Source organism: Idiotropiscis lumnitzeri, chromosome 4 (assembly GCF_059441095.1).
Source record: "Idiotropiscis lumnitzeri isolate Australia: NSW breed Sydney's pygmy pipehorse chromosome 4, RoL_Ilum_1.0, whole genome shotgun sequence".
Taxonomy (NCBI): Eukaryota; Metazoa; Chordata; class Actinopteri; order Syngnathiformes; family Syngnathidae; genus Idiotropiscis; species Idiotropiscis lumnitzeri.
In genome coordinates, this window is record NC_142394.1 from 26,098,206 (window position 1) to 26,386,563 (window position 288,358).

The following is a 288,358-nucleotide window of genomic DNA, read 5'->3' on the forward strand; positions in this document are numbered from 1 at the left end:
TTTGAGCGCAGTCGGTCGGTCGTCTTTGTGTGCCCTGCGATCTGCTGGCAACCGGTTCAGGGTGTGCCCGAGGACAGCTGGGATAGGCGCCAGCACCCCCCCGCGACCTTCGTGAGGAGAAGCGGTAGAGATGATGGATGGATGGATAAAAAGTTTTCAGCGTTTGTTAGTTTTTAATTGGTTTTAGTTTGTGGGTTAGTTTTTGTATTAGTTTTAGTTTTTTTTTAAAAGAAGTGCTTTACAGGTGAGCATCCACGTGTGCCCTGCGATTGGCTGGCAACCGGTTCAGGATGTACCCCGATGACTACCCGAGGACAGCTGGGATAGGCGCCAGCACTCCCCACGACCTTCGTGAGGAGAAGCGATAGAGTTGATGGATGGCAGGATGGATGTTCCAAAAAAGGCCGGAAGGGAACCGAGGTCGCGGTCGCAGGGCGGGGGACTGACCGGCAAAAAAGGGTCAAGTGCCCGGTCCTGAGTATTCTGATAACAGCAATACAAAAACTAATGAGGCAAAATGTTTTCCGTTTAAATCCTCCACGTGGCACACACTACATGTTGTCTGAACAGTGGTGGGCGGTCAAGGCCTGCAAGACCTTCTCTGCTGGTCTAACATAATGAAGAAAAAATGATCATGTTCTTCACATTGATGTCATATTATATACTAGTGCTGACATTTTAGGTGAGAGTTTTTAATCCAATCAGAATTCAGCTCGCTCGTGTTGCCGGGCAGATTTCACGATACCAGGAGCACGCACTATTCGTCCGAGGCCTTCAGATACAATCGTGCCGGCGTCTGTTCTGTGTCTCAAGGGGTCTTTAAGTGTTGAGAGTCAATTGCGATAGCCAATCAGATCGCGAGTTGATGACAGGAAGGCCTTCTCGTTGAAGGTGATGAACGCGGCTTGCGATTGGATACTCCCTCGCGAGGGGGCAGCGTTATGCGAAACGTGGAAACATTTCTCGCCCATTCCGTCGTTTCTCGCCTCGCTTCGGGCGTCGGTTTGTCGAAAAATACTGTGACAAACGTGAATTGGTTTTCGAATCGTCACCGTGACGTGTGGTCGGAGTTTCATCATTGAATGCGATTTCCTTCAAAGCGAGTGCGCCGAAGATTCGGTCCCAGCCCAAACGAATACGGAATTGATACTCGTGCCCTTTCTCCTGGATAATTTACATGTCGTCCTGGGCTAATCTGGGCTAAATGACGCTCCGAACTGGTAAAGGTCACGGATGGCGCTACCTTGTGAGCGATGCCACGCGAGGAAGCGCTCGCCTGTCCAAGCTCATCAACGCTCGGCACGCGGGAGGTGACAGACAGCATGGGGGTTGATCCATGCGCCGACAGCTATTAGGTAAGTGGCGCTGAAAGGGCAAATGTATTTAAGTGAGCCGACCGGGAATTGGGGGGGGGGCTGTTGAAGCGCTCCTTCCATCACTTAAATGCAACGTCAGCGGCGAGATTAGCGGCGGGGTTGGTGTGTTTTTCCCGCGAGGGAAGGCGACTCGGGAGTCATCTTCAAGGTTGTTCCAAGTTTGTTTGGTCATCTCTTTAAGTGGCGCGGGATTGTCTTCTCGGTGCCCAGTTTGAAAAAAAGGTGACAAGGATGTCGACAAAAGGGCAGTCGTGCCTCCCTCTCATTCCAATTAACAATGAAAATTAGGGCAAATATGAGAATACGGTGAGAACAAATGAAAACAAAAATTGGGAGACGATTAGCAAACTGGACCTGGCAAGGTGGCGCAAAACAACGAAAGAAATTGCACCGATTCCTGTTCCGCCATTATGGAAAAACTTCAATTAAATATTATTCATAATAATAATATTTATTCATAATTTATCAAGCATTTTCTTCCTTAAAAAGTTTTCAAACCTATTTAGCTTTTAAGAACTGGGAATTAGAAATATTGCTGAAAAATTAAAATAAGCATAATTTCTGCAATTTTTTTTTTACACAAGCAAAACAAGCCTGCTTTCTTCTTTTCTAAGTCAAATGTTCCTGTTGGACTGACAGCGATTTATTTTAAGGTCACCTAATGCAATGTTGTTGCCAGGAAGGCCGCAGAATATACTTGGACCACCGACACACCCAATTTAAAAATAAATAAATAAATAAAAACCTCTCGGCTGAGTTTGAGAACAGCAACATCGGATAATCATCGACAGGAAGTCCGGTCCTGCTGAGACAAACACTTTCTCTCGCCGATTCTTGATCCGACATCGGTCCGGATAAAAAACAAGTCTGTTCCGCAAGGGGGAAGTGTCGCGTTCCTTAATCCATCCTGACCTTCCGTGAATGTGATTCGGCTTTATTTTCAGTCTGGACGAAGACGAGGAACTGAGACGGGCAGCTGACGGGAAAAATTTTCAGCAGCATTTATTAGGATGGATATTTTTTTAATATTACCGTCAGAGTCTCGAATCATTGTATCGTTCCAATTGTTGTTTTGCCAAATATAAAGAAATAAATTGAAATCATTAGAATTAAAACCTGTGCCATTATTTATTTCCCATTTCTGTGGATATAAAAGAGAGGGCTTGCCTTTTTGCCTCATTGGATAATAACCCCAAAATAATCGAAGTTATTAATATCAGAACAATTAAAGCCTCCTCCGCTATTTGCACATCTTTCGGGAAATGTGTGACCGGCGACTTTTGTCTTTTCTAACGGCTGTGGTGCTTTCAAGTCGAGGAGAAACGAAGCAAGAGACGGGGAAACGGGGTTGGCTGTAAATGTTAAAATTACCATACTGACGGATGTTACAAAATGGAGCGTCAGAGTTCATCAGAATTTTAATGATGCATAATCGTAATACTCGATTGTGGATTTTTTTTTTTTTTTCATTGCTTTTTGCGCAAAAAAAAAAAGTATTACATTTTCAGGAACGAAGATTATGTTACCTGAGCAATTATTATTGACTTCACTCATTTTTATACTCAAGTGAGACAATTGCCCAATAAACTACGAGTAATACCTGCAAAATATTTACTTTGTTTCCAGGAATAGTAACCATTAATGCATCATGGATTTGTAGACTAAAGAGCTAGCATCATTTAAAATATTCGCAAACGTCAGTGGCGGGCCGTGCATTTCACACAGAACAGATGCCACACAATTATATCTGAAGGCCTCGGACAAATTGTGCGCTATACGGATATTGTGAAATCTGCCCGGCAACACGAGCTCGCTGAAATCGGATTGGATAAAAACTCACACCTAAAAATTCAACACGAGGATGTAAGATGACATCAATGTGAAGAATATGATCATGATTTCTTGATTTTGATGGCCTTGACCGCCCACCACTGTCATCCTGCCCAGAGCTCAGAATACGGTCGTTTAGAACAGTGGGACGCAACGCATTGATCGTTGCAACTGCATACAAATTAGCTTTGTTGGTTCCGTCCCGTTGCAGTGTTCTGGCTATCGGAAGTTAAGAGTTCAGAACCCTCACGATTCTCCAGTTGCACTTTGAAATCATTTTCCATATACAGTAAGAACCCCCGGTGAAGCATGACGCAAGACGGCCATTTTTGATGAACCTCTGACATTTCCTACATGGTACCTTAGCTTCTTTTGAAAACACACGAGGAGGGGGAGACACTTTTTCCTTTTTTTTTTTGTTGATCTTGTGCGTTTGCATAAACTATCCACAGATAAGCCGCCTCGGGTTCTCAGCGACGCGTCGCCATAGCAACACCTTGTCATCTGCGCTTAAGTCAGGGGCCTATGCAGCCTCAGCCCCCATCGCAACGTACAATTTCGCCCCCCTTGAGGATCAATATCTGAAAAGTACAACCGGAGTCGCTCTTTGTTTGTCAGGGACTTCTATCAAGGACGAGAGCGCGCCGAATCAATCGACACAATTTATCCATCGCCGCCATAGCTTCAAATCGATAGCAGGCCGCAGCTATTGACGCCACTTTAAATGCTCTTTCAACAAACTGCGCAAACATTTTTCAGTTGATTTAAAAAAAAAAACGTCCTCATCCCAAAGGCAGAACTAATCCCGATCTTTTCATCATGTCAACACGCAGTCCCCGGCATTGGAAATAAACGACACCAGGCGAGCGGCTGTAATCACACATGCGCGGTAAATTGTGGTAATGAGCCGTGGCATGTCGCTCGGTCCGAATGGACGCGGCTCAAATCATCCTGCAATTACGCCGTTAGCCGCCCCCGAGGGATGAAATGCCAGTCGCTGAGGATAAACGCGCAAATATGATGGAGGTGAAATCAATCTCACCTTTGGCAAAACAGATTTTTGGTGTCATCTTGTTTCAGAACCTGTATTGGATCGAGGGACAAACTTAACATGCCAAAAACATCACAGCAGAGCACAAAAAAAAAAAATGGCACAGATATTAGAGATTTTTTCCTAATTTGGGAAACAAAAGGCATCAGGGGGCAGAGTGTTTTTTTTTTGTTTTGTTTTTTTTTCCATTTTCTTAAAAATAAAAAAATTCAGCCTGCCACTATTTATGGCATGCATAGCTCTCAATTAAAAAATAAACAAACAAAATATTTGATCATTTTCTGCCCAATTAAGTGAATTACGACAATTTCCCACAGTTTTTTTGTTGATTGATCGAAGTGATGTATGTTGACAGGTAGAATAATTAACCTGTTGCCAAATTCATACAGCAGAATAATAGTTTTGTGTTCAACGATATCGGCCCACATTTCTGAAAATAAATAAATAAGACCAGATTATTATTATTTTAGTATCTATTTATGACATACTTTTAGGGTGCTGTGCCAAGAGATTTTATTTAACTCATTTAATCCCAGCCGTTTTCACGAGGCCAACAGATAAGAGTTCTAAAGATATAAAAACATGGAGGTATGATGCAAAAAAAAAAAGACGTATAAATACGTCTATGGGAGGCGGGGACTGCAATTTTGAAAATGTGTATATATATATATATATATATATATATATATAAGTCTTATGGATTGAATGGGTTAGTTATTAAAAATTTGTGCCTGATCTGGAATATATGTTTCAAAGTTTGTCTTTGAATGATTTTTTAAAACAAACAAACAAAAAAGGCTAGTGAAATTGTGTCGAACTCGTCCAAATCTAAAATGAAGCGTGAGAGAGGACGAAATAAGGCAGGAGAATTGAAACAATCTTTCTGTAGGCGTGTTACCCTCACCTGCTTGTTTATTTTCAAGCTCGATACGTTGCGAACTTGCGTGACGTCATGCGTGCCGCGATTGCGAGAATACAATTTCAGTGTCCAATTTAAGGAGAATGCAAAAGAAAAAAATTATTTTATTTAGCTATCATTTTGATTTTATGCGCAGCACTTTGACACGCTTGCAGTTGTTGCTACGGTGTTATTTAAATAAAGATACATCCCATATAAGGTTTTGATTCTGACTACAGAATGCAGTCGGCAAGTCCAACAGCAGTCGTCACATTAATATAAACATAAAACAAAAAAAGCGGCTATCGTCTTTTGATAGGCGTGGGCGGGAGCTGACGACTGATAATTCGCCCTTTAGGGGTAAACAAATGCGGCACTCTCCTGTTTTGAAAGCAATTGCCGCGCTGTCTGCTCTGCTAATTTGCATCATTTGACAGGGGATAAATAACAATTAAAGCGGAGATAATTGAGATGAGTGAGTTGAGCCACTCTCCCCCTGCATGTCGGACAAGTGGTGAAATGCTTTCGGGTCACATTATTTATTGCTTCGGAGGTGACACTGCTTTCTAAATAATCCGAGGGCATGTACACACGATAGATTAGGAAGTCAAATTGTTAAACCGAGCAATCAGCCTGCATTTAATTAAAACGCAATGATGACAACCAAAATGTTTTCCAATGTCACGCTGCGCATTTGTCTAGCTATATCAATAAAGTTGTAATGTATTTAAATAAATGGCTGACTTCCTGTATCTTTTTGGCCATGGGTCTGGACCGGTACCACTTTGGACTGCCCTGAGGCTGACCGCACAGATGAAAGAAAAAAAAAAACTTGCTGTCTGATTCTTTTATTATTTGAGGCTATTTGAAGATTTTATTTAGAAAAGTGACAAGATTCTCTCCGTTCCATCCATCTATGATGGACTCGTGACGCAACGGATCATCTTTGACCCGTGATCCGTACGGATTAAACACCATGGTTGAAAATGGGCACGATCCACAATTAGTCTGCAATCATTATCATAGCGGCAGCAGAAGTTGAAAGCAATATGGATCACGTAAATCGCACGTATGGGAGCATTTCGGCAACTTGACGTCAAACGAGTCCTCCAATTAATGAGAAATAAAGCCTTTATCGCGACACGTCATTTCGAACGGACATGTCAAGAAAGTTGCAAACTCAACGAACGCGCCGGTTCCGCAATGGCTAACTTCAAAATAAATGGAACAAATAATACATTAATGCCAATGCAATAGCATTAGGAGACTTTTATTTTGAAGTTGACTCTCGTAGTGGCGAAACGACTAACTTGACTTCCGTTTTCAATCTTTCCGCTTGCTTTCTGGCAGTTTTATTTGATATGACATACTTGCCACCAACAACACCACGCCATCCTGAAATCGTATTCAGTCGCTAATTTCGGACGCGAACAAACCGCTCGTTAACTACGCCATGACACAAGTCTGTTAGTGGCTACTACTGGCTAGCAGTTAGCCGTTAGCAATAGCAACAGGTGCCAGCTCAAACACTTGTACGAACCGGCGGAACAAAGGTTGGGGACCACTGTTTTAGGTCACAGGTCTCAAACGCCGGTCCTCAATGGATAATATAAAAAAAATCCTGATCCCTGGGATTAACCTGCAAAAAGTTTCTTCTCAAAATGACTAAATTGTTCTTCAAATGAAGTGATTAGCAAAATTACTCCTTGTTCCAAACCTTACAAAACCTCACTTTGGTCAAGTGTGAATGTTTCCATTCACCAGAAAAGCTCAAACGTGGATGCAACGATTTTGTAGACAGGATTCATCTTTGATAATATTTTGCGCGTTAGACATTTTGAAGCCCCGCCCACACATTCCCTCCCCATTCCTAATCCCGATGCTTTTCTACTTCACGACTGCTCGCAGTGACAATGTGCGATCCCTGAGGAGGGAAATAGCCCAGACCTTGATTGCAAAAGTCTGGCCTTATTCTGCCATGTTCGTCGGCTACTTACTGGAAAGCGCTTAATTGATGGAAGAGGACGTTATGGGAGATGACAGAAGTCGTTCTGCTGGTGATTTCTCTTTTAATGTATCTGCCGTTCGGAATTGTAGTGCTGTTGGACCGGACGTGAGTGTGGGCTAGGGGGGGAACGCCATATTGGCAGGGGGAGGGGGGGGGGGGGGGTGACGACTGATAGGGGGTTAAAAACTAAAACAAAAAAAAACATATTAGTCTTGACCTTTTCAGACTCCACATTGCCAAGGACTCGATGCTCCGCCCACGCACAATGACCAAAACACAACGAGTGACCATTTGCCAAAGATTTGGAAATGACACTAAAATTTTCATTTCAAATCAAAATGGTGTACTTCCTAAGATTTATAGGCACGGGATTCGAGGGCTTTGGTTCTACTGAAATTCAATTTTGCTGAGTGAAACTGGCTCATCCAATCCACACGGCCAAAGCTGGACAATCCAACAAAGTCTCGAGGACAAGATTGTTTTCAAAGAACCCCTGGAAATGACAAAAAAAAAAAAACGAAAATGACTTCAGATCAAAACAGCAGCCTTCCAATGATTGTGTTTGGATCTAAAAATCTTTTCGTGTTCCAGTGGTCGTAGAAAGTGACGAGGTGGAGTGTTCACCTGCGGAGTTGACCAACTGGATCCAGAGATGAAACGCCACCGGGTCATGAAAATGAACAACGCTCGGAAGTGGCGAATACACAATAGAAGACGTCAACACAATCAGCGCAAGTCCACAACCGTCTCAAGAGAAAACAGTTTGAGCGAATCACATGAGGGAATTGCCTCGCGAGCACGTCGAGTTAAAGGCAGAAGTTGCCATATTGCCGCTGTGAAAATTTTGAATGTCTCAACTTTTTCCCAAAAATCAAATAAATAATAAAATAAATTATTTATATATATATATATATATATTTGGCAAAAAAAATAAAATAATAATATATATATATATATATATATATATAAAAAATAAAATAACTATTTTTTTCTTCATTTTGCATTTTTTTTTAAAGTTAAATGTGTTGCGTATCAAGCATTTAGAAGGTTAGGAACCATGTTTTGGGTCTTGCAACAGCATAAAAGAGACACGATTCCCCTCCATGCATCATGACGGTTGATGCAAACACCCAAAGTGTGAAATGGCGAGAGCTGGCGGTCATCCTGAGGTGGGATGAAAACGATGCCGTCACATTGAATCGACGAAGCCGCGACACCAGGATGACATGCGCCCGAACGCGTTGAAAGACCCCCCCAGCGCTACCACAGTCAACAAACTCTTCTGTCAAAACGACTCTCCTCCGAACACATTATCAATTAGATAAGCAAATGCGTGACTTTGCTTGATTAGGAATTCACTGACGGTGCTTACTCGCATCGCAGCCTTTGTAGACAATCCTTGACATACGAAATGCGTTCCCTGAACAACGACGCACACCCATTGGCGTCATTTCGAAAAGCCATGCGACGGTGTAAAACACAGCACAATGATGACATATCGCTCAGGCGTCACATTTGCCATTTGGATTTAGCGCCGTTATCAAAAGGTCTCATCATCAGAAAAAAAATAAATAAATAAAAATAAAAAAGTCGCATAATTAGCATCTGGACACACGGGATCTTGCGCAAAATACGATAAAAAAATTAATTAAAAAAATTAATGGAAAAAAGTAAAAAACAAACAACCCCTTATTATGTGAAAAAAAAAAAAAAAAAAACATGGAGACTATCCTGAGCCATCAAAAGCCAATTCTCTAATGTGCTGACACCCACGTCACTCACCGGGCCAGACCTCTCCTTATAAAGCCACACGCATTCAAAGTTACAGATACTACAGAAGAATTTGAGGCCGACGACCCCAAGTGAGATTACCGCACTTTGCGACGAGACCTGTAGGGTGCACGCCCCTCCCCCCGAGTGACCACGGTTGCACAATTTGGGGGATCCCTGTTCTGCTTCCACTCCACGGTGGCCAACAAAGCAACAGATTGACCACATTAGCGTCGCGGTGTGTGATCCTCCTTGACAGCATGACGGATGGCGGATGGCGGGCCGCTGGTTTAATTGGTTTGTCCAAGTGTTTTATGAAATCAAGATCAAATTTAATCAAGTCCCGCCACAAACTGCTGATTCATCCGAAACGGGACGGCTGGCATTTTTGATTTATTCGAGTCGCCGAGAGGGCTGCAAAGGATTGCCCGAGTGGCAACGAGCTGAAGGTCAAACGCTCAACGGAAATCATCGGCCACCTGCGATTATTTCGATTTTTTTTTTCTCCCACGACGATTGTTTATAAAACATGATACTGGAACGTACATGTAAATCATGCGGTGTTTGAGGGTGCGCCAGTCGTAAATATGAGAGGTGGGTGGCTTGGGGGCCGTTTTCGTTTCTCAATGCAGAGGAACATACGGCATAATGATGCGTAAAAATAACAATGGGACTTCACAATGTATCAAATTCAGAAGGCAAATCCCGTTTTGAATCCGGCGCACCCCCAAAATGTTAATCCATAAACCACATCAGGACAGAGATTGCACATTTCCACCCTGCAAAGTAGTCACGCACCCGAAAACAGTTAAATCATCCGGCGCACCAAATGGAGGACTGCTGCGCACCACCCCCGCACCCAAACCTTAAACCAAATTTCCCTCAATTTTGAAGCCACTCATCCCATTGAACAAGCCCAAAAAAAGTCAAAACAAAACCCAGCTCATGACCCCCCCCCCCCCCCCCGTCATTACATTCTGAATGGCGGTGCACCCCCTGCGGTGTACCGCCGCCTCCGATATCGCTAAAAAGCGTAAAAGCCAGCATGAAGATTTAATGATCCTTTTCTTTTTTTTTTTAATTGCAGGTAAATTGCGTGTTTTGATGGATGTTTTGATTCCAATGAGATTGATTTCTTATTAAAAGCTCATTAAGCGGAAACGCCAGCAGAACTTTGCAGCGGCGCGTGCGTGCAAGCGGGTGGCGTTTGATCCATCTCGGTGTGGATATTTGTTCACAACGCGGCACAACTGAAAGCAGGCGACGGCGGCGACACAAAAGCCATTTCCTGCTTGTCCCATCGTCTATTGTGCGGGCTCCTCGGAGTTATCTGTCAAGGCCCCCGGCGCGCACCCTATTATTTCAATCCATTTGACTGTCCCCGAGCTGGCGCCGCGCTGCACTTCCCGTCCCGCCATGTGATCAGTCGGATTCCTTTGACAGGAGTATCTCGTGATCTGTAATGGCGCTAATACTTCCTGTCAGAAAATGGTCTCGGCGAGAGGGAGACAAAGCCGACGCCAGAATAAAAGACTGAAAGTGGCAACCTTCGCGGGGAAATATGGAAGCGACTCGCGATGCTATATCTACCGGGAAAACCCAAGTGAATCTTCAGGGTCTTAGTTTGGGGTATTTGCACGTTGGCTCGAATTTTGGGGGGAAAAAAAATACCTGTACTGAACAAGATGTGTCAGAAAAGGCTCGCTCGGTTTGGTGCCACAAAAGATGTACAGAGCCTTGATATATGTCGTACTAGACATGCAAATACACGTTTGGTGGGATTTAAGCCGGCCTCACAGTGCAGAGGTCGTTAAGTTCGATTCCGGCTGCGGCCTTCCTGTGTGGAGTTCGTGCCTGCGTGGCTTTTCTCCGGGTATTTCGCTTTCCTCCCACATTCCAAAAACATGCATGGCAGGTTGATTGGACGCTCTAAATTGCCTCGAGGTGTGATTGTGAGCACGGATGGTTGTTTGTCTCTGTGTGCCCTGCGATTGGCTGGCAACCAATTCAGGGTGTAGCCCGCCTACTGACCGAAGATAGCCGGGGTAGGCTCGAGCACCCCCAGCGACCTGAGTGAGGAGAAGCGGCACAGATAATACATGGATGGATGGATTTAAGCCTCTATCACATCAATGCAAGCTACTAATCGTTGTGCTAAACCTTCTAAATTATTAGCAGGCAACAATTTTAATTCAAACTCTTATCCGAAAATGGGCGTCTTACCGCGATGTGGCTGTTTTATTTCTTTTTCTTTTTTCTTTTGATGAATATGTTGAAAAAAAAAATAATTCTTTCAGAGGATAATACTGAAAGTACTGTGTTGTTGACGGTCTACATAGTGTTGCTTAACCATTTGTGTTCAATTCGCTAAGGTCAACAGTACGTACAAATTTAACTTAAAGATGACTTATTTTTTATTATTATTATTATTAATTATTAATTATTATAGATGGGAACAAACAGGCCGGAAAATGTACTAACTTGGTTTATTCTGTTCAAAATGTTGCCATGTTATTGGTCCTCAAACTTTACAAAAGTCACAAATTAAAAAAAAAAAAAAAAAACAAGAGACGAAGGGGTGCAAGAGGGCACATTTAGTTGCTTGCATTTTTGTTTTCTTGTGGAAAGAAAAATAAAAAAAATCTCTCACTCTCTCGCTGTGTCAGAGCATTTCACTCGATACATTATAGATTTCAAGGGGGGGGAGGAGACAGCAGTCATATATCGTATATCCCTGACGGGGGATCTAATGTGTCTAGATTGAGTTCATTATCGATTCATGCTCCTTTAAGAGCATGAGGAGTGTTCAAAGGACCGACGAAAAGGGGGATTAACATGAGCCGCTCGGAATCAAAGTTTCAGAAGGAGCCGTTTGCCTGCAAGCCACTTCGAACGGAAAATGACACGTTTTCGTTTAGGTTCGCTTACCATCACACTTTCAGATCAAGAACACGCATTGGAGATGAACCCCCCCCCACCCCCCCTCACGAAAATGTACAATCATCCTCATAATTACTCACACTAATTCGAAATCCCCACTTCATCTGGAACTTGCCCGTGGTTGGAAAGACAGCGCGAGCCGCAGCGGTTATTTGCAGTTCGTGAAAGAAATGGAGACTTTTTCCATCGCTGGAGATGATTTGATGAAGTTTGAGTGTTGGATAATGACGCTCCATATCGCAAACATCTATCAGGCTTTGCTGGAGGAAATGGAATCAATGATTTCTCACAGTTTTCTCCATCAGACGAACAAGCGCCATAGTGAGTGAAATTGCAAAAATATAAAGTGCGGCACGCTTTGAAAATGTCATATCACAATTATAGTGAGCAGGAACGAGCACGGTTATCCGTCGTACGGCGATAAAAGACATTACGAAAGGGATTTGCGCAGTGGTAAAACATTTGTGCAATCTAAAAATCACTCAATGCTAAAAGACCATATCAAAATCCAGAATACCAAAGCAATATTAGACAAAATAAATAAATACAAATAAATAAATGAAAAATAGGTATTAAAATATTGTGACAAAAACACTTGAATTTGTTTTTATTTAACTTAATTTATTTGATTATTATTAATTATTTTATTTTTTTATGAAATACATTTTTTGAAATTTTAGATCTTAAATACATATAAATATAAACAGTAAAAAAAATATATATTGGTTCCAAGAAAGTGTCAACAACCTTATATATGTCGCTGAATTCAAATGTTTTTTTTTTTTATTTATTTTGTTCCAAATGGACTAGTTTTTGAGATATTACATATTTTTTATTTTCAAAAAAGTGCTAAAAATATCCAAACTATGACAAGGGTATCATGCTACAACCTTGATGAGGATCGATCTGTCTTGTCCTTACAATACAAATTTATATATCGCATTTCACAACAGCTGGAGCTGTAACAAACAATCATTTTTCATGCTCTATTGCGAAAGACACGAAACATTATCGCAGAGAACATGCGAATCATATTTCACGTAAAACTCAAGCAAAAATTCAAGTCGCCCTGATTCTGTACTAGCGGGCTTGTTTCACTTTTATTTGCGAATAAACGGCAAGCAATTTTGATAGCCCCGAAGGAATTATCGATCAATGATCAAAAATATTGACGTCTCAAAAACTAGAGCCAATTCAAAGAAAGACGTTTCCGTCAAATATGTTCTTATTTATTCATTATTTTTACTATTAACCTTTTCACTTTTTATTAGTGATGTTCCGATACCGACATCAGTATCGGTAACTGGATCGATACTGACTTGATGGTATTAGGTGGTCACTTTGAAGATTTGACAGCCTTTGTGCGCATGGTGAAGGAATCCTTTTACATTCATGAATATGCAATTCTTTAGAATTAAAAGAAAAAATGTGCTTATATTTAGATTTTTAGATTTTTCGCATTTTAGCTAGCGTGGTTTTGGTTTGATTTCTCTGTCACTTGTTTTGTCAGATTGTTGGTCGGACAGTTTGTTTATTCTGTCGGTTCTATTGGTTTATTTAAGCTAGAGCTAGCTTGCTTTGTCAGTCGTGGTCGGAAGCTAAAGCTAGCTAGGTTCGTCAGTCGTGGTCGGTAGCTAGAGCTAGCTAGCTTTATCAGTTGTGGTCGGAAGCTAAAGCTAGCTAGGTTTGTCAGTCGTGGTTGGTAGCTAGAGCTAGCTAGGTTTGTCAGTCATGGTCGGTAGCAAGAGCTAGCTTGCTTTGTCAGTCGTGGTCGGAAGCTAAAGCTAGCTAGGTTCGTCAGTCGTGGTCGGTAGCTAGAGCTAGCTAGGTATGTCAGTCATGGTCGGTAGCCAGAGCTAGCTAGCTTTGTCAGTCGTGGTCGGAAGCTAAAGCTAGCTAGGTTCGTCAGTCGTGGTCGGTAGCTAGAGCTAGCTAGCTTTGTCAGTCGTGGTCGGAAGCTAAAGCTAGCTAGGTTTGTCAGTTGTGGTCGGTAGCAAGAGCTAGCTTGCTTTGTCAGTCGTGGTCGGAAGCTAAAGCTAGCTAGGTTCGTCAGTCGTGGTCGGTAGCTAGAGCTAGCTAGCTTTGTCAGTCGTGGTCGGAAGCTAAAGCTAGCTAGGTTTGTCAGTTGTGGTCGGTAGCAAGAGCTAGCTTGCTTTGTCAGTCGTGGTCGGAAGCTAAAGCTAGCAAGGTTCGTCAGTCGTGGTCGGAAGCTTAAGCTAGCAAGGTTCGTCAGTCGTGGTCGGTAGCTAGAGCTAGCTAGCTTTGTCAGTCGTGGTCGGAAGCTAAAGCTAGCTAGGTTTGTCAGTTGTGGTCGGTAGCAAGAGCTAGCTTGCTTTGTCAGTCGTGGTCGGAAGCTAAAGCTAGCAAGGTTCGTCAGTCGTGGTCGGAAGCTTAAGCTAGCTAGGTTCGTCAGTCGTGGTCGGTAGCCAGAGCTAGCTAGGTTTGTCAGTCGTGGTCGGAAGCTAAAGCTAGCTAGGTTTGTCAGTTGTGGTCGGTAGCAAGAGCTAGCTTGCTTTGTCAGTCGTGGTCGGAAGCTAAAGCTAGCAAGGTTCGTCAGTCGTGGTCGGAAGCTTAAGCTAGCTAGGTTCGTCAGTCGTGGTCGGTAGCTAGAGCTAGCTAGCTTTGTCAGTCGTGGTCGGAAGCTAAAGCTAGCTAGGTTTGTCAGTTGTGGTCGGTAGCAAGAGCTAGCTTGCTTTGTCAGTCGTGGTCGGAAGCTAAAGCTAGCAAGGTTCGTCAGTCGTGGTCGGAAGCTTAAGCTAGCTAGGTTCGTCAGTCGTGGTCGGTAGCCAGAGCTAGCTAGGTTTGTCAGTCAGTCATTTCCATATCCCAGCAATCCCAGGGTTCCATTTCCCAATAAACTATAAACAAATTAAGACACAACTAAAAGCTTTGCTCAATCCCTTTCTCGTCGGCAGACATTTATTGGCTACCTTTAACATGAATCCAGCCGCGACCTCTCTGCTCACAGGGTGTCAAGACCCCTGCCGCCTGACCCTCCACTGCTCAGAGCAAAGACCCCAATGCCGAACATTAATTATTCCACAGGCCGAGCGAGGCTCCTTTGACTAATCAGCAGTTATGGGACCGGAGGGGGGGGGTTGCGGAGGATGTGGGGGGGCAGCCCCCCCCCCCTGAGTGGCAAATGCCAATATCTCCTCTGACGGCAAGGACAAAAGGAGGCGTGGCTATAGATCCACAAACCAATATGGAGGAACTGATCCATCATTTTGTCAGTTTGAACTTGTGCGTTTTGCCAATGAGACGACACGTTCGGGCGGGCAGCGAAGAAGGTAAACAAACTCGTCCGGTCAACGCGTGACGAAGCAAACAAGAGGGCCTCTTGTGACGATATGAAGAGACGTTTTGATGCCGTTGAAAAAAAAGACAAGAGTGAGGCGAGCTGGCGTCGCCATATCATCATTTGCTCATCAATCGCAATCTTCACAGACGTGATGTGCATCGACTCAAGGAAGAAACCAAAAAAATGAGTCATTTCTACTTTGCCGAGAGGGCCAAGGAAGAAGCCGCAAAATGTTGATTCATTTTTATGCTCTATTATTTTCTTTCGAGCGGGATACAGAGGTCTCCGATCCGCCGGTTCCCGAATATAATCATCCAAATCAAAGATTTGGAAGCGAGGGTCAAATCATTTTGAAAACAGTCCTTGAAATGACTGTTATTTAAAAAGCGCGTCATATCGAAGGTCTTGGCGTACACGTCCAGGCAAAGCGGCAAAGAAAACAAAACGTTTCATTGGAGCAAAAATGAAAATCCTCTTTCCTTAAAAGAAAAACAAAAAGGTCGATGGTTGTTTCCCGTGCCTTATGAGCATCGCATTTCCGGCGAGCTTTTACCCGATTCAATTATTTAAAAAGCCACCCGGACGCACAAAAGCAATTTGAAGGCGCGCTGTAAAATATAGCTTTCGGCTTTGGGCACAAATTGTTTTCCAGATGACAGCTCCTGTCCTCTTGTCAGAGGAGACACCCGCCCCGCCAGCCTCGCTGTTCCCGTCGCGACTTGAATGCAACCCGGCTGGCATCAGGTGCCCTCGAAAACCGTCGCCTTCCAACTCGCAAAGGATTTATTATTTTTTTTTTCAATTTAGCTTGACTAAAAAACAAGAAACCTTTTAAACGATTGTTGGGATCGAAAATTCCCAAAGTGGCCTTGAAAAGCGGTGCGACAAAGTCATTGTTTTGTCTGTTGGTTCCAGTTAGTCGCTGGGTTGGTCGATTACGTCCGTGTTTTTGTGAGTCTGTTCATCATTTACCGTATGTGCCGGACTATAAGCCGCTACTTTTTTCCTCGATTTTGAACCGTGCGGCTAATACAACGGGGCGGCTTTTCTGTGGATTTTTCTTTCACCACTAGGGGCGCTCTTTAGTTAAAAAAACACGCAAAATAAATCTCGATTTGGGTCAGTTTTAATGAGCAAAGTTGTTGCCGTGTTAAAAGGCACTGTTTGAACAATCTGTTTACGTACCTTGATGTCAGGTGTGGGCAAACTACGGCCCGGGGGCCACATGCGGCCCGTTAAACATTTTAATCAACTCAAAGCCGGCTTGAAGGGCCTCACCCCCCCCCCTCCCCCAAAAAAGTGGTGCGACTAATTGAAATGCCGAGACGGTGTAACCTTCTTTCGAGCACTACCAGAGAGGCTGGCAAATTGAATCAGGACGGCACGAGAGACACGCTCAATAATGTATGATTTAATCTACTTAGACAAATGAAATCAACGTCAGCTACTTCTTGCCAAAAAAGGTTTCCCCGATCCGGGAGAAGACACGTAATTCGGATCCAATTTGATTTCGTCAAAAATCGGCCAGGGTAGCAAAAAAATGAGATCGACTAAAATATTTACCCCCTCAAGAGTAAAATCCCCTCGATCCAGTTTGTGTTTAACAGCCCTTTCGTATGATTTCACACTTAACTAAACTTTGTGTTATTTGTTAGCGCCGCCGGCAGTGGAAGTTTCAAAAATGCTGACAGAGCGACTCGGTCGGGTCGGAGCTTTCAACTTCTCCAAATGATGCAACTGTTGGTTTACGGCGCTTTGAAAGCCAAGGACTTAAAAGCTTCTTGGATGTAGTCGGCTCCAAAAAGATCGCGTTCAAGCTTTTCAAACGAAACCCGGAAAGGTCACACTGACCTTTTCTGTCGACGGGGAAGCCACAGATGCTAACGGACGGAATTTCAAGTGTTACCATCCCGCCTATTTGGGAGGCTTTTCCTCAAGCGCAATCCTCGGTGGCCCGCATCAGTCGGCAATCATCGCAAAGACAAATATGCTTTGAGTCGTCATTTACTTCCCCGCAAACACGACGAGCACATGAAGCTAAGTGGCTGATTTTTGAACTGGTCCACTTTGTGTTAAATACAAAAACCGCAAAAGGGGAAGGTGAGATAATCGCCGATGGAGCTCGGAAAGTTCTTTGAACGCAACACAACTTTTTTATCTTTGGATACAAAAACAACTCGCTATCGGCACTTTAGAGAGAACGTGATAATATGAGAGTAAATACTTTACCGAGCGCATCTATGGACCAGATAGTGAGGTAACAAATAATCACAAAAAAAAGTCTCAAGGGGCTTTGCATTCCCAAGGTTGACAAATATCAACAAAATCTCCCAATCCCTGACCGTATTTTCCGGAGGATAAACTGCGATTTTTTTTCCTAGATTTGGAACCATACGGCTAATACAAGGGTGCGGCTTTTCTGTGGATTTTTCTTTCACCACTAGGGGCGCTCTATAGTTCAGAAAATACACTAAATAAATCTCGAATTTTTTTATTTTTTCCTCTTGGCTCTGCTCTGTTTTAATTTGCAAAGTTGTTGCCGTGTTAAAAGGCAACATTTGAACTGTTTTCTGTTTATGTGCATTCACAGTACAAAATTGTTCTGTACATGCAGTAAATTTTTTTAACATAGAAAACTGCGGCTTATAGTCTGGTGCGGCTTTGTTGTTTTTTTTAAATTAATTAATTACTTTTTTTATTTTTATTTTTTTTTAGCGCTGCTGCTGCTTATATACAGGTGTGCTTTATAGTCCAGAAATGATGATAAATAATAATAAAAAAAATATGGGGGGGGGGCAAAATGACAAACCTCAAGAAGGGCCCGCAGATGTTCTTACTATCTCATGTTTTTAATTCCTCCATTAGCAGAATGACAAGGGCCCTTTTTTTAGGGCGGCTTTTAGTACACAATGCTGAGTCACGATCACTCTGAAGTACTGAGGTGAGGTTTTTACAGTCCGGACCTCATCACCGTGGATGTCCGTATCGTTTCCGTTCACTTAGCTGAATTTTTTATGAAGCCCCCGTTCCAGTAAATGCCGTTATCTCCGGGAAATCCAAGAAGTGTGCCACAAGAGTTCTTTCATTGACAACGACGACATTTCGAGAATATTGATCGTGTCTTCTCATATCACCGTCATTCTCTGCTCCAAAAATGTCTGTGCTCAAATTGAGAGCGGTTCCGCCCTTCAAAGTATTCACGTTGATTCTTTGCTCCCGGGGCTGGTTAACGGGTAGGTGGCGGCCTGCACTGCCCTCTCTTGGCTGCTTTGCATTTGTCGAGCTCAAAACTGGTGGCGATGGTCAGAACCCAAAACTCTTACGCTAACTCTAACCAGGACCTTTTACGTCGATTCTCAACTCAAGGGGTGTTGAAATTTGACAACGCCCGCAGGGTTACTTTGACAAAAAAAAAAAAAACAATCTGGGGGTTGTAACACTTACAATCCTCCGTGGGAGTATTGCCTCGAACTAACGACAATGCCTAATTACTATGACGAGATCAGAGTTCAAAGCAAACGCGGTGAAGCAGCATTTAGCCGTTATGCTGCACACAAACAGAATTTGAATTCAGCCCCAAGTGGAAATGCTCAAAGCTTGGATCGAGGTCCTCAAAACAATTGAAAATCATTTTGGTTCTCCTTTTAAAATCCACTTTTATTTCTTGACTTGAAAATGTTTTGATGCTTTCATTTTTGCCAGGTTACGGCTTTGCTTTTGATTGTTGTTAACGGTTGTTTGTAAATGCTCGTAGATGTGGCGTCTTGGCTTGTGTGAAGCGCATCGAGTTGTCTCGTGTCGGAAACGTGCTATGCAAAAAGAATTGAACAAATAAAACTGCCCTTCCTTGATCATAATAATAATGATAACAATTATAAAAATTATTTGGTTTCAAGCAGTTGGTCAAAACTATTGGTCCTAAAATAGTAAGAGTTGGGCGAGGCTCATTCGCTTTTTTAGTTTTTTTTCTTTAATGCAGAAACGTTGACAATGTTTGCAAAAAAAAAAAAAAACACGACATAATTCACTTTTTCATGTTTTGGAACAGTTAGCAGAAAAGTGATTGACTCCTTCTGAATGGAAGTTGAGTTCAAATTGCGTGCCGAAGGAACTCAGTTCGTATAAAACGCTCGCTTGGATAGTCTGAGGGATTCAGCGAAACAAAAGTTCATGTTTTGCGCCATCAATCGGAACAACAGAAAGGTCGCTCAACAATCACTCTCACTAGGTTGACCTTTTCAAATCAATTTAGCCGAGTTCACGTAAAACACGCCGGCAAATAAGTTGTCGTCCGACATTTGTGTCGACGGTTCTGCTTTACTCCTCTCTCCGCGCCGGCTTTTCGCCACGGATTGCGACCGATGTCGTCGTCGTCAGACGCGCGGCGGGACAAACACCGGATGAGCGCCGAAGAAAACAATTCCCCTGCTGTTGCGCGCTTCCTCTCCGCATATGCTTGCGCGTCGATTCTCCTGACATCATTTCTGCACCGACAATGGCACGCATACAGAAAACAAAAAAAAAAAAGCAAAGTCTCTTCACGTTGTGCTGTTGGCATCTAAATTGTCCGAGGAGGCAGCCGAGCGTGAAATTGAGTTGAGAAGCGTACGCCATGCGAGGAGGCGACGCACACAAAGAGCGCTTGTTTTTTTTGGTATTTATTCCGATCGCAGCGGCGGCAGCTTGGCGAGGGAGAGTTGCTTCAAGCTGCTCAGGAGGCAGAAATTTAGACTTGGATGCCAAGACGGTCCAGGGCGAGGGTATCAAGCTTGTTTTATTTACGACACATCCATATATGGTCGTTTGGTTTTGAGGTCAGGAGAGTAAGGGAAGAAAATGACTTATGTTAGATTACTTATTAGGGTTGGGTATCGATTCACATTTCCAAAATCGATTCAATTCGATTTTCAATGCATGAGTCACTTCCATCGATTTTCGATTCAATCAAGGATTTCACGCGGTACCCATTTTACGTTTGTTTAAGAAAAAAAATAACGCTTCGATGAATACCAACTGCTTGCTGTAACTAAGTGCATTATTTAAGATATTCATATTTACATTAAAAATTGAAGCCAAGGCCATTGACGGCTTAAGACGTCAAATATCCCCTTTTTTTTACTCGACAGCTTGCGAATGAGTTAATCGTGTACTTTTTGTTGAACTGACTTCACCGCGTCCGCCATTTTGTTTTGATTCGCTACGTTCGCAAAGTGACAAGATCTGGCGTGACGTGTGAAGTCCTGATGGGGAAAAAAGACGTCATTAAAAGTATCGCTATATGGTTTTATGACTCGATATCGGGCTATGAAAAGGAAAATCCGATACTGATTTTTTTAAACAGCCCTCTCACCTTATCTTTTCTTTTTTGGAAAAGTGTAACTCAACAATTTGTCTTTTTATTTTAGGAAGCATGCAGACAAATGCAAAAATAATTATCAAATTAAAAAAAGGCATTTGCTATGGTTTTGGATAGCCACATTGTAAGCCACTGGCACTTTATGCACATTTTGAACATAACACTGCGCTCAGAAAAATATTAATAACACCGTATTTAATTCAATTAAAATACAACATATTGCATGGACAGCTTTAAAAGAAAATCCTAAATAAATGCTTAAATTAAGCCTTCAAGACAAAATTCAAACAGACTTAAAAGTAAAATATAAGTGAACGGTCGTCTGACAGTGATTCTTCTGCAGACCACCAGAGGGCGCTTTGAGAATGACTGGTCCAAGGAGTCGATACAAAGCTGGTCATTGGTTCCCTTGCTCCGATTGTGGGTGCTGTGAAGGGGCGTGCTTCCGTGGTGAAAGTTATCGGGCCCGCTATCGATGCCGCGCACAAAGAAAAGAGCGTCCTTTTTTTTTTTTTTTTAATGGATTGAATGCCTCGCAGCAAATAATAGCATCGGCCCGTTTCATTTGCAATGAGCGAATGATTTGGAACTTTTGAGGCGTTCTCCCGAGATGCAATCGGCGCCATTACGCAAGGCGTCCTCCTGTGATGAATGTGTTGCTTCTGGATGATGTATGTCTCGAGATTGTCGGGGGATAACTGCCGTTTTGAGTAATCGCCTCTCCTGGCAAAACTGGACAACGCTTTCTTATGTGAATGTGATCGATCGGGGCGGTCGCCACTTGTTTTTCTTTTAAAATACGTAAAAACTGAAAAGGGGCAGGTTTTTGTCAATAATTGAGATATTGCATAAAAAAAGCGCATGTTTGTGTCAACCACACTGATTTGGTATTGAAGCCACTTTTTGGGTTAACAACGTGGTCGGCATTTCCTGATTTCAATCTGAAAAGGGTTCAACTAGTGATGGCAAAATGAAGCTTCAAATCTGCTTCGTGAAGCAGTTGTAGTACTTTTGGACTCCTGTAGATGGCGCTGTCGGTTCAACATTGGGCTGAAAGACATTTTTTAAAGCCTTTATTTCAAGCAACGGTGCCATCTAGAGGACTCAAAAATACAACAACTGGTTCATGAAGCAAATTTGAAGCTTCATTTTGACATCACGAGGTTTAACCCACATTTCTGCGCTAACCGCACTCTTAATCTGTTCTCCGAGGTCAAACCGGAACGTTTTCTCCAAACTTCAGCATAAAAGGGCTCTTAACATGGATATTGATGTCAACACCAAAAAGATTTCCGCGTCGGAACAGAAAGCGGGGAATAAAGCCGACGTACGGATCTTTCGAGACAAAAACCAAAAAGCTTGCGAAGGCCCAAAGGAAGGGGGAGGAGCTAGCACCCCGACCATAAACGAAAACCAGAATCTAGTTGAGGGCCTCGGAGCAGCGCATTCTTCTCACAAAGCCTTTTTGGTAATGGACTCAGACACGTGGAATATAAAAGACATTCAGCGGTAAGCAGGTATGACATTTCAATCGGCTCCGTTATGAAGTCTTCCGGCAGACGGTAATGTGTGAGAAATGAATGTGACATTCCCGACGCCAAAGAGTTCTGCGATGACTCCCGGTGCTTCTAATTGATGAAGGGTTAATGAAAAAAATTTGTGTTTACAATTTGGATTGACAGGGTGTCACATTATGTGCTCCACAATCGCATCGTGAAGTGTGGCACCTAACCACGGCGGACGACGTTAAAGAAGATGAACGTCTTCTCCTTCGTCTTGCCTCGACTTCCCCTTTTGAGTTTTTAGCCAAAACTCGTGGCTCCGCCGCCGCCGCCCCGCACAATCGTTTCCCGCTAAGCGCCGCTGCTTCGCGGATACTCCCCGGAGAGCGGCATTGAAGTGGTCGCCGCGTAACCATGGCAACGCTGCCTTAACATAAGCCCGTTTGCAGAAGCAGGCACTTGCACATCAATTTGGCGCACCGTGCGGGCGATGATTCCAAGCCAAAGCCAATTCAGGCCAATTATGGCGAAGGGTTATTTATTGCGATATCTATTGCAAACCTAATCGTAACCCTCCCTCAATCCTAACACGCCACTTCGTGACCAAACCTTAAGACACTACCTCGAACCATACTGGAACATCCTAACTCTCCAAAAACCCAAACATCGAATCCTAAAACCGTCACCAAATCCCCAATCACTGACTCATCACCTAAATCTCAATCTCAACAACCGATTTCGATCAGTCAAGAACCAAACCCTTCAAATTAATCCGTCACCTTGAACGGTAACGCCAAACGCGGTCTAAACCGAACACGAAAACTTCACCTAAGGCCTCACCCTTGTTAACGTTGACCAGGGCTCGTCAATCCTGTTCCTCAAGGGAAGATGTCCTGTCTGTTTTCCATTTCTCCCTACTGCAGTGCTGTGCAATTATTTTCTGTTTCGCCCCCCCCACCCCAGCAAGAAGAAAAAAATTCGCAACCCCCACCACCGCCGCCACCCACCCTTTTCGTTGCAAACAAACCGACACCGCAGAATTAATACTCACTGCGCACAACGGGCAAGGAGAGCGCCACTGCCGCCTACTGGAGTGGAGGTGCAATTACACTATGGTAGTACGGTGGGGAAAAAAGCATGTCCCCCAGGTTTACACACGCCCGCCCCCTGGTTTGTCCAAACCAAGCCTTTGTGGCAAGAACTGATGAGAGGCCATGAGAAAGAATTGAGCTAATATTCGACTATTGTTGACTTGTTTCAGCTCACGTATATTCAACCCCAGAAAGGTAGAAGTCGTTGAAACGCGGCTGAGTAACTCTCCCGACAAGACGAGCATCAGCATCATCGGCCCGGCAGTCCATCACTCAGCACGCCTGATCGCGCTCCGTGACGCGTCATTACTCCCGCACCTAACGAGCTGACGTTAAGGTTATCAATATTGGATCCGCAAATATATCGGGCCGGACACGTGATGGATCTTCCGCTTCTCCGATGTCAGCTTTGCAAGTGACTCATCACTTTCACGCGACCTTTAACTGCAAGGGGGGGGGGGGGACTGTAATTGTTGAGTCTGGCGGCAAATTTGCAGGATTGATTCATGCGAGAGTCACGTTGGCTCACCTTGATTAATTCTGCAGAAATTGTTATAAGTGCGGCAAACTATTTAGCCGCTGACAAATAGTTCATTTCCCAAGCTCATTAACACCACTCGTGGTGCAAATTAATTGGACGCTGACATTTCTGCTCATCGTCATTGCACCAAATGCTTGTTTGTAACGGGAGCGGCGCAGCGACACTTTTTCACGGTTGGGAGGACCAACTCGAGTCTTTTGAGTCGCAAGCGACACGCCAAGTGGTGCCAGTGACACCGGTTCTGAAAATATCCAGGGAAGATATTTGACCATGCCCCAAACGTCTACATTGGAAACGCAGAACTCCAAATTTCCGCTTCTGTCAAACCAAACCGTAACACGAACGAGCGAAACCGAACCGCCGATTCAGTCTAAATCCGCCGATTACAACCTAAACCGCAAAGACCGTGTCGAGTGAATGCCGAGCTTTGTTTGTAAATGTGGGCTTGGTCGGTCACACCGGCTGCCCAGGAAGTATCAACCTGTAATATATATATATATTTTTTTTTAAAGGCCACACAAAAGACGACCAAGCAACCATCTCAGAATCAGAATCAGAATGAGAAATCCCTTTATTGTACTCAAGTGTGCAACGAGATTCGAGAGCTCCCCTCTCCAGTGCAACACAACAATACCCAAGCACAATTTAGAGCGTTCAATTTCAATCAACCTGTCTTTGGAATGTGCGAAGAAACCAAAGTAACCAGAGAAGACCCACGCGCAGGCACAGGGAGAACATACAAACGCAACACAGGAAGTTCTGTAAGTATGAAGGCGACTTTTACCGTTTAAATAGCATATAAGTAATGAGAATTGTTTTTTTTTAATATTTGAAGAGACAAGAGTACAAATACTATTAATAGTAGTCATAATATATATAATAAATAATATTAGTATTCATACCATGGACTTGTAATTGAAAACTAATATTGTATGAAGGCAATTTCGATGGTCACAATAATACAAAAATGTTATAATGGCAGTCATCATAATGTGAATATACTTATTGGTTCCATAAACCATTTAGAAATGTATCGTAAAAAATAGTTAATTATTAATTAATAAATATTTATTATTAAATATTAATGATATAATATAATAATATAATGATTAAATAATGATTAAAACCAGCACCAGCAAGTCAATATCCAAAGAATGAAAGATTTCCTGAACAGCAGCAGAGTGATGATGGAGTAACACTGCCATCTAGTGCACATGCAGCAAAATACATTTGCAAGACAAGACAAAATAAAAGAACAATTGTGAAATGTAACCTCTCTACGGCACTTTTCTGTGACTGGCCTTCATGAGGGCTTTGATGGCTCGGGCCCTCATCTCCAGCTCCAGAAGCTCCAGCTGCTGAAGGGACGGCTGACACGGCGCGGCGGCGGCAGCAGCCCTCTGCTGGACGGCGGCCGCCACCTCATCCGCCGGCGCCAGGATCTCGCTGACGCTTCGGTCGATGTCACTTTGAATGTCCTTCTTGGGCTCGCCGGGTTTTGGCCGTTCGCCGCCGCAGTCATCCGTCTTGACCGGCGCCTCGTCTTTTGGGGCGTCGATGTCGCTGTCGCCGGCGTTGATGCTGAGAACGTCGCTCTCCTCGCTCGAGCCGCCCTCTGGAAAGAAAGCGGTGCATATTGTCAATGTGGTTTATGTTGACATCACCAGAAAAGGGTTTCTCTTCACCCTATGTAACGCCACAAAAGTGAAAAAAAAGATATTTGCATTAAGACGCATCTCGCGATCATACAGTGATATAAAAACTCTACACACCCCTGTCAGATTTTTGTGATGAAAAGGTTTTCCACCAATATGACCTATAACCTGCACAACTCCACCGGGGAAAAACAGTAAAAAGAACAAACAGAAATAATGTGGTTGCATAAGTGTGCACACCCTCTGAACCATTCAAACTCACATTGAGACATCACATAGCTGCTGCCACTTCATATGCCTCTAATGACCCCCAAATAGTTCAGGATGTTCTCGTAGGCTCTCCCTGACAAGTTATTTGCTTTCAAGCAAAATCAGAGTAGCCAAATATGAGTTAGACGTGGGTCGATTTTCAAGTTATTTTCACTTCGCCTCGTGAAAAGATTAATGACACTTTTCGATTGAGTTGTGCATGTAAAAGGTCACGATGTGGAAAACAAAACTAGAAATGATTTATCATATCATAAAAACAGAGCATTTGACATACTAAATTGTATTAAAAGCATACAGTAAAAAAAACAATCTCAATAGGGTTTAAGTCAGAACATTCATATGTTATATGGGCAAGAAACTGAAAATGTAAATAAAACCTGAAAGACATACGTCATTCCATGCATCATCAACCGTAAAAATAAGTTCATCATTTAAAAAAAAAAACACATTAAATCAGATACCTTAATTTTGATAGTAAGTAAAGATGTCTACGTTGGCAAGTAAATTCTTCTCATCGCGTGGACTTGTTCTTCTCCTGGATGAGGACGCTTCTTCTTGGCCAGTGAAAATTGAGACTGGGATCGAATAATAAGCGAAAAACAAAAAACAAATGCCTCGCTGATGGACGGCGAGGTGTTGCGGGACGTTTGTGCTGCTTCCCAGGCTTACAATTATCTCAAAGTGGCCAGTTTGCATTGTATAAAAGGTATTATTGTTATAATTATTATCGAGGACTTTGGGGGGTAATATTAGTATTCATTTTGTTAGATAACTTACCTTGCTGGGCTTTGTCTATTTTTTCCGGGCCTTTGATGCACGCAGTGGACTCCACACTTTCATCTTTCCTTCAACAGACGTATGCCAAAAGGCCACTTAGTCGCCAAAATAATGATATAAATAACAGCAGCAACAATAATAATAATAATAATAACAATGAGCCCCCAAAAGGCGATTTACGATCGATAGATTGATAGCTGAGAACTCACTGGTTTTCTGAGGCCTGTTGTGAACTTTGGCCGGCGTCTTCGTCTTTTGTCACTTCTTTCCCTACAAGACAACAAGCGTTATTATCGTAAAGTACAAACTGAGGAGACGCTTAATGTGGTCTTTCTAACCAGATAAGATTTGCACGAGGTTTCTCTCTGAGATTGGCTCCAGTTGTTCCCAGCACATTTTTCGGATCTCCTCCAAATTACAATCCTGTGGAACAATGGATTTTATTTAAGTATATAAATTCATGAAAATAAATCATATTGTTATAAAATGTTTATGATGAAACTATTATAAAATGTGCTAATTATTAAGGTTGTAACCATACATTCCCTTTTTTGTCGTTATTTAAATGTACATCCAAATCATAAAGATAAAAAAGTCATTAGTCATTCATGAACATTTGGTGATTTTTTTTTTTTAACACACATTCAATAAATGGCCTTGCTGTGGCATTCAGGGACCAAACCCGGCATAGTATTTTTTTTAGAACTTTATTGCACTGCTTGGTTCTGCGCTGTGCTCGTTCACCTTGAATTGCTCAGGCAGCATCCTGCGGAGCTTCTTCTCGCCCAGCACGCCGAAACACTGCTCCAGCATCCCCCTCTTGTCGCTCACGTATGCGGTGATGGGCTTGAACGGCACCGCGAGATCGAGACCGCCTTCTTCGATGTCACTGCCGACCCTGTCCAGCTCCGGGTCGGCGAACTCGTCCTGCAAGCGACGCCAGTTTTGTCACATTCAACCGTCTGACGTCACCGCTGATATAATTTACAAATTGTCCCCAAACGCAACGCAGCTAGCTTGACGCCAAGTACGTAAAATGCCTCACCACTACGTTGCTTTCGGTGCTTTTACGCTTACTGCTTCGATGCCGCTCCTCGGACGGAGGGTTTTTCCTTTTCTTTCCGCCACCACTTGACTTCTTTTTGAGCATTTTAGGTGAAAATAAACGAAAAGATATCGACCACGCTCTTTTCGAAAACGCCGAATACACTGAAGCTTGAGTGTCGCTTACATGTGACGTAATCAACAACAGACATGTTCTTCCGCTACGTTTGCTGTTTGGCTGTCTTCTGCAAAATTCTCTGCTGCCCCCTAACGGCAGTATTGTGCCACTTTACCAAGGTGAGAATAGTCGTTTTCTTTTTTTGTCACACTAAAAGCGTTAAAAAATGAATATGATAATAATAATAATAATAATAGTAGTTATTATTGTGATCGTAGAAATAAGAATAAGGATAACTACAACTCTTTCATCTTTATTCATCTGTCTTAAAAACAATTCAATAATCAAATTAATGACATAATTTTTGAATATGTTCAAAACAAAAAGTCACGTTATAATACATCTGAATTCAAATATTTTCACAAAAAAGTTGTTTATAGTCTTGTAACATTAAAATATGTATATATTTATATTGGACCATATGGTTGGACCAGCCTGGACACCTCTCAAGATGTGGTAACAATTGTGTCAATGCCAAAGTTACTCCAATCCCCGAAAGGTCGGCACTCCCCAGTTTTATTTGGCCGGACAGTACGTTCCAGAAGCACTATCAATTATCAGTTATGTACAAAACGCTTACTCCTTCTAACATTTTGGCCCTCTCGACACCCTTAAATTGTGTTGTGCTAGCTTAAATGCTAACCTACTTTGGTCTTGCATGATAATTATATTGGACCAGCCAGGACACTCCAGAAGCACATGGCAGCTTTGTTGCCAATCATTTTCATGGAACTGCCTTCAAGGATACCACCAAAAATTTAACCCTTCTTCATTGTTTCCCTGTCGTTGTACCCTTCCATCGTGATTACAGCACCTTCAAAATCGTGCTTGTTTTTGAAAGATCGTCATGTGCCGCGCGGCCTCAAGGCCAGTCGCTGGCGGTTTCATTGTTCCCCCCAATGAAAGAGCCCGTGTGCACCAAACTGTCATTTTACTAGACTTGCCTTGAAAAAAAAACTGTAAGCATCAACACTAGCAACTTTGCAACAAAATGGACAAGGTGTGGTGGCTGCTTAAACCATTTTAGAGGACACCAAAGTCGGCCAAGCCGGTTCTGGCTCTCAGACAGTTTGTCTGACAGCAGATTTAAGGCGTAGCCTGGTTAGTCCAACAATATTAACGTAAAAAGTCAAGGATGAGAGTAATGTTGGCATCTAACACAATTTAAGAAGTCCTACTTTGATGCCTAATATTATTGAACCAGCCAGGACAGCTCTTAAGTTGTATTAGTACTAGCATCAATGCTAACATTAGATGCTAATATTATGTAGCACTGTCCCTTTCAATGACATTGTATATCAATCCAGTGTTGACTTTGTTTTGGTCAATAAGAGAATGACAGCAGCAGATTTGAGCAGTAAAAGCGCTCGCTATAAACCTTAAGTGCAGTGACCGGCTGCCAGATGTCATTAAACATAAAAAGGTAAATAAATGAGCTTTTTATGAGCATCTTAAATCATGCCCAATCATACTGCGTGTTCTGAATCCTCAGCACGATGATGCAAAAAGTGGCCACTGGAGGGCAGCACTGCACCAGATGATCACGCTTCCCTCAAACACACGTGCACATTGATGGGGTTCTTCAGCATGGGGGTTCCGAGGTGGGATCCTGACAACGCTGCTGGATTTCCGGCAGCTCTTAGCCTCCGGCTGTGGCTCCAGAAGTCTTTGGAAATGTCAGTCATGCGACCCTTGGATGCCACGCTGCGAGGCGGGCACCACAGCAGTTGGCTCTTGACCTCGCCTGTTCCTTAAAACCTTCCAAAACGAAGAAGTCAGGCTAACATGTAGCCTCTTAACATCGCCACGCGAGAGTGTGGCGACATGTGGCATGACCGGGAATTTGCCAGAAACTATGGCGTACCTTAAAACGATGACAAAAAAAAAAAAGGCTTTGCTCCCTTACCTTGTTGTGAAAATGACACGTTACTGTTACTATTTCTCAATGTTTTAAAGGCTTTTGAAAGTTTTGGCCTTTTCCTTGTGTCCCATGTTCCCACCCTTACCCTTGCGTCGCCATGCTAGGTGGCTACATGTTAGCGTAACTATTTTCTCACCTTTACCCTTGCTAGCTGGCTACATGGCTAACCCTAACCCTCCACCATAATTGCGCCTAAATGAGACATTGACCTTGTCAGACAATGCCACCCCCGCAGCCCTCCTGACTGTGTGGTCCTGCATCTCCATCTTACTGATGGTGGACCCGTCACTCAGGGCAGCCGCCACCTGTCCGTCGCAGCGTTGCCTGTCCCATGAGTGACCCTCATTATTTGCTGTGGCAATATGGCGCTAGCTGAGGCTTCCCTGGCAGCAGATTGCACACACAAAGAGGTCACCTCCCTTTCGATCTCATTGGCTGCCCTGCCGGTGGGGGAGGGTGTGGGGGGGTAACGCAACAGACTTTCTGCATCTGCTTTATAACTGAGACATGTCATCATTACATGAACCTTAATCCATTATCGCCTTCATTCTCACCCATAACGCTAATTACTATTTGAAACATAAACCTCATCCCAGAGCTGAGCACTTGACCCTTTTTTTGACGCACAATCTGGCTAGTGCGTTGCGATGCTGAGGGAACAGGATTTTTTTTTCCGGCTGTACTACAATAAAGTGTAATTGCACATCCACTCCAGTAGGTGGCAGCGGCGCTCTCCTTGCCCATTGTGCGCAGCGAGTATTAATTCTACGGCGAAGGTTTGTTTTGCAACGAAAATGCTATTATTATAGAGTGGGTGATGGGGTGGGGCCGCAAATTGTTTTCTACATGCTAGGGGCGGGGCGTAACCTAAAATAATTGAGTAGCACTTACCTAACCTCTAACTTGCTACTTTTACCGCACGTTATTGTCCTTAAAATAATATTTGACATCGCCTTGGCTGATGGACTTATAATAACTGAAAGAATTCGGAACTCACTGGGGCACACCAGAGCAAAACCGTCACTGCAGCTGTTATGGGGATTTTGTGGCATGAAGTGAAAATCTTGCACTTAAGCTCACCGTCTCTGTCATCTGAGCACAGACTTCAGATTCAGTTAGACAAGCGGAGAGTTGTGGAGCGGAGTGCGGGTGCATCCAAAAGTCTGCGCTTGGCCCAGCTCGCGAGCTGCGCAAGAGGGTTAGGAGCAGGCCTTTGCCAGGATGGATCTAATCTCCGAGGGCTCTCATGCGGATATTTGCTCAGTGTTAACCGTCAACGACGAGAAATTGCCACCCGAGGAGAAAACGTCACACTGGACTTTATTGGGACGGAAAACGGCCGCATCGTCATTGGCCGAAGTTTCGGGCACATTTTGCGCAAGTACTGCGTTCTAATTTTCTGTCAGTGCAATACCTTTTATTTTGGTGGAGGGCATCATGGTGGTCAAATAAATTTTGGTTGACATCCTGAAGAAGGTACAAACCAAACAAAAAGTACATTTTCTGGCGGTGCCCTCAATTCATTTTTAGTGGCTTTTGTCTGCACGTCGTACACGGCGTTACTAATTTGTCTTCGCAATCGCTTTTGATTCTGCGCTCCCCGTGTTTTCTCATTTTGCTCCCCCCCCCGCGACATGGCGGCGCACCCGGCAGCTGTGCTGTGCCCTCACCTACCTGCTATGGCACAGCCTGGGAGGGCACCCCATTATTCATTTGGACAGGCTTTTTATGAGGCGGCAAGCTTGTTGCGGGGGCCCGAGCAGATGTGTTGTGTTCGTCCGTCATTGTTAAGAGCTCCAACGTGTAAATAAAGACTGAAAATTTACTCACTCTTTGACTGTTCATTACTCATGTGTGTTTCGGTTTTGTTGTTTCAGGTACAAATAACCTTAAAGAAAACCCAAGATTCAATTTTGTCTTCAAATAATATTGGAAGGTCCATTTAGAAGGCACCCACGGCATTTTTGCGGAAAATTATTTATATTTTTTAAAATTTTTTAGAGAATAAAGTTATCGTTTCCAGAATAAAAAGTGGAATACAGTGAATCCTCACTGTTCGAGAGGGTGGGTGAACGAACAGCGGTAAATTGACTTCCGCGCAAAAAAGGTCAATTGCTTATAGGTGCCACAAGATGGCAGCAAAGCGAAATAAAGCTCCCCTTACTCGTGATGGGTAAATGAAGCTTCAAATCTGCTTCATGAAGCAGTTGTAGTACTTTTGTACTCCTGTAGATGGCGCTCTCGGTTCAACATTGGCCTGAAAGCTCACTGACTTGCCATTTTTTAAAGCAACAGTGCCATCTAGAGGACTCAAAAATACAACAACTGGTTCATGAAGCAAATTTGAAGCTTCATTTTGCCATCACTACCCCTTACTTCAACGTAGATTTTTGGTATGAAGATGCCACAAGATAGCAACAAAGCCCGATTTTTATGAGACCTGAATTCGGCTTGAGCAACAATAAGCGTTTTTTTAATACGTTTCTGGTCAACAAAGTCTAATAGTTGAATTTGCGAACACACAACAGCAAAAATGATGAGAAGCAAATTGTACATTTTGATGTCAATATTGTAATTTGACTGTATTTTGGAAATACACAATCTTTTATGGGATATAAGATGACAACTTTTTTCTTAATCGCAGATATTACATCCGTAAATTTTTTTTTTTTTTCCTTAAACAAACAAAAAAAAAAATGGTTACATTACGACTTTAGAATTATGAGGAAATAAATTCTCCCCTTGGACACAAAACGTTGGAGCCTTAAATTAAATACATTAAAATGACCTTTGACCCTAAAATGAGCGAAACGCAAAGCAGGGGCAACATGAGGCCGCTGTTTAAAGCCGCAATTGAACGTGGGCATCATCCTGCAGACAAGACAAAAAGAAGACGTTTACGACCCTTTGCTGAATCAGGGGGAACCCGCTAAGGACACACTCGGCACCGAGAAAAAAAAAAAGGGGCTGACCTTCAAAAATTCCGCAGCCTGCAGAATCCCTTGTAAATAATGCGCTCTCTTAATTGAGCGCGCACAAAATGTATGCATCACCTGCTTTGTTGCATCCAGACGCCAATCGATCAGCAACGGGCTTAACGGCTTCAGCCGGGGAGCACTTTTCAGAATTTTAATTCTCTCTTAACACTCTCCAGTCCTCATTCCCCAGATGCTCCTCAATAGTTCATCGTTCGCTCAAGTAGCGGGTGCTCCACTTGTCAGTCTAGGACCTGGAAAATGTTTTCTGTACTTGGGAATAATACGACATCCTTTGTGACGCAAGCCAACGATGATTTATTTTGTTGCATTTTTAATTAAGCAATAGTCAGCAATCAAGTCGGACAATAAATGTAGTGCAGATTTGTTTATAAAAATAAATAACTGACGCACAGTTCAGTGCAATGTGCAAAGCTTTTTGGATTTGCCGCGACGCTAGACCTTGTAGGACTCCGGCAAGGCCTCGTTGGGCTGCATCGGGAGCTCGTCGGACGTGTCCGCCGGGTTGTCGTAGCTCTCAGAGTCGTCCTCGCCACGCTGCCGGCTGGCAAAATTCACAAAGACCTGCGGAAGAAAGGTGAAGAGTGTGGGGTGGAGCCTTTTGTTTTGAAGCTTTTCTTTTCATTTGGACTGACTCATCAACTAAACGTTATACAAAATTGAATTTTATCGTTTAAAGTCCTCTTAAAAAAAAAATAATCACATGACACCACATGGACTGTGACGAATCGAGAACATTCTGGAAAGTCATGCTCGGGTGATTTGGCTTGTGTTGACTGTCTTCTGGAAAAAAAACAAAAAAAAAACATGACATTTTGCCTGATGCATTTGCTGTTGACGGCCTGAAGTTATTCCGACAAGCCAAACACGTTAACAGAAAAGTCACAGTGAATTTAAAGCTCCTCCCTACGAGACAACAACATGACATTTAACCACGCAGGAGTGCAGTTATTAAAACTTTAAATTGTTTTGATTGAACAAAGACCTCGCAAAAAAAAAAAGTCAGACTCACTTAGAAAAAAATAAAAAGGCATTTCGCTACATGGACTTGCTGAAAGTTATGATAGGCCAAACACAAAAAAAAAAAAAGTCACACTGACTTAAATTTTCTCCAACGATTCCATCGCCACGTTCCCCACAAGTAAAAAGATGGAATCGCACAACATGGGCGCACTGTTAGTCATCTAGATAGCCACGCTGACTTGAAATGTCTCTTACAAAAATCAAAGTCCTCCACAAGAAAAAAAGGAAATAGAATCGTGGGAGAGATTTCTATCTCCCAAAGTGAAAAAGATGGAATTTCGCAACGTGGGTGCGCTTTAGCAAGGCAGAAAGCAAAGCTCGCTCATGTTTCATCAAAGGAAATCCCGGACAATGCCGACCGGTTGCAAACGTGTCCACGTCTAAAAGTGGCAGCAGCGACGCCTCAAAGGCACTTGAGATGGGGCTATTTTCCTTTCAAACGGCCCACTTTGCTCTTTGCCGCCGGCGCCTCGGGCCACGCGGATCGATTTTAATTGCGACGTGAACTCGCCATTCTACACCAGGTCAAGGAGCCTCTCGATCAATCGCGAGCCGAGAGGTGACTGACCGGGTCCTTCGCGTTTCTTGCGGACATCCTTGCAACGCCTCATGTTTGTAAATAGGAGGACATGATGCCATATTCAGTGAAAATGGAACAAATTCAAGCCAAGGCGAAATACAATTCATGATGGCGTTTTAGAAGAAGCGCTAAATGTACAATTTCGCAAAAAATGCACAAGGTTTTTCATTAATGAAGTGAGAAGTACAATCTATCTATCATCTGAGCCGCTTCTCCGCATGAGGGTCACGGGCATGCTGTCTTCGGGCAGTAGGCGGGCTACACCCTGGACCGGTTGCCAGCCAATCGCAGGGCACAAAAAAATCGAACACCCACTTGTGCGCACAATCGCACCTAGGGTCTCCCTCTCTCCCTTTCTCTCTCTCTCTCCCCCCCCTCTCCCTCTCTCTGTCCCCCCCCCCCCCCCTCTCTCTCTCTGCGAAGCAGCAATAGGTGAAAGCGAGGGATTAATGTAACACATATTTACCATGAATAAAAAAAATTATTAATGGACAATTCTGAAAGATTTTCAATTTGAAAAAAAAAGAAAAAAAAGATTGTTTTTCTTTTTGTAGTTGAAAAGTTGGTCAACTTGAACACACTTCTCTTGGCGAGCCAACGGCTAGGACCAATGACCTTTGGCGACCTCTCAGCGGTCATCCTGTTTTGGCAGCTGCCAATCTTAATCTGCTGCTGCGCTAATAGCTGCCTCCAAGGGGCGGGCACACTTGCCACTGAGCGCCTGATTGCCGCTGCGCTTTGGGTCGGCTAAAACAAAAGTCGCCCGCGGTTCGGATCGATTCGGACGGCTGCTGGGTGGACATCGCGGGCGGGCAAACTCAGCGTGGGCCTTCAGTGGCCACGATGACGTTTCCAGTCTTTTAGTCTTATATACCCATTTCACATGTAAACATTTAATTACATAATTGGTCAATTAGAATTCATTATAACTAGGAACTAATTATTATCATATTATCCTTTTCCAAAACATCCGTATATTCCGTCTTGTCTGGTTATCGCAGGCCGTACCTGGTCGAGGGTGGTCTGCGACACGGAGTAGTCGTCCACGCAGAGCGCTTGCCGCCGGTCGGTGAGGTGTCGGAAGATGTGCGCCAGCGCCCCCTGGCCCGCCGGCAGCTGGTACTGCAGCGTGTTGTAATGCTTCTCCTTCAGGACGCTTCCCGGGAACGTCCGTGCCACAAAGTCCTCCACGGGCTTCAGAAGCGGAGGGTGGCCGCCCACGCGAACCGTCACCGTGTAGCCTTCGCCAAACCTGCAACGGCCAACAGCTTCTTTTTACAGTTTGACAAAGTGTTAAGAATTATGAAAAAAATATATTAAAAAATGTTATGAAGGATAAAACTAGAATTATTAAATTTCACCCCAAAAATGATATTTAAATTAATTTTGCAGACATATTTTACTTCCTTCATTTCAAAGAATTTTTGAGAATTGTTTCAAAATATTTTAAGAACTTTGAAGATTCTTAGAATGTGATGATGCAAGCGAAGAAGGGAGTAAACAAGCATGCGAGGTGAGCGAGCATGCGTTGCGACTGAGCAGCGGGGGGAGGGGGGGCGCAAGATGTGAGCGCCGCCCCCCGCGGTGACTCTCTACATTGCTGAGGGCAACGAGATGGATGGCATTGACGTTGGCCCACGTGGATACACGCAACTCCAGCTGAGGGCAAAAGCTCATTTCCTGAGGTGATCATTTTTGCAGTTTTAACAAATATCGCAACACACACAGTCAGAGTGATGAATATTTCTTTTTTTGCAAGTCTACAAAATACAAGACCACCAGAGGAGTGGCTTTGTAATGCCACACTGATGAATATTGTTTAAAAAAAAAAAATCATTTTCAATTATGCCAAAAAATAAATGAAATGTGATGAGAAGCAAGTAATTACTTTCGCTTTTCCAAAAAAAATGGACAACTGAATCAGCATCAGAACTTCAAAGAATTTTAAGTAATGCGCCACAACCGGACCCACTAAAATTTTCTAAAGTATCTTACAACATTTAGATTGAGAATTTGCAAATTGTAAGAATGACATAATTAGATGATATAGGCCACTAAAATATTTCAATTTTATTAAAAATTGGACAACAATCAGATCAAGAACCATTTTTGAAGTAGAGTGCCTACTAAAACTTTTCAAATTTATTTGAAAAATAAAATAAAGAATATTGGACAACAAAGTAAAACATTTTGAAAAATATCTGACATGAGCCAATTTTTTTTGGGCTCTGCAAAAATAAATATACAAATAAATATAAATAAATAAATAAATAAATAATAAATAAATAAATAAATAAATAAATAAGACTGAAGTTAGATTAAGAACTTTTAGTTCATCCTACAAAAAAGTCTGACTATAATTGTTAAATTTGACCAAAAATCGGTCAAGAGTTACGGTACCTAACAATATATTAAAGTGTATAGGACACCCAAAAAAAAATCACCCACATTTTTCAAAGAAGGAGTACATGAACAAATAATAAGATTGCAATGATGACTTTGGTCAAATCAAAATAAAAAGCCCACAAAGATGAAGAATTGTCCACGATTATTGAGAATTGCTCCGAATCAGAACACAAAGCGGGTCAACGTCAGGACCCAATTGGATGGAGGAACGTTAGATGGGTTTCACCTGGTTGTGACGCGCAACGTGGCGAGTGCCATCCGACACGACCTCATCCTTAATTGCCTTTTCCGCTCATTAACGGGCTGCCACGCCTCATGAAACATTAATCACGGCGAGGTGATAGTGACGCTTAATTAGGAATTATTCGCCGCGTGGCGGGTTCAAATATAGAAATAAATATAGATATAAATAAATAAATAAATAGCGAAATGGATGCCGACGATGCTGGCGCATTATCGCAACGGGGCTTTCAGTTGAAGGATGGCGCGGGAACAAAAGATACATTAAGGAACACGTTTACAACCCCCGTGTAAAAAGTGTGCAAAATTGCAGCCGTGTCGTAAACGCACTTTACAGCTCCAAATGGACACGATGATGCAAGGCTCAGCCGCTAAAACGTCTGCCTGCTACCACTTTGGCAACCGCAGTCAAGATGTCGAAACAAATAGGAACATTTATTGCCACGTGAATGGAATGGAGCTTGTCTCCGTTTTTTTTTTTTGGTCTTAATCCTGTGAGTATTTATTGTAGCAGTAATTAGATCCTTTTTTTTAACTGATTTTCTTTGCTCAACTGCAACCAGAATGGACATTTTCGACAGGAGGCATTGTGTAATTGTTAGAATAAATCACAATGTTAACATAATTAAGAGACAGATTTTCAAATGAAAAAAGCTGTAGGAAAAAGTGATCATTTTACCTAAATAAGTGTGACTCTCTGGAATTACGATTTGATTCGACATGGTACATATATATATATATATATACATATATATATATATATATATATATATACCATACCATTTATGAAAAAAAAAAAGATATTAGAACAATCTTTGAATTAAAATATACTTCATATTTGGTGATTTTTGCATTCATTCCAAGATGTTATTCAAGTAAATTTCTGTTACAAGCTTCAGAAAAATTAGAAGTTGAAAAAATGTGATTATTCACAGTTAATCGTGGAATTTTATAATTAATTAATTAATTTTTTTAAATGAAATTACGAAATAATTAATTTAATTAATTATTTCATAATTTTATTTTTTTTAAAAATCAATTTTTTATTTTTAAGAACTTTCTCAAGCAAAACATTTTTGTTTTGTTTCTTTTTTTGGTGGGATGAAAGCAAGTTGTTTTACGAAACCGATTCCAACTTCTTTGATAAAAATGTGTCGAACATGACCAGAATACCCGAATAATAAGTACATTCCAAAACTCTATTATACACACATCCATGTTTGAGCTTTCTGAGCGGAATCTGAATGGGTTTCTTGCTTTAATTCGTATCTGTCGGAGAGGACGCACCGTGTAATTCATGGCAATGCGACTTCGGATCTTTGTAAGATCACATGTGGAGTTCCGCAGGGATCGGTACTTGGACCTCTATTGTTTAGCATCTACATGCTACCGCTTGGTGATATTATACGGAAATATAACATTAGTTTTCACTGTTATGCCGATGATACGCAGTTATACATGCCGTTGGATATAACGAATCCGCGCGACTGCTATAAATTAGAGGCGTGCCTTGCCGAAATGAAACAATGGATGTCTTTCAATTTTTTGCGTCTTAATTCAGATAAAACCGAGATGCTCATCATTGGACCAGCGCGTCACCGCTACCTTTTTAATGACACCACTCTGAGTATCGATAAATGTAATATTACCCAAAAGGATTCAACAAAAAATCTCAGTGACGCAACTATGTCATTTCAAATGCACATTAAAAATATTACTCGAACTGCGTAACATTGCTAAATTCAACGTGTGACGCGGAAATCTTAATCCATGCGTTTGTTACGTCTCGCCTCGACTATTGTAACGTTTTGCTCTCGGGTCTCCCCATGTCTAGGATTAGAAGTCTGCAGTTAGTTCAAAATGCAGCAGCTAGACTCTTAACTAAGACGAGAAAGTTTGATCATATTACCCCGATATTAGCACCTTCCTACTCGTTGACCTCGTGGTACCATATGTTCCGTCCCGGAATCTTCGCTCACAAAATGCTGGTCTTTTAGTGATCCCGCGAGCCAAAAAGAAGTCCGCAGGTTCTAGAGCGTTCTCTATTCGGGCACCAATGCTTTGGAATGCACTTCCCTCAGATATTAGAGGCGCCACCTCAGTAGAAATGTTCAAAACGCTATTAAAGTCGCATTTATTTTTTTTCTCTTTTCTGCCCCCTTTCCCCCCGGCTGGGGGATTAGGTGACGGTGACCCACTAGGAAGTTTAAGGCATTGACCAACTGGGCATGCACCTGTTCCAGTGATGTCGTCTTCCTGCAGCGCGACATTTGATCAATTTACTTATATACTTTAGCATCTAATTTAATTATTTGTTGGCCTGTTTACTGTCGCTTCTTCTCTTTTCTGCCCCCTCTTCCCCTGCTTGGGAATTAGGTGATGGGGACATGCTTTGAAGATTACGGAACTGACGAACCGGGAAGGGGCCTGCTCTGCCGAAGTCGTCTTCATGCAACGCCTCTTCTGATTTCCTTATATTTCAGCACTTGGTTGAACTACTTGTTGGCCTGTTTTTCTGTTCTTTCTTTTCTGTTCCCAATTCCCCGACTTGGGAATTAGGTGATGGTGATTCACTTGGAAGTGGCTGTTCTGAATTTACACCAACTGACCGGTACAAGATGGAAGGCTCATCTTCGGATATGCTGCCATGGATATTACGGCCCTGGATGAGGACCCACTCCACTGAAGTCATCTTCCTGCAGCGCTTCATTCAATTGACTCTTCTATTATCTCATCTATTATTGCATAGCATCATTGTATGTGTCAAATGTTGCCCAGTTGGCATCCATTGCAGCCTGGTCATCCTGGAAGGGGGATTCCCCCATCTGGGGTCCCTTCTCAAGGTTTCTCACTTTTCCCCTAATGAGTTTTTCCTTGCCCTCCTGGGGGTTAAGATCGGGGATGTCGATTGTGGTTATGTAAAGCCCTTTGAGACTGTCTGTGATTAAACGCCATACAAATAAAATTGACTTGACTGACCTGCTCTTCAGATGCTGGATGCTGCCGAGGCATTTGAAGTGTCCGTTCACCATGATGGCCATGCGTGTGCACAGCGCTTCGCACTCCTCCATACTGTTTGCGCAACACAAATAGAACATCCAATTCTGATTTCTTATTCAATTTTCGTCTTGTGAAAATGCACGGTTCACCTGTGCGAGGTGAGAACGACAGAGCGTCCCTCTTTGACCACGCTCAGGATGCAGTCCCACAAAAAGCGCCGGGCTTTGGGGTCCATGCCAGTGGTCGGCTCGTCCTGCCAAAACATTTGCGGTGTTGCTTGTTGTGTTCATTTTGAAAAAGACTTGCCAGAAAAGACGCACAAAATCTCACATTTTGGATTGAAGCAGCTAGTCTGGATCGTTATCATCGTCCAATTAGCGTTCTACAAAATAATTCTGTTTTGTTTGAAGCAGTCTTTTAATATTTGTAGCATCTTCTAGTATTAAAAAAAAGTCTCCAAAAACAGGTTGACTGAGCAACATAAAATTTGGTAGACAATTTGGTTAAAAAAAAAAAAAAAAAAGGAATGCAATAAAAGATAGAAGGTCTGTGATTTTGGCAATTTCCATTCTTGTGATTTTTGTTTTGAAAATGAAGCCCCTGGAGCTCAGTTTCACTTAACATGAATTTTGGTCGGCATCTCGATCATATGGAGTGCCGCGAAAAATTCTCAAAAGGCCATGCCAGAAAAAACTGAAAAAGTCGACCATTTTGCCATGAGGTGACCATTTCAGCGTCGCCATTTCATGGGTTCCTTAAAAGTGATCAAACAAATTTTGTTCCGCATTTTCAGGATGCCAAATTCCAAACCCTTTGAGACTTGGGTGCTAATTCCAAATTTATCTTGTGGATTTGCAGTGACCTCACCAAGAAGATGAGGGGAGGACAGCCGATCAGGGCGATGGCGGTGGAAAGTTTGCGCTTGTTGCCTCCACTGTAGGTGCCTGCCGGCTTGGTGGCATACTTGACTAGGCCCAGTTTCCGAATGCCCCGCTCAGCCACCTTTTGGGGACACACACACACGCACACGTGTAAACATTTTAGACAAAAACGTAATTATTAATACGGTGACTGTCAGCAAATCATAAGCTGTAAATATATTAGATGGCGCAATATACCAGCATCCTGCCAACAGGAGCATCGTCTCATCCGCAGCGCTTTTACAAGAATACACAAAATTCATGTAAATAGGATTTATGGGGACATGCGCTAAAAGTTGGACTTAAACATAGAAAACATACAACCGCTTATTTTCCCAAGCTCTAAGAAGTAAATATTTTCTTTTCCTTTTGGCTTTTCCCTTCAGGTAACTATCGCACATCGCAATTTGGCCTACGGGTTATTTTTTTCTTTCCACTCACCATGCGAACAAACGAGTTAGTGTGTGTGTATTTACCATGGCAACCTCCTTTTCCGGAACCCCTCGTAGCCTGGCGTAGAACTCCAGATGCTCTCGGCCCGTCAGCAGGTCGTTGATGGCGTCAAACTGGGGGCAGTAGCCCATGTTCTGGTGCACGGCCCTCATTTCGGTCCTTATGCTGAGTCACAGAGAGAGCATTTCTATTTATACACAAAGACAATACAAATACACTCCTGCCCTCCGGCGAAGATCAGTGGCCTTTTGTTCAATTTCCTAAATGAGAGAAATTCCGTCATTAATGCTCATGACTCCTCTTTTAATACCCAACTCGTTAATCTTTTCATATTTTCCACACTCCGATAGATAAGGCATCATAATGTGATTACGATTTCCAAGTTTGGCAGCTCACCTGTATCCGTTGAGGAATGCCTCGCCACTGGAAGCCGGGATGTCGCCAGTCAGCATCTTAAACGTGGTCGTCTTTCCGGCGCCGTTAATTCCCAGCAAGCCGAAGCACTGGCGGAGGATGGTAAGGGTAAGACTGACTGACATTCAGACCCAACAATGACGGTTTGAACAGTTACTAAAAAGATAATGATGCACGCCAGACGGTGTGGGACTGCAGTTAGTGTCGAGAATTTTAGAAATAGCGGCGGAAAAAGTTGCAATCTGATCAAAATTAAAAAATATATATTTAAAAGTTGTTTTCAAGAATTGCTTCAAATATGAGTTTTAGGACGTTAACACCTTTTATAAATAGCTTTAATAATGTAAAAATATCATTTACAAATAATTTTCCAACAGTTAGTTCAGACTTAAGAAAATATGAGACAAGAGGCCCCATTGAAGGATTTGATATAATATCTGCCAATGTGTAGACTCGCTTGGGAAAGTCAGACGGGAAGGAAAAAAAAAACGGTGTTAAGCCGCTTCTTTGTATCAGAACAACAAATACACAAATATAACAATAGACTCAGCGTCAACATGGCCGACACTGGGGACTGTTGCATCTGATGATGGTTCCGCTGGGTCCTAGCCCCTGACGCCGGTATAAATATTTGATTTCCGCCGCTCATGCATCTCACGAGCGGTCCTCGGGAACGTGTAAGAGACGGACTAAGCTGCGTGTAAATAATGTATGGAAATGCGTGGCGGCCCGCCGTGAATCCCAATACCGAGCTGGCATTTACACGGCGGCTCTCGGTAAACAGCGGCGGCGAGGATTGATGCGTCCAATCACGGCCGCTTGTCAGCATTTGAGATTACGCGGAAAACTAGCGAGCGGTCGCCGGTAGTGTCATCAGAGCGGACGTGACGCTGATTTCTCCAGGCGGATTTTTTGAATGTTATTCATGTAGAAGACCCTCTCGCTCTGTCGTTGAAGGGGAACTAAACCCACATTTTTTCCTAGTTACGGTAACTCATACTACATTTGCGGTATAAGAAATAATTAAATAATCATTTTGGGCGATATCACCGTGCGGAAGTGACGTCACAAGCACAGTTGCTGTTGTTCAAGTAGCACAATTTATTTGTTGGGCAGTAAATAAAATGATGTCATCATCAACTTTCTTATGGCATACTTATTTATAACCCGATGGGTCATTTATCCTTGAGCAAGCAATAAATGACAATTGACCACATGAATTCCATTTTTTAATAAAAAAAAAAAAAAAATGCAAATGCAATCACGACATGCAGCAGCATTTGGCTCACCTCTGCCGTAGGTACGCCCACACATAGCCGGTCCACGGCAGGGATGCGCTTCCCCGGATATACCTGCAGGGAGCACAGCCGGCGAACCAATGAGGTCGGCAGCAATGACAGCGTGAAAAAAATAAACAGCAGCGGGGAAGAGGGAAGGCGGGAAAACAGCGGAGAGTGTTTGGAACAATTAATGGCAGCTCGGTGGGGGAGGCGTCAAGGACACCTTCATCACACATTTGCTTGAATAATATTCCAAATACGGTCACCGCACACGGGACAATATAGAGTAGAATGTTAATAAAATCAACTCCAATGGCTTACTCATTGTACTTTTCCTGAAAAACGCTTAAGTGCCTAAGAAACAAAAAATCCAATTTGGTCAAAATGGAATGCAATTAAGTAGACCCGGCTTCTATTTAGAGTTATAATAGATGACAGACAGTTTTCCGGCTGCGAACTTGTTCTCGTACCATCTGGCAGCGCGACTCAATCGGCGTCAGACTACTACTTTTTAACGTTGGCTCTCGCATCGCTAACGCGCCATCAAAGTGCGACGTATGGCGAGGACGGAGGGCAATTAAAGCATAATCACGCCACGATTGAAGCGTAGCAGCAGCTGTCGCCGTATGAGGGCTGTTCGTTTCATCATTTGAAACAGGTGAGGGGACACCGTGGAATTATAGTTTGGAGGAAAAACCTGGCACGTGTTCCAGGAGGAGACGCAGGGAAAGTCATTCGTTTTGGTTCCAAATTTGTCCATAGGATTTTGTCAAATTTGAAAGGACCCATCATCTAGAACTGATGAAAAGAATTTTCAAAAATACCTAAAAAAAAAAAAGATCTGTACAGCACGCAAGAATTGAACATACACACACACAAAAAAAAATAGCCCTCAAAACCAATTTGACTGAGCAACATCAAATTTGTGCATCAAGAGAAGACCCACAAAAAAAGTCTCAATAATCCATTAACAAAATGACACAGGGAGCCGGCCAGTTTGGCTCTGTCCCAAAACTTGAGAATAAAAATAAAAAAATTAATTGATTCATTAAAAACAAAAAAAAAACTGCCCTCATTTTTACTTTGCAAATTTGGTCGCCATTTTTATCATGAGTGGACCCATAAAAAAGTGGTGATCCAGGAAGTCTGCCATTATAGTTTGAAGAGACCATCTTGGCTCTGTTTGGGCTTCCTTAGCAGAATTAAAAAATATTTAGGATTGTTCTCATTATTGGACCCACAAAAAAGTCTCAAATTGAAAAGAACCGAAAAAGAAGAGCAGCCATTTTAGGGTTGCTGGCCTGTACACGGATCTATAAAATCCCCAAAAAAGCACATGAACAACACCTTCGTCAAATCGTAGATCCTCAAAAGGTCGTTCTGGGCCTTCCCCGCGTACACCCGCTCCCGTTCTCGAGCCACATCCACATCCTCTTCCTCCGCGGAAAACGACTTGGCTGAAATAAACCTGGTAAAGACGACGACAACATGTCAACTGTTGCTCGCTGGACGGAAAGCTGGGCGAGTTTTGCACCTGGGTTTACAGAAGAACTTGTACTGAATGAGAAGGGTGACGGCAAACATGACAGCTCCTTGGATGGACATGGCGCACAGGTTCTTGCCGACCATCTCCCAGCCGAGCGGCTCCTTGAAGCGATCCTCGCCTAATAATAGAGCGAGAAAAAAAAAATAAGAAGAAGTGTAAAAAAAAAAATGTCTTTGTTGCTGCCAACTAGATTTTTTTTAGTCATTTGAAGTGTTTACTCGAATTGCTTGGCAACATCTTAAAATGTCACTTCGTCTTAAAGTACAAAAAAAAAAAAAATCACATAAATCATCACTCTTTATGTCATTCATTTTTTTTTTACTTTTCCACATTTTTGCGGACGCAGACTTAAATGTTCTCACCAAAGCCGCTGAAGAGGTTGGCCGTGGCCTGGTTCTTGGCCATGTCAATCAGTCCTCGGCCCAAACAGAAGTGAGGGAAGATGAGGAGCGCTTGTTTCACAATGTCGTTGATGTACGACACACTCTGGGAAGGAACCAAAACACACACAGGGATGAGTTTTTTAGTTTTTTTTTTGTGGGACAAAACCTTAAAACAAAGTCATCGGACGCAGTCGCCAGAGCTAATGTGAGATCAATAGGTGTAATTACAGCTCTTCTCTCAGCCGGTTGTTCATCACGCCGATGTGCGAGATTTCTTCTCAACGATGATGAAACGCTCAACAACTCCCCTTTACGCCCATTAATCATTCACCGATGCTTTTCAAGGTGCAGGAGTACCGAGACTGTTATCTGACCTGTTCCGCGACGTGGTTAGATTCATATGCGGGAAACAACCGGGACGCGCCAGACAAGCCTCAGATGGAGCGAAATGAGGTGACGTCCTCCAATGGGCTCCATTTATATTATATTCTCCATCATATTATATTATATTAGAAACGTCCTACTTCGTCCGACTTGAATCAATCCCCTTCTTCTCTCGAAAGGTCCGTCTTGAAAATGACCGCGCAAGTGTATCTGCAATTAAATCCACACTTTTCCCGAATTCGGCCATTGTTATTTAAACAAAGCGAAAATATAAATAAGATTTTCGAACGGCCGCCACTTACGACTTTCGGGTGTGTTGATTCCGCATAGCGCTGCCCACTCACGAGTGAGTATCCAATCACAAGACACGTTGACCACCTTTAACGTCAGACCAGCAAGAAGGCCTCACTGTCACCAACTCGCGATCTGATTGGCTATCGCAACTGTCTATCAAATCTGAAGGCTCATTGACTTGGACAGAAGAGCTGCCCGCACGATAGTATCTGAAGGCCTCGGACGAATAGTGCGTGCTAGCGGTATTATGAAATCTGCCCGGCAACACGAGCGAGCTGAATTCTGATTGGATAAAAACTCTCACCTAAAAAATCATCGCTAGGATATAATATGACATCAATGTGAAGAATATGATCATGATTTCTTAATTTGGTTGCCTTGAAGGTCTATATATATATATATATATATGTATATATATATATATATATATATAGTATATATTTCAACACTACTGTACGGCACAATATACTGTACGTGGTCCAAAAAAAAGCTTCAAACGTTAGTATTGTTGGAAGTGAATGACGGGCAAAGACTGAATCGGCTCGCGGTTTGGAATTGAACACCGGCTAAAAGATGGATGACGACTGTGCTTATCAAACGGAATGTGTGAAAACGGGCGCCTTTGAGGTTGGAGGAAATCTATTAAGACCGCCCCCTGCTGGGCACAAGCTTCTGTTTGCCGCTAACTAACAGTGAAGCTTCACACATGAGCGCCTGCAGTCAACCGACGACAGCATTTGGCCTTTCTTCTTCGACACTTTAGAAGGGCTACGCGATGATATTTATAAACGCTGTGGCTCAAATGCTAGGCGGCACATTTTAAGTACGGTACTCTTTATAAGGTCTAAGTGGCACGTTTTATATGAGCTACGTAACACTGTTTGTAAACACAAGTGCCGATGTGGCGTTGTTTAGAAAGGCTGTGCAGCAGACGCTTTGTGGGAAATTTTATACATAAAGGGTGACATTTTTATACATGCTATGCAGCCCATTATAATCAACAAACCTAACTTTAATTCCCTCTGTATCACTTTTTTCTAAGCTCCATACGGCCGATTGTGGACAGGCTTTGCTCGACTTACGTCGTCGTCAAAAAGCTCCATGACGAAGGTGGCCACGCTGCCGTTGATGCCGATGAAGAGGTTGACGCAGGTGAGCACCACGTAGGCCGTGCTGGGCACGCTGAACACAAACGATGCCGGGTACATCATCGGGGTGATCGACCATCTGTGGCAAAAGTCAATTTTCTTTTTTCATTTTTAGTTGCTAGACGGCAGATTTTATATACTCTATACCAGGGGTGGGCAAACTTTTTGATTGGCGGGCCACAATGGGTTCTAAAATTTGACAGAGGGGCCGGACCAGGAGCAGATGGATGGAATAATTTGGTAACCTTACCTCATCTGAGAAAAAAAATACTTTTAATTTTAAATGAAAGTGAACAAAAGCATTCCAACAATATATATGTCTTTGAAAAAAAACACAGTATTTAGAAAATAAAACATTAACAAGGTTTATTCATTTCATTTTTTTTCAAGTGGTCCGGATTAAAACATTTAACGGGCCGCATGTGGCCCCCGGGCCATAGTTTGACCACCCCTGCTCTATACGAGCTATATGAACGTAGTGCCCGTGGGCACCGTGTTTTCCAAAGTGTGCTACGTTTTATATACACTATACGGCGCGTTGTCTGAACACGACTGGTTGCATACCCGTAGAAAAGCAGCAGCAGAACCAGAGCGGGCAGGTTGGCTGTGGAGACGTACGCCTCTTGTTGGAAGCACAGGAAAATGACGACCACGATGACACACGGAATGGCGTAGTTGCACTGCAAACACCACAAACTCATTGTCGCCTCTTTCGAGCTTCCACGGGCGACGACAACGCGTACCGCATCCCAGGCAAAATTGGCCAACCAGTAGACGGCCGGGTTGACACCGCTGACGAATTGCAGGTGCTTGCTTTTGCTCACTCGCTCCTGAATGAGGAAGAGGACGAAGCTGGCGGGGATGAAGGACATGGCGAAGATGACGCAGATGGACACCACCACGTCGGTGGAACTCGAGGCCCTGAGGAGAACGTGGACTTGAGCGACATTGTTTCCCTTGGCGAATCACGGGCCACTCACAAGGCCACGAAGGAGAGCTGCTCTTTGGTCAAGTTGAGGGGGTGACTCGACGCCGTGATGCCGTATTGCCGGGCGTCCGCTTCCGCCGGCAGGCCGGCCCTCAGGATGGCGTTGTTGGCCACGTTGAGGAAGGACACGAGGCCGTGCCACGCCTGGTTGTAGAACCACACCTGCGCAAGGCATTTAGTGGAAACAACATCGTCCAATCACATCATGTTTATAGCACGTTGGAGTTTTGTAAAAGGTCTTTATAGCCCACTTGACGTAAAATCATTTTACATCTCGGCCGGAGAACTGAAATGCACTTGATTTTGGAGTCAGCCAGTCCTCCTTCAAGCATCTCCAGTTGCTCCAAAATACTGCTCCTCGCCTACGAACCGGAGCTCGTAATTAGAGTCTCCCTTCACTGGCTCCTTGTTCATTTTAAAGTTCTTTTATTTGCCTTTAAATCTTTAAATGGCCTCAAACCATTTTACCTCTTTGAGTTCCTCCACCTCGTCAGCTCAGCGGACCAGACACGGACACGGAGCCTCAAAAAGAATCAAGCTTTTTTTTTTTTTTTGTTGTTGTCTGTCGCTCCTCTTTGCAATGACCCGAACGTTAGGGAAGATCCCTTCCTTTCCGTCTGTAAAACTCTCATTTTGTATGCAGTTGTGGTTGTTGTTTTTAAAAGTATCTTTAAATAAAGTTGAGCTGAGCTGTCTCAAAAGAACGTGTGAAACAGGTATCAGCGTAAGAATAGTATTTTTATATTTCCTTGAGGATTTGTGGATGCTGCAGTGCATGTTTTTTTTTTTTAAATCAGGAATCTTTCATGTTGACATTCAGACCAAAATAATCCACCCTGGTGGCGATGTTAGAGTTGACAAACTGATCAGTCTCGCGGGAATTCATGAGTCAAGACAACCACAAATGGTTTCTCTACTTCTGCGTTTGGCGTTTTGCGTCCATTCGCGATAGAAGAAGTGGGTGAAGAATCTGTTGCGGTTCTGTGAGCCCGCGTGGCGCTCGGGGTGCAAAGAGACAGGGAAACAAAAAAAGCCAGAGAGCGCATGGATGAAAGACAAAAGGCGGAGGGAGCGGGCGCCCCGCTGATGCCACCGCACTAATTAGGAGCGTGCGGCGCTCGGAGTGTCGGCTACAAACACTCGCTGGATGGCTTTTGTCTGCTCGCTCGCTCTTTTTCGCTAACTCTCAACCACACACACACATCCTCGCTCATGCACGCACGCTACCTTCAAATTGTGTTTGGTTCCGAGCCTCTTGAGCAGCGTCTCGGCCGTGCGCAGGAGCTCGTCCGTCACGTTGGCCTAATGAAGACGAGGCAAACCAAGACTTAATTGGACACGGCAAAAACTTGTACCGAAAGGAAGCGGAATGCAGCGGGCGGCCAGGTTAAAAACGACCCCGCCTCTGTTTGGGGCCTACGGGAAACGAGATAAGATTTACGTTCAATTGGCACACCCTCTTTTGGAGCTCGGCTAGTTATTTTTTCTTCACAGCAGGGAGGCCGGCGAGGTAACATTGCTCGAATTGTCAGTTCTGTTGTCCAATCGGCATCAAAATGCAAATGCACCGAACTACTCTTGTCCACTCCAAGCTGCGAAAGTATAAAAGCGTTCCGCACAATAGTTTGGCTTTATTGACATCAAACGTGAGCTCATGTGATCACCTCCGCAAAATCCACAATACCGTGCCGATCGCTTCTCCACTTACACGGGCTGAAGCGGACGAGAGCAAGAATGCGCACACGAACCCCCGGCTGGTTATATTTCGGACATTTAGCGAAAGCGGCAGGCAGTAACAGCTTCCAGGTGGGCACGGATCGTTACCCCCCTCGCAAAAAGACATTTATATTGGTGGATACATTTGATCTCTTCGCCAAGAAATATTTGCCGCTCCGTGAGATGCCACCGTAGACAGATAGCATAACAATACGAACAGGCACATATTCTTTATGACTAATATTACAGCAACTTACGAGTAGATGGAAGTGATTTAACTAGAATCTCGAGGCACCACTCCACCAATCACGATTCTCCATCTCCCCGATTGGCCAATGGCAGCCCGACGCGGTTTCTTACCTGGGAGTAATTGAAGATATCTTTCAGGTTCTGGAACGTGGTTTCGATCGCTGCCTCGCTCAGCTGGACTTGAGAGTTGACAGCTCCGACCGAGATCCCACCGTACCTTTTACCAAAATTTATTTGAGACATTTTAGAACAAAAATTAAAATAAGACCATAAACAAATCAGTTTGGAGAGAATTTATATCACCTGGTTTTGCCGGACTGTTCAAAAGTCTTGACCAGGAAGTCGGTCATATTTCGTCCCGTTAAATCCAGGAGCGTGTCAGTTGTGTTTTGGATCCGCTGTACAAAATAAATAGAGAAAACGTAATAAATAAAGTATCTTCATAACAGTCAATTAAGCTTGCCGATGAGAGGGAAAAAAATGCCTGCTGATGTCAAAGGAGCCTAATTAGATGCCCTTCTGTGAATAAATGGCTACACTGAAACCTCCAAATAGGAAGACACTCTGCGATGTGGATTCGCCACGCTGCTTGAACCCGTGCGTGTTTGGAGAGCGCTGGCACGCAACTAATTAAACCCGCGACCGACCGGCCGAGATGTGCCGGACGGCGCGGCATTGTTAGACTTTCCTGTGTTACCACATCACGACTTCACTGCCTTGTTCCGCTCCCAATGAAGAACACGCGAAATTTCACCACGTAGAAATTAATATGAAACTCGAATCAAAAATGTCAAATGGGACTCATTTTTGGGTCATCTGTAAGAACAACTGCGAGAAGAACGGCTATGTCATCTCTGATTGTGTACGTGCAATTAAATCCAAAGTTTTCCCACCTTCGGCCATTGTGGTTTGAAAAGCGAGAATATATTTGACATTTTTGAACGGTCGCCAGTTACAACTTTGGTGTTGATGTGAATAAGGCCTGCAAGAAGGCCTTACTGTCATCAACTCGTGATCTGATTGGCTATCGCAACTGTCCATCAACTGTAAAAAAGGCCTCATTCACGCAGAACAGATGCCCGCACGATTGTATCTTCAGGCCTCGGGCGAATAGTGCGTGCTGCTGATATCATGAAATCTGCCCGGCAACTAGCTAGCTGAATTCTGATTGGATAAAAATTCTCACCTAAAGGATATAATATGACATCAATGTGAAGAATATGATCATGATTTCTTGATCATGTTTGGCCAGCAAAGAAGGCCATGACCGCCCACCACTTCAATATTCCAATTTACAATGCCAATATAAAGTTTTATTTTGGATCAGTTACTCAGTAGGTGTCGTTTTTTTCACTGAATACGTACTCTTACTCTTACTTCTACTTGTGTTGTATAATTCAACAGTCCCTTTCCTAGAGTCCAAATAGTGGCTACTCCACCCACTTGTGGCATCAACTGCTTCCGGATTCTGTCTTTTGGCAACAGGTTTTCAGTCCCAAGCCCCAACAAATCAGGAGGGAACTATAAAGCGTTTCTTGAATTGCTGCTCAAATTTTTTCTCAATTTTTCAAACTCCTTAAGATGCCACTTTGGTCGTGAGCGGAATCACGCCGGCCAAGCGGTTGGCTTTCATCCGTCAGAAGATGTCGTATGACGAGACGAAGACGAAAAAGACAACTCGGCATCTGGTTTAGCAATCAGGCGACAAAGCAACCTTGGCTTATCTGTGAACGTACACGCCAGCGAATGCAGCGTGGCCCTAATTATATTGGCCGGGCTCCATATGACGACATCTGTTGTTACAAAACAGGTTCGCGCTTTGCATTCAGTCTGTGGAAAGTTGCAGGTGTGTGAGGCAAATGCAAAAAAAAAAACAAAAAAAAAACCCAGCAGTAATCACATCTTCCAGAACCAGATAAGAGCATGCCGCGTTTTCGGCGGCGTTCTTTTCGGATTGCCACGTCGCCCCAAGGCAAAATTCAAATATTATCTGCACATGGGAAAGAAAAGTCTTTAACATTTAAACATGTTGTGTTCGGCTCTGTGGTCAAGAGTTCTTCCGCAGATAAGCTTCGTCTCATGCGTTTGCCAAATTGCTTGCAGACTGCAGCGGTTCACTGAAGCGTGCAGCAAGAGATGCGCTTTCAGTGGGAACGCTTACCTTCAGTGACCCTGAAGGCGGACCATTTTGGATTCAACCAACATTTTGGGCAAACGTAAAGTCATAGATTTGGAAGTCGACAAACAAAAAGCCTCAAATTTAAAATTGTTGTTGTGAATTCCTCATTACTGCTCCGTTTATACAGGTTTTGGTTTGCTGTTTCATTTGCGTATTTAACAACAGGCACGTTTTCGGGCAGCTAATGGGTCCTTGTTTTCACGGTAATTTAAGTCGGGCATTTTGTTGGACAACTGAAGGGTCCTACAAGACGTATGGAGATTATTAGCCGTTAGCGGCGGATGCGCGCAGTTACTATTTTCGTCGTCGTCGTCGTGTGTACGCCAGAATTTTGTGAGTTATAAAGTTCTGTGGAATGGATTGAAGTGCTATTAAGACTACGCTGGTCATGCTCTTTGATTCGAGTGACTGTTTGGATGTGGTGCTTCGGTGCAGCCCCAGCTCTGCGCAACAATTGTTTTGACATTTCATTCAACTCAGCACGGTGGTAGACTGGTTAGCATGTCCGCCTCACAGTGCAAAGGTCATGGTTTCGAATCCAGCTTGCTTCCTGTTTGCATGATCTCCTCGTGCCTGTGTGAGTTTTCTCTGAGAATTCCGGTTTCCTCCCACATTCAATTAAATGGTAATTCAGCACAAAAATCCACCCCCCGGTTGCCCGTCCGCAAAAGTTCAGAAAAAATTGTGGGGGGGGGGCACTCGGCTACCTCTTGTGGTGTGGTTTGGATAATGGATGGATGGATTTACAATTACTTTGAAGAAAATAATGGGGGAATAAAAATATGCCCTTGGAATTCAACCACAATTATGCTCCAAAGGTTGAACAATTTCAAATTGGACTGGAATTTGGGGAATAAAATGACATGGACCAAAGTTTTCAGAATATTTTTTTTTCAATTTATTTTAGATGAATAATTATTCTGAACTGCTTCAGATGATGCACATGATACAGTCACCACCTGCAATTATTAAAATGTTGCAATTTTTCACTCGCGGTGTGATGGACACCACATGCTTCCGCTTTCATTCGAGCCATGAAAAATCCTGACAGCCCTCAGAGAACTTCACACAGCCGGCACGCTCAGACTCAGCTCCGCAAATTTGCAAACAAATTCTGTCACCGGTTCTTCATCTATGACGGCAGAGTCAATACCTGGCAATTGATGGTGGGCTTAGCGCCGCCTGCCATTTCCATGGAAACGATGATTTCACACCTCCCGTGGTGTCTGTGCTTTTTTTTCTTGTCTTCTCTAGAGTTTCTCAAGGACGTACGACGGGATTAAAGGAGCCAGTGAAGAAGCGGGCGCACTTTATCATGATTTATTCAACGGGAGGAAGCTTTTGGAAAATAAGTGTGTGTGTGTGGGGGGGGGGGGGGGGGGTGTTGGGGGGTCAGAAGGAATTCATCTGGGCGATGCGCTTGGCTTTGTGTGGGTGGTCTCTGTCAAAGAAGTACATTCCGTCATGCCCACATACTCCTACTAATCTATTACTCCTCATTGACCGTCTCGGTGGGGGTTGGGGGGGGGGGGGGGGGCTCAGTTAGAGACTTCGGTCAATTCAATTATTAATCAGGGCGGAGCCGACCGAGCCATATAGGATGTTGTTTGCAGATTAATTTTCAAGTATTCTAATTCTCATTCCAGCCACAAAATTGTCTTCTATTCCATCAAACTTGACTCATGAATTCTGAGCATCAAATCAACCTACCTGAGGAGGCGGGAGCCCCCCTGCAGCGGGCGGACAGTCGGGCAGCATGATTTGGCATTGAGGAGTGCTGCACTGGCAAGAGGGGGAGGGGTTGGACATACTCCAGTTGCCCTCCAGGAAGACGTCGGCCACCGACTGGTCCACAGATGGCGTGTGCCAATGGGAGAGGCGGGAGACACAAGGTAACCCCCTGCAGTAAAATAGTAAGATGGATCCAAGTCACACATTTATTTATTTCTTTTTTTTTGAATGCATCATTTCATTGAGTATCCATTTTGGTGGCTGGTAAAATGCAAGATGAGTCATATGAGTTTGTTACTGAGCAGCCAGGACAGAATGACAGATTTTGGTAATTGATGCCAAAAATGTTCTGGTCCACTGAGTCGCGTATCGTTTAGAATTTGACATTATGCAAGGATTCCAAAGATAAACTGCGAGTATGACAAATGAACCAACGTGGTAGTTTGTTTGTTTCTGCGGCATTTTAGCTTAGCAATCAATTTCCGGTTTATTAGCTCATTATTTCCATATTGCCAAAGCTACAGGCGAGAGTGGCGTTTTACAGCTGTCGCTGCCACAGAGCCACGCTCATCGTTGTATATCGCTGATATTAACCATCAACAGGAAAAACACTCACGGGATTGGGTCGCCATCCATGCAACGCGTTCCAAAGCCGGGATTGTTCACCAGAGTTTCCACCACTTCAGAGACATTTTCATTTCCTGGTGCATCGTTACTGCAGGGAATGGAAACGTGATCAATAGAACATCTTGGTGTTGGTCCGTACGAAAGGGTTCCAGTCCAAGGTCTCACCACCATAAAATTGGGTAGTACTTCATGATTTCCTCAGGGACTTGGTACAAAAGGCATTCAGTTAACGTGTCCTAGTTGGCATTTAAGGGTACCAGGGGTTTTTCTCTGATATTTGGTAGTAATGGAGTCCAGTCTAAGGTCTCAAGGCCACAACACATGTGAGTACCAGGACTACTTGGGATTTCAGTTTTCCCCAGTGGCCACCCATCTCCTAGTTGGCGATTAACGGTATCAGGGGTTTTCCTGTGACATTTGGTAGTGAAGAAGTCCAGTCTAAAGTCTTGAGGCAATAAAACCTTTGAGTAACAGACCTCTAAAGACTTGGCCTCTCAGTTTTTTCCAGTGTCCACCCATCTCCTAGTTGCCGTTTAAGGGTCCCAGGGGTTTTTCCTCTAAGATTTAATAGTTACGGAGTCCAGTCTAAGGTCTTGAGGCCATAAAACTTCTGAGTACCAGAACTCTAAAGACTCTGGCTTTGAGTTTTCCCCAGCGACCACCCATGCGGAAGTTATCTGCCTGTCTGTCAAGTCCATTTTTCCCCATGACAACCTCTGGGTTGTGACCATCTTGTCAGAAAATGACATAACTGCCCTATAGAAGCAGTCATCTCTTTGATGGCAATTTTAAAAATGATCTCTGTTCCTAAGGATTCTCCTCAGGGACTAGGTGCCAAAGAAGTCCACATTAGATGTTAAAGCCATAAAACACGTGTGCACAAGAATTATAAGGACCTAGACTTCCAGGTTTTCCCGGTGACCAACCGTCTCCTCATTAGTGTTTCAGACGGATCTGCATACCCAAGGATTTCCTTGGGGATTTGGTTGCAAAGGAGCCCAATTGAAGGTATTGTAGCCATAAAACCTATGAGCAGGAGTACTTTAAAGAATTGAAATTTCCCCCGTTAGTTCCATCAAGGAAATCCATCAAATGCCCATCCATCATGATAGAAATGCTCATTATGCGCAAAATCCTTGTCCCTTATGTCGGCTCAAGATCACACACTCTAAGCATAGATTGCGGGTCCATAAAGACCACAGATATGGCTCTCGGCCAACAATGACCACAAGCAAGTCGGCCGTGTGGATTATTATAGTGCTCATTGTCTCATTTCGAGGCATCTCCATGAAGGTCGTACGGCCGTTTCCTTAGCCACCAGTGAGTGTAATCGAAGTGGTCCCATTGTAAAAATGGATTATGTGCAGCCATCTGTTCTGCAATTAACAATGGCTGGGTTACCACAGTGTTCCAAGGTAATAAAAAGCGGACTCGGGCATTGCGTATATACACCGAAAAGGCGGAACTAATGAATCCGGGCACCAAGCAAGAGCTCAGCTATTACAGGGAAGCTTTAGGTAAGCACAAGGCTAACGTACTGACGCGGGCTAGGTGGGTTCAGAACCTCTTCCATCATAATCACTCATCAGTGTGAGGTAAACGGGACGGTTTATGAGGCACGCCTCCGTGGCGATGCGCGGCCCGTGTAGTCACTTTTAAGTGGGCAGTTTCAAGGTCACTCGAGCAAAAAGACAATATTCGGTAATTGGTCAGAGCGAAGGTCGATGGAATGCAGTTTGAAAATGGAAAAGGTTATGCTAACCAGACGACACTAACATGTAAAAGACCAAAAAAAAGGATTAAGCTAGCAAGGGAAAAAAATTGTTAAAGTCACATGAGCGTAATACTGTTACTTTTTTTTCTTGTTTTGCAACTTCTGGCCTCAGCGCAATAGAAAAGAACCAGCTCTCACGGTGCCAGAGCTAAAATGAGATCATACAATATGAGCCAAGGCCACAATTAATTGTGTTACGGTAACATCAGGGGAAATAAAATACCTGACGGGTTGGATAGATTATCTTTAGATAAGAAGGTATTCTTTTAAACAAGTGATTGGCACTGGGTAATGTTTAAATCCTACGGGGGGTACACCCGAGAGAGAAGTGAAGCAATGAAGCGACAGCAATATGCTAATCCAGTCCTCAAAGGATTAGCGCTCATACACTGTTGGAACTGGGAACTGATTGAGATGTCAACCAAAGTCTCCCAAGGCCTTGTCACTTAATTCAAGACTGCTGATAGAGATGTTGTGAATGAACCAGTGAAGAAACCATGGTTACCTGAAGAAGGTGGTCTGAGGCAGGCCATACATCCAGGGTTGCAGTTCCAGACTGGGATATTCGGAGAATGGCGGAACAATGAGTGAGAAGATCAGGGAGAGGCAGACGAAAACAGCCGGCAACACCACCTAAAACACGACAACATCACCGACCCGGATGACTCACATGATTGCGTATCAACATTAGACTGGGAGATTTTTTTTTTTTGTCCTACTCCGAAACAATACATACCATATTTTCGCGACCACAAGGGCATGAGAGATGCATGTTTTGTGTTAATTTTATTACTTTGTTTCATTGTTTGCTTGTATGCTGAGATATTTTTGGCTTTGATTTGAAACCGTGACTTTAAAGAGTGTGGTGACCAGTGAAATCCCTCCGTTGACGTTGTTGTTAATTATCTGTGTTGCCATGACATCTCTCATCAGTCTGAGCTACTGCTGCTGACAGCTATCCCTTATTCGCACGAGTGTTAGCATGCGCGAGCTAGCATGCGCGAGCTAGCATGCGCGAGCTAGCATGCGCGCCCAGTATAAGTATTATATACAGACACAGCGCGTCTTTTGGCCATAAAAATACGGTAGCCTCAGTATTGTTGGTGGATCGATAATAAATCTTGTGAAAAAATGATTCACTATATCAGGATGGCTCATCATGAGTTCCTTGTATTCATTTTTGGGTGCTTTTTGTTTCATAAAAAAAAAAAAAATCCAATTCTCTCAGACATAATTTGTTTTTTTCATTCCATTGTTAAAAGCCAGCTTAAAGGTCAGATATCTTAAAAGCTTAATCACTTGTATGTTTGGGGACGAGGGGTGGAGGGTGGGGGGTAGCCGGCGTACGCATGATTAATTGGCCTGGCGCGCAAGTTTGCAAATTTCCGCCGTTGGAAATCCAAAAACTCACGCTGCCGCCGAGAAGCAAGATAAAGACTGAAAAGCTTAATGACAGACGCTCCTCTCTGTCTCTTTTTCGTTCTCTCTTGTTCTCCCTTATTCTCTTATTTGACGGTAATTGCAGGTGACAGCTGGTACTTCTCCTATTGAGAGCGCAGCGAAAAACAAAGTCATTAAGGCTTTCGCAAAAAAAAAAAAAGCCAAAGCACTCGTCATGAACAATGCATGAGTTTATCGGGGATTTCAAGAAGGGGGGGGGGGGGGGGGCAGGCGGACCTGGAATGGATTTAAACCCAAAAAACAGATTGGTTTTATGATGTGGCTCATCACGCTCAGGTTTCCATGATGAGTGCGCAACTGAGAGCGTGGATTCGCGACTGGTCGCCAACATCTGTGGGACGTTAATTTCCACTTTTGTGTTGTTGTGGGGGCAATAACATCTCACAAAACAAAGATGTCTGCTGACAGAGGGAGTTTTTGGGCCTAATTATTGGACTTCAGGAGCCATGTTGTCCCTCAGGGCTCTGTCCTAGGACCACTGCGATTCAGTTTTCACTGGTTTTTGCACTTTTTACGCGGATGGTGTTCTGACAACTGGATCTAATTGTGAGTGTCGAGCCTTGACCAGTCGCCATCTTCCATGGAACATTAAAAAAAAAAAACGCTTTTGTGCGGCAGGGGCGATAAGGTCTCATCATGGAACTAATGCGACAAAAATACTTTTTAGCAATTCTGAAGCAATATTGAATCTCAGGGTTCTGTCCGAGAACCCCTGCTATTCATGTTTCATCCTCTTTCATACCTTAATCAATACGACGCCCACTCAAAATTGATTTTACTCAAATTGTTTTTTTTTTTTATACATTGAGACGTTTGGTAAAACCGCTCCTCATACCCTATTATTATTTTCAAATGAAATCTTCACATGGCGGCTGTCAGAATTGATGACATCTCACGGCACTTATCATAACATTTGAAATAATTGCCGTACTTTGGTGAAATGAATTGTGACGCTTCGGAAATGTGTGCTGTTTATTGGTTTTGACTTTGCAAATGATAGAGAAGAGAAACAATCCAAAGGTCCACTTAATGGGCTAATTGTGGCCTGTCATCTGTGCAATTATGGCGTGCTTGTATTTAATATGCGACTAATGAAAACACATGATTAGCATGCGACATGAAGGGGGGGGGGGAGTTTGCCTTTTGAGTGCCAATCACGGACGGACATGAGGTGGGCGTCGAGACACACAATGACCGGATGAATACGTTGCCATGGATGACATCATCACGTCTACATTTGCATCCATCCGGCTATCCGAAAATGTTTGGATCGCGGGCATGCCGGAGCCGATCTTTGGGAAGCAAGCGAGGTACACCTGAACGGGTTGCAAGCCAATCACAGGACACACGACGACTGATATTTCATGCACATACTCGGACAGCATCATGTGACGTCGCTTTATGGATGGCGTGGAATGCTCCATCTCACAGCTGTTTTTTTTCCATCCAACTCTCACAAGATCTGCCCAAGCACCCGTTTGGTTTCGTGTCCGCCTTCGTTTTATCAACGTGACAGACGGAGGCCATTACCTGGGCAATGAGTCCCTTGCGGCTCCTCCGGGCGTGGTGGAAGCGCTTGATGAAGAGAGCGAGGAACTGCCTCCTGATCAGATGCCATCCGACGATGAGCGACGAGCCCCTCTCGCTGTAACCGGCGTCCGTTTGGAAACCTGATGTGGACACGGACCACCGCCGTTTTGTTTATTAAGCTCACAATCACATGCGTCAAACCAATCACCTGCTTCTCCTACATTTGCATGGCTGTGAGATTGATTTTCTTTTTTTTTTTTGTGGTGGTCATTTTTTCTTTAAATGGCACTCCATACATTGGAAACACTGCGCTCAAGTTACCACTGGGCCTTGCAAATTAACACTGCTGGAGTGTTATTTCAGGGAAATGATTTGATGAGAAAAATGCCTGAAAAAATGTCTCCGTTCATAAAATCAAGAATCAAAGAAAGATATTAGAACAGTTTTTGAATTAAATCCACTTTATATTTGGTGATTTTGCATTCATTCCAAGATATTGTTCAAATAAAAAAAAATAGAAAATAGTAGTTGAAAAATGTGATTAATCACAATTATAATGATGGAATTTTTTTTGTTTAAAAAAATGTAATAATTGACAGCACTAATTTAAATTGATCACTTCACTTTAATGCTTTAGGTATTTCCCACTTTTTAAAAGGAAATTTAAATTTCTGATAAAAAGAACATTTTCTGCCCAGATCCTTATTATATGAGAGGTGAAAGATTTTTATTTTATTTTATTTTTTTACTCATCGCAAAAAATGTAATTAATTTAATCATGACATACACAAATAAATCAGAAAACAAATGATTGAATAAACCCCCCCCCCAAAAATTTGAAAATATATTTTCAAAAATATTTTTTAAAAAGTCAGCACTAACGGCTAGCATGTAAGTATTTTGTGAATTTTCTTCTTGATATTTATCAGCACTTTGACCACTTTGGTTGTTCATTTTTGCATTTCAAACTTATCAAACATTTTTGGAGGAACAAACTTACCTTCCACTTGACTAGCAAGCATTTCCATGTCACCTGCACGGAAGCACAGAAACGCAAAAGAATGCTGAGTGACCCAACTACATTATTAAAAGCTTCCAGTGCACTTTCTTTTTCTTTCTTCTACTTTTTTTTTTGGGGGGGGTTCATATTCTGAAATAGATGCAATGAGACTTGCCGCTCGCTTCCTTTTCCGTTTCGGGATGGACGGCCGCGGCCGGGATGCTATTCCGCTTTGTCGCTGTGGGAATTAAAAATAAAAGATGCTGTTTTGGCCTGACCCAATTTAGGCTTAAAAATAACATTTAAAAAAAAAAGTACATTTAAAAAGTCGGCGGATTATTGCCTGTAAAAGGAACTTACTTGAAATGTCTGCTGCATCCACTCCTGTGTCTTCAGCGACCTTCAAAAAAATCTGTCCAAAGAAAGTTTTTACGTGTAAGTACTAACTATTCATGCGCAATCAATTATTCCGACTTCTTTTTTAAAATCTCGGAATGTTTTGTACTCCATCTTGCCGTACCTCTTCCAGTGTGGTGTCGGAGATGCCGTAGGTGGTCAAAGCCAGGTCGGCCATGGCCAGGTCCAGTTCGCGGAAGAGGCGTGCAAATGTGCCGTCATGGGCGCCGTCGTAGGGAAGGACGTAGGTGAGCTCTTGGCCGATACGCTCCAAGAAGAGCGCCCGCGGGACGTGGCGATGCACCAGCTGGCCCAGCGCTGTCAAATCTACCCAGACAAAAAGAAACAAAACATTTTTTCCAGGACGAAAGTTGGACGCTTGGCGGCTGTTGGGTAGGTTTTCATCGTTTATTTTTATTTCTTTGGCTTTCAACTCCGCATGAGATTCTGCCCTTGTTTTTGCATTTTCATTGTTTTCATTTTTTTATTGTTTTATTTTAGGGTTAATTGTTTTGCGTTTGATTTTGATTTCTGTGCAGCTGTGATCATTATTTAAAGTGCTCTATAAATAAAGTTGAGTGGTGTCTACAGAAGTGGAGTATTGCGCTATTTGAAGAGAATAAGTTGGAAATTTTTGGGTGAAGAAGATTTAAGAGTTAAGTTGTTCTTTTATTGGAGTTATATGGAGGGGGGGGGCCCAATTTTGAGAGGGAAATTATCGTGACTTTCTGAGAATTTTTGTTCAAGAGAAGGCAAATTGTAAAAAAAAATTTTTTAAATTTAAATAAATCGATCAATGTGAAAAGTTTTAAACCAGCAGATAAGCCAGCCCTATTTTTTCAGGAAAACAAGACGGCCAGAGTGTTGAGGATGGGCAAACATTTTGATTGGCGGGCCACAATGGGTTCGTAAATTTGACAGATGGATGGAGTGTTTTGGTCACCTCACCTCATCTGAGAAAAAAAAATACATTTAATTTTAAATGAAAAATAAACAAAAGCATGACGACAAAATATATGTCTTTAAAAAACCACAGCATTTAGAAAATAAATATTCATTTCATTTTTTTGCAAGTTCGGCGGGCCGTATTAAAACAGGCCGCATGTGGCCCCCGGGCTGTATTTTGCCCACCCCTAATGTAAGGAAACTAGCTTGATTGGTCGATCTTGTACCTGTAGGATGGACTTCGCTGTTGGTTCGACTCCCGATGGCGCCGTGGTTGTGTTTGCTGTTTTTCTTTGAAGGACGTTCCCGTTCCTGCCAGAGAGAAGCAAACGGCCTCGGCCACTTACAATGATGAACGGTGAGTGACTCCTCAACAAGTCCGGCCTCGTGCTCACGGAACAACGGCAGCCACGTTTTGCACTTAATGGCGCTAATGAAAGCCGAACGACATGCCAAACACATTCGCTTTGACCCAAATTAATGACAGCGACGAGCAACAAGTCAAAGAAGCATTCAAACATTTGATCAAGTTGAATTTTTGGGTAAGGCAAGATGGATTTTTTTTTGTATGCTTCACAGTCACAAATTACAACCCAAACCAATTTAAGATGTTTATAAACAGCAGAGGAACTTTAAGACATTTAAAAGCAACGTAAAGCGATAAGTCGTTTTCTAAAATTCCGAAAATATAGCGCAAGAACAGGATTTGGGAAAGAAAATGCTCTAAGAGACGTTAACCATAGATGTAGCGTGCCCTCCGAACCAAGGATGAGACTTTACTGATGATTTTGTGGTTTATTTTTGAGCAACATGTATCCATAACCGTGTAACCGAATCACCGTAAGAGCTGAAACACAGTTCAAAACATGCGCAAACAATTAGCTGACATATTTCACATTCAACACTTAATATTTACAAACACAAAATACGTATATCCATCGTCTACACACCTTTTGCCTCTTCGGAGGGGGTGCTAGAAAAATAAACGTCCGTTTTCTGAGGCTCAATATGAAACTTTTTGCCGTACTCTTCGTTAATTTACCTTAAGTGTGAACAGTATTAAACAGGAAGTTCGCATTCAAAATAAAAGCACATAGCTTAAACCGGAAGTAGACCATTTCAATGCAAATTTCAAATGAAAATAAAATACAATAAACAAAATCACAGCTGCTGTTCACAAAATATGAATATGGTTAGTTACAATAGACATGGGGGAAAAAGTTTTTTAAGTGGATTTAAAAACATTTAAACTGAGAACTAACTTCAATTTTGATGTCAGTTTATTCCATTTGCGTGCAGCACGACAACTAAATGCTTATGCACCATGTTTGCTTTCAACTAATTAAACGGAGTTTAATCTGAGACCAAAGGTCCACATTTTTTCAAATTGATGAATTTGATGAATGAAACAAATCTGGATTGAAGTCGAAAACAAAATCACATGAAAATTGTTGCGCTGCTATAAAGTTGAAAAAAAATGTTTTGAAAAGTCAAATTAACACTGTAACCATTCAAGACTGAAGTTGTATTTTTTCGAAAAAAAAAAAAGCCTTAGTTTGGTTTTTTTGTAGAAAATTGTAGAAAACTGAGGTCTCATTTTTCCATGGAATTTTTTGGGATCTGAATCACATCTTCCAAATATTTCCCACGGACACACATCATCATCATAACGTGAGCATCTGCGTGTGAGTTGTGGTTTACAGCAGCTTTTCCACCCCTTTTTGATGTCACTTTTTTCACTTCAACCCGAATTTCATTTCAAAGTGATCTTCAAGGCTCTGAGGTGAACAAAAGGTGCGTGCAAGTGCGTGTACCTTGACCAGCGTGAGGTAATATCCCGTGCCAAAGCATTTCTTCAGGAACAAGGAAGAGCCGCAGCATCGCATCCTGCCGTGGGCGATAATGGCGATGCGGTCACCCAAGATGTCCGCCTCGTCCATGTGGTGCGTGGACAGGATGATGGTGCGGCCTGAAGAGATGGAGGGGTTTACGTTGAACCGCTAATCGCCATGGTAACAAAGCAGCGCGGTGAGCGTGGGCGTGAATTAAAATCTTGATCGAGATCGGGGGTTACCATGCAACAGGCTGGCTTATTTTTAGCTCCTTTTCTTTTTTTTTTGGGGGGGGGGGCACCAAATTGAGTGAGCAAAATCACATTATTAGCATTGGAAGGGGAAACGTGGCCAATTTAAACGGACTGATGTGATATTAATTAATCAATTTAAATTATTTCAGTATTGTGACCAATTTGGAATGGGAAATGACGACATTAATTTTCCAAAGTCACAATCAGATGATCTAAATTTAAAAGAATATATTTGTTTTCTCAAGAAAAAGTATATCATTGTTGTATGAAAATAAGGCGAAATAATTTGGTGACAAAAGCCGGAGTATTATTTCTGAAAATAAAAAAAGAACTGCCAAAGATAAAAAAAAAAAGAAATCCCAAATGTCAAAAAATAGTCACATTTATTTCAAGGATAAACATAACTGTACTACAGTGGACGTTATATTCTTTGGAGGAAAAAAAGTCTAAATTGAACAAGGAAAAACTTATTTTTCTTGAGAAAAAAAAAGTTCTAATTGTATGAGAAGATTTAAATTTTCAAGCTCAATTGGAATTGGAGTAAGATGAAGTGACAAAATATTTTCCACAACAAAACTCGCAATCTTACATGAAAAAAATTCTTTTTTTTTTCAGCACAAAAAGTCACATTTCAAATTTTTTTTCTGAGAAAAAAATATTAAAATATATACTATTAAAATTTTAAGAACAATTGTAATTGTACTAGAGTGAAGGCACATTTTAATTAGAATGTTTACACGGCAAAAGTCAAAATTGCATGGAAATGACGTCAAATCTTTCACGACTAAGTATAAAAAAATTCTAACTCAAACGTTTTCAAGAACTATGGTAATTGTACGGGAATTATGTTTGATTTCCTCAAGAAAAGTCAAAACCGGATGATTATGATAAATCTTTTTTTTCTTAAATCCAAATTGCAATAAACTTTTTCTCCTCCACAAATAAGACCTCACTTTTGTTTGATTAGGACTTTTACGCTGACACTTCATTTGGCAAACCACAAGACCCCCCCCCCCCGTCCTCAGATTCCCGCCGTATGTGCTAATGAACACGTGTGGCATGCGACGGCGTGATAGGAAACTCCCGCGAACGCCTTGCCACCTTTGCTCGTGTGCTCACTGTGACGCCTCTCGATTCGTCCAAGAAAAAAAAAAAGAAATAGAACTATTTAGACAAAAGTCATATGAAAATAATATTTATGTTTGTGACGTGTATGACACGAATTGGAACGTAACCAACAAGATTGCACACACGCGAGCGTCCGCTACGAAAACGTGGCGCGATGCGTTTTTCGCCGAGCTTCGCCATTGCGACTCGAAAACGTGGAAATTCAAAGGCCTCGGGCGTTTGGGTTTCTGACGGCGTACCTTGTTTGTATTTGAGGAGCAGCTCCCAAATTCCCCTGCGGGCATAAGGGTCCACCCCCGCTGTGGGCTCGTCCAAGATGACGACTTTTGATCCTCCGACAAAGGCGATGGCCACCGACAGCTTCCTCTGCATGCCGCCTGGAAACATTCATTTGCATGTCAGTGTGTGTGTGTGTGTGTGTGTGTGTGCGTGCATGTCAACAACAAGTTTCCTTTCATAATAAAAAAGGTGGTCCGCCGTCAACCCCTGCAAGTTATTTTAGTCAGTGCTCTTCATGGCACATCAACCTCGGAAGTCACATTCCACCCTTTTCCGCTAAGCCATCACTGCATTTTACCAATTCAGTGAGCCAGCCGGTAAAGAATTCATGAATGGAATAATTTGACTATTTTTAGTGTGTCAATGTGTCCTGTAATAAAAAATATTATTCACGTCAGGTGACCGACTGGTTAGCGCGCAATGCAGGGTTTGATGCCTTCCTGTGTGGCATTTGCAGATCTCCCCGTGCCTGCGTGGATTTTCTCCGGGTATTCCAGTTTCCTCCCACATTCCAAAAACATGCACAGTGGGTTAATTCAGTGCTTCTCATTTCTTTTTATGTTACACCTAGTGATGGGAAAAGGAAGCTTCAAATTTGCTTCGTGAACCAGTGGTTGTCTTTTTGAGTCCTCTAGATGGCGCTGTTGCTTTAAATAAAGGCTTTAAAAATGGCAAGTCAGTGTGCTTTCAGCCCAATGTTGAACCGAGAGTGCCATCTACAGGAGTCCAAACATACTACAACTGCTTCATGAAGCAGATTTGAAGCTTTATTTACCCATCGCCAGTTACACCCCCCCTCGCAAGAAGAAAACAATTTGCGTCCCCGCCCCACCACCCACTCTCCGCTGCCACTATAAATATTTAAAAAATTAAATAAATAAAAAATGTAAATAAAAACTAAACTAAAAACTACACCGTAGAGTTAATATTGGCTGCGAACAATGCGCAATGAGAGCGTCGCTGCCAACTACTGGAGTGGATGTGCAATTACACTTTATTATAATAAGGCGGGAAAAAAAACATGTTCCCCAGGGTCACACGCACCCCCTCCCTCAGCATTGCACCGCGACCCCCCCAGGGGGTGGGGGGCTCGCCCCACTATTTGAGAAGCACTGGGTTCAATAAACAATCCACAATGTCCCTCGGTGTGATTGTGAGTGTGAATGGCTGTCCGTCTTTTTGTGCAACCAGATCAGAGTGGAGCCCGCCGACTGCCCGAAGACTTCCGGGATCGGCTCCAGCATGCCCGAAACCTTTGTGAGGTTTGGATAATGCCTAGATGGATTATTCATGTCAAAGGACAACCTTCCCTGGTCCAATTCAAACGTCATTCTAAAAAAGACAGCGTAGAAAAGTGCTGCTGTTTTGGTGAGCAGCACACCTGACAAGTTCTTGGCCAGGTCGCGTCTCTTGTGCGGCAGGCCGACATCCCGGATCATCTGCTCCATCTCGGCGTCCACCTCGGCGCGACTTCGTCCCTTCAGACGGCCGTAGAAGTAGATGTGCTCCTCCACCGTCAGCCTGCGAATGGAAAACAGCAAAATAGGATGCAAATAAAGTGGAAACGATGATGAGAATAAAGTGGCGTACTAATGAAATATGACGAGGAATTTATGCAACGGAAAGTCATTATATTGAGCATTTCTGAGAATAAATGTGAAATATTATGTCAGTGAAATAAAATATTATTCAAAAGAAAATCAAATAAAACCATTTTTGCAATATTTTTTAATCAGAGATGCAAGTAAACTTTTTGAGCTGATTCCAAATCCGCCCTCATTTTTTCTCAAACGCATCAGCTTTTCATTGCAGCATATTTTGTAATATTTTTTAATCGACCGTTAGGTCCTGAAAAAAAAAATATCTTCACACAAATCAAGTATCATGAAAAAAGCGAGTACGGTACGTTTGCTCTTACTCGTTGAAGAGGACGTTGTGCTGGGGGCACATGCCCAGGTGCCGCCGGGCGCCATCCACGTCGGTAAGGATGTCATAGCCGTTGACGATGGCCGTGCCCGATGTGGGCGGGAAGAGGCCCGTTAGAATCGACCTGCACGACAGAAGTTGTTTAGTATTCGGCAAAATAAATAAACGCCACTTTCAAATAACAGACCTCCCTTTTCTTATCACCGGAAAATAACCATAAAGTCGTAATAGTCGTCAAATGCATATAACAAAATTGTAATAAACCTGTAATTACACAAAGTTTACAAAAAGTCTCAATTTGTCCATACGAAAAAACATGTAGAAACGGAAACAACATCCCTTTAAAACAATTTTTCGACTGGTGTATCAAATATGAGTCCTCCCTATCCCCAGTACAAGAGCACAACGTGTAATTACATCCCGCTAATACGATTACTCACATTATCTAGAAAAATAAATGCCTCTCTCAAATAAGAGGTCTCCCTTTCCTCAACAGTAATTACATCCCTCAAATAGACACCAAGCCCCAATTAGACGCCGCATGCATGCATGCATCATCCAAAACATGAACGCCTCCCCCAAATAAGAGATTTCCCCTCTTCCCCTGTCGGAAAAGACTGGCAGGAACTTGCATGGTGGTGGTTTTTCCGGCTCCGTTGTGGCCCAGGAAGGAGGTGATGTGGTTCTCGTAGAAGTCGATACTTAGCCCGTCCACAGCCAGCTTCTTTCCGGTCTTGTAGATTTTGACCAGGTTGCGGACCGACACCCCAACTTTTAGACTGGGGTCCGATTTTTCCAGGTATTCTTTAAAAAGGAAAAATCAGATGAACACAATCACTGTATTAAAAAAGAGATGAAGTCAAAATAGTATCAGAACATTTTTTTAATGATTATTTTGAGAGCAATATTGTCCTGAGATTAACAATCCATAAGACATACATATACGTTTTCAAAAACGTAGTCCCCCCCCCTCCCAAAGACGTATTTTTACGTCTTAGCCTTTTTTTTGTTGTTTTGTTTTCATAGCATTAGAACGCAATATTCTGGAAAACACTAGAATTGCGGTTTCCTATTGTGAAAATTTCTGGGATGAAATGAGTTTAAAGTAAAATATGACTCAAATAAAACCTAATTGGATGCTGGTGAGGAAGACGGGAGCAAAAAATAGGTTGGAATGTTAATTAGAGCAAAAGTGCCATCATCACCTGACCAAACGAGGAAGGCGCTTCTGTTAGTCACCTGCGCGTCTTCCACTTGAAATGTGTCATAACAGCGAGAGCGCGTGTGAACGTGCGGTGACATGTTACCATTGTGCAAGCCGCCGGCAGCGTCCTTTTGCGAATGGTCGCCAGGCGCAGAGGGGCTGCCACACCAGTACGATGCTGTGAATGGGAAGAACCACGGCCTGGGGATTCCATACTGGCCTGGGGTCAAACACCGGTGACGTTTTTAATTATGCATCGGTTGGAATAAAAAAAAAAAGATCTTTCATTATTGTGAAAAAGTCGTGCACCTGGGAAGACGTTTTCGATGTACCAAGCGAGCGTCCAGTAGAGGGCGGCGTCAAACAGCATCATTCCGATGGATACGACGAAGGTGTAGCGCTCGCCCTCGTCGGGACTCCGGCCCATGTTGGACCACTGGATGCCGACGCCTTGCTCCTCGTATTTGGAGAAGCTCTCGCAGCCGAAACCGAACGCCACGCAGGACAATAAACTCTGAGCGGAAACATGGAAGCCGAAGCTTGCGTGACTGTTTACAGGTACACAGCTTGTTTGATGCCGCGTTTCATTTGGGAACAGCCATAAAAAAATGCTTTTGCATACCCATTCCAAACAAATCATAAATCCTCCACGGAGGGGGGAAATTGCCAGTGACGCTTTTGCCCGTGAAACATTAGCCGCCGCCGCCTATCGCTCTGCATCATCGTGTTGCTTGCCAGCTGCCGCCTCACGCCTCATTTGCTCGCAGCATTTGTGCTCCGGAAGAAGCATTTCCCGCGGCTTCCCGGGCAAACCGTCACCGATTCCGACTGCGCTTGGACGAGCGGATTCAATGGCTTGTTACTGGGGCTGTGGCACCCTTAACCCTCCTGTTACGTTTGTTTCTTTGGTTGTTGGGAAGGAACAAACACAACAGAAGGGTTAAGCGGTACAACGGATTATCGCTCGGGAACAAACGGTTATGAATACCGTAATTTCCAGACCATAAGGTGCACCTGTATATAAGGCGCATCAACTCTTTTTTTGAACAGACCCAAGAGAAAAAAAAAATGTAGATTTTGCATATTTTCTACACTATAGCGCGCCCCCTAATGGTGAAAGAAAAATATACAGAAGAGTCGCTCCATTGTATTAGCCGCATGGTTCAAAATCGAGGAAAAAAGGAGCGGCTTATAGTCCGGAAAATACGGTAGTCATGAATAATTATCCTTTTAATTAGGAAGTAAACCAAACAGGACAGAAGATTACTTGCTGATTGCGGACTATAACGGGATGCCTCTTTGGAGGCACCCTAAAAAAAAAATATTTCAAAAGAAGTTACCATTATTTATCCTGATTAACCGAGTAAATAACCCAAACTCGAATGAGACTTTAGTAGACGCAAGACATTCCGAGTTTGACCCAGAAAGCAATCAGCTTTGTCTTTAGAATGTAACCGTTGCACTTTCAGGAAGAAAAAAAAAAAAATCAACCCGAGGTGTTCTGAATAATTGGGTAGGACTTTCCACATGAAATTGCGAGGGCCGATGCATTGCGGGTATTCTTGGACATAAAAGGATTTGTACTTCGGCAGGGAAAAAGAAGGAACGCAAATACGCCTGGAGCTCACAGCCGCCATCTGGTCGAAGGAATTCAGGTAAAAAAAAAAAATCCCACTCCGATTAAAGACTTCATTATCAGGGACAATGTAAGGGGAGAGCGCGTATCCCTTGACACGGTGTAATATCACCCACACTCGAGGAGAGAGGAAAAACCTCCGGCCTGATAAAGTGCAGGCCTGATCTGGATAGCGGCGCGGTCAGGGAAACATTGCTTATGCTAATTAGCGGGCTAAAAGGCGATCCGTCTTGGAGAAGCAGGAGAGAAAATAAGATCTCAGCACTTTCGGCTGCTATAAGGCGAGTAGGGGAGCTTTTGCGAAAGGCTAATTGTGAGGAAGTAAACTTTGTCTTCTCTCTGATTGCAATTCCACCTCAACAGTTTCAACAACCTCAAAACTGAAAATGTAACCTGAAATTTTTAACTCTAATCACTAATCCAATTGGAGCAAACATGTTCATTTAAACGCTTTTCTTCCCGATCTCCAATCCAGACGAGGAAGTCATAGGTAGCCCACTCCAGACGACTCCAGATGAAGGATGAAAGCGACGTCAGGTGCCAATAGAAAATATTACTGGCTGTCAACATTAATTGCTGCCGTTCATTTGACTGATGAGAAATACGTCCATGTGAGTTGTTGAAACGGGTCGGGAACGAAACACGCCCGTACCGACAATCTCTCCCCGGTGACACCAAGGATTGGGAAAGTCATGCGTCTTTGCCTGCGGAAAGGACATCTTGAGGACAAATGATGGTGGCACCGTCATAAAGGTCACAGAAGAAAGGCTGAAAGTTGATCAATGGTTCATCTTACAGGATGGGCCCCACGGCGTTCTCGCACGTGTGTGTACGTAACTTTAAGGTTTTTACACGAGTGACAAGCGAGCCTTCAAGGAACGATGATTTGACTATTTCAGTGTCAAACATATATTTTTCATGAGCAATTCCATTAGGGACAAGTGACATTCCTCCAGTCTTACCACGGCAACCTTGGCACCGAAGCCGAGGACATCCCTCCAGGCGTAGCAAAGGACGTGCGGCAGGTAGAGGACAAAGTAGATGAGGCCGCCGCACGCCGCCGCTAAGTTAGCCTTGGAGAAGAAGACGCTGATGAAGAAGCACTGGGTGACGGTGGTCAGGCAGAACACCAACAGGAAGACAAAGATGACGCTGGGGTCGCTGTACTGCAACACCTTGCCATACTGGGGGACGAAGAAAGAGATGCCAAGTTGACAGCGGAGGAGGAAAAGGTTTGCTGATCATGAGCGACTGGCCGGCTAATTGAAATTAGATTCAGATTTGGGTTCATTCAAAGGAGGACACCAATGCCTGAATTTTGAGATTAGAAAAAGCCCAAACCCAAAACGCACGACTACAAAAGAAGAATGAAACTTCAAAATGCTTGTTATTTTGTTGAACAATCACGGTTCACAAGTGTTGATTGCAATTTTTGGAAATGAAAAAGTTGGATTAACTCATTAAATCCCAGAAATTTTCATGAAGGAAACCCCTCAATTCCAGCGTTTTTCTGGATTTTGACTAATTTTGCGAGGCCAACAGAATAATGTGTTCTAATGCTAATAAAAACACATAACTAGGACATTAAAAAAAAAAAAGGCTAAGACGTATAAATACGTCTTTGGGAGGCGGGGATTACATTTTTTTTTTTAAACGTAAATGTGTGTATTATGGATTGAATGAGTTAAGAAGGCATGATTTGTCTTTAAGGCTAACAACAAAAAAGTATTCATTTTCTCTCACTCGGCAAAATGAGGCGTTGGCTCCTCCTGGAATCATTTCAAAATCAGCGGGATCACCTTGAGGATAAGCGCGAGGAGCAGCGAGCTGACGGCCAACGGCAGCGCACCGGACACGGCCCAACTCTGCCAATAGATGGCGCTCCTCAGGCCCATGATCCTCAGCGTCTCCTTAAGCCTGGCTTCTTTCTCAGCAACGATACTTTTAACGACCATTGCCACGGAGTAGATCCAGGCCAGTGTCATGTATAAGGGCAGCGAGCGAACCAGAGCCCGAAGAAACCTGAAGACGCCACACCGACACCAGACACAATCTTTGTTCACGCAACACTTGTCAGGCTAAGGCAGTGACGGTGGGTTTGGTCAAAAACCCAGCAATGGGAGTTTGAGTGTTAATTTCCTTGGAATTTTCCGTTTGATCCAAAGACTAGTGATGGAGAAATGAAGCTTCAAATCTGCTTCATGAAGCAGTTGTAGCATTTTTTGGACTCCGGTAGATGGCACTCCCGGTTCAACTGACTTGCCATTTTTTTAAAAACCTTTATTTAAAGCAACAGTGCCATTTAGAGGACACAAAAATACAACAACTGGTTCATGAAGCAAATTTGAAGCTTTGTTTTCCCATCACTACCAAAGTTTTGATGTCGTTGTGTTAGGAAATCGATTTTGGAACCAATCAATAACGTTGACGATTTGGAGTTTCGGCATCCACGGCCAACGAGCTGTTTGTGAAACGGAGGCGGAGTCAACATTTGTCTTGTCAGCACAAAAACGATGACTTGGAGTGGAAATCCAACCTGAACTTTTTTGTGGGAAATTTACAACAATAGACATCCAGAACTGAACCGGACGACAAAAAATGATGACAGGACCGCTTGTTGTCCCACCTAATCCCAAAGCATTCTCATGATAATTACTGCTTAACTCGCCATTATTATTAATGCACTGAAGCAGGCTGTGAAATGATCATTTGGAGTTTGTCATCCGAATACACATCGCTCCTCCAAGGCACGCGGCTAACTGGATTTATTGTTATTAATGTTTACACATCGCTCGTGGCTCGCAAACACATCGCGCTGACGGTGGTGGGGGGGGGGGGTCGCGTTGCACCGTGCTGTTCAAATACCCGTTTTTTTATTCACCAGACACTTTTCACAATTATGCCGCAAAATAATTGATTAGGGTGACGCGAACTAGCAATCATCTTCAAATCATTAACACGGCCTCGTGCGACGCAAGGATGTGCTCGCTTTTGAATGAAACCTAACGACGCCGTCGCCGTCAGCGTTTTGTGCGTCCGTCTTGCTTTTTACGGCGATAAGAGTGCTCGACATCGAGGCCGCCGTTGCTGTACTAACACCACATCGTTAAATCGCAGCGAGCGACCCGCTGGCCTTCAGATAATCAACTCTAATTGCAATCACGAACACACGCGGTGCCAAATATCCACGGCTCTAATTGCATGACAGGAAGCAAAGGTGACGCAACTGCGGGAAATAACAAACGCCGCTGCTGTGATCTAAATTTCAATAAATTGCACTTTGGGTTGACAGAGAGAAAGAGATCAATGGCGGGAAAAAAAAAAAAGTCATCCATTATTTGAGCCCAAAGCCCAGTGATTGGTGATTAGCCAAGGGGATCCCAAAAGACGAGACCCAATTTAGGGCGTCGGGTTATTTGCAATCCGCTTCCATGCCTCGTTTCTACTGACCTTGACCATGACACTAAGTAGAGCGCACGGAACGGCGAGCAGAACCATGTTTTCGGTGAACCTCGCCAGCCAGAGGGCGTTGTCGCGCACGCCCACCGCTCGCAGAACCTCCTTGAGCCGCAGCTCCTTTTCCAAAACGAGGCCTTTGATGGTCATGCACGTGGTGTACATAAAGGCCAGGACCAGGAACATGGGGAGGATGCTGCCAATGGCTTGGATGAAGCTGCAAGATATTTTAACTCATTTACTGCCATTGACGGCTAAAGACGTCAATTTTTTTTTTTTTAATCAGCTGGTAGTGAATGAGTTAAGAAATGCATCGACAAAGGGGTACTGTCACGTAGCTTCCCTGGAACGCAACATTAGTGATGGGAAAATGAAGCTTCAAATCTGCTTCGTGAAGCAGTTGTAGTATTTTTGGACTCCTGTAGATGGCGCTCTCGGTTGCCATTTTTTTAAAGCCTTTATTTGAACCAACAATTTCATCTAGAGGACTCAAAAATACAACAACTGGTTCATGAAGCAAATTTGAAGCTTCTTTTTCCCATCATTCTCATAAAGGAAATGCCCATCACACTTTACGTCAAACTGAAAAAAAAAGAATCAATTCAACTGACTGTTTGCTATCATCAAGATGATTCTATCCATGTTTGACTCAAAGAAGACGAAAAAGAAATTGCACTGCAGACGTGCGCGTCGCCGTTAATGCCATGGTGGTTATTTACAAGGCAGACTGCTGTAACCTTCGTCAACTCAATCAAAGTCTTTTTGCGAGTTAGCTCATGCTAGCCGGCCGCGGCGAGCGACTCCATGCTGTTACAACAGCAATAAGGCCGTTCATAATGCCACCAAAATGCCATGTCAATAATCTCGGCTCCTGCCTATATAACAAACTGCTCCCTTCTCTTTATTAGACAGCGACTGAGACGTCACAGCTATTCCGATAAATATGATTTAGTTCAGCCCACGGATAAAGCGCCACCATCTTATCACTACAAGAGGTGGAACGAATGAAATTAATAAAAAAAAATTTAAAAACTCACATAGTAGCAGCCACTGGAAAAAACGATCCTCAAATTAATTTAGCTCATTATTAATAATGCTAATTTTGCAAATGATCAAACTGGGTGGATGTGTCACTCAAAACAGGACGCACAGAATAATCCCGCGAAACAGGAAGTCGGCCATTTTGCTTTGAAATTTGAAGGTTTGCACTTTGACAAACTCCGACATAGGAATTACCCAAATGAGCCTTCGTAAGAAGCAGAAAAAAAAAAATTAATTAACCTACAATAGCAAATGTGTGAAAACAAGTTGCCACAAGCGCCAGTTTCACCAAGTAACACAAAATTGGACTTTAGCCATTTGTCAAGGATAAGTGCAGCATCAATTTTGGTTGAACGATGGCATTTGAGTTTAATGACGCAGAAAAAGTGGCTGTGAAGTTATTACAGTAAACCTGATAAATTACTCCATTGGTTAAAAAAAACAACCTAAAACTAAAACTAAAGCTAATAAAAGCTAAACAAGAATGAAGGGAAAAAAAATAATAAAAATTAACAAACCTGCTCTTAAAAATAATTAATTTTATAAAAGGTCAAAACAAAATTAGAAAATAACTAATTCCAATAACCTATAACTTTTTCTGGCCTGCTTTTTATCTCCTAAATTGTGATTTTGTTCATCAAACTAACCTGGGAGTTGCCAATCTGTCAGTTTGATAAACATTTGAGAAAATCCAAAATATATGAATAAGCCTTTTTCAGAACAGAACAGCTGCCACGAATGTTGAAAAAGTTTGGGAAGCCTTGTACTACTTTTTTTTTTGTACCACTTTCCTTGACAAAGAGTCCTTTGCAGGGATTCAACTTTAAGCAGTTACCATATCACAAATGCAAAAATTTCCTTGAGGAGCCTGGAAAGTAGAATCCTCAGTGAAGCAAAAGCCGTTTCTAAAGACGAGGCGAGAGAAGCCGCGTGAATGCAAATGCCAGAACGTCTCCGGAACAGCTGACGGCCTTCCGATTGCGTTAACTCCATCGGCGGCCATTCCTTGCCGGGATCAGCCATGCGAGGCGCGTCCGACACCGACAACCTTGCCACCAGATGCTCTTGAATTATACATGGGCGGATCGATCAAAAGGTGCTTAAGTAATAGAACTCTGTGGTGGGCCGGCGTTTGCGCGGCTCCCGTTACATTGGCGGCCTGACCTAAATTTAGGGACGCTGAGAAACTGGTTGCGGTGGAAAAATCGCGCAAGTTCTCAACGGGATTTAATTAAAAATGAAATGCTGGACGACCTATTAAATAAAATTAATTTGATTCCATTGTGATTGAATTATGTCGAGTCGTACTTTTAATGCGGTACTCGCACATGTACTTGATTTGTCATTCTTTGGTGACATTTCAAAAAGTCATTTGATGTAAAATTTCATTTACATTTAATGATGTAATTCTTTGATTGAATTCATAACACAATAAACGGCATTATTTGATCTTGTCTGATATTGTTTAACCAAATTATTTTATTCTGCTATAAACTATTTTAGCTCAATATTGAAAATTGCAACTGAATGCATCTGTTGCACTTGACGCATATTATTCAAGGCAAAAATTCAATAAGAAACTCTGCGTAAAATTATTACCGTATTTTCCAGACTATAAGACTCTACTTGTTTTCCTCGATTTTGAACCATGCAGCTAATACAACGGTGCGGCTTTTCGGTGCATTTTTCTGTCACCACTAGGGGCGCTCTATAGTTCAGAAAATATGCTCGATTTTTTTCCTCTTGGTTCTGTTCTGTTTTAATGAGCAAAGTTGTTGCTGTGTTAAAAGGCACTCTTTTAACAATCTGTTTATGTACCTTTCTGTGCATTTACAGTACAAAATCGTTCTGTACAACATAGAAAACTTATAGCCTGGTGTATAGCGTTTATTTTTTGTTGCTGTTGTTTTTTTACAAAAAGGGAGTTGCTGCGGCTTATATTCGGGTGCGTCTTATAGTCCTGAAAATATCATACATTTTTTTATTAAAAGATGTATATAATATAGAACATATTTTATTCGTTTTTATTTGTTTTGTTTTTATTTATTTATACTTATTTATTACATACTTTTTTAACATGAACCAAAAACTATTTAACAATTATACAAAGTATGTGCTACAATTGTATTTTCGTCTCCTTTAAAGTTTTTTTTTTTTTAACACCTATAAAACACTATACACTATATACAAACTACAAACTATAAACAATACACAATACGTGTTATTTTATTATCCAACCTGTCTATTATTCTACTTTTAATCCAATATATCTGGACTGAGAAATCAAACTATGAATTTCTTTCCGGTGCGGCCTGCAAAAAAACAACGTAAACATGAATGCAAAATTCCCGCGCCCATCGCACCTTTTTCCCCCCTCTGAAATTAATCACCAAAGAAAAAAAAAAAAGCCAAAGATGAATCTAACACAGCTCGACCCGCATCTTTAGATGTGAGAATGTTAAAGGCCGATGGATCGGAGATCGCAGCCCCGGTATCCAAACATGACATGCCTGTGAATCTCAAACGTGCGGTGGCACGGGGGCCACTGATAAAAGATGTGTTTATGTGCTATCAGGCCCCCACAGGGGTCGACATTTATCCCGCAGCATCATCACAAGCGCCGCCGCGTGGCGGCTCAGTGGGGACGCAGCGGGAGCTAACGCACTTTAGTTATCATCAGTGCAAAATGCCACCATGGAGGGGGGAGGATGTGTGTGTGTGTGTGGGGGGGGGGGGTTCACCTCTAGTTGAAACAACTATTAGTCTCAACCGTAAACATACTACAAACTATGATCTTCAAACTCTTGAAAAAAAGAAATCTGAAAAAAAAAAGAAAAAGAATCCAACAACTCTCCGTAACGACCCAGGCTAAAAGCATGCAAAGATCTTCATGCCGTCGAGATGTCCCACTTCGACATACTCCGATGACCGCAAATACTACTTTCCTAACTGGACAGAGCCCGTGAAAGAAAGCGTGAACTTGCGAGTTGTTTCGCACTGAGCTGCGGAGACGTTTCGAGAACCAGTTGTATGGAACGTTTAATTAGCGATCATTTTTTTTCAAACTTTTGTGGGAAATAACTTGCAGAGCTTCGTATTTTTTAGGGGGGTGTAAAAAGTTTGAGGTCACTGATCTACGTGGTTACAATTTAGTAGCTATTGAACATTTGAAGGCTCGTTGCTCATGTGAAAAACAAGAAGAGTAATCTCTGCTTCAGTTCAAAAAAAGGTTCTCCAGCCTTTTTTTTTTTTTTTTGTGCTTCTACGCTTGATAGACTCGCCTACCGAATTTTGCGTACCCAAATCCTTGCAGTTAAGTGCTGCCAATACGTCTGGTATTTTTGGTGTAAATCCACCAGCGATCAGATCAAATCCGTAATTCCAATTTCATTATGAAGGACACTTGGGAATGGATTTGGTTCATTTGTGCTGCTCATAGAGGACTAATCCGCCAGCCCATGGCTCCGCGAGTTCCAATTTTTGGTTCTCAAACAATGCAAATAGGCAGCTGCTTAAATACGTCAAAGAAATCTCAGAGCTCTTCCTATCCGTTGGCCTGGAGACTGTGCAGTTAAAATAATTACCGCCACGGTCCATTCCCATCTCTCTGTTTCAGCGCATCTTCCTTTGTCTGATTCCTCTTTTAATTATTCATGAATAAAATAGCAATTTTCAAGGGTTAATAATTTATCGGATTGCCCGCGTGGCGGCACGGCCGAGGAAGTAAATGGTGTTGGGGCTGAGGGGATTGCAGTGCTTTATGGCTTCCATTTATCTTCTGTAATTATTAATCGGTCCTCTCGGGGAGATGGAACGCGGCGAGCGACGGGGTTGGCGGCGGTCCGATTTACCGCCGTAATCCATGTAAGAACGCCATTCCAAATGCCATGCGAATCAAAATTCCAATCTGGGCCAATCTGCTTCTGCAGGCAGGGCCACCAGCACACCAGAGAGAGAGAGAGAGAGAAAATAAACCACACTTTAATTTATCGGCCTAGAAAGTTAAACAAAAAAAAAGGCCGATGCCGATTATTGGCAAAATGCCAGATATCGGCCTGAGATTAGGCCCAGCCGATAATCGGTCTATAACTGTTGCAGACTTTAGGAGTAAAAAATGTTTGAAAAAATTGAGTGAGGGCGGTGGTATGCATGATGAGCAAAAAGCCAAGATAGAGTCGTGTCCCGCTAATGACTAATAAACATCGACCCATGAATTTGGAAATGGCACCTTTCAAACCAAGAATGCAGACTTCCTGGGTCGTGCAATGAGTAACCATCAATGCCACAATACGGCATGTCCCCCAAAAGTGCGGCATTATTATTATTAAACAGCCAAACAAAGTCATCATTTTCATCCAAGCTAGCCAAACATCACGTGAAGATTGCTTGATTGAAAAATCTCCGCGATGTAAAGCACATAATACTCCGAAATTAGATTCCTAATCTCTGGAAAGGGCAGTCCCTTGTGGAGTTGAATATTTTGTGTTCTGCGGTGCGGCAGGAGTACGGTGTTGTTAAATCTCCCCAGTAATTATCTCCGGGCCTTTTGCTTTATTAGCGTAATGTTGTGAAGATGAGAGTCAGAAGATTTTTTTTTTCTCCGGTGATACGGTGCTTACACGATGAAACGGGATTAGAGCGGGTTGTGTTATGTACACCGCGCATCTTGGCTGTTGTGAATCAAATGCCGGGAGGAAGGGACCTGCATAAATAATTCAGCTCCCATCGGCTATTAGGGAATTTCCTGTGGTTTGTCGAAAATCGATAGTTTGGACTGACTGCATTCCTAGTCCCTTTCAAGCCTGATTAAATGCTTTATTTTTTATTTTTTTTGTGTTTGTTTTGTTCAATTGATGACTTGCATGGATGGCAGTTATTCAGTTAGACAAACACGAGAGGATCCCAACGTTTTCCTCAAGGGACTCCTGGTAGCTCATGCAGCCGGATTTTCAAATATCACCAAAAGAGATTGAAAAGAGCTCACGAGCAAACTGCCGAGTACGTTCGAATGCATTTGCTCACAAAAACTGCATCACCCAACAAGCCACGTTCACATCTGAATTGAAGTTTGAAGATGTGTTTTAAACACGTCAACCGATAGCTGTTTTTGTACACTACTTAGTCAAATATAATGGGAATCTTACCATGTGTCAAAAAATACCAAAAAATGTGTACTAAGTAGACCGGAACTGGAACTTGCTACACAAAACAGAAAGAGGTCCTCTACAAACGTCTAACAATAACATGAGTACAGTGTGTACAATACTACGAATCAGGAGTCAAAACGTACCAGAGCTGGGAAGTTCGTCCCGGGGCGGCAATTTTTTAAAAAAGGGTTCAATTAATCACGGCTGGAGGCGGATTTTACGAATCGGCACTCGGGTGTGTGATGTGATCACGGCCAAATGGCTGAACAACAAAAATTGGCTCACAACGCATTTAAAGCGCAACTATCAACTGTGCGTACGTACTTGCATAGGGTTATAGTCTTTGAAATTTATGTTTTCCGTGTGGTACCTGAAGTACACACGAAGGTGATTGGCTCCTTTTACGGAGTGAGCGATATGTTACGTTTTCGAAGGGAGATGCCGAGTAGTAGTGACAGAGAAGTTGAGTCAAGCTCTACAGTTGGCAGCACATTGGCTGACTTTATCAACATAAAACAGGACACGTTGGTCACGTTTGTGGAGAAGAAGAATGAGACAAAGAAGGAGACGAATAAGATCATAATAAACCCATAATAAGGTAAGCACATTTGAATAGTTAACAGCTAACAATCCTTAAATAAAACTCAACCGTTAGCATCCCTCCCGCGGCGGCGTTATGCACGACGGACGCTTTTTTTTATTTGTTATTTTATTTTATGTTTTTTTTTTTGTTTTTTTTTGCGGAACGGAGTCAGGGGCCGAGAATTTTTATGAATAAGGCCGCAAGGTCGAGACCGGAAGGCTAGCCAGATCGCGCTCGGAGTGCGGGGGACTGACCGTCAAAAAAAGGGTCAAGTGCCCAGCTCTGAAAATGACTGAAATAATACTACAGTATGTGTCGAAGAAGTAAATGGAAATGCTTATTGGAATTATTTTCCTTATCAAAACAGCAGCACCTACTAAGTTAACTAAAGTTAAATAAAGACGATCAATAGGTAGTTCCCAGTTGACTCTGACAGTCATCGCTCTGCAAGTTTTGTGTCCGCTGTTTTATTCTCACGGCCTCTGTTATTTGCTCCACAGCAGTCATTTTGTTTTAAACGTGGCTTTCCATTACAAAAAACTGTTTGTACAAAGAAAAATCGTTTCTTTTGTAGGTCCCCAGTGTGAGGCGAAGGTTTGCTCCCTCCAAAAAAAAAAAAAAAAAAGTTTGTACTCACCTGTCATCCACGTAGCAAGGGTACGGCATTTGCTGAGCGAAAACGCCGAGAGGTTGGGTGGTGGACGTTTGCGTTCGTATGATGCCATGGTCAATCATGTCCTGCAGGTAGGCAAAGCCTCCCCGTATATAGCGCAGGTCGTTAAAAGAGTTGTCTCGGGCCCCAGGAGACCATGACCTTATTAAAAGCAGACACATTGTCATCTGTGCTGGAAAAAGCCAAGTCAACGTCAAGTGAGGCTCTCACAACCTCTCTCGGGGAGCACGTTTTTAGAAACTAAGAAAAAAAGTGACACTTAAATTTACAAGATGATAACATCATCGCTTCCCCCCCAAAAAAGTAGTAGATAAAATACTGGAGACTATTACAACCTACACGGAAAAAAATATTAAAGGGGACTTGACGGTTGTTCAAACAATAATATGTGTACCATGTGTCAAGAATAACATTTGCCAAACACTAATAAATATGGACAATAGGTAAAACAATTTTAAAAAAAATTACCATGTGTCAAAAATCCAATGCGGCAAATGATTGTAATTGTACCACGTGTAAAACAATACGATGAGTTTGGTGCGACTGAATTCAGCGATTTAAAGGTGTTTCACTACTTTTATCCAACGTATGGGCCCCATCTGCTCTGTTACGTACCGTTCCTTTATTTTGTTGGTGCGCTCCACCTCTTCGATATCCATGCGGATCTTGTAATAGATGTGAGGAGGGAGTCGGCTGGCGTTGGCCGGCAGGTTGACAAATACGACGCCGGCCCAGTAAGTGCCGTTGTTGAGGAGCTCCAATGCTTTGGCCACCAGCTGACTTTCGCTGGGAACGGCTTCAAACTTGTTCAGGTCCAAACACTGTCACGGAGGGGTACAAAATTAGGTCGAAAGCTTTGCCAGGTGACCAAAATTCAGTGGCGGGCCATGCATTTCACACGTCGGCCTTTAGTGAAGTCCTACTAAGTCCGACTTGAATAAATCCCATTCATAATAGCATCATTTATGACACCACGGCTGGAGAAATAATATAAAGAAACACACTTACGCAGTAGTGAGTGTGTGTGTGACGACTTAGCTTCTCTTAAAAGGTCCGTCTTGAAAATCGCAAGTGTATCCGCAATTAAATCCACACTTTTCCCTCCTTCGGCCATTGTGGTTTAAAAAAAAAAAATCAAGAATATATTTCAGATTTTCGATCGGCTGCCAGTTACGACTTTCTGTCGTGTTGATTTCGCATAGCGCTGCCTCCTCACGAGTGAGTATCCTATCACAAAACGCGTTCATCCCCGTCAACGTAAGGCCAGCGAGAAGGCCTTACGGTCACCAACTCGTGATCTGATTGGCTATCACAACTGCCTACCATCTCTGAGAGCTCATTGGCTTTGACAGAACGGATGCCTGCACAATTGTATCCGAAGGCCTCGGACAAATAGCACGTGCCACTGGTGCTATGAAACCTGCCTGGCAACACAAGCATGCTGAATTCTGATTGGATAAAAACTCTCACATAAAAATACAATACCACCTCATTTCACAACAGCTGCATCTCTAACAAAGCGCTTCACATAGTATAACACAAAATAGCAATAATTCAATAACAGACAGTGAAAGTAGAAAATGTAAATAAAATGACATCAATGTGAAAATGATCATTTTTTCTTGATTATGTTTGGCCAACAGAGAAAGCCTTGAAGGCCTTGACCGCCCACCGCAACCAAAATTAAACTCCGCTCCGGCTACATTTCTGAAATGTTTCCTTAAATTTCACCCCAAGACTGCCGAAGCCTAACTTTTTGTGAGAAGAGTACACAAATTCACAAGAAGCAGCTATCGACAAACCTGACTTCAAATTGTGTGTGAGAATCATCTTCCCGCACGTTTTTGATCACACTGAGTCAAGAAAATGGGCCGCCGCCGTACACTGCGGCGAAGATCAATACATCAACTGCTCGTATGTGCTTCTGCCGTATTTGACGCCATTCAAACTCTGCAAACAGCGAGGCCTCTCACCACTCCGAAATGAGTGAAAATATCTTTTTCGTGCACTGAATAAACTGAAAAAGTATCGGCGACATAAAAGCTCCAGAATGATGGATGGATACGCACGGCGAGGAAGTCGGAAAGAAGCTGGAGAATCTGGCTGGTGGCGTTATAGAGATCCCGCCAGTCGCGCGGCGGCATTCCAGCGGGTCGCTCCTCCGTGGCGCCGTTGTAGAGGAAGTTGGCGAGCAGAGCGGCGGTCCAGCCAGTGCCGTTAAGACGCTGGTCCAGCGCTGCGGCGAACACCGGATTGGCCAGCAAAGTCTGACAACACAACGTACATTTGCAATCGTCTTCTTAGGATTACACTTACTTAGGAATAGTGAGAGACCGATATGCTTTTTTCAGGGCCGATACCGATAACGATTATTAGAAGTCACGGGGGCCGATAACCGATATTTGACGCCGAAATTCATTGGTTGAAAAAAAGGGATAAAATAGTGTCAAAATTAGAAAAATTAAAACTTAGTTTGAATGCCTTTACCCACATTTCTGGAACAACTCTAGTGATTTACAACATGTTCAAGTTTTTTTTAGATCTTGGAAAATAGCCAACAGAGCTTTAAAAGTCAAACAAAAAGTACAAGGAGCTCAGCTGCTTGCTTTCTGGTTCAATGAAAACGAACAGGCAGCTTTCTGCTGATTGGCCGCTAAAAGGCACCAATCAGAAGGTGGCCAATCAGCTTCTGCAGGCAGGGCCACCAGCACAGGAGAGAGAGAGAGAAAGAGAGAAAAAAGGCAGATGCCGATAATCGTCAACATGCCAAATATCGGCCCCGATAATCGCTCTATCACTACTTATGAATGAGTTATATTCCAAGACATTATCGTATCTTGAATGGTTGGCATGTGTACGTTAGTAAAACAACAAGAAATGTCAAACAATAGTACACTATGTGCATCGTGTGTCACCATTTTTCAAGTCTTTGCTCAATTGACGAAGCCTCACAAGGCGCCTCGTTACTGTATGTTCATCTTCGGATCCGAATGTTTACAACGTGAATATTTATAAGTTGGGTAGCGTTGCAAAAAAAAAAAGATGAATTGGATCATCATTTTCATCTGATGAGGAAGCAGGTTCTTGACTCATATCGACTCTGTTGGCTTTTTTAGCGCCTCTGTTTACGGCCTTTCTTTTCAGCGCCGCACCTCAGATGGACTCGCCGGTTGCGGTAATTGGTCCATCAAAACTAAAAGACGTCTGCGACCTTGAACGACCTCTGCCAGTGATGACGAAATGCCCTACGAGCTGGCGGCCCGGTAGCACGAGGCGGCGTCGGCGGCGGCGAAAAGAGCAGAGCGGCGGTGCTGGCAGAGAAAATGAAGACAAAGGAGGAATGCGTGGCCATTTGTGTAAAGGTTAGGGCTAGGGTAATGAATACGGCGGCTATGTGGAGCTCCCGATTTCTGCTTCCCTCCAGCTGCCTATAAGCTCATTTGGAGTGACACTAGAGTAATGTCAGTGTCAAGGAAATACTGCAAGAGAGAGAGAGAGGGGGAGGGAGCGAAAGGGATAGAGGTGGAGGCAAAGTGTCCATGTCCTCTACTTCTATAGATAATCCCTTCTGCCAGGATGAAAATTATCCCGTACTTATCCATAATTACTTCCATCCCTCGGTTCCCATACTGAACAGGAGCCTTGAAAACTGTATGCTACGCTCTCCCCTGCTGTGTGTATACATCTTAAGTCATTCGTTTCCAGCCAAAGGTTGGTCTGCGAATGTCAGCGTTCTTCTGACCATCAATCGACCGGCAAAGTCCCGGTTCGGGCGGCGGATCTCGTTGTAGGTTGTGCTAAGTCAAAGCTCACGACTAAAATTGTCTCCAAAGGCTGGCAACCGGTTCAGGGTGTGCCCCGCCGAATGCCAGAAGACAGCTGGGATAGGCCCCAGCACCCCCCGTGACCCTCGTGAGGAGAAAGAATGAATCGTACCCGAATCGTGTCGACTTGCCGGCTGTTCTGAAAGAAATCCCAAACACGAGGGCCCAGGTCGCTCCAAGCGTCGGCTATTTCTTTCAGCATCGCCAAGGCGCTGAAGGTGTTGTTAGCCTGAATGACAGCAACAACACAAAGAGAAGACGATCAAAACCAAGCCGCATTGAACGAGACGGGCTTCTGAATGTCGACCACCGTCAGCCTCCACCCGCGTCGGGATGTTTCTTACCTCTTTCATAATGAGACGAGTTGCCGGAGTATCAGGTGTGAAAAGTACTTTTCCTTGGAAAAAGAGCTTGAAGGTGCTCCAGATGTAGCGTAGACCCGGGGTGTCCTCCAGAACGTCAATGAGGGTTTGACAAAAAGAACCTACAGAAACCATGAGCACAAGGAAAATAGTAGTAGAGTGTTTAAAAACTAACTGGCCAAAGAGTTTCCATGATCTAAACCAGGGGTGGGCAAACTTTTTGATTGGCGCGCCACAATGGGTTCTAAAATTTCACAGAGGGGCCGGACCAGGAGCAGATGGATGGAGTGTTTTGGTCACCTCACCTCATCGGAGAAAAGAAAAATAAATTTTTTAAAAATGGAAATGGACAAAAGCATACCAAAAAAATATCTGTCTTTGACACACGACAATATTTAGAAAATAAAACATGAACAAGTTTTATTCATTAAAATTTTTTCAAGTTCAGTGGGCCGGATTAAAACGTTTATCGGGCCACATGTGGCCCCTGGGCCGTAGTTTGCCCACGCCATAATTTTAGATTGACGGGCATACCTTTCTACAAACAATTTCAACCTAGTTTCTTATATTTAGATCTAAATACCGTCTGAGGGAGAGTTCACAAAAAAAAAGGGTGGTTTGTCGATAACGCGAAGAATGCACGGCAGGAGCAGCGTCATTATTAATTGAACTGAGACGCCGATGTGAATAGCGGCAGGTTGGGAAAGCCGCAAGCGGGTTCAGCGCGGACCGGCTAATGCACCACACTGCACTCCGCCGCATAATGATGCTGTTGTTTTGGGGCTGCACGTATCCCTACAAGCGAAACAATCTCAGAGGTCCGCTCGCTCACTGGCGATAGACAAGCTCACAAATAAAACATCTGCACAAGTATGTCATCTAACAAGCAAACAATCTGACACGGACCGATTCTTCAGTCAACAACATCACAAGAACACGTTCTTACAGGGCAACACCCTCGAAGGCAGAGGTCCCCAATCGGCGGGCCGGACCGCGCAGAAGAAAGGAAAATGTATGATTTGAGGCTAAAAAAGATCTGATTTTGAAAAGTGACATGCTTCTCTCCGTTCCATCTATTTCTGATGGATTCGTGACGACGAGCGCAACGGATCATCTTTTCACAACGCCATCCCAAAATCCTATGCAGTCGCTAATTTAGCATGCTAACAAACTGCTAGCTAATTACGTCGTCATTGTACGACACGACACAAGACTCCGGCGTTCGTGGCTACTCCTGTCTAGCAGCTAGCCGCTAGCATTAGCACAAGTGCTAGCTCCTCACGACCTCCCAACACAAGTTATGAACCGGCCCACAGCAGAAAAAAGGTTGATGATCGCTTTAAGGTACAACAATCTCCTTTTTTTTTTTATATCCTTCGTGAGCAGTCCTTTTTCTTTCTTGCCCCATCGCCCCTGAGGGGAGATGTCAGCAGGCATTTTCACCGCAATTAAACGTGCCTGCTCGCCACCTCTCGCAGGTGCTGCTGGGAGGTCGGCGTGAGAGGAAAGCTAATGGCCGCCCTCTACTCGGACCCTGGCCAGCTGTTCCCATCAAAGGCGGCAACAGATGCCACTTTGTGTAATGGTGGCCCACCAAGATGAGCTTCTAATCATTCGCTGGCAATGGCAATGCATGAGCTATTTTTATATGAGGCACGACCGCAGAGCTGTTTGATCCGATAATATCTGAAAAAAAAGAAAATCTCGCAAATTGAGATTGCAAAAATCCAGTTCAAGTAGGATTTAAATGTCTGTGTTGTACAATGTCTTTGTGAGCGCTTTTACACTTCTCACGCCGTTGTAATTGGGCATTTCCGCGCATGGCCGCGACACATTCCCGGATTCATTGAAGCGCCGGAAAATGCCAAAACAGCCATTAGCGTGCTAACACGCACGTTAGTGCTTATTTTGTCTGGATGACTTTGCGTTTGCGCTCATTTGTGCTGGCACCAGCGCGTCGTTGCTCTTTGCCCGTGCAACTTTTTATTTCCCAGGGAACGGTGGCGTCTTATTAAAATCTAATTGTGCGCCGCATCTTCCTCGTGAGAAGCTTTATTGAAACGTCCAACGCGGAAGATCTAATTCTTTGAGATCTTCTGGAATTAAATTGGCCGACCGGAAAGCCTCGGGCGCATTTAACATTTCGACATTGACCAAGAAGTGGAAACAAAAAAGCGGAACGATGCTTAGCTAATGCGAACCTTTCCGTTTTCGCGACGTGGCTATTGACTAACAAAAAAAAAAAGTCGTCGTTCTGTTTGCTGTCTTTTTGCAGGCCCAAAAAAAAAATGGATTGGCCGACGGGAGCGTGTTTGCTTCTTATATCCAAAGCGGATTGACTTTGTCCAATCACATGATAGCAAAGACAACCAAGTGACGTGTCTCCAGAAGACACAAAACACATTATGCCAATTGAACCAAAAAAAAAAAAACCTCACACGTAAATAACCCAAAAAGTAAAATCTTCAACCCCTGGAGTGAAAACTGGAATCATCCATTCCACTCCTCTCGGGCATCGCAACTCTTTCAGGGTCATCCTCAAATGCGGTTATATGATCAAATATTGCGAGGCGACTCACTGGAAGTGTTGCGCTCGCTGGTGATTGACTGCTTGCTAACCACTCGTCTGAGCGACAGGGAGCTGAGGGTCACGTTGGTGGAATTGGAGTCAAGCTGCTTTCCGCACACAAGCATATTGACGCTGCCAATCATGTCCCCTTGGAAATCCAGCGACCCGGCAGGGAAAACCGAGTTCTGCAAACGGCTCACCTGGTTTAAAAGAACAAAAAAAAAAAATCAACATTTGATCATATAAATAAAAGATCTCAGACGTGACCGGAATACCAACCTCCCGAAGAACGGGGAGCGCATTCGCCGTAGTTTGAGCGAGCAGCGTCGTCACGTCAACGCCATCCAAATCCAAAGCTGACGGCATCTGGAGAAATATATCGATCAGAATCGCACTCACCGCTCTGCTTGGAATTCATGCCCGGCATCGAGAAAGTCAACATTTGATCACTGAAAAATGCTCCAGTTAATCACTTTCAACACCACGGTCGCTTTTGTGATTTTATGTTCGCGGAGTAGGATGGTCAAAGTATCTTCAAGTATCATAAGAAGGACACACGCTCGCCGGGAGACGAACAAGCATCCGCGCTCACAATCATACCTCGGGGCAATTCAGAGTGTCCAATCAACCTGCCATGCATGTTTTTGGACTGTCGGAGGAAACCGGAATACTCGCAGAAAACCCACGCAGGCACGGGGAGAACATGCAAACTCCACATAGGAAGGCCGCCGACGGAATCGAACCCACGACTTAGTTGTCTACGGAAGTAAATGTGATCCGGCGTGTCCGTCGGGGCATTCCTACAAAGGAGCGATTCGATAGGAGGTAGAAATACATTATTTGGGAATTATGATGAGGCTTTTCTATCTCAATTCATAAAGACGTCACATCATTGACGTGCATGAAATAATAGCGGCTGAATTATTACCATCACCATAAATGTTCAATTTATGCTTCATGTTTCAAGTGGGATTAAATTTTGGGCTCCGGATGATGTCGACCTGGCCGTTCAGGATGTGCTCACATTCCCGTGAAAATCCCATACGTATGGACTCGAGTACCACATATGAAAGTGGCTCAAGTCGGATTTGAAAAAAAAAAAAAAAAAAATCCTGCCCAAAAAAAAAAACCAATCAGATGCAAAATCCGATCTGGGTCGCATTTTCCTGCAGTGTGAACCTAAAATGTGGGACGAGGCACGGCCGTCGTAAAATCGAACCATCGCAGGTCGAGTACGTCGTAACCTGAGCTCGAACTGTATCTCAAAAGGTACACAGCATTAGAAGGACACACCCTCATAAATCGCAATCGTTCTAACAATATCCGTCCACACCCGAGTAAGTCAACAAGCTTCCAATAAATGTCCTCACAAGTAAGCACGCACAACGGTGGACATTCGAAGGCGTGTAAACTCTCACATGGCCACATTATTACAAGTCGGGGTTGGAAACCTTCAGCTGTTAAACCCAGCATGCAATTAAAAAAAAAAAACTGAGGAAGAAAGAATGTTCGAAAAAAAAAAGGAAGGCAATTTGATAAGCTAAGTCCGCACAGTTGAGGCAGGCCAGCCGTGATAAACGGACTCACGGCCGTTGTCCTTTCATTCACGTTGTTGTCGTTATCGCCGTCATTCCGCATGTGGGCCTTTAAGTGCGATGGCTTGATGTTCTCTTCCATCCATTTGCTGACGGCACCCGGGAGCTTTTTTTTTTTTTGCTGCGCCCTATTTTGTCCGAGGCTTTTCTTTTACTGCGCCTGTGGGCTGAAATTGTTCAAATAATCTCCCCTACAAACTTCTTCGCCTTATCACTTATTTATTGGATTTGCTGGGCCATATATTTTCCCCTCCAAGATAAACTCAAAAGAAAAAGTACGGGCTTGCATAATCCCAGCGGGAGCTCTGGGATTTCAAAAGAATTCAAGAGAACATCGGTTCTAATAAATATTTCTGGTGATGGCATGTATTTTAATAACATCATGGGGAGACACAGAGGTGAGCCGGAAAATGAAGCGCCGGCTTTAAGAAGAGAAAAAAAAAAAAAGCATCTGAAAAATGTAATATACTTCAAGCAATGCATCATCGACAGCACGACGGCGGTTCTATCGCTTTGACCTTTTCGTAATATTTACAGCGGTTATCTTATTTGAACACTTCCATGACACTAACTTAAAAACACAAACCTTTTGGTCTAACAGGAAAAAAAAATCTTCCGCCAAGACTAACTGTGACGCTCTACACCACATTTAAAACCCGCTTTTCCCCTCAAACCTTAACCCAGCGGAGCCCATCACGTCGAAGGGAGTGTGGGTCGATCTCGTGGCATTAGCTCAATCTTTCAGTCTTCTTTAGTGTTATTTTCTGTCATGTTTGTAAATGTCACTGCAAATTAATCGGAAATCGCAATATCTTTGAGAAATATCGCAATACAATTTTGTTTCCTAAACTGGTTCAGCCCTCCCGCCAACCATAATCTCAAATTTTCGAGAACAATAACCGCTTAATCTCATGCTACGCTAACGCTATCATTAGCCATAACCCCTGACCTAACCATACCCCCACATAAAAATTGTTACCTCACCCAAAATATGTCAAACGTCGATCTAAGCATTGGCAAGAAGGCCTTTTTTCCCCTGAAAGTTTCTTTCAACCAATTCAAAACAAGTCTGACCTGAGCCAAGACTTTGCTTGGGTCCAAATTTTGCAGGAGCACTCGCTGGCTGTCGCTGAGCTGCTGAGGGCCCAGGGAGCAGCTGGCGTTCCGGAAGGCCTCCCTGTCCAACGTGCTGCGAAACTGGACGTACCGGTCCAGCTCTTTTCTGTCACACGGGAAGCTCTTGGACGCAGGGACTGCGATCTTGCGTTGGGAAAAGGGCATTTCCAAGTCATTTGACGAACATTCCAACGGACGCCATTTTAACAGTCAGACCCACCTGGTTGAAAGAAATCTTGGCAGCCAAGAGGCTCTCGACCACCGTGAGCGGTATAGACAAATTCTCTCTCAAGTATGTCGAGAACGTTTCGTCATCTCTCAGGATCGTCGTCAGTTGAACCGGTTGTCCTTGAACGCAACGGGCAACCATTATGACCACAAACGCAAATAGACGAATTTGTGAATACGTGGGGGAGTATTGTACTTCCTTTCCTCAACTATCTTTGCCGTCCAAAACTTCGTCGTTTGTTCTTGCTAACGACCTTTTTTGTCGTCTCACCTCAGACGACGCGTTCCATTAATTATGCTCCTGCTCGGATCTTTGATGGATTTAATCTTGTATATTACAAGCCGGTGACCCCCGAAATGCAAATGTCGCTCACCGATTGTTTGTTGTACGGGCGGTGGCACGCCTCCCGTCTTTTGCCTATTTGCAAATTAGATAGCGCGGGGTGTGGCGGAGAACAGAGGAGGGGGGGGGCAAAAATCTGAATATCGTCGCGCCAACTGGCCCTAATGCAAAGTAGCAACTTATCAAGACAAATGATCTGTCAGTCTGCATGCAAAATGGCGTCGTAAATAATCACGCCTCGTTGTTTTTGAGGGAGAAAGGAGAACAACAAATCCTCCGAGGTGTCATCCGAACAACAGCGATACTTTTTCCTTGGTGGCGAATACTTGACAAAGATGTAAGAGACGGAATTGTGGCGCTTTTTTCCGTGACTCGTTTTACACGCGATTATCTCACTTGACATTGAAAAAGCTCCTACCGTTCCGTGCGTCAGCTCGCGACATGACCGCGGCCCATCGGGTGACGTCGTCAGTCAGTCGTCGGGCGTCGCCGACGATGGATTCGTTCACCAGGAGGCTTTGCAGCTCAATCAGCGCCCTGGAAATTCTAATCGGACGAGATCGTCACGTTAGCTTGACCGCATTCTTTTCCGGCGCTCACCGTACGGCGTTTTAAAGAACTACATTGAGTTGTTGAAGTTGTTGACTTGTCCCGGCGCCTCCCCGTCCGTCGGATGACTCCGACAGGGATTGTCCATGTTGCACACCAGACCTTGAATCCAAGGAAGCACCCCGGCCGATGGCATGGCTTTATTCGGATAGTGGCCTAGACAAACATCGAGGGTCCGCTTTTAGACCTCGTAGACGATGCGGGTCCCGATCAGCGGATGATTTTCAACTTACATTGGCCTTTGTTGGTCGGCTGGTTGGTGAAGCGCACCCCCACCAGGATGAAAAAGAGGAATAAAGGCCAAACGATTTCCACAACCAATCGCACCTGCGGGAAAGATTTGGAAGGCTATCTTTGCATCGCTCAAATAGTGGGGCGGGCCCTCCTGGGGGGGGATGCCGAGGGGGGCGCGTGTGACCCTGGGGAACATGCTTTTTTTTTTTTTTTTTACCGCCATACTTCAATAAAGTGTAATTGCACATCCACTCCACTAGTTGGCAGTGGCACTCTCATTGCATTAACTATATGATTTTTTTTTTTTGCAACAAAAATGCCATTATTTGGAGTTGCGGCGGCGAGTGGGTGGTGGGGGGCGTAAATTGTTATCTTCTTGCTTGGGGGCGTAACAGAAAATAACTGAGAAGCTATGATGAGGAATGTCCCCTCGTCACCCCAACTCCGACCCAAATGTCAACCTCCAATCATAAACTTAAAAAATTCACACAGTCATCGTTACGTGACAGCGTTACCCCGCGAGACTTTGACATCATCATTCTTCAGGAACACTTTTTATTTATTTATTTATTCCAACATGTGCCAATCTGAACAACCCAAGTGCATTTAAACGGTTGTGACATGCAGACCGCAATCTTTCCACCTTGGCGGAGGTCTGCCGCGCTCGACTGGCCGCCTTTCTAGTTCACTGATTTACAGACGAGGCATCTCGCTAGATACTGGAAATTGCAAAAAGAAACGGCAGGCAGGCAGGCGGAATATGTTATATGGACTTCCTCAATGTCTGCGGGAATTTGCAACTGGACACCCGTGCCTTTGTGAAGAGATAATCTCCTCCTTTGAAATTATGTGAAAGAGCGGACCATAAAATCAGCGCCGTGCCTGTTATAAAATGTTAAAATGCTTGGCGAGGCATTCATATAATTGGTCATTAACCTCTACAAGCCCTCCGCAAGCACTGTTGTCCTTGCCAACTCCCACTGGTTTCATCTAATAGTCGTTTTTCATGTTGACGTCGCACAAATACCCGACATTCGGCGCACCGTATCCCGTCCCCATCCGTGACGGAAGAAATCGCGGCGTATTTCTTCCGGATGCATCCCGCCTTCCCCTCCATACAAAGTCGTAAAATCGCAATTTAATTTCACCTGAAGTTATTCTGACAAAGTAAGGAAATGAATGAAAGGTTCCTCCTGGCAAAGACGACTTTTGTTCTACGCCGGCAACGGGTGCACCGCTGCGCTCGGGCCCTCTTCTGAAACGAGTGGGCGGCCGTGACTCCCGCTGACTGGCAAGGTTACAAAAGGAAAAGACAGAACACCCAAAAGAAGACGGCGGAGTCGACAAATGACCCCGACGGTTTTCTCTGGAATACGCCACGTTATCTCCCAGCGGTGCGTGACCTCTTATCCAATTGTGATGATGATAGAGTGGTCATAAAACTTTTAATATGACGCCGGTTGATCATGTGACTAGACGAGGGCACAGTGCACATGGTGTGTCATGTCTTATCGAAACGTTCTCTGAGGAATATTTTTATATGAACTACCGTATTATTTTCTGGACTATAATGCACAACTACATATAAGCCGCAGCAAAAAAAATTAAATAAAATAAAAAAATCGATGTAGAAAAAAAATTAGTTGTGCAATTTTGTACTGTGAATGCATATAAAGGTGCATAAACAAATTGTTTAAAAAAGTGCCTTTTAACACAGTAACAACAGAACAGACCCAAAAAAAAACCAAACAAAAAACAAAATCGAGATTTTTTTAGCATATTTTCTGAAGAAAAATCAACAGAAAAGCCGCAACATTGTATTCGCCGCATGGTTCAAAATCGAGGAAAAAAGCAGCGTCTTATAGTCCGGTCAATACGGTTTTGTCGCCAAATTACCAAAATATACGCTGCCATTTTCTCAACCGTGTCGTGTCCCACCTCTCAAAAATGAACCAGTTATCGCTCAAAACGTCAGATCAAATGAATCAAATCGTCCTTTTTTTCGACGAAAATAATCAAGAGCACATTTGAACTAATGACAGGTCAAGAGGTTCCGCTGTCTTCATTCAAAGTTTCCGAGAACCGCAAAGAGAGCGTGCCCTTCAAAGCAAACTCTTCGCCGTTCCTCGTCTCTGTTCATTAAGCCAAAGAGAGACTTGGTTAGGACGTCAAAGTCGACGATGTGACATCATTCGCACACAAACGAGATGTCCCAAAATGAAAGGTGACACTCTCAATTGCTCGGCATTAAGGTGAGATTGTTCTTGTCCCCAGCGGGGGGCGACGAAGGGGCGGATCCACTCGTCGAACAAAATGCAACGGCGATGTTGAATTTGCAAAAATGAAACAAAGAAGACGCTGGTCAGCGGTGCGGGGGGTTACCTTTTGTCTCTTCCGGAGAGTGAAGTTCTTCCACAGGAGCAGAGCGAACTGCGTCAGGAGACCCATTACACCTTATCCCGGCAATATCCTGCCAACACGTCTCTATGGCAACCGGTCCACTTAATAAACCCTGCAGGGGATAAAAGCCGGAGTTTGGTTTTTAATACAGAGCAGCGCCGCATCTTGGGCTGAGGGGCTGTGGGCTTGCCACTAATCATTCACTTCCTCAGGCTTTCGGGGCTTACGGGGCAGCACCTGCTCCCGGAATTATTATTATCACCTACGTTGAGCAAAACGGGGAGGTTCCGCTTGGCATCGTCCTCGCAAGAGCTTTAATTAAACGCCTCGTTTGATTTGTAGATGCTACGAAAAAGTATCGTTGTGGTAGTTCACTCGACAAATTATTTGAGTTGCATTTGCGTGGCGGCAAGTTGAGCGTTTCACTCTTGGGCCTTCAGTGAAGTCCGACTTGGGTTGTCTTGAATAAAATAGCCCTCATAATACCGGCATATATGACATCACAGCTGGAGAAATAATATGCAGAAACACTTACGAACAAGCTCGGCTCACGAAAGCGAGCTTGTCTTCAAAGGTGTATCTGCAATTAAATCCACACGTTTGCCTCCTTCGGCCATTGCGGTTTAAATAAGCAAGAATATATTTACGATTTTCAAACGGTCGCCAAGTAAGACGCATAAACGATGATCATGTTCGACAACTTCAACGTGCGGCCTGCGAGAAGGCCTTACTGTCACCAACTCGTGATCTGATTGGTTATCGCAATTTATTTTATTTTTTTTATCATAAATGATTTCTGGTTATGTTAGGCCAGCAGAGAAGGCCACCATTGCAGAAAAGTGAATTCGACCGTATTTTTTATGATTAAATCAATGACCTGCGCTTATTTTTTCCAAAGCTTCTACTGTCAATAATCCAACTATGTGAAGTGTCTCCACTTAAAAAAATAAAAAAAATATATCTATACTGCAGAAGCTTTTTTTTTTTCTATATTTGAAATGTAACATTAACACTTTTGGCTGGGAACACTTTACCCAAGAATTATGAACCTTTTCTTTCACATCATCGTTTATTATTTGAATTTTTTTCTTTTGTTCCCAGGTCAAAGATTTTGTCCCATAATTCAAATGCGAGAGAACAGTGACGCAAGGTGCAGCCGGTGGGGCTGAGCTGTTTTTCTTTGGCCCACGGCGAGCGCGCTAGCGCTTAACGCTCCATTTCCTTTTCCTGCAGTCACTTCCCCTCGGTGCGCTTCCATTATTTACAGCAAAGCCGGCCAATGTTTTATTTACCGTCATTTAGCCTCGTGACACTCTTCGCTCCCAAATGGGCAAATTAGCGCTCGGCTAGCCTACAGCGCCAATGGCTTTTGTATTGTTCGCGTGTTGTCTGTGCGCATGTTTTTCTATCCTCCGGGGGACTCAAGTGACAAGGGACAACAGGAGTGTGTGACTTGCATTGTCGTTGCGTCGCAAAACACGACACTTCTTTCCGTGTAAAAAAAAATACATTACTGCTCGATTCCACCGAGTCTTAGTTAACAAAAAATAAATAAAGCAATTACATTTTTTTTTTTTTTTAACAATTAGTCGCAAAAAATAATTCCGTAATTAATTGCGATTAATCACATTTTTCAACTGTATTTCTGTGAAGCTTGTAACAGATTTTTACTTATAAATTATCTTGGAATTAATGTAAAATCACCAAATATAAAGTAAATATTAATTCATAGACTGCTCTAATAGCTTTCTTTGACCCTTGAATACGTTCTAAACAGAGTCATCTTTACCACCAATTCTCAATTTTAGTTCTGCTCATAAGCACCGCAAGGCCCAGTGGTAAACCGGAGCAAGTTGTTATTTTCTGAAATGTATATATATTTATTTATTTATTTTATGTATATTTATATATATATATATATATATATATATATATATATATAAATTTATTTACCAATAGATAATCCACCAACTCCTACTCCTGATCATGTTCGCCGCGTAAATGATTAACAAGCAAGCTGGCGAGTTAAAGTTCACTCTGACTCAATAATCGGGTGAACTGCGCCAGAAAACACAAAGCCCAAAAAGCAGCACGTTCCTTTGAAAATGTCTCCAAATCAAGCAAAAAAAAGACCAAACGAGTCTCACGCGAGCCACCCGAATGGCGCTTACCTCGGACGCTCACGTTGTTCCCATCAAGACATCTCCAGACATTCCTTTTGCTTCTTTCCGGCTCTTGCACGGCCGGCCCTCCTGCGTCGTGTCCTTTTACCTCCTCTCGTAAAGTATGCAAATGTCCTCGGGTGACGGGAGACATGTCGATGTGTGCGCAGGTGGCCTCCAGGGTCTCCGTGGCAACAACAGGTGCTACGATCAGCAACTCGTTACTGTGTGTCGGGGTCAAATACACGCGCTCTCGCCACGCAAACACCAGGTGTCCTGGCTGCTCCGCCGGTATGAAACACCATCAGAGGTGATTTGAGGACTCCGTGCCAATTACACATCCCATCGATATTTTGGGGAAAAAAATATTTTCGAGGCGTAACAGTCTGTCGATGCTAGGCAAGTGCATTCGATCTCAATGTGAAAATACAAAAAGAAAAGTGATCTCTGATATGCTCGGGGAAAATATAACCTGGGTTTTGCTCCATCGGGTGTCCCGGCTGGTCCATCAGGACCAATGGCCCGCAGGTCACAGCTCAGATTTCGATTCTGTGCCACTCATGTCCTGAGGAAGAAAAAAAAAAGGCAGAGAAGTTGAGGAACAGCAAATGTCAGCCTTCCCGGAAAGATGCGCTTGCGATTGTTTTGACTTCGGCCAAACGCGGCCCCCACACGGATTGTGCACAGGCGTGTCTGATCTACTTTTCCGTTTTTTGTTTTTTTTTTACATCGACTTTTCTATAGTTTGACACAGCTACTCCGGGAGAAAAACAACACCTCGATATTTGGATGCGTTCCATTCAACTCCACGGTGCCAGCCAAACTTTTTAAGCCGCACACCCCCCCTCACCCCCTCGCCCCCCCCCCTGTCAACATCAGCCAAAAAAGGCATCATGTTAAGCACCATCAAACGGAGAACGGGAAAAGAAATAGTTGACATTTTTGATTTTTGCGGAGGGGAAAAGAACACGACAAAGCCTGATCCAAACTTTTTAAGATGAGCACTGCCATCAACATCGCAAGTGACTTGGCGCACCACCGCAATGACCCCGGGAAGCGTTCCAGTCAAGTCAACCTTTTCCAAACTGTAAAAATGAGTTGGAGCACTCTCGGCTCTGTACACCCACACGCAGAAAGAAAAAAAATCATCATTTTGAAAAAAATTGCCATTCCATGAAAGCGCCGGCGCACCTCCAATCTTCTGCACGCACCATTGAAAAAAGACAAAACAAAACCAGAATAGCCTTCGAATCAATTGAACGATTTGTACGAATTAGCCTTCGCCAGATATTTTGCGCTGTTCATAAAATCGACATAATCAAAGTGTTGGCGCACCCCCCCTCCCTTGGAAACCCAATTGAAAAAAAAAAAGTCTGAATCGCATTCTGAATGCAATTTCTAAAGAAAAAAAGAAGCCTTATATCTAACTTTTAAAGCTGCAACACGGTGATAGATTTGGCACACTCCATCGAAAAAGTAAATAAAATAAAAAAAATGGCATTCAGTTCAACTGTGCCACTTGTATCGATTAACCTTTTCCAAACTTTTAAAGGTGCAGAATAATGATCGAGTTGGCACACCCCCTCTCAAAAAAAACGTCCATTCCAATGGAAACCCCATTTCTAATTTCTCCCCAAACGTGACAAAAAGCCCCCAAGCGGGCCGATTGAACGCCTCCCCCTGCACGCGTGACCTTTCTGACGGCGCGATAACGGCGCACCATTTGCGCGCTTCCAAATGACGGCGTTTATTTGAACGGACGGCGAGGTCGCCGGGCTTCATTCGGCATTCATGCGGCGTAAAGAGTTGCAATCGGGCGCACAAAGGCGACCTCGTTGAGGAGTAATGGCGCACGCTGAACAATTTTTGGGACGGTACACTTGCGCGAGGGACGAGCGGTTGCCATGGAGACCCCCGCCTCGGCTAGCTCAACTTGCCCGGGGACAAACAGTGGCGGCATCCTCCGTGTTTACGCCGCATGGACGCGCGTGCTGCTTTTTCCCACGCTTGCACGGCCGCTCCTCGCTGACGGCAGGAACTGCAAATTGCAACAAAGATCTGCAATGCGCCACACGATCGCAGGAAGACTTTTTTTTCAGACTATAATCCTCTGAATTTTCTCTCTCTCTCTCTCGCTCTTAAAAATGTTCCAAATATTAAATTGATTATACTGCAGATTTTTTTATGTTCTGTGCATTATTATTTGGTCTATTTGATGTATTTTTTTGCACCGGTATTATTGAGGATTTTTATGAGAAAAGTAATCTCGGTAGCAATAATGGGATATGATAATGCGGTGTGTCCCTCACAACCTGTTGGACGATTGCCTTGGGATATGCTGGGAGGCATTTCTGCACATGGCTACATCATCACCAAATAAAAAAAAAAGCAAAACAACAACAACAAAAACAGCAGCAGCAGCAAGAAAATAAATAGTTGATGTGGCCAGAAATAAGGTAATATATGACAGCGTGTTGCTAATATATCAATGTGGCCTTTGTGTATGCCGCCGCGCGTCTCCCGCAGGACACGGACAACACCTCATTTAGGGAATCTGCATCTTCCTCCTTTGGGACGGATGGAAAAAAAAAACAAAAAACAATGCAGCACTTTTTTTTGAGGGGTGGGGGGGGGCGTGTTTATAAGGATTTCGCCCGGTGACTGTCTTACGCAGTAACGACACGGTCGCGCCTCAACTCATGCAAATAATCTCCAAATACGGCGCCTCACATTAAACTTGTGATTTACAAGGTCCTAAAAGTATCAGAGCTCCCGAGGATTGTAAACGATAACACCAGCTACAAGCAACTTTGTCTTCAGGACAAAGTGTACCACTACACAAATAAGCCGCAAATGTGGATTCACCGCTTTATTACTGCAGATTTGCTTCGGACTGCCCTTAGTCTCTTCGAAAGTGTCGCTTCATGAGGACGAAAACAAACATACGCGCTCACAAAAGCTTACCCTGTTGCAATGCTTTCGCACGCTCTGCTGCAGTGTCCACTCCACAGTCTCTACTTTGCAGTACAGTGCCCTCAGTCTCCTCTTGGATAAAGTGTCTGCTGATAAGGAAAAAAATATATATTAGATTAACCTGCAAATAAACACACACTACCATAAGTTTACCTTGCTGTGGTGCTTCAAATCTGTAGGCAGAGGTTCCATAATCCATAGTCTCCACATTGCTGCACAGTGCCCTCAGTCTCTCAAAAAGTGTCCATCCCAAAGAGTAAAGATACAACATAGACACACTAACATTAGTTTACCCTGTTGCTGTGCTAATGATCAGTGCACTTTGGGAGCATACTCCACAATCTCCACTTTGATGCGCAGTGCCCTGAGTCTCCTCCTGGATTGAAAGCGTTTTTCCACAATGGCATACATAAATACAGACTAAGACAAGTTGACCCGATTGCGGTACCTTCGGTCAGTACGCTGCGCATGCCATAGTCTCAATATTATTTCAGAGTGCCTTAGTCTCTTTTTTGATTAAAAAGTGTCCACCCAAAAGAATAAAGATATAGACACACAAACATTAATTATTGTTGCTGAGCTTTAGCACAGTATGCTATCGTAGCATACTCCACAGTCTCCACTTTGCTGCACTGTGCCCTCAGTCTCACATTGGATAAAAAAAAATGGCTTCTCCAGTGACAGGTGAGGCCAGAAAGTTAGGAACAATAAAGGGGGGGGGGGGACAAGCAATTTGGAGAAACACCTCCCACCTGGTGCGTGTGAAGGCAGCGGTAATCCATTCCTGAGCTGTAATAACGCTGCCACTCATAAAATCCCCGAGAAGCTGAGAGTGAGTCGTGCCCGAGGTGAGGGCTTTATGACGGATGGGAGCCATGACGGCCAGGACGGCCAGGATGATTAGGCCGCGCCGGAGGAGGCCTCGCTCGCGCCAATATGTCTTGCCGGGCCGGAACGTGATGATGTCATCGAGGTGCCGTGGGCAGTTTGAATACTCGTTCACATCATCATCGTTGTTTCGATTAGCCTCGATGTGGTTTTTGGTTGTCATCATCCAAAATGTGAAAATGAAACCATTTTGGCATCTGTGGGGCCAAACGCAAAGTAGCAAATGTCTTTTGTCTGCGCCGCTCCCGTCAGGCTGTCAAAGTCGTCCTTAGCCATTCAAGCAAGCGCTTGTGACGCACCGACAATTTTTTTTTTTCCCCGAAATGCCCCCAAATTACCCCTTTCACAGTTCTGTCACTGTTACTGTGGCTTTCTGGGAAGAGGGTGATTTATTTATTTGATTGTGTCTCTCACATCCCATTGAAAAAAGGTCTGAGGCTTTTCATATCACTCAGCATGATGGAATGCACCATTTGTACCTCCTTGGAGATTAACCACCGTGAAATGTCAATTTTGAATAAAGCGGGCGGGTGAGGTGGGGGCTGGGGGGGGGGGGGGGACGCGGAAGAAAAAAGTCGAAGGAGGAGAAGAGTGAGGCTTTGTGCTCGCTGTCTTGAGGGAAAACGCGTGAAGGGCACAAGACAATATTTGGACTCTGCCCGCAAACAAATTTGCTTTGGGTTCACAGGAAAACAGACAACACAAGCGCAAGTATTTGCGTTATTAGTTGTGGTACGACGACTAAAAATACTTCAGCAGAAGTATGACTCAGATTGAATCGTGGACATATCGTAAAACTTCGAAAAGTGAAATGGAAGAATAGAAAACGTGGTAAAAATCCAACCGTTCCAATTACACTGGTCAGCAATAATTATTTTATTTTGTATTATTTTATTATTTTTTTTTAAATCAGAAATGCAAAAAAACTTTTCTCTGTGAATTTATTTCCAAATGTGCCGTCATTTTTTTTCCTCGAGTACAGGTTTTCATATTATTATTATTAATACAGTCATATGATTACGGATTAAGATGGATTCAGCAACAGGTGATTTTTTTTCTGAAACATGGTCAAATCTGTATTATGCAATCTTTATAAAAAAATAAATAAATAAAAAGACCTCAAAAACCCAATGCGGTAAAAGTCAAGAAAATGTTGAAATACGTGTCAAATGATGACAATTTTTGTTGTAGAACTAAAGTACAAACGATAGTAGTACGAGCAACAGGAGCAGAAGAAGTACAAGTACTAGTTGTAGTAGAATTAGGCAGTGGCGGACGGTCAAGGCCTGCAAGACCTTCTCTGCTGGCCTAACATCATCAAGAAATCATGATCATGTTCTTCACATTGATGTCATATTATATCCTAGTGTTGAAATTTTAGTGAGAGTTTTTATCCAATCAGAAGTCAGTTCGCTCGTGTTGCCAGGCAGATTTCACGATACCAGTAGCACGCACGAGTCGTCCGAGGTATTCAGACACAATCGTGCCGGCGTCTGTTCTGTGTCTCTAGGGGTCTTTAAGTGTTGAGAGTCAATTGCGATAGCCAATCAGATCGCGAGTTGATGACAGTAAGGCCTTCTCGTTGAAGGTGATGAACGTTGGCGACTCACTCGCGAGGGGGCAGCGCTATGCAGAATCAACACACCCGGAAGTCGTAACTGGCGACCGTTGGAAAATTCTAAATATATTCTTTTTTTTTTTAAACCACAATGGCCCAAGGAGGGAAAAGTGTGGATTTAATTGCAGATACACTTGCGACGCCATTTTTAAGTCAGACTTTTCAAGAGAAGCTTGGTTGTCCAACGCTCACACAGTTGTGTAGAAGTGTCTTTCTGTCCATCATTAGAAGCGCTACAAGGAGAAGTATATGCACGTTATTATTTGCAGTGTTAGTAGAAGTGCAACTTGGAGTAGTTCTGGAAGTGCAAATACTACCAGCGCTAGTCGTAGTGGATGGACTACTTTTAGTTTTTGTATTCGCTGCAGTACCGAAACGACTCAAAGTAGAAATATGACGAGTAGAAGTATTAATATTATTAGCAGAAGTGCGAGTGTATTTATTTCTTTATTTTTCATTGTGGCCTCGGCGTAGGTTGCCCGTGTGTTGTTTTGTGGGCGGGAGACGGGCGATAGATGGCAAAGCCTGGCGGGCAGCACGGGAGGTTAATGAAGTCACCTTTCCCCATCATCCCCGCCCGCCCGCCGGGCGTTTTTACGGCACCCAAATTAATTACTTGTGACAAATACGACTCGGACGAGCCTGCCTGCTAGGCGGCCCGTGAACGAAAACATTTTCCCAGCCAGCGCCGCTATATTAGCCGTGAAGGCGCCAATGGCGGGCAGCCGGCCGCTCGCTACCTAATAATGAGGCAAAACATAAACGGCGAGAAAACACTTCCTTGGAATTACGATTTTTATTCCTGCGATGTTAAGACTTTTATTTGCAGAAAAAATGTGACTATTTGTGGGACATTACAATTACATTCGCCGTGGCTGCTTGATTATGTAAAAACAAAAAAAAGAATAATCACGATTATTTTAGGAATAGTTGAAATCACGATTGTTCAAACGATTATTACGATTTTTTGGTACCAAATTAAAAATTGCACAAATGGTAACATGTTAATTAATTTATTATCTTAAAAAAATGGTGCAAATGTATGAATTCACGTTTTCTTGTATAAAGAAACTATATATTGTACATAATAATCGTTTTTTTACGATTATGGCAATTTTGTGAACGTAATCGTAACTGAATTTCGATTAATTGCACAGCCTTAAGATTACGAATAAGATTTTATTTGTGGATTCAAAAATATTTGCGCAAATTCCTGCTTCCTTATACATCCCCCGTTTTTTCAGATGATCACCGATTTTTTTTTTTTCCCTTTGGTATTAAATTCAAGTCTTAAGGAAAGAATAGCTAATCGTAATTAACAAGATGGCTTCCGTACTGCGCATGACCTGCGTTGATTTAATGCTTAATTTCTTTATTTTTCAAAACTAATGATGGTGCTAGTTGCACTTTATATGGTTTATGAAAACAAAATTGAAATTGAAATCCAAACTTGAACACCAAATAGGCTCTCCTTTGTCTGATTGCTACGCAAAAATATTGACTTGTGACTCCAGAAAAACTTTGGAAGCATTCTGCTATTTTATAAATGAAGGCCAATGTAAAAATAATTTAATGTAAGCACATGTGCAGTAAATCATGGACAAAGGGGGGGGGGGGGGCACCCTATAAAATCTGGCCTCGGGCACCACTGGGGCCCATTTGCCATCCCTCACCAACAGCAGGACTACATTTTTCTCATTGCATCATACTTTTTTTTTTTTTTTCCCGCCTTAACCCTTTACCAAAGTACATGAAGACAAATGAGCAGTGGAGGCAAAATGCGAGCTATTAGACAAAGAAAATGATCTTCTTCATTTTCTAAGTAGGTCTTCTTATTAGTCCTCCACATATATCAAGTATATATAGCGTTAGCATTCGTTTGCTATTAAAGGCGCGACGCTTTGGGAGAAACGCGTTCCATTACGACGTGCGAGTGTCAGAGAACGAGCGCGATGGTCCTGGCCGGACCATTTGTTCACTGAAATTGCAGCCGAGACAAGGCCATTTTAGAGTCGCGCTATGTGATCTGCTCCGAGGGGTGCGTCGTCAAAAACGCCCCGATACTCGTCTTGTTTAGGTCCTCCCAGGAGAGGAGAGCAGCACAAAAGCACATCTTGGGGTGAAAAAAAAAAAAAATGAAAAGTGGAGGTTGTCAGTGGAAATCGGTCTCGGCCATCTCCGGGCTCATTGCTCCGAGTTAGATGGAAGCGAGGCGTGTTTGACTGAAAGCCCGACCTGAAGAGACACTTGAAGGTCACGGCAGCGTGTTGACACGCGAGACCTTCGAAAAGTCTGTTGAGAGTCAAGTGCAATTTGTGAATAGATGTCTCTGGGGGTTTCCACATCCTTGATCTGCAAACATTCGGAGGATTAAAGAGTCCAAAAATTAAATTCTAATTTGATTCGCGCCTCATACCATTCAAGCAGCTTTGCTCAACCTATGGCGGAATAGCCACCCCTGTATCAAAAGTTAAAACAAAAAAAAAAAATGAGACCGATAACAGCTTGCCGAGCCGCATCCGAACATTGTTTCATGGAGACAAACGGCTATTAAGTCTGACATTTGCGCAAGCAGACGCTTGGCTTGAAAGAAAATCAACGCTATTACACGATATTGGTTTTTTTTCCTTCTTTTTTTTTTTTTTGGTGGTGGGGGTTGATATATTTCTACACCCCCTCAATCTGGCTGACAGTTCAATTTCCTGTGCAAAGCTTCCATTGGGTGCACCCTCCGTCCGTATCGCGAATGCGCATCTTACAAGGTCATCGGACATTCACAACAAAAAAGAAAACCAAAAAAAAAGATGAGACTCTAGATATGAAAGTATGAAATATAGACTCAATTCAATCATATTAATAGGTGTGCGACTATATAAACCTCTCTAAAACTTTTTTACAGAGGCATTATAAAATAAAATAAAATAAAAAAATGAAACATGCCTGGTTTAAACAATACCGTGCAACTTATGCGAGTATAAAAAAAACAAAAACATCTGTCGTGACATAATAAGGGCAAAACTTTAAACACCCCCAAAAAGGACCCCAAAAAAAATAAAATACACACACATTCATCCTTGGATTCATACTCAAGTGAGGACTTGCTGGACTTCAAGTCAAGCTCAAAGTTAGGAGAAGTTGAAAAACATAAAAATCATATCACTTTTATATATTTGGAGGAAAGTGGGAGTGGCGTTATGACGAAATATAAATATTTTCCGCATCCAAATATATCAACGTCAGCGATGGCAACGCTATCCGCCGCGTGTATCGATTGAGGGTTGCGCTAAAGGTAATTGCTGAAGGTCAATGGAGTGTTTTCTTGCTTCATTAAAGAGAGAGGACAACTTCTCTCGTGTAGTCATTCAAAGGAAATTATTGACCACCAAGCACGGAATGACATTTTCATACAACGAGGGAGCACATTGCACATCAACTTATTTTTTTTACTTTTTTTTTTTTGGATTGGTTCCTGCCCTTTGGCATGTCGCGACGCTATTTTTCTTTCTTCATGCACCTCGCCGAGCAGAGAGGCAAACTAGTCAAGACATAAAATGTGCGGCAAATGGATCAATAAATAAATTAATAAATTAAAATAAATTAAATAAAAAATTGAAATAAAAAATAAAAAATAAAAATAAATAAATAATACCAAAGACTTGGAGGAAAGTACAGTAATCTCCTGAAAAAACATGAATAATTAATTCCGCATCAGGCAAAACTATTCATAAGTGAATGGATATATCGTGATATTTGAAACTATAAATATAGCCCAGGCATAATTTCCAGTTGATCTTAAAACGTTTATCACAAAAAAATTAGCAGATTAGTTCATTTGAAAAAAAAAAATGCACCAGCAAAAAGATGCACATGCTGTAAAAACTCTCCGTAACAACCCAGACAAAACGTAGCTCCTCCCCCAAAAAGATCTTCACACAGTTGACAAGTATCACTTCAGTCTAGTTTCTCGACACCATTTACTACTTTCCTTTCAGCCTAGCTTTTGAACTATATCAGGGTGGTACAAAAAAAAAAATGCAAATCAGTTAGAAACGGGTGTATTTTTACGATTCGTGTATCCTGATTTTCAAAAAAGTATTCGAATTTCAAAAACATTGAATATTGTGCCCAACATTGAATGACTTGCCTTTCTCCTCTTCTTGCATGACATTTTAATGCCAGCGCTGCTATTTCAACGTGTCGTTTCCTGGCTTCAGTTCATGTAATTGTCATAAAATTTAGTTGCCGATTTATCACGCTCTAAAAATATGAAGTCTGCGGCGAGAACACCATAACTCATCACCCTCGCCGACGAGATCGGCCGTCGCCTCGCCACGTCGACGCTCGTAATTCTTCCAGACCGCGTGTAATCATTTTTACTGGCGTGTTTTCCAAGTCGCCGGAGATAATCACCACAGTTGAGTCACACGCTTTTGTCATCGCAACAATCACCGAAAAGCATTTCCACTCCTTCTGGACCAATTAGAAGGCTCCACTGCACTTATATATATATATATATATATATATATATATTAATTTAAAAAATATATATATAAATATAGAAATAAATTTAATTAAAAAAAATATAAATATAGAAATAAATTTAAAAAATATATTTATATATATATATAAATAAATCTAATAAAATAAATATATACATAAATAAATAAAAAAAAAAAAAATATATACATATATTAGTGCTGTCAAGTGATTTTCTAACTAATTAATCGCCCAAAAAATTCCATAATTAATTGTGATTCATGAAACTAGTATTTTTTAAGAAGCTTGTAAAAGCTACTTACTTGAATAATATCTTGGAATTCATGTAAAACCAGCAAATATGAAGGAGATTTTAATTCAAAGACTGTTGTAAAAGTTTTCTTTGCTCCTTCGATACACTCTAAACAACAACGTCTTTATAGACATTTTTCTTTGAAACAATTCTCCAAACTGACGCAGTCCATTTAGCTCCGCCCACAAGCACCACACTCCAGTGACAACTTGAGCAGGGTGTTTTGTTCTCCATGTGCTTAAGATGTACAATATGCAAATTATTTTTCAAGTAAATAAAACTCAGGTAAAAATATTTAACTGCATTAACATTTCTTAAATTAATGTCCAGATTCAACACATTATAAATATATATCTATATCTATATCTATGTGTAATAACTTGACTCCACATCCTGATGTCATGTTTCTCTTGAAAGGAAAGAGGCAAGGTCAAGAGATGATTAGCCTGGAAAGACTCGGATGATGTTAAAAAAAAAAAAGGTCAGGTTACATTGTCCACTGTATTGTCATCCGGTGAGGTTTTAACATTCCGCTGGTCGTGCTGCCGCGCTATCGCCCGCTTCCATCTGTTCTATGGTGATTCTATCATAATAAAGAAAATTGGCTGGATCCCAGAAGAGAGGAGCCCTAATAGAAAATAATTCTGCCCTTGAAACACTCTGGGGGGAAATCGGCTGTGGTGGGCTTGGGGGGGGGGGTCTTTGATGAGATGATGCTATCTTTATTTAGACTCCGGCATCTGGGGCCGCGACCGCGTGTTCATATATTTAATTAAAATAACATCGCCTGCGTGGACAAAAGGCTGCTTATCACATCAAAAGTGTTCACCCTGCCTTTATTTTTTTTCCCCTTTTCTTCTTAATTCAAAAGATTATCTTTGTTGATTGGCCGCCAACAGGGACTCCGGCGACTTGTCAGACCGCTCGTCGGATATCCGTGAGCTTCAACCTGCGACGTCCACCTTGCCAACACAAATGACAATTTTATTTTTGCGAAATAAACACAGAGCATTTTCGAAATGTGATTATGATGATTTTTTTTCTAATAGAATTACAATTTTATTTAAAAATATTCTGACTTTATCCCTTAAAAAAAATTGCGACTGCATTATTTTTTCCACCTATAGGCAAAATTACAACTTTACTTTCACTTTTCATTGAAAAAAAAAAGTGAAAATATATTTAATTCGATTACATCCATCATATTGCTTTAATTTTGCTTTGCTTTTAATATTTTATGATTTAGAAATTTTCTTTTTTTTTTTAATTAAAAAACAGTAGTTGTGAAGCTTACCCACCCTCCAAAAAAAATTCTGAAAATTGCAGCTTCATTCTTGATCAATTCTGCCCTCACTGTAAAAAAAAAAAAAAAAAGCTTTTTTTCCAAAAATGCAAACTTTTTTACTATTAATTATTACGTTTTTCCTGCTCCAAAAGTGCCAACCAACGTCACGACCTTACTTGGTTAGGATGACAATTTTTTTTTCTAACCTCCTCCGATCAACTCAAATGATGTCGCGTCCCCCCCAACATATTCCCAAAAAAAATGGACAAAGGGTGAGTAACCCAATTCTTACCCGAGCATTATCCCCGAGCGTGTGTGCGCGCGCGTGTCCTTCATTGACCTCGTAAGAAAACATGACCGCTCGACCTCCAATCAATGCTATCCTGCACCAAATAAATAAATAAAAGACACATTTAATGTTTTTTTTCCAGGTTGTCCCAATTCACAAAGGGCAAGATGACATCGATTCACCTTTCATTTGGAATTCTGCCAGACATTCTGAGTTATCGATTTCCGACCCCCCCTCGTCATATTTGGGGGGGGGGGGGCTCCCTACCACAGACAGTATGACATGTGTCATTTCATTTCTGCTACAGTGTGGCCTCGTAACAAGCAGGTGTTGCTGGAGATAACTGCTCCAATCGAAACGAGATCATGGCAGCTGCAACATCTTTTTTTTATTTATTGTATTTTTAAGGAAATTAAACGGAATTCGGAATTTATCGGTATTGTTATTGCCGGTGAAAACACATTTTCCAATTATTCACATTCATGTCATGAGCATCCAAACAGATTAGAGTTGTACATTCACTCTCAAGAAGAGAAATTTATTCTTTTAATTATTTCGTTCCAGCACCCCCTCAAAAAAAACCAAAAACAATATTTTGTAACACATTTTTAATGAAAAAAAAAATGAAAATAGCACAGTATTGTAATAAAACATTGTCCACAAAATACTGAAAAATAAACTGCTTTTATAAATTGTAATTAGTTTCATGTGTTGATGTGTGCCTTTAAGGGGCGTGGCCCAGTGAGCGCCATCACTCGCTGGAATCAGTTGGCCCACGCGAGTGTGAGTTATTATTTTCCTATTTAATAAACGGCTGAAAGTGCATTGGCGATGAGGAATCTCCTTGCCCATATGCGATGACTCAAGTTTTGTTCAAGACAGAGGAAAAAATTTCAACCCTGTCCTTTGCTCATCAGTCTCGAGCCATTTTTACTTTTAAATTATTGAATTAAATTACTACTTGATGAATACTGTTGATGCTATGAACATAAAAAAAGAAAAGCTTTATTTAGAATATTATTAAACCTGCATTGTTGCCACCAGCAAAACAACAAAATTTAAATTATATTAAAAGTCATCATTGCACTTAATATTAGATTTGTTCGTTTTATATTGCCATTTAATCAAAAAAAAAAAAAAAGAATTTCAGCACTACACAAACTCACCCAGGAAGTAACGTTGACCATTTTCCATATTTGGTCTTGAGTGTGGCCTCAGAAAAGCCTCCAGTGAGCGCTGTGGCTAAACAATCGTGGTAAAGGGGAAAAAAAGAAGAAAGCACACTCGGTTAGCCGTTCCAGCTTGCTAAAGCTATCAGCTAATGCTATGCTAACGCTTCAACGCCAAGCTGTGACATTAAAGAATTTATTTTAAAATATGACACAACTTAATATGAAGAGAGCTGTCATGACTCACGATTTCTTGGTGGGTTCTTGAGATAGCCGTGAAGCGAACAGGCAGACCGGCCCAGAAAAAACACACATTTGTCAACAAATATAAAAGTGCTAAACAGCTGGCACAATATGAAAGTTAAACAGGACAAAAGAACAACTCTTTGAAAAATGTAATATTGCATCCAAAAAAAAAAAAAAAACCTCACTTCCACAGCAGGTGTTAGCAATGTTGCTAATTAGTGTGTTGCTAGCGCTCACTCAAACCGGCAGAAATGGATTTGAAAAACATTACAAGATTGTGTGGTACGACAGACTTTTTATAAATCATCCCAAAAATAAATTCAAGTTTTCAGCTAATTTTTTGGAACAAAAAAAAAAAAAAAAAAAGAAAAGAAAAGTTGCATTTGTGCTAGCGGGAGATCACGTTAAATTGAGTGTCAGGCAAGAAAGGTGCTGCTCTGCCTTTTTAGTCTTAAAAAAAAAAAAAAAAAAAAAGAGCCTGGAACTAATTATTCAAATAATGTCAAATAATTATTTATATGACTTCCTCTAAAATGCCCTTTATTGCATTTTCTAAATGAACGAGGAGCCAATCATTGAATAAATAGCACAATAAATATTCCTCTTGAGGGTATTATTAAAACACAAAAAAAAAAGGCGTGCTCACCTCAAGGTTTATTTTTAAACAAATAAATGAGAAGAAAACATTTTTTTTTGTGTCACTCCAAAAGCTTTTTCTTTAATAAGTACAACAGTCACTATTGTACAAGAAGTGCCTAAGTGCTCATCAGTGCTCCCGTTTTTCGACTTTCTGCACCGTGAAGCATTTTCTGAGGGACATCTCCATGACAACCACTCGGACAGAACTCGGCTATCTACACTGAAAAGGAGGGAAGAAAACAAAACTCGACCTGAAAAAAAAAAATCACAAATAACGTGATGTTCTTCTATTTACTTTCTTTCTTTCTTTTTTTCAATGAGAACAGAGGAACAAAAAAAAAAATGCTCACAGGTACAGAGACACGGGGTGGATGGTCCGAAAGAAAAGCTTAGCTAGTTATCTGTACATTTACATAGAATCATTTTTCCTCCCTTTTATTATCTGACAAAGAAAAGAGCAGCTCTGCTTACGTGTTTTTTTTTTTTTACTTATTCAGCAAACAAAAAGTGCCAAATAAATCCTTGGGGGGTGGGGGGGGATTGTGTATAATAAAATAGTCTCTTGTCTATAGTTTGGATTTGTTTGGGTCCGACTACGTGGTCTAAGTTTTCACACAGACGATCCGATGCGAGAGCGGGCGCTAAAATGTCTTCAGCCGGCCCACAGTTTTTTGTTTTGTTTTTTTCCGCAACGGATCCTCATCGTCTCAGAGATGCGGCGTTAAAAAAACAAGTGCCGGCAGAAAGAAATTGGATGTGACCTAGCGGGGGTCCGTCTATAGGCTGGTGACCAAGTGCGAGGGCTCCTGGAGGGGCCGCTCCGGGGACGGGCCGTCCTTGTCGGGGGGCACGATGAAGCCGTCGCTGCTTCCGCGGCCCAGCTGGTAGTAGGAGTGCAGCTGGTGGAGGCGGTTCCCGGAGCCCAGGTTTGGCATGCTCTTGTAGTACACGTCGTCCGAGCTGGCCCCGGGGCTTTTGGCCTCGCCCCCGTCCTTGGGCTCGCCGGGAAGACCCGGCAGCATGGGCATGCTGGTGTACAGCGAGTCTCTCTGGCGGCGAGCGGGCGGCGGCGGCGGCGGCGAGCCTTCGTCGTCCTCGGTGTGCTCGTCGTTGAGCAGGGGGAAGAAGCTCTCGCTGTTCTCCTGCGGGATCCGCCGCCGGGACGACGAGGACGGGGCGGCCGAGTAGGGGCGGCGGGGCGGCGGCGGCTCCGTCGGGGGTAGCGCTCTCTGGGGCAAGAGCGGCGCGTCCGACTCCGAGCCCAAGGCTTCGTCGGGGTGTCGGCCGAAGGCGGCGAGCTCCGAGCGGATGCCCGTGGCCGCTCGCAATCCAAAGGCGTAGCCGCTCTCCTTGGACCCGTTGCTGACGTTGTTCACCAACTTGTTGACCAGGTTGCGGTTGTGCTCGGCCGAATTGTTCAGGTAGGACGGGATGTAATTGGAGGCCAGCTCTTTGAGGATCTTCTTTTCCAAGGTGGTCTCTTTGTGGATGTAGCCCCGCTCGATGATCTGGACGCAGTCGCTCACGTAGTCGGCGCTGGCGATGCTGTAGCCGTGGTTACCATTCAGTGGTAGTGTATCCGTGACACTTGAATCCCGGGCATTGTTCAGGATTCCCTCTGGAATGACAGACATGGAGGGGGGGGGGGGGGGGCAAAGCGGCCGCATTAAAGGCTGATGGGACGTAATCGCTGCACAAATAACAGCCATCAAATTCGGCGGCGCTTTTAGCCTGAAATGGTTGGCGGCCGAAAGAGCTCTTTGCACGCAATTGGATGGAGAGCACTTTTGCAAACAAGCAGCCGACAAAAACGAGATCTTTATGAAAAGCCGAGACGGACACCCACTTGGAGACAATGGAACGGACAACTTTGGACAATGAAAATTTTAATTTGGACATTATTTGTGAAGTGTTGGAAAAATTTTGTCGAAAATTGGAAATACAGGCTTTGCACTGCTAGGAAAAGGGAACCGATCTGGAGCGTTGCATCATGTAAATAGTGGAGAAAAAATGCTTCTCATCAACATGCAAGAAAATTGGAGACACGGGAGGAAAGCAGTTTGGAGATAGATGCTTCTTTTTTTTTTTTCATAAAAATAACAACACATGCTTCCCTTTGGAGGAAAAAACATGCAGAATTTTCTTTCAGGAAAAAATGTTGATTGGGAAAAAATGTGGGGTCATTTTTGATATTCAATGAAGGGGAAATTTGTCATTGAAAAAATGCACGTCAAAAAAAAAAAAAAGGATATTCATGATTTATAATGGAGATAATTTTGGGTAAAAAATTAAAAAGGCTTTTCATTTTTTTATGAAAAATTAAATTTGATCCAATTCAGGCTTTTTATTGCGGGGAAAAAATGCTACATTCGTCTCAATGTACAAAAAAAAATTGTGTATGTTGAGAACCACTTTTTTGATGAATTATTTTAATGTTAACCAGGCGTGGGCAAACTACGGCCCGGGGGCCACATGCGGCCCGTTAAATGTTTTAATTCGGCCCGCCGAACTTGAAAAAAAGTTAAATTAATAAACAATGTTAATGTTTTTTTTTTCTAAAAAGTGTGGTGTGTCAAAGGCCTAAATATTTTTGTAATGCTTTTGTTCACTTTCATTTCAAATTAAATGCATTTTTTTTTTCTCTGATGAGGTGAGGTTGCCAAAACACTCCATCCATTTGCTCCTGGTCAAATTTTCAAAGCCATTGTGGTCCGCCAATCAAAAAGTTTGCCCACCCCGAATCTAAACGCTCACCGCAGAAGTTCCATACAATTGGAATTTGAATAGATGGCAACACATCCACAAAGCTCAAGCACAGCACAACAGCACAAACTAAAAAAAATAAACCTCAATGTGGACCCAGCCATATTGTCCCGTACGAGCATTTTAACAGCATTGTGTGACATAATACAAAGTGCACCAACAAAGGCAACTGTTCAATATCCAGGCAAAAAAAAAAAAAAAGTCAATTCATATTGATGTCTCTCTCTTTTTTTTTGGAGTTAAAATGGCAACCGCCACTGCGCCATTAAACATTCCGATGCATGTTTGTGCAATTATTTTGAAAAGAGCCTTTGTTGCGTGACGTTGTAAGCACAGAGTGAAAAGGAAGTAAAAGCCAAAGTCAATTACATTTGATAAGCAATGTTTAGTTTGACTCCCATACTTGTCTCTCTGTAGGGCTCTTAAAGGGACAGCATGAGGGGAAGAAGAGCACACAAGAAGCAAAAGAGTCACAGCGTCAAGAGAAATGCAAACACCCAAAAATGAGCAATTAAAATGACAAATGCTAAATGCTAATGCTAACACAACATTTAGGCAATGAAACAATTTGTGTTCATGCACGGCGACTTCAACAATTGAAGAGCTATGCTAGCGCTAACACAGCACAAAGTGGGGTCCTGGCGGGTACGCCGCCATTTTGGATTGCAGAATGTGTACTGCAGTCGTAATGGCGAGAATTTCTTTATTTTGTTAGAAACATTCTTTTTGTTGGACACTGATGCTATGCTAGCGCTAACACGAGATCGTTCATATCCGGTTTGCAATTACAAAGAACGGCCATTGGAATGCCGTTGGTTGTCTCCAGCCGTGCATTTCCTCTTTATTCATTCACTAGTGATGGCAAAATGAAGCTTCAAATCTGCTTCGTGAAGCAGTTGTAGTACTTTTGGACTCCTGTAGATGGCGCTCTCGGTTCAACATTGGGCTGAAAGCACGCCGACTTGCCATTTTTTAAACCAACAGTGCCATCTAGAGGACTCAAAAATACAACCACTGGTTCATGAAGCAAATTTGAAGCTTCCTTTTCCCATCACTATCATTCACTAGCAGCCGAGTAAAAAAAAAATTTTTAAAAATGGATCTTTGACGTCTTTCGCCGTCAATGGTAGGAAATGAGTTAAAGGCAGGATCAAATCAGGAGCAATTTGTTTACTCTCATTTTTTTCAACGCTCCAGCTGAAAGAATGAAGAGAAGCAAGCACACCTTGCACGTTGTACATGCCCAGAGGGTTGTTATAGACTGCCGACTCCCCGAGCAATGTATTATACGGATTGTTAGTGCCATGAGGACGTAGGAGTGCGTTAGGTAGAAGATGGTTAGCCATAGCCCCTGCAGCAGCCAGAGAAGACAGAATAGGACAGGAAAGAGATGGGGGGGGGGGGGGTTCAGGGCAGGAACAGGTACAGGTGGGTGGATAAATTGAGACAGAGCGGGAGAAAGAGAAAGAAAACACATATCAGTTGGGCAGATGTAGCCGAGAGCCATTAACGTCCAAATGATCACATGACCATTAATGCGATGGGGAAATGGTGGATTCGGAAGGGTGGGGAGGGGGTGGTTGGGAGAACTGGACTGACAAAAGCTAATGAAACTCAAGCGCTAATGTTGGCCATTAGCGCATACCTGCAGCGAAAAAGAGCGGCGGCGCAATTAGGGCATGTGCTAATGTAACGTTGCCAGGTGCGTAACGAGACAAAATAGTGAAAATAGACGGACGAGGGTGACCAAGTTCCTACCCTCCCTCTTTGTCACTAATTTGGAGATAAGGGTGAAGCATCGTGTGAAGTGGGGCTGAACGATTTTAGGGAAAAAAATGGAATTGCGATTTTTTCCATTTAAATTGCGATTTTCTTCACAATGTACAGTGACGTTTACTGTTGGTAAACTGTTGACTGTTGATTAGTTTGGCCCGCACAAGAGCCCTTGAAAAAAAAAAACGCAGATTAGACAATCTTGAAATGACGTTGCCTGAGATCGCGATTTCGGTCCCAAAACGATAAATTGTTCAGCTCTATTCTGATGTTACTTGCTTTTGTTTGGAGGAAAATCCGCAAACGTTGGCGGTAGACGTTTCTGTTTAGAATTGCTGAGAGATGCCACAAGATGGCGGCAAAGCATGACTTTTGTTTAAAAGAAGCTCCTCAATTGACTTTGACACTGTCCCTTAGCATCAAGATTGCGCCAGCATAATATTTATTGAATTTGCGACTTGTGGATGTCAAACGGAGTGCCAGCTTTTGATTGGAAAAAAATGTGCTCAAAATTGGAAGACATTTTGAAGAAAATTTTATTGGTGATACAAGATTTTATTTCGTGGGGAAAACGCCCGATATTTTTTAATGTGGAAAAAAAAAATGCTACATCTTCGGATTAAAAGTAATAAATTGTGAGATACATGATTAAATCTGGGAAAATGTCGAGGCCGATGTTTTTTATTATTCCAATAATATCGACAAACTATTTTTTTTTTATTGAATTTGATTTGAGGGATGCTCGCCAGCAGTGCAGGAAAATTGTGTTCACTGAAACGCTCCTTAATAAATAATTGCAGGCTTTTTTTTTTCCTTTCTTAAAAGCCCGTCAGCGCTTGACGCACCCCCAAATTGCGATGAGTTCAACAAACAGCCCCCCCCATCCCCCCTCCCTTCTTGTGACATCTCGCATTCATCCCATCTCATAAATTGGGCAATCGACACGTTTGAAACTCGGCGGCGGCGCCGACGCCTTGCTGGACTCGGAGGAAATTCTGTGAATAATTCAGACGAGGCTTTTATCTTTATGGAGGAGCCATGTTGACTGGTTAAAAGCCGTTGAATGGCGGCGAGAGCTGAGTGGCTAATTATTGAGATCTTGACACGTCCTCCTCGCGTTGGTGCGATCATCCATCATTGTAACGGAGCATTAGCAGCCGCCGCCAATTGAGTGCCGCCGACCATCAATTCGGAGATGCGGCCCAAAACAGACCAACGCAAAATCGGATGTCAAGGCTCCTTTTTTGGGGGCGGGGAAAACGGCGTCTTCATGTCATAGGAATTAAAACGTAGCCCATTTTTTTTTTAAAAACAGGTTACAAATGGCAACAAATTCACTTTTTTGTTGTTGGAGAGAAACATAGTGATGAGAATTAAGTTGTACTTAAAGTAGTCGGTCAGGATAAAAAGTCGTAATCTTCTCGAGCAAGTTAGAGTTCAGCCCCATTTGACTTCGCCCCACTATAAATTTTGAAATAATTTCTTGATGATCCTAAATTAATCATTTCTTAATTTCTTGCAACGATTTGGTTTGGATTGCAAAAAAAACAAATTTATTCTTGTAATATTACACTATTTTGGGAAAAGATGCTTTTACATTTTAAAAAAAAAGAGATGACTATATTCTTTTTTATTCATCATACTTTATTAATGTAATAAAATACTGTTTGTTCGAAAAAATAAAATAAAATACTGGCATTATTATTATATTATAAATACATGCATTAATTAAACATTTATCTGTTTATGTGTGCTTAGTTTTTAATAGCCGTTATGTTTCGTTTATTTCTTGGGCCACATAAGTTGGTAAGCATCTTTTGTAAATGCGACGACAATAATGACTTCATGAAAATCATTTTGCAGATCCTCTAGGTGGAGAAACGCTGCCATAAATGCATTCCATTTTTTTTAAATTTTTTTTTTTATGAACATCTTTCCAAGCGGGACTTTCCGCCGTGTTGACTTTTAGGTGGCAACTCAGCAGTTTTGAAGTTTGCCAGCCACAGCTTGGCCATGCTTGATGGGGAGGAAAAAAAAATTAGGAGCTCATTTAATAATGCATGTCGTGCATGACCCACGCTGTGAAAATAAAAAGTGCCCCTATTTTTTTTTCATCAAATGTTGGCTGCTTAAATACCCGAGCACCAATGACCAACATACTGTCAAAGCACCTCCCCAAAATGCTTTGCACTTGGTAAAAACTAAAAAAATAATAAAGAAATAATAAATAAATAAAAATAAGAAAAATAAAAAAAAAGGTAAAGTTGTACCGACATGCTAGGATTGAATAAAATAAACAGAAACAGCAGAATTTAGAAGTACATGCATTTCATTGGCAAAAAAAAAAAACAACAAAATTGCCGTCATTGGCAAAAAATAAATAAATAAAATAGTGCCATTGACTAAAAATTAACAAATATAGCATGGATATTTTTTTATGCCCACTTTCAATGGATAATATCAAACAAAAAAAGTGCTACGTTTGCATTGATGCTTTTACTGAATTAAAAAAAAAAACTAAAACAAATGCAAAAGCACAAAAAAAAAAAATGCTAGATTTGGGGATAAAGTCTCTTCATTGGACCAAAACAAACTCACAAAATCTGAACATGTTTGGTTTATATTCCAAGACAACTTGCAGGAATTTACTGATCCATCATGGGAGGAATGATTTTCATTGGGTAAAATCCACGACCTGCACGAAAAGAAGTGGCACCAAATACCTCTGTTGAGCGACGCCGAGCTGTTGATGTCGCCGGTCATGAAAGACGACTCCGACTGTTTTCTGACCGTATCGTTCCACATCCGGCGGATGCGACTCTGCGGGGACGGCAGACGACGGCGTTAAAAGAGACGGGCAGCGTCCGCAGCCACTCAATAATAAAGTCATCAGTCAGGCTTTCCCGATCGGCGTCTGAAGGTGCGACCACTCAATCCAAGCCGACGTGATCCCAGTTAATTACACACGGGTCGCACGGGCTGTTGCACGAGCTGAGGGTCTCCGTTATCTGACGATTCGGAATCCTGCGCCCGGCGGGTTTGGGATTAGGCATCTATCGGCGTTTGGAAAATTCCACAGTTCAAATTGATTTGGTTTATTTATTTATTTATTTTATTGGGTTGAATTTGGTTATTCATGGTTGGGTAGGCTTTAAAATCAGGTCTGGCACGCTCACTAAAATTTGGCTCATTTTGTCGGACCCTGCTAAGAATTATGTAAATATGCATCACGTTTAAAAATAAATAAATAAGTAAAATAAAATAAAAAATTCTGCCCATTTCTACCAAACAATCCAAATAATCACTCATGGGCTGAAATTAGTGATGTTGCATTGGCGGACAACAAAAAGAGAAAAACACAGCAAGTATCCTGTGTCTGTTTTTGAATTATATTTCAGCTCATTTTGACCACACGTAACAGAGAACACCAACTTGGGTTTTCCTGCGCTTACAAAACGGCAACAAGACAACTGCAATATGATTTGGATCTTCTTTTAAAAAGCTTGGCGTCTTCTCCAGCGTTTCCTTCCATACACGTCAGATGAAAATGCTGACGTCCCGTCAAAGCGCCGTGTATAATTAAAGGCGCTGATCTACATGCTGAATCCAATCGTGGGTTTGTCGCCTCTAAGGGCCATTTATAATTGAACGGCGTCTGCGAGTCCCATGCTTTTGGAAAACGGACATGGTGTTCAATTACAGCGTATCGCGCAATTCATCCGATGTTTTGACGGCCACGTGGGCGGGAACAATCGAGTTGACGGAAAAAAAAAGCATCAAATTCCATCTCTGATGCACTTCCTTAAAATGCCCCCCCCCCCCCGCATTTTAAAAGTTAATTATTCTAATTATTGATTGCATCTTTCACTTGAGCAAGATGAATTATTGGAAGGTATCGGCAGCAATTTTCACTGGCGGGTAATTAATGTTTTTAATAAACAGACGACAGCCATAAAACAAACCAAAAAAAAAAAAAAAAAAAACTAATTAGCAATGAGGAAAAACACACTTGGAGGAAATCCATTGGCATTTTTGTCAATTACTTAAAAATTAGTTAAGGATGTCGAGATTCAATCAGCGGTGAAATGCGCAAAAGTGGACGGTCGATTGAGCTGAATCAAAGGTTTTGTCTTAAGTTGCGATCAACACTTCAAATATGCGCGTGAATATTCTATAAGTCGAGCTGAGGTATTTATTATTTGTGTTTATCGTAGAGCTGTCAAGCGATGACATTTTTTGATATATTTATAATTAATTGCGATTAACAGAATTTTTCAACTACTATTTTTGTGAAGCTTGTAAAAGATATTTACTTAAATAATATCATGAAATAAATGTAAAATGACCAAATATGAAGTATATTTCAATTCACGATTTAAGCGGAGTGACTCATCTTCACAGGAATTTTTCTTTGAAACAATTCTGAAAACGTAGACACTAAATTTAGTTGTCAGCGTCACACTGGAGCAGTGTTGGTTTTCAAAGTAATGATTGATTAAAGATGTACAGCTAATATGGTACGTCTGAATTTGGCTTGGTAAAATCTGCAAATTATTTTTGAAACGGGTTAACTGCGTTCAAAAAAATAAAATAATAATTAATGTCCAGAGTTAATGCTTTAATTTTGAAGGCCCTAGTTCATCAATAAAGTGCAGATAAAAGCATGACGTGAGGCAGAAAGTATTCTGTCTCACAAAGGCGGACAACCATTAAAAAAATCATATTAATAATAATAATTTCATAAAGTTCATTTCCAACACATGCAACTCGTCACGTCAATGAGACAGGACAACCTGAGAGCCGGCAGAGTAGCGTCCAGGAGCACGAGAAGCATTCCCCTTGGAACCGATGGAACTTTCCATGCTTTTGCCACTGCAGCAGCGCGTACGGAGGCACTTGCCAAACTCTTTTCGGACCTGGAACAAAACAAAAAAAACAGGACAGCCAAATGTGACCAAGGTGGGGCGAGCATTTTTATGGAAATGAGCCTCTCCTCCGGTTGGGCGCTCCGCCACCGTACCTTCTTCTGCAGCACGCAGTGGAAGATGAAGATGAACATGCCCTGCAGCGAGTTGAAGATGGTGAACAGGTAGGCCATGACCACCGTGCTCTCGTTGACGTACATCAGCCCAAAGGCCCAGGTGAGGCCCAGCAGGCACAGCAAGGCGATGGCGCCGATCACCCATGATCTTCAAACACAAGCGCTGGCATTAAACTCAGCTCGGCGGCTTCATCTGATCGGAATGTACACTGCTCGCAAATAGCCACTGGGTGAAATTTCATGATTAACCAAAATTTGACCTTCTCTAAACTTTGGAAGGGTTGAAATATAGCCAGAGCAACTTTATCAAACATCAATCGCATCACTTTGACTGGATATTACTCCCAAAATCGCTAATTTAGGATGCTAACAAACTAGCTAGCTAATGACGCCGTCATTGTATGACACGACACAAGTCTCCGGCGTTAGTGGCTACTACTGGCTAGCAGCTAGCTGTTAGCATTCGCAACAAGTGCCAGCTCAAAGACCAGTTGCCGCTTCGCAAAAGTTATGGACGTGTATAAACCGGTTGGGCAGCGCTGCTTTAAATCACACTGGTGACGTTTTGACAACAATTAACAATTAGCTTAAATTGAACGTTTTCTTCGGCAGGAGACAGAAAGACTGGAAGAGTCATTAAAAGGCAGAGAAGTGGATCAAAACAACTCTCGTCAAATTTGCCCTTCAGTTTTTATGTGCTAAAACATTCGACAGTTGGACAAGCAACGTTCACCCAAATGAAAGTCCAATCAAATCAAATAAAAAACATATTTTAGGTTGATCCTGAAATTTCCCCCCAAAAGTCGAAGATCTGCGACTTTTTGTGAGTAGTTTAGCTTTCGTTTTGTGCCCTGGAAAAAGGTACAAACGGTCACTTTTGGGGTCTCAAAATGATCCCCAAAATACACACATGAAGTTTGTCAAATGAGGAGGGAAGATGCGGCACGCAAACAAATGAGATGACCAAATATGTGATGCACTCTTGAGCTTTTACAGTCTTGGCTACGTTTTTCCAAACGCAAGCTAGCCCACTTCGTATATTGGATAATGGAGGTCCGTATAAACGGCAGCAAAAAGGAAACGACGGGAGATTTACAGCACCTTCTATATTTCACTCAATTTAATTGGCTAAAGTGTCTTGTAATGTTGGAGCAAAGCAAGACGTACGCTATTTCTTGTCGTTTTTTTTTTTTTTTCAGAAGCAAGTAGCTGAAATTTCAGATGGATTTTGTTTCAAGGCAGCCGACAGTTGCTTTCCCAAAACTCGAACGGACTGACAATGTCTTTAGAAAATCAGAAAATGACCACATCAATCATTCGTAATGTTGTAAAGGTAACAAGTAAAAAGTTGAATATTTAAAAAAAAATAACTGATAAATTCATTTTTTTTCAGATTTTTTTTTTTTATGCGGTTGTACACCGAGTCCAAGTTTTTGCTGACGCTAAACCAGTTACGATCTTTAACAGACCATCTCTGCGAAGAATGCACTTTGGTGAGAATAGATCCAAAATTTGTCAAAAAAAAAAAAAAAAAAGTTACCAGGCAACAATTTTCTGTCATTAAAATTTTGCAATCAAGAATGAATTTGAACAAGTTTGGTGAACAGTCACAAATTGAAATGCGAAAAAAAAAATAAAGCATGCTTATATGATCACACGAAGAACCCTAAAATATAATCAGAAAAAAAAAAGATGTATTTAAGTTGCCAGGTTCTTGCTTTATGTGAATAAATTTGCAAAACGTTTCCGTAACGTTCGATGGATGGCTACAAATTTCTGAGTGATTCCAACGCATGTCGCCTCTCACGATACAGACGGCATTAAAAATAAAAAAACATCTTTTGCTGCTGGCATGAGTCACACTCATCATTGACTGGACAGGGTCGACATTTGGGCTCCGGGTTGTTCGTGTTTGAGGGCAAAGGAAAAGGGTTGATCATTTCCCGACGTTTGTCTTACTTGATCTTGGGTTCATATTCCTGATAGCTGAGCAAAAAATAAATAAAGAAATAAATTGACAGCATAAAGAAGAAACACATCACCCAAAATGCGAGGAGCGAGGAGGGAGGAGAATTGGGGATCAAAACGCACAACATCCACAATCCGACATCCCGAGCGGCATTCCCGCCGTTTCCCGGCGAAAGGACTTCTTTGTGATTTACAAGCGCTTGCCACCATTATCTCCGCTCACAGGAGCATCCAGCCGCCGTCGTAAACACCGGCAGACCTTTGCGTTTAAACGACTAATAAATGGGTCAGCTGTGCGGCAGAATTGGTGATTTATGAATTCCACATCATTTTCCCAGGGCTGTCCTAATGACCTGGCGGGAACCGGCACTTCATCAAGGCCAGCGCGATGTGAAGAGTGGGCAAAAAAAAAAAAAACGCTGTCCTCCAACTAGAGGTCATCAGGAAGACTGACTCGCTGAACAAAGAGCAAAGCAAAATGGCAAAAATCGACAGTTTATAATAAATAAAAAAGATTCCCCCAATTAAGATGTCGGCCACTTCATTGGTACATTTCCAAGTTACAGCCTCGAGGACGTCAACGTTGGCATTATTGAAATTTTAGGACGAACCTAAAACGCACTATAAAGTTTGGAGGTGAACTTAATTTGACTTTAATTGCACAAGTGCTGTTCTGCTCCTTGCAAGGGACACGAAAGTTGTGCAAAAAAAAAAAAAAGTACTGAAAGGTTGCACGTGGCGCTCAGAAATTTTGATGTCAAAGAAAGTTCAACCATCTTTAAAACTTACCCAACAGCCCATAATTAGATATTTAATTTGTATTTTTTTTTTTTGGGGGGGGGGGGCAGAATGCACACAATCATTTTTAAAGGACACGTGCATGGCGATAATGTTGGAAGCAACTTTGGAGAAGTCACCCCAGAATAAAACTCCAGAAGGTCTTATTGCACTCATCCCCCAAACCGAAGCGCGAGAAATTGCCAATTTGGTGGCACCAAATTGCTCTCAATTTCCTGCAAATTCATTGGAATTAGCAAAGGTGTCAATCACGGCCACGGTGTGCGGCTCATTTCCCGTACGAGCCAAAGATAAACGGAGTGTACGCGGGAATTATCGTGCCCCAAAAAAATGATCCGGCGAGTGTTTGAATGTGCGGCGATATTGAACTGCACTCATCGGCACTTCAATTTTACAGACGGCAGATATTGTTCAGTGGAAAGAATAGAGAACATTTTCATCTAACCCGCTGCGTGATTTGAAACTTGATAACCCAAATATTATAAATATCTCTCCGTGGAATGCGATGCACTACAAACTACACTCGATGTCTTTTTCCTTCAGAATGACTTTTTCTGCTAAATATTTTTTTGCTGAAAGAATACTACGGGAAAAAAAAATGATTTGTCATAGCAGAACTGTGGGACAAGAGCAAGTTTAATCCCTTCCGATTTACTTTACCATTCAAGTTTCATTCATTCTCATCGCATCTAATCTTTACGTAGTAGCTTTCCGTCATGCCCAAATTAGAACGACTTCCGTGGCTCCGATTCATGGGAACTGCAGTCCTACCATTTTATTGTATGATGCAGTCGTGGACTGAACTTTTTGGGGAACACGGTGGACAACTTGTTAGCACGGTAACCTCAAAGTGCAGAGGTCGTGTGTGGAGTTTGCATATTCTCCCCCCGTGCCTGCGTGGCTTTTCTCCGGGTATTCCGGTTTCCTCCCACATTCCAAAAACATGCATGGCAGGCCGATTGAACACTCTAAATTGTTTGTCTACGTGTGCCCTGCGATTGGCTGGCAACCAGTTCAACATACAAAGCTTTACAAAAATATTGAGCCTTTGAACCTGCTGTGTCTCAAGTATGATTTTCATTTTTTTTTTTTTAAATAGACCCGCTGTTATTGCCCCTAATACTAAGGTGCATTTTGTAGGTCCATAAAATGCGTTAAGAGAGAATTTATTGGAGGGACAATGATAAACTCATTGTAACGACATTGTAATAACCGTATTTTTTGGATTATAAGGCTCCGTTTGGGAAATTTCCATGTCCATGGAGCTGGGTTATAAGGCGCATTACTGCACATTAAGGGAATCAAACCGTTACAGCAAATAAGTCAAGCTTCATCCACTTAGATTCGACATCCACACATAAGGCACACGGTTATAAGGCGCACTGTCAATTTGGGAGAAAATTAACGGATTTTAAGTTCGAAAAATACATAATGTATAAAATAATAATAATAATTTTAAAAAAACAAACACTTCTGATCTGGAGGGTGAGCTTGGGAACAAAAACATCCAATAGATCGTCCCGATACGGGCCCGGGAAAGTCAGGGAGAGGAAAAAAAAAACCCACAACAGCCACTGAGAAAATACTGCGTCTTACCAGTGCAACTCTACAATAACGCATCCATCGTAATAACGGTGTCTAAAAATGAGGGAAGACAAACAAAATCAAGGTGAAAATGACAAAAGAAGAACACAAGAGAAAGAGAATAAAAGTAAAGCAGCATGATGACACGGCGACACGAAACGTGACAGCAAGACCAGCGCGCACATCAACTCCAAGAAAAAGATAAAAAAAACAAGCCCAAAGTCCCGACAACAAATAAGCTGCCATTCATGTTTACACACAAAGCGGAACAACCTTGACTTGGTCATGATGAAATACAAGCACAGATTGGCGCCACAGTCGCTGTCATTTCTCTGAGTAATGGGCTTTACCGTTCCCAAAAAAAAAAAAAAATGTCAGATGAACGAGGGCTGTCAATTTTGTCGTGGTCACGCCGAACGCCGCTGACTGTTTTGAAGTCACGTTAAGAGTACGGCTTAAGGCGCATTAGGGGAGCTCGGTGTTATAAATCATCACGGCGGGAACGTGACGCAAAGTGTCGGAGGGGAACGGAGGAAGGCTGAGGGACCAAAGTGGAATCGCCGCGACTGTCCCACCGCTCGTTTAGAGCGCCTTGATTGAAGCAGAATCAGCGCCAAATTGCTCGCAATTTATCCTCAAATGGACTGAAATGGGAGAAAAAAGTATACCATCTGACACATAACTAAATATATTAGATACACCTCCCATTAACTCATTCACTACCAGCCGAGTTAAAAAAATAAAATAAAATTGGATCTTTGACGTCTTTAGCCGTCAATGGCAGTGAATGAGTTAAGTACAATGTGTGCAAATTGCCGCCGTCATTATTTAAATGATTTAAATTAGCGCCTTTCAATCCCAAATGAGTGTGACATTCCGCGGCGCATTTTTAATCATCAATAGATTTCGATCGTCACTTCAAGATTGAAAAGTTTGGATTTTTTTAAGGCGGTGCTTCTCAATTATTTTCTCTTACGCCCCCACTAGCAAGAAAAAAACAATTCGCGCCTCCCTACCCCGCCACTCACTCTCTGCCGCAACTATAAAAAAATGCATTGTTGTTGTAAAACAAATTTACAGCGTAGAGTAAACACTCGCTGAGCATAATGAGCAAGCAGAGCGCCACTGCCCACTACTGGAGTGGATGTGCAATTACACTTCATTGTAGTACGGCGGGGAAAAAAAAGCATGCTACCCAGGGTCACACCCCCCCCCCCCCCTCAGCATCACACGCCCCCCCCCCCTATTTTGAGAAGCACAGCACTACATAAATCCAAGCGAGGCTGTTTTGTTCCAATTGGATCGGTGCAATGCTTTGCAGGAGAACCTGGTCGGCCACAAAGTTAAGATTAATTCATGCCTATTAACACGGCTCGGTGCACTCATCTTTTTATTTATTGCGTCACTCGTGGCTCTCAAAAAAAAGGACTTGAGAAGATGATGTACCTCCCCGCAGCCGGTTGCTTTTGTAAAGTATTAAAGGCTTTTTTTTTTTTGTCTGGCCGGGGGGGTCGGCGTGAGCGCAGACTTTGATGCGGATGGCCGCTCTGCCTGTTATTTTAATCAATGACAGCGTGACAAAATTTCAAATTGCCATTTTTTGGGGGGGGTTCAAATGATCAAAAGCAAAGAACACAGGTTGAACTCGGGCTTCATTAAGCATAAGCATATAAAAGGAAGCTCCGGTCGTTCCGTTTTCAAAGTGCTATTTCTTGCTAATGGGATAAAAATAGCGAAGGCTTATACAGTCGGCGCGATCCGAGTGCTCTTACTTGATGTTGTCCAGGCAACCGGAATCGGGCTTGAGGATGGCTGTGTGATGGAACATCTTGTAGAGCGCAATGCCCAGGAAGATCACGTTGAGCTGCGGGAGAGAAGCCGAGACGCATCTATTCATTTCAAATCAGACCACTTTGGAGGGAGCGCAAAAGCCCGCCCTGCCCGCCCTCCACTTTGCCAAACAGAGCGCAAAATCCTACGAAACCTGCATGATGGTACAAGGTCCGCAAACACCGCAGCGAACGCAGCCAAGGGTGACAGATGCGTACTTGTACGAGCGAACCCTTCCACCTGACTTATTCATACGCCTCTCATCTTAGTCAAGAAAAAAAACGGCCAAGTGACGCACCTTAAAGACACCAACTTTTATTTACCCTTCCGGAATTTGGGAAACGCAAAAGTCCACATAAGCAAATATTCACACTCAGTCCCGCTAAACTGGCGTGAAAGTAAAAGGCGACACTTTTTTATTACACAGCGATACTGGGCCTGAAATATTCCCATCAAATATGAATTATCCTCTATTGAATTCATTTTTAATGCAGCGTGTGGACTTCTAAGAGAAAGGATGTACGGAATTGGACACACTTATCATTTCAGGAGCGAGGCACCATGGTGGAAAATGGTAAAAGGTAGGACGTGTTGCTGCATGTGTTGAATGGGGGGGGGGGGAGTTTGGTACCCAAAAAATTGAAAGCACGTGATCTCAATTGAACTGTAGTGGCGCTTCAGTTTTCGGGTATGATCAGATTTTCTTTTACTTTTGTGGCCTAAGAAAACAAATTTGAATCAGATTTATTTATTTTTTTAAATATATATTTGTGACACCAAAAATTCTTTCTAGCACATCGTGTTTTCTTTTTTTGTGTTTGCCCCGTGCGGATTTTACCATGCATTGTAATTAATACCTTTGACGTTACAGGGAAAAAAAATCAAATAAAAAAAAAAATCAACCTGTTGCTGAACCCAACCCGTAATTCACAAACATTACGATATTATTACTTTATTATTATGACAACCTGATAAACTAGAGAAAGAATGAGGGCAGATTCAGCGCAAACTACATTTAAAAAAAACTGAAAAATGTAGTCGTATCTTTGATTAAAGTGTGGATGAAAATAGTCGTACTTTTACTTTAAAGGCCTAACTTTGACAGACCGTGAAGCCAATGTTGCCCCCAATTTGTCTGAGTGTGGCCGAGGAGACCGGGAGGCTTGAGAATGTCTTGAGTTGTTGGGGAAAAAAAAAAAAGAAGCTCTTTTTACAATTATGAGCACCATCTATAAGATATGTAAGATGAGAATTACTATAGCTTTTAAAAAAAAAAACTTGAAAAAGTTTTTAATAAAGGTCATACGAAAAATTCATCAAGCCACTTCATTTTTTTTTTCCATTTTTGGGTGTCTGGAACGTATTAATAGGGTTTCCATTATTTCCAATGGAAAAACCTGCTCCAGATTTTGAACATTTCACTTTTAGTCCAATTTTCTGAAATGGAATAATAATGTAAACAGAGGATCCACGTTATTTATTAACGAGAGTGAAAAATAGCACTTGCTATGGCTTTCAATCTGTGTATCAAACTTTTTTCCCCGAAAAAAAAAAAAAAAAAAAACGAGACCGATTAAAGAAAACACGTCAAAATAATCAACCATATTCTACCTTTCGATTTGAAATTGAAAATGGACAGAACTAAAGATATGATTCAATGTGACATCTTTGCAATTTCTGTTTTTTTTTTTTTGGAACATTATTCATTCAACAAAGCCGAAATGAAAAAAAAACCAAAAAAACAAAACCCCTCATACGCCATCCTTGTTGAGCTAATTCTAAAGATTCCTGAGCCCTTTTTAGGAGCACCTCAAGCTGTTTTAATTGGATTTGTGCTCTAGCACACCAACGTTGATATTCTCCTTGGTACATTGACGAGATAAAGGAATGCGTCACGAGGCAACCGCGGGGATATTTATTTATTTTTTTGGTTGTTGTTGCGCGATTCCGCCCAAAACTGGAGCGTGACGAGCGCGCGTCGTGCATGTCAGGATTTAGCAAGTGAGTCACAGGCGGGCAGGAAGATTGCTGCGGTAGATCATCCAAGTGGGTTGAAGCCAGGATGTTTTCCGACATGTCTGTTAATCCGCATGGCCCTGAATAATCTCGGAATCACGGCTTGTCTATTATCACGACGACCAATGAATAACCTTTGTAAGAAAATGTATCGTGGAGAAACAACGAAGAAAAAAAAATGCTCTTGTAAGTGAGTACTTATGACGAGAGGACACGGACACCAATCGGCTAATACAACGGTGCGGCTTTTCTGTGGATTTTTCTTTCACCACTAGGGGCGCGCTAGAGTTCAGAAAATACGCTAAATAAATTTCGTTTTTTTTCCTCTTGGGTCTGTTCTGCTTTAATTAGCAAAGTTGTTGCCGTGTTAAGAGGCACTATTTTTAAAAATCTGTTTATGTACCTTTAAGTGCATTCACAGCACAAAAAAAATGGTTCTGTACATGCAGTAAACAACAATTTTATTTTACGTTTATTCTCCTGTCGTCGTCCATACGACCGAATAAGCAATCACTTCAGATTTGCGGCGAACAAAGCAGGCCCAAATTTCACATGGTCATTATTGATTGACCGATCGAGTCAAATTGAGGATCGGATCCTGGGACTCTTCACCGAGTCAAAGAAGCAGTCATCAAAGTTGTCCGGTTGCCAGTGATTCCAACTTACTGCATCGCTGCGACCGGTTGGCAAGCGCCACGCCGCCCGTTTTAAAAGGGTTGCGATCAATAAATGATCTTCAGAAAACAGGAAAAAAAAAAATGAGCCATTGTGTTGTTATCTTGGCACAATGGCCTTCTGTGTGCGTGACCGCGAAGCGAGGAAAGAACCAAGGTAGAGGAGTCGGTGTGTCGGGATCAATCATAATCGCAGTGTGGATTACTGTAACACCGCGAGTTCACTCTCTCTCCACGAATGGTCGGCAGGGTGACAAACTGCAATATATTCTCCGCACCACTCATTCGTTTTCCTTGACAGTTGCGTGCCCGCCGGTGGGGGTCGGCGCTCAACAGGGCAGACAGAGAGAGAGAGAGAAAAAAAAAAAAAAAATGGATCTGTGTGGGCCATTTATGCGACGACCCGCAGGCTAAGTAGGGTTAATGAGCACAAGGTTGGGGGCGGGGCACACTTACCATAATTATCAAGGTTGCCGGTCCGATGAAACTCCAAATGAAGTAGGTGTCAAGGCGAAGCCAGCAACTGCAATGACAAGGATGGACGAGGATGTCAGCAAACGTGCAGAGGGGGGGGGGGGCTTCTCAAATCCACTGGTGGGATACGACAGTAAAGCCTTCTTGGTGGCCTCACGTTGAATGAGTAAACGTGTCCTGTGACTTGATCATCACACATTCTTACCGCTGGAAAATCTCAAATCTATTCTTCTAAAGTACAATGGCCAAAGGAGGGGAAAGTGAGGATTTAATTGCAGGTGCACTTGCGAGGCCGTTTTCAAGACGGGCCTTTCGAGAGAAACTTCCGAGATGTTTTATTTCTGCAGCCGTGGTGTCATAAATGGTTTTAAGAGGGGGATTCATTCAAGTCCGACAAAGTAGGACTTCACTAAAGGCAGAGGTGTGAAAAGCACGGCCCGCCACTACTCAAATCGCGGTCCGGCTTGGGCAAAATTATTAGAAATTTATTAAGTTGAAATATTTCAGAAAGTGCATATCACTCTTGGGGGGGCAAGAAAACAAAGATAATACCTCAGGGATGTCCAAATTTTCCACTGAAGGCTATTTATATGATAATTAGAAAGGGAAGAGAGGCTCATTTCTACGGAGCCTCAAAGGAGACATGAAAAAAATGTTGTGTTCCCTCGCAAAGATTCCAAGATAACGCAACGTTTTTAACAAAATCATTTTTAAATGGACGTTTATGTACTTCCGGGTCAATTTGGCTACGCTAGCCTCTCACGTGCAGCAGTTTGAGAGACGACAGTACGTCGGAGGTGGCAATAATCAAGGAGGAATGCTTCTGGTGGTCAAGAGATGTGCTCTTTTGTCGCTTCAGATGTCGTTTGTTTCGTTTGGAAACCGTACGTAATATCAAGTACTGATTTGATGTTTTAAAGTAAAATTGAATTAAATTTGTCCACGAGTGAACAAGCTCCATCTTTGTTGCTTTGGTTTACCAGGATGATGACCCGGAAGTGCATAAAAAAAATAATGATAATAAAATAAAAAAAAAAATAAAAAATTATCTCCCAATTTTTTATTATTCTAAAGTTATTTCCGAGGGAACGTCAATGTTTTTTTCCTTCTATGTCACCTGAGGGGCTTTTTGTATATTACAGCTTGTGTTTAGGAAGCTAAAAAGGTCAACACATGTTCAGCCGGTAAAACATAACCAAAGAAAAAAAAAAACGTTTGTGCTTCCACAAAATGTTCAAAACTGATCTGATCTTGTCAAATATTTCGTAAAATGTAAACACAAACAAATTGTATTCTTGTTCAATTGGTGTTAGACACAGGAGGGTTTCCTTGGAAAAATATCTCCCCTATAGAAAAAAAAAAAAAAAAAACCTTTAAAGAAGCCCTCGTGTGCAGTCTGCCTCTCTAGAAAGCCACTAAGGTTTATTGAATTGGCCGACAAAGCGAAAAAATGGCCAATGGACCAACATAAAGGCTGATGAAGACCAGCGCTCACATTCAATTTGCCGGGTTAAGGTAGCAAATTACCGTCACAGATGATAATTTACGGACGATTCAATTAGTCCCAAATTGAATCCCGACTGTATCACTCCAAAGGAATTGGTTCGACCTCGACCCTCGCCCGTTAAACCTCCGACGACAAAGCGTCTTACAAGCGCCGACGACTCTGTGTAGGCGCCGCAATTATGACAATAATGAAACCGCGAGCCCTCGTGACCTCCTCCCTCATAACGTGGAAGAGGAAGAAAAGGAGGAAGTGCGGGTATAAGAAGCAACGAGGTGACAGATGCGCCGAGATGAAATGTGACTCGTGGCTTGCGCTTGAATTATTCATCGTCTAATCTCCGCTGTCGGCCGCAGATAGACACCTCCATTTATGGAGAGTCAAAAATGACTTTCTTCGCCGCCCCTCGCCGGGGAACGGTCAACATCCTCGGTCAAGGGACAAACCTTAATGTTTATGGTTCTGGTCACTGGCAGTGAGGATCAATTCTCGTGTTCGGGAATGCTTGTAAAAAATGATGAGCGCCCTGCTGGGGACGACGACAAGGTCAGAAAGTTAGCAGCATTTTGCGGGAAGCGATTATCTAAACGTGATTTTGAATCCACAAAAGCAAGAATTGTCTTGATGGTTTCACTTCTTGCAACCGATTCTTGAAATTTGAAAGAGATGTTTGATACCAGAATGTTTACAATGTCAAAGCAAAGCAAAACTTTGATTCATATTGGCATAGGTTAAAGCAATTACTTGAAGGCAAATTAATCCAGACTTCGCGTGGCAAGTAGGGCTGAGAGATTTTAGGAAAAAGTTATATTGCAATTTTTTTTTTTGGACAGATATTGCGATTTTGATTTGTTTTGCGATTTTCTTCACAATGTACGGTGACATTTACAAACATGACATAAAATGCCATTAGACCATTAAAAACAATAAAAGGGCTGACTCTAATAATGCAAGGACATTAAAGACGTTTTGTGAGGGGGGGGGGGGCAGTTCTTTCTCAAGTTTTTAAAAACTACTCACCGTCAAGTATAATTTGGGATTGTGGAAGTGAAAATGATTTTTTTTCCAAATGTTTTTCATACTAATGTTCTTTGCACATAAATGTCAGATTACATGTCAATAAAATAATTGTCCCTAGCAAGGCTAAATTGATTAAAATATATCATTTGGAGACCTATTATTGTGTAGATCACAAAACTCCGGACTCTGTGGCGCAAAATAGTGCAAAAATTATAGATGAGATTCTAACTATTTATTATACGATTGACATCGAACCACTTTGTGATGATGACGTCATCGGTTTGCGTCTTCCGGTCTGTAAAATTGCTAACGTAGCTGTTGTCTTATTTTACATCTCAATACGTCTTGATTGAAATAAAACATTTCTGTTCATAGCCGCTGGCTCTTCGCCCAAACGCGGTTCGAAGCAGACTTCTGTTAAAAGTCGACTGTACACCTAAGCACTTATTTTCGGTCGTTCCCGATTCTGTCTTTCACACTTAGCGACTCCTCGTTCGCCTCCTCGGTTAAAACGCTTCTCGTTAGTGGTGTAGTTTATTTGTCACCACGGAGGAGATGATCCGCATCACGTTGATCGTTGCTGCTGCCGTGCACGGACTTGCGTCTCGTACAAATAAAGTCCGTCCTGCTGCGGCGCAAGCTAGCTTGGCGGCTAGCATTCAAGCAGCGGCGAAATAAATGACTTCCTGGACGACGGGCGACCGCGCAACGTTTTTTATTTTTTTTAATCAGTAAAGCGCTGGTTAGGGTGGTCCCCGAAACACTTGAAAGCACTCGGGTTGGACTGAGTCGAGGAAACGGACCCTCGACTCTTGCTTTGGCTCGGTTCCCACGGAGGAGGCGGCATTGATTTCAAGAGGAAAACACCCGACGAATTTGAGAGTCGTACAAACAACGTGTTTACGTCGGCTCGGCATTTTGTCTCCTCAAGGCTCGACGGCGCTTTGAAAACTAGAGTGACTATTTTATCAGAAGTGACAGGGCTTGATGGCGCTCCCCGAGACGAGGGCCCGGAGAAAAACACACACGGACGGCGGAACCAAGAGGGAAAAAAAAACGGCAAACAAAAAGATGCGCTGGCAGCTCTTCAAAGCGCGCCACCGCGTGCACCTCCGTTCTCTATCACGCGGAAGGTTGTGTTGTTCATTTTTTTCCTCCTTCCTCAGATCACAGACAGATTTAACGACTTGGTGGGCGGCAGGAGCTGCAGGCATGTCATCTTCTTCAGCCTCCACTGGTTTGTCTTTGACTTTTGGAGAGCATGGAGTTTCTCTCCCAAGTTTCTGCTACTTTTTCCAATGCGCATCACTAAAGATATCACAACGTGGGCCTGCTTCCACCCGGGAGGGCTTTTTACTAAAGAGTTCCACAGCACCAATCTGAAGGGAGGCGACAATTTTGAAGGTAGTAACAAGTCATTCAAAACCTGCCCTCATCCTTCAACAGCCTGGCGTAATTGTTCCAACGGTGGCGGGCGTTAATTATTCACACGAGGGTGGCAAGCAGTCACGGCCATCCATCACCACCAACTGAGGCTCGGCCCGTCTCGAAACGTACCGGCTTGTGCGTGCTATTAGCAGGACGCTAACTGCGTGCCACTTATCACGGGAAATAGGCTATGTTGGTACGTCTCGTTAGAAGCAATAACAGAGTGGCGGCATTTCTTTGTGCTTTATAAATGCTCCTGGCAAATAATGTCAAGTGGTTAATTAAAGAAAGTAAGGTACAAAGGACAAGGGAGGTGTCTAATTATTTGTTTGAAATGGCTAACACACCTGGAGACTAATTGCACGATTGTGTCTGTTATGTGAGGAAATATGCTTTATTTCTCCTCATTTTTAAGTGATAATTGGAGAGAGGTGTTTATTTTCTGACGTTAGTGATAAAGGTGTGAACCAAACTACGGTCCGGGGGCCACTTGCGGCCCGTTAGACGTTTTAACTTGGCCCGCTGAACTTGGAAAAAAATGAAACGAATAAACCTAGTTAATGTTTTATTTTCTAAATACTGTGGTTTTTCCTTTCCTTTTCAAAATATGATGAATCTGGAGACTAACGGGACCTCTGATGAGAAATCAGAACTTGCTTCTTTTGCAAAGCTTTGCCCCCGCTAGTTACGAGTTTTAGGACATTTTTTCTTCTGAGGTGGAATACGCACCAGTCCACTAAATGCGGCACAGTATTTATTAGAGGAAATACGGTCAAAAGGTCATAATTAAAGTCAATATTAAGAGGCATTTATTTTTCTTAAGTGAATGATGACTTAATGAGACAAAATGGTAGGTGTTATTTATTTTTTTTTTTAAATTACGAATGGCGCAACTGTAAAGTAATTTGTGAATGGTTTCTATGAAATGATTAATTGATCGGATGATGTATTTGGCCAGTAACTGTAATTGGGTATTTTGACCACTTCATTGAGTGAGGACTGGTACTCACGCTCTGTCTGTGCCGTAACTGCGATAGTCCACAGCGGCCGAGACGGCCACGACAAGCGCCGGCACCCCGTAGCCCACCATGTAGAAGTAGCGCCGGCGCGAGTGCTCGCTCTCGAACACCTCAACCAACAGGATGTAGAGCTGCACGCCCTCCAGAAACATCCACGTGAATGCCGCCAGGAAGAAGAAGTGCAGCAGGGCGGCGAAGACGGCGCAAGCCATCTGAAGTGGGCGCATGGAGAAGGTTACATTTTGTTTTTTACATCATTCGATAAATGCTGGTTTGTGAACTGCTCCAGATGATGCGGTGGAATAATTGTGATATCAAGTCCCAACTAAAGGCGCAGTTATCAAATGCACAACCTGCTGTTGTGTTAGGAATCAGCCATGTTGGAATGCTTCTATCGGCGCGCCTCTCTACCATTATATAGCGCGACACAGCGTTGACTAATTATGTGCGCAGTTGAACATTACTAGCTTATTTTGTCCCTGAAATTGATTCAATTAAATGTGTGAAGGCTTGAGTGGACATTAATTGTTCACCGTGAGAGAGCCATGAATCGCACCCATAAAATCGCATGGAAGGCTAAAAGTATTTCCCTTGAACGCAGACGATACTTCCTGAAGGTATTCCGAGCCACAAATATGTTCGGATTGTTTTTATTAGTATGTCTAAAATCGTCTTTTTTTTGCATGACTTTGTAAAGTAGATTAAAAAAAAACACGTCAAATTAACCGACATTAGGAATAATATTAAAATTTAAAAAAAAATGTCATTATTATATTAAAAATATGTTAATTTGGACAAAATTATCATTTTATATGCGCTAAATGTAATTTAATTTCTTTTCTCTCACAGGATGAAGTATTCATCTTAAACAGACTTGAAATATATTTGTACAAAAATAAACAATTTGAAGGAAGTCGAGTCTTACCGGCTGGTCGGCCCGATTGATCCCGACGAGGAAAAGTGACTCTGCGATGAAAAGGCAGACGCACAAATTCTTGTGGATGGTGTTGCGGTCGCTCTGGAGGCCGCGGAAGAAGCAGAAGGTGAAGAGGCTGACCAGCAGGCACACCAGCGAAAGGAGGATGCCCACCCAAGTGATGACATCCAGAAGCATGTCGTGAACCGGGTCCGTGTTCTGGTATGAAAAAAAAAACACAAAACTTTGTGTTGTGATGTTCCTCACGAGCTGCAATAATATTCGATTGGACTTGAGCGTGAGGAATGGATCCGACATGTCAGAAACGTTGTTTATCTCTTTATTAACTCAACTTGCAAATAAGTGAAATGAGAAAGTACCGGATACATTCCGGTGCAGAGGCAGATGATTCGAATATATGTTTCCCCTGCATAAATCCTGGGGAAACTATTTTTTTAAAAGCTCGCCACAGATTGCCTGAGGATTTCCCTTCTGGATGCTTGACGACTTGCGATCGTGACGCTACGCAGAAGACAGATGCCAAAATATTTTGAAAGAAGGGCTGTTCCCGTGCCGGAAGCTTCTGGGAGTGACGTCTTGATTTATTAACTAAACATAATTACTGCCTCCAAATACTCAGGTCAGCTTTTGAGGCGCCTTAATTTCCCAGAGGGCAAGTCCTCTTTTTCAGACTGCTGGGCATTGATTTAAAAAAAAAAAAAAAGGATTCTTCAAAAGAGAGGCGTACAAGAGCAAACTACTACTCGAGATTCTGTTCCATTGCGTCCAATTTGAAAGCGCACACACTAGACTATCGCTCGAGCCGTTGGTGACGCCACGCTCAGCAAGCGCAAGGCTGATGCGTCGGGGCGACGGCTAGCTTCATAGCATTGTGAGAGCGAGGACCCCGAGGTCTCCGGGCCTAGCGAGCTGTACAAGCTCGATCCATCACACTCTCACCTTCAATCGAATGGAAGAGAGAGGAAAAAAAAAAAAAAGAGAATGCACGGGAGGAAGGCTGATGCAGGAACACAGTGAAGGACAGCGAGTGTATCTACACCTCGGTGATGGATTTACTGTGAAACGATTTCTTTGTTCTTGGAGGTGGATGATGGCCGCGAGCCACGATGACTCTGCTGGGAGGGAGCGAGGGCTTGGGGCGGAGTGCCAAATGATGCAATCTGTGCCTCACCTCATGCAAAAAAAAAAAAAAAAAAAATACACATCCGTGATGGGAGTCCACAGAGGCGTCTTGAAAGCGGGCGGCTGTCATTTTCTGGCATTCACTCACTGTGACACAAGCCCCAAAGCTACTTTGGAAATATATACCATATATATTCAACACTAAGCAACATTCATTCGGAATTCAGTTGGCATGTCTGTCTTGTCGGACGGATGGAAAAAAAATCTCAAAAACACATTCATGAAAAGACAGGACTTTGCTATTTTGACAGGAATTTCCTAAAAAAAAAAAAAAAAAGTTTGTAAAAATTTATTGGGAATGCATGATGTCATGAGTAGACTCACAAAAAGTCTCAGAAACCCATATTCAAAATGACAAAGAAAGTCAGCCATTTTGGCTCAGTTGCCCGGTATTTAAAAAAAATAAATAAATCAACCTGCAAAACCAATTTGACACAAAAAGATATTTCATAGAATGAAAAAGAAAACCCCAAAGGAAATTAGCGTTTGCAAAAAGATATTTGTAATGTATGTAGTCATGAGTAGACCCGCAAAAAAAGACTTTAAAACCCTTCATCAAAAAGACAAAGGATGTCAGCCATTTTGGCTCAGTAGCGCCATATTAAAAAAAATTAATAATAATTCAACCCCAAATTTAACACGGGAAGAATTTCCCCCAAAAATATATAAATAAATAAAAATACCCACCCAAAGCCAATTAACGTTTTCAAAAAGATATTTGGAATGTATGTTGTCCTGATTAGTCCCGCAAAAAAAGGTTTCTAAACGCCATCTTCAAAAAGGCACCGAAAGTCAGCCATTTTGGTTTGAAGTGGCCATTTAAACAGGTGCCCTTCAAAAACAAACTTTTGTCCGATGGCGAGTCTCATTTCGACTCAATGGTGTAAGCGTATCCCTCATGGCTGTGTAAACAAACACGACCGCGTCTTTCAGATGACGTCTTTTTCTTTCGGAACGATCGGGTTTCGGCGTGCGCGACGCAGAGAGCTTTTCATGTGACGCCGATGGCGATAACCTTGAGACGTCCCGTCGCCGAGCCACGAGATGTAAGCGTGTCGAGATGTTTGAAATTGGTGATAAATAATCACATTTGGCCGTGGGATTTAGAGCTTCTTAACATTCTGCATCTCTCCGAGTAGTCCACAGGCATTGGGTGAATGTCAAACAACTCGTGCGGTGGAAGTTTCCTTTTTCACCAGACACTGTTTTGAACAGCCTTTTTTTTTCTTTCGACGCCACAAATATAGCCTCTTCCAAGTTTAAATACTCTACTTGTGAAAATGTTGTCTGATAGAGGAGTGGTCCCCAAACGCGGACCGAAACTTTTGCCAACCGGCAACCCGTGTTGAGAGGGTGTTGTTTGTTGGCACTTGTGCTAATGCTAACAGCTAGCTGCTAGCCAGTACTATCCACTAACGCCGGAGACTTGTGTGGTGTCATACAATGACGACGCAATTAGCGAGCGGTTTGTTAGCGTCTGAATATGATTTTCAGACGAAGTTGACGTTAGTGGCAACGATGTCATGTTAATTAAAACGTCCGTAAAGCAAGCCGAAAGATCGAAAACGGAAGTCAAGGTCGCCGCTACGCCGCCACAAGTGCCGACTTCAAAGTAAAAGTCAACTCAGGCTTGACTATTGTTGGCATCAATCATAATCGTTTATTCGTTCAGCTTTATTTTGAAGTTTGTCGTTGCGGTGGCGGCGTGTTCGTTGGGTATGTTTGCAGCTTCCTTGACATCCCTTTCTGAAATGACGTGTCGGCAAAAAATCCTTTCTTAGTAATTTGAGGACTCGTTTCACCTCAAGTTTCCGAAATGCTCTCCGACATGCGACTTACGTGATCCAGGTTTGGTGTCAATTTCTTTGGCTATTATAGTGAATGCGGACTAATCATGTCGCCTTAACGTGATCGCGTAGTTTTTTTGTTTTTTTTTCACCAGCCATTCCGCGGATCGTTCCTGGCCGTGCTTGATTCGTACGGATCACGGGTCAAAGATGATTTGTTGCACCACTATTCACCATCATAGATGGATGTAATGGAGAGAAGCCTGTCACTCTTCAAAATAAGATTTTTTTTTTTTAGCCTTAATAATAAATTAACCAGAAGTAGTGCAAGTTTTTGTTTTTTTTCGTCATCTGTGCGGCCTGGTCCAAAGTGGCCTAGTTGGGGACCTCTGTGTTCGAGGGACAGTCTCGATTCAAGGAAATAAAATCCACAGATTGTAGCTGTAACCAGCAGTGATAATTGATGTTGCGTATTGGATGGCGGCGTTTAAATTTAAATTTTAGTGGCTGACGCTGCTGTCGACCGATTGGTGCTTGGCACTTGCAAATTAAAGCAAATACGAACGTTTGGTTCTCATAAGAACCAAACATGGCTGGTCTCTATATGAGGGAGGAGTTTATTTTTCATCGGCCACTATTTTCGGAAATACGGTAATGTCCAACAAGCTGCACCGACGACGCTTCCTTGATTCACTAAATGTCGCTTTGAACAGCCATTTTTTTTTTCAAAAGCTCCCCTCTAATACGGCCCCTTTTGAAATTCAAATGCGCCATTTGTGACCATTTGTAACGACGGCTCTTTGAAATTGACTCTCAAGAAATCTAAAGTAGGTAGGATAAGCCCAGGGGGAGGCGGGGACCTGCCACTAAGTGCCACTGTTCTCGACGAACCAGTAAGTCTAAATCAGTGGCACATCCCGGCGGATGATGGAGAGGGTGATATTTGGGGAGCATCCATCACTGTCGTCGCCGGAGTACCTCCACGGCGGCGGCGGCGGAGCGAGGCGGCGACGCCAAAGGACAGTCAAGGTTGCCTTTGTTTGCGCGTACATTGGCGGCGGCGATGACAAGAGGGTGAGGACGGCAAAAGGTGCGCAATGTCGGTACGGAACGCGGATGCCATCCTGACAGCTGTTCCGCCCGTCATAAATCGCCCACCCGAGTCACACGACTCCTGGCTGTATTTCAAGCGCGTAGCGGCAGATTTACGCGTTGCCAATTGGATTGGCTTCATGCTGAGAGCGAGCCTTTGAGCTGTAAAAGATGACTTCCTTTTTTCACCGCGCCACGCTTTGGACTGCGAGTGCCTCCGTCCATTATGGTTCCAATGAGGAGCAATAAAGCCGCTTTGGTTTCCATTCTGTTTTCTGAGAAATAAACAAGGCTGACGCTATGAGCTTACCTCCTACCATTTTAGTCATCTAATTTTATATATAATACAGCAGTAACTGTACATTATGAAACATAAAAGCAATCCTGAAGCCATATGGGATGAGGTCATCAACGTCCTATCGGCTGATGACAAAACAAATTCATTTGAAGGAACGTTTGGAGTCGCAGCACAGAACATTCAAGCTCATAGAGAGAGGTGAAATCTAGACTTTCATTTAATAGAAAAACAATCCAATTAGACCATTTATGTGCAGTGAAATCCGGAAAAACTAAATTTTCATAGAAAAATAATAATTCATGTGATATTTTCTGTTTCACGGAGTGGTCGGCATCTGAGGAAAATAACTTGTAATCTAACTTACTGGAGTAACTTTCCAAATCAAAAACTCAGTAAAGGAGCTAAGTAATCCATCCATTTTGTGTTCCGCTTCTCCTAACGAGGATCGCGGGAGGTGCTGGAGCCTATCCCAGCGGACGTCGGGAAGCAGGCGAGGTACACCCTGAATTGGTTGCCAGCCAATCGCGGGGCACAACCATTCACACTCACAATCACACCTAGGAGCAATTTAGAGTTTTCAATCAACCTTTCATGCATGTTTTTGGAATGTGGGAGGAAACCGGAGTACCCGGAGAAAACCCACGCAGGCACCAGGCAAACATGCAAACCCCACACAGGAAGGTCGGAGCCGGAATCGAACCCACGACCTCTGAACCGTGAGGCCATCATCCTAACCATTCACCACCGTGCCGCCTTAAAATAATTAACTCATTCACGACCAGCCTAGTAAAAAAAAAAGGATTTTGACGTATTTATCCGTCAATGGTATTGAATGAGTTAAGATGCCTTTTTTTTTCTCGAGGTAACTGTGGCAACGCTGGTGCGAACAAGGCGTAAACAGTTGGACGGGAGTCGTACCTTGACATCGACATGAGCCATGAGGACGGCAAAGTTGGTGAGGTGGGTGCAGGAGCAGGTGGTGTGCGTCCTGTTGTTGCCCAGCAAGCGGCAGTCCTGCGTGGACCAATAGCCGGTCATTGTGCGCTTGGAGTAGCTCCAGAACGAACAGTTGGGGTTGAAGTTCTCCTCGGATTGCTGCGGGTTGAGTCAGAGCGGACATTTCACTCCACTGCTCAAGACTTAAGTCGCGTTTTAAAGTTGAACATAACCGACAGATTTTTAAGGACCATGTATTCAATATTTAATAGTAAATAATAAATTCAGATAGTTTTGCAATTGCAAAACATGTAAATGCTCTCACACTATATGTTTTAATTTTGCATAAACAAAAAAAAAAGAAATAATTTCAATAAAACAATTTAATAATCTTTTTAGGACAATAACTTGTCGCATATGTTTTAATTTAGTAGTAAAATTAAGGGGGACACAAATGTTGAAAATTCAGGTTCATGGATATTTCGTACAACTTTGATATTTAAAAAAAAAAAAAAAAAAACTAAACAAAAAAAATCTATATTCAATATTTGCATAAAAATTACATAGTAAATGTAGTAACACAACTTAGTTTATCTTAAATAAAAACACGCTTAATTTAAATTCAAACTTCACTTTTCATTTATTATTAAAATATTTTTAAGATGAATTTTAAGTCTGTTTTAATAATGACATTTTTAGGCAAAAGCATTGTTTAAGATTTAATGAGTATTAAAAAAAAAGCAATTGAGTTCTCTTTCTTCAAGTAGCGTGCACTTGCGTACCTGCAGGTGTCTGATGGTAAAGATGACCGGGTCAGAGAGGTAGACTTTATTGGCGTCCTTATTGATGGCAGCCGTGATCACCGGCGAGTTGACGATGACGGAATAATTGGTCGCCATGGCGTCGCTGCCCAACTTCACGCTGGCGTTCTCCGTTGACAAGTACACGCCGATGTGCTTGTACAGCATGAAAGCAATGCGGATCTCGCCTGTGAGGGAACCGACCACAATTTGCACCTCAGAACAGTTGACTTTTTAATCTCGCACACGCACGAGGGTGCGCACACCACACTTTGGGAATGCTTGATCCAAAGTTGTTCAAAAGATGTAAAAAGTAGAAAAAAAAAAAAACAATGACCGGAGAAGAAAAAAAAACATTTGAGGGGGGAGGGGGGAGCAACCCCAAACTAAGCCAAGTAAGAAGAGCAACGAATGGATTTGGAAAAAAAAAAAAAAAAACCTCAGCAAACAAAACCGGCAACAGACAAGCAAGCACATTGGGGAAGTGAGCAGAAATCGCAGCCATCAATGTGCCACCATGTCGCCTCTGCAGCTGCGCCATAATAGTGAAAGGGAGAGGGACTGGGGTAGGGGGGGGGGGTCAATGAAAAGCAACGACGAATCCCAATTCTCTTGAAGTTGGGATGTTGTGTAAGATGTCAATGAAAATAGAATACATCCATCATCCGATCAGTTTCTTTTTCCAGTAGGCGGGGGACACCCTGAACTGGTTGCCAGCCAATCACAGAGCACACTCAGACTCACACCTGGGGACAATTTAGAGAGTCCAATCAACCTGCCATGCATGTTTTTGGAATGTGGGAGGAAACCGAAGTACCCGGAGAAAAGCCACACGGACACGACACGCAAACTCCACACACGGATGCCGGAACCGGATTTGAACCCACAACCTCTGCGGCTACGATGCCGCCTATAAACAGAATACAACGTTCAACCTCTATTTAATTGACGACCAACAAAATATTTCATGTTCAAACTGATAAACTCGATTGCTTTTCGCAAATAATCATCAACTTTGAATTTTACGGCTGCGACACGTTTCCAAAAAGCAGTGACAGGTGGTAAAAAAAAACACAAAGAGAGTTGAGGAATGTTCATCAAGCAGCGTGGCTTTGTCGCTAATTTCCGGCTAATTTATATGACACCATATGGAAAGTGCTTTTTTTTTTTTCTTTTTTTTTTTTACAGCGCCAGCTGTTGTGAAATGCGCTATAAAAATAAAGTTTTATTGTATTCAAGAGTGCGGGTACTCGACTTGCCTGCCCGCAGTCCAGACCTGTCTCCTATTGAAAATGTCAAGCGTAAAATACCACACAAGTTAGAGTTAGAAATTTGTAATTTAATGATTATTTCAATGGTGAATCCCGATCAAAACATATGACCAAAAAAAAAACTCATTCATTTTTAACCTTGCTCAACAACATGTGCAAACAACAATCGGGGTTTGCATCCCTGGACTACAAATAGCGTGAACCATGAGCTCCTCGTTGCTCCCATTCCTATCTCAGAGAGGAAGCATTGTTCACACCAGAATCCAAAGAGATGCGCGGTTAAACTGCTCACAATAAGAACAGGCTAACCGAAGCAATTCTGTGTGGTGACAACAAGAAAAAAATGGAAAAACATACCGGCATCAACAAACAATTACTTGAAATTGCACGATGCGGCGACCACTCATACATTGGCTCTGATGACAAAGAGAGCCATTTTCCTTGTTGATCATCTCCACCCGCGCTCATTCATATTCACCCCCCCCACACTCTCCATCTCACTTTTCCCCCCCGCTGTGACTTCGATCACTCAGCTAGATGAAAGGAAAACAATTTGGGTCATATAACACTGGATGGCGGCAGGAAATATATCCCGCCGTCCTGCGAGAACGACGGCTACACACGCGGGCTTTTTTTTTTTTCATCCCGCTGAGTCGCGACCGCATTAGCATTGAATGCATTCGAAAAGTGGCATTGTTCTTGCTTTATGTAAGCACCTCATTTGCACACCATTAGAGGCAGGTGGAATGCATGAGTCCATTTTTGTGCCTCCACGAAACGTGCAAGCCTGATTATAGGACTACAATGTACCTAAAAGGAAGGACTGCGGTTTGGTGTCATGCTGCTTTTATGCTACGCTATTTTTATACTGTACGTAATTGCCAAACCTAATGTGAACAACCCTAACGGCCTGTGGTGTCCCGCAAGGGTCAATCCTTGAACTCTTTAAGTTCAGCCATTGTTGGCTATTTGCCGCTCAAGCGATCAATCAGCCAGCGCGACAACAGGTCAATTATTTCTTCTGATGACATCCGTTTCAATAGACTACAGTAGCACGCAATACAAGTTGATCGGGCAGGAAATAGTCCAACGGGGATACACCCGGTCAAAGGTACTTGCCGTTCCTTCCATGTTGCTTGAGTGTGTTGGCCGACAGGTGGATGGAGCTGCCCTGTCCGCCCGTTTGGGGGAATTTCAGGTCAGGCAAATTCCCGTCGGTGCTCATCCGTGCAACCTCCAACTCTGTAACCACAATTAAGTCACAATTATTTGAGGAAATACAACATTTTGGACATCGTGACCACCGATAACGATAATGGGAGGCATCAACTTGAGAGTTCATTTATTTGGCTAAATTGGATGACACCCCTAGTGTCTACTTTGCGTATGGCATCAATTATTGGAGGAAATATTGTACTGTGTATAAGCGCAATTATTAAAAGAGGTAGAAATTAATTTCAGTGGGTCACACACCGAGGGAATGATTGGGGGACAGTTTTATATATTGGTCGTCATTGCCGCTAAAGATAACACTGTCAGGTGTTAATTTGGCTTCAGTGGACTACACACCTAATGACTACTTGTGATAAGTTGTCTTATTTGAGGAAACGCTGTATCATGGTTGTCATAAAAAACTATATGGATCACGATTTAAGGGAGACATTTTTTCTTAAGGGTGTGATGCACAGATTTTGTCAGGGTATGAAGAAGCAAGTGCCTTAATGGGGTATGAAATTTTTTTTTTTTTTCTGGGTCTTCATTCTAATCATTAGGGATCATGGGAGGCATCTAATTACAGTGAGAGAGGCGTTTATTTGGGTTCAGTGAATGACGCACCTAATTGGAGTTGAGTGTTAATTATTTGAGGAAATACTTCAACACCATTAATTAAAATGAGAGGCGTGACTCAGCTGCAGAGGATGACTCACTAATTGACTAATTGGGGCACGGCGTCTACTTCCTGTTTATTACTGTAATACAGGACGCAGAGTACGTTTAACAATTCCCTCGAAACTCGGCCTTCATTTTAGAATTTTGGTCGAATTTCAATTCAGGACCAGACCCCTCGCGATTGCGTAAAAAAAAAAAAAAAAAAAGCTTTAGGCTAGCACGCTAATCTGCAGGAATCTGTGGGCGAGATGAGCGCACCCAGTAGCAGACAAAGGACGTCCGTGTCGAAAAACGGGGTTCGAGAATGAGTCGACACCTTATTCTGGTTATGGAAGGCGTGGTTCAGCGCAAACAAGAGAGGCGAAGACTAGTAAACATGTCGCCGGCGCGTAATTAACAAGCGTACCGCCGTGAGCTGTAAAGTCCCCCCCCCCCCCCGGGTTGAGCCGCTGTCGTCTCGTTCACCTTCCGAACGAGCCTGGATTCGCCCTAATACCCAGATGAATTGTGCGGCGGATATAATAAAATCCATTTTATTAATTCGCCTCGCTGCCGCTTCCTTACGAGCCACAAGACCTATATTTTATATTTTTAGGTTGCCATGGTAGCGGGTGGCTTTAAACTCCGAGAGGTGGGTGATGCTAAAATTCCCTCGCGAGGAAATTCTTGCTTGAAACTTACATTCTTTCCACCGTGGAAACAAAAGAAACTAAAGAGAGAAGGCGTTTATTCGGGACTGTTTGGGGCATTCAATATTTGAGGAACGATTTCCCGTGAACGCTGCTCTTCAAAATCACAGTTGAGGACAATGGGAGGCGTCTATTTGAGGAAGGCATTTATTTTTTATAAGCAGATGACACACCTGCTGAATAATTTGGAACCGGCGCCAAGTATTTGAGGAAATACGGACTATTAGTCCTTATTGTCACAATATGGAAAAGTGGAGATGTTTATTTGAGGGCGAGGCGCTTCGCGTTTCTATGAAAGTCTTAACTAGAGGCACATAAATATGACAACATTATTTGGGGAAGTGGGCTCTATTATTTAAGGAAATACGATATATGGTATCAATCTATGTGGGGCTGAGGTTACTTGGGTTAATCAGGCGTGGGCAAACTGCGGCCCGGGGGCCACATGCGGTCCGTTAGACGTTTTAATCCGGCCCGCCAAACTTGAAAAAAATTCAATGATTAAACCTTGTTCATGTTTTATTTTTTAAATACTGTGTTTTTTTTTTTCAAAGACATATATATTGTTGGAATGCTTTTGTTCACTTTCATTTCAAATTAAATGTATTTTTTTTCTCCGATGATGAGGTGAGGATACCAAAACACTCGATCCATCTGCATTCTGGTCCGACCCCTCTGTCAAATTTTAGAACCCATTGTGGCCCGCCAATCAAAAGGTTTGCCCACCCCTGGCTTAATTGGTTGATACAATAACTGGGGCGTGGAATCAGCGATGGGAGAAAATAATGCCCATTGCTTCTATTTATCACCAAGAATGAGCGAGGCGTTTTATTTATGCCGCTGCAGACGAATATACTCACGTATGTTGTCGGTGTTCTCCTGCACAACGTCGGTCTTGAGCAGGTTGTCCGCGAGTATGAATGCTCCCTGCTCGACCGTGTCCAGCAGCGTGGTGGCCGCCCGCAGCTTCTCGCTCGTGCTCAATTCGCGCCACGCCGCCTGAGTCTGCGGCTGGAGCAGATTGTTCACCGTCTCCACCATGGCCTGCGAGTGGTTAATGACATCATTAAAACAATTTGGGCGTGGTAACAATTCAATTCATCGTGCTGCGCCTTCCGGCGTGCCGGCCTTGGCCACCAGGGGGCAGCGTAACAAGACAGAATGAAGGTTCAACGTACACACTTGGCTCTGCATTAAATATAAAACAACAAAAGTGGCACCGAAAGCCGTAAATAAAGCAAAGGCCACTCCGAAGACAGAAGCAAGGGTTCCTACGAAACGCGGCTCTAGGTGGGAGTCTTTAATGGCCGTGATGGATTTTCTTTGTCGTCACATAAAAAGCACTCAGGTGAAAAATGCCACGGTGTTGCTGCGCGGTAGCCAGCGGATGAACCGGCTATTTACCGCCGGCATAACTATCCGGCGCGAGACTCTGCCGCTCGTTAACGTCGGCGAGCGGCCATTACGCCCGCTGTAATCCGCCAACAACAATGCTGGCGCGGGTAAAGCGGGGGAACAAACCGGAACATTTGCAAGACAAGATGAAAAATTAAGAGCCATTAAAGATTTTAAAAATGCCAATGGCGATATTCGAGCATCGAATGCTAATTGGTTGAGAGGACGCTGTTCGTTCGAATGGGCCGACCGACTTTGCTCGTCTTCAAAAGCGACATTCAAGATGGAAAGGATTCATTTGACAGATTTATTTATTTTTTTTCTTAAATCAGCGTATTATGAAAGGGACTTTGGGAAATGTCACTAAAAACGGTGATGAAGTCAAAGGCGAAAAGTGGACTTGTTCGGTGAGCTACCGAATGAATGCCTGATAAAAAAAAAACCGTGAAGGAATGCAGCCCGGGAGTTATATACTCACCAAAGATAACCGAGCGTTTATTTAAGAGGAGGTGCTCATCATTAATGACAATTGTAAATCATATTACAAAACTATTTGTACAAGTCTTTTATTATATTTGAGATTGGTAAGATATTTATTCATGAGGAAGTTCTTTTTTTTTTTATCATGGAGCATAATTTACCATAAATACATAGTGTGCACAAAGTACCTTCATTTTTTTATTGCATTTTTTTGTATCAGGATTTTTTGGAGATAGATAACGCATTTATTTATTTATAAATTGATTTATTTCAAAATCATGCCTAATTTAACTGTACCATAAAATAAACAATGTAAAGGTATATTAGAGGTAGGTAAGGCATTTATTCAAAATGAGACTCAGTTTCAATAAACGGAAAAAAAAACAATAATTTTATTACAGTAAAGGTCGATGACACATTTATTGGAAACACGGCCTTTAGTTTTTAAAAAATCAATTTGAATTTTTCGAACATGCAGAAAAAAGTCTACAATATAAATATTCCCCCCTTAAAACACCCAACAAACTTTCTTATCCTATTCCATGCTTATTCTAACGACACCAAGATTTGTTGAACCGAAACAGGTGTTCATTGGAGAGGAGGCCCTCGTTTGACATTGTATTACATGCCTATAACAGTTTCCTCAAACCTATTTCTATGATCATGCAGGTTGTGCAAGGTACAGGCGACACATGGTCGTATTTATTCCCCCCACCCGCAGAGACGCATTTTTTTGAGGCGCGGTGGCCTCTATTTGAGGATGATTGTAGCGCCAGCCCGGATGCATCGCAACCTCACCGACACCTCCGCAACGCGGATGGAATGATTCACGAGTCACTGCAATCACACCTTATGCGCAGGTTGAGTTGTTCTCAATTAAAGAGGCCCTTTTTTTTTTTTTTTTTTTAAACACCGCCTCGCCATGCAACTGACATTTGCCTTGGCTTTGTTCTCCGCAACAGGAAATAAATACTTCGGATGGGTGATGATGGACGCACAGCGGTGCGTAACGGTTACAAATACGCAAACAACACTCTCATTAATTCCAGATGCTGACATTTTCATCAGAAAATCTAGTGAATGTTATTTGCTTTGCTTTCAAATGTGTTCGCTAAGGTTCAAATAAAATAAATCCAATGGCAATAAATTAAATTGGAACACAATAAAATAATTCCAATTTAATTGATGTCAAATATAAAATAGCATATAATAATAACATTGTAACACAATAAAATAATTTTATTGTAATTTATTTAAAATATAAAATCGTTTATAATAAATGTAATTTTTATTTTATATTTATAGTGCTATAAAATTCAACTATAATTTAATAAATTAATAAATAAAAATACATTTGAAATATACAATCATAATAGACAAGATCATCTGTGATAAAAGTGTATTAATCAGTAATACATTTATCATTTTAGTCATTAAATTATACAAAATATAGGATTTATCTATTTCCCTTGTGAGATTAGATGATATTTATGTAATTATAAAAATTATTTTAAAACAATTACAAGACAAGTTGTGGCATCACCGAAAATAAAATAAATGACATACATGACCGCCAGGATGGCCGAGTGGTCTAAGGCGCCGCGTTCAGGACCCAGTCTCCCCAGGAGGCCTGGGTTCGAATCTCGAATTTCCCCATTGTGGGACTAATAAAGGGCAAATTATTATTATTATTATTAAATGCAATGAATATGCAAAAAAAAGAAAAGAAAATGTATTTACTTTGACGAAATGAAATGCAATATAAATACATTTAATGACAAAATCTATTTGCTGTTAATGCTGATCTTTCTTTCCCTGAAAAGATTTTTAGTTTGGGCAAATGCTCTTGTTGAAACGCAAGACTGATGAGCTGGTGTGAAGCGCTGCAACGCGTGTTCCATTTAAATGAGACCGACATTAGCCCGTCGCCTGGCGCCCATCCAGGCCGGCCTGTGCTGTGTTCTCTTGGAGCCACGCCGTCCTGATTGATGAAATCAACTCGCGGGTCTGGGGAATTGATTTCTGATCCGCTTCCCCTTACACCCCCCCCTGGAATTCCTCCTCCCTTTGCCGCCGCCGGAGCCTCAAACTCGATTTCTCGCAGTGACGGGGGAATGAGAAGAAGACAAAACACGGCGGGAAGGCAAACGTATTCGCCTCGTTCTCTTGAATTTACCTGTTCTGATTTACCAAGTTGCTCAGCAAGAAGATGTCTGGTTGATTGCCATGGCAACAACGGAGACGCTATCATCGTTACGACAATACGTGCCGACGACGTTGAGTGGCGTTAAGGTCAAGCTGCGTCGATCGATTCGATGAATTTTATGACTCCGTCCGTGCGCAATGACGGAAACTCAAATGTCCGTCAAAATCTTTTGGACGAGTTGTTGTTTGAAGAAAATATCCGAAATGAGCCTAAAACGGCCACGACGAACCAAAATAGCAGACTTCCTGTTTAGCTAAGCTTAATTTACGAGATTAGGCCATTTTCTACTTTTATATCTCATAATGTAGTTTTCGTCTCGCATGCCCTGATTTCGCTAGCTAACAGCCAATCGCAAAGATCGATTTTGACTCCTCCCATCTCACGGAACAGCGAACGATTGCGAGTGTTTTTGACGGCAGCAAATGTTGCATTGACGCCAATATTTGCCAAACCTTTCAGTGATTTTTCTTGCCACAAGGACATTTTCAACAACAATGACTTGTGACAGCCTTGATTTTGATTTGTTTTCACAGTGACTGGAACAAATGAATATTCTTCAGCAAAAACAGATTCGATACATTTCAACTGTAATATATTTCCTGAAAAAAAAAAAATCACATATTTATTTTCATATATTGTGGCAAATTGATGGCATATAAAAATGGTAGGAAAAGTGACAACTATTCAAATCTTCTGTGAGACGTCTTATTGGCCAATGAAGTGTTCAGAGAATGAACTGGCCATCACATATCAGGGCCCCTGCTTGGGTTAGTAATTTTTTTTTTCTTCTTTCTATTCATAATTCATGTGTCGTCCAAATGACATGTGGCTAAGTGTCACTAGATTTTTTTATTTTCAAAATGTCCAATATGACTTTTAAAAAGGCTGCTTCAAACTAAGTGGCAGACGTTCGGCTCATTTGAAAGAATGGCTCCTTGAGAGTTTAGTTTGGCTCTGAAGGTTGAATTTGGATTTTTCTTTTCTTTTTTTTTTTAAATGGCCAACATTACTTTAAAATGACTTCAAATGGAAATACTGCATTTTCTGGACTATAAACCGCTACTTTTTTCCTTGATTTTGAAACATGCGGCTAATACAATGGTGCGGCTTTTCTGTGGATTTTTTTCTTTCACCAGTAGGGGGCGCTATATATATATATTTTTTTTTGTAGTGCTACAAATGGACATGCCAACCAGATTTTTTTTTTTGCCAAGTAAAAATGACTTTGCAGGTCGAATCAGCGCCCCCCCCCAAAAAAAGTTTCAGTTTTGAAAAATGAATAATTTGGCCCGCGACGTTAGAAACAAAGCAATGGCTGGAGGAGCTTCATGTGGAATGATCGCCGTGACTTTCATGTGACTATCTCCATTAATGTACTGGATAACTTAGTCTACGTTAATGTAGTGTAAAATCCACAGTCAAATAAATACGTTATGAACGGTGACGCCATACCAAAGGGAATAAAAAAAAAAAATCCAACTTTTAAGACTGCGATTAATCAGGCAGAACTCTCGCACTGCAGGCCAGATGAGCTTTCTGTTTACGAGGATATCTTCATCTTCCGACAAATTGAGTCGCGGGAGGTGCGGGGGCGCGGGGGGTTCTTTTATCATCCAGCCTCCCTGGAAGGTCACGCCGCCCCGCCGTGACACTCCCCCTGGTCATCCTCGCCAACAAAGGTGTCGCTTTAATGAGGGGCTTCAAAAATCCTCCCTGGGTCCTACAAAGTCACACTCGCTTGGTTCCTACTAAGGCATGAGATGTTTTTCATCTTCTGTGGCGGAATTTGCCCGCAGCTTCAACTTCCCGTCAAGCCGACTAAACGGAAGAAAGCTTTCAGAGGTGCGCGCTAAAACATGGGCCGACGTAATCGCCGTAATTGGACACCATTAATATATCCTCCGGGCGCCATTTTCCCGCCGTTTGCTCGCAATCAAAAGGGCGCTTTCCCGCACAACACGGTGAGGTGATCATTATGTGCTCTGTTGTCAAAGCGTCATGTTCACTGGGATTAAATTGGTTGTGATACACGGCCTGAGAAATCACACGCGGCGTTCCTTTGAAAATCCTGCCCCGGAAGCCGGCTTCACACATGGAATTTGGTGGGCATTTCTATTAAAGAGTAGACCCACAAAAAAAATTCAAATAAATCCAGCACAGAAAACAACCAAAAGGTCGGCCATTTTGATTCAAAGCAGCCATTTTAGGGTCATTTCCAACATGAATTTGGATGACTCTTGGTAGCGCATCTTAGAATTCAGACCCTGAAGATTTGGTGACCCACAAAGCGGCAAAGAATGCAAAACTCCAAAAACAAAATGGAGCCTCCAGAGCCACATGGCGACATGAAATATGATGGGCATGTCCCAAAAAATTTAACTCATTGAAATAAAGCAGACACACCATCATATGAATCCCGATCAGAGATTACAAAGACAGGCAAACTGTATTATTTTTCCACAATATATAAGCACAACTTTAACCACAATCGAAGAATTATTCGTAGTCGTCAAAAAAAAAAAAAGAGATGACAGCAAAAATGTCACCCGCAGGGAGCAAATCACGCACTCCGCCAGCGGCCTCGCAAAGTCGCTGAGTGTTGCGATGGAGGCGGGTTCCCAAAATTGGGACACTCATTCATTATGTATCAGGACCAATCATAACACGCCAGGACTTTGGCTGACTTTTTCGTTGACTTACTTACTGAAGTCGTCTCGGAGTTTTTGCGTTGGACGAATAAATCAATCCCGCAAGAAAGAAAAAAATTGCTCATTTGACTCGAAATTAAACTGAAAAGGGAATCCAAATGACTGTTCCAACCATTCGCACCAAATTCATAATCATATTACAGATGACTTCCTGCCAAAAAAAATAACTGGAGCTGCATTTTCCAAACGACGGCATCACGAGCAAGTGTGCTGCGCTGAATTGTCCAATTACACTTAATTGGTCGTAAAATATCATTTCCATACCGCCATTAATAGCAGCAGCCAGCGCACATAAATGTGCTGCCACTAGAGGGCAGTAGGTACAATTAACCAGTAAACCACCGAGTCAACTGTCATCATGACTTTATAGATATACACCGAACAAGAGAATACATTGGAGGATCTTGTGCGTGAAATCGACCAACAGCGCGGAAAAAGAAAAAAAATAATAATATCCACATACCTGCACATAGAAACGGCAGGAGCGCTCTCTCTTCTGCAGCTGTCAAGCAGAAGAAAAAGGCAATTGTTAAGCGAAGTCGAGTACGTCAGGCGAGAGGAAGATATTTATCGCCATGCATCATGCAGCAACTGGAGGAACTTCACACAAGTTGGCAAACAGACACCCCGCTGACTAACTAACTAACACGCACAACTCTTTAGGCTGGAGTGTTCCCATCCCCTTAAAAGGCTTGCCAATGAAATGTGCAGTGAATGAATCAAAGCCATTCCAAAAAAAAAAAAAAAAATCGGCATTAGCAACAGAGCAAAATGAGAAAAAAAAAAATCCTCCTTCCTGCTTCTTACTTCGAGCGACGCTAAAAATCTCAATGGGGACGGACATCTGTGTGTGGAGTCCGGAACAGGTGTTGTCCAGGCAAATTAACGGCGGACGATTTGAATTGCAATTTGCTTTTGGCCACTCAGCAGCTACTCGGTAATTATGGCCGGGCTGGACGACCGATCGATGCGGGGGGGGATAAACGGGCAAGCGTGGGCCGAGGATAGGACCACTTTGCTGCTGCTTTGAGGGTGGATAACAATAAAGACGGGGCACAGGGAGGACATCGATGCGGGAATGGAATTGAGTCCACACCAGTTGTCAGCTATGTGAACCACCACGCCATTATTTTGGAGGACGGGCCACATTGTAGTTATGGTTCACCTCAGACTATGAACCCATATAAAATGTATGATCAGCTTACGTTATGTCATTGATGGAAAGCCGGTCAGTAATTGTTTGTTCAAAGATTCTTCAATTTATTTTAAAAGGGGGCGGGGGGATTGATAACAAAAAAATGGCAATATGTCATCTCAAAGAAAAATGTGCTAAAAACAGGAAGTTGACGCACATGACGCGGGCCACACACAATTGAGGTTGCCGGCCAGATCTGGCCCCCGGGCCTCAGGTTTGACACCTATGCACTATGCCATCCGACAAGGTCGCGATACCTTATTGAGGCTCCGCGCCGCGCTGTCCTTCCCACCGGGCGTGAGGTTTCGCAGCTGCACGTCGAGGAGGTCCACCAGCCGCACCATGGCCCTCACCGTGAACATGATGTCGCCCGCCTGAAGGTTGCTTTTGGTCTGCTCGGCCAGCTCGCGGGCGATCACCGCCGCCGTCTCGCCCGCTTTCAGCTGAAACAGCGAGCGACGCGACCATGAGCGATGGCGAGCTTGGCACCTGCGGGGAATGAACGGCTAATGCCTCGCGGCAGCTGCAGATGACGAATGGCGTCGCACCAACGCGCCGCCCCGGCACATGATTGCCGTTTAGCCTTTGCGTTTCCAAGAGCTGCTCTTGCCGTAAACTCAATTAATGCCGTGCTCATCACAAACTATTAGTGAGGGATCTCCCTTGATAGTGTAATGCCTTTATGAACGTGATATAGAAAAGCGTCGCCGCTTCAGGGAGGCAGCGGCGCTTTCTCGGCACGACCGTGCATTTTAAATTTGCCGCCATCTGCTTTGAGTGAGCTGACGGATTACGGCGGATTGTGTACCTTTATGACTTCATTCGGTGGCTGCCGATTTCAAAGCAGAGTTCCTCTTATTGCTCGGCGCTACAGACAATTTTGACTGAACTTTCATGACCCATAGACTATTTTTCTCGGATGGCATGAACACCGAATCTACCAAAAGAAGAATTGGACGCTTTTCCACCAGAAAAAAAAAAAAGTTTGTTTTTTGTTTTTTTTTTCTTGTTCAGAAGTCATCAACAGTAGAACAGCTTTATTTAGAGCGGACTTTAAAAAGCCACAGCGGCATACAAAGTGCTTTCAAGTAAAACTCAGACGTATAAAAAGGAAGACCGTTAAAAGAAATTGATAACATAAGGACAGTAATCGCAATAAAACGCTAAAACAACGCAAAGTCTCAGGCTGAGTCAAAAGCAAAATAATAAAAAAAAATATTTCAAATGACTTTAAAAGATGGCCAGAGAAGGGGGCTTGCTTAACGTTTAACGGAAAGTCGTTTCACTCCTAACAATGGTTTGTGACTAAAAAGCGGAGAAAACAAGCTTTTTGTGGAAAAAAAAAACATGTCAAGTTAAATAGTCGTTTTTTTTCCCCTTTCAAATTTTGCTAACATTTTTGTGTTTTTTTTTTTAACTCATTCACAACCAGCCCAGTAAAAAAAATGGATTTTGACGTATTTATCCGTCAATGGTATTGAATGAGTTTTAATGTTTGTAATATTTAAAACATTTTACTTTGACTCTGGTTCGGCAAGTGTACCTAATATTTTGACTTGAAGCACGCCAATAAGCAAATTCCTGACATATTTCATTCCGCAATATTTCAAAAATGATGATAAGTTGTGATTATGTTGTTCACTCTCACATGGATAGTCATCCAATTTTATTTTATTTTTTTTTATTAGAAGCTCAAGCACCTACAAACTACCACATCCCTGCAGCTAATCAATACCATTAATTGACCAATTAAGACCAGACAAAGGAGAAAAGGCCAGAAAATCTAAGTTCATCAGAGTATCTCTACATTGTGCTTCACTTCTTTTCTGAAACGGGTCCAACAGGACTTGAGAGTCTTTGGATACCTTCTGGCTGATGATGTTGACCCAAGGGGAGGTGCAGTTGCTGAAGTCAGGCCCCTGGGGGTCCCAATAGCCCTCGGGACCCACGCACGAGTAGGAGGCCACGCCTGAGAGAGGAGGAATAACAACACTCTCATCAAAACCAGGCACTCCAGACAAGAGATTTTGGAACGCAACGCAGAAGAGGAGAAAAATAGCAGAGGGAAGAAAAACAAAAGGCAGAAAACACCGGGAAATAAAAGTCTTGAGGAAAAAAAAGGGGGGGAGGACTCAGATTCAATAAAGGGGAGAAAAAGAAAGAAGAGCAAAAGAAGGAAAGGACAGAAAAGGCACAAAATGGACAAGTGAGGTGAAGAGAAGAGAAAAGGGGAAAAGGAAAAGAAAGAAAAAGCAAAAAGAGAACAGAGAAAATAATGAGATGGAAAAAAAAAAAAAGATCAACCATGAACTAACCAACTAGGGCAACTGCATCATCGTGTCGCATAATCAATGCATTCAAATCAAGACGTAAAACACGAAGACGAAAACAAAAGCGAGCCGAGTCTCGTGACATCAGCGTGTCCTTGTTTGTACTTGGCCGCTCGGCTCAGACGAGGCGCACCAACGCATCCATTTTGATTGACATATAATTTCCTTCCCCAGTCCACCTCAGACAGACTTATGTTTGATGGCTTCATGAGATAAGAGAGTGCGTGTGTGTGTGTGTGCGTGTGTGTGCCTTTGAACGCCTCGGCATGAAAGCCGGGAGTCTTGTCGTCTGCTCGGGGGACAAATTGGCCTTGGCTCCTTTCTCGGTACGGTGGGGCACGGTGACCTTCTGCCCTTGCATGCTATCGCCACATTGGGCGAGAGCTATGAGACATCGTGTAGCTAACTAGCTAGCTAGTTCCCTAAAATTTTGCTTAAGTTTATCATGGACTATTTTTGCCATACTTTTAAAAGCTGATACGCATAATGTGTGCCGTGACCGGCAAAATAATCGCGCACGTGCGATTTGCTTGACTGAAGCTGTGACATCTGTTGACAAACTAGCTAGCTAACTAGCTAGTTCGCTGACATTTTGCTAAATGTTTTATTTTCTAAATACTGTGGTTTTTTAAAGTCCTATATTTTTTTGTAATGCTTTTGTTCACTTTCATTTCAAATTAAAACACTCCATCCATCTGCTCCTGGTCCGGCCCCTCTGACAAATTTTAGAACCCATTGTGGGCCGCCAATCAAAAAGTTTGCCCGCCCCTTCTCTACATTGACATGCCGTGCATATACGAAAATGGACCTCACCGAGAGTCCCAGGAGGACAAGGCATCTTGGCAACCGCTCCCTGCCCGGTCCTGGGCCAAGAAACGTCCAACATGACCAGAGGATTACAGTACTCCATCCTGACATTTGGAAGCCTGGAAGAAGGTGGCGAGCGTTCGTCGTCTCCCGTGCCCAGGCGGCCCACCGGCGTCTGGGCCCTCGGCGGGCCTGCCGCACCCGTTGATGAGGTGACTGTGGTGGTGGTGGCCGCTTTGGTGGTGCCCGTCCTGGCTGCTGTGAAGGTGACTGTGGTGGTGGTGGGCCGTGTGGTGGTCCTCGTGGCGGTGGTTGTTGTGTCCATGTAGACCATCACGGAGGATGACGACTCTGGATAGAGATTTACAAATGAATTAACTCAAGCCATCACTCCACTTTTTCACATCCAACATAGCGGAGACACTGCCCTACAATTCAGCACCCGAAGGCGGAGTCTACGGATGTATGTTGTGTGAGCCAAACGGGTGGGATTGTTGCGGACCCCCGCTGACATCGCTAGCAAGCTTCCATCCGTGTTGTCTGAATGCATCTTGGGATGTTGCTATTTGTGGACCTGCAGACACGAGACAACGCGGGACCCGATTTCCTGGATGTGACGGCCACTCCGGGAGGTGCTGGCTAACGAGGTTGTTTACCCGAGATGAGCTCCCATCCCGGTATAACGCCGACAAACGTGCGCATGTAATACAAACTCATCGAAATGAGCCTGAAAAAAAGATGGCCAGCTGATAATGGAATCCATTTTGTAATATTATTTTATAATGTCATGAATATATTTGCATCTCTGGTATGTTGATGTATTAGAAATGGAAAAAAAAGCAGTATTTAATGCTAATGCTAACACATGACACCATAGTTGGGCTAACAAGTAGCATGTAACAGCTAATCTGTATCTTTGCTAACCTATGCGTCGCTAATCAAGAGGTTCAGAACAATTGAAGTTGACGAATAAATTCCAGACCCACCACAATTAACTCATCCAAATGTGCACACGTTGACGTTGACGAAGACATTCCTGACCTTTCACGACAAACTCATTGAAAAAAAAGCAGTCCGGCTGAACACATTTTGTAATTTTTTATTATAATGTCATTAGTATAGAATATTTGCATCTCTGGTATGCTGATGTAATCTTTAAAAAAAAAGAAAAAAAGATATCAATATTTAATGCTAATGCTAACACAAAACGCCATAGTTGGACTAACAAGTAGCATGTAGCAGCTAATCAGTATCAAATTAGCTGTAAATTTGTTAGCCTATGCGTCACTAATGACGCGGTTCAGTACATGTTGACGATAATGAAATTCCTGACCGTTCATTACAAACTTATCGAAATGTGTCTGAAAAAAAAAAGAAGTTGATAATGGAACACATTATATTATAATGTCATGAATATGATATATTTGCATATCTGGAATGCTGACGTGATTAAAAAACAAAACAAAACAGTATTTAATGCTAATGCTAACACACGAGAGAACAGTTGGGCTAGCAAGTAGCATGTGGCAGCTAATTAGTATCAAATTAGCCGTGAATTTGTTAGCCTTTGCGTCACTAATGAAGAAGTTCAGAACAAGTTGACGTCGATGAAATTCCTGACCCAGCACAACAAACTCATCAAAATGTGTCTGAAAAAAAAAGCCAGCTGATAATGGAACACATTTTGTAATATTATATAACAATGTCAAGAATATGATATATTTGTATATCTGGTATGTTGATGTGATAAAAAAAAACTAAACAGTATTCAATCCTAATGCTAACACACGACCCCACATTTGGGCTAACAAATAGCATGTAGCAGCTAATTAGCATCTAATTAGCCGTGAATTTGTTAGCCTTTGCGTCACTAATGAAGAAGTTCAGAAAAAGTTGACGTCGATGAAATTCCCGACGTGGCATTGCACACCCGTGACTAAATGTAAAGGGAGCCCGGCTAAGACAAGAAGCTCCATCATCCCACCGGGAGTTTGACAGTCCCACCCATCACCAAGGACGTTAATAAAAAAGCCCAAACATTTAACATCATTGACGACATCAGTGCGCAGATTCCACAAGCATCCATCTCGCCGGCGAGTGCACCCGCGCCGCCGCCGGCATCTCTGCAATAAGTCCATTATTCATGAACGGCCGTTGCGCATTTACATTTGAGGAGGAATGATGACGACCTCAAACAGAGCGCATCCGGCTCTCGGTAAATAGCGCCGTCAATTTGGCCGTAATTGAAATGAGCCGGCGGCGCTCGCATACTGTAAATGGGTCATTCCACAATTGGAGGACATTGAAATGAAATTTCAAATAATCCATGCAGAAAATAGAGGGAACAAAAAAAAATGCTTGATGTGTTAATTATAGTTGGCCGGAGACAAAATGTTACCGAAACTGGAGAAAAATTAAAAATGCAAACTATAAATTACAAAATCAAATTGTGGATTTTTTTCTTCCTCTTGATGAGCAACTTACATATCAAAATATAACAATTATCTTAAATCAGCTTTTTTTAAAAAAAATTTATTTTGCTGTGTCTTTTCTTCTAAATAGCAATTATGCTCTGAAGTGGTCTCAACATAAAAGCAGCTCCGTTACTAAAATCTTTTTTTTTTTTTTTTGCCATCTAGAGGAGGGGAAAAATAAAAGTGAGCGACGTGACTCAGCAGAAAATGACATCATCAAGTTACAGTCCTTGCGTTGAACATGGTTCGAGCTAAGCTAAAATCTCTTCAATTATTCATCTCGGTTTCGCCGTAATGGAGTGTGTACCTTGCAGTAACACAACCCCGTTGATATTCTTTTTATTTTTAGACTTTCTTTTTTTAATTATGAATCGGTAACTGGGTTGCACCGGGGGGGGGGGAGTGAAAATTCTGACAGAAGGTCAGTGAAAGCAACACAAGTGCCGATAAGCTGGAGGTGTGCAACTGAGCCGATTGGGATAAGGGAATTAAAGCATTGGAGCAGGATGCAGGATGGACAGATTAAAAAAAAAAAAAAAAGCCAATATCAAGTGAATGCATGCAGGAATCATGAAAAAATGAAAAAATGAAAAAAATCACGCAAAAGTCGCATTATTATCATATAAGCCTTAGACATAATCTTGAAAAAAGGAAAGATTTAATAACAATATTTATTTTTATGATTTTTAATTATTGCAACAAAAAAAAGCAATAAAAATTGAGAGCATTGTAACCGAAAAGTTGCCGTTGAGTAAATAAATTGCACTTGGAATAAAAGAAACCGGAAAAATTTTCGCCCTCCTCCGAGGAGCCCTAAACCGACGGCCTGAGGGCAAAAGCTGAAACTCATTTTGGAGTCGATGACATATAATAACATTTATTATTATTATATTATTACCATTAACTCATTCGCTACCATTGACGGATATAAACGTCAAAAAATATTTTTATTTTAGTGAAGGAGAGAGCCATCAAGACACTGACAAAGTAACTTCGTGGCCTAAAAAAAAAGTTTTGTTTTTCTCGCTTTGCAAAGGCTTTCATATATATTGTTTATTTATAATCACACGAAAAATCAAAGACGCTTACCTTTGGGAATCTACGCGAGCGTCCCAAAAGGGGAATGGGAATTGATCAAAATTTGGATAAAACGGAGTTCGACCAGTTTCGGTTCCACCACGGAATTGGATAAAAAGGCTCGGCATGCTGTCTAATTGTGTCATTGAGAATCCTCTGATCGTTTCTACTTTGCTTTAATGGCAACATTTACAAGAACAATAATTAAAAAAAAAAAACAACACACAAATAAATGATCTTCATAGCCCGCCCCCACACGGAGCTTTGCGCTGGATTTCAAAGCGAGCTAATTAGCCCCGTCGCTCGCTATCCCAAGGCCCTTGGCTCGCGCAATTAGATAAGCCGGCTCCGCTTGGCGCCGGGAGGAGGAGGAGGCATAACCAAACCAAGCCGCGATGAGGGCCTCCTCGAAAGTTTGGCAGTTCAAACGAGGCCCGAAAAAGGGCTTTCGGGGTCGCGAGGAATTAGAGGAGGGAAAGTGACTCTTTCCAGCCTCGCGCCGAACCCAATTACCTCCTCGTTTGACGATTGCAACCTTTGACGAATAGTTGCGCCTAGGGCTGGGCGATATGACCTAAAATCAATATCGCGATAAATTGGGCAATTTTACCTCGATAACGATAAATGCACGATAAATTCCCCCTGAGGACCAAAATCAAAATAAATGCAGAAAATGCATATTAACTGCTTTTTTTTATTGACCAACTGGTACACATTACTTTCAATGAAAAATAGAAGTACAAAAATCATTTGAATAAACATTCAAAATAGCTTGCTTTGCATGACTTGAACAATGTCACAAAGAACAGGAAAAAAAGGGTACCTCTCACAAAATCTTTTCCTGCAAATAGATTGTGCCGAGATGGTGTAATGCCATTTGCAAATGCTTAGATTTGTGTAAAGGTATCTTGTAAACAATATAAATAATGCCATGTGCAAAGGCACTAGTCGCCTGTAAACAAAATGCTAAATAAAATGAAAAAAAAAAAATCAATGGAATGCCAGTGCCAAACAAACGCGTGTGCTTCATCAGTAAAATGTGCCGTCTCGAGTACTCCGGTGCGCAGTCGCCACTTGTCGTCTATGTACTGCACATTTCAGGCTCAAACAGGGATGCATGTTGCGACTCGACCACAAGTCGGATGTGGATGCAAAATGCTCGACATGTCTCCGCTCCCGTCCCGATGTTGTCCATATCGGGAAGTGCTGTTTGCGGCAAATATTTTCGTACCTCTTGTCGGCTACGTTCCTGAGGCGTTTAAATCCTGTGCGCTCCACTGTAACTTCAGGAGCTCTATCTTTAGCTATGTGCTAGGCTATCCCGTCCACCACTGAGACGTTCTCTCGTATGGTTTCGCCTCCGTTAGTGGGCTGTTGTCACTTGTCCAACCTTGCTTCTCACTTTGAACTTTTAGCACAAGCTCCAAGTCAACAGCATGGTTGTGTTGTGGGTGGTGAAAAAGAAAAGGTTGGACGCGCTGTTTCAGGTGCTTACGACGCACTTTGTAGTTCATGTTCTTTTGCGCAAACATCGTCTTTATGGAACCCAAAACATTTCCAAACGACAGATGTCGAATTTCTTTTTGGGACAAGCGCGACAAGACCAATTTCAACTAACGTTACTTCGTCTTTAGCCGTGTCAGCCGCTTCTGAATTTGAATCGCCAGCTACGAACGCGTCTTGTGTTTACATTCTTCTACAGCGCCTGAGTCACGTGACTACATGCGCTGGAGCAGACTTAAAGAGGCATGAACATTGCCGCAGACAGAAAAGACTTTCCTTTTTCATTTTTTTTTTAGACACCGAATTTACCGACAAGGGCAAAATGTTGTCGGTCATTCTAATAAATTTCGGTAACGGTAAATTTTCGGTTAATCGCCCAGCCCTAGTTGCGCCTCAAATCGCCACTTTCAAACACACCGAGAAGATTGGCTTGTCGATGTGTGATGTCATCCATTAACCGTTTTTTTTATTTTTATTTGCTTCTTCTGTTTAACGTCTGCTTAACGGGATGTCAGTTGATATTTTCTGACTTGGGGTGCACGCCAAGTTAGAATAGCGGGGGTCACCATGGTACTAAAATACCGCACGTCGTTTCCCCGGACATTTTTAAGAAACTCTTCGAGCACCATCTGTTCACCAACGCATACTTTCTATTTGGGGAATAGCAACAATTTTTAATTAGCACTTGGCGGCCATGACAGCCACAAAATGTCACCCATATTTACGGCTCAGGTCAAATTTGACCCTTTTTGACATTTGACGGCAATAAAATAACCTAAATGTCATTCTTTCACAATGAAAACTGATGACTTGATCCACAGTGACCCAAAATATTTCAAAATGTTATTCTTTTCTACAGCCGCGACGACGTTTTTGGATGCTGAGGCTTTCCCGAGTCATATCTCGAGTATTTTTTTCTTTTTTTTTTTGTCTTCAATCCTGTTCCTCAAGGGCCGGTGTCTTGATTGAAATGATTCGGATTGTTATCTAGCTTCTTGCAGACCTGGCTGATTATCGGATCATTTGACTCAAGTGTGTTGCAGCAGGGAGAGATGGAAAACTGACAGGACAGCAACTCTTGAGAGAACAGGATTGAGGACCCCTTGCTTTAGCACATTCATACACGAGCTGCGCATGGCCACAACTGACGCCAAGTCGCTGACCAACCTGAGCCAACTGCACACTCTCATTAAGTGACTCTCACATCACTCACCTGGACACACGCTTTCAAAGTCACAGATACTACAGTGTAACAACTAGCCTAAATACCTGCACCTCACGGGCATATTTTGTATTTTGGTAGTGCGTATAATATATTTTTATACAGTTACTTGAATAGTTGAGGAACTGAATTCAACAATAATTCATGCTAAAAATACTCGCTAGCTGAAATAGTAAAGTAGTTAAGTTGAAATAAAAAAATAAAAATGTATTATTTATTAAAATTATTTTTATTAAGAAAATTAAATATATATATAAAATTGATTAAGTGCTAATAAATTATTATATATATATATATATATATATATATATATATCACTCAATTTATTATCATGTTTTATCTTATAGCATATCAGAGATGCAAATATATCTTAAAAAAAGGAAAAAATAAATAAATAATATATATATATACACACACACACACACACACACACACACATATATATATATATATATAAATATATATAATATATATATATATATAATATATATATATATATATATATATAAATAATATATATATATAATATATTTATACATATATAATATTTATATATATATATATTTATATATATATAAATACACACACACGCACACGCACACACACAGCGGGGGCACATTCCAGAAACCCCCGGCAATAAACGCGGGACAACTGCGTTATGTCTGCAGGCACAATCAGTCAAGATATGTGGCAAAGATGTCACCGCATGGCCCGTAGGCCACTGCGCTCACTCAGTACCCAGTCCGACTGCCCTGACGTCAAGCGTATAGATTATTGTTATTATTTCATTCTGTTGTTATCCGTCAGTTGCCACGGAGGCGGCGGCTCAATTATGCAGCCAGACATCCGGTAATGCTCCGATATCATCGAACATGATGAGAGCCATAATGGAGGGGAGCCATGCATTGTTTGCCAATTAATTTCTCATTCCCAAGCGCTCGTCCCGGGACTTGAGAGGGCATTTAATGGAGGTCAGGCGGCAGGGGGAGAAGAGTGTGCGGCGGCCGCATGAGCATGACAAATTGACGCAATTCCGACAAACCGTACCATCTTCCAATGAGAGCGCTGTTCAATGTACATTTTGGTTTCTACGCACACCAAAGACAAAACATTTATTGAGGGCATGGTGTTAATCAAGATCGAGGCCAATCGTAATTTTGGGCTAATTCCAAACATTATTAAAGTATTTCCTCACACATCAGCTCGGACTTTACTCATGAGAGACTAGCTGTAGTGATGGCAAAATGAAGCTTCAAATTTGCTTCATGAACCAGTTGTTGTATTTTTGAGTCCTCTAGATGGCACTGTTGCTTTAAATAAAGGTTTTTAAAAAATGGCAATGTGCTTTCAGCCCAATGTTGAACCGAGAGCGCCATCTACAGGAGTACAAAAGTACTACAACTGCTTCATGAAGCAGATTCGAAGCTTCATTTTCGGGACTGACCGGCAAAAAAAGGGTCAAGTGCCCAGCCCTGATTCGGACTATACTTCTATGAGGGTCGAGGTGTCAATTGAATGTGTTGCCTTTAGGAACATATACACACTCTCCCAAAATATTGGATACTATTTCACAAATATAATATTAGTATTACACGTTTTCATATAATGACGAGTGGCGTTTACAAACCCGACTGCAGTGAGTACCAGGCCTCCATTAAAGGCGAGGCATTAACGCGATATGCAAATGAGCGAGTAGCCGACATGGCTAAGCCTCAACATCAAACGAGCGGCCTCCATCGGCTTAAGCTAGCACTTTATTGATGTTTCACGGTCTGGACGAAGGCACGTGGGTGGGCACGGGGGATATTCTTGAGGGTCTGCAATGACGCAACCCGCCGGACAACATCAGAGCACTTGAGTCGCGCGCCGATTATCTCCCAAACGCGCTCTTGCCAAGCTTAGCGTTTATCGCGTAGGCGCTCTTAATCAGTTTAGTGAGCGCCCGAGCCAAAGCGTGGAGTGTTTCGGGCACGCGTTCCCCTCCAAGAGCCTGCGGGGCGCGGCGTCTGGCGTGAGGCCGCTGCCAGATGGCAACATGTGGCAAACGTACAAAAAAAAGGCCAGACAGTGAATGAATCTCTGACACGGACAGCGTGCAAACATCTTGGACGCACACATCGGGGCGCAGATTGCCCCAACAGCTTTGGGATTCATTCAGAAATAGACCAAGAGCTCCGAAAATGGACCGAGATATTCATGACAACGGTCGTCTTACCCAATAGAAAGGAAAAATTTAGAGAAGAGAAAAGTAAATAATCCAGAAAAAAAAAAATCCAGCGTACGTCACGAGGTTGTGATCACGCTTCGAACCAATTGCACACGTCAACAGCAAATTGGAATCCAAAATGGCCGCCGGGGTCCTGAAAATAGCCACCAAGCCTTAAATTCATAAATATTACGAAATATCGAGCCGTAGTTTGCCCACGGCTGTTCTAAACAATTCGCAAGAACGTTCCACGTATGTGTCACGAGATCAATGAAACGGTTCGGCTGTTTCTCGCATTCAGAAATATGCAGGAGGACAAGTCGCAATTCCCCAAATTAAGAAAGTTGCAGAAATGCAGTCTTGTATAATGAAGTCGTGCCCCCCCCCAACCTCCCATGAATCCCGGCAGATTAAAAAACATACATTTATAGAGCGCTAAATAACTGGCTGCTGTAAAAATATTACACCGAAGCAATAAAAGTCAGTAAAAGCAATAATATGTGAAAAATGAGAACTGAGGGAAACAATAAAATCAGAAAATAAATAAAAGCTTTTTGTTACTGCTCTTTAACGACTCTGCTAAAGTAACTTCATCGTGCATTTTTCTTGCCCTTGCATATTTACAACACAATACATTTTTTTGATGCACGTTGGGCCGTCCAAAAAATTCAAAAAAATTCAGATTCAATCGTTTCCGCAGTCCAAACGGACAGTAGCGAGGTCCGAGTTACAGGGTTGCACGCGTGTCAAAAAATGTGCTAGGATAAAAAAATTGTCACATAAAAAGGTTTGGGAGAATCATGGCTTGAATATGACCAATCCTGTTCAAGGAGAGAGGGTTAGGATTCTGTTTCAGGTTCAGGGCTTGGGTTCGGTTTCTGGTTTGGGTTCGGGTTGAATTACGGTTTAAGATAATTAATCAATTTGGGGTTTTGTTTTTATAGGGTTGGCTTACGTTTAGCGTGAGGCTTCAATCCTGTTCCTCGAGGGCGGCTGTCCTGTCCCTGCTGCGACACACCTGATTCAAACGATCAGGATCGTTATCTCACTCCTGCAGACCTTGCTGATTATCGGATTATTTGAATCGAGTTGGTGGAAAACAGGCAGGACACCGGTCCTCGAGAGACAGGATTGAGGACCCCTGGTTTAGTATTTCGGGATTCGGGAAAACAACCCACTCAAAAAAAAAGGGAAAAAAATGAGGAAGTAGTTAAAGTCATGAAACGATCCTCTAACTCAGCCATGGTCAAACTACGGCCCGGGGGCCACATGTGGCCCGTTAAACATTTTGATCCGGCCTGACAAACTTGAAAACAATTAAATGAAGAAACTTTGTGACTGTTTTATTTTCTAAATACTGTGGTTGACCTAAATATTGCTTTTGTTCACTTTCATTTCAAATTAAATATTTTTTTTTTTTAGCGAAACACTCCATCCATCTGCTCCAAATTTCAGTACCCATTGTGGCCCGCCAATCAAGATGTTTGCCCACCCTTGCTCTAACTCGTGCATGGATCATCAGAAAATCAAGACCTCCCTCAAACTTAATTCAACAAAAGCACACACCCCCCACACACACAAAAAAAAATAATAATTTTGTTCACTGCAAGAAAATGTGACGTTTACATGCATGGTCAGGAAGATGATCAAACAGCTGCTTTATGACTCTGGAGGGCTTTTTTTTTTTCATGCACTCTCCCATTTTTTTTGTTCCCCCCGCATTTCAATTTGTGCTCCATCTGTCCACTAGCGCCGACGTTTTACGACCGCTATTCATGCCGCCTGTCTGGAGGGCCGCCGATTTTGCACAGCAACTCGTATCCAATAAAAGGAGAAACACACAAGCTCCCTCTTATTAAGCACAACAAATTATATTATCGCTGGCTGTGTGTCGGCCAAAGCAAACGCCCTGTTAGCGCGGTCACGGAATATATGAATTGATTAGCGCGGCAGGACGTCGTGCATCGGGGGGGGGGGGGGAAATATTTTTGGATAGAGCTTCAAAAGCAGCAGGTAGCGAAATAACCGAGGAGTGGGGAATATTTAAAAAAGAGCTACTGTTCTGATTATGAGCAACTCATTCAAGACGGGTTTTTTTTGCGCACGGATATTTGCCCGTTGCATCATTGGAATAGCAACAATGAACGATTTCAGTGGGACGTGGTTTCTGTGCACAAAAACAATGACAATCACCGCAAGATTATCTTAATTTCTTGACTCCGTCAATTAGTCTAAAGCAGTGCTTCTCAATTATTTTCTGTTACGGCCCCCCCCCCCCTCGCAAGAAGAAAACAAGTCGCCCCCCCACCACCTACTCCCTGCCACAACTATAAATAAAAGCATTTTCGTTGCAAAACAAACCTGCAGCGTAGAGTTAAATACTTGCTGCACACAAGCAATGAGAGTGCCACTGCCACCTACTGGAGTGGATGGCCAATTACACGGAAAAAAAAAAAAATCATGTTCCCCAGGGTCACACCTCAGTATCGCACCGCGGGCCCCACTATTTGAGAAGTCTACAGAATGAACTAAAGGTTCAGAGTTTGGATTTAGGTGTTACTAGTTCGTGCAGGGCGGCACGGTGGACGACGGGTTTGCACGATGACCTCACAGTGCGGAGGTCGTGGGATCATTTTCGGCTCCGGCCATCCTGTGTGGAGTTTGTATGTTCTGCCCGTGCCTGCGTGGCTTTTCTCCGGGTACTCCGGTTTCCACCCACATTCCAAAAATCATGCATGGTAGGTTGATTGGACTCTCAAATTATTTTGTCCATGTGTGCCCTGCGATTGGCTGGCAACCAGTTCAGGGTGTCCCCGGCCTACTGATGGGATAGGCGCCAGCACCCCCCGCAACCCTTGTGAGGAGAAGCGGTACGGATAATACATGGATGGATTGTTCATGCAGGGTGAGTTCCTGATGAAAAATCGGTTGGTTGTGTCAGGAAGGGCGCCGGGTGTAAAAACTGTGCCAAACAAATCATGTGAGTGACCTCTCTGAGTCGTCATAAAAATGTTTTTTGACGTTTTCCTCATGGAGCTATTTTTCACAGATACTGAACCCGAACCAGTTGCGAACCAAAACAGCAGCACTCATTGAATCTTTCAAACAGTCCGGTAATTGAAGTCAAGAGTGGAGAAGCGCAAATCTTTCGGCCCACCGTGCGATCGAAAACCAGAAGTGGACTTACCGAGTCGGTTGTCCAGCACGCCGAAGTCGAGGGAGTACTTGACCACGTGGTAATTGTTCCAAACGTAAAGCAGATTGTCTCTGGGATTATAATCCACGGCAGCGATGTACTGATAAGAGTTGGGAAACGGGATGTCGAGGAAGCCGTCTTTGCTCAGCTCCGTGTTATAGATGTAGTCGATCTTGTTCCCCGTGGCCTCGTTGTCGTCGTCCTCGTACACCGACTTGACAACGTAGAGGACCCCGCAGATCATGAAGGCGTTGGACGCCGAGCGCTTGTCGTACGCCGTGTCCCACGTGCCCTCCACGCGCAACGTGTACGGGTTGAGCTGGCTGATGACCACGCGGCCGTTGTTCTGCTCCGTGGCGTAGATCACCCACAAGCCGTTCTCGTCCACCGCCAGGTCGATGTCCGATTTGCCACCCCAGCGGTACGGCGAGGTGTCGTGGTAGTTGGCGTTGGCGATGATGGCCTCGCCGCTCTTGATGCGAGTCCGCAGGTCAAACTTGACGATGTTACGCGTGCGCTCCTTGTTGAAGAAGAGCGCCCCGTCGTACACCACGAAGCCCGTGCCGTCCACGCGGTGCGGGAGCTTATAGGTCGTCGTCGGCCTGCCGGCGACAAAATCCTCCTTGGACGAGTATTCGGTCAACGTGTCCGTGCGGTACGGCGTCCACGGCATGTAGTAGATCTTATCGGAAGCTTGGAGGGGGTCCTTGCACCACGCTCCCGACTGGTGGTCCGACTCGAAGAGGTGTTCGCTCTGGTATACCCGGCGCAGAAGCCCTGGGCACAGGAATACTGAGGAGCCAAAATTGGGGAAAAACAAGTACGGAGTTACATTGGCAGGTAGCGGTAGCAAGATCATCTATTCCGGGGCTTCTCAATTATTTTCTCTTGAGCCCCCGCCAACAGAAAGAAAAAACATTTCTCTACACCGCAACTATCAAACATTCGTCAATTTTCTATAGCGGGGATTCTCAAAATTTTGGGAGGTCCTGGGAGAATTTTTTTTATAATCGTGACACGTGTTAACATGTCTATCATGTGCAATCTTGGCTTTGGAGTGATGTGAAAAAAATCTGGAAACCTCATCTTCAATTGTGTAAATTGTAATTCAGCACGATGGACAACCAAAAGACAGTTGATTTTTTTTCATTTCTTCAGAGAAATGGAGGTTCTTTTTTTTATCTCGGAGGTCAGGAAGGGCGGAAAAAAGAACCTGTTTGTCTCAAAAAATAAAATAAAAAAATAAAAAAAATCAACCAATTAATATGAAGACGCTAATAAATAGACACGTGAGTTGGACAAAATTTGGAGTTCTTCTTTGAAAGACGCCTGGAAAAAAACCGTGACACCGTAATTAGTGACTCACTTTATTAAAACCAATTAAGATCCAAGCGTGAGCTTGTTTCGCTTCAATTTCCTTCTCCCAACAGTTTGGCGGCTTTTCCATCTCCCAAAACGGCTTTAAAAATTGCTATGTGTGTTTTGATCAAAAACCTGTGCCAAGTACGACTCAGGAAGAATGTTTTTTTTTTTACCCTCCTGGGGAATTTATGGGGGAGTCGGCTGTGAAAAGTATCGATTGTCATCGCTTCACTTTCTTTACTCAGAGGTTCTCAAAGGACTTTTGATAAGCAGCACAAGCATGCTTGATTTAAAAGTATGTTGAACTCAATTTGGCCCAAGAACATTCATTCGCCGGGCCGATTATCGGCGCCGATATGAGTTTTTTTGCCGATTATCGGCATCTGCCTTTTTTTTAACTTTCAAGGCCGATAAAAGCTGGCTTAACTTTGGCTCACTGCGTCACACTTTGCGCTCTCTCTTTGCTGCGCTCGTAGCCCTGCCTGCAGAAGCAGCTTGCCCCGCCCACAGCACCATCCGATTGGTTTGGTGCGCAGTGGGTAGCAGCCAATTAGCTGTAAGGTGCCCGTTTGCTTTCTCACCTCGAGTCACACGCATTAAGAGAGATGATCCGCAAGCAAGGAAAGGTAACATATTTTGCTGAAATTTGAATGTCGACTACAACTTAAAACTAATGGAAAAATATTCGCCGTTGTTTTCATTGAACCATAAGACTCCCAGACTTTTGAAACTAAGATCTAAAAAAGCTTTAACAAAATTTCGACACATTTTACCCCTTTTTTTTTCAGCAAATGAATATCGGCTTCAAATATCGGTTATCTGCTCTCATGACTACTAATAATCGGTATCATATTTGGTCGATGTTGTCCAAGCCACAATGCAGCTTTATTAAATTTGACACATTTGAGGTTGCTTTGGAAAGAAAGAGGCGACCCCGCCCCGTTGAAAAAAAACAACACATTGCAAGACAAATGTGGACCAATAGCACGCGACGATGCCATTCATGGCAATCTTGTTTACCCGCCATGCACTTCTTTCAAGCCGTTTCTGCTGATAAGGTATGAATATGGCGACTATGATCTGTCTCCGTTATTGATTAGCAAGTCCCTGAAGGTTATAGCCATCATCATGTTAGGGCGATCATCAAAAAAATGCTGACAGCTTATTGGACAAGCTATTGATCACCCTTATAAAGCCGGAGCTTTAATAGTATGCAGCTGATAAGGATGAGCTCGTTCGGAAAAGCAGAAGCGGGATTTGCCTCATTCTTTTTTTTTTAATGCACACCAACACACGATGGAAGCCAAAATGTAATCAAATGAAAATAAATACATAACATAAAATGCAGGGAAAAACCCACCACTGTCAAATAAAAAGTGAAAAAAAAGACAATTGTTGGCATTTAGTTACCTTTTTGCTCCACTTCTATATGTCGGCAGGAAAAGTGGACAAAAAAGAGAAAAGACAGGAATAAAGATTAATGGAGCGATCATCAGGAGTCAACCAGAAAAAAAAAATGCACATTGTGGTCGCGGAAAAAAATGGTATAAAAAAATAAATATAAATAAAATAAAAAATCAAATTAAAAAAAAAGGGAAGTCATTCCACAGCATTTGCGCTCATTTTCAAAGCCACACGTATTTAAAATTAATGAAAAGGTTCCTTAAGCAACAGGAGGAAAATATTACAGGGCATTTTTTTTTTAACTCATTCACTACGAACCAAGTAAAAAAAAAAAAAAAGAGTAACAGTTTTCTCCCATTTTTTTTCTCCAGAAGTGGATGTTATTGGACATTTTCATGGCTCAAACAGAAAAACATTTTTTTTTTTTTGCTGTTACGCACAGCAAGTTGTGGAAACAGAAATGAAATGAGAAACAAGTCCTGAGGAGATCAAATTCATTTGAAAGGTGAAGTCAGCCGTTTTCAGCCATCTCAGTTGGCGGCCATTTTGTCACTTTCAGTCGACTGAAAATGACATCACAATTGCAACCGAACACAGCTCATCTGTTCTCCGAAGCTGAGCCATGATTGGTCGTTATCTGATCCCCGAGCAACTGTGATGTCATTTTCAGTCCACAGGAAATGACAAAATGGCCGCCATGTTTGAACTAGTGAAGGCACATGGAAAATATTAATGTTTCATTTTTGGGGTTGACCTCCCCTTTAATTTTTTAAATTATCCTGAAATTTGAATTGGTTTTTTTTCTGAGCAAGAAAAAAAAAAATGGTTTATTTCATTATTTTGCGTGCAGTCCATGTAACGCCATCTATGCGCCATCTACTTCCGACTTGAGACGCGACAACGGGCTCGTGAGCGTCGACCCCTTCGCGCTCGCACTCCAGATTTCAGGGTGAATAATTAACGCTTGCCAATTTCACACCCGTGACGGCGTAAGGCGACCGAGCAGCATCATTAGCGGCTAATAGAGATTCATGGCGGAAGCGGCGGCCATTTTTCTTTTCTCCGGAGCGAGCGGCGGCGAAGGCCTTAACGCCGCCCCATCAGTTTTTTAATTAATGACGCAGATTACGGGGCCGAGAAGGATGCCGTCCTCGCTGGATTGTCATCGCCATCTCCGCGGCCTTCTTATTCTTAGCGCAACTTTGTTCGTTTTCTTTGTGCATTGACCGAACCGTTTCTCTTTGGATCGACTCTGCTGCGATGTTCTAACCTTGACAATGCAGGATGCCGCTCTGACCATTTGGCGCTCGCCCAGCCGGAGCCCACGCTGGGCCCGGCGACCGGAGCAAGCAGAACCAAGGGCAATCCAAATTAAAAAAGCATTTGTGCACGGCATGATGGCAACCGGAACAAAAAAAAAAATCATTCAAAATGCATCCATAAGGCTTCGGAAATTCTCCAGTTGTCTTCCAAAGACGAGGAAAAAAAGTTAGAAATGCTGTACTTAGAAATAGTTGTAAATTCTCTTCACGTGTTTTGGGATCAAAGTTTGAGGGATATTTCAACTGAATTTGACAGAGAATGAATCATAACATTTCAGTATCGCTATCGGCCCTGAAAAAAGCAGAACTAGAATATATTTGCGCACCTCCTCGCTCAGTCGCTCGTCCTTGTTTTCTTTGAAATGGCGGCGCTTGCCGGGAAAACCGACGTCGTCATCGCAGCATGTGACATAACGGACCAATCAGGAGAGAGAATGCGCGTGTCGACGTTAGCGCAGCGTCATTTTCTGACGTATGCGGCATGTGTCGCAGACATTATGACCAAAATGACTTTTTTTTAAGGGGGCAAAAGTGCAGAAGCCTTTGGAGTTGATTCCGGATTTAGAGCTTAAATGGGAAACAAATGGAGAATGCGGATTTTGGGTACGAGTCAAAAAAAAAAAAAAAGAGAGAGCAGAGAACCCCTGATTCTTCACACCGACTGAAAAAGCACATTTGTCTTCCGAGAGTTATAAATAAGCGAGGAAAGAGGCCACCTGTGCCCCCCCCCCTCTTGTGTCACAACGGACTGCACATTTGGCAGAGTTGCGACGACCGAATCTGAGCAAATATTGCTGCATTAAGATCTCGGCCGCATTGCAAGCGATCGCCATGTGCGGGGAAATCAATTTGGTGCTTTCACTTGCCAGCACAGAAGGGCAGCGATTGGGAGCAGGTGCCGCCGCCGGGTCCGTGCCAACCCGCTGCGTGCTCGTTATTGCACCGGAGAGATCCGTGCGCCGCGCGGTCATTTAAATAAATAAATAATAATAATCATAATAATAATGATGAGGTTATAATTATATTAATTAATAATAATGCAATATAATAGTAATAATAATGTAATATAATATAATATAATTTAGTATAATATAATAATAATAATGTTATAATTGTATTACTTAATAATTATGTCATATAATATAATAATGTAATATAATAATAATAAAAATTACAGTAACAATAACAAAAATGATAATTATTATTATGACTGACTGACTTTCTGTCGGCCGTTTTATGACTCCTGACTCACGTTTGTCTGAGAGAAGTGAGATGGAAGTTGCTGTGCGGATGGGGGTTTATACTCCTTATTAGCGATAAAAAGTACGGGGTGGTGGGCGGGGGAACTTGTGCTTTTTTGAGTCCCAAGCAGCAAAAGTTCACCTTATGTTACCTTTTTCTTGTGCGCTGCCTTCCTTGGCAGCTTCTGAAATAGCAAAACTAAATCCGACAGAGACGCTTGCATCAGCCTCCACTAAAGGTTCATCAAAACCAGGAAAGAAGCAAGCGACACACGCGCACAAAAGGACAAAGAACAATTCTTTGTTTTAAAATGCAAATTAAAGGCTTCCACGAAAAAAAACAACAGAACAAACTTCCCACTATAACTTGACTTCGTAGTTTCACAGGAAGCACAATTTAACATTTTCTTCAATTACCTTGTTTCTATTTTCGCTATTTGGACTTTTTTTTTTTTCCCTAACTTGCTCACTTTCAGCAGCTTCTTTGTCAACGACCGGTGTTGGGAAAGTTGAAAGTAATAAATTCCTTTACAATATTACTGACTTTGTAGAGTAAGGAGTTTCTCAAGTTTAAATGACTTTGAAGTTTATTATTGATTTATTTATTTTTAATCAGGGATTAAATTATTTAATAATGATTGACCTGTTGAAAGGAAAATTCAAAATTTTCTTTCATATTGTAGCTGTTAAAGTTAACTCGGAATGAAGATATTTAACTATTTAGTGTAGCCTATAATAGTAAACGTTTTGACGTTTGAAGTATTGATAATATTGATAGTAATGACTATCGACGAACTGATATTTTGTCCTGTGAATAGAAAAATCCCAGACTGCAAACGATGAATGAAATTATCGACAAACTTAAATTAATTGACACGCCAGAAATAGTGCCTAAAAAAATCGAAAGGGTCATAGGAGCAAAAATACTCAATTGATAAAGTCAAGACATACTTGACGACAGTTTTTTATTCGTTTTCATTTAAAAAAAAAATTTCTCTGCCTCCAATCAGATGATTTGCATTTCGATTGCGAACAGCCAATCAGAATGAACACCGTTTTATTTTCTAGAATTGGGGAAACAAAATTGGCTAAAATGGCATTGAAAAAAAGAGATGATAAATTTTGCTGTCACATCAACATCGTTTCAATACAAACGAATCTTCAAAGAGAGATGAAACGGACAGCTGCAAACTCATAACCTTCGACCGCTTACACCTCCCGCTTGACGACATTCCGCACATCACAAAATGAAAACTTTTCATATCGGCGAGAATCGGCCCTAGAAGCAAAAGTGGCCAACCTCCACCGGGAGTAAAAAAAAAATGTAAAGGCGATCGCTAATATGAACGAGACAGCTAAGAAAGCCACAGCGGAGCCAGGTTTGCGAAAGGCCGACATTTTCCTTCCGTGGCATGTTAGCGCAGCTTTGAAGGCCCACTGAGGAGATGTAAGAACTTCATTACGGCTGAGCGAGAACACTGAGGAGGTCACCCGCACAAGGGTTGACCTCTTCCGGGGCTCGGCCTTCGGGAGGAGTCGCACCGGCTAAAGTTAAGCTTTTTAATAAGGCTTGAGGAAATAGACAGGGGAGGGGGGAGGGGTCAATGTGAGAGGGGCGGACAGATGCCATCCGCCAGACATGTTTATGAGGCTTCGTAAAGGGTGGTGAATCCTGCTAATCTGGAAAGTGCCCTGGGTAGGCAGTACACAACCGGCACGGGTTCAAATAAAAAGCACACGGCTCCATTGGTTAATCAAAACGGGGAAAATCGTTTTTTCCCCGTTCAGAACGAACGCGGAGATGGTCACATAACAAACGGAATTCACGGCGAGAACTGTTACGTTTTAATGTTGCGCATCCAATGGATGTCACTCAAGCCCCGATCTGATTTGATTTTCGATTTTCAGTTCCCGATTTGGTTAGATTTTTTATTTTTTTTGTCTTGAATAATTAAGTTCACAAGTAAAATATGTTTTTAACATCTACATGTTGTCCTTATTACCAAGACTGACTTTTTGTAACTTTACAAAAAAACTTGAAAATGAACAATGACTGTTTAACAACATCAGTGTTTTCTTCGTGCCGGAAATAAATAAAATAAAATAAATAAATGCACAATAAATTCGACTGATATCAATACAAATCATTTGGCAGCAAAAAGTTCCACATCAATTCTTTTTTGATTACACTGATGCATATTTGAGGCAGTTGAAATCGATTTTGAACCGATTTTCGATTAATCGTTATACTCCTAGTATTAATAAAAATCAAGGTTTGATCTTGCACAGCATCTGACCTTGAGCGACCTTTGCATGTGAACCACATTGCGAAGGAGTTCAGTGAGGGTTTGGTCTTTTCAGCTGAGCTCAACTAAACCATGTCGTACTAACTGAAATTTCAATCGTCTCTGCCAAAATAACGTTTGGCAAACTCGATTTCACGACATTTTCTCCTTCCAAATAGTCCCTCTTTCTTTTTGCGTGTGTACACTTTTGACCACGGAGGTTTGCAGAGGGTTTGAAAATCCGTCAACCGATTATGATTATGCAAATTACAAGATAACAGCAAGGAAAGAAGCAAAACTGGAAAAAAAACAAAAAAAAAACCAAGAGTATTGGGTAAACATTTCCGGTTGCACGCTGATAACGTACGTGAGAGCAAACTCATTAATACTTCCCGCGGTGGAGAGGAAATGAGAGAATACATACTGTACGGCACACATTCATATTGGACTTCCAGATATTTATACGTTCCCGGGCAGGGATCTGGAAATACGTCTGGTCCGGCCACCACGGCACACTGCGTCCGGTTATTACATCTGAAACACACAGCAAGGTCACACGTGAGCAACAGTGACAACAACAAGATAAGGTGAATTGATATGAAAAAGGATTTCATCCAGCAATGTTTTGATTTCATGAAATTGGCAAAATTATTGCATTATAATCGTCTTACCGCCTGCGCCTGAATTAAAGAAAAAAAATAACCGGCACACTCGTCAATCCATGTGAGAGATTCAAATCTGTCACACGGAAAAAAAAAATTGGAATCAAAAATGGAAAGCGCGAGTCTTCTTTCTTGAACGTTGCACACATTATTTCGGTTTGTCTCAATTCTCCGAGTTGGGCCTTCCTCAAATCTATACTCGTTAGCGGCCCAGGATTATCTTGCAACATATAGAACCAACGCTATTTCTTTCCCTCTTCTCAGCGACGGCCGCTTGCGAAGGTCAAGGCAAAGGGTCTGACAAATGATTCATACCGCGCAATTAAAGGATTCTCGACACCTTAATTAACATTGATTGGATGCCCGCTAAACAATCGAACCGATGAGAGACATGTAAAAAGAAAAAAAAAGGGATGGGGGGTTCCATCTAATTTCAAGCCAGTAATGAGATAAGGTCGGTCAAGTGTCTCGCTTTATGGGTCCGTGTGCCCCCCCCCCCCGGCACCACCTCGGTCCATCCTCCGAGGAGCTCGTTCCCGGGCGGTAAATGCCCGTCAAGTAAACAAGGGCTCAAACTCACTGTGAGTGAGAGACAATTACAGTTAGTGGCCGCCTCGCAGCCCATTTGGGCTGGAGTGGACTCCACTTCGACCTTTGACAAAACACGTAGAAGCGAATGAAAGCCGAGGACCGGCGGGCTCGGCGGATCATGGCCGGATGTCATGCACGTATTTTCTCCTTGTTGTTAAGCCGGGACCAAATGCAATCACAGTTTGTAATAAGTTCCTCTTGAGGGATTAAACAACATCATGTGTATCCGATGGGATGATTGCGCACTTTAATCCAGAAGCCTTCATCTTGACCTACATGCACAATCCCCTTTATCGGCGCCGCTGCAGCGCTTTCGCCGACGAAAAAAAAACGTCAGCTCTGGGAGGAAAGGTTTGCTTTTTCTTTGGCTTTTGGTCGCTTAACCCCCCACATGTATTCAAAGAGACGTCACTTGAGATGCCGCATTGAAGATTTCAGTCGGGCTGGAATTTAAAAAAAAAAAAAAAAATCAATGTATTGATTTTTAATCGAATTTCCTTTTCAATATCGGTTTTTCTGAGAATGCCTTCCATACCAAAGTAAAATTGGTGCTGCGTGAAATCCTTGATTGAATCGAAACTCAAAGTAAACCGTGAATCGAGAATGGAATCGAATCGAGAGCTTGCGTATCGAATCGATTCACCAAATTGTAATCGATACTCCGTCCTAGCATTTAGCATCAAAGGAGTACCGTATTTTCCGGAATATAAGGCACACCCGCATAAAAGCCGCAGCAACTCTTTTCTAAAAAATAAAGACCAGACTATAAGCCGCAGTTTTCTATGTTGACATCAATTCGTTAATGATCTTTTTTCGACAATGTCAATACTTGGCATTTTTTTTTTTTTTTTTTTTTTTTGTGGGATGGCTCGTTGAAAATCCTGCATCTCCGCCATTGCTTGACATCAGATGGCGTTCGCTCCGGATTACATGGCCATCTTGAATCAACCCCCACAGGTTTGGCCACAGTCCATCTCTTTTACATACCCGACGAGCTTCCCCAACCCTTTCTATTCTGTCGTCGGGCAGATTCGAGAGCAGGGCGCCAGCTGACAAGCGGCGAGGCAGCACCAGAGGAGCAGAGCTGCATGTAAGCACAAATTGTAATCGCTGTAATCGCCCAGTGCTGCTCAACACCGGAGATTCTCCGATGGCTCGTTGCAGACCCGTCATGAGTGCGTCGTAGATCCATTAAGAGTGGGACCAGTACTGGGGGAAAAAAAATGACCCGGATGGTCCAGACGTATGTAGAATATTTCTATGTTTGAAATCTACAACACGGCAAAAACTAGCCTAAAAAAAGTTATGACATTATTTTATTAAAGCATAATCGCCCGCCAATATGATAGGAAATTTTGACTTGATAAGATTTCTTACAACAAGCAAGCACAATGAGTTGCAAAAAGCAAAAAATATTGACAAAAGTTTGAAAATATTGATATTATTTATTTTTTAAAAACCAGGAAATATTGGAAAAAATATGAAAGTATTAGAAAATAAGAAAAAATATATTATTGTAGAAAAAAATAAAACTTATTAGATAAGAAAATATCAAGTAGTTTGAAAACAAAATCAAATTATTGGATGAAAACAATTCTCAAAAACTAAAATAATTGCAGAAAATATTTGAAGAAAAAAAAATTGAAAACAAGTGAAAAATATTTAACAGAAATATTAAAATATTAAATGAAAAATTTAACTATTATATATATATTAGATTAAACAATTCGATAAGAAAATATCAAGTCGTTTAAAAACAATCATATTATTGGCCGAAAAGAAATAAAACAAAATATTAGATGGATTTTTTTTTTAAATTAGAAAATTGGAAAATCAGTGAAAAATATTCAACGGAAATATTTAAAGATTAAATATAAAAAAAATAAATATTATGAAACGATCTATAAATATTAAACACCAAATACAAAATGATAGACAAAAAAATAAAGAAACATTACACAAAAAGCACAACAATATTTTATAAAAAAAAAAGAAAAGAAAAACAAGTAGTAAACGTCAATCTGACTGTTCCTATCTTCTATTTCGTCTCTCGTGTGAGCGTAAATAAAAGGCAGCATACTCGGCTGTCACAGCGACAATTTTCCACCAAAATGTGTCAAAATTATTTGCACTTGGGTTATCTCCTCCCAGAAATGACCAAACGTGTTACGAAAACAGGAAGAGAAGGAAAAAATAAAAAAGCGGGCTCCATGACTCAGTAGAAATGACATCATGGAGTTGCTGTGACCACGCGCTCACTTAAATAAAGTCCCCGTCGGCTTTTCCATTTTTCAAAATGTTTTCAACCCGAATGGATTGTGGACCCCGAAGCAACACAACACAACAACGACCATCAAGGTTATTATCCATCCATCCATTATCTGAGCCGATTCTCCTCACGAGGGTCTCGGGGGGGGGGGGGGCTGGAGCCTATCCCAGTCGTCTTCGGGCTGTCGGCGGGGTACACCCGGAACCGGTTGCCAGCCAATCGCAGGGCAATTTAGATTGTCCAATCAACCTGCTATGCATGTTTTGGGAATGCGGGAGGAAAGCGGAATACCCGGAGAAAACCCACGCAGAACACGCAAACTCCGCACTGGAAGGCCGGAGCGGAATGGAACCCACTGAACTGTGAGGCGGACGTGCTAACTCGTCAGTCACCGTGCGGCAGATTATTATTATCATCATTATCATTACGTGGCTGACATTGTTTTGGGCCAGTTACCATAGCAACTAGCACAGCGAGCAGGTCCTCCTGAGCAAAATCTCGTCATTCTCGCAAAGCAAACAACAGAATTGGACATTTCTGTATTTAATTGCAAAGGATTTACATTGCAGGTGTACCTAATGTTCTGGCCAGGCTACGTAGAGCAGACAAACACTTTTGCCTTTTTGGAAGCTTTCCGAGCGGCGAGCCGTCAGGGTGCGGGTGGTCCTCGCGTGTTTGTTCGGCGAGACGGCCTCTCTCCATCAAAAGCGTCGAGCGGCGCTTCGGAACGAGTAAACCAAAAGCGGTCCCGCCTCCTGTCTTTTTCGCTTTTAGTGTTTGCGTTGCGTCTCGGCCGCGCCGTGCACGCGCTGGTGAGGAATTGTATTTATTTGAGAGGGAGGAAAGTGACGGACGGGTCAATATCCTGGTCCCTCTGTAGGGAGCCATTACGCTTTTAGTGATGGTCTTCGCCTCCCACGGTCTACTTCATTCATTATCTTTCCCAGCTGCAAGCCGCCGCATCCATCTTCTCTCATTCCACTTGTCTCCCGGCGCGCCACACACACACACACACACGACTTTCCATTACAAGTAGAACTCTTGTGCTACTCTCTGACAACAAAGCCGTAAAATGTACACATGAATTAAAGAGCTGTTCCATCGCGAGTTTGACACCAAGGCAAGTTTTATACTCCATACAAAAATGACCAAAAGTCAGATCAAACATTTTGGATGACTTATACAAAAAAACTAAAAAAAAAAAAATATATATAATTCTAACACTCCAATAGTAAAGAATTATCGTAGAAGAATAATAGCAAAAATAAAAATGATCAGTGATAAATAAACAAATATTGAAACCACACAGGAAGGAAGCCATTTTGGTCTGAATGGAGCGTCATTTGCAGTGAGCTTGAAAAGGCGACTCGTCTTATAGATTTGCTTTATTTTGCTTGTTTGGTTTTGTTTTTGCCTAATCCTTCTCAGCCACTGGTGCAGATTAGCGGCTTTCACAAGATGTTTGCATCCCGCTCTCTAATTTTTGTGCGTCAGGAGATAAGCTCGCAGAATTGGAACACGGGCCTCTGGAGGGACTTTGAAATGGGCACAAGTTAATATGATATCATATCCATCCATAAAATATAAAACAAGATAAGCAGAAACAATTGGGGACGACTTGGCCTATATCTTTTTTTTATTGTATCGTTTGGTATCGGTATCAACGGATCTATTGGATCGCCGCTTTGTAAGAAAGCTGGTTTCGTTCTCGGTTGTACTGTCAAAGTTCATTGTATTATGTTAGACAATTTGAAAAGGATTCAAATTATTAGCTAAAAATACAGGCATTAAAGAAACTAGACAAGTGATTAGAGAATAATTTAATCATTAGACAAAATATATTGAAACAAATACTGAATTAAAGCGTATTTGAGTGTCCAAAAAAGCGCTACATAAATAAGAATAAAAAAATGAATAAATAATTATTATTATTATGATTATTAAAAATATCAAAATATTGAAAAAAAAAGCGTGAGAGGAAAAACAAAAAACCATCAATAAAATAAATAAATAAAATAACCCAAAATAAGAAACCATACTTAAAATTATGACAGAAATGTGAAAATATCGACATTTTCTAAAAACGCCATTGAAAATAAGAAGAAATATTACAGCAGAAAATATAACAGAAAGGAAATATAAAGTAAAAGGAAAATTTAAATAGTTTGAAATTTTTGTACGAAAGCAAAACAACAAATTAAAATAATTGCAGAAAATATTCAAAAATTGGAAAATCAGTGACAAATATTTAACAGAAATATTTAAATAATAAATATGAAAATTAACTATTATGAAAAAAATATAGAAACACAGCATCATTTCTTAAAAATCAACCAATATTTTCAAAATGACAAAAACATTGCAAGTCGCAGCCAAAGCAAAAGAAAATTCAACTTTTCCACCTCCCATTCCGTGCGAGCGTAAATAAACGGCAGCGTACTCGCCTGTCACAGCGACATAATGACAATTTTCCACCATGCAAAAAAATAAAAATAAAAAGAACAGCCCTCTGCTTGTAATATGCATGCAATCCACCTCATTTGAATCCTTCCACGGGAATGCAACTTCCCCGTTATGCGCATGTAAATCCAAACTCTGGGGAGCACCTGTACAGCAACGAGGCAGCGGAATGCGCAATGACTTCCCCAATCGATTTGTGTGGCGGGTGAGTCTTATTCGCTGGGGCCTGCCCATCTAATGATTTACGATTTCCGCCATGAATTTTTCTATTCTTGCCAACAAACCACGCCGCTCCCTATCTGGCTGCTGACGCTTGATTTATCTTCCAAAGCCAAGAAGGGCCCCTTGGGACTCCACGGCCCGTAGGCCCATTTTAATCGCATTCCGGGGGGGTGAGGGGGGGGCAGCCATATTTTTCAACAACCGCAGTGATATGAATATTAACGTGACACATATTGAAAGAGAAATGATAATTCCACATGCAAGGTAGGAGGTGACGAATTATGTTTGACTCTTTCTGTACCGGATGGCAACACATCCAAAGTCACGCATGACTTTAAAGGGGGCGTGGCCAATGAGTGACCTCAGTCGGGCTAGCTGACTAACAGCAAACATGGTGGAGCAGCATTTACGTGTAATGCTGCACGTATTTTAGACAGTTTGGATAGGTTGTGGCATGTCCGCGACCCTCAAGAGGAGAAGCGGCTCCGATGATTTTTGTTTTTGGAGTTTCAGAAATCTTCTTTTTATTTCTTTCCTTTGCTTTAATATGTCTTGAAATTTTCCGTTTGTTGCTTAAATGTTGTCATTGGACATTCTTTTAGCCTTTAATTAATTACATTTTTTTTTAGCTACTTTTGTTGTCTTTGTTTGTTAATGCCGTTCGATTTGCTTTTGGTTGTATGTATATAAATAAAAATGCCTCGCAGCTTTGCTTTGCCGTTTATTTGCTATTATTATTCATTTATTGACTTTTTCTTTTATTGTATTTCAAATCATATATTATTCAAGAAAAAGAAAACATTAACCGATGAATAAAATGTATGTTTGAGCCCGTGGGGAAGACGCAACGTGATCGGAATGGTACCGGCCCGTTTGTCTCAATTTTTGCCAGAAAAAAATCGGGTTAGAATTGTAAAGATTAGCAAGGCCGGAATGCCGCAAAGATTGGGGCTAACATCCGTTTTTGGCAAATGGAGGTGGACTCCATGCACTGTACTGTATTCCAATCCACACACAAATCAATACACACAGTGTATCACCCCCACACACACACAAGCAAGTCCAATCTCCGTTTCACATTCACTCCGCTGCCTTCAAGCACCAATCCTTCATCTCCAGCCACGGTCACCATGGAAACTCCCCGTGTCCATCTCGGGGGTCGGCGCTCAAAGCGCCGCCGTCTTCACAAGCTCCCCCCGAAACGCGCAGAGCTTAGCTTGCGGAAGGGTGTTAAGCCACTAATTACCGCACACGTACAAAAAAAAAGGGATGAAGGTGACTACAATAACAATCCGCTCTATCTCCACCAGCCACGAGCGACCGATGCGCCTCCCTTTCTCTTTATTTCCCTTCCTTCTCCTCCTCCTCCTCCCAAAAAATACAACACAGCCAACAATCAAATATCAGCGCCTTGTTGCAATCGATGCGACGCCGCCCATCTCAATAATGGAAGGCCAGCGAGGGGTGGTGAGTGACCTCCGTGTTCGATGCAAAAAGGAAGGTGCTGGAGGAACAAAAGCAATGCACGGACGGGATTCTAAAAAAAAAACGGCGTAAATATGCCATCATCTTGTGGCACTTTATTACTTTACTTTGCATTAATTTCACAACAATTTCAGCACGCAGGTGAATATACTGAATTGTACTCGACAGAAATGGAAGGAAGCCAAACAAGTCACAAGTGATAACCTGCAAGTTTCAACTCTTTTATTCCCCAAGACGTACTTGTACGTCTTTGAAAAGCATATGACCCGCCTACCAAAGACGTAAAATTACGTCTTTGTCTTTTTTTTTTTACGTCATAGTGTGCAGAAGGGTCTGACGCAACTTATGACCGAGAACGAGCCTTGTCTGTATTGAAAGTCATGTAAAAAAAAAAAAATCGAGCAGGAGGCAGCAGTGATGTAAGCGCTCCGCCAGGAGCATGCTGCAGAAGAAGATTGTAGTCGGGTCGGGGGAGCTGTGTTGGGGGAGCGCTAGAGAATAGTGTGCACACTGGAGAGTATTAGACGTCGTAGTAGCGATGGAAAATCAAAACAATTTTCCCACGAGGAATGCTTTTGGGGTAATAAAAAAACAATAAACAAATAAAAGCTTCCAATAAGCATGACAAAGGGGTATTTATGAAAATGCTTTGAATGACGTCATATTAATGAGGTAGTGACAAACTATACTTAAATGATTATTTGTGTCAGAAACATGCTTTATAAACGATGATTTAAATATTTACAAATGCTTTGCTAGTGCTTATTAGTATAACGTGTTTACGAATGTCTTATTACAGGTTTCATTAAAAAGACCCAAATGTATTCATCTTGCATAACGAGGCTTCCTCAGCCCTCGTCTCATAGCGTAGTGACTGCGTTGCAGTGTCCACCCTCTGCTTGTGACCTGGGCACCCTTCCGTTATCGTCCCTTCGTCATTATTCATAAAATTAATTGCCCTCTGTCCGTCACCGTCCTTTTAAAGCGCTTCCGGGTCACTTGTATCTTATTCTAACACCATATAATAACTTTTTGGGGTTGAAAGACATGGTTTTGGAAAAATAATCAAATGGTGGCCAAGTTTTGAATCGGAGGTAGCGCAAATCCCATCAAGTTTTCAAGGTGACAGGCTGATTGTGATGGCGACAGCGGCGGCGGCGGCCTCAGCAGGCTAGAAGAGCGGCAAGCGCGGGTTTCAGATGAACCATCTTTGATCTGGGCTTGAAGCCTCTCTCTGGTCCACACAATCCCCGCCTGGCACCGCCACTCACTCCCCGGTATCCTTCATCATCAAAAAACATCTGACAGCTACGCTTCATTTTTTTTCCAATTTATTTGGAGCTGCTGCTATTAGGTTGTCTGAGCATCACATCCTGTAAGGCAGACGGTCCGGTAACATCGTGTTCTGCATCGACGAGCATGTCACACCATTTTCAACTAACACCATCCAACATGTTTTCCCCCAAAGAGGAAGCGCGTCATAAAAAGTTTGAGAGCTGCTCGCGTCCTTAATTATTCATTTTCAAGGAAAAGTTCAACAATAATCCGAGCGGATCTGTTACGGGCAGAAGTGGGCTTTGCATTTCGCAAACAAATTGTTGTACTTTTCCAAGGTGCGATAAGAGAAATTCCCAACCAATAAAAATACAACAAGAGGATTTCTCTGGCTCACGTATCGTGGAGAAGCGATAGAAGAGTTTCATGTTTTATGGAGAGCCGGTTGAACTTCACTGACATGGTCTGTCCAGACCCAAGGACAAAAACTTTGCAGGAATTAGCATTGCCGGTGTGTCGTGTATGATATATATACATATATACGTATATATATATATATACGTATATATACGTATATATATATATATATATATAAAATCACGATGAAAGAGGGGTAACACTTAAAACATGCACTTGAAAATTCTATAATCAAGCTAAGATATTTATTATTTGTGTTCATATTAGTGCTTTTTTCTGCTAATTAATCGCAAACGATTTCTGTAATTAATTGCGATTAATCGCATTTTTCAACTAATATTTTTTATGAACTTTACTTGAATATTGTCGTGGAATGAATGTAAAATTAACAAATATGCAAGAGATTTCAATTCAATGACTGTTCTAATAGCTTTCTTTGATTCGTGAATCCGATCTAAACGAAATCAGGCATTTTTCTTCGAGACAATTCTCCAAATGTATACAGTACATTTAGTTCTCTCACTCCAGCAGCGTTGGCCCAGTGGTAACTTGAGCAGGGTGTTTTCTTCTGAGATGATGTGCTAACGATGTACAGCTAATATGGTACATTATTTGAATTTGGCTTTGCAAAATCAGCTGATTATTTTTTTAGTTAATGCAACTGGTTAACTCAGTTAAACTGTGTTAAAAATGGAAAATTAATCGCCAATTTTCAGAGGTAAGACAAATTTTGACAACCCCAATATATATATTTAATTACAAAAAAAAAAATATATAAATATATATATATTTTTATTTTATTTTTTTTTCTAAAATTCTTCCCTTACAGGAATTCCAACAGAAGCCAGTCTAACCACCCCGCACTAAAAACGAAAGAGTGTGTGCGCGCTTAATACAGCTCCCACCGCATCCAGCGTACCTTGTGGACGATGTCAGCACTCTGAAAGGACACAATGTGCTTTAAGGCAGCAATCTTCAACATGTCAGAAGCAAACAAGGAGTGGGAGGGGCCTACAAGCGACGTTCCTTTCCGCCGCGACCAGCACTTTTTTTTTTTTCTTTTTCTCGACCGCAGCGAGGAACAACCACGGTCCGGTGACCGCGAAGGCCATAGACGGAATTAAGACTCATGAATAAGAATGCGGCACGGGGTGACGGGGAGCGTTCCCGCTGTGCGATATCGACATGCACGCCCGCTCAGAAAATAGCCCGGCATAATTAGCTCTCACAGGATAGCGGCAGAGGCCACTCTCGAAACCCTTGAGAACGTGCCCGGGAGAAATAACGAGAAAATGCCCGCCGCTGATTGAGTGAGGTGGCGTCTGTTTGAGTTGAGGCGTTTATCGGTGAAGTAGATCAAGCGTTATTTGGGGCACGGCATGTGTATACACCGATTTGAGAAAACCCGTTTCCAGCGGGAACTTCGACGACGAAGCCCGCAGATTTGCAATCATCTCTCGCCGTGAACTGTGAATGCACTGGCAGAGATGCAACTAAATCCAACAGAATCCCTCCAGATAACACAACCACCTGCTAACTTTTTCCATATCAGAATGATGGCGGAGCGTTCCATGAATATTCAGCTGCATGGCCTAGTTTGAAGTAAAACATGCACATTGCTTTTAGGAAACACAGCACGGTCACGGAACGAATTAAACTCTCAAATCAGGGTGGCGCTTTATTATCGACTCACTGGAATCCGACCGACAAATAGAGTCATCTCGAAATCTCAAATAGAGTCATCGTGAAATTCAAATTTGTAAACCACTCTAATGAATTACAGAATTATTTCGAGGTTGATTTGCTTTTGATTTGAGATCAAGATTGGCGGCGAATTAAAGGGACACTTGATTGACACTAACATTGGAACTTATATAACGTATTTTCCGGACGATAAGCCGCTACTTTCTTCCTCAATTTTGAACAATGCGGCTAATAAAACGGAGCGACTTTTCTGTGGATTTTTCTTTCACCACTAGGGGGCGTTCTATAGTTCAGAAAATATGCTAAATCAATTTAGATTGTATTTTTTTTCTCTCGGGTCTGTTTTGTTTTAATGAGCAAAGTTGTTGCCGTGTTAAAAGGCTCGTTCTGTATATGCAGTAATCAACTCGTTTTTTTTTTTCAACAAAGAAAACTTTTCTATTTTTTTTCCCCCCAAAAGAGTCCCAGCGGCTTATATACGAGTGCGTCTTATAGTCCAGAAAATACAGTGATATGTTTGCATGTAAAAATGACATCAGTACTAAGACGTTAAGACACGCCCCTTTTTGGGGCTCGGCTAGTAATTTTTTTCCTGTGTCCTATGTCACAGTAGGGAGGCAAATTGACAGTTTTGGTGTCTAAAACGGCGACCGATCGCCATGAAATGACCTCTTGAGCCCAAAAGCATCGACTTCCTGTTCAATGTCTTGCAAGCATCCTTGAGACGGACGGAATAAATCACGCTTATAAGTTTTGAGTGAGAGCCAAACCCCTGCAGCCAATTTCCCTTCACATTGTAAAATTTGGTCTGTCACGAGTAGACCACGGAAACGAATTTTAGGATTTTAGGCACATATGCCATAAAACATAAAACTCGAATAAAGCTCTTTTTTTTTTTTTTTGTTAAAGTCACCCTGAAACCAGTTTCCAGCGGCAACATGAAATTTGCTTGGCCTGTCTATCAGGAGTACACCCACAAAAATGCCATAAAGAACCATTTTGTCCATTGCCGTTTTATTAAAAAAAAAATAAAGTATTTTGTTGCTTCACATGAGCCTAACTGGACGAAAGTCAACTTTTGCTCAAATTGCTCGTCCAGTTTTCTGATGATGACTTTTAGCTTTTTGTTTGTAGATTTCTTTTCCATCGCTGATTTTTTGCCAGCAAACTTATCAAAGTGTTGAGGAAGGAGCGTGAACCCAGTTGCTTCAGGGCAGAAGCATCACGTGCGCGCTGTCAACTCCCACCTGCCAATTAAACGCGGGCGGGCAGATGAAGAAGACAAAAAAAAAAAAAAAAAAAGTGACAGCGGAGGAGCAGGGGAGATGAAAGAAAAGACGACGAAGTGCGAGGAAAGCAAATATCAGATGGAAGAAAAGACAAAAAAAAGAGGCGAGTTGGCTCCCCGCATGATGACGAACCACCTGCTCCGGACTGAATTAGCTCTTTCTTTGACGCTCCATCCCAGAGTACATAGCTAGCCTTGTTAGCTTAGCTGGCTAAAGCTTGAGCTAACATAATTGCATTCCATGGGTACTCTGCTTCACTTGAAGAAGACAAAGAATATAAATTCTTACCCGCCAGCCTTGTTAGCTTAGCCCTTTGTTTGTTACATGGTTATTACTACATGAATAATCCCTATTTACACCAAAGCCGTTCATCCCCTTCAAGGGCGAGCAAGAAGGCCTTACTGTCATCAACTTGTGATCCGATTGGCTATTGCAACTGTCAATCAATGGTAAGAGCCACCTTGAGAGACAGAACAGAAGCTCGCACGATTGTTTCTGAAAGCCTGCTCCTGGTATCGTCAAATCTGCCCGGCAACACAAGCAAGCTGAATTCTGATTGGATAAAAACTGTAAACTAAAAATTCAACACCAGGATATAATATGACATCAATGTGAAGAATATGATCATGATTTCTTGATTATGTTAGGCCAGCAAAGAAGGCCTAGAAGGCCTTGACCGTCCGCCACTGCTCAATATTGGTCACACCAAGCGACCAATCTAATCCGCAGTGGAGATTCCAAAGAAATCCGCCTTTACCTTTGCGACATGATCTTGTAGGCGTCCGGCAGGTAGCATCGGATGTTCTCCATCTGCGCCGGGTCGGCGTCGCAGATCTTGTCGTCGGTGCGCCCGTAGTTGGCGCTTTCGATCATGATGACGTCGGTGCCCGGGCAGCGCAGCTCGATGGGGTAGCCTTCGCACGACAGCTCCCGACGCACCACCGCCATGGGGATGGGAGCGCGGCTGAAAGCTGCGGGGAGGGAACAAAAGATGTGGTGAAGCAGCATGTGGCTCACTAAAGATACGGAAGTGGACGCGTGAGGGTTTCGTTAGCGACGCTCGTCTTCACGCACGCGCAAATGCAAACTAATGGAAAACAAAACGGCGCTTTTTGAGGTGTCGCGACAAAAGGAGGTGCTCGTTATGGTGTCATTTTGCTTTGTTTGACACATCATCCCAAAAAGGCAGCAAAGTGCTCCTGCCATTGAAAACATCGCGGCTCAACACTAATTGGATTCACTTTGGGTTGGGGAGGGACAATGAAAGCCTTCAATTATCTGACGTTTAATGCCACCCCTCGTTGAAGTAGCAAAACTTTTTCTGAGCACGCCGCTTTGAGAAGTGACAAGCCGATGTAAGCCGCCAATTCGGGTTGCTTGCTGCTGATTGGAGGAGGAAAAAGAAAATGGAAATATTTCATTAACCAAAATATTAGAGGCACCACAGAATATATTGTTGACTTTGGAGGGTTATATTTTTTTTTAACAGAAAAATATTTTGTACTACTCCTGTCACCGAACAGCAAAATTAGAAAAATTTGTTTCTCAGAGGAAAATGCAGATAAATTTTAGATGAATGCAATTTTTCTTGGATTTTTCTCATACATGTAAGGTTACCAATTTTAATTTTTGCTATATATAAATATATATTTATATATATTTAAATTCCTTCCAGAACGGGGAACTTTTATTTTTCGCAGCCATTTATTTTTCTCGAAAGAGTTATGAATCGATTTCTATAATATTTCTCTTTTAGATCCATACTTTGCCCCACTCCCGTGTCCCAAAAAACATAATGCAGCGAATGCAGCGCAGCTCTTCCAGCTCCACATATGTCAAAATCTGAACACCTCATAATCCCAACACGATCATTAAAAAAACATCAGAGCAGGAGGCTGTCATCAGCGGCACCATCGGCCGGCGCCACCCCGGCAGAAGACGGTAAACATCTCCGATTACCTGCTTAGTCCGTGACTCTGCGATTGATGACTCACAGAGATATGATCGATTGGCAGGACTCCTCAGTTGTCATATAAAAAAAAATATCGCACCTCCCCCAAAAAAAACTTCCCAAGGGTGACTTTTGATTTCTTTAACTCATTCACTGCCATTGACGGCTAAAGACGTCAAAGATCCATTTTTTTTTTTACTCGGCAGGTAGCAAATGAGTTAATAGGGAACAAGTGCTGATTTTGGGCTGATTAACCCAATGGAACGAAGTGGACGAAACAATGATGACATTTAAAAGCTCATCATTAGTAACAAAACAGGGGCCTTGTACTTCACTTCAATTTGTCTCGCATGGAAATGTGTCCAAAGACGTTAAGGTCAGCCATCATTTGGATCTCAAAAATTGGAAGTTTCGGATAAAGATCACATAATTGGTGGCGTGTCGTCAAATATTTTTGGGTTCACATTTGCATTTTTGGAGCTCTGTCTAAAATTAACTAAAATGGCGCCCAGGCATTGGAGAGTACAACATTGGTGTCAAGGAAGTATGCTGACGTGAAGCATCGTGTCATTTCTCACAACTTTTAAGAATGTTGTCGCCGTCTGATAAAAATCATGTCAGGTAAAGTTACATTCCTACAGGAATAAAAAAATAGCCAGCTAAGCTAACTGGGTGTGTGTGTGTGTGTGTGTTTGTGTGCATATGCATCGGAACGACTTCATCGAATTAATGGAAGAAAGATGGAAGACAAAGGCAGAGGGAAGACAGGGGAGCTGATTCGACACGTCAAGCGTCCAGACGGGTCCCGCCCCCACAGCGAGTGATTCATCGGATTCGATTAGACCAATGGGAGCCCGTCACACCCACTTCCTGGTTTGCGGCATTATTAACCCAAGTAGCTCATTTGCAAGAGTACTTTGAAAGAAGGGGGTCTTTGAACGCTACGCTTTTTCAATAATGCATGAGGGATTATTTATCTCCAAGTGAGGAACAGTTCAGGCAAATTGTTCTCCCAAGTAAATGATGTTTACATTTGGCCTCGGGCAACACGACTCTCAAAGGCTTTTACGCCGAGCAGAAAATTAACCGGCAACTGAAGTGTCAAAAAGAAAGGATTGAAATACGGCATGGCACAATAATAACTTGCTTTTTATTTCTCCAAAGCTACCGTAGTTCACCATTCATTATTATTTTTGAAACTGGCTTGAAACTTGGCTATCATCGGACTGCGGTGATATCAATGTTGGATTTTGATTCGAAAGATTATTTATGATGTCAAGGTTACAATTTGATATCACACTTGATCTTTGATCACTATTTTCCCAACCTTGAGCTGTACATATTTGGTTGTAAAGAAAAACCGATACGGTGGTGGGTCAAGTATTGATATCTCGTGATGGCAAAATGACGCTTCAAATCTGCTTCATGAAGCAGTTGTAGTATTTTTGGACTCCTGTAGATGGCACTCTCGGTTCAACATTGGGCTGAAAGCACACTGACACTGCCATTTTTTCAAACCTTTATTTAAAGCAACAGCGCCATCTAGAGGACTCAAAAATACAACCACTGGTTCATGAAGCAAATTTGAAGCTTCATTTTCCCATCACTATTGATATCACAATTTCAATATTGGGCAACCTTCAAGGCCTTCTCTGCTGGCCTAACACAGTCAAGAAATCATGATCAGTATTCTAATAATTATAACTTTCATGTCATATTATGTTGTATTATATTAGGTCAGAGTTTTTATCCAATCAGAATTCAGCTCTCATCTGTTGCCAGGCAGATTTCATAATACAGCAACAAGTCTTCAGATACTTCCTGGCGGGTTCTCAGAATTGAGACAGTTGCGATAGCCAATCAGAGTTTGTTACAGTGAGCCTTCTCGCAGGTCTCACGTTGGAGGTGCGAACGTGTCCCGTGATTTGATAATCAATTGTGACAGCGCCTGGCTAGGCGGAAATCGACAGACAGACAATCTTTCCGGGCAACCGATCAAAAATCTAAAATATATTCTTGCTTTTTTGAACCGGTAACTGAAAAAGAAAAACGTGTTGAAGCTCATAAAGGCATAAAATCTCAAATATCCCAAATTGGTTCCGACCTTACACGGTGAGAAACACCCGCCTCGTAGTGCTCACATATCCGCCGGCGGTGCCGCCGCTTGACCTCGCCGTCGATACCCGTCCTCATTAAACACCGCTCGGGCCGATACCCGGCGGCAGGAGCGATTTAAACGGCATCACTCAGCGTTTTCTCAGCGGCAAGGAGATGCTAATTCATTTATCCGGGAAGATATATACGCGAGGCGCCTATAAAACACGCAGGTGTTTAACCCCACCCTGCCACCCGCCACGTTGCTGTCAATCATCACACGAGGCGCGTGACTTCTGACAGCAATTTGGCGATGTAACACGGTGACAACAGATGCCGACGACCGCGAGGGCCATTTTTCCTCACTCCAAATATCAAGTTGCTATTGATTTTGCATCCATTATAGAAGGGCATAAAAACAGAAAGGATTTGTAGGTGGCGTGCCAAATGGAGGTGTTATGGGGGAAGTGGGATTTTCATGTACAACATCGTATTCCTCAAATTGTGCCACCAATAAAAGCCTCCCTCAAATAGATTCCATCATTTGCCCATCAGGAAAGAACATTTCTAATAATCTGTTGCATATCAAAACAGCAGCACCCACCATAAATCACTCGCAGGTTATCATATGCTAGATAAAAATATATATTGGCTTGCGGTTTGTCATTTTTATTTGTCACAAGCTGTCAGGGTAGAGGGGGGGAATAAAAAAAATCCATAATGATAATCCCCCAAAATATTTAAAGACCCAACTGAGCGAGTCGTCGAATCAATGGAAGTAGGCCCGGGATTAAAGTGAATTCCCGTCAAGAAGGGGAGCGTCCTCAAAGTGACACCTCTTCAAGGGCAAACTGTCAGCGGCGATACAAGCCCAAGACTTTTTTCTCCCCCCCCCCCCCTCTGCCGCTTTGTGTGGCCTTGCCGTGACATTTATTACATCAGCATGCGGATTTAAGCATATGATGAATCCATCCCGACGTGGATGAATTGCATGCCTGTCGAGGCAATATTTTCTCGAATACTGTCATTAAATGCCGGGAGATGGCTTTATTACGCGCGGCGGTGAGAAGTCTTGGAATGCATTTGGAACGCTCCAATAGAATTGCATTCTCAAAATATATTTTGGGGATGCAAGACCATTCGTGTGAATGGTTGTCTCTGAGCATTCGCGATTGCATCAACCTGAATGACGGTCTCAGCATTCAGAATCAGAAGAATGACCCTCAGAGGGCCGTTACGACTGTGAGACGTACGTTATCAGTAGCCAGTTAGCACTTGTTTGTTCAACAATTCTTCAATTGATTTTTAAAAGGGGAGGATTTGACGCAAATAAATGTCAATATCTCCTATTTGTTAAAAGTCAAGAAAATGTGGAAGTTGACGGGCCACATAAAATAAGGTCGGGGGCCAAATCTGGCCCCCGGGCCTTGAGTTTGACACCTGTGCTCTACGGCATACGCACGGATGCTCACCTCTCAGCGCTTTCGCAATTAATTTCCAAAGCGCTTTACCATTTGCGCGTCTTGTCTCTCAGCATGCACAATTCCCGCGAAAGCTCATCTCGCCGCACCGCCACGAAATTCTCACTGTGCGGTTTCGGTACTTAATTAGAATAATGATCGCCTAATAATAACAATTATAAAAATAGTAACAACATTTAAAACAATGACATGAATAATAATAAGAAGAGCAGCACAATAGCGTAGGCATTTGCACTAAGTGCGATTGCTGGTCTCTCAGCGCGCCGTTGCCTTTTGTTTTCCTCACCGGCACGGCATTTATGTGCCAATATAATGTGGCGCTGCATCCGGTGCGTGTCGTCGCAGTGCTTGGAGAGTCACCTGCTTGTCACAACACAACACGGCACGCCTCACCGGGCTCTCCAAACAACTCCGGTGCACCCCCCCTGCGTTCAAATACCGCCGCGTGGATAAATCATTTAATGAATTAAGTCAATTAGGCAAATCCAAGGACGCCTTTGAGAAGATGGAAGGCAGAATTAAAAGTGCATTGTGGGGATGCACATCTGCTGGAGTGGAAAGTACAAACATGGAATCATTGGACTGCTTGCCGTTGCGTCACCGCATCTCCTGCTTTTACGGCTACCCGTGCTAATATACGAGCTAACAGGAATGCTGAGAAACAAACGAACGGAAAAATTCAATCGAACTTCATGATGTTCTCTGTGAATTGCGCAATCAGTCGTTCATGTTGAATTGCGTCAGTGGAAATGGTCGCCATCGCTCATCGTTCAGCATTGGCAACAAATGTGAGATGATGGTCTCCCAGCATTCTCACCATTTTTGATACGCAAAGGCATGAGTGTGAATTGTTTGAAAAGATATTTTGCGATACGCAATACGGTTGGTAGGAATCTCAGCATTTACGCTACATTTTCGACGCGCAACAGCATAGTGAGAATTCTTGCTTATCTGCATTCACAAATTGAGTGAATGATTCACAATACGTCATACTCATTTCTCAGCCTTCGCAAAATAAATTTTCGAGGCACAACACCATGAATGTATGTGTATTTCTCTGCATTCGCAACTAATGTAGATTTTATTTTCTCAGCATTCACACAGTTTGACATTCTATGGCAAAAGTGACATTTGTTCTCTCAACATTCTCACAATATATCTTTGAGGCACAAAGCCTTTAGTGTTTAATTGGTGCGCTTCATTTCTCAATTGCTGTGAATGCTCATCTCTCAGCATTCACACGAAATGTTTGACGCTCAACAAACAGCGAGAATGATTATCTGCATTTGCAATTTGTGTGAATGATGATCTCTCAGCATTCACACGAAATGTTTGACGCTCAACAAACAGCGCGAATGATTATCTGCATTTGCAATTTGTGTGAATGATGATCTCTCAGCATTCATGATATGACTTATAGTCATTTCTCAGCATTCACAAACTACATGTTTGAGGCACAAGACCATGAATGTCCGTGTATTTCGCTGCATTCGCAACTAGTGTGGATTCTTGTCTCTCAGCATTCACACACGTTTCACATTCAATGGCAAAAGTGAAATTTCTTCTCTCAAACATTCTCACAATATATTTTTGAGGCACAAAACCATTGTAGCGCTTCATTCCACAATTGCTGTGAACGCTTATCTCTCAGCATTCACACGATACATTTTGTTTCTAGACGATGAAAGCGTCTCTCTGCATTCGCAATAAGTGTGAATGCTTTTGTCTCAGCATTCTCCCGCAATCCCATTCGAGACAATGACAGTCTCTCAGCATTCTCACAATACATTTTATTTTTAGACCAGATGCCCTAAACGTGAATGGGTGTCTCCCTGCAGTCACAATTAAGGTGAATGCTCTCTCACATGACATTTTTGACACCCAATATCGCTTTACTCTTGCCGGCAAGCTCTAAATATTGTTTGTGTAACGTGATCGCTTTTGAATTCATAGTCACGGTCCTCATGTTACAACTGGCTGCGTTTTTTGTCATGAGCACACAAACCAATAGGGGGTGCTAATAAGCAAAAGACGAGATATATTCACGTCAGATTGCGCCAGGCAAGTATGAGGCGGAATTTTTTTTTTTTTTTTTACATGCGCGCAACCACATGATTAATGTGCCTGCTGTTTGCCGCATTGATCTTTCTATTGTTATTCACCGTGACCAAAAACAATGGCGTAGGTGAGCGGGGGGGGGGGGGGGATGTTGGCTACTTTTGTTACGTGCGTGGTGACAACTATTTTTTTTTCTCTTCTTGTCACTGTCTGACTTGTGTTGCTCGCCTTAAGCCTAACCTTAACCTATACACGCCCCACTGCCCGTCCATTCTTGCAGACAAAGAGGGACTCGGGATCCCAAAGTAGGCCAGCATTCTCTGGCGCGCACCTCTCAGGGGAAAAGTCAAGGTGGAGAAATACCCTCTCCAGCGGCGCAACGGCTCCATCGTAACGATGCACACGCAGTGCTCGTCTCTCTCGACATTTTTTGGAGGAGAAAGAACAACGATGCAAAATTGTCAGCGTTATATATTTTGGAATAATCAGAGCGTTGGTGTGAAAGTTTTTCTCTCAGCGTGCAAACCGGATTGAACAGCAGGAACGCTGGTCTCGCAGCATTCGGGAAATACATTTCAGATGCAGAATAACGGCAGAGAGCTTTTTTGTGGCACCATGTTTGCTTGGATTTCTTGTTCATTTTAATGTCCGATGAAAATAAAAGTGACTAACTGACACTAAATCAAAAGACGGAATGCTTAAAAGCACCGTTTTTTTCACTTTGTAGAACCCGAGTTGAACATACCCAGAGCGGCCGGAGCAAAGAGGCTGGCGAGGACTAGCAGGCGTGCGGTCCACATGGCCTCCCCCTCGTACCGCCCGCTGCTAACGTCGGAGTTCAGCACTCAGGCCCTTCGGGTCAGACGGCAGAGCGATCGGGTTTCTTGTTCCACTTCGGCGCTACTTGCACCGCTCCCCGCTGATGTCCGAAGACTCCTGGGGAGAGAAGGACGAGTGCACGTAAAATGGACTGCATGTATACACAACAGAAGGAGTTGAGTTATTTTCTGGTTTGGATTGACAGTGAGGTAGATTTAAGAGTTGGATTTTGTGGGTAAGTCCGTAGAATGAGAAAAAGGGTTAGATCAGGGTTCTGTTCGGGTTGCATTACGGCAGCCACTTTTGACTTGTCCCGAGGAAATGAAGAAAAAAGAAGTTAAGTTGTTTGGTCCCGACGGCCCTTCTATTTCTCATCCTGCTGCTCCTTAGCGAAAGCCAACAGTCTCGAGCTTTGGTCTTCAACCGGGCAGTGACTTTAAATTGGACCCGCAAATTGGTGCTGTTCAATTCTTTTTTTTCATCCTAGGGAGCTGGCTAAGAGAAAGTAACACTTTGAAACAGTAATTGATGCTTTCGTCACATCTCGGCAGCACTTTATTTTGGAGCCAGCCGATCCTCCATCAAGCGTCTCCAGTTGCTCCAAAATACTGCTGCTCGCCTCTTGACTAGAACTCGCAAGACATTTTACATTTTGGGGTTCTTTTTAAGATTCTATTGCTTGTTGACAAATTATTAAATGGTCTTGCCCCACCTTGACCTCCCGCTAAATGTTAGGCAAGTCACTCGCTTGCCATCTTTAAAATTTGTCTTAAAATTCATTTTTATTCTTTGGCTTTAGACTTTTTATGAGATTTACTCTTTTTGTGCTTTTTACTGTCTTCAATAATTATAAAAATTTGACAGAGGGGCCGGACCAGGATGAAGTGTTTTGGTCAGCTCACCTCATCGGAGAAAAAAAAATACATTTCATTTGAAATGAAAGTGAACAAAAGCATTACAACAAAATATTATTATAGTATTTAGAAAATAAATATTATTATTTTTTTTTTTTTTCAAGTTCGGCGGGCCGCATTAAAACGTTTAATGGGCCGCATGTGGCCCCCGGGCCGTAGTTTGCCCACACCTGAGTATGGTTTGAGGTTAGGAGGTTTCACATAAAAAGAATCATGAAGCATTTTTCTGCATAACTTGAATTTTCGTGCTCTCTTGACGTACAGCACGTCAATTTTTAATACAATGATGATCTATAATCTGATGAGCCGGCCCCCATTATTCGCATGATCTCCAATGATTAGGCCTTCGATGATCCAAAAGTAGACACAATCTGCTGCAAAGATATAATCCCTGCAAATTGATGCAATCAAAAAAATAAATAAATAAATAAAACGCAGACTCAATCCCGCTGCATTGAAGAAAGAAATGTTCCGATGGGGGAGGTCTCAGATTGGCCCACGGGCATTAGGTTCGGCGCCGCCTGTTCTATATACTCGAGACATGATTGCGCTGGCATGTAACCATTTTATAATCCTAATCCCGACTATTCTGAAAATCCGGGATTAGTGTAATCAGATTGTTTATGTTGGAGATAATAAAGAGGTTTATGAGGAGGGCGGCTATCATGAATCAAAGGTGCAGCACTTAAACCGCCACCAGTTTGACCGTTGGAGGAGGGCACTTTATCGAGGATTTGTCAAACATTTCAGCAACAGAAGGGAATGGACGGGCTCAGGTCAGGATTTGTGGTTTTCGGGTGACTGGAAGAGAATTTTGGGTTTGGGGTTCGGGTTTAAAGTTAGGTTCAGCGTAGAGTGGAAAAAAGATGGAAGAGTCGAATCAAATCGCAGAGTGGTGTCCAACATTTTTTTGCACCGCGGACCGGTTCATCTAATGCTAACAGTTAGCTGCTAGCCAGTGGTAGCCACTAACGCCGAAGATTTATATGGTGTCATATAATGATGGCGCAATTAGCTAGCGGTTTGTTAGCGTCCTAAATTAGCGACTGAATATGATTTCAGGACGGCGTTGTGTTGATGGAAACGATGTCGTACTAATTAAAACTGCCAGGAAGCAAGCCGTCAATGACTCAATGTATTATTTGGTAACCTTTAATTAGAAGTTAGCCATTACGGAGAGGACATTTTCGTTGAGAATGTTAGCAGCTTCCTTGACATGTCTGACTGAAATGACGGTGACGGGACAAGAAACAGCCACCTTTTTTTTTAGCCTCAAATAAAAATTCAACCAGAAATACAGCAATTTATTATTATTTTTTTTCCATCTACGTGGCTCGCGGCGGTCCGGTCCAAAGTGGCCTGCGAACCAGTATCGGGCCACGGCCCGCAGGTTGGGGACCTTTGGTTATCAGACTGAAACGCCCCTTAAAAGAAGACTAGACTTTCACACAAGTTAATTTGCCTCCAAAATAAATGAAAACAAGTACAGGAAATGGCAGTTGCTGCCAAGTGAGAACATCATAAAATATATATTTATGAGAACAGCTTGGATGAGGTATTGAAAAAAAAAAAAATGAAGAAGAAGAAAAATACAAGATAGTAGTCCAGCAATGCCAGCGTGTCTTGTATTCCAGAAGGAGTCTCGTGTGATACATTACGCCAGCGACGTTTCAAGGGTACCTCGAGCGAGGGGGGCATTTAAGATAACTCCCTCAGATACGATGGCCAACGTTTTGCAATTCCACAGACGGCTCATCGGAGCAACATCAAGGAGATTGCGTGATCACAAAAGTGGCAAAGACATTTCTTTTTCTCATTTCTTCAAGCGTATTGTTTTATTAGTTGTGTGCAAACGGTACATTCGGCTATTTTGAAATCCAGTTCAAGTTAGACCATGTGATCACTCTGAGCGCCTCAAATTTGGATGATGTAATATTTCTGGAACTGGATGAAATTAGCTTTTCTCATTGCTCCAGAAACATTAATCACGTAAACATAAATCTGGAATTAAACATTAAAAACTGATTTAAAAAAAAATAAATAAATAACTGGCGAGGTCTTTCGGTTTCTAGCGACATGAAAAACAAATCAACAAAAAAAAATCATTTGAAAAATCCCCTCAAAATTACAGGTGAAAATTTTCATATTCAAATTGAAAACTATACATTTACATATTGGTCACTGTGCTTGGAGCGCGACACAAATGTTCCGTGGACGCAGCTTCCGGAGCTTGAGGACAAAAGAGAGCGATCATTTGAGAAGCCACGCTTCAACAATACCAAAGCCCAGACATGTTAACTCAATCCTCAGCAGATATCTGATGGGGTCACTTACACACACACACACACACACACACACACACACACCCCCACACACACGTCCATGCCCATATGATCTTTCTAGTCACACCCTCCTAACATGTTGTAAGGAAGTGGGATCGCATTCCAATGACAGATGCCTATCTGACATGGGCGTGGCCTATCGTAGGAGCAGGGCGGGGTGCGTTTATGCAAATGAGATTTCGAATGGAGGTTCATCTGTGGCAGCATCTGTCGTTTTTTTTTTGGCGAGCACTGGCCAAGGGAAATCTGCAACACTCGGTGATTAAACCTAAGACGGTCAGATTTGAGATTTTTTTTTTAAGGGGGGGGGGGCCTGGAACCGTCAAATAATAGACTGAGAAACAGTTTCTTTCCGAGAGCCATCTCCATACTGAACTCTCACACACACACACGAGACCACCCTAACCTTGCAAAACAGCATTGTGATGTGTTTCTATATGCCCTATTCAGTCTTATTTATTTATCTAATTTATATATTTGTCTGTATTATTGTTGTATTGCACTGGAGAGGGGAGCCCTCTAATCTCGTTGCACACTTGAGTACAATGACAATAAAGGGATTTCTATTCTAGTCGAACACACAACATTATTTCGAACTCATCTAACAACATTTCACAAAAATAAATTCATTAATAAATAGCCTCTAGATGTTTTAAAAAAAATGCACCATTTTGCAAACCATAAAAATATCAATTACTACTTTCCTGTTAATATATATTTATATATTTTTTTTGTTTTTGTTTTTTTTTAACTAATTAATCCCAAAAATGTACATAATTGATCGCGATTAATCATGCTTTTAGATTGCAATTTTTTACGAAGCTCAGAACCGATATTTACTTGATTAAAATCTTGGAATTAATGTGGAGAAAAATCAGACTGTTCTAATAGCTTCCTTTGATCTTTGAATACGATCCTTGTCCTGTAAAATACAGGCAAAAAAGTTGAACCATCCGCCAAAGGTGTACAGCTAAAAGTGTGCAAATTATTTCAGCAAATTTTGAAAGCAAAACTAAGTAAAAGTTGGTCTTTGCGATAGTAACTTTCCTCCAGAGTTGAGCTGCAAGAGGAAATAGGCAAACGGACGTGAATAGATGATGTTTTTCTTTGGCGAGGAACGGAGCGTTGACTGAATTGGAAAGCTGAAGATGAATAGGCCGTGACATCCCCGAAGCTTGACAACGTGCGCAGCAAGGCATCCACTCGCACAATTGGCTCCCCGCGAGGGACCCCGACGCAGCCAGCCAGTGACAGGCAGATAATAGCGCTAACTTTAGCCCGCGCGCTCACCGACTGGTCTTCCATGATCAGCCTCTTGAGTGTGACTGATGGCTTGGCTTAAGTAATGAGACCGGCCGACCCCCCCCCTCGCTTACCCCCACAACTCATCCCTCCTCTCCTGAGCACAACCTGACCATGAGAGGAAATGACACTTATAAAACGACAAGATGCACAGCGGGGATTATCGCGCGCCAGATTGGTTCAAGGTGGGCCCGGTTACCACGGAAACGGTTATGCGTCTACCATTTATCAGGCACCAGAAGAAACTGGCATGGTCTGCCCACGACTGAGACGTTCTTGTATGTTATTGATTAGTGATGGGCCAATATGCTTTTTTTTTTTTCAGGGCCGATGCCGATACCGATTATTAGTAGTCACGGAGGCCCATAACCGATATTTCAAGCCGATATTCATTTGTTGAAAAAAAGGGATAAAATGGTGTCAAGATTTTGAAAAGTAAAACCTCCAAAACTTAAGTTTAAATGCCTTCAAGCATATATTTATGAAACAACTTTAGTGATTTACAAGATAATAAAGCTTTTTTTTAGTTGTTAGAAAAAAGACAACTTCATGTTAAAAGTCTAACAAAAAGTCCACGGAGCTCCCAGGCTCAGCTTCATGTCTTATAGTTCAATGAACACAAACATCTCTAGTTTTCTATTAGTTGTGAGTTGTAGTCGACTGACATTTATAAAAGTTTCGACCAAGTCTGTTTCCTTTCCTGCTTGCGGGCCCTCTCCCGTAGTGCGTGAGACTCGAGGTGAAAAAGAAAACTGTCAACTCACTGCTGATTGGCTGCTACAAGGAACCAATCAGTGCTGTGGGGGGGAATATCTGCTTCTGCAGGCAGGGCCACGAGCACAGCAGAGAGAGAGAGAGAGAGAGAGAGAGAGAGGTGTGCTGCAGCGAGACAAAATAAATCAGCATTTTATTTAAACGGCCTTGAACGTTAAAAAAAAAGCCTGATGCCGATTATCGGAAAAATGCCAAAAATCGGCGCAGATAATCGGCCCGGCTGATAATCGGTCAATCACTATTAATGATATGATGGATGATCAGCCTGGCTAAATAGGACCTTACCGATCTCAGCACGACTGTCACGTAATTCTTGAGGCACAGCGAAAAAAAAAAAATAAATCGGTCAGCGAGCTAGAGCCTGCTTGAAACTTTTTTCTCCATTGTGCCAGAGTCCCTTAAATGGACCACTTGAAACCTGACAAGCAAGCGTAGACCACAAAACTGCCCCCCAAAAGGTTCTTAAAGTACAAACTCGGTAGTTTTACCAAGTTATCGCCGAGATCTGGAACAGGACAAATTTCTCAGTGACTTTGAAACAACACCGGGCTATTTTGTTGTTTCCAAAGTTCAGTTTCACACTTGTTTCTTTTGCAGGCTTATTTGTATTTGACTTCAGGTCTCAATTTCCTTCTGACTAACACCACATGCATAATTTTCCACTTCATTCCCAGTCAGATTTGAAGAGCAGGAGCAAAAAAAAAAAAAAGCAATGACACACACACAAACATCAATTTCAGCTCTGCGTCCGCGTCGGCGCTCCAGCAATGTCAATAGCACTGATCCCAACAGCGCGTCGCATTTCAATATCATTATCTGATAGCGTGCACAAAATCTAATGAAATCTTTAAAACAGGAATTGCACAGCGTCCTCAGCTAGGCGATACGCTCAATCCAGAAGTGATTACCACGTTAATACCACCTTCCATCTGCTCTCTGGGACTTTTTTTTGGCGAGGGCAAAAACAATAGAGAAAGAAACCATAAGAACAGAGAACAGTGTCTTCATTTCAGTGGCATCGCCCAAATATTTTAAGAGCTGCCATCCTGTCAACAAGACCGCAGTCCAACGCAAACATCGTCAAAGCAAAGCTGATTTGGAGTCAGGACAGGATTTAAGATGCACCTCCCACAATCTGAGTTTGAGGAAAACAGAGATGACGTCAACATCCAAAGAAAGTGCATTTAGAGCCAATGTTGAGCTTAAGACAAACTCTTTTTGAAAAAAGTGAAGACACTGCACTTTGAGAATCCAGCTCCAAAACGTTTTTGCAAGGTGAAAAAAAAACAACAACTCATATTTGGCTTCCCTCAACGTTTAAACCGATTGACTCATTTCAATTCATCAACTAGATTCGAAGCGTTGACGACCGCTGACGCATTAATACGGTATTTGTCACCAATGTTTGTCATCGTGGAAGAGGCCCTCGTCAAGCTTGTCTGCGAAATTCAGTTGCGTAAAGACAAACAGAAACCCGGAGATGGCGGCATTGTATCGCTTCGGATTCAAGATCAGCACAGCTTTTTAGTAGAAGATAAACACTGAGGTGCATTCTTTCAATTCCGGGTCCGGTCTTCCTGTGTGGAGTTTGCATGTTCTGCCCGTGTCCGTGTGGATTTTCTCCGGGTACTCCGGTTTCCTCCCACATTCCAAAAACATGCATGATAGGTTAACTCAGGGGTGGGCAAACTTTTTGATTGGCGAGCCACAATGGGTTGTAAAATTTGACAGAGGGTCCGGACCAGATGGATGGAATGTTTTGGTTACCTCACCTCATCGGAGAAAATTGGAAATGAAAGTGAATAAAAGCACGACAACAATATATAAGTATTTGAAAAAACACACTATTTAGAAAATAAAACATGAACAAGGTTTATTCATTTAATTTTTTTTTCAAATTCGGCGGGCCGGATTAAAACGTTGAACGGGCCGCATGTGGCCCTCGAGCCGTAGTTTGCCCACGCCTGGGTGAACTGAACACTCCAAATTGTTCTTAGCTGTGATTACGAGTGTGAATGGAAAACCAACTTTGGTTCTACTGCTGACAACAAAAGAACGGACTAGGTTTTGAAGCAAAGTATTTTTCCCGTCCACTCGACTATTTGTTCAAGATGAACCTTCTTCAATCTCAAAAGAGAGATGACGCACCTCTCTCCCAGCCTGAAAAAACATCAACTGAGGCCGTCCTGGTTGCTAACCCCTCTCCCAAAGGCCCTCCTCCAGAAAATGCACAGATAATAATCTTTAATGGAGGGGGGGAGGGGGGAGGGGGTGTTTGTACCCCCCCTCCCCTCCCCCTCCTCGAGCCACAGCGAAAAGGCGCCTGCCAAGCATGCGAGTGTCGAGAGCTCGCCGGAGTCAGGCGGTGGGCTCCGACGAGTAGTGAATGGAGTTTGATTGGTCTGGGCAAACATCCTCATGGGGTACGTCTCGGAACAAAGAGAGCAATAGACGCCTCTCTTGTCGGGGCAAATGCTCTCAGGGCTGCAAGAACAAAAAGAATCACCGCCGCCGGTCTCGAGGTGCCTGATCTTAGCGAGACCTCAAACAGCCCATGATAGATCGCTTTGCTCCTTGAATTCCGAGCAAGCCTTTTTTTTTTTAATTATTTATTTTTTTGGTCCTGCTGTCAAGCGAGGTAGCTTACGTTGACCGGAAGAAGGACAAAGCAGGAATTTTTCTTTTTTTGTCGTACAGCACAATTTTGTAAACAAAGCAGCAATTTAATTATTTCACTTTTTTCTTTATTTTTTAAATTATTTTTAATCCCACTTCATTTCATGTTTTTCAATTACAACTTATTTTTTTAAGTGTTTGTCGTGCCTGAATCAATGGAAAAAATGTTTTGTGAGATAATATGTGAGTTGGCACTGTCAGGAATAAAGAAACCTAAATGCACAATCATGTATTGAGTTAATAAAACGAGTTTATTCACATATTTGATTTTTCCTGGGGTTCGAGTTAGGCCAAAATTTAAATGAGGAAGAAAGATTTATTCATTCCATTTTTTTTTTTTTTTAACTTAAATCAATTTTTACAGCAAGGAGGAAGAATGTTTCAGGGGTTAATATTAAATCAACAAAGTCAATCAAATTAATTTATTTTTGCGTTGGGACCAGATTTAAAATCAATTGAAATGAAAGAAATAAAAACAATAAACGTAAAATGTGAAGTTTTTTTTAATCAACATCCATTTTAATGACTTCATAAATAAATAAATGAAAAACAACTACTCCACGGAAGAGCTTTAGTAAATGCACTTGGACTGCGCAGTAATCTAAAGCCTGACTGGCCCCAGGCTCAAAGAGAAAGCGCCGAATTAGGCCATTCTATTACAGTCGGCGCCATTAAAAATGCACAACATGGATTGGAGTAAAGGATTTGGATTGATACAAACGAGGGCTGAGGGATTAGACCGGAAAGAATAAGACATGTAATCTTGTCCGCGAGGGAGATATATACGGCACAGCGCAACATATTTTATTCCACGCCGAGCGGCGCGATCACAGACGCAGTCCTCGGTCCAAGTCCCGAATTGCACTCTGGTGCCGTTCTACTCGTCCACTTGTGCCACAAATGACTGTCGGGTCCACTCCGAGCGAGGGAGGCGCTTAATTGCCTCACCCCTCCCGAAAGTGTGCAATCATTCATTACAGCGAGAGTGTGGCCAAATAAATCAATCAAGAAAAGAATGCAATTTCTGCAGAAATGGCGCGAATGCCGGAGAAGCTGTGGAATTAATTAATGAAATGTAATTATATAAAATGTCATGCGGGCCCAAGCAGGCCCTTTGGTCAATGTCGATCGGTCGCTCAGACAAATGTACTGGTTCATGCTTATTCATTAAAAAGTCATTGGCAAAAGCTGACCTTATTGTCACTCACGGCTGGGTTGAATGAAAACGATGCATCGATTTGAATGTTTTCATAGCCCGATATCGATTCATAAAAATCATATATCGGCACTTTTAATAACGTCTTTTTCCCCATAAATTTACATGACGACACGCCTCACGCGAGATCTTGTCACGACGCGAAAGTAGCGTATCAAAAAAAAAAAAAAAAATGGCGCATGCAGTTAAGTCAGCGTAATTACATTGTAATTACATACATGTTTTATTTAACCTGACCTGATCAAAACAGTAAATCTGACTTCATCCTTGTTGCCGCTCACTTCACTGCGTCCGCCATTTTTTTATACGCTACATGTAATTACAATGTAATTACAACGTAATTACAATGTAATTACAACGTAATTACATGTAATTACATTCATGTAATTGGTGTCAAGTCTTAATGTAAATATGAATATTTGTACTATCGCACCAAGTTACAGCAGGACGTTTCTACTAATTGAATTGAAAATCAATCAAAGTGAATCGAAAATCGAATGGAATCGAGCTCGACTGTATTGAATGAAATCGATTTTGTAAATTTGAATCACTACCCAGCCCCACCACCACCCATACATTTTGTGTTTGTTCTTCACCGAGTGCTATGATGTAATCAGAATAGCTCTATTGTCTAGGTGGAACAGACGCAGGCCGTCCAAGAGACCGAAAAACAATGACCAACAGGGGAGTCCAGAACAGGAGTCCGCCGGGTCTTCTTTTCCAGCCCACAGATGAAAAGAAAAAAACAAAAGGACGGTGGAAGGGGAAAAAAAACACCCCCAGACTAAGCTCGCAAGGGGAGCGCGATATGGATTATTAATGAATTATGTAACGACTGTGTATCACACTGTACAGTTTGTTGTCCGCATTTGCATTTCTTTTCATTTTTGCTTTGTTTAACTCCGTTGTGTGCTGACACGCTGCTTCTCAATTTGCCTTACCTGGAAAAATAAAGGTGAAATAACCCAATTATTTTTTTTTTTAAATGTCCTACTCCTACGGGCTTTCTGCTAGCGTTTTTGTTCTTCAGCTCTGACATGGAGTCACACCAGCGATAAATGATCTAAAAACAAGTTGCCAAATTGATGCAGTTTGGGTCCCCACTCCCCCGACGGCTGCGACCCATCACTCATTTTCCAATCTGGTTGCGGGAGTATCCATCACACTTGATGGCGCCGCTCAACTTTGGAGACGGTAACAGACTTTTAGCGCGATGGGCTTTAATTCATCCCTTAATGAGACGCGGCTATCATCATTCTCGTCGAGAGCAGCCTTTTTTATTTATTTTTTTTCCATGTCGCTGCTCAATTTGTCTGCCGACGAGTCGCCAAAAAAATCCATTCCGAATTTGTCCCGACACTTCCTGCCCCTCCCGGTGGACATATTCGCCTGGAAATATGAGCGCCATCGGTGATGCCTCGCACAGATGATGTTATTCCACTCACCAGCCTGAGGAGTCAGCTGTGTGTGTGTTGGACGTCTGTCAGAGGCGTCCTCCCCGCCCCCTCCCACCTCCGCCGCCATCACCACCAACAACTCTCTCCACCCGCGTCCAAACCAACTGGTCCAGGAATTCGGTGCCAGTCGCTTGGTGAGAGACATCACGTCCAAATTGTACGCGACTTTGGCACCCCTGAACTAATCGGCCCTCTCCAAAATGGCTTCATTTCTTTGCGGTGATCAAAACACAAAAAAATAAGTCCTTGAATCTAGTTTTTGCTTAGCTACGCAAAACTCCGCGGGGATATCCATCAGGATTCGAAGAAGCGATGCTGGGAAAGAAACATTTTATATGAACGGCGGTCAGGTCATGGGGAGGCAAGGTCATGCTACGTTCACAACGGAGCCGCTCATTCGCGCTCACGGGGGAGGGGCTTCGCTTTGTGACGACGGCGTTTCCGGGAGCTATCAAAGAAAAAAAAGGTTTCCACATTCAAGTGGTTGACACCGTGCTAAAGCTAACGCTAATGGAAACAATATGGCCGTCTTGGTAAAGTTAAAAAAAAAAAAAAAAAAAAAAAGTAAAACATGCGAGGTACGCCAAGCTTCACTTGTCTCCAATTATGGTCACTTTTTTTTTTTTTTTTTGTCCCGGTAGTGCAGTGCTTCTCAAATAGTTGGGCGGACCCCCCTGGAGCTGAGTGGGGCACGTGTGATCCTGGGGAACATGCTTTTTTTCCCCCCACCGTACTACAATAAAGTGTAATTGCACATCCACTCCACTAGTTGGCAGTGGTGCTCTCATTAACTCTCCTTTTTTTTCTGCAACGAAAATGCTATTTATAGTTGTGGAGTGAGTGGGGGCGGGTGGGTGCGGATTGTTTACTTCTTGCTGAGGGGGGGGGGGGGGGGGCATAACAGAAAATAATCGAGAAGCGCTCCTCTAGCGGTAGCCGGCCTTGTTGTAAAGCTCCGGATGTCCACAGCTCGCAAAAATAATTTTCACCATTCTTCGTTCTTTTCTTTTCCAAAAACCCGCCAAGTGTACGTGACGTCGAGTTTGACGTCGCAGAGCTGATTGGCTGCTGCAAAGCAACGCGAGAAGAAAGTAGACTTTCCTCTCCGCAGCCATTTTATCCAGCTCTTCGGGGGGAATAGCAAAACGTTTCTTAATTTGAAGACTCCGACTAAGGTCACTTGAACTCTCCAATTACGGTCTTCCGAAGAACACACTCGAGAACGTACATCCTAAGTATGCCCCGTCTCTTTGAAAATTGGAACAGCCGTGTACTTGTACTCCTCCTGGACTTCTTTGACAGCAGCACAAAATGCAGCCAAGTCTTCAAAAGTCACCAACTAACGTATCCTTGATTCAAGCGAGAAGAGAAGAACAACATCTGGGAATTCCGAGCGTACTCGATGACAGTCCGCGACATCCCAAGGACGCAAAAAAAAAAAAAAAAACACAGATTGAGAAACGGCCAAAGTCTTTCTAGTCAGTCCCGGATCGTTAGTGATGGGAAAACGAAGCTTCAAATTTGCTTCATGAACCGGTGGTTGTATTTTTGAGTCCTCAAGATGGCGCTCTCTCAGGAAGAGAGACACGACACCGTAGCCGAGAAAACTCATCTTGTCCTTTCAGTCGCGACCGAAAAGCTCGTGATCAAAGGTGACCGTGGGAACTTCGATCGACCGATGAATTGAGAGTTTGGCCTTTCGGCTCGGCGCCGTTTTCACTCGAGTCCACACGACTGCAGACGTCAATATCCTGCTCCATTCTTCCTTCATTCAGAGAATTAAACTCACGCATTTTGGGGTAACATGTCGTCCCCCGACCTGGAGACCTAAACGTAACCCACAGTCAAAAAAAAAAAAAGTCCAGAACATTCTGGTTGATGCTCGGGTATCCGTTAGCAACAGACCGTTACGCTTTTTCCAGGGCCGATACCGATTGTTAGTAGTCATGGAGGCCGATAACCGAGATTTTAAATCGATATTCATTTGTAAAATGAAAAAATATAAAATAAAAAAAAAGGGGGGGGGGGGGGGGGATGGTGTCAAAATAATAAAAGATAAAAAAAAAAAAACTCCAAAATTTGACTTATTTAAATGCCTTAAAGCACGTTTCTTAAACAACTTTAGTGATCTGCAACATTTTAAAGCTTTTTTTAGATTTTGGAAAATAGACAACTTAGTTTTAAAAAGTCAAACAAAAAGTCCACGGAGCTTCCAGGCTCAGCTGCATGAATTATAGTTCAACAAAAACAAACATCTTTTGAAAGTTTAAAAATAGTTTTCGATTAGTTGTGAGTTGTAGTCGACATTTATTAAAATTTGGGCAAAGTCCGTTGCCTTACTTTCCTGCTCTCTCGTTGTGCATGTGACTCGAGGTGAAAAAGCAAACAGGCAGCTTAGTGCTGATTGGCCGCTACTCACTGCACAAGGAACCAAACAGACGGTGCTTCTGCAGGCAGGGCCACCAGCACAGCAGAGAGAAAGAGAAGTGTGCTGCAGCGAGCCAAAATAAACCAGCTATTAATTTATCGGCCGTGAAAGTAAAAAAAAAAAAGGCAGATGCCGATAATCGGCAAAATTCCAAATATCGGCACCGATAATCGGACCCATCACTAATATTACGTCGGCATCCTGTCATTTTATGTGATTACGTTTCTGGCAGTTAGCTCACACAATCGGAATGAACAGAATGACGGCAAAAAGGCTTTTCTCCTTTGGCCCAACCGGACCTGACCTGGAAGGAAGCGTGGAGTGGTTGTGACTCAAATTTCAAGAGCTTCCTCGCCACAGAAGCCGGTTTGCTCTTTTCAAAAGCGGAAAACCGGAGGATTGTTTGACATTGTGTCACGGCGCAACCAGATATGTTGGACATTGTTCCGTCGGGAACACGCCGACGTGGCTGAAATCGCCCGGGGCGATTATGAAAAACTGGATTTACGCCGACACATTTCTGTGGGCACACCTGAACGGTCAGGGAGCAGTTTTATGCACGTCTCCCCGAGGAAACGTCTGCTTTAGGACTTTAAAAGCCCATTTCACTCCGCCAGCGGCGAAAAGCTGCAGTCGAGCCGAGGCGAAGATTTGAGACTTATTTACTGATCTTTAGCTTGTGTGGAAGGATGGATTTTTTTTTTTTCTTCTATGGTTAATAATGCTGCATTTTGACTGACAGTGCCTGGTTAGAATGTGACACGATGGTAATGGTAGCGGCTGTCGAGTTGCATTCTCGTGGCTGAATCTCAATGCGGCAGACTCGAAATAACACACGCGCTCCTCTGTTGCTGATTCAATAGAAAAAAAAATCATCTTTTACTTTTACTGGCTGCCACTCTTCACACACAGAAGCAATTTGAATATCGAAGGACAAACATCAACTTTCCGAGACGAGCGACAGCGACGGGACCGAGAGTCCCCACGTCAAATCCGGTCCACTTCATCGGAACTTTAATGAATTCTAACGGCGGCGGACGAAAACGAATAAAGTTTTCTCTTGTTTTATGTGTGGGCCGAAGTGTGTCTATTTAGTTAAAAGGCCGCCTGCCATTTTTCAAACAGTCACGACGGCTTTGAATAAATTATGCAAACTTTTTTTTTTTTTTTTTGTCCTTGTGCCAAACAGTGCATCTACTGAATAGCAATGACGAGAGCGGCGGCACATGCAAAATATCAAGCGCACGGGCCGAGCAGCCAGTGGGAATGACAGACAAAAAGCGGATTATTGCTAAAAATTCATTCAAGTCATTTAAATGATATCCTACTTCAGGAAGTAGCAGCATTTTATCTATTTTTTTTTTATAAATAGCACCATTTTTATTTCATTTTTTTCAAAGTAGCACTAGTATTATTAATTATACAAAATGAATTTTTTTTTTAGAGTACATGTGTCAGTTTTCAAAATATTTGAAAAAATAGGACCAATTAAATGACATTTTATTTTACTTTTTATTAACATCCCACATTTAATTGTACTTTCAGTTAATAAATATCGTTTTTTTTAGTTATTTTTAAAGCAATAGTTTCAGTTAAATGTTTTCATTTCATAAATCTATTACACTTTGTAATAGAACGAATTATGTTGTATTTTAGTTATTTTTATTTTTGGAACGGCAATTATTTCATTTTTAGAAAAAGAACCAATATCATTTCATTTTAATTCTTTGTCTTTTTTGTTTTGTGGGGTGGGTTGAATAACCGAGATGATTTAAATGTATTTAAAAACAAACTTCTTGCAATGTTTAATTCTATATTTCAATTTGATAATTGACATTTAATTTCATGTTATTTTTATGAGCTGACCACTTGATGTCAGACCTCATGACACATTCAGTATGCAAATGCATTGATTACCTTTTTTGCAAATGCCCAGCTGGACAGTTGGCGTCCAATCAGGTGGCTCCCAGCATTCTTTTTATTCTAGAAAAAAATTTTTTTTTAAAAAGAATAGAATAGAGATGAAGAACGAAACAAAACATTTCACTCGACAGCACGGGGACATCAGCACAATTCAAAAGCACACATTGAAAATCCTGATGGCCATTTGCATTTGGAATTTCCTTTGGGTTTTCCTGATTAGACCAGAGAATTGTTGCCATTTGAACACATTTCCCATGTTGGCCGTCAGTCTGCCAGCAAATTAATGTATTGATTGAGGAATTTTTAGTAAATTCATCTGCCAATCATCTTTATGGCATAACTGAATCAGTGTGTGTGTGTGTGTGTGTGATTGATTTATGCAAATATATTCCATCAATAGCAGCACTAATAGAAACAACACAAACTGTTTTGCTTCAGCAAATTACATTAAACTCAAGCCACGCTATGCTACGCGCTTACTAATGCTCCGCGCCATAAATGCTTTGCTCGCACTACTTTGCGTCGAATGATTTCATCCGAAATGATGTGATTCGTTGTATTAAAGCGACGCTGCCACCAAATGCTACGCGTCTTCAATATCTCGCCAATACATGTGCCGTGTGTCCGACCGCGAAGCGTCTTTAAATAATAAAGTATCACTGCTTTATTTCTTACCAATGCTGCCATACTAATGCTACACGTCTTGAGGATGCTAAGCTAGCAGCACAAGCTACGCGTCAGTCGCACAAACAGTGACGTTGGTCATGTGTTGCTAAGTAACGCGTTACTCAATAATAACGACAATTCCAAGTAACCACTAAGCTAATGTGTCGATATCGAACGTAGTAGGCGGATGTTAGTGTTCAAAAGGCTTGATGGGATACTTTTTTGTCAAAAACAAAGTTGGAATGATCTTCACCAGTAGGATGTTTATGGACAGAGAATGCAATAGCAGACGTTTGCCAGTAGGGGGCAGAAGTAAGTCACGGCAGGATAGATTCAGTCGTGGTTCAGTTGGCATATGCAACAAAAATAATAATTAACTTGTTTACTGCCATTGACGGCTAAAGACGCGAAAGATTTTTTTTTTTAAATCGTCCGGAAGTGAATTAGTTAACGAATGATAAAAATAATATATTATCACAATTTATGAAACAATGGCGCACAACAAACAACTGGACATTGTGTTTGGCAAACATTATGCGACGACCTACATTGCGTCTTACTGTTTCTATAAACCTCACGAATATATTCTGTTTCTTTGCGATTGTGGTTTCACTTCACTAGATTCCCTGATTGGCTACTTAAAAAAACAAAAAAAACAGAAAGTACAGTAAGTGGTGAAGGATGGCGTCGGTGCGCACATCTGCTCGTCAGCGAAGCCGCTGGAAACTGTCACATGCCCGGCAGGTTCCGGAAGCCAGGCAGATGGTGCGCAGCAAAATTAGACCCCCGCCAAAAACCTCTCAATCAATCTCCTGGACGCCGTAACCAGAAAGCATTTGTCCATCGCGGGCAACACGCTGCTCCACCTTTTTGTGTGAAGCGCTCAGGAGGCCAGCACAAGTGTTTCATTCACACCCAATTATTGTCAAAGGGGTGCGCTTCCACGCCCCCCCCCAAAAAAAAAAAAAAAAAAACAACAACAAAAGAGACTGCGGGGGGGTGTCTTTGTTCTCCGTCTCGTGTGCGACGCTTAACAAAAGAGAGGAAACGCGATCGGGTGTAATGGCACCGTTGAGGCTGATTAGACAAGTCAAATTTGGAGTCCTTGCTGCGTATTTGGAAACAATCGGCGACGATTTCATACATTTATCATCGACACACAAGGGCCCGATTGGATTCAATTTTCGATTCACTTTGATTGATTTTCGATTCAATCAAGGATTTCACGCATAGTGACAAGATCTCGCGTGAAGTCATATTATATTTTCGATATTTAGTTTTATGAACCGATATCAAGCTAGGAAAAGATAAATCGATTCTAATCGATTTTTTTAGACCCAGCCCTATAAAGGAGACCAAAAGAATGTGTAATTTTCCTTCTAGTGCATTATATTTTTTTATTTAATTCAGAGAAGTTCAGATTTTTTTTTTTATAAAAAAAAGCACCGCTTATGTATTTTATTTTAATTTGAAATAATTTAATATTCCTTATTGCTTTGCGACTTGTGGAAACAAAATATCTCACATACTAATTTTAAATAGTCCCTTTCAAACATTTTACACAAATTACCACCTCGAAAAATAATTCATAAAAAAGGATAATTTCATGCACAGTTTAAAGATTAATACTAAAATTAAATATAATTTTAAAAAAATGAAATAGACAGCACATCAGTGAAAAGTTGTACAGAAATGTTTGAAAGCATTTTTTTCCTGAAATCCAAAAGTATTGTTGTCTTTAAATATAAGTATATTATTTATTATTTTATCATTTAAATCAGCGATTATTTTGTGTACTACTTGAGCAGCACACAATTTATTTTTTATTTTAAAATCACGATTCAAGAAACAACTATCTGACTCTCAAAGTATTTCACTTGAAAGAAAAAGTGATTTCACATGATGCGACGTCATTTAAACCCAGAAGAAAATGATTTCTCTGCGCTTTTTTTCTTCTTCTCCGCAGCCTGAACTAAAGCAATCGCGAGAACAACAAAAGAGGAAAAACTCCCGCCTGTCATCACGAGCTCACGCTGCATACCTATCAGGAGAATGTTTTTACACCGCCAATGAGATTAGCCATGTGTACTCTCCACAGAGCGTGTACATATTGAGGGGGGGGGGGGGGGTTAACATCACTTGACGGGAATACAAAAGCCGGCGCTGGTGACTAAATGTTTGCACGGGACAGATCAGGCAACACCTGCAATCTGGCAAAACACGCTTTTCCGGGAGGGAATTAGTGGGATTGTGATGAATGAACAAGACGGACGTGAGTAACCCCGGGCCCAGAATACCGCTTATCTGTTGGCTTATGTGGCACAAAGCAGGCCTGATAAACTCAGCAGAAGGAGAGACGGCAGCGAGAATGGACCCAAGCAGGGGTCAAGAAGGAGTGGGGTCAGTTAAGCATTGACGAGAGCATAGCCAAGGGTCTTCGTCATATTACTTATTGAGGCCTGAGGGAAGGAATGCAACACGAAGCACTGAGAAAGAAAGCTGTGGTGCTTGTTCTTGAACGACAGGTGATACACACTTGCGTGCGTGCACGTGTGTGTGGATAAAATTATATATATATTACATTTTTAATGCCGTAGATTCTCTCTCTCTCTCTCTCTCTCTCTCTCTCTCTCTCTCTCTCTCTCTCCCTCTCTCTCTCTCTCTCTCTTCTCTCTCTCTCTCTCTCTCTCTCTCTCTCCTCTCTCTCTCTCTCTCTCTCTCTCTCTCTCTCTCTCTCTCTCTCTCTCTCTCTCTCTCTCTCTCTCTCTCTCTCTCTCTCTCTCTCTCTCTCTCTCTCTCTCTCTCTCTCTCTCTCTCTCTCTCTGTGTGTGTGTTTGTGCAATACAATAAAGTGACTGTTATTTTTTCCTAATTGAAAAAAAAAAAAAAAAACAACAGGAACATTTTTGGAGGGAGGCTTGAATAGATGAATGACATTTGCATTCATTTCCATGGAGAAAGATTTTTGGAGATGCGTGTGAGGTCATAGTCATATCTCAAGGCAGCGAAGTACTACGCTTCTCACTCAAGCCATCAGCACAATCACAAATATTATGTGACTTATTAATGCTTTTCATCCCACCATGCTAACGACTAATGTCATGCGACTTGCAAATGACTTATGCCTTACTGCGTTTATGCATCTCACTAATGTACTAATTTAAGCTCACAGCCATTCCATTTCTCTGTAATCGTGGCCCAATTCAAAGGAAAAAAAGTCTTCATTCTGCATTTTAGCAATCGGAAAGTAACAAGCGACGGCTAGCGTGAGCCGGAAATTCCTCGCAGCTTGTCACATCGCATTGGAGCAGATGCGCCGTCAAGAAGTTGTCCTCCTTAAAGCCGCCGCAAAATAAAAAAAAAATAAAAAGGCTTTCATTGAGGTTGCATATTTGCTTAAATGCGCCGTGACAGGGCAAGCTTGACTTCCTCGCCGGTGATGACGGAGAAGCAAACCACAAAAAAAAAAGAAAAAGGAAGTCAACAGTGCATATTTCTCGCGAAAGGAAAAGAGTTAAGTTAGGCTACTCGGAAGGACGTTGATCATCGGGCCGGCTTGCTCTATATATTGATTAAACCATCCATCACTTAAACGCTACAAGACATTATTTCTAATTAAAAAGTAAGTCATAAATTGCGCTCTTTATTGCCAGGCTGGGCTTGTAAATAAAACTCCGGGGGAAGGTAGAACCAGATTGTAGATTCTGTTGCGCCTTCAACACACACACATTAAAAAAAAAAAAAAAAGTAAAAAGGTTGCGCATTTCATTTGCGTATGGCAGAGATAAAGTGATGCAAATGAATCAATTCTGTAGCCGTCCGTCTTTACAGTTTTGTGAGCAGGGTAATTAAACAAATATGGAAAGTTGATGTAAAAAGGGACGCGTGAGGTCATGTCAGCCAATCGGAAGCCAGAAGAAAGACAAAAATGACAAAATCGTTCATTCGTCCACTCAAGTTATTATTCAACTACCAATCGAAAGTCATTTGCAATTTTTCACTTTTGCACTTTCCAAAACTCAGGCTGCTGTCATGACAGATGATCATCTTGAACTTCAAAACTCCGGCAGAAGCTGAAACCGGATTGCAACCTTCTCCTGGTCCTCGCCTCCGTTTAAGGCAGGGGTGGGCAAACTTTTTGATTGGCGGGCCACAATGGGTTCTCAAATTTGACAGGAGGGGCCAGACCAGGAGTAGATGGATGGAGAATTTTGGTCACCTCACCTCATCGGAGAAAAAAAACAAACTTAAATTTGAAATGAAAATGAAGAAAAGCATTTCAACAAAATATGTCTTTGATAAACAACAGTATTTAGAAAATAAAACATGAACAAGGTTTATTTATTTAATTCTTTTTCAAGTTCGGCGGGCCGGATTAAAACATTTGACGGGCCACATGTGGCCCCCGGGCCGTAGTTTGCCCACGCCTAGTTTAAGGGAAACAACAACAAAAAAACGACGGCACCGTGGAGATTAAGTCGTTTTTACAACTTTGGGAGCAGAGGTTTGAACAAATATGGAAATTCAATGTTTGGTATTGGGGGGGGGGTGTAAAAAGGAGCTTGACGGTGACGTACAATGATGAGGGGGGGTCGCGAAAATAGACGAGCGCACTCCAGCAACTCTCTTTTTCCGGCCGAGACGGGACTTAACGCCGTCTTTTTTTTTTTTTTTGTCTGATAGCGGCCGTCAAGTCCGCCTCGCAGCAGAGGACACTTTGCAGCTGACAGCTTCTGATTACCGCCGCTTGTCAGGCAGCAAACTAACCCCCCCCCCCTCCTCGTGCTACCCAGTCGTGGCGGAGTGGCAGTCAATTTTTTGGGCGGGAAAGGATTTGTGTTTTCTCACCTTACAAGCAAGACGATGGTGAAGAAAAATGAAGAAAACGTCGCGGCAAAGCAAAGCTTGTTGCAATCATTATTCATCGGGTTTGACTCGCCCCACCGGGTGGATTTTTTTTTTTTTCACACTTTCTACCTGAGCTGGATGAGCACATCCTACACAAAACGACTTTTTACCCGAAAGAAAGGCCAAGGACTCGGATTGGGTTTTTGGTTGTGGCGATGGACTTGCGGTAAATCAATCTTCCGCTGTTCTTTGTTGCTAACCAAAACAGCAGCGACTATCAAAAAAGTCAAGCCTGTCTCGCAAAAACTGGCGGGAATATGAAATTTAAGAGCTTTATCTATCACGAGTGGACCCACAAAAAAAGTCCCATGCCGGCCGGTGTCAGTACAAGATGTGGTCGGGGTCCTTCGGTCGCCTTCGCGTCTGCTGATGATGTCACACGTTATGATTAGAAATTTGGAATATATTTCTTTGACCCTGTTTGTCGTTTTTTTTATGTTCTGAGTTACTAAATCATAAGAATAATTTTAAAAAAGTACATTTTCTGCTACTTTGTTTTTTTTTTGGGTGTTCTCTGCGTGCCTGTCGAAGACGTCATATATATAATATTTCACACTGAATCCGAGTGAACCGTGGCATCGTTGCAAATTTGGCAGGAGAATTTTTTTTTTTCTCAGCAGGAGAAACGTAAACGTTCCACCGCTGTTGCAACAGCGGCTTCTCGAGGCGTAAGCGGAAGTGACGTCGGAGCTGCCGCGCCAACGTGACAGTACTCAGTTATTTTCACATTTATTTATTCATTTTTATTTAGCCAATCAAAATATGCAAATAGAACTGCCAGAGGTAAAAAAACAAGAAAACACAGAGGCAAAGAAATTTGAGAAATACGGGATTAAAGCGTGACATCATCAGCAAGCCACCAAAACACCGGAAAAGACACGGGAAGTCTGCCTTTTGGGTTTGAAGCGGCCATTTTGATTGGGTACCACGCTCTCTAAAAATTTGAAATAAAAATAATAACCATCCTTGATAGCCAGTTTGACTTTTCATCATGAAATTTGGGAGGCTCCCCACAAAAAATCTCAAGAAGCCATGCTTGAAAGCAAGTCGGCCATTTTGTTTTCAAGTGGCTCATCTTGACCGCCATGGCTTTGCATGAGTGCCCATAGAAGCTTCCAATGAGGGCGTGTCCGACCATAATGCCCCGTCGACGACGTTGAGATTTGCCTGGTGTTATCTTAAAACGCCGCCATTTGTTTCCACGTCGGGTTTGACGCCCAGGTGTCTCCAAATCACGCAAAGCAGGTCGTTTGCATTGAAAGGTCGACCTTTTCGCCGGCCCCCAAAGTGTCAGCAGGCGTTCACCGATTTGAACGGCATCCAGAGCCCGTTACCCGGGGCAACAGCAGCCGGCGAGGAAGCAGCGGCCCCCGTCGCACGGATACCGAGTCGAGCGTCACGAGCCTTCTAAGTGACCGCGTTTCTCCGAAGGCACACGCCGCTTAATGAAGAGCAACGCTCATAAAGACACATCGATGCGCAAAGTGGTGTTACCGTGACAACAGCAGCCCGATGAAATGACACCGGAGTTTGTGTCGTTTTATCTCCACGAGCAAACTGTTTGTAATGGTTGGGAAATATTGACTCGGGGTGATATTTTGTCCGTGGCGGCTTAAGATTGGCAGGCACGCAACAACATGAGGTCAATTCAGCCAATCAGACGCCGGAAGAAAGTCGATTTTGGAAAAAGCTGAAAAGCAAAAATAGGCTTTTATGAGATTGAAGTCAACTCATTTGAAACGTTAGTAGACTCGCACACCTTGGACATCCAGGATTAAAGTCCATCCTAGGCATGTGTCGATAACCCGATATCGATATATATCGCGATAGGTAGGTGGTCGATATCAATAGAAAATGGTATAGGGAAGATCACCTGAGGCTTACGCATGCGCCGCTGAGCTAGCGTGACTCAAAACAAATAAAACGTCGACTTTCCGGCCGACTTGACGAGGAGGAACGAGGCCGGCATGCGAAATAGTTGAGCCCGTGACACTCACGTTAGTTCAATTTTGAAATAACTTTGAAATAAACTATCGCAATTAATTCATTTCAAGATGATAAACATGGCGGCTCGTTTCAATAATTTAAATGAAACATTTTATTTATATTTTTTTCTACTTCATTTTCAAGGTTAAATGTAACATTTTAAAATCAAACTAATCAAAATTCAGCCCTTTATTTAATTTTTTTTAAACTGACTCCATCCATGCCTGGGGAGGGCGTGAACGATTCAGTGAATGAATCTTTTGAAAGATTCTTTTTGATGAATGTGTTATGTGTAATTTTTCTCTTCTGTCTCCAAAATGTTCTTTAATCAAGCTAAAATAAAAATGAAATAATACATTTGATCCGAATACTTGATCATTCCGTAGCATACCCGAATATGACTCAACCAACGGGCGATCTTTTTCAATTGCCGTTTGAATCGGGCGAGTCGGACGCACAACGCGACACGTGGACGACAAAATGCGGATGAGATTTGCAGCCTCCTGCTGCTTTCGCTTTGATTCAAATGTTTTATTTATTTATTTTATATGTCATTACTCCTGCGTCAGCAACACTTACCGCCCTCGCGTTCTTTTTTTAGGGGGGGGGGGGGGCAAATGTAAATGAATTCACGTGTTCTAATATGGGATTACCCTGGAATGTATCTGTAGCCGAGCGTGGGTTGCCCCCCCCCGCCCGCCCCTACGCTGTCGTGAAAACACAATACGAGCCCCTGCCGACTTATCAAAAGAGCTGATACGGCACTTTCGCCCCCGGTGCCGCTTTTTATGCCTCGTTCCTGTTGAATACGGCGTCATAAAAAAACAGGCATAAAACCTCAATGGGGGGGCTGGGGGAGCAATGTAAACAATGTATGCGGCTAAAATATGCACGGCCGCCGGGAAAGGGTATGCGGAATATGGGAGAGCTTGCGCGGGTGTACCTAATGAAGTGGATGCGATTCGTACCTCCGAACGAGCTTGGTGCGTCAGTTGGCCGGCGTCGCCTTCCGCATCATAAAACCACCGTCCGTCCTAAAACGCAAAGAAGAGTCATCGATTTGATTATTTATTGAATTCATATTATTTCGATGATAAGAGGAGATGCAGAGGAAAAATATTCTTGAATTTGGGTATTGAATAATCGCATATTTGGATCAAGAATATTTTTTGCTTGAGTAAAAGAGAAAATAATTCACAAATTCAAAGCTGCCAACCAAGAGAAATTCACTCCAAAAGAATATTTCAGAATTTCCATTTTTTCAAATTATGATTGTGAGACAGTTATTGCGGCACAATAAGCAATCGGATTAAAAAAAAAAAACATTCTGAATACTTTTCATAACCGTTAATAAACGATGGCGTCCATAAAATATTCAAATTTGATCAAGTGGAGAGTGACAGGAATGACAATTTTCATCACCAAGATGTGGTCGAAGAACGATCAATTATTAATTGGAATAAAATGTAGATATCATTCACTTTGTAGATAAAACTTAAGACTGATAAAAAGAAAAAAATCTCAAACGATTCATGACGTGATGATGAACATTAACTCATTAACTACCATTGACGGCTAAAGACGTCAAAGATTTTTTTTCTTTTTTACTCGGCTGGTTGTGAATGAGTTAAAATTCAAAATCTTTAGTGGTAAATATTCGATCATTTGATCATTGTAACAGATTTTAGGCAGGACCAACTTGAATCAAAACTAAACTAGCTACGCCCCTGGACCGGGCCAGCCAAAGTGTGCTCAGTGTCATGCGCTTGAATTCCAAAGAGACATTTTCACTTTTTTCACCAATCGGTTATCGGAGGTGACAAGCGGAGAGCACCGGAAAACGTGGCACGTGCAATTGCTGTTTCCTTAAATATACGGAACAATACGGATGTAACCAGTTAGCGTATACTTGTCGTCACCATGGTAATAAAAAAATTAATTAAAAAAATTGGACAGTCGTCATAATTGATAGAGACCAAGTCCTCCTCAGCGAAACCGTTATGTTAGTAAGTTAAATTAAAATGACAGAAAAGAAGCCACAAATGAACGTTAGAGAGCAAGGTCCACGTTGATTATGCTCCTCAAGGTCTTCATAAATAAATGAATATAAAATTAAAATAGAATTTCTAGATTTGAATATTTATAGAAGTATATTCTAAACAATTCTAAATGAATAACAGCGTGTAAAAAAAATAAAAAAATTTTATGGTTTGGGGAAAGCCTTACGTAGAGGGTCAAAGGTTAAAGAAAGCCCAAACTGGTCATCTTACATATTGGCGATGAAATGGGTCGTAACGCCGTAACTGTTGCGGTTCCGAATAAAGTAACGAAAAAGGAGGGTTGATCTGTTTTTTTTTTTTTTTGTACAATTATGAAGTGACATCTTCATAAATCTGTCGCGGTCCCCAAAGCAAAGCGCCACGGTGTAAATCCAGGTCACATCAGCTTTTTAATCGCTGATTTACGGAGGCTCAACTGTGGTTCGGCGATGGGCCTGAGCCACAAAGAGCCCGAGTTTTAAAGTGCATTAGCGCCACGCCGTAAATATCCCGTATGGCATATTAGCATTTTAATGGCGGCCATCCACGCTCACCTTTCAGGGGCCGTGTTGTTTTCCCTTCCTTTTTGCGCAACTGCCGTCTCGCCGTTGTCATGTTCAATTTGGATTACGAGCCGGGTGACTTAACGAGTGCTCAAGTGGTATCTGTAAAGCTGACGCTTTGATTTTTATTTTTTTTTTTAAAGCGCAAAAGCTGCAAGCAGGTACAATATTTCTCCCGAAAGGCTTTTTTTTTTTTAATTAATGCATGTCTTGTAATAAATGAAGAGCTAAAGTGGCATCTGTATAGCTGACGTTAATGGTGGGGTCTTGATGTAAAAAATAAAAAAATTTAAAAAAATACATTAATAAATAATAATAATAAATACATAAATTAATTAATAATAAAAATACATAAATACACAAACAAACAGATAAATAAATAAATAAATAAAACAGTGTGAGACGGTAGCTGGATTTGTGTTTGCTTTACTAACTTTATGTCTTAAAGTAAATCGAGAACAGATAAGGAATCCGGAAAGTTACATTTCTAGGTGGCCTTTGGGAAGAAAGAAAAATCTGCGAGATGGCAGAAAAAAAGTTGACAGCAAAGGGCTTTTTGAAATCTCTTTTCCTTGATGTAAATAAAGTGGCTTAAAAAGCGCTTATGTGGCATCTGTAAAGCTGACATTTTCATTGGTGCTTGAAAGCCTACTGTTGTTTAAATATCACTTTTTTTAAGAAATGCATTTCTTATATTGAATTAAATCAAGAAGAAATGTAGACACGGGTAGAAAATAATTCAAACTCGCGTATGAACAATTTTCCAACAAGTTTGTCTTTAGTGACTACACAAAAGGCCAACCGGCACAAGAAACAAAACTTTTTTTTTTTTTTTTTAATAAAAGAAAGAAAGAAAAAAACTGCGTGGGTGTATATTTATTCTCCGCACTGTAGCGGAACATTTCCAAAAAGCGCTATTCACACACTCGGTACTTTAAAAGTCGCTTCCGCATCAAGGACACGGCGTAGTCAAACTATCAAGACGAGGGAAAAAAAAAATTGAAAAGACTCCTTTTTGGGGGAGGATCCCATCACTTTGCTCCCGTCAGGACAGTCAAGAAATGTGAAAACATATGAGAACATACGAGAACGCGCCATGCGGCCGATTCCAGTCGAGCGTCTCTCTCTAAAAGCATTTACTGAGCCATAAGCACGGCGGGCCCGCCGAAAGCTCATCAAAGTGTGGCTTATTTTATCAGCCGAGTGGAAAATGTGCTGAGAGTGAGGCGGCGGTGGCGGAAGGCGAACGCGGAGCGCGTGGAGGGTGGCGAGCGTGGGGGGTATATCCAGTCGCTGGGAGCAACTAAGCCGTAGTGACCCGCACGCCGGCGCCGAGCGTATTCGCCGCGACTCCCGACAAAAGGCACTAATGGGCCAAATGAAACAACCGCGTTGAGGCCGCACGGAAATTGACAGCTTGGTGCCATTCAAAGCCAACGCCGAGCGTAATAACGGCGAGATCGTGCAGGAGAGTGTGGCCTAAGCTCTCGAGTAATTGCAGCGCGTGGCTGAGACTGCCGTGGCATCTGTAAAGCTGACGTTCGCAGTGGAACACCTCGGAGCACTTTTCTCGCAACATTTCCAGGATCGTTGAAACTTTGAAAGATTGCAACCGTAAAGTTGACTTTTTTTTTTTTTTTTAAATAATCCAACTTTAAAATATAATTCATAAATATATTTATTCTTGTAACGCTGCATCTCTGATTTCTTATAAAGCTTAGAGTTAATTCGCACAAAGCGTAACTTCTATTAGAATGATTACATTTTTTTTGTTGTGGTAATTTTTTTTCCACGTTAAACTGTTGATTCTTTATCATTCACTTCCACAAAGTGGTCGCTAGTCTTCTTGGGGTCTTCAAATTAATACAACACGTACTTTTAAAAAGGAAAATTAATAAATGTAATATCCAAAGCAGATGAGTATACAAATAATAACAAATAAAAAAAAAAAAATCACAAAAGAATAACCTCACAGGTGCTGCGATAAGTAACAAATACAATTATATTACATCTAGCTGATTCATTCGGAACTGATTCATTTTGGTTTTAAGAAGTTTTCAAAAGATAATTTGCTTCTGGCGTTTTTAACATTAGGTGGGTGTAAATTGCAAAAAAAAAAAAAAAAAATTTAAATAAATAAAAAAAAAAAAATAAAAAAAATGAGGAAGCTTCCGGTCATAAAATCTTTTTTCGGGGGGGGGGGGGTTGTCATTGTCAAGCGACCCATACTCATTTGTCGAGTGTAATATTCATGGCAAAAATAAAAAAATTCTGATCATGAAAAAAAATGTGCTGTACCATTACTTATTATATTATACATGAAAATCAATAGAAAACATTTTAATTATATATATATATATATATATATATATGTGTGTATTTATTATTATTTTTTTCATTAATTTATTTATTTTTTTATGCATATTGATTACATTATCCCGGAGTGAACATTTGAGGACAAGTTGGGCAGCTCCTGCAATTTTTATTTATTTATTTTTTTATTTTTTAAAGATCTTTTATAGCATCACTTGAGCAAATAACGGGGCCATACTCCAAAATGCGACAAACCGTGTGATCGAACAAGATCATGCATCATCCAAGATGGAACGAAAAGCAGAACATTTCCTTGCAATCGCAATGCCAAGTTGCATCTTTGAAAAAAATATAATCAATCCAATCAGACCCCCCAAAAAAAATTATGACTTTGTTCGTTATTTTACAACTTTGTCCTTGTAATTATTTGTGCAACTCAATGCGACTCTTGAGACTTTTTTGCCTTGTAAAGCTTCAGCTTTATTCTTGTTAAATTCTGACTTTCTTCCCATAACTGTTATTCATCTCATAAAATGGAGACGGAACTCATGTGAAGGATACTTTACTTTTTCATTGTAACCCAAAAGCACCCCCCCCCCCATAAAGCTTGATCTTAATTTTTCACCAAAATGTGACATCCTTGTCACAAATAATGTGTCCCTCTCACGCCCTGCTGACTTCTCACTAAAACGCGACGCCGACGCCGCACAATATTGTTATGCGAGTCACATTTGTCTTTATTTGGACGACGCGCAAACGCCAAGCTCTGTGATCAACCTTCTAGAAGAACATAAAAGTCAATAGTGGGGAAAATTGTACGGGTGACACAAGTGGGACTCGAACAGCCGAGGTCCTTGATGTGACGTCACTGGGGAGGGGCGGGGCTTTGCACGTCGGACGCATGTACAACCAAACGTTTAGGATTGGACTTTTTGGAGGGTCGGCGGTCAAGGCCGTTGAGATTCGGGCCCAGACTGGGGGAGGACGCACCCCACGTGACGGGGATTTGTATCGTCGGGATGGTGAGTCATCTAAGTGCTCTTCACATGTGGAATTACACACACACACACACACAAATGATAAAGAGCAAATAAAGGGTGGAAGTAAAGACTTTTAAGACTAAGCCAGTGAAACGGCAGAAAACAGAGACAGGCAGCGACGGACTTATCATTTAAGCACACAATAAAATAGTCGTGCAGTTAGGTCACTGCAGGATGACGAGAAAGTTCCCGTTTAATGGAAACAAAGTCGGATTTTAACAAGAAGAAAAAGTCAGAGCTTTACAAGGATACAATTGTAATACTGCGAGTAAGATGTTGCAATCATGCCCGAAAAAAAAAAAAAAATTGTATATGGTGAAAATATGACCAAAAAAAAAATCAATCGTCTTTAGGATGTCAATTACAGCCACAAATGTATTCTTTTCATTCTTCCATAACGGCAAGTTCATTTTATAAAAGAATGACTTCATTGGCGTAAAGCCAATAAACTCCTTGTGGTAAAAATGATGATCGTAAAATTAAGAAATATACTCAAAGTTATGACTTTTTTTCTAATAAAAATAAAATTAATGACTTGTGAAGCCGCAACTCCATTCTTGTAAATATTACGAGTTCGTTCTGGTAAAAGGAGGACTTTCTTCTTGCTTTGTTCTTATAACGATGTGACTTCTTGTAAAATAAAAAGAAAAAAATGGAAGCAGGGCAACTTCCTTATTGCAAAAGTTTGACTTCATGTAAACGTTATGAGATCAAAAAGTAGGACTTCATTCTTGCCATCAATTGGAATTCAGCTTCACTCTTGAAAAAGTACGACTGCATTCTTGAACTCAGCTAAAAAACACACTTATGCAGTTCAGTGTGGAAACGTTTGTTTTTTGTTTTTAAACAAATGAGGCATTACGGACGTCAATTTATTCCTTTACGGAACGTCAGAAATATTCCATTTTTTTAAAAGCTCCGCTTTGTGTCGACAAGGCCCAAGACTTGAAACTCGGTCTTGTAACAAAAGTATAACACAAACTTCTGACTTAGTTTGGCTCAGTGAAAGGTTGACGAAGGCCCACACATGACCCCCCCCCCCCCTCGCCCGTTCCTCCTCCTCACAGGGGTCCTGTGATATCTCGCTTGTCTCCTTCTGTGCTTGAATAGCCGCATTGTGCCTTTTGCATATTCCGAATTGGCCCACCTTTCGGGCCCTCCGCACACACCTGTCAAACCATGTCCTTGGCGCCTTGGACCCCCCCACCCCCCACCCCCCACCCACCCACGACACGCATGCTTATTGAACCCATGCGCACCCGAGAGAATCAAATAAACACGCGTACACTCGGGCTTTATTGGAAACACACGGCGACGGGACACGCCCATCACCGGGTTGCATTCGCCGTGCCTCAGAACTCGCCACGGGTCAAGTTACAAATTTGTCGGGGGGGGGGGGGCACAAGGGCACACAAGGTGGGAGTGGAATGCACAAGCTCGCAAGCGGAAAACACAAGTCAGACGTAAACGACTCGTAACTCGAGCCAAACTGTAAATCGTTAGCAGATTTTCAACCTCGTGGGGTGGGGGGGGGGGGGGGGCTCGTTGGGGGTCATCAAATGCCACCCTCAAATAGACACAAGTGGACCATGTGGAAAGAAAATCGAGAGCTCCATTCATACAACCAGATCGGAGGAAAATGACTTCGATAAATTGAAGCCTCTCCAAAAGTGGTCCTCAACATTTTTTCTGCCGCGAACAACTTCATATAAGTGTCGAACTTTTGCAGAGGAAGGGGAGTTTAAGCTGATGGATGATTCATAAAATGCAACAGAAACCACAGAATGAATACCGTATTTTCTGGAGTATAAGCCGCTACTTTTTTCCTCGATTTTGAACCATGCGGCTAATCCAACGGTGCGGCTTTTCTGTGGATTTTTCTTTCACCACTAGGGGCGCTCTATAGTTCAGAAAATACGCTAAATAAATCTCAATTTTTTTTGTCTTGAGTCTGTTCTGTTTTAATTCGCAAAGTTGTTGCCGTGTTAAAAGTCACGGTTTTAACAATCTGTTTATCTACTTTTATGTGCATTCACAAAATTGTTCTGTACATGCAGGAAACAACTAATTTTTTTTTTCAAGTTGGTGCGGCTTGTATATCTATTTATTTTATTTTTTATTTTTTTCACAAAAGGAGTTGCTGCGGCTTTTATACTGGTGCGCCTTGTAGTCCGGAAAATAACGTAACTCACCGGTGAGCTTGTGGGTTTAAAAGTAGTCTCACGCGGCCGATCAAGACACGCGCCAAGAGTCCGTCAACGTCACCCTGGGATGAGAAATAAACCGGAAATAAGTTTGTGTGACCGTGGGGAACATCATGTTTTTTCCCACTGTACTACAATGAAGTGTAATTTCACCTCCACTCCACTAGTTGGCAGTGGCGCTCTACTTGCCCATTGTGCGCAGCGAGTATTAACTCTACGATGTCGATTTGTTTTGCAACGAAAATGCTATTATTTAGAGTTGCAGCAGGGAGTGGGTGGTGCGTGAATTTTTTATTTTTTATTTTTTTGCTAGGGGGGGCATAACGGAAAATAATTGAGAAGCGCTGAGAAAGAATTTAAAACACAAATATTGCCACCATGAAGAAAACGGAGCCTTCCTTTCCGACAATTTGTTGAATTGACATAAGCAAATGTAACAAGACCCAAATGAATTCTCCATGCCTTGTGGATAGTCGCACTTAATGATGTTCCCGGTTGCACTCTCACCTTTAAACCACTTGACTCGCTCGCCTCGCAGGCCGCGATGTCCATTTCCACATGTAGAGCATCGGAGATAACCTTCACCTACATATGCCGTCTGCCTTCCGCGACACACGAGAGTGCAACGCCGATGAAACCTCCGAGCCCCAAGGCTATCTGTCCACTAAATCATATTTGTAGATTCATATTAAACACGCAGCCCCGAGGAGAAGTCGGAGCCGAGGCTTGGAATGATAGGCATCGCCGTACCGCGGGAAGTCTGCGCCGCATTACTGCATGCATGCGAAGGCCCCTTTTTGACAGCAGCTGCTTTCAAGTAACTCGGCGAAAGAGGTTTTGTTTCAATCAAACATGAACCCTGTTTGGCGAATTGAAATCTGGATGGCAACAACGCGGAAGGCGACGGAATTCATCATCGACTGGATATCGACGTCAGTCAATCCAGTCATGCTGTTGTCAAGGAAAAATCGTCAATTGACCTTCGAAAGTGGTTTTAGAAGACAGAGAGTCCAACGATGCTCAAATGAAGGACAAAAATTGACAGGTGTGGGCAAAGTACGGCCCGGGGGCCACAAGCGGCCCGTTAAATGTTGTAATCCGGCCCGCCCAACTTGAAAAAAATTTATGTTTTATTTTCTAATTATTGTGTTTTTTTAAAGACATATATATTGTTGGGATGCTTTTATTCACTTTCATTTCAAATATATATATTTTTTTTCTCCAACGAGGTGAGGTGACCAAAACACTCCACCCATCAGCTCCTGGTGCGGCGCCTCTGTCAAATTTTAGAACCCATTGAGGCCCGCCAATCAAAAGGTTTGCCCACCCCTGAGTTAATCTATCAAGCATGTTTTTGCAATGTGGGAGGAAACCGGAGTACCCGGAGAAAACCCACGCAGGCACGAGGAGAACATGCAAACTCCACACAGGAAGGCCGGAGCCGGAATCGAACCCTCGACTTCTGCACTGTGAGGCGGACGTGCTAACCAGTCGCCCACCGTGCGGCCTGTTTCTTAAAACATTGACATTTATTTTGATTGAGAGTCGCTTTTCATGCGTCATCTCGTGTGATCAGGACACCTGAGTCAAATTTCACCCGAATCAAGTCAAATAATTAATTGAAGATACGTGTATCCTATTGCGCACAACATATTGGCCGTCAGCATATTTCCTGCTATCTCCAACCCGGTCGGAAATGAGGTTTCAAAATTCGGTTTACGGGGTCACGAGATGACTCCGGCATATTTTGCATGCCATTAAAGTTGCATGCGAAAACAATTTGTCGCCGCGCGCTAACAGACGCCGCCAGACAGATGGCCACCGGAGTGGGGTTTCTGCGACATGACGAATCGGCGCATCTGCTGGTGTGACTGCGCGGGGCTGGCGGTCAGGGGAAGTTCTCAAGAAAACAGGCGGACGTGTCGTCGGAAAACAAACAAACAAAAACCACGCTGGCGTCTGGTCCCCAAGTAACGGATCAAGCCGGGGATCCTGCACGCCATCGCGGTGGTGATGAGACAAGATGGCGTCTTTGCGGCCACGGGACATGGCCCCAAAGACTTTTTGCAACTTGGCATCATCTAAACCAAACTACGGCCCGAGGGCCATATGCGGCCCGTTAAACGATTTAATCCGGCCCGCCGAACTTGAAACAAAAAATTTAAAAAAATAAACCTTGTTCACGTTTTATTCTCCCTGTAATTCTGGTGTGTCCCCACTAGGAGGTGCACTCTGAGACAGATATTTTGTGGTAATGCGTTTGTTCATTTCCATTTAAAATTAAGGCGTATAGTTTCTCTGTATACGATATGTAATTTTTTTCCGATGAAGTGAGGATAAAACACTCCATCCATATGCCCCTCTGTCAAATTTTAGAAGCAATTGTGGCCCACCCCAATCAAAAAGTTTGACCACCTCTGATCTAAACCAAAAAGGTGCTTACCCTAAACTAATAACCACAAAACCCTTAACTCATTGACTACCATTGACGGATAAAGACGTCAAAGATTTTTTTGGGTAGTGAATGAGTTTAAACTGAATCCCCTTCTTATGGAACGCGACAAACAAAATTGCTACGTTCACACCAAATCCGTTTGGGGGTTGCGCTAAATTCACCGGAGGTGTTCACAACTCAGCCGCTTCGCTTTGCGAAGATGGCAGCGTTTTCAGAAGCAAACAAAATAAAAATGTTTCGACATCGCATTCAAATGGCTGACATGATGCTAAGCTAATGATAACAATATGGCCGTCTTGGTAAAATTCAACAGCTATAAAAAATTTTAAAAAAACAATGAAGACGTAAAAGGTAACAGATACATCAAGCTCCTTGCTCAGTTCACAACAAGCCTAGTTTTTTTTTTTTTTTAAATGTCCCTGTAGCTAGCTAGCCCTGTTGTAAATCTCTGGATTTCCACAGGACGGCAACGATAACGTTCTCCTCCATTCTTCTCTTTTCAAACAACCCGCCAAGTGGACATGACGCCGTGTTTGACGTAGCACGTCCCAGAGCTGATTGGCTGACACGCTAAGAAAGTTCACATTTTTTTAACTGCGCCGAAAGGGTGAACGGAGCGAATTTTCGGGGCTTCGCTCCGCGTCCCATCGCTTTGAACGCATCATTCACGTCGCGCCACACACACTCTAGCGACTTCAATTCAATCGCCGTAAACGCTCGCAACGGATTTGTTGCGAACCGAACAAATGAAGCTTCAAATTTGCTTCATGAACCAGAGGTTGTATTTTTGTATCCTCTAGATGACACTGATGGGTTAAATAAAGGCTTTAAAAAAACGGCAAGTCAGTTGAACCGAGAGTGCCATCTACAGGAGTCCAAAAATACCACAACTGGTTCATGAAGCAGATTTGAAGCTAGCCACACCCCCTTTTTATGAAAGCCAAAACCCAAAAAAAATCCCTATTCTCATGGGTTGACAAACCCCAGAAGGCCAAGGAACCCCTCTGAAAATTCAACCTAACCTTCAGCACTAACCTCAACTCCAAAAGTAACTCCCAACCCAACGGCGGCATGTCTCACGAGCCTAACACCAAAAATGTCCGCAAAAAATGACAAAAAACACCAAAACAGTCTCAAGGCGATACGTTTGCGTAACCTCTGTCCAGATCTGCCCCGATTCCTTTTTCATCCCAATGGCATTTCCTAATTGGATGTGAAGGAGCTTTGACGCCGTCCGCTGGTCAGCGTGGCAAAGAGCACCCGAGCCCTTCGGACCCCGCCCCTCCCTCTTCGTCTGCAGTGCAGCGATGGAGAAGGTTCCAATGGTCTGTCTCCCCGCCAGCCTGCAGTGTATCCACAGACGCGAAGGGGCAAAATCAATGCGCACAAATCGTTTCATTCCTGCTCAATTTCATCCCGCCAGTATAATTAAAAGTGTCTCCCCAAGCAGATCTCTCGGGGGATTGTTATGACATGATGTATGCAGATGTTCCAGCCCTCAATATTGGCTCGGATATATACTGTACACTCACAAACTAATTAGATGGAGAAATGAAAAAAAAAAAAAAAAAATCGCATCCATCAAAAGAAAACAGAGTCTTGTTAGTATTTTACACAACTTTCAGCAATAATAACGCCGACTGAGAGGCATAAATTAGCAAATTACCTGCGTGTCACGGCGGGATCCAAGCGGCAGGACCAATTATTTCTGCTACGCCGCAATTGCAGAGAAAAAAACAAAAAAAACAAAAAAAAAGGGGGGGGGGGGCTCTCCAGCTGTGTTCCGACACAAAGCTGGCTCGCCCAAACATAAACAAGATTACAGGAGCCTGGCCTTTTCGCGACGCTCATTAGCGACACCTTGGCTAAATGGACCGCTGGTGCCGAGTTGCCAGAAGTGGCGGCGGGGGGGGGGGACAATTCAGGAAACGCCTGAATAGATAAGGAATAAAAAGGGGAACAAAGCCATCCTTGTTGTCTTTTGCCAATCAATGACGAGGCCGTTCATTAGGAGGGTTCTGTTCTGCGCTGGGAATTGGACCAAAACGCAACAATGGAGGCGAGAGATAACCGGCGCATTTGGCGGGCGAGAACCGCGCTAACCTTATTAATCATTACGGGCAGAAATTCCATAAAGGGTTGACTTCGATTGACCCGTCGGTTCGTCGCGGTTTGGCATCCGCGGCGTTGGATGCAGTCGCCGATTCCTGTTGACTCTCCGCCGGGCTGACTTTTAACAACATTTATTATGTATGAGAGGGGAAAAGGGGTCCATGAGAAGATTATAAAAGCTTAACATTTTGATGAGATTAATCCCCCCCCCTATCAATCGTCGCCTCGCATACAATAGTGAGCTAATTACGGCGCGGCAGTCGGCGAGTAAATAACATTTATATGGCGGCTTCGGAGAATCATAAAAGAAATGTATTTATGTCATGGTTGGGTGAAGGGAGGTTTAAGAAAATGGAAATCGGGGAAGGCAAATCAAAGCGTTTGTCTTTTGGATCGCCTCGTTGGTGGATGGAAGTCAAATTTGTGCTCCAGCAAATGTTCTAACCGCCATTTTTTGGAACGACACAAAATTCGAGAAAGTTGCCGGAATTTCAAGGGGCACAAGTCTGGATGAAAAAAAAAAAAATTCAAAACAAGAACAAACTTGTTTCTGCAAGCGATGTTCATTTATGGAATCATTTTGAAACGGATCTAAAAAGGTGTCAAAAGTCAATTAGAAATTAATTATATAAATCAGCGATAAGTTTGTACATTTTCCAAATGCAGTCATATTTGTAACGTGTTCGATTGAGTGTAATGTCACGAAATATGAATTTATGACTATGAGAGTCGAACAGTATTTTAATGTGCTGGTACTTTATTATTATTTATTTCATTATTTATTTTAATGTACTCACGTACTAGTGGTAGGTATGTGTCGATTTGATTCGATACACAAGAGCCGAATTTGATTCGATTTTCGATTCACGATTCACTTTAAGTCATTTTTGATTCACAGATTTTACGCAGTACCAATTTTATTTTCATATAGAAGGCATTCTCAGACGAACCAATGCTGCAATTAGTGCAAACGTCTTGCTGTAACTAGGTGCATTATTAAAAAAAAATAATAATAATATTTACCTTCAGAATTGAAGCCAAATTCCGTTACATTAATCGCGTACGTTTAAAACAATAAATCCATCTGCCTTCATGCTTGTTGGCGCTGACTTCACTGCGTCCGCCATTTTGTTTTAATGCGCTACTTTTGTGTAAGTCACAAGATCTCGAGTCATGTATATTGTTGGGGAAAAAGACGTTATTAAAAGTATCCATATATGCTTTTATGAATCAATCTCAGGCTATGAAAAGGAAAATCGATTCAAATCAATATATCGATTTTTTTTAAACTCGGCCTTATATATATATATATATATATATAAACAAGGTTAGTCCATATTAGACCACTAGAACATTCAAATCCACTGAGGATACATGTCGGAATACCGAAAACACGGACCAATTTCACAATTTGTCCTTCATCAGGACCCGAGATTGCAAATTTTCTGTTAACCGGAGCGTTGGAAAAACATCCAAAATCCTATCGCACGGGAGGAAAAAAATGAGTTGATGTCCCTGCGTAGGAAGCGCCCGCAGCGACGTCTCTCTCACAACCTGCACGCCTGCATCGTCGCGTGTGCTGCTTATTATTTGCCTGAATGGGCTGCAGTGGTACTCGCGGGGCCGCGTTTTGACATAATGACTGATTACAGTCTCGCGGCGACCAGCTTAAGGATTCCCACCGTCGCCAGTCGCCGTTGCATCATCGAAACCACCGACAACGGTTCTGCTTATTGCGTGTAACCGCTGACATTTGTCAATATTACAGATCGTGAACGGCTGACCATGCGCTCAAATGCCGATATTCACGATTCACCGTTGGCTCCCTGGTGTCCAGTAATGCGCAAGCGAGCCAAACAAATCATAAAAATTGACTGTTGGGACCTCACAGACCTCATAGCGCGCTGTCATTTTTAAACGGGTAGAGAAAGTGACACGGAGTTATGATTTTGTTTCTTTGTTGTTGCGCTCTTTGAAATGTAGTGACATTTACGTCTGCGCGCGGGAAAGGGAATTTCTACGTTGGGATTTAAAAAAAAGAATGTGAAGTCATTTTAGGAAAGAATGTGAACATTTAACTTGGCAAGATTTAGTTTTTGGGGGTTTTTTTTAGAACAAGTTGAGCTTTGTAACAAAGCAAGCTAGCATAACATGCTAGTAGCACTTGGACTTGTTTATGTTCACCAATTTGAACATTTTCTACTCCACAATGACACACAAGATCCGTCCGTCTAAAGAGAAACTTGACTAAAGGAAGTATTCATTTTTTGGGCTAATGTTGTAAGATTAGCATAAAATGCTATGAAAGTGTTTTCAGGGTCAGAGCTTGTGGTCGATTTACAGTTAAAACAAATAATTGGCAATTATCTTCCTCTCTCCCCGGGAATGATTTACTACTTGCCTGACAATTTTGCAACCTGACGAGCCCCCGACGCTCGTCCGCCGCTTCACAAACGAGGGCGGCGACAGGCGGCTTGACTGTAAAGCACGCGGAACAATCCGAGTCCACGGCCGACGTGTGCGAACAAACAAAAGACGTCAGCGCTTTTGAAAACGCCAGCTCCCGGGCAGTCAATTAGCTCCAAGGTGAGGCGAAAACGTGCGCTCCTTTAAGCGGCTTTGCTCCACTGGGGCGGCGCATCAATGCCGCCGTCCCCACTCTGGAGGTGACAAAGGGCCGGCAGGGGAGGTTTATTTTTCCTCCGAGAGATCGCACCGCTCAGATGGTGGTACAGAACGTGTGACCGGACCAGCGGGGTGTTCGAAACTCGCCCCCCCAACCACCTTTTCCCGACCGATGAAGCGTTCTGGAAGAACCGCACCGCACACACTCCTCAGTCCAATCCGAGGCTATTGATTAGTAGAATCAATTTGCTCCAAGTCAAAAGCGCCGCAATTCATTCGGAAGCTACAAGTGGAATCAGATTCTGATCAACTCCACGAAGGCGTCCTCCTTTAATACATTTGAAATGTACCTTGGTTTAATTAAAGTCAGAAGAAAAGGCCCGCGCATAATACCAGCGCCATTGTGGCGTTATCCACCTGAATGAAAACCTTTTAATTACCCGCCCGCTGAGGCACTCCGGCATTCAGTAAATCTTTTCAAGTGCGAACGGGGAGAAGACTCTTTCCATTTAAGGGACATTCAGCGAGTGTAATCATTTGGAATGCTTTTAAGGTCAGGAAGAAAGTCATTATTTGTCAACATATTGTGGCAAAGTGTGAAAAACATTTTGTTTTGGAAGGCGGCGAAATTTAGAGTGTGTTTTGACAGGACGCCGGGGGGTTGCCTTTTCTAGCTCGCTAAAAAAAAGGAACGCGACGTTTGGCACGTTCCTAATTTGACGATTGTGTTGTGAGCAATTTTGCTCCTGATATTTGCAAATCCAGCAGCCTGTCTTCATCTCCCGTTTGCCGAGCGATTTGTGGTCAGATCAGGAGATCTTGATGCTTTTGGGGAAAGGGGGGGGGGGTGTAAACCCGAACCACCGTTTCCATTCATTTGTATGCGGCTGCAGGTGCACCACCTTATTTTGCATTCAAGCCCAAACCTGCCTCCCAAACAGGCCATAAATTAACTTCCCTTAGAGCTCCAGTCGCGGAGAAGCATTGCGTCTTTGTTTCAGTTCACCTCCTTGGTCGGGGGGGGTTGGCGATACGAAAAGAGGAAAGGTCAGCATTATTGGGCAAAAAAAATAAAAAATTGCAGAAAACGCATGTAGACAAATAGATCGGACTTTTATAGGCTCGTAAAGAGGTTGATGGAAGGCGGCTTTGTCAGTTTGATCGCTTTTGGATGCCTTGTAACGCTACCTACGCCGTTAAATGCGACGCTGACATTTTGGGGGGGTCCAAACCCTCCCATCATATCGTCAATAACAGCGAGAGTTAGCACTTTGATGATATTTCAGCATGTCGACGTGTTTTGACTCCGCTGGCGACAACTTGACCAAGTGTCACAGGGTGACGATTAAAACCGGTGGCGGGCCGTGCGTTTCACACGTTGGCCTTCGGTGAAGTCCTACTTAGTCCGACTTGACCAAATCCTCCTCATATTCCCATCATTTATGACACCACGGCTGGAGAAATGACTTCCGCACTACTGAGCGAGTGTTGCACGACCGAGCTTCTCTTGAAAGGTCCGTCGTGAAAATGGCCGCGCAAGTCTATCTGCAATTAAATCCGCACTTTTTGACCTTGCTGACATCAACTCGCGATCTGATTGGCTATCGCAACTGTCTATCATCTGTAAAAGCCCCCCCCGAGACACAGAACAGCCGCCGGCACGATTGTGTCTGAATACCTCGGACGAATAACGCCTTCTACTGGTATCATGAAATCTGCCCGGCAACACGAGCTAGCTGAATTCTGATTGGATAAAAACTCTAAAAACTAAAAATTCAACACTAGGATATAATGTGACATAAAGAATATGATGCTAATTTCTTGCTGATGGTAGGCCAGCAGAGAAGGCCTTGAAGGCCTTGACCGCCCACCACTGATTAAAACAAGCAGCCTGTGACATTGGAAAAATATACTTCACAAAATGTTCTTGACGACACCGCCAGTCACGGAGCTCCAATTTTAACATCGACTGACTTCATTCCGAACGGGACCGGGCGACTCGCGGGTGTAACAATGGATATTTAATTAGCAGCTCAAACTGATTTCATGGTCAGCTGGCAGTCTCATTCGACTGCATACTAAATGTCGCGCAAGTCGAGAGGTTCTTCAATACCTCTCATATTTGTCATACGGCGGCGAAAACGCCGCAGAATTGTGTCCCAAAACGTTTCGATCTCGCTTAAATAGCCGCCACGTCGCTCAGCGGCCAAGTTTTGCGCAGTTCCCGTCTTTGAATATCAAAAAGCAACATCGAGGCTGTAAATAAAAGAAAAAAAACTCCTGCTTTCTAAACCTGTCCGGCATCTCACTCAGCGCTGCCAATGATCAGATAAAAATAGGAACGATTTTTCAGAGCGATGCCAGAAGCCGAGAAAAATGTTATTCTGATGATAATTTCCAGCCTATATTCACTTATTTTTTTTTTTTTCAGTTTAGGCGGAGCTAAACAGGCCAATGGACTTGTTGGGATGTTGCACATTCCCCTGCAGAAAAGAGGCTTACCGTGCTGGTTGCCATGGCGACCTACTTGTTTGCTGGAATTCCAAGCAAGGCTTTTTAGGAGGCCAAACATGCTCGGAGATTTATTTTGAATTAAAACTTCACCAGACGTCCTCCGACATGAAAAATCGAATACTTGGCACTGGCAAATGCAAATCGCCTGAAAAGGGGAAACGACTCGAGAGGAACACCAGACAGAAGACAAACATCCCAGTAGGGGGGGGGGGGCGCAATTAAACTCTTAAGGGGAGGACCGTCACAACACACAAGATGATTGCGCTGACCTTGTGGAGTTGAATTATTGACCGGGACAAGTTTGTCACAACTTCCACAACGACCGTCGTGACGGATCGCCGCGGTTTGCGATCTTGGCGCTCGGATGCTTTGAATTTCTTGCCGTAGAATATCAAAGAAGGTCAAGATGCGCCTTTCAGACGGCGAGTTTTGTTTGAAAATCAGGTTCACGCCAGCTTCTTGTACAGTAACTCGAAAGATGTTACTTCAAACCAAAATGTGTTTTGGGGCATGGCTTTAAAAAAATGGCGGACAAGGTCGTCTTTGAAGGAAATGATGAAAATTCCCTTCGAGTGGATGCTTCGAAGCAAAACGGCTGGCTTCCTGTGCGTTTTGTAGTGATGGCAAAATAAAGCTTAAAGCCTTGACGACCCCAAAATACAACAACTGGTTCAGGAAGCAAATTTGAAGTTTCATTTTCCCATCACGAGCATTTTGGAACGCGACTTTTTGAAACTTTTTGGAGGGTGTCATCATCATAGACAACATGTTACATTGGGGATTGATTTTTTTTTTTTTTGTAGATTCAAATAGGCGCTACAGAACCAAATTGGCTGCTTTCAACAAAAAAATGTTTTGCTGTAGGTATCATTGAGATTTTGGCTTCCTACATTTGATGTGGAGAGATCAGGAACGTCAAGAGCCCGTTTTCCAGCTTGATTTTGATGTCTCCGTCTTCCAACACACCTGATTCAAATGATGAGCTTTTCCGGAGCTCAATCAGGTGTGATGGACGAGGGTAACATCGAGAACAGATCTTGAGGACAAAACTTGGGCACCGCTGAACTGATTTTAGGGGGCCGATCCAAAATTGACTCCCAGTCATTACTTTAATGGCTTCTTGAAAGTTTTTTTTTTTAATTAAATTTTTTGTGGGTCTACTCGTGATAGAAATTATCAATGTTTGGTCATTATTTTGTCACTTAAATTTCTTGAAGGTCGTACTGAACCAAATTTGTTACTTTAAACAACGGGACCTGCATGGCATTCCGTTGTGTTTCAGGGTGTGGCTGTTCAATGCTTTTTTTTTTGGGGGGGGGGGGGGGGGGGGGTCACTACTCCTGATAGACAGCCCAACCTAATTTGATACTAAGTGAAGCTAGCTTTGGCAACTGAACATTTAAACGCACCGTTTTTGAGGTTTTGTGATTGGCGGCAAATCATCAAACTTCTTCGCCATATTCTGCTAAAAATTTAGCCTCTTGCGTCAGTCTGGTTCGAATTTCACAGCAGTTGGACAAAACCTTGACGACATCCGGAAAATCTCCAGGGCACAACAAAGCAACTTCAGGAGGGCCTTTGCACCTCAAACTGGCCCTCATCATACCAAGACGCAAAAGCAACTTTTTTTTTCCCCCAACAGGGCGATAGATTAAAACATTTCCATACATTCGCATGAGTGCTCGCGAACTGAGTCATTGGGGAGCCACTGAAGTGTTTGAGGCAAATGTTGACAAAATGGATTTGCGTGTCGTCTTGTCAAGAAGGTGCATTCATGTTGCTGCTTATCAAATGTTGCCCATTTGTGGGTCGGCCGACCAGAAATAAATTCACTTCCTCGTCAAAGCACATTTGGAAATGTCTTGATAAATCCGTTTCTGAGAGATTTAAGTTTCCACATGCAGGAAAAAAAAAATCACCTTTTTGGGACTATTTGTGAAAAGACAAGAACAACAAGGCCCATCTTGTGCAAACATACAAAAGATGTCAGGTTAATCCTGCACAATCGAAGCGTTTCATCTCATTTTTGCATCAATGTAAAGACGACGTTGACTCCACAAACGTCCTCCTATCGGCATTTAAATTCCCAGATTTTACTTCTTTCCCCACACGGAGGAAGTCAAAGATTTTCACCTTTTATCTGAGCGCTCTACAACCAACTTGCACTTCATGTAGATGACCAGATAATGCCAGATGGTCCTCACTTTCCCCCCTCGAGTGGAAATTGTAAAGCCACCGTAGCGATGGAACACACATGCCCCCCCCCCCTCACAGCCATGCGAATACACGGACACAAACGCAAATTGCAGATTACAAACGAGCGCACCGGCGGCCCACCTTGATGGCAATTAGAAGAAGACGAAAAAGAAGAAAAGGGCAACTCGTTAGTGTCACACTCACCGCGTCCTCTCGGTTGCAAGCAGCGAGCTGCGAAGGCGAATCCAAAACCAGGTCGATATCCAGCTCCGGTTGGGGGGGGGGGCGTCGCATCCACGCGCCTTACATCCCACGTGCCTCGTAAAATAATAATTAAAAAAAAAAAAGGGTATCCAGATTTTTTATTTTTATTTCTTATTTTCTCCACAAACCGCGCGCGTCTCGACAGGACGAAGCACAATTGTGGGCACCGGCTGAGTCGTAGCCAGCAAAGACAGATGAGAGAGAGAGAGAGAGAGAGAGAGAGAGAGAGAGAGAGAGAGAGAAGGTGAAAGCCTGGAAGTGGGAGGGAAGAAACACCCACAGGAGGATGTGGATTGCCGCTCTCGCCATATACTCGGGCGCCGCCTAGCAGCAAACATGAGAAATGCGCCATCCAAGGCTTCTCTGCACTGCTCAATTGCACCGACTGCATTGTTCATATTCGTCACACACACACAAAAAAAATAAAATATATATATATATATATATATATATATTCATATTTAATTGCAAAAATCATTTCTTGATTAATTGCGACTTATCACATTTTTCGACTACTATTTTTTTGTGAAGCTTGCAACAGATATTTAGTTGAATAATAGCTTGGAATAAATTCAAAATCACCAAATATGATGTATATTTAATTCAAAGACTGTTCTAATAGTTTTTTTTCTTGAATATGATTTAATCGGAGACATCTTCACAGGCATTTTCTTGGAAACATTTTTCAAAACTGCCCACAAGCACCAACAATCCAGCAGTGTTGGCCCAGTGGTAACTTGAGCAGAGTGTTTTGTTCTGAGATGATGTGCTAAAAGATGCGCAGGTAATATGGTGCAATCGTCAACGCTTCCATTTTGACAGCCCTAATATATATATATATATATATATATATTTTTTTTTTTTTTTTTTTTAAATTCCCAGCATATTTGTTCGAATCGATTTCTGTTTTGTCATATTTTGTTGGGCATAGCACAACCAGGCAAGTTGTGCCTGCCCACACTGGACGTTACATCACCGCACCCACCGTGCACCAAAATGGAATGAAAAACGCCCATACTGTCACGAGCCAGCAGCATCCACCTCAACACTGGGATGCTTTCCAGGATATATTGTCAGTAATATTTAAGTGGTGGTGAATAAAGTGGAAAATGATGGATGCAAAATGTACAAACATGGGAAAATAAAATATGATGAAGAATTTATTGAAAATATATGCCATTATATCGCTGGCAACAGGCAGAATCCTCATACCCCCAAAATCATCACTTTTCAAGAGACTCCAAAAAAAAAAAAAAATCACCAAAAGAGAGCAAGTCAAATTCAACACTCAACAATTAGTAAAAAAAAAATAACTGATTAAAAGTACAGATTTGTGAAATAATGCAACTTTAACCAAACTGCAACATAAGAGGCTTTGGCTCCATGCCAGTGATAATGTAAAATATCATAACAATAAAAATGAACACATATTTTATTGATCTAAAATGTGCAACAGAAAAATATAACTATTTAAGTTGAACAAAATAAATACAGAAATATACGTTTAAAAAAAAGAAAATTATCGGGAAAAAAGTGAAACAAGAAAATACTAAGAAAAATTACCAAAATAATAGACACACAAGGTGACAGAAAAACATTAAAGAAAATAAAAACCTAAAATAATAATAGTGGTAAATACAAAAAGAAAAAATATTCATCTAAAAATTTTAAATGTTGGCGACCTCAACTTTAAATATAAAACATTTCAGATATGGTGTCTCATGCAGAAATGAAAGCCCAGGAATCAAAACGGGTTTTAAGATAAGTATTAAAAATGGACAATGAAGATGAGACTAATTCAAGGATTTTTTTTTCTTAAAAGGAGTAAAATAATCCTAAAATTCATTCTAAAATGCGCCGCCGGCCAGTGGAGGGAGGCCACAAAACGGGAGTCAAAGTATGCGCTCCATCGTTTTGAGCCAAATCGAGTTGCGTAAAGGAAAAGCTGGCTGACTCCAAAATGAACAGTAATCCACGCAAAATATTTCTACGCCTTGTTGTGCAAAAAAAAAAAAAGGGGCATCACTTTTTCCACCTGACTTAAATAAACGAAGCAACTGCACTGAACCAAATTTGAGACTGATACATTTATTTACGTGAATTTAAAAAATAAAAATATTTGCGGTGCGATAAATGTACCAACGTAATTATCAATGACACGAGATGCTGCCTTGCAGCATTGGGACAAATGAGATTTTTAGTGTTAGAGATAGTGATCGAATGCCATCGCAGGGCTTTTATTGCATGTCAGCCTTTTGTGAATATTGACTGATTCGCTGGCGATGAATCAAAAGAGCAGGCGGACGACCGCGCCGGCGTCGCCACTTTAATTCAATCATCGGCGTAGACATATTGAGCTCGCAAACCTCGGGGGCACGTCTTTATTGCATCATATGACTTCATGCACTTAACTGCTAGTTGTTCTCCCGGGGAGGAGATCACGCGGAATAAGTCCTTCGCACACCAAAAGACAGATGTCATTTTGCTGATATCGATGATACTAAGTAAGCCAATGGAGCAAATTGCCTTTAAAGTTGACGATGGTGATATTTTGTCAGCGGTTGTGTGTGCAATTTTTTTTTGCTTTGCTGCAGAGTGGCCTTCTTATTTTTCCATTTGTTCTCCAGCATCATGACAAGAATCGTTTCATAAATGGCACATATTTAACTCTGATGTTTAACAAGCAAAAATATATAATGAAAAATATATATTTAAAAAAAAAGGAGGTGAAAAAATGAAAAAAAAAATGACAGTTTGTGTTGTACTGCCTCCAGGTGGTCACAACTGGACCTATAGAATTCAATTAATGCAGTGTGACGTTTGTTTTTAATTTTCCAATTATGTTTTTATATCAAGTGCAGAATTATTGTATTATTATAGTAATTTTTTTAATTCATAAACATGTAAACGTTTGCTGTTGTTTTTTTTTGGGGGGGGGCTGAATACAAAGGATTCATGGCAATTCTGTCCATTTGCAAGGAGAAAAAAAATTGAGAGACGAGTGATTTGAGTTACAAGCACGGTCACGGAGTAAATCAAAACCCGTAGGTCAAGGCGCACCATCGCAGGCTTTGCACGGAGCGATGACCGCCACCAGGGGGGGCCTTAACCCCCAGAGACTCAACCCTCCGCCCCTGCTGGAGCTTCTGTCTCTCTCCCAGCGCAGCCACCGCCGCAGGATCGGGTTACGCTACGCCCCCTTTGTTTATTAAGCCCGGGTCAGTGCGCCGTTAGCCGTGGGACGACACGAGCTCGTGTTGGAAACCGTCCGCGGGGGAAGCCCGGCTCTATGTAAGTACATATGTGGTGGTTTATCTCTAAAATAGGCATTTGCGAATGCGGCTTTCGCTCTGGTGACGCCGCGAGAGTTGATCCGCGAACACGACGAAAGAGTTTCAAGTTCGCTTTTCGGCGGATTGTGTCAACTATTTTCATTTGCTCGGTTTCTTGGTTTTGTAGCGGTAATGCAATCAAAGTTGGCCCGGAGTTTTTGTTGCACGGCAGCCTGTTGCTTTTCTCGCCACGGATCGGATGAAGAGGAGGAGGAGGAGAAGGAGAAGGGGGAGGAGTCAAGAAAAGCGGATTGTCCTCGCTTACTATGCCACATTCGAGCCCAGCAAACGATGATTGTCGCACACATTAGCACACAGTCAAGTACGCGTCGGTGATTCGAAAAACATCAAACGCCGTATTCCGGACTTCAGTCCTGTTCCTGCAGCGAGCTAATCAGTAAACGGTCCTCGACGGATCATTGTTAGCTTGTCACGCGCATATGTTATAATTAACTATTTGTTTCACATCGTTCTGCTTTAAATCATGAAAAAAAAAACGTGGATATAGTTTACAGCAGACTGACGTTAGCGTGAGCGGGCGGGCCATGAGGGGTCAATACAAGCGTTAAAAAGATGTTAATGTCGCCAATTTGTAAGTGGACGACTCGACGTGTGCTCGTACCAACCTCGACAAATGTCACAACTATCGTTGCAATATTTTATATCTTTCATTAAGAGACATACAAATGTAGCCCAATTTTGGGCAGACAGTCGATTTTGAGTTGTCTTGACGCGTCGTCGCCCGGGTCACGTGACATACTCAACGCTCATCAACCATCAGTCGATGAATGCGAACTGAATGCGAAGCGCTTTGAGTGCCTTAATAAGTGAAAATGTGCCATCCAAGTGAAAGATCATTTCGCATTTACCAAGGCCATTAGCTTCTGGAGTGAGTGCCTCAGAGGAGAGGAAAACGTTATTTCCAGAAGATGGGTAATATTGGGGCGATCCTTCAAATCTTTTCAGAGGGGTTAACGTCTCGATAAGTAGATACATACATTTTGATCGCTGTTTTTAGAAATTCGGCGACGTTTACGACAAGTGAGGAGAGACGTATGAAATAAGTAACTAAAGAAAGAAACATTTGAAGCTGTTTCATAAAAAAAAAAAAATAACAGAAGCCACAAACTAACATCTATGATAATTACGATTATCGGCGCAGAGATTTGTCATTTTGCAGATAAATGACATCGGCCTTTTTAATAACTTTCAAGGCCAATAAATTAAAAGACGGTTTATTTTGGCTCGCTGCAGCACACTCTCTGCTGTGCTGGTGGCCTTGCCTGCAGACGCAGTAAGATGCCTGTTTGTTTTTTCACCTCGAGTCACACGCACCATGCCCACATTTTAATAAATGCCAGTCTCCTACAACTAGAAAACAATTTCCCGCAGTAAACTTTAAAGACATGTTTGTTTTCATTGAACTATAATTCATGCAGCTGAGCCTGGGCGCTCCGTGCACTTATTGTTAATTTTTTGTTAAAATAAGATCTCAAAAAGCTTTAACATGTTGTAAATCACTAAAGTTGTTTAATAAACATGTGCTTAAAGGCATTTAAATGACATCAAGTTTTGGAGTTTTTTTTTTGTTTTTTTTAATTTGACACTATTTCCCCCTTTTTTTGGTTTTCGGCCTCCCTGACTACTACGAATCGGTATCGGTGCTGAAAAAAAAAATATCGGTCTCTCACTAATTAATAATAATTCTTAAATCTGAGGTCTGCTGACGTTTCTGTTGGGATTGTGGGATGTATAACACTGTAATAACAGAGACAGAGCTTGCCAACGACTGTATAAACAGGAACTCCAGCCAATGACTATTTTCATAACCAACCCAAAAACTGTCAGAACAGGGCCGTCCTCCTGCCGACTTTCGCGTCCATTTCATAAACAGATCCCGAATCGTGTCATTGCTGACTCCGCAGTGTCTCTTTGGGCTAATGAATAGCCGGCTGCCAATGCCCACGTCACGCCCTCAACCAACCTCTACCATTGTTGCCACTAACATTCCGTTTTGCTTTCCAGGCCTTGACGAGCGGATCGAGTGTGAAATTGCTTTTAATGGGGAGAAATCCCGCCCGGCCGGAGCTGTAAAAATGATTGAAACAATGGGTGAGTCGATACTGTCCTTAATGGAAGCCTAATGCGCTCCACAGAGTCATTGCGCCGCAAATGATGATCCTCGCCGTTAAGCGTTGACTTCCATCTATCAAATGCTAATTTTGCCGTGAACACAATGCAGTCGCGACGCTTTCCTCCCACGACCAAACCTTTTGTCTGCTCGCTCAAGCGTGACCAATGAATGCGTTCCCAATAAGATTACCTGTGTCGTTCCCAGAGAGGGAAAACATGCTGACGACTGGCTTTGTTCAAACAACAAATCCTCACTTGAGACCCCGGCGCATGCCCCTTTAGGTGATAGTCACAGTGGGTGAGCGCGGGAAATTGCTTCATTTTTGTCCACATGACAGCGGAGCGTTCCCAAAGAGCGGCTTTCTCCCGCTCTGGCAAGCGCACACAAGATTTGTTTCATTTCCTCCTGATGTGATTCCAACATTTTGCCAACGGGCTCCAAAGCTTTGGAAACTTTGTTGTTTTTCCTCTGTTGGAAAGAAAAACACATAACGAGTGTTCAGGGATCCAGCCGAGGTCCGTTACATAAACTGGGATGAGATTGACTGCATGTACGTTGACTGAAAACCTGAAATGTGACTCCAGACCACAACTACATGACTGGTGCGGTTTGATCATTTTTTTTGGGGGTCATGTTGCAAGCAAAAAATTGTCTTGCATGTAGGGTCGCTTATTTTGACAGTCAATAAATCTGTTGATTTTTACATCGATTAATCGAATTAGAATTTCCATCCTTATATAAAAAAAAAAGCAGGATATTATTTTTAAAAAATCCACAGTGCAATTTTCACTATTTCATATAAACAAGTTGTTTAAACAATTAATCGAATTTCAAAACCTTTATCGATTAATTTGATAACACTGGGAAAAAAAAGGAATAAGAATGCCAAGGATATTTTCATAGTTTCTGGGTAATATTGGACGGCTGTATCAGAAAATAAAATCCTTTTTTTTTTTTTTAATTGGTTGTAGTTTTCGAGATATCGACGTTTTGGACAATTAATTGGAATTAATTAGTAGTGCTTGTGGTTTGACTTTGCCATTTTTTTTGCATTTGTTTACCTTGAATATTGCCTACTTTTCTGAATTTGTGCTTAATTTTTATGTGAAACATGATTTGTATATAAAAGGCTTCCGACATTCACAATGTTGCGTCAAAAATAAAAATACTGTACGGACATGCTTGGAAAAAAAAACCCCGCAAGAGCCCCATCAATCAATGTCGTAACTATGTTGAAAAAAAAATATGGGATATTTCCAAACCGAGCGCCAAAGCGGAAAAAAACTCAATTTGGACACGAAAATTTTGACACCAAAATCAGTGTTGATCAATGCAATCGGTTAATTGTCGATTAATCGTCGCATCTCCAAATTCGAACCACTGTTGAATTTTCTGACATTGACATCATTTCAACGGACAAAGTTGCTTTGCCTCGACTATTCATATCCCAAAGGAATAACCGCCACGTCGTGTCCTCTTTCTCTCACGACCCGTCACTGAAATATGTGACGCTCGGCTCTCAGACACGCAACGTGCCTTACAGGCGGTGGAGCGACTCCAGGCCAAGCTGAAGGAGCGGGGGGAGGTGCCCACCGAGGAGAAGCTCAGCCTGCTCAAGTCGGTGCTCCAGAGCCCCCTCTTCCACCAGATCCTGGCCTTGCAGAAGTCCGTGCAGCAGCTCAAAGACCAGGTGACCGCTCCGTTCGGCAGGGGAGGGGTCGGGACTTTGATTGACGACAAATTCTCATTTGCAATGCCAATCTGGCTGCACACGGAAGCTAGGATACTGTAGTGAATTTTTTTGGGCCACAAACTAGTATTTTGTGCGCAATTTCAATTGGGGGTCACCACCCCCTCGCCCCCCCCCCCCCAATGCACACCCCTGCTTCTTAGACAGAAAAAGGGCTTCAAACCACACGCCGGTGAGAAAGAAGAAAACGCCTTCTCATTCAATTGTTGATCCGAGTGGGGGGCGCTTATCTTGCGCAAGTCACAACGTCTCCGGTAGTCTCGCTATTGCGAGCCGAACGTTATCGTAGCGAGCAAAGAGCTCTTAAGGGGGCCACAGGAAGCCCGATGAAAATATGCAAGCAATGCAGTGGGAGGCGAGAGGGTGGGCCGGCTTCTGATGAGATGAGATGAGAGCCGCGCTGTTTAGATTCCTTCAAAGTAATACTTGGAAAGTAAAGCAGTCCGTCGGGCCTCGGTCAGCCCGCGTAGCCATGGCAACAACTACCCCCCAAAAAAAAAAAATTAAAGTGGGCGCTGGTTGTGTGTGAAGTGGGGCAGAAACAATCGGCTAAATGGCAAGAACCAGACTGGAACTTTAATCCTCTTAGTTAGCTCGGCCAACAAAGCGGCACATGCACTTTAGCAACATGCTACGCTAACATCAGCAAGGCCTGTGAAGAACTCTGGTAGGAAATGACGCACAAATGACCTTAAAGAGGCTGGACTGCCATTTTCCTGCCAGGAAGGAAATTCAAAGTGTAGAGATATCATGTTACAGTTTACAAACATTTGTGGACTTCTTTTTTTTTTGGTTTGAACAATTTATCGTTTTGGGACTGAAATTGCGATCTCAGACAACGCGATTACGACATACTCAAAGCTATGTTTTTTCCATGAAGCGGGTCACACTAATTAGCGACATACTGATTTAAAAGAAAAAGTAGTCCCCAAATTAATTTCTTTTGCCGCTGCTTGAATGCTAAGTGCTAAGCTAAGCTAGCTAGCATTGGAGCAGCGCAGACTTTTTTTGTACTATATGTAAATGTGTGCAGAACAGCAGCAACGAGCTGCGGGATGCGGATGATCTCCTCCGTGGTGACAAATAAACAACCCCACTAACAAGTAGCGTTTTAACCGAGGAGCCGAACGAGGAGTCGCTAAGCGTGCTAATCGCTAAAGTGAAATAAAGAGTCGGGAAAGACCCAAAATAAGTGCTTAGGTGTACGGTCGACTTTTAGCAGAAGAAATTGCAATACAATTTTTTTTTTTTTCAGAAAATCGTTCAGCAAAAACAAAAAAAAACATTCGGACCAATATCCACTTTGCTTGAACAAACTTTTAGCTTGTAAGATTTGTCGATTTATTTGGGTCCTAGACATGTGTCCCCCTTTTGGTGGCGAATAAACATTTTGATGCTCTACGCCACGTCTGTCACAGCAGTAATTAAAAACAAGCACATTGAGGCCTCCAGATGGCCCGCGATGATAATAGAAATACTCGATTTGGAGCCATTGTGGGGAAAAAGCAGACATTATCTTGTGAAGGATGAGGCGGCTTTTGATGCGGCTAATCATGGGGTATAACGAGCTTCGGGATGCCGAATATTGGACTGGAAGATCACAGCACTCAGCGAGCATCCAGACGGCGACGCCATCGCGATATTTAACTCGTTCGGTGCCGAGGACGTTTATATTCGTCAAATGGAACGTTTTGGGAAATTGTGGACGAATTGAAGCGTCTACGTAACTGTAATGACAATCAGATGCCAGTAGATGGCGGTGTTGAATAGTTGTAAATGAGTTCCAAGAGATTTCCGTGCGTGTTTGTTTCTCTCAGGGGAGCGGCGATCGCGTCACAGATGCGCAACACAACGGCGACCATGTCGCCTCGTCGGACAATCCGGCATGTGATCAACTGGATCCGATTATTCAGACGATGGCGCAGGTACAATCGCCATCATATGATTTGAAGCGATTGAATTTTCCCGGGGCTTTTCAAGTCAAAGTAGCTAGCTAGGTTTTGCTTGCTATGCTACCGTCGTCCCAATGTGTGCGACGCAGGGGCGCTACGTGGCACATGTGGACTTGCGGAAGCCAACGTCGGGGGGTCTGGGATTCAGCGTGGTGGGATTGAAGAGCGAGAACCGAGGGGAGCTCGGCATCTTCATCCAAGAGATTCAAGCGGGAAGTGTGGCTCACAGGTATGCTAACGCGGCGCTCAAGTCTTCACGTCGATCCGTTAGCAACGTCGTGAGCTTTCTCCCCCCCCCCCCCCACTGCAGCGATGGCAAGTTGAAGGAAGCCGACCAGATTTTGGCCATCAACGGCCAACCCCTGGACCAGACGGTCACCCACCAGCAGGCCATCGGCATCCTCCAGAGGGCGTCCGAGAGGGTGCGGCTCACCGTGGCCCGGGGACCCATACCTCAGCTGGCAAGTGCCGCCACTCGACACGACGCGGCAGGAGCGGCTGCTAACATTTGCGTGACGGTTTAGTGGCGGCATGTGGAGACCATCGAGCTGGTCAACGACGGCACCGGACTGGGTTTTGGTATCGTCGGGGGGAAGACGACCGGCGTGATTGTGAAAACGATTCTTCCTGGAGGCATCGCCGATCAGGTGACTGCACTTGATTTAAATTTTAACGTCGTTTACATTTCAAGAGTTCTGTAAATGACATTTTGCTGTAAGTTTAAAAATATTTTTTACTCAATAAATTGCATGAGTCTACAGCTAATTTTAATCTCAGATGGCTTCACGTAAATTTGTCACTGATCCAAATAAAAGTAATGTATTTTCCACACGTCAGGTTTTTGAGATATTTTTTAATTTTTTTGTTTTTAAGTTGAACATATCATAAGAGCTGGCGCAATATGGATTTTCCCGTGCATTTTAATTTGATGTTTCAGAAATTGTCCACCTGTTGATGAATTCATAAGTCATAAATATTACTCGATAACATATATTATAATATTATTACTTTTATGAAAACCTGATGTGCTCGAGAAAAAACAAGGGCAGATAAACCGTACAAAAAAATTATGTGCATTTATGAATTTAAAAAAATTACAAAAAAAAAATTCAACCAGTGTAGTGAACTGATCTATCGTAAATAATAATATACATAAATCATAATACAATAAATGGACATGTTTTGATCATTCTCTCTCTTCTTTTTGGATTTTTTTTTTTTAAAGTTGAGTTATTTTCATGCAGAAAATTCATGAAAATGGATATATTATGTTTTTTAATAAACAAATCTCTCTAAATATTTGTTTAATTTATTTATTGAAAATTAAAGGAAAATTTGTCAAATCAACAATTATATGCATAGACATTTATTTTATGAAATAATTTTGGTTCATCAATTATAATCAAATTAATTGAAAAACACGAGAAAGCATTTTTATTGCAAATAATTCAATGTTAAAAATGAGAATCACTTATTTTATTATCCAAATTAACTATTTCAAATATTTATATATATTCCACATATTTGAACTTTTTTTAAAATTGTTTTTATTACTTCATCTAAACAAAAATAGTGATGGGAAAATGAAGCTTCAAATTTGCTTCATGAACCAGTTGTTGTATTTTTGAGACCTCTAGATGGCACTGTTGCTTGAAATAAAGGCTTTAAAAAAATGGCAACCGAGAGCGCCATCTACAGGAGTCCAAAAGTACTACAACTGCTTCATGAAGCAGATTCGAAGCTTCATTTTGCCATCACTAGTCTACGGTGAGTCACTAATTAACCTTTGACCCTTTTTTGGGCCTCAAGGACGGCCGCCTGAGAAGCGGAGACCACATCCTAAGAATCGGGGACACTGACCTGTACGGGATGGGCAGCGAGCAGGTGGCGCAGGTGCTGCGACAGTGCGGCAACCGGGTGAAGCTGGTCATCACTCGGGGCCACGTGGACGAGAACCCCTCCGTCTCCGCGTCCACGCTGCCGGCGGACAAGGTTCCGCCGTCCTTTGGAAAGCGCCATTCCCGTCCGGATTGTGGCTCTGAAATGGCCCAACCTTTCCTTCCACAGGGCGACAACGAGGAAGAGGAAGAGGAAGAGGAAGAAGGCACGTTTGACGTGAGCCTCATCAAGAACACACAAGGGCTCGGGATCACGATTGCCGGTTATGTTGGGGATAAAAATTCAGGTGAGCGCTCTTGACTGAATCCAAAATATTCGCATGATTATTGATGGCACGTAGATTATTCCGCAAATTTGCAACTTATCGATACTGTACGGTCTTTTTTGTCAGGAGATGTTTAAATATGCAGAAAACGTGGGCGGCTTCAAAGTCTTCTGCCTTTCATTTCATTTCATTTCCACAGAGCCCTCCGGTATTTTTGTCAAGAGCATCACAAAAGACAGCGCCGTAGATCAAGACGGCCGCATTCACGTGGGAGACCAGATAGTAGCTGTGAGTACCTCAGCGAGCATCAAAGCCCTCTCAGAATCAAAATCTTTATTGTTCATCTTCTTTCTGAATAATTATTTGCCTTTTGGGGGCGAATAATCCCATTTTTTTGGTTTATACTCATAATAGAGTGATGTGCTTTTTTTCTGGGCCGATACCAATACCGATTATTAGTAGTCATGGAGGCCGATAACCGATATTTGAAGCCGATATTCATTGATCGAAAAAAATTGTCAAAATTTGATTAAAAAAAAAAAAAACTTGAATTAGTTTATATGCCTTTTAAGCACATGTTTATTAAACAACTTTAGTGATTTACAACATGTGAAAGCTTTTTTTAGATTTTGGAAAATAGACAAAAAGTGCAAAGAGCTCCCAGGCTCAGGCGAATGTATTATAGTTCAACGAAAACAAACATCTCTTTAAAGTTTAATTTTCGATTATTTGTGAGTTGTAGTTGACTGCCATTTATTCAAATTTCGGCGAAGTCTGTTGTAGTGCGTTTGACTCGAGGTGAAAAAGCAAACAGGCAGCAGCTGACTGCTGATTGGCTGCCACCCACTGCACAAGGAACCAATCAGATGATGCTGTGAGCGGGCCAATCTGCTTCTGCAGGCAGGGCCACCAGCACAGCAGAGAGAGAGAGCTTTTAATTTATCGGCCTTGAAAGTTAAAAAAAAAGTCTGATACCGATTATCGGCAAAATGCCAAATATCGGCGCCGATAATCAGCCCGGCCGATAATCGATCGATCACTAACTGTGAGCCTGACAATATTTTTTGTTTGTTTGTTTTTTTGTAGCCTTTGCCATCTACTATGGACTCGACAGTTTGATGATTTTGAGCAAAGGGGGTTTCGGTCGATCGCATTGACATACAGAGCAGAAACACCGCGCATGCACATACAAGGACGCTAACTAGCAAAATGATCAGTTTCCATTTTTGTTCTGTCTGCTCGAAACCGAATAATAAAAGATCAAAAATATATCAGAACATGTAAGCTAAGTATATCCATACAGAGTGAGAGGAGGATTTTTGTTTTGCGGTGGGCTCCTTGCTCGGGGCGTCTCGCACTAATTGGAGAGCAGGCGGGTCAGGTGGAAGCGGGCGACGCGATAAGGCACGTGCTCGGAGTTTGAAGTTTCCCCGCTGCTGGGACGGAGGAGCCCTCGTCCACCAGCACAACCGGCAGCCGCGGCACGAGCAAATATTAAATTCAAATTCCCGCCTCATTAGGAGGTGGTCGCAAAGCTCGCTATCAGCAGCTCCTGTCTGGACTCTCTCCTTGACTCATTCCATTCAGCGCAAGTCATCAGGAAAGTAAAAACTGAGAATGTGCATGAGTCGTATTGCGCAATATGGTTTCATGCGGTTATGCAAGGTATAAATATATATATATATATATATATATTTATATGTGTATTTTTATTTTTCAATATCAATCTGCTCACTCATTTGACCTTTTACGGCTGTTTTAATTTTTTAGGGCCCAAACGCGAAGGTGCCGCCCCAGCCCACTCCGCCAAGGCTAATTAATAGAATTAAAATTCGAGGCAGAAAATGTTTTATGTGAGCAATGAATCCATTCAGTCTGTGGATTTGCATAATTTTGAGGAATTAACAATTAATGGTACATTTTTCTTGGGAATATAAAAGATTAAAGAGCCATCCCGTTCTTAATGACTAGACATTAAAAATGAGCCCGGCTTGGATGTAACTACTTCATTTGTCTTTTTTTTTTTTTAAATGAACATCTCTCTGTTCTACTTGGGACATGCGAGAAATATGGCACTTTGTTTTCATCGCAATTTCTGAATAGATCACTCACAATGTCTACGTGTGACTCCCCGCCTGCTCGCTGCCTTGTAGGTGGACGCCGTGGACATCCAAGGCTACACCAACCAACAGGCCGTGGAAGTCCTCCGACACACGGGTCAGGCCGTCCACCTGAAGCTGATTCGTCGGGGATTCCGGCCTGACGAGATCCCAGCTGTTGTGTCGCCCGTCGTCACCATCTTGCCTCCGTCTGCGGCAATCCTGAAGGAGCTGGACATGGACGGACAGACGGAATCAGAACAAGGTAGACTCACGCTGTGGGAGCTAGCAAGTGAAGTTTTCTTTTCAATTGAGTATATTTCTTTTCTTTGAAGCGCAATGACATTTTATAAGAAAACACTGACGTGAACTCTTCATAGTTTGGCATTTGTGGATTTGACTATTTGCTAAATCTAAAAAAAAAAAAAAAATGTGCAAAATCTGTTATTGGTCTGGCTCCATCTGGTGGCAGGAAAGTGTCAACGACAAGGCTGGGTTTAAAAAAAACGATTGGCTTCAAGTCTCAATGTAAATTATTTTTTGAATTAAAAATTAATATTTGCACTAATGCACCTAGTTACAGAAAGAAGTTTGTACTAATTGCAGTATTGGTTCTTCTGAGAATGCCTTCCATATGAAAGTTAAATTGCTATTGCGTGAAATACTCGATTGAATCGAAAATCAATCAAAGTGAATCAAAAATTGAGTCGAATCGGGCGAATCGATTTTAGAAATTTGAATCAATACTCGACCCAAGTCAAGTAGGAATGTTGAACTGAGTTGGGGAGTTTGATTTCAACACAAGTAGTGCTTTGCTGCCCTCCTGTGGCATTAATGAGCAATTGCTAACCATTTTTATTTTCTATTCAGGACACCATCGCAATTGGTGGCCGTTCACTGCTAATTTAGGCGCAGTAAAGTCCGTTCAATACGCTCAACAGTCACATTAGCGCTAGCACCAGTGCTAACTAAACAATTGGAGTGTCCTGGCTCGTCCCTAAGTGATGGATTCTTGATATTGCGTGGATTGCAGACACATTTTCTTTTTTAACGACGAAAAATGTTTGTTTGGTGGTATAAAAACTTGTATAATGAACTAAAGTAGGTGATCCAGGTTTGTTATTACACTGCAGTTCCGTTAAGACACAGGTGTCAAACTCAAGGCCTCATTTCAGGTGGCCCGCGTCGTGTGCGTCAATTTCTAGTTTCTAGCACATTTTCTTCACTTTTAACAACATTGAGAAATGAGATATTGCCATTTAATAATATTTGCCTTAAAAGAAATTGAAAAATGATTGAACAAACAATTACTGACTGGCTTTCCATCCATTTTTTTGTGTGTATGTGATAACGTAAGGATCAATTGTGCCTTGTGTGCGCAGACGAAAAGCAGCAGCAGACAATGAACGAAGACCGCGCCGTCACGCCGGTTGTAGATCAGATGACACAAGAGAAACACGGTAGGAGACTGGGGGGGGGGAGGGGTGGGGGGGGTCGAACAACCTAGCAACCCAATTCCAAACACTCACACGGTGTCTGTTGTTTGAGATCAGCTGACTTTGTTAACCTTTTTACTCCCTAAAAGGGACAACAACGCTGACGCCGTTTCACGAAGAGGAACTCGTGAAAAAGTGGCAAGAGATTCTCGGCGCAAATAATGAAGTCGTCGTAAGTGTTCGCCAAGAGCTGAATTTTTGTTATTTTGTTTATCAAGTCAATGAAATGAGAACGACTTGGACAGGTGGCTCAAGTGGAGAAATTCAGCGAGAGCAGCGGCCTGGGGATCAGTCTGGAAGCCAACGGCGGCCATCACTTCATTCGCTCCGTGCTGCCCGAAGGACCCGTCGGCCGCTGCGCCAAACTCTTCAGCGGGGACGAACTCGTCGAGGTAAGGAGGCCCGATTGTGTCGCACCACAACGATGGAGTCCCATCTCAATTTGATTTTCGTCTTCTCAGGTCAACGGTATATCTCTGATCGGTGAGACCCACAAGGAGGTGGTCCGAATCTTGAAGGAACTCCCCCTCGGTGTGTACATGACATGCTGCAGACCCGCCCCCCCCCAACAGGCCCACATTGAATCGTCAAACCCACAAGAGGAAGCTTCAAATGCCCGATTGCAACTACAGGTACTTGGTTTTCTGTTCCCATGCTTGACTCGATAATGAGGGAGAACTACCCAAAAGGTGGGGGGGGTGGGGGGGGTCCGCATCCTTTTTGGACCGGTTCAGACAAGTCCATGACTTTTTAACACCAGCAACCGGTGTTGGGATGACGGGGGTAGCTGGAACTTGTTGCTAATGCTAACAGCTAGCTGCTAGTAGTGACGGGAAAAATGAAGCTTCAAATCAGCTTCATGAACCCGTTGTAGTATTTTTGGACTCCTGTAGGTGGCACTCTCTGTTGCCATTTTTTTAAAACCTTTATCTAGAGGACTCAAAAATACAACAACTGGTTCATGAAGCAAATTTGAAGCTTCGTTTTCCCATCACTAGATTAAGGAGTCGCCAAGAAGGTAGCCCGACTCCAGTTACGCGCAGCCACTTCAAAGCCAGCGCTCGGCTTCTTATGATATCATCAAAGCGACGAGCCATTTTTTCCCCTTCAAGCAGGAACAAGTTCACGAGCCGTGTCGCACAGATGCGGCGGAAGCGGCAAATGATCCAATTCCAGAGGTGACGGGCGCTCCTTTGGCCATGTGGGAGCTGGAGATCCAAAATATTGAGCTGGAGAAAGGAGCAGGAGGATTGGGATTCAGCATTCTCGACTACCAGGTACCACGACGACGACAAAACTTCTTTTTCGTTCACTTCTAACCCGTTTCTCATTCCGTGTTATTTCATCCCTTCCGCAGGACCCACTGGACCCGGCCAAGACGGTCATCGTCATCCGCTCTCTGGTTCCCAACGGCGTTGCCGAGCGGGACGGACGACTGCTACCGGGCGACCGACTGATGTTCGTCAACGATACCAACCTGGAGAGCGCCAGCCTGGAAGACGCCGTCCAAGCTCTCAAGGGGGCCGAGCTGGGGACGGTGCAAATCGGCGTTGCCAAACCTCTTCCCGTAAGTATTCCCAGTTGTTTCAAATGATTTAACAGGTTGGTGTTCACTCCCCGTCAAGAAAAAGAAAATGGATTTTTGACGTATTTATCCGTCAACGGTAGCGAATGAGTTAAAAATTTAAGATCATCGAAAGGCTTTGAATTTGTCTGCTTTTTGAGTTTAAACGGCAATGTTCGTCTTTTGGGCGACGATGTTGCGTCCGGCGTGAAAATTCTCCGTCAAACAGGAAACGCCAACGACGAGGTCACAAGCAGGCGTGCGACCGCTAGCGGCTGTTCATCCGCACTTGCCGTTTTCATTTTCACTTGTATTACCTCTGGATTACCGGCGCCGAGGTCAGACGGATTACCGGGCCTCTGTGAGAGTTCTCCCGCACGATGTGAACCGCACGCACCTCTCAAAAATGGCCAATGACAATCGTAATCCTCCAACACTTTGGAGACACTGAAAGAATCTTTCCACTTTTCCTAGGGGATAAGTGGCGATTCCTACTCCCCACAGCTTTACGGTGAGCAGGAAGTCACGCTGCTGTCCACTCTTCATTCATTTGACTTCAGCGCTAGTTTACTCCAAGACGGAAACCAAGATGAACTGCCCGGCGGGGTTCTTTTTCGGGCAGAGCCGACATCGGTTAGTTAGTTTTTCAAGCAACCTCTGTTGAATTTGGATTTGGGAGTTTAAGTTTTTTTTTTCTCGTCAGGTGGACACGAGCGAAGTGGACGAAAAGGCGCTAGAGCGTGCTTATTACGGCGAAGAAGACACGTTCCAGGCGTCGATGATTGCGCTTCACGGAAGTAGCTCAGATCTGGATTTCCTGCGCGCATCCACGCCCGAGGTGAGCGGCTACACATTTACGCGTACGTCCGGGTGGCAAAATCTCAAAGCATCCTCACAGTAAACAAACACGATGATGTCATGTGACCAAGCGGGAGCGATCGAGAAAATGGCTGTCATTTAAATGTTTCAAATGTCAACCGAAACAAGAATGCTAGTTATGTAAATTGCCAGAAACGGAGACGGAAATCCGGCGTAATTTACATCGAGAGAAAAATGGATTCAAAAATGGACATGGTGGAAACAACTCAGTTTAAATATTCCGAAAAAAAAAAAAAATGATCCATGCCCGCCTGCTGGCCGCTGCCGTTTGCCTACTACGAGTTGACACGACTTCAGCGAGGTTAAATGTCCGAAATATTACCAGCCGGGGTTCGTGTGCGCATTCAGCCTGTGGAAGTGGAGAATCAAATCGAGAATCGATCATTTTGATTTTGTGGAGGTGATCACATGATCTCACGTTTGATGCCGATAAATCCAAATTTTATGCAGAACGCTTTTCTACTTTCACAAGTTGAAGTGGACATGAGTAAAAATGTGCATTTGCATTTTGGTGGCGATCGGTCGCCGTTTTAGAAATTCAGAGCAGACAATTACAGCAATATTATCGCTTGCCTCCTTGCTGTGACGTAGACGCTGTGACCGCAAAAAAAAATATAGAACAAGCCGAGCTCCAAAAAGGGGGCGTGCCAATTTTTTTGCAAGTCTAAAAAAAAAAAAAAATTAATTAATTAAATCACTCCAGAGTTTTTTAGGGGGCTAAATTTTAGTCCTGATGTCATTTTAATATGCAAACCTCTTACCTAAGTGCCAATGTTAACATCAATCAAGCGTCCATTTTTGGTCACTTTTCGCCATTGTGTAAGTTTGCTAATTGAGTTTGCTTTGAAGAAAACATCCTCTCCAAAACGGGAAGGGGGTTCCCTGACATGCTGCTGACACAAATTAATTTTCGCTTGTGTGGCAAAATGGCACAGAATTGTGTTTTTGACGATGAATTGGAAAAAGCGCTAAAGAGCTGATGTTAGCTAGCAGGCTAACAATTAAGTTTCGCCAAATGATTCAAAGATAGCCCAACGAAATATTTTCTTCATACCTTTGATGACAACAAAACCGACGTTGGACTTTTGCTTCTTCTCTTTACAACTATTTACGACATCCAATCCATTTCTCATCGTCGCCCGGCGCTTCCACTGGATTAATTTTTGACCTTTTTCGCACCAAACACAAGATTTTGTCATCATTTTTTCTTTTTTCCAAACATGATCAAAATAATTTAAAAAATTCCGCTTATCAAGCTAACAATGCTCACCACAGACTTCAAGTTATCTCGACTTCGAACCGGCATCGGCGGCTGCCCCTCCGAACGCTCCCGATGAGGACCAAGCCGCCGCCGAGGAAACGACGGACACCTTCGACTCCTACAGGCCGTTTCATGACCTCCGGATCACACCTGAGATTCAGCCTGAAACGCAGGAATCGGTTCAATGTCGCGCCCAAGAGCCCGGCGACGCTTTTGCCCAACAACCAATTTGCACGGAAGTAAGTTTAGGAGGAATGTTCTGAACTCCTGTGTCAGGAGGTGACGAGTCTGTTGTGGTTTTCTCCCCAGGAGGACAAGGAGGTCGACGCGAGCGTAGGCGCCGGCGAGCGAGTGGCAATCTCGGGGAGCAGTTTTGAACGGACCATCACGGTTGTCAAGGGCAACGCCAGTCTTGGTTTGTGTTCATTTCTTCAAATCGAAATGTTTCACGAAAATAAAGAGGAAAGGCCTCTCTCGAATTATTGCGGCTGCTTTCATCTTACGCGGGCCGCTTTTTAGGACTAAAAATTAATATCATAACATCATGAATTGAATTTTATGTTTTTTTTAGTTAGCATTAATAGTTTCCAGTATTACTGTACATTATATAAATGTGTTGTTTATAAAGCGCAATCTAAGCAACCCTTTTCGAAATGTTAAACTGCAAGCAAATTGTAGAGTGAAACTTTTTGGATATTTTTTGGTGACACGATGTGTGATTAACACAACTTGTGTGTTAATTTTTCCGTCTATGGCAGGGATGACAGTGAGCGCCATGAAAGACGGCCTGGGCATGCTGATCCGAAGCGTCATCCACGGCGGCTCCATCAGTCGGGACGGCCGCCTGGGCGCGGGCGACCTCATCCTGGCCATTAACGGCGAAGCCACGGCCAAGATGAGCAACGCTCAGGCACGCGCCATGCTTCGCAGGCACTCTCTTATCGGACCGGACATGGGGTAAGAGTTTTGGTTATCGCTCGGTGATTTGTTCAACACCCTCCGGCCGGTGATAGGTCAAAATGAGCAATACAAGGAGCAAAAAGACCACCGTTGCTTTGTTTGGATTTCACAGTTGGACTGCTTTTGTAAATAAAACGCCGAAAAAACTTTAAAGCATAAAATGTACCGAAAAAGTACTCTGCAGTTTTGCTAAGTGCCGCGCGCTCCTCACTGAATTATGATCGTATCATTTGTTCACTTGTATGGCTGGGTTGAAAAAAAATGGATATATCGATTTTAATCGATTTTCCTCTTCACGGCCTGATAATCGAATCGGAAAACCATGACGTGACTACATGTGTCACACGAGATCTCGTCACGGCGCAAAAGTAGCGTATCAAAACAAAATGGCGGACGCGGTCAAGTCAGCGCCAGCAAGTATGAAGTCCGATGTTTTTTTATTGTTTTGATCTGGTCATGCTAAATAAAACGGACATAATTAATAGTAACGTCATTGGCTTCAATTCTTCATGTAAATATTAATATTTTTAATGATACACCTTATTACAGCAAGACGTTTGTACTAATTGCAACATTGGGTCTTCTGAGAATGCCTTCCATACCAAAGTCAAATTGGTCCCGCGTGAAATCTTTGATTGAATTGAAAATCAATCAAAGTGAATCGAAAATTGAATCGGGGCCTTGTGTGTCGAATCAAATCAATTTTGTCAATTTGATTAATTCATCGTAGAACTTGTTCAGTGAAGTTCGCCCGATTTAACATTTTGGTGAAATATATTTCATATATATATCATATAATCTTTTCAGTTTTATTTTAGTAGTTTTTAATTATACTATAATGTGCAATACATTGAAATTATATTGTATTTTAAAGCACTTTTATCAATATGTATATGGGTTCATTACTGCACAGTATCTGCATAAAAATAAAAATATAAATAAATAAATAGGTGTGTTCTCCGTTGAAAATAAAAACTGCGATATAATGGGGGAACGGGATATTCTAGTACTGAAAACTTTTATTTATTTATATTTTATGTATTTTTTTTTAGCATGAATATTTTTGGTTTAACCAAGAAACAAACAAGAACGTTAATGCATGCTAGGCCAACTAAACAAAAGCACAGTTCTGTTCGGTGCATAAACGCCAACTCTTCACGTTCTAGATCTGCTTGCTCACCCGAGGATGATCTGTGCCCATTTTATGTGTGAGTATGACTAACCGTCCGGCATTGTCTTGACCGTTCCGGTCTTCTTTTCTCCCGTTCGTCCGTCTTTTGTCTGCATGCAGTCGTCACTTAGTTACACTTAACTTCTTTTTCACTGAATAAGCAACCTCCTTTCTAAAGCCGGCATGTGTGTGATATCGCTTGCGACCTGTGAGGCGGACGCCGCATTGTTCTCAATTTGTGTTTTGTCCAGCATCACGTACGTCCCGGCCGAATATCTCGAGGAGTACAAGAGCAGCGTGGCGCAGCGTGACAAAGACGACGTCTTCTCCGAACCGGCGTCGATTCCGGCTCCAAAGTATGTTGGCCGATTCTCGTCTAAAATGAGGAAGCGGTGCTTTCGTGGACCCGGGACGTTTTTAAAGCGTCTCCACTGTTGCGTAGGGATGTTCCCAACCTTCCTGAGCGGGAGGATGGCGAGGGAGAGGAGAGTGTGTCTTATAGCAACTGGAACCAACCGCGACTGTGAGTACGTCCAGTGGACACAAACACATTTTTTTAAATTAAATTTCATGAAATAGCGATGAATTGAATATTGATTCAAAATCGTGTAAAAATGCATCAATGTAAAAAAAAATTGGAATCATCATAAAACGATTTTTGTAATGTTAATCAAATCTATTGTACATTTATTTATTTTCATATTTTATTCTGCCACTAACAAAACACTAATAAGACAAAAATGTAGTTAAACCGTCAAAATGTTTTTTTTTTATAAAGTTACAAAATGTTGTCTTTGTAACAAGGACAAAATGCAGATGTTAAAATAAAAACATTACATATTTTTATATATATTTTAGTTAGTAATTTGTTATTTTGGGGGGGGGGGAAGATTAAAAAAAGACAAAAAAAATCGAACTGCATTGAAATCAGGTACTGAAAATCAAACTTGAATTGAATCGGGGCTTGAGTTAATCGTTACATAGCTACTTAACGTTTTCACTTTTTAAAATATAATATTCATAATTCATAATATTCGAAAAGAATTATTTTATTTTATTGCAATTATGTGTTATTTATCCGGATAATACAAATAACAATAAAAGTCGAGTCCCACATTAGAAAAGTCTTTAAACACAAAGACTTTACCTCTTCCCCTCAGTGTGGAGCTCTTCAGACAACCCGGCAAGTCCTTGGGCATCAGCATCGTCGGCGGCCGCGGGATGGGCAGCCGGCTGAGCAACGGCGAGGTGATGCGGGGCATTTTCATCAAGCACATCCTGGAGGACAGTCCGGCCGGACACAACGGCACCTTGAAGACCGGAGACAGGATTGTGGAGGTAAGCCACAAACAAGCGCGGGCCGTTCAAACAAGATCACAACACAGATAATGAGAGTGACCGTCACCCGTCAGGTGGATGGCGTGGATCTTAGAGACGCCAGTCACGAGGAGGCGGTGGAGGCCATACGCAGGGCAGGCAACCCCGTGTCCTTCCTGGTGCAGAGTATTATCCACAAACCGAGGGTAGGTTACACCTTGAATATGGCAGAAAACTATATCGTGATCATATCGGTCGATCGCGATACATATCGAATTCAGTCGATATCGAAATATAACACATTTTTATTTATTTGTTTGTTTATTTTTTTTATTTATTTATTTTTACTATTGAAAATTAAAAAAAGGAAAATGGACTTGTTTAAGGCTCGGAGTGTCATCTTAAAATTCATTTATTTCAAAAGTTAATTTTAAGTTTATTTCAAAGTTATTTCAAAATTTAAAATAAATTCGGGGGGATCAGAATTTATCGATACTATTTTCTATTGATATCAAATTATCGGCACAGCCCTACTTTCCGTTACTTTTCAGGCATTGGTTCTTGAGCCTGTTTTATGGGCAAATTTCAGGTTGTGAACAAAAACTTCCCTTCTGGGACTTCATTTTCAAATCCAACAAGTGAGGTTATGAGGACAAAAAAAATGTATCCTTCAAGCAAATTTTCAGACTTTGCCTCATAAGACATTTGGGCGGCAAAATCTTAAGTACCAATTAATTTTTGAAGCACCCTGTAAATGGCCACTTGGCGCCAAAATGGCCGACATTCTATTCCAAGGCGGCATTTCTGGCTGGTCTTGCCACTATCGTAACTGAGTTCCGCCCTCCCGCAATAGAAAACTCTTTGACAGGATGCCTGTTGATGAAGCGATCACGCAAATTGGCCCGTTTTATTCCCCAAGTTTGTTTCTCATTATGCTGATGTGTGAAGATTGTGCTTTGAAAGAGGAGGGCTCCTCTTACAAAAGCAAGAAGAGAGGCAGAGATAAGGCGAGCACCGACTGTGATTGATGGCTGATGCAATAGAAAGTAGACACACAATAGAAGAGAGAGATGGATTACCTGGCATGAGAACTGTGGCCTGCATGCCAAAGAGTTGAGAGTGTCTCCTGATGAAGCTTGGCGGTGAAGTGTGTACCAGTGTGTGTATTGTACGGAAGTGTATATTGACCCCAGTCGGCCGCCGTCTGTTTGATGTGGCGCACCAAGTCGGAAAGTCACAGCCGATTTGGGGGCGTGTTCGGATGATTCTACATGTCCAATCGGGTCGGGCTGTCGGGTTACATGAGCACTGCGATTGGCTGCTCGCGAGCGAATCGGTACACTGGGCAAAGGTCCGAAGTGACAAAATCAGAAAGACGGCGAAAATTAATGGTCAAGCTCTTATTTTTCACATCTCCTCCTTGGACATAACGAGTGGCTGGTCAGAAAAGCGCTAAGACGAATTAACCACTCTTATTCACGAAAGACGGTCGTTATTCAACATCACCGTGAAAGGCTAAGCATTGACTAGCGCCGCCGATGGCATGGAGGGGTACTACATCCCATAAATGCGCAGAAGGTCCGGAGTAGTTGGCGTTTCCGTCGGCTTTTGCGGTGTGTTTTGGGCCATTTTCCATTTGAAACAACTAATAATCTTTTTTGCCAACTAGGAAATATTGTGTGTGTGAGAACACCGTGTAATCCAACTTGATGTCTCATTATGTTGCGCAGTCATCAACAAGTGCCGAGTCCATCGAGGAGAATGCGCCAACTCTACCCAGAGACAAGGAGGACAAGGTTGGTCAAGTCGTTTCTATTTGGACTCTGCGGGTGAATGGATGTTGTGTCACAAAAGTGTCATCGTCTAAAGTTGTCGCCCTTTGTCTCTTCTCTATAGGAGGGTGACAGTCACAGTAGACTTGTCCTCCGCCTCTCCCCAACTAACCCTTTCACTCCTACCCCGTTTAAGGTTTGTCGGTCTCTCTGTTGTGGCCTTCCTCTCGTCTGACAGCTTCGCACAGCTTTATGGGTTGACAAGTTCAACCGGGTTTGCTTAAATAGTGGCCATCGCTTCCAATGGATGTCGCGAGGCAATTTAGAGTGTTCAATCAACCTGCCAAGCATGTTTTTAGAATGTGGGAGGAAAGCAGAGAACCCGGAGAAAACCCACGCAGGCATGGGGGGAACATGTAAACTCCACACAGGAAGGCCAGAACCGGAATCGAACCCACAACCTGCGCACCGCGAGGCCACCGTGCCGCTCCCAATTCGCTATCAGGCGTGTTAATTATTCGCAAAATAAAACTCTTTCCCCAAATGACAAGTAGTGACGAGACTGTAAAAAACAAAACAAATGCTGGATGAACTCAAAATTTCAAGGCAACAAACGTCAACAAAAGTAAAATTGGGCAAGTCGGTTAAATATTTAAAGCTTTGCTTGGCTTTACTACATTTCACAACCAATAAATGTGCTATGACTAAAAATGACTCCGCAAATTGTTTTGGAACAATTGTGGTCGCTAACATTGTTGCCCTAAATCGGAATTATTTATATTTTAAATGTTGTTCCAATTAAAATTAAATTAATAAAAAATTAATACAATTTTAGTCACAATTTTTTTTTTTTTTTTTTGCAGTGTAATGACTTCAATTAGCGCAATTGGTTTTAAATCCTGTACCCACTTTCTCTTAAGCGAGCATTTTCAGGAGCCTTTCAAAATGGAGCCCGTTCTAGAAACATTGACTAATTCTTTCCAAATTCTTTCCAAATATAATCAGCATGGCAGCTGCGATGGATAACTCTGCAAACAATACTTCCAGGACATAAATTATAACATGCCTTAAAAACCTCATTCACTGCCAACCATTTTGACACATTTTGCAGTTTTCAACATATATGACACCAAATCTCTCCTTTGATCAGGAAAAAAAAGTTTGTTGCTGCAATTTTGTGCTTATCTCATATCTAAAATGAGACATCAGTGCCATCTACTGGTTGTTGTGCGTCAACAAAGTTGTTTCCAAGTTACGCCACCTATCAGCACCCCTGGTTACTTTTTTGCAAAAAAGCCAGCAGATTGTGCGTTTTCGTGGCCATGCATGCTCATGTAAGCCGGCGTCTTAAATGTTTGTCTGTGTCCAATCATTTGCATTTGTCTTGTTCAATGTGTAGGCAGGCTTGTGTGTGGCAAGTGTGAATGACTCACCATCTCCGGCTAGCTCCGTATCGCGCTCTGCTTTCGAGGGAAACTTCAGGATGAACCTGTTGTGGTCCAACGGGCCTCTCCATCACGCTGTTCATATTTTGTCATCGTGAGGACTGAAACATTGATCGACACTAATTTAGGCAAATGACCGGAAGAGTCACAGAAAGGCACAGGAGAGGATGTTTAGAGAAAAAAAAAAAAAATTCAGATCGTCTATCCGGGTTTGTCCTCAAATTTCCAGAGAAAGCCAATGTAAAGTTTTGTGAGTAGTGTATATTAATATGGAACAAAATGTTATTTGAGTTCCCGTATTGAATTAGCTGTCGACCGAGCCTCACGCATCGACGACACCGAATCATTGACGAGCCTCAACTAACGTAATCTTGCAAAATCAAATCAAATCAGCTTCTGACGATTTGTTGCGCTCTCTTGGCAAAGCTCCGAGCAACTATTGATTCTTCTTCTAAAAAAAAAAAAAGCTTGTATAATTCTCCTGGCCTTTCACTAATATGGATCTATCCTCCTGAAGCCCAAGAAGCGCGATGCTGCAAGGGCGACGCCCGCCAGCGTGGCCCTCGCCTTGCCGGTGGTGCCCCACGTGGGGGAAACGGACACAGACACCCTGCCGGAGACTCAAGCTCCGCCCCTTCAGGTTGATGCGGGGGACGTGGAAGAAGAGGAGGAGGAGGAGTTTGGCAACAACTGGGGTGAGTTCCTTGTCACGTCTGTGTTGTTATTACGATATTATTATAAAAATATATTTATAATAAATCTTAATTATATTTATTATAACATTCATTATTAGTCATGTCTATGACGTTATTACAATATATTATAAAATGTATTTATAATAATTTATATAATACATTTAAAATTATTATATTATTACATTTATTATTAGTCAAGTCTATGTTATGATATTATAAAAATGTATTTATAATAATTAATATAATACATTTTAAATTATTATATTTATTATTACATTTATTATTAGTCTTGTCTATTTTATTACAATATTATAAACATTTATTCATAATAATTTAATAAATTTTAAATGATTATATTTATTATTACATTTATTATTAGTCTCGTCTATGTCGTTATTACGATATTATTATAAAATATACTTATAATAATTTATATAATACATTTTAAATGATTAGATTTATTACATTTATTATTATACTTTATTTATTCATGGTGAGGTGGTTATTCGAACCTTTAAATAATTGGCCCCCGGCTCATAGAGAGATTCTCAAGGTGTGGTGCTGAATATTGTTTGACTTCCAGTACAGTACAGTTCGGTTGTATTTAACTTTGTACAATACATTTGCATTCAATCTTGATGCTTCCTTTGGCACGTTTCAGAGAATATCGTCAAGCGCTACGGCAACCTGCCGGGCATCCTGCACGCGATCGAGTTGGAGAAGGGCGAGACGGGTCTGGGCCTGAGCCTGGCTGGCAACCGGGACCGCGCCCGCATGAGTGTCTTTGTGGTGGGCATCGACCCCGCGGGGGCGGCCGGGACCGACGGACGCATGCTTGTTGGGGACGAGCTCCTCGAGGTGAGAAGTAGGATTGTTGATCAGCATCTTGGACACAGCTGATTTTTATTTTTTTGGGGTGATTTGTAGATTAATGGAGAGGTCCTCTATGGCCAAAGTCACCAGAATGCTTCTTCCATTATCAAAAGTTCCCCATCAAAAGTCAAAATCATCTTTATCAGGTAAACGACACATTTTGGTTTCATTCTTGCAATGTTCAACAACATCCACCAGAGGGAGCCGGCATAACATTTAAAAACACAAGATGGTTGTTAAAAGTTGGTATCCCATGAAAGAAATATTCAACTCTGTTGCTTCCCAAAACGTCAACACCAACCAATGTTGTTTTCGTTGCCTACTGTCAACAAAGTGAACAAACCCTGTAGTTGAGTGTAATTAACTTTTACGACCGAAGCGTTAACCCTTCCGCTTCCCTTGGCTTCCTTCCTTAGTAGACTGTGAGAAGAAGTGACAGCTCACGTGACTTATGACTCTTGCGGAACAGGAACACGGGAGCCCTGGAGCAGATGGCGGTGGGGCCCGTGAAAGACCCCGAGGGTGACGCAGCCGAGCCCCACGCGGAGGTAACAGCCGGGCCCGACTAAGTGTCGGAACACATGTTGCGTGCGTGAACAAGTGGTCAGACAGAGCAGGCCATACCATTGTTGGCTGTATTTTGGGGGGGCTGTTGGGGTTCATCCTTGAAAGCAGCAAGGGCTCGTGCCTTTTCTGTTGCCGGTCCTTCCCTAGGGAATGAGCTTCCATTAAATGTTAGGTAAGCCCCCTCTCCGTCCACTTTTAAAACTCATTTGAAGACACATTTTATTCTTTACCTTTTGACTCAACATGAGACTGTCGCGGTTCTTCTGGTATCTATTGTTATAAATAAAGTTGGATTGCATCATCAATAGACCCACAACTAAGTCTCAAGAAGCTATGCCTGACAAGACACGTGTGGTCTCCCAATTGGCTTCAAAAAGCCCCACTGGCATCTTTTAATATTGACTTCTCGTGTGTATTTTGTGAAAATTCAACCTCTGAGGCCGGTTTCTGTTAGCAACATGACATTTGGCACAAAAAAAGTATCAAGAAGCCATGCCTGGAAAGATACAGGAAGTCTGCCACTTTGCTTCAAAGCGGGTCATTTTGGCCATTTTAAAAGAACGTCCAAGAGATTTTGTCCAAATTTCAACCATGGCATGACTCCGGAAGGATCCCTCCCACGAGTGTCTTTGTGTGGTCCAAGACGCAGCAAAAACCAAGACGGTGTAGTCTGCATGTCATACCACCAATTAGATGGCCCACACACACGCAAACACACGCGCACTTGGTCTTGCACCATGAATGTGACATAAGCAGAATAAAGCCACCCGACAACAGAGCAAATAACATTCCGTTCACGTCCCCGTCAGGACGACGTTGCGGTTGGTGAAGGGACCGCAGACGACAAGGTAGCCATCCAGGAAGGCTGCGCCGCGGCTGTCAATGGGGAAGCGGAGGTCGCCAGTCTGCCGAGTGCGCTCTGCATCAGTCAACCCGAAACGTCTTCAAGTGAGTCACGGAATTAAAGGAGCACATGCAGTCGACATGTTGGCTTGCGTTATTTGTAGCGCTGTCAAGTGATTACATTTTTTTAACTACTGTATTTTTGCGGCCAAAAGACACGCCGTATAAAAGGGCGCAGAGTCAGTTGTAGCTGCCAATTCTTTAATTAGCACATAAACTGGGCGCAGCACACTACGAGGTGCATGCTAGCTCGCGCATGCTACCTAGCTACCTTACCACAAACGTTGTAGAAGCTCACATGACAACTTTGCAGATAACGTCAGGGGAGGGATGTCACTAGTCACCACACTCCTTAGAGTCACGGTTTTAAATCAAAATTAAACGATCACTGAACAGCATACAAGCAAACAAAGAAACACAACTAACCCAAAACATGCATCTCACATGCCATTCATATCCCAAAAAGAAATAAAAATAAGACATAAAGAGTACTGCAATGCATTCTGGGAGCCTATCAGCCTCAGCCAATCAGATGGCTGGTTAGAGAGATGTGAGCGGTGTGCTTTGGGCAGTGTTTTTGTCTGATGTTTCTTGCTTGCAATAAAACGAATGATTAGACAAACTACGACATCGTGGACAGGCATCTTTTTTTCATCTTTCATTTCTCAAAACTACCCACAAACACCAACACTGCAGTAGTGTTAGTTTGCAAGGCCCAGTGGTTAGCTTGTACATGGTGTTTTTTTTGCTGAGATGATGTGCCAAAGATCTACGGCTAATTCGGTACAATATTCGCAAGGTTTGAGAATTATTTTTGAGGAAAATCAAACTGAGTTAACTGAATTCAAATATTTAACGGAGTTAAAAAATCTCCAGAGTTAACGCTTTCATTTTGACATCCCGAGTTATTTGTCTCCAGGTCCGAGTCGTTCGTCCAGCCCGTCTACGCTGGCCTGCGACCCGACCACGTGTCCAATCATCCCGGGCTGTGAGACCACCATCGACATCTCCAAAGGCCGAACAGGCCTGGGGCTCAGCATCGTCGGCGGGTGCGACACGCTGCTGGTGAGGAGGCTTATAAAAGGCACTTCATCTTCTTCTGGACATTTAACGATGCACCGTCTTCACCGTTTCACTTCAATTTTCAAATTGATTTTTGATATTCCCGGCGGCAGGGGGCCATCATCATTCATGAGGTCTACGAAGAAGGTGCGGCTTCCAAGGACGGCAGGCTTTGGGCTGGAGACCAAATCCTCGAGGTCAGGATTTTGAAATGGGCGCCTTATCAGATATGAAAGCCGAAAAACGGCACACCAGAGTGGAGCCCTCAAATATAATTCACTCTCTCAAATTGTGGCCATCGCTCTCGTCGACTCCCCGACCAGCCTCTCTCTTGGTGTTTCTCAGGTGAACGGCATCGACTTGCGTGCGGCCAGCCATGACGAGGCCATCAACGTGCTGCGGCAGACCCCGCAGGGTGTCCGGCTGATCGTCTACAGGGACGAGGCCCAGTACAAGGAGGAGGACCTGTGGGACTCCTTCGTGGTGGAGCTGCACAAGAGGCCCGGCCAAGGACTGGGACTAAGCATCGTGGGGAGGAGGTAACCGATCAAAGATGGATAATGCGCGGGAGTCGGATGTCGACTGAACTGGACTCTGAACGAAAGCTAATCATAATGCAGATTGCTGACGATGGTTTTTCTTTTGTTTTTCTTTTTGCGCTTCAGATCCAGGGACCAAAGGTAATTTAGCGTTCAGTGTAGCATCTGAAGAAGACCAGAAATCCATAGCGTAGACTCACAGTCCACCCTCAGAGATCTTCCTTTTAAAGATGCTGCACAGATTCTCGATAGGGTTGAGGTCAGGGGATGGTGGTGACCTCATCATGTGTTTTTGTTCCTTTTGAAGACATCTCTCCCCCGTAACGCGGGTCACTTTTTCTACAGTCTCATTATAGCGCAAACTTTTTATCACTGATTTTTCGCGAGATCACCAAATCTTTGCCGTGATCATTTTTCAAACACACTCACGCTAGATAGATAAATGAAGCCCCGACTGTGGATGGTATAGAGAAAGATTTGAGCATGCATTTAAGCACCTCCAAAGGCCATACAGGCCTGTGATGGCAAAATGAAGCTTTAAATCTGCTTCATGAACCAGTTGTAGTATTTTTGGACTCCTGTAGATGGCACTCTCGGTTCAACGTTGTCCTGAAAGCACACTGACTTGCCATTTTTTTAAAACCGTTATTTAAAGCAACAGTGCCATCTAGAGGACTCAAAAATACAACCACTGGTTCATGAAGCAAATTTGAAGCTTCATTTTCCCATCACTAATACGGGCGTCACCGACGATTGAGATGTTGAGTCACCGTCTTTCTCTGGTAGGAATGACACGGGAGTTTTTGTGTCCGACATCATCAAAGGCGGCTTGGCGGACAGCGACGGCAGACTGATGCAGGGTGACCAGATCCTGTCGGTCAACGGAGAAGACGTTCGCTCCGCCACCCAAGAAGCAGTCGCGGCTCTCCTCAAGGTAGTGACAATAGGACCCGACGTCGTTAGGACAGATTTCCACTGGGGGGCATCATTTGAATCGGGCTACTCAATCGTTGTGTTGCAGTGTTGCGTCGGCTCGCTGAAGATGGACATCGGGAGGTTTAAAGCCGGCCCCTTCCACTCGCAACGAAGGCTTTCCCAAAGCAGCCCGGTAAGCCGAGACTTTTGTCCGTTTAGCGCGGCAACTGGAATGCCACAAACCAGGTTTCTCTCGTCCAGATGGAACAGACGAGTGAAGCTTGCAGCTCCAAGGTGGCCTCGGGACTCCTTTGCGGTGATGCCAGTCAGCAGGGTAAGTATCCTTGGAAATAAAGCGCGGCCTACATCCAGGAATTAGACGCTCAAACATTTTCCATGTCTGCAGCTCCAGATCACCAGGACGTGAGAACGGCGGAGTTCACGAAAGGTCCCGGTGACTCACTAGGCGTCAGCATAGCCGGCGGGGTGGGCAGCCCCTTGGGCAACATACCCATCTTTATCGCCATGATGAACCCCGTCGGCCTCGCGGCGCAAACCCAGCAGCTCATGGTGGGACATTTTCCATTCGTCTTGATTACGCTTGCTAAGTCTATGCGAGGTATTAGTTCTGCTCGGTCTGCCACGGCGGTCCGCTGCACGTCTTGCTAAAGTTGCAAGAATGTCTGCGATTGCCAAGAGAAGCCACAACATGACAGCAAAGCACTTTCTTGTTTCGATTAGACAAAGCTACGGCCCGACCACAGTAAATGCAGCTCCTCCTCTCTGTTCAACACAAGCACTTGGCACACAATGCCACCAGATGGCGCCAAAGCAATATTTTTCCCGGAGACATGACTTTGGCCTAAGAACATAAACTATTAAACTCTTTGAACGCCAGGAGTGCCATCAATGCTAATTGCCGTCAATTATTTATTTTTTTATGGGAATGAGCGGAGAAACGTCTTAATTCTATTTTGGGCTGTATCAAAACATTGCGGACGCTTGTGAACATGGCAGATCTCTGGGAATTCAACCGTTACGCGCAGCCCGTAATTGAGCAAAGCGTTTGTCAAATCTACTACAATTAATTGACAAAGAGAGAAAAGATGACAGATTATTTCAATCTAAAAGTATAGAAACGTAATACGCATGCATGGCACAATGCGCGCACACACACGACTAAATACTTCCACTACTACTAAATAGCGTGCAAATAGTTTGTAAAGTTTGTCAAATGTCATATTTCTACACTGGTGATATTTGTAATATTTAACTCATTGTGCTTCAGAATACCCTAATTCATTCACTGCCACTGACGGCTACAGACGTCAAAAATCCATTTTAATTTCTCGGCTCGTAGTGAATGAGTTAAAAAATAAAACAGATAAAAAAAAACAGAGCATTGAAAAAAAATGAAGACATTTAAAAGCCAAGTAAAGAATTTAAAAAATAAATAAATAAACCTTCCACCCTTGATGACTGTCAAAGATGAGTGACATGAAAAAAATGTAGTCTTTATCATTTCAGCCATTTTAAGCGTTGCTTAAATGTCCTTCACAAGCCAATTCATCCTCGAAATGTTCCCCATATACCAGACAGTGTGGGCGACGCAAAACTGTCAAACATTTGAATTTTCTGCATAGTTTGATCGGTCGCCATTAAACACAAAACTCAAATAACTCAACTTCCAGTGACTCTCTGGGTGTCAGTATCGCAGGCGTCTTCATTTGGCCGTCCAAATATGCATACCAGCCATTCCAGAATGAGTCTCAAATCCTGACACGAGCCCACAGCTTTTGAAACGAGGGGGGAAGAAAAAAAGGCCACGTTGACAATCGCTGCCCTGTGCGATGCAGGCTGCTCAAGTCGAATAAATCTCCCACTCTTGAATTCGAAGGACACGTTCGGACACAACGCCGCTGCTTTGTCTCACCAGTGTTGCCCCTTCGCCCACGTCGCCAATTCGGTTTGCAAACAGTGCGTTCACTTTTGATTGCCAATTAAAGATGGAGCAAACAAAATAAGGAGCGGATCATTTTGCAATGACAAAGATTCAAATTGTAATTCGAGCACAATTCATATTCCTTCAAATTGTCCGTCTCCAGGTCGGGGACCGGATCACCAGTATCTGTGGGACTTCTACGGAAGGCATGAGCCACTCGCAGGCCGTCACTTTGCTCAAGAATGCCACGGGGACGATACAGCTGCAAGTAAGACCACACACATGACGCGTCCCGTTTGGTTTTTTTGGGTGCCAATAACAGTGTGCGGCGTTTAGGTGGTGGCGGGCGGCGATAACACGGTGACCGGCACAGCTCAGGAGCAGGCGACTGGAGGCCTCCAGCCGCCGAGCTGCATCTTCCAGGATGACCTCAGGTTGGAATATTAGACCAGGATTCTCTTTGCCCTTGTTCGAAATATTGATTGGACCAACTTTTCAATCAATAGCCATATTTAATTGCAGATGCTTTTATGTGTCCCTGAACGTATTTTTGATACTGATTTAAAATAAATAAATAAATAAATCATTACTTTTTTCCAAGCCCATCAGGTGATTTTTTTTTTTTTAAGAAAAGCTTGCGCAATACAAATTTTACTATGCGTTGGAATTTATAGCTATAATATTTCAGAAACAAAATCCATGTTGCTGTTTTTTTTTTTTTTAGTTTTGACAGTGGCTACTAAATCATTATTTTGATTATTAGCTTTAATTTCTGCTTTTATTAAGAATCAAATTTTGATTCTATTTTTGATGCTGATTTTAAAAAAAAAAGAAAAAATCATTACTTTTTTCCAAGCCCATAAGGCAATTTTTATTTTATTTTTTTTTTTTTTAAGAAAAGCTTGCGCAATATAAATTTTACTATGCGTTGGAATTTATAGCAATAATATTTCAGAAAGAAAATCCATGTTGCTGTTTTCTTTTTATGAGTTTTGACAGTGACTACTATATCATCATTTTGATTATTATTAATATTAGCTTTAATTTCTACTTTGATTAAGAATCAAATTTTGATTGTATCTCCGCATTCCCGTCAGCCCTCCTCAATACAAGAGCATCACGCTGGAAAGAGGGCCGGACGGGCTCGGCTTCAGCATCGTCGGAGGCTACGGCAGCCCCCACGGAGACCTGCCCATCTACGTGAAGACGGTTTTTGGCAAGGGGGCGGCGGCGGAGGACGGCCGCCTGAAGCGGGGCGACCAGATCATGGCGGTCAATGGCCAGCCGCTGGAGGGCGTCACGCACGAGGAGGCCGTGGGCATCCTGAAGAGGACCAAAGGCAGCGTCACGCTCACCGTGCTGTCCTAGCCCCCAGTGCATGTTGACTGGAACTCCAATGCAATCGTGTCACAGTCAGTCAATCAATGGAATAAATAATCTGACGTTATCATTCCAGTGCCCGTTTTGAGCATGTGGCGGACTTCAGTGATGACATGTAGTGCTGCTAAATGTTGGTCATCGGTGTTGGCCCGCCCCCCCACGAAAAGTATTAGCGCAGACAACAATGACACCAACCCAGTGTGCCAGTTTAAAGTCCCTGAAAAGTCACATCTTTATCACATGTTTATAAATGTTCGAAAACGATTGCTGAAAATATGCAAAGGTTGAACAATGTCGAACTCAAACAGTTTCGAACCATTTCAGTTTTATTTCGGGGGGGGGGGGGCTAAAACGGTACCCAGTGACACACTTGGGCACGAAATAAGAAAGGACGAAAAATATATATCCAACTTGTCAGCCAGAGTTGAGTGCGCCTTCATTTTTTTCATGATTTTGAAGCCTCATTTGAAGATTTTTTTTTTTTCACTTTACAAGGAAAAAATAATAAATTGTGTGCCGTCATTATTGTTGTTCAATTGCCACGTCTCATCTGTTGGCTGTCATGTCAACTTAAATGTGATTCGATTTATTCACACTGGATGTATTATCAGTAATAATTATTATAATAAATGGATTCAGTTCTTTCGTCGGCTCAAGTTATTTGATGAAAAAAAAAGGCGTCATAGCTTTGAACAGGGGTGTTCAATCCTGTTCCTCCAGGCCACTGTCCTGTCTGATTCAAATGATCAGGATCGTTTTCTAGCTTCTACATACCTGGTTGATTATCGGATCAGTTGAATCAGGTGTGTTGCAGCAGAAAGAGATAAAGATGGAAAAGAGGCATGAGTCACGGAGGAACAGGATGATGACCACAGGAAAAAGTCAATTCAGTTTTTGCAATGTCAAGAACTCACTCACCCTGAAAGAGTCCACAATTATTTTTTTTTCCAAACAGTCAAATGTCATTGAAAGCATCTGCATTAAAGCCATTTGGTCAATTTCCTCAAACCTGTTCAAAATTGTCCGAGTGTGTCACGTGTTCCCGTTAATTGAAAGAGTCCGTATTCAAGCTTTTGATCAGCTATCTCGACGCTTTTGAAAATGATCAAATGTCAGGAGCTCACTCAAGCTGAAAGAGTCTACATTAAAGCACTTCATTATGCTCAGCTATCTGTATCATAAAAAATTAGTACAAATGTACGCCTTTACAAAGTTGCAGTGAATAACAGTCACAGTTGCTCGAGGAGTCTCGAGGCCCAACTTGAGGGAGGGGAGGCTTTGGCGCTTTGTCCTACGAGTCGAGACGTTCTTTTGAAGGCGTTTGTTGTCGAATGAGGTTGAGCCGTGTTGTAAAAGAGAAACAACCAAAGGTTCGCCTGCTGACTCTTTCACCCCTCAAGTCAGGCGGGACAGCTGCGAGGGAGCACCTGTTGGTGCAACCTAAATCACCAAAATGCCAGCCTCTGTTTACTCAAGTCTGGACGGGCCCTTTTGAACAGGCTTCTTGATTTCACATGCGGGACCGCGGCAATAACATCAAAGTCCAAATGTGAAAAATATTCTTCACGTGATTTTGTCAGTTATCATTTTTTTTTTATATAGGTAGATGAAAGCTATTTTTATGTGGAGAAAATGTTCTGATCTCCATTATTGTTTTTTTTTTATCCGGTGCCCCCATGGGAAATGTATATATTGTAACTACTGGGAAACATACGCAATGTTAGTGATGCTAACAGCATTGTTTCTACCCTTGCACTTTTCCCGTGTTTGCAATACAAACACGTGACAATCTATTATTGTATAAGCGCACCGACGCAATGTGGACACAACGGTGAGGTGTCCTAAGTCTTTATTTAGTGCACACTCCCATTCCTGGGATCTTCACACACTTTGCGTGTTCCTTCTGGTATGTTTGCCTTGCAGTTACAACTTTGAATGACATCACGACCGGGGCGCGTTAAGGCTTTTAGCGTGTAATCATCGCTTTATGAGCCGTGTGTGAAGTCATGCGGTGAGCTGAGCCTGTTTGCCGAGGGTGGGGAGTGTCGCCTGCGTTCGACCTCCAACCGAGTGTCAATCATGAGCTGGAACATTGGGTTTTGTCCTATTGATTTGACACCAGGATGGAAACATGTTGGACGCCTCGGGCTCTCGCCGCGACGATGGCGTGACAGCGCCGTACGCGAAGCTGTACTACGATCAGATTCGTCTCGTTCCAGATTCGTCTCGTTCCCTGGACCAATCAGATGGCGGGGATGTCGTCAGTGTTTCGACTGGTAAACGTGTTGCGGAGTTTGGAGGACTGAAAGTGCCAAAATTAAATAAATAAATACATCATGAAATGTTTCATTAAAATTGTCATTGATTAAATTTCACGTGGAATTAAATAAATAAATGTGTCATTAATTAAATTATCAATGATTATATGCAAAAAAAAAATCTGTATTTCATTAATTATTTCAATATTTAAATAATTATGTCTGTATTTAATTAGTTGCAGTGTTTCATGAATTAATTTCTGTCCAACTCGCCCGTCAAAGTTAGTGGGCGGGGCTAAACGCTGACAAACTCAAATCTTGTCAAAGCTGTTGCTTTGGCCTGGAATGGTTGCAAACGTGGCGGCTAGGGCGAGGGAGGACTCAAAGTATCGGAGTATTTTCGCCAGACACTCGGATGGCATCAATCCATTACTCGGTAATTGATTTGCCTTGACTTGATGAGCAGCCCAACCAATCAGGTGTTAGGACCTGCCCGCCAAACATTGATGGGCGAGTTTGACAGATAGAATTAATTCGTGAAACACTGCAACGCGTGACCATGAAATTATTAATTAAATATAAAAATAATTAATTAAATATATAAATAATGAATTAAAGACAGAAATAATTATATAGATTTTTTTTTTAATTTCTGAAATTTTATTCCACATTTAGTCAATATATGAAACATTTAATTAATTAATTAATGACAATTTTAATGAAACATTTTGTGGTGTATTTATTCATTTAATTTCGGCACTTTCAGTCCTTCATAGCGGAAAGCTATCATTTTGTCGAGACAAACATTTCAGATAACTACATTACGACATCTCCATCTTTAATCACGATTCAGCAAGGCAAAATTAAGTTGTAGATGTCCGAAACTTGGATTAAGAGCAATCTTAATCACATTGTAGTTATCTCAAACTGGAGTGACTGATATCCACAATGGGGAAAAAAATGTCACCCAGCCACCGACTTGTAAGGTGATTATCCTAAATGTTACCGAAAGCATTACCTGTGCACTTTATAAAGGTGACTGATGACTTGCGGAACAGCCCATGACCACATCTGCCAACAATCTGGCACTCGCGCGGTTGATGACGATCTCTCCTCGTTGGATTAGCTCTCCGCCTTCAAGAGAGAAAGAAAGCACAATCAAACAGGAAGAAGAAAAAAAAAAAGTGAAAACTTTCCAGCAGGCTTGCACCGACGTGTATGCGGTTGCGGTGCCAACAGGGAGGTCGGATATCTAAATGTGATTGTGAGTTGTGTGTTTGTTGACATGCACAATGTCACCTCAAGGATTTACAGCAACAGGAGACATGACATGACGGAAAAACGCATCGTTAGAAGCAGCTTTGAGATAACAATCGAATTTATTCCATCACCACGCTCAACCCAAATCATCTTTCCCCATTGAAATGAATGGGAGTGTCATTAATCCGTTCCAGCCCACCCTTATGCTTCAACTCAGTTCATTGTGCTCCTCCTGGTGTGCCCGCCTTGGCTTGGCTCCATCTCATTGCTGCAACCTGCACAGGACCTATCCAGCCGTCTGACAGTTTTTAGCCGGTAAACGCCATTTCCACGTTAATCACCTCTTGTTTAGTAATCCTATCAAGCTAAGTGATTTTGAGGATTTTCTCAGGCACCTTTGTTGGAAAACATTAAGCTTCCTCGATTATTTGGCACTCAGGTTTTACCACCGGCTGTTGGAATTAGAATGGCGTTGAGGAGCTGAACCCTTATTAGAATAATGAGGACACGCGAGACACAACATGGATGGATGAGTTTCGGCGCATAACACAGCACATACAAATAAGCAGATTGAAAAAGAACAAGATGCCAGTTGTTTGGAATGCCTTCAAATGAGTTGAATAAATGAAAGCTGCCCCACATTAATGAAACATTTTTTTTGTCTCGTGCATATTAGCAACCGACCCCCCCCCCAGCCGCCATAAACATTCCCTATGGGGATAGCCACCTGTCTCGACCTCCTCCCGGGATGCCTCCCTGCATGGCCAAACAGTTCTCTCTTTGTGTGCAAATGGGGTGGGGGGGCATATCCTAGTAAGCGTCTATTACTAAAAGCCCTCGTACAGCAGTGTGTCACTGTCACGTGGTTTCGCGACGACTGTCTTGTGCAAGCCCCTCAAACGCAGCCAAAAAAGCCTGCGATCGATAGCGCGGCGCAGGAGGGTGACCTCAGCGTTCGCAATTCTCACTTTGCCCCGGCTGCGCTCGCACAGACTGATAGCTGACCTCGCATTGTTCCAGCCGCCGCCGGCTTGCTCGTTAATGATTGCTTCAAATCACTGGCGCGCGACTTCCAGAGAGCTTTTTTGAGTCCGTGTGGACCGACAGCGGGACAAATTGCTGCTCTTACTGCTGATATATTAAGGGAAGAGGAAGGTTGCATGGGCTGGCTTTTCACACAAAAAAAAGACCTGTTAGTGTCTACATTACTGTCATGAACATTTGGGAACATGGCGAGTTTTTGTTTTCTGAGAGGATCCTTTCCACGGGGAAGAGAGGTTCCCATCCACTGAGCGGTGAGAGGTAGGGTTGGGTCGTTCTTGAATGATTCGTTCAAAAAGAACGATTCGTTCAAAAAGAACGATTCGTTCAAAAAGAACGAATCGTTCAAAAAGAACGAATCGTTCAAAAAGAACGAATCGTTCAAAAAGAACTATTCGTTCAAAAAGAACGATTCGTTCAAAAAGAACGATTCGTTCAAAAAGAACGATTCGTTCATAAAGAACTATTCGTTCAAAAAGAACGAATCGTTCAAAAAGAAAGATTTGTTCAAAAAGAACTATTCGTTTAAAAAGAACGAATCGTTCAAAAAGAACTATTCGTTTAAAAAGAACGAATCGTTCAAAAAGAACGATTCGTTCAAAAAGAACGATTCGTTCAAAAAGAACGATTCGTTCAAAAAGAACGATTCGTTCAAAAAGAACTATTCATTCAAAAAGAACTATTCGTTCAAAAGGAACGATTCGTTCAAAAGGAACGATTCGTTCATAAAGAACTATTCGTTCAAAAAGAACGAATCGTTCAAAAAGAAAGATTTGTTCAAAAAGAACTATTCGTTTAAAAAGAAAGAATCGTTCAAAAAGAAGGAATCTTTTCAGTGAACGTGAGTGAATCACTTCTTCAAGTGATTCGTTCTTTGCTCAGTTCTTTTGAGCTCAAAAACGCGCATTTCGTCAATCAATGTGAAAGAACAGCGGCAGATGGACGAGGGATTTTATTGAAAATACTGCCCCGCTAATGGCGTTCACGAAATCCATGAGTTCATTTCCCGTTCATAAATGATTCAGTGAGTGACCGTCATGTCATTTTACGTTCACGAACTATTCAGTCAGAGACTGTGATGCTATTTCCCGTTCATACGCGATTCTGTGACTAAATTTGCTGCCATTTATATTTCAAGTACGATTCAGTGAAATTAAGTGATGTCATTTCCCGTTCAGGAATGAGTCGGTGAGTGAACGTGATGTATTGCCATTCTCCTTCGTACATTACAGCTGCAACTTTTTTGATCGAAATAATGACAATAACAATATGAATGCACAAATTCCAATTACAGCAACATCAGGGTGAGCACTAAAGTTTATTTTTTTCCCCGAACTATTGAATGAACAAATCTTTTGAACGATTCTTTTTTTTATTTTTTTTTTTTTTATGAACTGATTCTTATGATTCAGTTCACCGAAAAAAAATGTCATGCCCCTCACTTGTGAGAGATCACCGGGTGTGCCGCAGAAAACTAAACATTTTTAATTGATCCCTCAGAAGGGCTCTCAACATCGTCAAAGACAATACCCACCCAAACTCACACCTGTTCGACCTGTTGCCCTCTGGCAGGCGCTACAGATGCATCAAATCAAGGACAAAAAGACTGAGAAACAGTTTCTTTCCGAGAGCCATCTCCATACTGAACTCTCACACACACACGAGACCACCCTAACCTTGCAAAACAGCATTGTGATGTGTTTCTATATGCCCTATTCAGTACTGAATTCCATTGCACTGTCTTATTTATTTATCTAATTTATATATTTGTCTGTATTATTGTTGTATTGCACTGGAGAGGGGAGCCCTCTAATCTCGTTGCACACTTGAGTACAATGACAATAAAGGGATTTCTATTCTATTTCTATTCTATTAAACTAGTTGATTACGACATATAATGCTTCTTTGCTCTGTGTCAATGACTTGTAGTATCAGGCTGAACAAAGAAATCCGCTTCTGCTAACACCGCTAATCATTATTTCAGTTATTTTTGGGGTATTTTTGTTTGGTGGTGCATTTTATAGATTTATATATAAAAAAATTTAAAATACGAGTTTTGAATCATGGTTGGGGAACACAGACGTCGAGCCATCACATGGAACGCCTGCTATTTGCTATTTGGACCAAGCCCAACTGCGACTTGTGAAAGTCTGCCAATAATTGAAACATCAATTTAAAAAAAAAAATGCGACTAATTTAGGAAGGGGTAAAATGCTGCCTCTCACAGGTCAATCTCAGTACTACAGCCAGACTCTCTGTGGCGATATCGTTAAAGTGTGTGATCCGTGACTACGTTTAACAGCAGTCAATAACCCTTTTAAAACCCGAATATTGGCAGTATTCGGGTTTTAAAGACCACGTAAACCGGCGCAAACATCTGTATACGCTCTTATTAAATCCAGACTAAGACTCCTGGGTGAGCGCTCTTCTAACTGGAATATTGCGTCTTGTAAACGGGATCGCGTCACCGCCGGCTTGCCGTTGCGAGGAATCTTGTATGCGAGTCATCGTCAAAGTAGCGAGCCTCACTTTAATACATTCATCTCCGAAATCTTGGCGCGCTCATCGACTCAGACCTGACTTCTGACTGGACTCCCGCAAAAGAGCATCAAATAGCTGCAGCTCATTCAGAACGCTGCATCTCGGGAAGTCAGGACATTTTATTCCAGTCATGAAGTTTTTACGCTGGCTCCCGATTCGCTGGAGAATGGACTTTAAAATTCTGCTACTGCGAATAATTTGTGCCCTGAAGACATTCAACAAATGCTGATTGACTAAAAACCCAGTCGGGCTCCGAGGTCAGCAGATTTGGGTCAATTTGTGGAGCCTACAGTTCAAAGTAAACATGGTGAAGAGGCATTTAGCCGTTATGCTGCACAAAAATGGAAGAAGCTGCCAACAGAAGTGAAGTCAGCCCAGAGTGTAAATGCTTTTAAATACAAGTTAAATATTTTATTTCCTCAAATATTTTTATAAATATTTCTTTACTTTTAATTTTTTTTAAATTTCTCTGTTAAATGTAGTCAACGAACATTTGAGTCATTTTTTGTTTTCTCTGCTTAGCTTTTGAAACTATCGTGTTTGTAATCGCTCGTGTGAAGCACATTGAGTTATCTTGTGTATGAAATGCGCTTTTTAAAATAAAACAGCCTTGCCTTCAGAAATCAGATTTTTTAATTTAACCCGAATATTCACCATCAGAATAATACGAACATGGCGATTTCTATTACATCACACTGGGAAAAAAAAAAAAAACTCAGTTAAGATATTAAAATTGCGCACTCGAATGAATGAGTCTGAGACTGTATTTCCCCGAGGAGGATTTTGTTTCATTCCCTTGGAAGGATACAATAGCGTACGGGAGCGGGTCAGGGAAAATGGAATCCTGTTGTGGCTGCCGAATGTCTTTGCGCATCCGAGTTTCCACATAAAGGGCCTTGCGGGATGGCGCAAATATTCAGTTCCTCAGCACAATTCTTTACGAGTCCATAAAAGCTGAAGACAAATCCCAACTCCACATATTCTCTTCCCGATGTTCCATTCGAAAAGCCAACGCGGGTCGGACCATTAATAACATCTCGCCCTTGTGCAGTTTATCTCCCGGTCAGTCAATAGGAGTGCTCCTCGAACTGACCCCGAGTTGCCTTTTATTTCACGTGAATGAGCGCTCAACGCATTTGTCCACGGGGACGCATTTTAGTCAAGCGTCTTTGCAAAGCGCCACTCTATTCCCTTTTTAAACGACCTGCGGCGCGTTGCCAGGAAACGCTCGGGGGGGGGGAAGACGATTAACCTTTTTGGGGCTTTCGTGAGAGCCTTGCGTGACCGTTAAAAATCAGGAGCGTGAGAATGGCGATGTTTATGTTCAAAATGGACCGTCTGTTTCCTGAATATAGAAAGTACGTCTGTGAATTGATGCAACAACCCGATAAAACGATAACATTTAGTCAGGCTTTGAATTTGAATTATACTGACAAAAAGGGTCAGAATTGCTTTTTTTGATGCAGCTTCGCCTGACTGGTCCGTTTTGAAAACGGCCTCGCAAGTGTATCTGCAATTAAATCCACACTTTTCCATCCTTCGGACATTGTGGGGTAAAAAAGCAAAAATATATTTTAGATTTTCTATTACTATGAAAATCTGCCTGGCAACACAAACTAGCTGAATTCTGATTGGATTAAAAAAAAAAAAATCTCACTTAAAAAATACAACACGATGATATAATATGACATGAATGTGAAGAATGATAGAAAATGAAATCAACTTTTATCACAAATTTGATCTGGAATTCTTGATTTTTTTGGCTAGCAGAAAAGGCCTTGAAGGCCTTGACCGCCCACCACTGCCTTCATTGAGAACTCACTCATAAATATTTTCCTTTCGGGACATGCTGCCCCAGCGCCTTGTTCTGCGATTTTTTTTGTTTTGACTAACCCATTTGAGCATTTGCAGGCGGCTCAGTTTTGGCAGACTATTCTTTTCTGCATTTGAAATGTTTAGTCACTAAAAATGTCCCAAATTGCTGTTTTGTCGCACATAAACAGTCGTGATTCGTAGCCCGTTTACATACGTGAATCTTTTCTTTTGTTAAATCTGGATGAAATAGTTTGAGAGTAGAGTTTACTGAACCCCTCCCCGCCCCCTCCCTTTCCTCAAATAACCCATATCCTAGATCCTCATTTGGTCGCATGGCGACAGTTTCCCCAGATTCCAGACGGTGTCGCGTTACATTTTGCGGTATTTGCGCCCAGCCGGCCGCTGTGTCTAATTAGCTAATGGCTCCCTGCTGCACGCCGCAGTTTCGACTGAAAGAAAATGTAATTGGACTTAGTCACAATGACTAAATTGTGATTGCGCCGCACTTCCTTCGGCATGCTGCGGTTGCGAGAACTCTCGAACAAAAACGTCACACATCCTGTGCCGGTGGCTGTATGGAGACGTCTGGGATCATCCCGGAAGATGACAAACTGGCAGAACCTGCTTCGTTATCGCCGTCTGAACAGTCAAACTTCTGTTTGGCGCTTCCATTAAGAAGGTTCTTTGCTTCGGGCCGGATTTCAACGGAGATTAAAGGTGGCTAAAACCTAATTAAGCTGCCTTCGACTCGCAAAACAAAGTTACAAGCATGTTTAACGTGTCTGGATTAGGACGAGGCTATCTGTGCGGAGCAAAAACCAGGACAGCAAAGTTTGTGTAACAAATCACAATATATTATCACGTCATTTGGTACAGAGTACAAAACAAAGCAGCGTCTGACACAAAGCTAAAAACACAAACATGTTTACGTACAAATGATTAGCAAAGGACATTTTTGGAAATGTGCTGACAAAGGAGACATGTGTTTCACACGTGTTCGCCATCAACAACCCGCCGACGCGCCGAGCCAACGTTATCTACGAGACAATCAAATTGCTTTGGTTTTCAGTCAAGCATCCGGATGTGCTCTCAATGTGCAAGTCATCTCAAGTTCTTTGTTTAAGACTACTGTGTCCGTCTGCTCTCCTTTCGGAGACGTGGAATAAAAAGTTGCGGCGTTTCCAATCGCTCAGCATGTCGCGTTCCAATTGTACAAAATCTTTTTTTTTTTTTTACTGAAGTGGTCTGTTGATTGGAGCTTTGAGAGAATTTCACAAATCCACATTAGTGCTGTGTGGTATTTATTGCACTCCCGAGTTATGGCTTGTAGCCTTTTTACAAGACTCGGAGGACACAGGTGGGAAATCTCGAGTGTTGAGGGTACAACACTAGCAGATGTGAGGGTAGCCCTCGAAAGGTACAAAGATGCGTTTGACCAAGTGTGCACTAGAAAACTCAATACGCAGAAACATTTCAAAGGCTCGATAAATGGATTTTGAGGTGCCATTCGGAGCTTGAAAAGATAAAATGTATAATCCCAAAATTGTAAAAATAAACAGTGGTCGAATAATACATAAAATCCGAAGCATCAGGATACCCGACTAGTTTCATTATACCCCTTAAGAAATTTCTTTAGGGTCTCAAAAAATCTAATCAAATGAATGCCACTTTGGACTACCGTATCTTCCGTAGTATAAGGCACAATTGAAAGCCATTAAATTTGCTAAAAATTTACAGTGGGCCTTATGATCGGACACGGCTTATGTATGGATGTCAAATGGAAGTGAAATGAAGTTTGACTAATTTGCTGTACGGGTTTGTTTCCCTTAATGAGCAGTAATGTGGCTTATAACCCGGTGCGCCTTATATACGGACATTTCCAAAAAATACGCCTGTTCATTGAGACTGTACCGTATAACCCGGTGGACATTATAACCCAGCGCATCCTCAATATAGAAATTTCCACAAATAGGCCCGCTCATTGAAACTGCACCTTATAGTCCGAAAAAATACGGTCATCACCAGACTCTAAAAGGTAGCCTGCAAACCTGAAAAGGTGCAGGCTGCAAAAGACAACAGTTAAGTGTCTGAAAGTCTGAACTCTTAACGATAAAAGCCGTCGGACTCGTGTCATCATGTTTTTTTTTTTTTTTACCAGATGGAAATCTAGGACTCCAAGATACTGTTTCCTTGCAAGGAGGGAAACAGGTACGGTATGCTGCCAGGCTCCAAAAAAAAGTCAAGTATCAAGGCTACAAAAGTACATTTGAATGCACCCCACCAAAAACGCGAGCAATGTTTTAGTTGTGCAAGGTACCCCCAAAAAGTCCAAGGTACTGTCGAGCCCTAAAAGCTATAACAGACAAGGGTGCAGAAGTCTGAGGGTACCACCCCCCGTCTACAAACCAGCAATACCGACACAAAAGAAATGACAGGGAAATAAATAAAAGTGGCGGCAAATAAATAAGAAGTTTCCACCCAACAAAAGCGGAAGACACCGCTGCAAATGTCACCATCCAACAAAAAGTAAGTAAGGGTGTGACCGCGAGTAGTTTGGTGAGGTGTGGCGAGTTTCAAAGTAAAACGAAAAGTCACACGGGTGAGTCAGCAATGTTCATTTCAGACCACACACACACACACAAATCAGAAATATGGCCGCTCAAGTCATTATTATCCAAAGCAGTAGTATTCATCCGATTCCACGCTCAGTTTCACCGGAGATTTATTGAAGGTGCCCCCGGATTTCTCCACAAAGTAGTCCAAGTTGGTGGGTGAAGGCTCATCGGGGAAGTCCTCAGCGAGCGTGTCCAGGTAGCTGCCCACGGACAGGGCATCCAGCTCGTCGCTGTTGGCGTCGTTGAGGCTGCTGAAGCTGCCCGGCAACGAGCCGCCGTCCTGGCTGTCGGAAAGGCTGTACAGGCTGCCCGTCAGGCTGCCGTCTTGGCTCACCGCGTCGCCTTTGTCATCCATGACCCAGCGGATGGACTCGATGCCCTCGTTGATGGACATGAGCTGCTGCATCAGCTTCACGTCGATGGCGCGCAGGTTCGCCTGCGCCACACATGGTGGGAGGGGGATAGAAAAAGGTTTGCTTCAAAAATGTCATTCAAACACTGACAATTAAAATTAAAGACTTTTAAAAATAAAGAAAAAAAATGAATGAGCCGGAAATGGTCGCTTCGAACCAAAATGGCAAACGGCCGGTGCCATTTCAGACTTTTTGGTGGGGCAACTCGTGATTAACATGCCTACCAAAATTTCATGTTGCTGGAGCGGAGAACCATTTTTGAACCTCTTGAAAGCCAAGAGACCAAAAAAGGAAATAAGACAGCGTTGTGGATTTTGACTCGATTCAAAACAAACAGTGCGTGTTTGCCGTCAGATCGACATAGACTATCCGCTGAAATCTCAAAGTCTTCAAAACCATCTGCTCAGGGGGGGGCTAATACCTTTTGTAGCCAACACGTGGTCTTAAAATTGCCACACTGGCTGTGACCAAAGTTGCATAATGGCTCATGAAACCTGGTCAGAACGTTTGCATTTTACAGTCGCATCTTGGCTTTTTTTTTTTTTTGTTTTTTTTTTAATATATAGTCTTATGTCACAATTTTTCACTTCAATAATACAAATAAAAACCCAGAAGTTATCCTTATGGTAGTTAATTTTGCCAGCTGCGTCATGGGTCAAATTGAACCCCTTAGAGTTAATCCCCCACCCCACCCCAAAAACAGACACATTAGAAGTAATACACTAAATATTGACAATTTTTTACATTTCGGGTCAATTTGACCCAGGAACATTACTGCATATTTTTTTTTATTTGGATTTGGAATGATGACATTTAAGCAATGCTCTTGCATTTTTTACACCTGGGTCATTTTGACCCATGAACATTGTTATTGCTGCCGTTAAATTATACCGCTTGATACGTTGAACGTCAAACTAACCCACTCAAGTTAGTGACATACAAACAATCTTCTTGCATTTTTTTTTAACTCCTGGGTCACTTTGACCCATGAACATTGTTATTGCTGTGGTTAAATTAACCCGCTTGATACGATAAACGTCAAACTGACCCACTCAAGTGGGTGACAAAATAGCTTTATTTTTTTACTCCTGGGTCAATTTGACCCAGAAACATTGCTTTTCCTAAGTTGCCGCTTGATAAATAACGGGTCAAACTGATCTGTTCCAGGTAATGGCATTTAAGTTGTGTTTTTGCAATCCTGACATGCGGGTCAATTTGACCCAGGGACATTATTTTTGCTGTCCTTCAGTTAACCTGCTTGATGTTGACCCACTCTAGTTAATGGCCTTTAAACAGTCTTCTTGCATTCCTGTAGCCCGAATTCATCAGTCGTAGTTAGATTCCGGATTTCGGTTTGTTGGACAAGTGAGTGTTGTGACAGTCGAATGTAGTCGAACAAAATGTAAATACAAATTAAGTCAATCACTCAAAGTGTTTGATTTTACTCACCATTTCTTGTTTTAGAAAAAGGATTTTCCCCTCCAGCCGGTCAAAGTCTGCAGAATTACGTCCGGGACGCGCCGCCGGTGGTGTCGCCTTGTCTTGTCTGCTTCCCACGAGCGAGCGAACGAGACTTTCGGGAACTTTGCGACCCAACTTGGTCTCCAGGTCCTTCAATTCGGGCAACGCGGAGCCGCCTTCGTCCATGACAAGTGGACTCGCTCGGTGAAATGCTCAAAATTCGTTGTGGCGAGAAAGAAAATGCCGGTTTGTGTCGCGTTTGGAGTTGCGCGCTAGCGTGTCGCGAGTGTGACTTCATTCATGCTCACAGCAACAAGTGAATTGAAATGTTGGGAGAAGCCTACCAGTGAAGCGGTCTGCTTCCGTCCGTCTGAGTCGTCGCCCCCCCCTCACTCCGGGTCTGCTTCCCTCCCCTCCCTTTCGTCCGCCTCTCGTCTCTGAAATTCGACACCGCACAGGTGAACCGAGCCGGTGACGTCACACGCCGTCAACCACAACAAACTCACTTCCGGGTGGAAATGACCGACGACTATTATTTTGGACATTCATTTCACATTTTGGTCACGTTTTTAGGACCCGAAAAGTTAATTAAGCATTTTTAATCTGATTAGTTCTGCTCAACATGAACATGATTCAATTCCTGAAAAGTAGATTAAATATTATTTTATGTATTATGTAGTTGAATAATATTTCATCAAATATTGTTCATGCAAGCTGAATATAATTAGACCTAAATACATGTTTAAAATCAAGCAGTGATTGAACTTAAGTGTTAAATATAACTGAACTGTATTGGGCAGTGAGTCTTTCACCTGCCACTAGAGGGAGCCTGGCACAAAACAGACACCTGGAATCTATTGTTGAAAAAATGCAGATAAACAAAGACGGATACATTTTATTTGAATGGTTTAGTTTCAGTATTAATTTAAAACAATGTTAATCTTAATTTTTTTTCTGCCATGTTAACTGTCCTCTCTCTCTCTCTCTCTTAGAAAAATACAAAGAAGGCATCAACAAAATCATGCAAAAAGTGCTGCTTAAAACACAGTTTCTTTGTTTTATTTGATATGTAAATTGGTCAACAAGACTGCGATGACGGAGAAAAGCTATTTTAAAGAGTTACTCAAGAGCTCGTTGGCATTTTAAATAATATTTAGGAATCAGTACTACATGGACACTTAGAGTGAGTTTCAGGACTACTATAATTTACACAACAATTGTATCTTTCGGTATTTCGTGAGGTGGGCGGGCTACAGACAATATTGTCCAATTCTGGAATGATCCAAGTATAAATTTAAGAGTACAACAGCCTGCTTGGTACATACATGGCAGTTTAAAGTTAAAAAGCAATGTTTAAGGCTACTAAAACTCAAGAAACGCAATAATTTAACAGAACAAAAACAACAGAAACGTAACAATAGATGCATTTAACTTGAAACTGTTGTAAACATGGGACCTTGAACGCATCTCATTCTTATGCTGTCCCGTAATAATGTACTTACGGGGGTATAGCGCCCTCTGCGGATAGAATGGTGTCATTACCAGGGATTGACGCCAGTTTTTGATCAAATGACTTCAAATAGCGTGTTAATTCGAGGATATCTTTCATTCATTTCATTTGACTTATATTGCTGTTGTCTTGAAGTAAGTAGCGTGGACCAGGCCAACATTTATTGCTGAAATGCTTAAAAAAAGGATATTTGTCCTTACCATTTAACATGACAAAATAGCAATGTTGACTTTATTTTGGTTTTTATATCAAGATTTAATTAAAACTGTAATTATATATACATATGCACATTCATTTTTGGTATTCTTTGTCTACCTACTCTAAATAAAAAAAGGAGAAGTAACCAGCAACTTAATACTTAGTACATAGTTTTTTCCCCCCATATATTCTATATTATATTTACCCTCATAATTATTTGGAGGATTCCTTTTTAGTTTTACACAAGTTTTGTTGTTCTATTGTAACACTATTCTTGAATATAAGGGAATGCTAGTGTCGGTTCACCTGGAAGACAATAAATCCAAAACTTTGGTTGATGGTTCTAAATAGTCCAAATTAGCCTCCTGCAATTTGAACGTTTCCAATCTGTCTAATTTTGAACAGACTTAAAGCGAATATAAGATTACAAGTAATAGATTACGAGGCACACGGACGGTTAAGGCCGCAGCTCAAACGGCTGACTGGCTTTTGCCGTCGTCGTATCGCTGGTACTGATCTCCGAG

At 42.5% G+C, this 288,358-nt stretch overlaps 6 protein-coding genes and 1 long non-coding RNA gene across 23 annotated transcripts in view; 1 reads left to right on the forward strand and 6 right to left on the reverse strand.

Annotated features, from left to right (window-relative positions):
• Positions 1-24,217: 24,217 nt before the first annotated feature.
• caap1 (caspase activity and apoptosis inhibitor 1) lies at positions 24,218-27,629 on the reverse strand. Its single transcript, XM_088294145.1, has 6 exons — positions 27,412-27,629; positions 27,111-27,293; positions 26,705-26,789; positions 26,576-26,636; positions 26,367-26,434; positions 24,218-25,279 (listed from the first exon to the last, which is right to left on the reverse strand). Exons 1-6 carry the CDS (start codon positions 27,514-27,516, stop codon positions 24,942-24,944), a joined length of 840 nt encoding a protein of 279 aa, XP_088150271.1. The 5' UTR covers positions 27,517-27,629; the 3' UTR covers positions 24,218-24,941.
• Positions 27,630-32,778: 5,149 nt separating this feature from the next.
• Positions 32,779-95,948, reverse strand: LOC148338881 (phospholipid-transporting ATPase ABCA1). The gene is made up of 50 exons (XM_088292578.1): positions 95,783-95,948; positions 93,594-93,723; positions 91,211-91,304; positions 90,992-91,133; positions 90,787-90,914; positions 90,018-90,145; positions 89,756-89,941; positions 87,366-87,452; positions 87,097-87,286; positions 84,500-84,639; positions 84,268-84,384; positions 82,401-82,598; positions 80,947-81,152; positions 80,296-80,472; positions 72,882-73,104; positions 70,394-70,615; positions 68,105-68,309; positions 67,899-68,015; positions 67,224-67,395; positions 66,584-66,715; positions 66,047-66,186; positions 64,626-64,763; positions 62,987-63,141; positions 61,400-61,484; positions 60,352-60,554; positions 60,192-60,243; positions 60,007-60,069; positions 59,832-59,864; positions 58,832-58,971; positions 56,346-56,473; positions 54,056-54,154; positions 53,419-53,608; positions 49,833-49,927; positions 49,641-49,746; positions 48,792-48,866; positions 47,557-47,726; positions 47,320-47,497; positions 47,141-47,256; positions 46,511-46,655; positions 44,730-44,853; positions 44,356-44,485; positions 44,169-44,289; positions 42,831-42,893; positions 41,524-41,630; positions 41,151-41,292; positions 40,622-40,756; positions 39,904-40,007; positions 39,734-39,826; positions 35,117-35,360; positions 32,779-33,069 (listed from the first exon to the last, which is right to left on the reverse strand). Exons 2-50 carry the CDS (start codon positions 93,657-93,659, stop codon positions 32,941-32,943), a joined length of 6,633 nt encoding a protein of 2,210 aa, XP_088148704.1. The 5' UTR covers positions 93,660-93,723; positions 95,783-95,948; the 3' UTR covers positions 32,779-32,940.
• Positions 95,949-108,966: 13,018 nt separating this feature from the next.
• Positions 108,967-238,733, reverse strand: LOC148338882 (adhesion G protein-coupled receptor L3-like). 15 transcript variants are annotated; one of them, XM_088292682.1, is made up of 28 exons: positions 238,491-238,733; positions 219,194-219,259; positions 210,660-210,725; positions 195,560-195,750; positions 187,988-188,201; positions 175,281-175,390; positions 170,015-170,029; positions 167,234-168,034; positions 155,571-155,915; positions 154,293-154,396; positions 152,685-152,870; positions 151,696-151,734; positions 145,304-145,487; positions 142,984-143,106; positions 140,576-140,781; positions 139,776-139,952; positions 134,487-134,696; positions 133,553-133,773; positions 128,573-128,639; positions 125,369-125,460; positions 123,609-123,650; positions 121,206-121,232; positions 119,226-119,394; positions 118,999-119,121; positions 116,929-117,025; positions 113,658-113,783; positions 112,836-112,853; positions 108,967-111,287 (listed from the first exon to the last, which is right to left on the reverse strand). In XM_088292682.1, exons 4-28 carry the CDS (start codon positions 195,612-195,614, stop codon positions 110,446-110,448), a joined length of 4,593 nt encoding a protein of 1,530 aa, XP_088148808.1. In that variant the 5' UTR covers positions 195,615-195,750; positions 210,660-210,725; positions 219,194-219,259; positions 238,491-238,733; the 3' UTR covers positions 108,967-110,445. The 15 variants fall into 15 exon arrangements, with proteins under 15 accessions (XP_088148808.1, XP_088148806.1, XP_088148807.1 ...); XM_088292680.1 differs by having other exon boundaries at positions 167,234-168,042; positions 170,014-170,029; XM_088292681.1 differs by having other exon boundaries at positions 167,234-168,042; positions 170,014-170,029; positions 219,169-219,259.
• Positions 238,734-241,911: 3,178 nt separating this feature from the next.
• On the forward strand, positions 241,912-273,040 carry mpdz (multiple PDZ domain crumbs cell polarity complex component). 2 transcript variants are annotated; one of them, XM_088295012.1, is made up of 44 exons: positions 241,912-242,204; positions 243,908-243,994; positions 245,540-245,706; positions 247,584-247,691; positions 247,808-247,947; positions 248,029-248,179; positions 248,243-248,365; positions 249,528-249,903; positions 250,082-250,170; positions 252,036-252,246; positions 253,364-253,441; positions 253,567-253,649; positions 253,723-253,869; positions 253,939-254,109; positions 254,590-254,754; positions 254,835-255,044; positions 255,516-255,674; positions 255,745-255,879; positions 257,196-257,420; positions 257,491-257,596; positions 257,940-258,138; positions 259,308-259,349; positions 259,564-259,668; positions 259,755-259,835; positions 260,473-260,650; positions 260,725-260,835; positions 262,360-262,425; positions 262,526-262,597; positions 264,364-264,541; positions 265,203-265,399; positions 265,469-265,560; positions 265,884-265,962; positions 266,791-266,929; positions 267,804-267,949; positions 268,060-268,143; positions 268,292-268,485; positions 268,612-268,626; positions 269,272-269,419; positions 269,507-269,593; positions 269,662-269,734; positions 269,807-269,970; positions 271,506-271,610; positions 271,679-271,776; positions 272,440-273,040. In XM_088295012.1, exons 1-44 carry the CDS (start codon positions 242,015-242,017, stop codon positions 272,708-272,710), a joined length of 6,045 nt encoding a protein of 2,014 aa, XP_088151138.1. In that variant the 5' UTR covers positions 241,912-242,014; the 3' UTR covers positions 272,711-273,040. The 2 variants fall into 2 exon arrangements, with proteins under 2 accessions (XP_088151138.1, XP_088151139.1); XM_088295013.1 differs by lacking the exon at positions 268,612-268,626 and having other exon boundaries at positions 254,593-254,754.
• On the reverse strand, positions 272,285-286,511 carry LOC148338884 (uncharacterized). The gene is made up of 3 exons (XR_015842982.1): positions 286,471-286,511; positions 275,999-276,114; positions 272,285-272,665 (listed from the first exon to the last, which is right to left on the reverse strand). It is a non-coding gene; the product is annotated as an uncharacterized LOC148338884 (long non-coding RNA).
• On the reverse strand, positions 282,470-286,524 carry lurap1l (leucine rich adaptor protein 1 like). Its single transcript, XM_088295017.1, has 2 exons — positions 286,115-286,524; positions 282,470-284,688 (listed from the first exon to the last, which is right to left on the reverse strand). The coding sequence occupies exons 1-2, from the start codon at positions 286,310-286,312 to the stop codon at positions 284,308-284,310; spliced, it is 579 nt and encodes a 192-aa protein (XP_088151143.1). The 5' UTR covers positions 286,313-286,524; the 3' UTR covers positions 282,470-284,307.
• A 1,253-nt stretch (positions 286,525-287,777) lies between these two features.
• Positions 287,778-288,358, reverse strand: part of LOC148338886 (5,6-dihydroxyindole-2-carboxylic acid oxidase-like) — a 13,448-nt gene continuing 12,867 nt past the window's right edge. For both annotated transcript variants that reach the window (XM_088295016.1, XM_088295015.1), the window contains one exon: positions 287,778-288,358. This exon is cut by the window's right edge and continues 134 nt beyond it. In XM_088295016.1, the coding sequence (XP_088151142.1) occupies positions 288,305-288,358 (54 nt within the window). In that variant the 3' untranslated portion in view covers positions 287,778-288,304.

Excerpts from the sequence above, each read along its gene's own strand:
- caap1 (XM_088294145.1), bottom strand. The coding sequence starts at position 27,516 with ATGCTCAAAAAGAAGTCAAGTGGTGGCGGAAAGAAAAGGAAAAACCCT. Across the intron at positions 26,637-26,704 it reads CCTCGTGCAAATCTTATCTG|GGAAAGAAGTGACAAAAGAC; the intron begins GTTAGAAAGACC and ends GTTGTCTTGTAG. Across the intron at positions 25,280-26,366 it reads AATAGACAAAGCCCAGCAAG|AGGGCGGCTCGAGCGAGGAG; the intron begins GTAAGTTATCTA and ends CTTTCTTTCCAG.
- LOC148338881 (XM_088292578.1), bottom strand. The coding sequence starts at position 93,659 with ATGGGTCTCCTGACGCAGTTCGCTCTGCTCCTGTGGAAGAACTTCACT. Across the intron at positions 91,305-93,593 it reads CTCTCCGGAAGAGACAAAAG|GTGCGATTGGTTGTGGAAAT; the intron begins GTAACCCCCCGC and ends TCTTTCCCGCAG. Across the intron at positions 60,555-61,399 it reads CAGCGAAGTCCATCCTACAG|ATTTGACAGCGCTGGGCCAG; the intron begins GTACAAGATCGA and ends TTGTCTGGGTAG.
- LOC148338882 (XM_088292680.1), bottom strand. The coding sequence starts at position 195,614 with ATGTGGACCGCACGCCTGCTAGTCCTCGCCAGCCTCTTTGCTCCGGCC. Across the intron at positions 154,397-155,570 it reads TTGTCCTCCTGGGACTCTCG|GCGTGGCCTCCTACTCGTGC; the intron begins GTGAGGTCCATT and ends CTCCTCTCTCAG. Across the intron at positions 140,782-142,983 it reads CAAGCAACATGGAAGGAACG|GCGAGATCCGCATTGCTTTC; the intron begins GCAAGTACCTTT and ends GTTCCCTCACAG.
- mpdz (XM_088295012.1), top strand. The coding sequence starts at position 242,015 with ATGCAATCAAAGTTGGCCCGGAGTTTTTGTTGCACGGCAGCCTGTTGC. Across the intron at positions 264,542-265,202 it reads GGAGTTTGGCAACAACTGGG|AGAATATCGTCAAGCGCTAC; the intron begins GTGAGTTCCTTG and ends GGCACGTTTCAG. Across the intron at positions 269,420-269,506 it reads CAGTCGCGGCTCTCCTCAAG|TGTTGCGTCGGCTCGCTGAA; the intron begins GTAGTGACAATA and ends GTTGTGTTGCAG.
- lurap1l (XM_088295017.1), bottom strand. The coding sequence starts at position 286,312 with ATGGACGAAGGCGGCTCCGCGTTGCCCGAATTGAAGGACCTGGAGACC. Across the intron at positions 284,689-286,114 it reads TTTTTCTAAAACAAGAAATG|GCGAACCTGCGCGCCATCGA; the intron begins GTGAGTAAAATC and ends TGTGTGGCGCAG.